Raw genomic sequence first — 288,358 nt, 5'->3', positions numbered from 1 at the left:
GATCCAAGATGGTGTTCTCTCTTTGGAGTACATTTGCACTGATGCACAGGTTGTTGACATCTTCACCAAGTCATTTGCATCGCCTCGCTATCTTTAGCTACGGTCTATGCTTGGGATTACAGAAGTTATCCTTGGGGGGTCTTGTTGAGGCCTTCCTTCATTTTTTTTTCAGCATGTTTGTTCTATCTCTTTTTGGAGAGGGGTTTTTCCCATTGGGTTTTCTCCTTTGTCTCCAATTTACAAAGATTTCCTTGTTTTGGGTACATGATCAGGCCTTGTTTTTGAGACCCATTTTACCTACTTTCATAGCTTTTCTAGGTTAGCTTCCTCCTAAGCTTCGCTTAAGGGGGGGTGTTAGAGTAAGTTATTTATTAATCTAGTTGCTTTAACTCTCTTAGGTGCATATAATTAATATTTTATATTAATTATAATGCCCAAACCTGGTTTTCTTTCCTTTAGGGTTTTGTTCACCTTAAAAGGTTGAACTTTTGTATTTTGTTCTCATAACTTAGAATACATTTTTTGCTCTCACATTCTTGAGAACTTCTAAGCTCTACTTTTTTCATTTTTTGGTTTCTCTTCATTGTATGATATTTGCATGTAGGTGTTCTTGAGGATTTGTGAAGTTGGTTTTCTCAACTTCTATAGATGATACTACTTTAGGGGCGTATCCTAAGCATTGGAGAGAATGGACATGTTGCATTCATGACTATGTTTGTCATTGATGTCAACATAGCATGGTTTCTGTAAAGATTGTTTGAGTAGAAGACATAGGTCTTAATGGTATGGAAAATGTTTTGATTTTTTGGTGATGCACAATCATGGACATTCTCTACACTGTGTGCTGATGACATGGTCAAGTGCGTAGATTCTATGTCAAAGATGTACATAAGTTGTACCTAATTTATAGAGAGTAGTTTAGAGATAGAGTATTGGGAAAGAAATTCCTGATGTTTGTTCCCTATCTTACATCTAAGATGCAGTAAGAAGATGCATAGTCAATAAGTGATAGAGGATAGTTTGTTGGTGATGTCAGCAAGTTTGCAAGGCCTAGTATTGCATGTGTGAATTTTTGTATAGACTGTGAGATGAAAGTGCTATCAAAATTGTAATTAATTAATTATTTTATTATAATTAATTGGGAAATCCTCAAGGTTGACTCACAAAATTATTATGAAGATATGGTATAAAGGAAATATGTTTTCCTTGTTTGTAATGTACGTGGAAAAACTATTGAAGCGTGAAGTGTGAAAAGGAGTAGATTGTTTGGTAAATGTGTGTGAGTGATCTAAGGGATTATTGGATGCAAGATTTATGATCTAGTTACAAGATAAGAAGGAGAAGAGGTTCAGTTGATAGGACAAAAGAAGAGGAAGGAGGTAAATTTCATTACTATTATTCTATAAGGAATAATATAGAGATCATTTGGACAATGGGTTCATTGGTCTTTCCCTTGAAGTTGTTTGGGTAGTGAGTCCAGCTATCTTCCATAACTCCTAACAGGGTTGGCATAACTGCTAACAGGGTTGGCACAACTCCTAACAGGGTTGGAATAACTCCTAATAGGGTTCGAATCTACTAACAGGGATTCAAAGTCTCCTAAAAAAGACTCATATGTACTGAATGTATTCATAGACTCCTAATAGGGTCCATCCTCTAACAAGCAATATCTATATTAGTACATCATCTTATGGGTACCATCCCCACTAGGGTTTTCCCTCTAATCAAGGGTTTCCCTAGTTAACATATATGGTGTTATTGTGTATGAGTATCTTGTTGTGGTTTCAATTTATATTTCTCATATGTTTAAGTTTGTTTAAGTTTGGTAATTGTGATAATATTTGGATAACTGATTCCTTGTTTGTAATGCATGTGGAAAAACTATTGAAGTGTGAAGTGTGAAAAGGAGTAGAGTGTTTGGTAGATGCGTGTAAGTGATCTAAGGGATTATTGGATGCAAGATTTATGATATAGCTACAAGATAAGAAGGAGAAGAGGTTCGGTTAATAGAACAAAAAAAGAGGAAGGAGGTAAATTTCATTACTATTATTTTGCAAGGAATAATATAGAGATCATTTGGATAGTGGGTTCATTGGTCTTTCCCTTGAAGTTGTTTGGGTAGTGAGTCCAGCTATCTTCCATAACTACTAACAGGGTTGGCACAACTACTAACAGGGTTGGCACAACTCCTAACAGGGTTGGCACAACTCCTAATAGGGTTGGAATCTAATAATAGGGATTCAAAGTCTCCTAAGAGGGACTCATATGTACTGAATGTATTCATAGGGTCCTAATAAAGTTCATCCTCTAACAAGGAATATTTATATTAGTAGGACAAAAAAAGAGGAAGGAGGTAAATTTCATTACTATTATTTTGCAAGGAATAATATAGAGATCATTTGGATAGTGGGTTCATTGGTCTTTCCCTTGAAGTTGTTTGGGTAGTGAGTCCAGCTATCTTCCATAACTACTAACAGGGTTGGCACAACTACTAACAGGGTTGGCACAACTCTTAATAGGATTGGCACAACTCCTAATAGGGTTGGAATCTAATAATAGGGATTCAAAGTCTCCTAAGAGGGACTCATATGTACTGAATGTATTCATAGGGTCCTAATAAAGTTCATCCTCTAACAAGGAATATTTATATTAGTACATCATCTTGTGGGTACCATCCCCACCAAGGTTTTCCCTCTGATCAAGGGTTTCCCTAGTTAACATATCTGGTGTTATTGTGTATGAGTATCTTATTGTGGTTTCAATTTATATTTCTCATATGTTTAAGTTTGTTTAAGTCTGATAATTGTGATAATAGTTGGATAAATAATTCCCCCTCACCCCACACCCCCTTACTTATATCAATGGACTATATATTCTAACATTAGATTTAAAAAATAAAAGGGAAAGAATAAGACAATTTCATGGACAAAAAAATTGCATAGCATAGAATAATATTTGTCTTTGGATGAGGAGTATGAAACATCAATACAAAGAAGGAGAGAATTGAAATAAGAAAGACAAAAAAAAATTATTGATAAAGTTGCACTTAACAAGACAAATTAATTATGATGATGTTGACACATCATCTATGAGTTACCAAGTTGAAGAGACACCATCATCTAATGTTTGAGGTGCACCATCATATGATGGAGAAGGAACATCATTGTATACATCACAAGGTGCATGAACATTATTGTATCATGTTGATGACACATCATTCTTCACATCCAAAGGTTTAGGCACTCCATAAACATATCAAGTTGTTGAGGATTGATCTTTCACATCTCAATGTCAAGGTACATAATATTTGGTGGAAGGTGCAAAAATCACCCTTAATGTTGTTGATGTTCCTAATATTGATCTCCCTTAAGAGCCAAAAGAACCTCCCAGACTCTGGTACAAAAAGAAAAAATATTTGATTGATATTGATACTAATATTTTGGAATGAATACTTGATAAGATTTGTAAATGTACTTGTCAAAGAAACGTAAACCAAATATGGAGATTATGTTTTGAGGAATTAAACATGAGAAGAAGAAATATTTGTTGAAATGTTGAGGAATTTAAAATTTAGGCCCATCTTAAAGATTGCTGGGATAAGAATGATAGATGAGTTAAATGAAAAAAAATAGTGTAAAGAATCTAATGACTACATATGAGAATGTGGGTTCCACATCATGCACACAATATAGAAATTTCAAAGCTGATTACATACATAGATAATTGTAAGAACTCAAATGAAGAAATCTTGGATCATTTTAAAGACAACCAAAACATTAAAAATAAGTAGAAACTCTCTAATGAGAGCCATGAGAATGCATCAAAGAGTGGAAGATCCTGTTATAATGATTTAGAATAAGTGAGAGGGGAGGGGTGGGGGTGGGGGTGGAGTCAACTATCCTCAAGTCCAAATGTACCAAATCAACTTTTGATTAGTTCAAACAACTTAACCAATCAAAAATATCCAGTTGGTCTTTATAGCATATCATCAACAATTTAATATTTTATACAATGTCTTAACTCTCTATCTCTATATGTGCCGACTTCCAGTAAGTAAACTACTATAAAATATAGCATACAAAATAATAACATCCACTCATGAAAATAACACTTTGACACTTTGACATCCTAGTTGATTAGGTTGCTAACTTACTAAAGACCTTATAGCTGTCCTGATGCTATCTTTATGATGTCTTTTTGTTGTCCTTTTTCATGGCTGATGTTTTACGGTTTTTTGTTCTAGCTTGTCTAGTTGTTTGGTGCTGATGCATAGTTTCTCGTGGGCTTTCACTACTTATCTTCTTGTCACTTTGTAAAAGGTTTTCTGTCCTTTCAAAACTTGTTTTTACTTAATAAAAACACTTTGACACTAGGATCTAATATGGAAACCCAATTTGGGAAAAACCACCAAGTAACATGCTACCAATTTTTCACTCTTCTGAAGTGAGCTCAATTAAGAGCCAAGCTTGTTAAAGGTTATATAACACACTATTAAATGTAACCTTGTTAAAGGATTTAAACACCCTGTTAGGAGTGGCCTTGTTAGAGGACTTTATAAGATTCCATTAGAATGCCACCTTGATTAAAGGATTTACAAAATGACTGTTAGGCCAACCTTGATTAAAGTATTTTGGACTAATACAATGGTTAGAATGTAGTAATAAGTTTGATTTGCAAAGCACAAATCACTTTTCAAATTTAAATCTCCATTCACTCATCTACTAGTTCATTGATTGGCCTTCATTCACATCTCCATATCTGATCAACTTGGCATCTCTTCAAGCAATCACTCTTCACACTCCACCATTGTTGTTCTCCTCTTCAAAACTTCTCCTTAAGATCTTTTGGAATTACAATAGGAAAGGTAAAATCTGAGGGGGGGGTGTGGTGGGATGAATCAGTGCTTTAAACATTAACCCATAAAAACATTCACCATACATCCATCTCACAATTTAATAAGTAAACTGAAATACCATGTAAATCATATGCATCTAAAGTATGTAAACAAGTAAGCATTCACACACAGATATGACACAAGATATGATTACCCAAAAACCCTCCAATGAGAAGGTAAACATGGGGTGGGGATGACACCCAGAAATCTTCACTATTGTAGTAATAAAGTCTATCTAATGAAGGTTACAATATTTGATCATGAAACATGATCTACCCTATGAAAGGTTTACCCTGTTAAAAGCTTACAATGCCTGTTAGGTTTTACCCTGTTAAAGGATTTTAACACCCTGTTAGAAGTGTGCCTGGTTAAAGGACTTCAACTCAAAATTAAGAACCTTGTTAGAGGATTTCAATACAACTTGTTAGGACTACTTTGTTAAGAGATTTAACTGATTCACTTATTAGAATGTCTCAACATTGATCCTGTGATTAGCACTCTATTTCTTGGTGTTAGATCACTCTATCCTATTGTGTACTTGATCCTTCTTGATTTAGATGTCTCTGTGTTGTTCATTGTTTCCTTCCTCTGTTCTCCTTTAACTGATTTTGCAATGTAATTCAGATCATAATACCTTAGTCACCATGAATGTCCTATTTGTGCATGAAAACTCTCCTCTCTCTCTCTCTCTCTCTAATCATTCATTCATTCCTCTCTTTTTTAAAGGGTTTTTCCTCCTTAAGAAGACCTAGGTGACTTAGGGTTAGGTATGAATCAATAGTTGTGATTCATTTATATTGTCTCTTAAACCTTCCCTTTACCTAATTGGATGCATGTAGTACATAGGGGTTCCCACTTAAAATTCATCCTTATCAACAAAATATCATAATTCAATCCTTAAGTCATCCCAAAAATGGCTTACATAGTAGTTTGTGCCAATACAAACAACTATTACAAAATTGTGTTACTCAACATCTAAAGTCCCTGGTGCTTGACACTAACTAAGACTTCAATGGTATCACTTGACAACTGAATGAATCAACATGCATTGCTTGCTTGAATCCTAAATCACTCAGCACATACTATTTGCTCGGCACTTGAGTGACTCGGCATATGAGTGACTTGACACTCACTATTTACTTAGCATGCTCTTACTTATATGTTGTGCTTGACATATGTTAGTTTGTTCGGCATGAAATAATTAAATGACTTAAGTGTATAGATAGTCACTTGTCAATAATGATTTGATATTAACAAAGATCACCAATCAACTATGAACCAATCTTCAACTTCATTCCTTATGCCTCCTTGATCAGGTAGTTTTGATCTTTTTCCACTTAAACATCTCTGTTGATCTTAGGGTTAGGTCACATTCATCAAATCCTTTCATCATTTTGTTGTCCTGCTTCTAGAAACTTTAGATCAAATCCCTGCCTTTAATTGTGTAAAAAAATATCCTCGTGCATTCAATATGCCAACTCATCAATTCTTATATTCCATGCACTTTAACTAATTCAAAATTCCAATTGTGTTGGCCTCAAATCAAGTCTTTCTCAAATAGTAATTTTTGTTGTCACTCAGCAATCATTGCACTCTTTAACTTGGTCATCACTATGTAGCTCGATGCACAATATAATTTCTTACTTAGTATTAACATGATCACTTGATAATTACTATACTCGATTGCAACTATACTTCTTCATTAATTTTTTCAGCAATAACTAATTGCTCAGCTTCTACTAAGTTTCTTAATCTTCTGCTTTAGCTCATTCATTAACTGTGCAATATTGATACTCGATCAAGCTTATCCTTTTGACTTGTTCAAACTGTTAGCTTCATCCAATTGGCTTCACTTTATGTATTGATTGAAACACACATTATCTTGTCAAGGACTAACTTATCAAGTTCCCATTGTATTTCCATGATACTTCACACATCTCAACTCAACCTTTCACTAGGTCATCACATGATTTCTTCTTTTCAAATCCTCTTCATCAATCAAATGATATGACACAATACACTGTTAGTAAATATCTCTCTACTAGGTTCAACACTTCGTCTTACTAATAGGTTTGACATCAATGACAACATAATAATTTCTCTAATTGTAGTTTCCAATAGATCCAAATAGAAATGAGGTATGGTCATTTTCTAGTAAACTATGGTGAAAGGATAAGCAATTGTTGAAGCTCCAAAATCCTTCATTGAATATTTTTGGAAGAACAACACTTGAGTTTCTCCTAATCAAAGAGATGTTGTAAGAAAGAGAATTGGTAGTCAAAACTGTAATCCACATTTGAAATGTTTTTTGGATTCAACTTTGACACAATTCTTTGCAAAATTTATAGGTATGTTATTTTCTCTTTATATTAATCATAATCAATAGATACTAATTTATCTATTAATTTAGTTATAAATGAACTAAGATCAAGTAAATTTAATGAAATTGTATCTACCTCTATATCAATGTCGAATGCCATATTGAGGACATGATCAAGCATCATTCCATCATCATCTCCTCTCTACTAGGACTACTAAACATGTATAGGGACCCACAATGATAAATATGGACCCTCCAAGACTGACCATGATCATCCTAGACTAAAGTAGTGGTACAATCTATGGGAGTTTACATTAGAGCACTAATTCTTCCTAGTGTGTCTAGCTCCACATGTTCCTTCACAAGGAAGGAATAGTAAAATGATCCACTTGTGAATTTCTAGTGGGAAACCTAGGTGCATTAGGGTCATGACATTCCCTCAATCAATCTTATGATGACCCCTTGTCTCTACCTTGAGAGTCTAGGAACTCAAAATAATTTAGCACCCTTGAGGATAAACTCACAATAGATTTTCCTCAAAAAATATAAAGAAACTTTGTGATTTTTATAAGGAGGAGTGTCAAAAACCATCCACCAATTTTCCTAAATGTTTTTTTGATGCCTTCACTCAAGCACCATTGGATTAGAAATGTCTTCATTGTTTCTCTAAGATTTGTATTCTACCCTATCTTTTTAAAGAGTTCACAAATGCCACCTTTTGTTAGTTGTTTCTTTTTTATGTCTACATATCAAAATTTATTTGCATAATATCATTTTTTTTCTTCTCTTCTATTATGCCATAAATTAAGTTTCCTACTAATTGAGGTTACGTGGGTCAAAATAGATTCTAATGATGTTACAAATGTTGCCCTACCTAGATTTTCATCAATGAAATATTTTGATCTCCTAATTAAATATTCTAATTCTATTTTCCCACTTTCTATTTGGTTAATAAAAATTTCTTGTATTCCAGAGGAGGTTTCTCAATTGGTGGAGATAGTTGTGATAGTTGGTGTTCAATATCTTAAATCATTTGTTCAAGAGGAGCATTTGATTGAGAGATTTCTTCATTTAGTTCATGAGGAGAATATTGAGGGATTGGATGATGGTTTTCTTGAGGGACATTATTCTTCTTTACAATAAAATTAAATCTATTTAAAGATCTGATTAAACCTAAAATTTAATAGAAGAAACTTTGGCAATAAAATTTGATTGAAAACTAAAATCAATTTTAGTACAAATAAGGGCATAGGTTGTAAAACCAGTTACTTTTTTTTCTAGGTTGAGCTTGTTGACATTGTGGATTTATTTTTTGTGTGATACATGATCAACTAAATAATCAAAATGTCTTCTAAATGCATTTTTGGGTCCAAGGGTTTGAGAGAAAATCATGAGTTGTGGATGAAATAAATTTGTTTTGAGTTGTTCTAAATTTTTATCAATTTCAACATAGCGTGTGCACACACTATTGTTTTAATTGCCCAAGCCTAAGGCTTGGAAAATCTAATCCATAATGCATGCAAGCTATAACACACTTGTGATTTAGTGTGTACATACTATTCCTTCGGAGGACCAAAAATGTATTTGAAAACTTTTTGCTCTCCCATTTTTGTGTGCTCACCCATAGATTGTGTAATCCTCCCACTAAAAGATTATTGTGTCAAGATATGTGATATTTAATTAAGGATTCTATGGTCATAAAAAAAATCCATATTGTAAAAACAAAACTTATTTTTGCATGATAATTTTATTAGTAATATTAATCATGAGAAGCCCATTAATGTTGAAGGTTTGAGCGATTTAAATCCACCAAAAAACCCTTCATCTACTTATTCAAGTTCAAGTACAAGTCTAGATTCATTTTTAAGGCCTCTAAGAAAGATAAGAAGGATGCACGATATATATCAAAGGTGTACAAATCATGTAGATGAAGAAAATCTCAAAAAATGAGACAATTGATTTTTCATTATTTACCAATGTTGATTTGAACCATCATGTTTCAAAAAGGCATGCACCAATGAAATTTCAACGTAACTTATGTAAGAAGAGTGGAATTCCATTCATAGGAATGATACTTAGGAACTTACAATTCACTTTTGCATGATAAGAAGAAGATTGACCCCAAATGGGTGTATAAGACAATGTTTAAAAATGATGAAAGTGTTGACAAACATAGATCAGGAGTACTTGTTGAAGGCTTCACACAAATGTATGAGATTGATTATGAAGATATATTTACACTAGCATAAATACAATATTCTATTATAATGATAGTTTCAGTAGTAGAGCTCAAAAGAATTAGAGCATACATCATATGGAAATAAAAAATGCCTTCTTGAATTATTACTAAAAAGAAGTATATGTAGAGCAACAACAAGGCTTTGGACTAGAAAGAAAAATGAGATCTTGTTTATATGTTGAAGAAGGCTTCGTATGACCTCAAGCAAGAACAAAGAGCATGATATGCAAGAGTTTATGACTACATCCAGGAAAATGGCTTCAAAAGAATTAAAAGTGAACCTGTCATTTACCACAAGCAATAAGATAATGATATTTTAGTCACAAGTTTGTCTGTTGATGATCTATTATATATGAGTAGTAGTTCTAAAATGAAAGATGAATGCAAATTTTCTATGATAAATGAATTTGAGATGAAAGAGTAGGCCCCATGAAATATTTTTTTAGAATGAAGGTTTATAATGTAAGACTAAAATTCTTATTTGCCAAATCAAGTATGCAAATGATACATTGACAAAATTTGATATGGTTGATATGGTTTTAAGATATATGAAAAATCATAAAAATACACATGAAGGAATCTAAGAAAATATTGAAATATCTGAAAGGAATTCTAAATTTTAATATTCATTACTACAATTCCAACAATCTCAATTATGTTTGTTTTAGTAATTTAGAATGGAAAGGTAGTTTGGATGATTATAAGTCTTGGATTTGATAATCATTTTTCTTTTGGTTTTATTTTGAGATAACATGGAGTTGAAAAAATAAAGTATTCATGCTCTTACTAATTTAGAATGGGAAGGTAGTTGGGATGATTATAAGTCTGCATTTGATAATCATTTTTATTTTGGTTTTAGTTATAAAGTATTCTTTCTCTTTTCATTGACATAAGAAAAATATGTGGTCTTTAGAGAAAACATTAGTAATAAAAATTAGTTATAGTTTAGAAATAAGTTCCTAAAATTTAAATTGAAAAGAAAAAAAATCATCTATTGTTAAAGATAATTGTGTTCATTTAACTTTAGTATAAATTATCAAATAGAGATCTATAGAATTTTCTATTCTATTTAAAGTTTTGCACTTACATATAATTTTCAATAATTTTTAGTAATCTATAATTTTCTATAATGTTTGATAATAAGATAGTAACATATAATTTTCTTTTAAATCTTTTGGCCACTCTATAATGTTTGATTTTACTTATTTTTACTATGATCATTATACTCTATAATGTTTTATTTTACTTATTAGTACATAATCTTATTGTAATTAATTTCATAGTACTATTGTAATGAATTTCATAGTACTATTGTAATGAATTTCATATTCTACTCAGGTGATTAAAACCATTCATTTAAAACAATTATTGGTAGAGTAAAGTGTTAATTTAATTTAATTTATTAAATTACCTTTACTCCCTTCTTAATATTTCACTTTATGCACTTTTCATTTCTATTTAATAATTAATTAGTAATTTTTAAATGTCATTTACCTCTTAGGGGTTCCCTTTTAGATTTTTCGATTTCCTTTTATAAGGATTGATCTTTTGTAATTATCTCTCATTCTTTCAGAAAACCCTTGCCTCTTCTTTGTCTTTTCTTCTCTATGAAAAACTCTTGCATGCAGTTGTTCTTCAGGTTTTATGGGTTTGTATTGCTCAAATACTTCATGACATTAGAACTTGACCTATTGTAGCTTGTTCTTATTTACAGAAAAAGAAGAACGAGGGTTTGACAAAATAGATCTGGCTTTTTTTGGGTATTTATGTAAAAATAGGGTGGTCTCTAATTTTTAGAGCACTTAGAGACCAAAGAGACCCCGCAGTTTGATTTAGAAGGTGTCAAGACCATAATTTTCATATAAAATTTGTTGACTTTTGACAACATTGACTGGGGAAGCAAATTTTTTTGCATAACAGGGTCGTACGACCTCTTACACACAAACTGATGTAGGCGAGTACAATTTTAAAAAAAATAATAATTAAAAAGTGGTGTTTGAACATAGTTGTGGTCAACTAATCGTGGTGGCCACCACTATGGTTAGCCTAACCATAGCAGCATAGCTAGCAGTCGATCCGCTCACCGTAGCGGCCTCTGCTCTAACACACCGCCACAACCCCACCCACCACTAGCTCTGCACTGCCACACCACCACCATGCCTCCACTTTGCTCTCCCATCATTAGCACATTGCCCACAAGCAACTGTCATTGGCTGCGCCACCCATGCTTTGCCCAATTTTTATTTTTATTTTTTTTGAAATAATTTTTTTTCTAGCCTTCTAGAGGTTGTGGTAGTCTTTTTACTCTAACTTGAAAATGCAAAAGCTTTTTTCCAATCTGAAAGAAGTGCCAAAAAACTAATTTAGAGATGAAAATGATGGTGAAGGTATTTTTTGGATTTTTTTTTCTAGTTTAGTACCTCTTTATTTTCTCAAAATCAAATGATGCCTTCTATTTGCCAGGGGGGGTAACTTGCTCATCATTGCTTCATTTTTTGATCTAAAAGAAGTGCTAGAAAGATCTTCTTGAGAAATTTCTAGATTCTCTGTCATTTCAGTAGTGTTTTATATTAGGTATTTGTAATACTCAACTGATGTCTTTTTTCTCTATTCTTGTGTACACATTCCTTCTGCAAACTAAGGTTCAATTTTTTGCATTGTGGGGGGTGTTTTTTCATTATTGTCTATTACAATACCGGTATATTAGAAAAATTCAAAACACTTTCTTCAAACAATGGCCAAGACCTCTTCTTGTCTAGTACTTCTAAACTCACACAACTATCACACATGGAAATTTTATATGCAATGAATTCTTCATTCAAAGGGTTTGTGGTCTTGTTTAGATACAATACATGTAGTATTTCAAAGTTAATATCAAACTTTGCATCATGGGAATAAGATGGATGAAGCCATGGGTCTGATTTCTTTGATTGTTTCAGACAGCTTACAATTTCATCTTGATGAGTTTTGCACTCCTGAAGAAATGTGGGACAAATTCAAGGAATTTTTTGGCACCATCAATGAGTTTGAAGCACTTCAAATTTAGGCAAAGCTTACTTCTCTGGTACTAGATGTTTTTCTCTCTATTGAGGACTTTCTCATGAGGTTCAAACAATAGAGAAATTTGTTAAACAGATGAAGGAAAGAGAAGACATATAAGGAGTGCATCTATATGATTTTATCAAAGCTTTGAGGAAATTTTCATAGTTTCTCTTCTACCTTCCATTCCATTATGGATGCCTTGGGTCCTAGATTTATCATGCCCACTTTTGAGGTCTTTTGTGATTGACTGACTAGAAAGTAGTGCAAGCTTACATTGTTGGGTACTATCACAAGTTCAAATACATAGGCATTGGTTGCTTAGATATCTACAAGGAAGCTGAAGCAGAAAATGAAGCCCAAGAAAGATTCAATAGGCTATGAGAGTTCATCCAAGCCTACTCCTAAATTAGATGCTCAGAAACCTTGAAGGGTAAATCTTCTAAGTCTGTTGAGTCTTCCTCCAAGACTAAGAAGTACATAGGTGACACTTGTACTTTTTTTGGCAAGGAAAGAAATCCAGTTTCTAGGTGTTGAAAACATCTTGTGGCTTTAGAGGAGGCCATGCAACAACATAGTATTGCTTCTCTGAAGCCACCACCTCCTCCTTAAGGGAAAGGACATGCTCTTTTTTCATGAGCATTTTCTTCTACAACTACTTGGATTCTTGATTTAGGTGCTTCCTACCATAGGACACACTCACCTGATTTGGTTACCTCACTTGCTCACGGTGTTACTACATAGATTGTAGTTGTTGACTCTACACAGATTTCAATCATAGGTTCAAGAACTATCTCTTTAGAGGGTGGTTCACTACAAGATGTTCTCTTGGTTTGAGCCATTTCTATGAACCTCTTGTCTATCTTTGAGATTTCCCATTCTGGCTCTAGTAAGATAGTTGAGTTCTCACCACATGATATGGTTATTCAAGACCTCCACGATCTTCACTTGGTTTCTAGTACTGGGAGTGTTGAATATTCAATCTCACTTATATCAGTTTGATGGCTTTGAGATCTCTAATTCTATACATGTTTCTCTTATTGCTCATGCAGACATAGTGAGCAAGCTTTGGCATGAGCATTTTGGCCATGTCAACTACATATATCTATAGCAGATGAGTACATAGGATCTAGTGATTGGGATACCTTAGATCTCTTGTAATGAAAATGTTTGTCAAGGTTGTACACTTGGAAAATATCACAAATAATATAGTGCAAGGTAGGAGAATCCCCAAAGGAGATTTCCTAGCCCCTAGCAAATAAACACACAACATAAATACAATGACAATGCAAGATCTGATATCAAATCACAACTCTTTAATAATAAAATAACTAATTACATTCAATGTGTCGGGCTGTAAGGCCTTCTTGGTTATGACCAAATACAAATAATGCAATAGTTCTACAAGGTCCCTCAAGATCCATCCAAACCCTAGCTAGTCCAGATCCACACTCTGGTGTTAACCTCAATGGAAGATCCAACTGGTACTCGCAAGCCCACCAAGAAATTTCCTTGTCTCCCAAGCCTCAGCTACTAGCTCTTCTCATAATTTTCTCCTCTACCACCTCCTCTTCTCCAAGATGGATGAATAATCACAATCCTATTGTAGACTACCTCACATTCAGGGCTCTGCCCACAAACTCAAGAAGAACTTGCTCTCTAGCTACTCTCCACATTCACTCCTCCTCCTTTGAATGAATAATGACTAAAGAATTTACAATACATCCTACTTATACCCAACTAATCCACAATTTGGCCCAATATGCTACAAATTAAATATCCCTTACATTAAATACTTGAAGATCTATAAGTCAACCTCCAACAAAAATTAAATACCGAATGCATTTAAAGGCTTACAATACTTATTAAATGCATCAAAATTAATCACCAAAGACCCAAATAGGTTCACTTAATTCCACAGAAATCCTTTAATCATGTAGGATAGCCAACTACCCTAGGATGCTCCTACATTAGACTCCCCAGGTGCAAAAATAAAAGTGTGTCCCACACTTTGATTCCCCATGAAAAAAATAAATCCACAAATGCCTTCATCTTCACCAAAGGTTTCCACTCCAACAAGGACAAGAAAACAAACATTCAAATCATCCACAATAGCATCATTCTGTCAAGCACTATAATATGAACCATCCAATCAACATGATCACTCCTAGGAATAAACTAAACATAATGCTTCATCAAAAAACCCTCATCCACATTAGCAACTAGTGAACCTACACCAACAACAAAAAACTCCATATCAGTAGCAAAACATTCCAAAATCACAACATTGACAATCTCATTGCTCACAACAAGATTCTCTGCAACACATAACTCATCACCAACAACAAATAGATCATTCATGACTAAGTTCTCTGTAATCTCCATGTCAAACTCAATCAATTGATCATGAAAACCAATCTCCATCCTAGCATCAACAAGATTAGGAATATCCTTAGCAACAACCTCCTGTTGCTCAACAGGTTCAGTATTAGGCTCTACAAACTTATCAACAAAACCAAACTCTTCCACCTCGACCTTGCGATGCTATCTCCTCTCTCTTGAACAAGTCTTCTAACCAGCCAAACAACTTGAACTTCTAGATCGGTAGACTCTAGCTCCACAAATCTCTACAAAACTCAACCATCCATTTATTAACTCGATCAACCAAACTAGCTTCAAACTGAGTAGACATCTTTGAAAACCTCATCTCCAACACACCATAGAGATTCAAAATTACCTTAGGGTCCAATCCTCTAAGAGCCATCTTCCAAGATCTTCGCAAACCCTCTGCAATAAATCACCAATAGATTAATATTCCCAAAAAATATCAACCTTCCATCTTCGCAACCATAGATCCACTTCCATGTCCTCCCAAGGTCCTAGTGCAAACTGCCTCAACTTTGGTGATCTATCTACACACTTAGGAATAAACTTCGCTTTGATACCACTTGATGTAGTGCAAGGTAGGAGAATCCCCAAAGGATATTTTCTAGCCCCCAAAAAATAAACACACAACAGAAACACAAAAAAATGCAAGATTTGATATAAAATCACAACTATTTATTCATAAAATAACTCATTAAATGCAATGTGTTGGGCTATAAGGCTTTCCTGGTTACAACCAAATACAAAGCAAGTAATAGTTCTGCAAGATCCCTCAAGATCCCATCCAAATCCTAGCTAGTCTAGATCCACACTCTGGTAGAAACCTCTAGGGAAGATCTAACTGGTACTTGCAAGCCCACCAAGAAATCTCCTTGTTTACCAAGCCTCAACTATTAGCTCATTTCAAAATTTTCTCCTCTACCACCTCCTCTTCTCCAAGATGGATGAATAATCATAATCCTACTATAGACTGCTTCACATTCGATGCTTTGTCCATACACTTCGAAAAAACTCACTCTCCAACTACTCTCAATACTCACTCCTCCAAATGAATAATGACTAAAACCTTCACAATACCCCGTACTTATACCCAACTAAGCCACAATTTAGCCTAGTATGCTACAAATTTTAAATATCCCTTACATTAACTACTTGAAGAGCCACAAGTCGGCCTCCAAAAAAAATTAAATACCAAATTCCTTTAAAGGCTTACAATACTTACTAAAAATATCAAAACTAATTACCAAAGACCCAAATAGGTCCACTCAACTCCACAAAAATCCCTTAATCATGCAGTATAGCCAAATACCCTAGGATGCTCCTACATCAATAGAGATCCATTTCCATTAAGTAGATCCACACTTGTTAAGGAAAAATTGGAGTTGATACATAGTGATCTTATGCCATTCCCCACTCCATCTTTTTCAGGTGCTCGATATATGTTTACCTTCATAGATGACTTCTCTAGACACACATAGGTGTACTTTTTGAAGTACATGTCTGATGTCTTTGGTTCTTTTCAAATCTTTAAGGCATTTGTGGAGAAGTAGTCTGATCTTTCTATCAAGTATATATGCACAAAAACTGTGGAGAATATGTGAATCAGTCTTTCAAATATTTTTGCACTAAGCATGGTTTACATCAGTTCACAGTCCCCCATACCCCTCAACAAAATGGGGTTGTAGAGAGAAAGTACATTATATTATGAGAGATGGCCAATTTTATGATATAGTCTCCAGCTATAAGTTCTTCATTTTGGAATGAGGCTATCAATTATGCCAATTCTATTCAGAATCAAATGCCTCAAATGGCATTGTGACACTTGACTCCTAAGGAGGCTTGGACTAATGTCAAGCCATATGTTTCTACTGTCCGCATTTTTGGAAGAGAGGCTTGGGCATTCATTCCAGATGCTTAGCAAAAAGCCATGGAGAGAAAGAGTTGACCTCTCATATTTTTTAGCTACTATGAGGATGTGAAGGCATATAGGTTGTTTGATCCTGATCCTAGAGATGTCTTGTTTCAACAAGATGTTCAGTTTGATGAGTGTTATCCTCATATGGAGCCTCCATCACCAACTTCTCCCTCACTACCTAGTACTTCCTTTACTCCTCCAAAATATTATGCATCCTCTAAGGAAGATCTTGAAATTGGTCCCCCTTCACCACCTCTACTAGTTTTTTAGCAGGTGCCCAAGTAGGCTCATAATACTGTTGATGCAGAAGGACCTATGGCAGGTGATCCTTCAAATTCTAATCGCACTCATGCTTAGACTTTTGGTACTGGACTCTTGAGTCATGTCATTTCAAATAATCCAAAAAAATTTTCATAGGAGACAAGACACTTAGAGTGGAGATGAGGAGTACTCTTATTTGATGAAGAACCACACATGGGATCTTTGTCCTCTTCTAAATAGAAGAAATTTGGTTCAGTGCTAGTGGGTGTACCATACCAAGTATGTTGTAGATGGTTCTATTGATAGGTACAAGGCACATCTTGTTGCAAAGATCTTTTCACAAGTTGAGGGTTGATTACTCTAAGACCTTTCCTCATGTTTCCAAGATGAATCCTATTCACCTTGTACTCTATCTTGCAGCTTCACAGGGATGGACAATTCTTCAAATGGATGCGAAGAGTGCCTATTTGCATGGAGACCTTCATGAGGAGATCTATATGAAGCAACCTCATGGTTTTGTGCAGGACTATTCATTGTTATGTACACTTTAGAGGTCTTTATATGGCCTAAAACATGCCCCTTGGGCTTGGTATGAGAAGATAGATTCCTTATTTCTTGCATCATGAGACTGACTTATTGATACTTGTGCATTATATAGATGATCTCATCATTACAGGTAGCTCATCCTCCATGATATAGAGTGTTAAACGAGCCTTGAGAGATAAATTTAAGATGACATACCTTGGACTTTTGCACTATTTTTTGGGCCTATAGGTTGTTTAGTCTTCATATGGGATAGCCATACTCCAATAGAAATGCTCTTGATATGTTTTAGAGATTCAACATGCTTGATTGTGAGCTTGCTCCCATACATTTTCAGTTAGGTGTTGTTTTATCTACTACTTGCACTACTCCTATAGTGGATTCCACTTTATACATAGAACTTGTGGGTAGTTTGTTGTACCTAACACACACACGTCTTGATATTTTCTTTGCAGTTGGACTTGTCTCTCGATTCTCCCATGATCCACATGAGAGTCATTGGAAAGATTCCAAACATATCTTGAGGTACATTTGAGGTACTACATGGTATGACATTCACTACACACCAAGGGATCCTCAGATTGTTGGTTACACAGACTCAGATTGGGATGGTGATATTGATGATTGCAACTCTAGGTCTAGATTTGTCTTCTGTCTTGGTTTTGGTCCTATCACATCATCTTGCAAGAAGCAACTTGCTTACACATTATCATCAATATAGGCAGAGTATAAGGCAATTGTGCTAGCTAGTCAGGAGGTTTTGTGGCTTCAATAGTTGATGAAAGATTTTGGACTTCCACTTGATAGTCCCACCTTTATGTAGTGTGACAATCAGAGTGCTATACACATTTCTTGCAACCCAGTTGAGCATCAGTGGACCAAGCACATTGAGCATCACATGCACTTCATCGGGCATCTGATTGAGGATGGCTCTCTGAGTTTTGAGTACATTCCCACTACTGAGTAGGTTGTAGACATCTTCACTAAACCTTTTGCGTCCCTGCAGTATCTTCAATTGTGTTCTATGCTTGGGGTGAAGGAAGTTTTCCTTGGGCAGTCTCAGTGATGAGTCCTTCCTTCCTTCCTTCTTTTCTTTCTATCTCTTTTTAGAGTTGGGTTTTTCCCACGGGGTTTTACCTATTTCTCCATTTCATAAAGATTTGGTTGTGATTGTCTACCTCATCAGGCTTTGTTGCTGGGACCCAAGTTTGCTTTCAGCATTGTAGTTTCCTTGCTTTTTCTGTATTGTTTGTAGCTGCATTGTTTCTCATCTTAAGAGGGGGGAGGGGGGTGGGTGTTAGAGTAAAGCATTAATTAAATTAAATTACCTTTACTCCCTTCTTAAGAGTTCACTTTATGTACTTTGCATTTTCATTTAATAATTAATTAGTAATAATTAAATGACATTTACCTCTTAGGGTTTCCCTTTTAGGTTTTTCGATCTCCTTCTATATGGATTGATCTTTTGTAATTATCTCTCATTCTTTTAGTTTGATAATATAATTTGCATATTCTTAGAGAAAAACCCTTGCCTATTCTTGAATTTATTGTGAAGTTTGAATCTATATTATAAATTCAACATATTTCATTATTTTTTGGATGTTTATTATTTAAATTATATATTATTAAAATTAATTATATTTTAATTCACCTTTTATTATATTTTAATTGATCTTTAACATGATTAGAAACTACATATTTAACTTAGTCTAACCTTAGGACAATAAAGAATTTTAAAAAATTATTATATACTAATCCATTAAAACTATATCTAATTAACTAATTATGTAAGCTATAACTAACAAACAAGCTACAACTAATTATGAATCAAATATATGAAATTTTGTCAATTATATTATTATTTTATTTTATATAAATAAAAACAAAATATACTTTACAATAAAATCAACATATTTCATTATTTTAAAAAACTTTAAAATAAAATCAGCCTAGCCTATTTCAATATTTCTTCGGTGTTTATTATTTAAATTAAATTTTATTAGAATTAATTATATTTTAATTGATCTTTAACATTATTATAAAACACATATTTAACCTTGTCTAACTCTAGGACAATAAAGAATTTTAAAAATATATTAAATACTAATCCATTAAAACTATATCTAATTAACTAATTACGCCAAAGGTGTACCCTACATCAAATTAACTAATTATGCCAAAGGTGTACGTATGTTGAAAAGAGCAAGATGATGTAAATGAATTGGATTGTTATTCTTTTAATGATTTTTCATTGGGTAATTGTTGGAGCTGTCACAATGTCCAGAAGGGTCAGTAACCTTGTGAAGGCCCTCTTGTTACTCGTGAGTCTAAACATTCAATTTTTAATTGCCGTTGCCATTCTAAATTATTTAAAGGGTATATGAAGGATGATATCAGATATTATATTATGATTTTGAGAAGGATTATGGGTCTACCAATAGCAAGGCATTTGAACATTTGGATGGTGCATTTTCTTGAGACCATTAGAATGATTAAAATGCCAATTGATTAGGCCACAATTCTCAGTGAGAATTTAGATGAACAACTAGTGGTATTTAAAAATGATCTAAGGTTTTATATGACATCTTATTTGGTGTATCTATTAGTAGCAAGGACTACAAACTGCTTAGGGTTGTTTAAGAGGGGCAACTTGCAAGATGTTGATGCATGGCCTTATGTGGTATACCCCCAGCTAGTGAAGAAAAAGATCTCGGATCACAACAAAGAATACAAAATAGTGAATAATGCTTTCATTTTTGCAATCATCTGGTTCATTGAGGGATATTATGCAAAAAGGATGCCAGAAGAAACAACAACAAGGATTACAAAAATAGGTGCATACTATATTTAGTATAAGACATTCACCTACCTAAGGGTAGAAGGTACAACTATAAATCCTAAGAAGCTCCCTAGGTATCTGTGTGATAGACTCATTTTGTTGGAGATTGCATGACAACTCTCATCTACATATGACAGAGTAAGGAAACAACATAAGAAGACCTGGGTATGGTCCATCACTATAGGTCCATTTGGTGTCAAGAAAGAGCAGGATATCATGAATTTTGAGTTAGAATGGGATTAGTATCCTTGGAGGATTATAACTCCCCTCGTTCATGTTTTGACAATATTGGCAGAGTTCAATACTTGGCAGGGAAACAATTTAAACATGAACATGCCATAGAGGATCACTGGATGAATGCAATAAATGACTACAATATCTGGATAAGGGATTATTTTAGGACAACTCTTTATTTGGTAGGTAGTGCCCTGAAAGTAAAGGTCCTATTGAAGGTTGTTCAAAAAGACACTTCAGATGTCTTAGATTCCCTATACAATAGAGATAAGATATTTGATCAACCGATCATGAATACAGAGATTAACAAGGAGGAGAACATATATATATTATAGGGTGAGACATATTATTCAATTAACCAAAGATTGGATCAAGAAGCCATCCAAGCTAGACCCAGTTCTGCAAGTAGTAGTTTTCTAAGCTACAGTCTACCCAGTGAAAGGTAGAGTGGAAAGTTACAGTAACAATATTCATAGCCCAATCTCCAATAGGCTAGAGATAGTGTATTGGCATGATAGGGAAGTTAAATACTTCAAGGCACAAAAATGAAAGAATAAAAGGAAAATAGCTTCTCTATAGCGAGCTGAGCCCCACGTTGAAGAGACTTAAGCCTAGGAGGCAACTCAAGCCTAAGAAGCCACTCAAGCTCAAGATAATCCACAAGTGCCACCACCAGATTAGAGATAGGGACCTGAAGTGGAAGCATAAGAGGTGTCCCCATAGGTTCAAGTAGAAGAAGCCTCTCCATCAGCTCTAAAGAGAAAAAAGGTGACTTGACTCCAATTAAAAGGACTAGGAGATAGAAAGTGCAAAGTAAGGTTATTCCTATTCCTTTAGTCCTGAAAACCATTCTTGAAGAACATGAAGAGGACAAAGAAGATGAATAGGATACCCTTCCCTTGAGTCAAAGGACTTGTCTAGCTAGGGCTACCAAGGTAGAACAAAGAAGGAGTTCTATTGTAATGCCTCCATCCATTCCCACACAACATATTTAAGTTACTACTTTGGAGGATGAGCTATAACAATGGATTGAAGAGAAAGAGAATCAAGGAAACAATAATTTAATATGTTAAATTTTGAATTCATGCTTGTAGGCACTGAACTTGGTGGTGATAAGATTAGGGTTATACCAAAAAATCAACCTTTGGAAGGTGGTTGGAGTCAATCACCACTCAACCATAAGGAATTCAAGGTGCCCTTCCATCACCAAGTCAAGATTTATTTTCTTGGATAAAGGTTCAACCACTCTTCTCTCTCTGGTCAATGAAGAAAAAGTGTAACTAGTGCAAGAAGAAGAGCCACAACAAAGACCCACCGATGAAGTATCAGAGGAGGAGAAAATATATGAAGTGCCCCAACAAACTTCTCAAGATATAGAGGTAAGGACTATCGGCTCAACAGACATAGGGATGCATGATGTAGATCCCTCAGAGAAAGAAAGGACTCCGAAGAGGAGTGATAAGGGAAAGGGTCTAGTAGAACAAACCGCCTCTTCATCTAAGTCTTTGAAGGAAACTACTCCAAGATGGTTGAGAAAAGAGATTATGGTTAGGCATAAAAGGCAACTGTTTGTAGTGAGGAAGAGGGATCGAGAGAATTAGTTGAAGCTATCAAGAAGCTTGAGTTACCTAAGGGTGATGTGCATATATTGACCTTTATTACGAGGAACCAAAATTAGGACTTTTTCGCTCACATTTCTATCCCTCCTCTAGATGTAGATACTAAATATTTGACCACAAATGATTATCAAATTAAAGAAGTTTTGCTGGGAAAGACAACTATGGACATAACTAAATTGATTACCACCATAGGAATTAGAGAAGTGTTTAACCACTTAGACAAAGATGAGGTTGAATTGGTCAAGTTGAGAAAGAAGAATGAAATCATGATGGGATTTCTGTATGAGTTAGTCAGTCTATTGACCTAGATAATCTAGAGGCCACCCTTGAAGCAGCTTTAGAAAAGAAAGATAAAGAGAGGGCAGTTATACAAGTGGATCCATTTCTGAAGGCTTGTCAGTTATGGCAAGAAATTTTTGAGGACAAGGGTGTGTAGATAATATAGGGGAACCTTAAATTATTGCACCACATGTAGAATAATGTGGAGAAACTAGTTTCTATTTTGAACCAGCATTTTGGATTGATGGATGAGGCACACACCTGGGGAAATGACCTTCAAGTGTTGCAATCGATAAAAGGTCAGAGGTATCATATGCTGATGGATGTATATATGGGGGATGAGTTAGATAAGATAGGCTGGTAATGAAGTAATGAAGGCATTACATGTGGATATTCATAGGCTTCAACATCAAACCCAAGAGTAGATTTTGGAAGCTGAAAGTATTACAACAATGCTTGCTCTGATATTTTTGAGGATGATTCAAGGGATGAACTATTGTCTATACAAAAAAATTTGAATAGTTTTATAAGATCTTTGAAGAAGCTTCGACTGATGAAGACATTAGACAAGCATTTAAGACAGAGGAGGCATTGCTAGAGTTGGATGTAAAGCTGGAAGACTTTGCAATTAATCTCATAGAAGTAGGCAACTACCTACCAATAGTAAAGGATAATTATGATGCTTTGGATTTTCTAGATGCAACTCAAGTGACAAAGACTATAGAGAGCTTCAAGAGAAAACATCCAGACGTGACTCTAGTATAAAGAGGAAGAAAACCCAAAATCTAGAACTTCAATTTTGACACTTGGGAAAATTTTGCATTTTTTTTACCTGTCACCAAGGTCAAAAAGATGTGCTACTTCTAAGGTGTGCAAGATGCACCTCTCCAAAGGTACACTTCTTCAAAGGTGTACCATTTTTTTTTGAAGAATTTAGAGGTGTGTCGTTAGTTAACTGCTAGTTCCAAATTTAGAGTTTTCCATGCACTAGAAATGCATTCTGATGATAGGTTAACTCCTAAAAAAATCTAGAGAAGGTTGAACTTCTATTTTTGACATCTCCAGAGACTCCTACATCATTTTTTGGCTTCCTTCTCATTTTCTCATATTTTCTTTGTTTTAACACATGAAAAGGCTCATGCACCCATTAAATGATATAAACAAGGGTGAAGTCCTACTTAGCACCTCTTAGAGGGTCAATTTGTATATATTTAGATTAGTTTTATTGGTTTTAAGAATATATTTGCATGAAGGAATCTCTCTCTCAGCACAAATTGAGGAGAAGATTACCTATAAATTGAGGAATTAAATATGTATTCTGGGCCATTATTTTGATGGCATAATATATGCTATTGGTGCTCTCATTCTGAGTGTAGTAGTTATTCTTTCCAAAGTGTGTTATATGTTATGGATGTATCTTCATGGAGTGTAATGGAGCCAATTATTTTATTGTGTTATTTTGATTGAGTGATCTTTTAATTCTGGTGTTTGCCACATGTTTACAAATTCTGCTAATGTACTTAGTTGGAGAAGAGATCACATATTGTTCCCGCATAGATTTTTTTTTGGCATAAGCATACTTCCTATGGCCCTGTAATTTGATGAGAAATGAAACATCTTATGGTTACTGAATTCCCATCAATGATTGCATCAATAGAATTAAGGAAGCACTACTCCTATTTTCATTGGTTACCTATCGATCTTTTCAAAGGCTTAACTCACACATGTGTTATTTTTGTGGCTTGTGTCTATTAGGGGTTTACTTTTCAAGTCATTTGTTTAAACTTCTTGTTACCTTATCTTCATTATTTTCTTTCACAAACACTATTTAGGAATTCATATAGTTGCATAGTTAAAACTATATTCATTATAAATAGAAAAATAGAAAAATATGTTTCTTTTTGTTAGGTTAATTTTTTGAGATAGCAAGTAGATTCAACATGTTATCCAAAATTGGTCAAACCAGAAAAGGCCTCCTCATGAACACTCACAGTTATCTTCTACTAAGCAGATTCGAGTAGGTCACAAGATCACTCGAAACCTTGGAGTTGATCCCAAATTAGCTTTTTAAGGGGGGAGTTTGAAAGGATTCTTGTCATTAAACATCATGAAAAATGACAACTCAATAGTTGGTAAGTCATTCCTTTGAAGGTTATTAGTTGTGAGGATTTTTCCATGCATCATTGCCCACCAAAAGAAATTTACTTTTGGCAGTAACTGACTAATCCAAATCTTTCTCTAGTTTATCACAGTCTAATCATTTTCAAAGATGGGTTGGTCGGTAGACTTGACTAAGAATTAATGACCACTTGTCCACCTATCCCACACTGCCTCATCCTTTTGAGCATGCATAGGAAGAAAACAATGGTTGATTAGATCCTCCAGCTCTTTGATTAGGGAGTCCTCACTATTTGGTATATCCAAAGTGGATAAGTCTTTCCATTTCCCATGATCATTAATATAATCTACCACCCTCATCCCCATCATTCTTTTTAGAGGTTCCTGAAGGCCACTGAATTTTTTGTAATTGAGAGGTTTCCCCCCTATCCAGTTGTCCCCCTAGAATCTAAATCATTTCCCATTCCCAACCAGCCATCTCAACCCTTTTCTCAAAAGGGCCCTATTTTTGAGGATGCTATTCCAGATCTTAGACCACTAGGAAGATCATTATTGAGTAGGTTATATCTAAAGTGAGCATTGGCAAGGTACTTAGCCTTCATAATTCTTCCCCAACCAATCTCATTTTCCACCAGTCTCCACCCTACTTTTGTGAGTAGAGCCTTATTCACATTAGTAATTCTTCTTATACCCAAACCCCCTATTTCCTTTGGTTTATACACAGTCTCCCAATTCACCAAACTCCATTTATTCTTCTCCTCCGTGATAGACCAAAGGTAGTTCCTTTGCACTCTTTCAAGTTTGTCCTCCATGTGCTGGCTGATCTTGAAAATTGAGAGAAAGTAGATGGGAATTCCTTGGAGCACGACACCTAGGAGTTGCAGTTTTCCTACATTCCTAAGTAACTTTCCCTTCCACCCAACAAGCTTCTTTTGCATTCTTTCCAGGACAGTGTTCCAATAGTTGGTCAAGACCTCTTTCATGGTTACAAGGAGCCAAAGGTATATGCCAAGGAGGTTCTTTGATTAACAACCAAGGATATTCTTGACCTTCACTTGCAAAACCTTAGCAATGTTAAAAAAAATATCTTGGTTTTAGCTAGAATAATTTGCTGACTTGAGTAATTCTCATAATTGGAGAGAAGATTCCTCCAAGCTTTAGCTTCCTATATTGAGGACTCACAGAAGAGGAAGGTATCATCCAAAAATTGTTGGATAACATCAGGGGTCAATGTGCTAGTAGATTGAATGCCTTTTAAGTCACCCAACATAGCTAATCTGCAGACCACTCTCCCTAACACTTTAGCCAACATGATAAAGAGGTAAGGGGAAAGAGGGTCCCCCTATCTTAAACCTCTACCCACCTCAAAGTTTCCCTGGGGAGTCCCATTGAGCAGAACCTCAAATTGGGTGGTTTTGACCATAGTTTTTATTAGGTTCGCACTACCCCTTCTGAACCCAACTTGTTCTAGAACTTCATAAAGGAAGGTCTAATTGACTCTATCATAAGCTTTAGATATATCCAGTTTTAGAGCCATGCCCAAAATTCTACTTTTCTCCACCGAGTGGATGATCTCATGTTTTAAAAATTGTTCCTAATATCATAAAGACTTACTTTACTATAAACAAATATTGAAGTCCTGAAAGAATAAAAATCACACAAGCCACTAGTTCTCTTACTAAAACCATAGTCACAAATGGATACAAATGAATGATGAAGGTTGGTTGAGTCAATCATTCAAATGCTAGTAGTAAAAGATAGTCATTCTCATTTCCATGCTATCAAACGTTAATCATTGCATGTATTTTTTGTATAATATTGAGGATACATAGAATAATATATGAACTTATAGGTGAACAAATCTAACAAACTATATTATTTAACTTTATAATATTTAAATATTATTAACAACATTAATTTATAATATAATATTTCTATATTATGGAGAAATATTAGTGACTAAATAAAAATCTTATTTTCAAAAGAGAAAATTACTTTTTAAATATTAATAACTATACTTATAGATTTAAATTCTTTTCTAAATATTATAAAATATTGTACATAATTATGTATTTTAAATTAATATTCAAAAAGTAATAATACCATATATTTTGACTTAGCACCATGAAATTAAATAGCTATTAATTAGAACACCACATAATTTAAATTTTTTTTAATTAGGCATAAGTGAACCTTGAGATTTAGAAAATACATAATTAAATAAAAAGAAAATGGGAAATTATCTAGGGGTTTTCATATGTAAAGACAAATATTTTATAATCATACACCTCACATTGTCATTATTCAAAACATCTTTTCTTTTTTTCATTTTCTCCTAAAAACCTTAGTCAAGGTTTTAAGAGATTAAGAAAGACTCAATAAAAGCAAACATCAGTAATTGTCTATGATTGTCTATGCTATAAACTAGTCTTTTGATATGTACTATAAAAATTCAAAAGTCTTTCTTGATTTTCTTAGCTTTAAAACACTTCTAAATGGGTTTGCCACCTACAATTACTCATGCACCTATTTATTATTCTGCCTTTGTATTTGGTTCCCATCTTGTGGCTATTTATGTTAGGAAGTTTTGTCAAGAAGTGACTTAGTGTTATATCTTCTCCACTTCTTAATCCATTTTCAGATTTTCAACAACTAAGATTTGTAGGATATTTATTTTAGATGTTGAAAGATGATGAGAACTTCATAATTTAGTGCACTTTGTCTCTAATTTCCTTGAGTTTGAAAATAACAATATTATTGTTTTGTGGTTAGTCATTGTAAAGTGATGAAAATGGTTATTGGGTTAGGTGGTGTTCATATTTCTATTAAATGGGTTCCCAAAAGGTCCTCTTTTGTTTATACTTGGTTTTTCTTGGATTAATGTGTAGTAATGGATATTCCTCTTTGGTTTACATTTGTAAGTGGCTCATGAGAGTTTTATGTAGAGGGATTGGGTATTCATGGAATTTGACCATATGGGTTTTGAAAAGTTTTCTTATCTTTAGAGGGTGTGAGTTATTAAAACAACCATCATAGAATATTTTATATGTGTAGATACCTATAGTATTGTTCTCAGGATGAGTAATTGTTTCCTTTAATCTAAATCACTCTAGTCAAATAATGTTTGTTATTTCTACTATTTGGGTTCTTTTAGGTTATTATTTATTTATATCGAGGTCTTTGAGTTAATTGGTGCAATCTAATGAAAATTTTTTCTGTGTTATTTGTCTACATAGCTAGAGTCTTCTTTGATAAGGGATGCCTATTTGATGGAACTTTTAAAAGTTGATAAAATCGGATGCTATTTTTTATTTTCATTGATGCAGTTCCATAAAATCTTTCTTTACATGAGGGAATTTGGGAATATATAGTTGACATATTTTTATCATAAAGGAATTTCAGAATTGTAGAAAGGATGACATACACAACCTTCACAACTCATCAAGGAAGACACAAATCATGTTGGGAGTCATTCTGACACTACTATCAAAATGTTGGTGATTTGGATTATAGAGCATTCATACAAACCCAATCCCAGTTTATATTTAAACATAACCATGGTTGGAAGATGAAAGACATTGATGAGAATATTAAAAAGTGAAAAAACCAAAATCAAATCCAATTTTGGTAGGGAAAATCAAATCTTATTTTGAGTCATATCTTCATAGATTTGGTGATAAAAAAATTATTTTCTAGAACTGGTTTATCATAACTTATTTTAGTGTCAATTAGGTTGTCAATATTTGTAAGTATTAGTGCAAGGATAGAAATGTAGTGGAAAAAATTCTTAGCTTATGGAATATGCTAAATGAATCATGATAGGATACACTGATAGAGAATTTTTCCTAAAGTCGCTTCTATGACTTTGCTTCTGCCTCATTCTTTCCAAATATTGTCAGTTGATCTCTGTTTTAATCCACTGTCCCTCCTAAAACTTCTTCGTGGGCCTTGGACCTAGACCTACAATTTTTCCAAAACGTTGAACTCGTCCTCAAGTAAAATAGTTAACACTAGAATTGAAGAGCAGTGAATTGGTATTTGCTCATGTTGAGCCAGTCATGTGAAATGAGAGTAAATGAATCTGGTTAATGTCAAGTTGTAGATCATGTAGGCTATGAAGGGCATGTGGTCTACAATGGATCTCAAAATTATGCCTGCTACAGTTATGGAGAAGGCTAGCTGGTACAAAAAAATATGTATTTTGATTTGATGGGATATTTGATTTGATTTGAATATCACAACTCATCATAACAAATCAGATAAATCATTGAATGGTAAGCAATTTGTAACATTGATGGTAAACAATTTCTGCATTGGACAGGTTTTGGGTGAAATACCCACCTATAATAGCCTATCGGTTAATTATTTTTTTTAGTACTTTTAGAAAATATCCATTCTTAATTAAATAAGACTTTGCTAGCTTAGATGTTAAACTTAAAACTAGCAACTAGTACATTTTTAATCAACATATGTCAACTGTAGATTCCCAAATTCCCTCATGTAAAGCGAGATTTTATGAAACTGCATCAATGAAAATAAAAAATGGCATCCAATTTTATCAACTTTTAAAAGTTTCATCAAATAGACATCCCTTATCAAAGAAGACTCTAGCTATGTAGACAAATAACACAACAACGATTTTCATTAGATTGCACCAATTAACTCAAAGACCATGATATAAATAAATAATAACCTAAAAGAACCCAAAGCATAGAAATAACAAACATTATTTGACTAGAATGATTTAGATTAAAGAAAACAATTACTCATCTTGAGAACAATACTATAGGTATCTACACATATAAAATATTCTATGATAGTTGTTTTAATAACTCACACCCTCCAAAGATAAGAAAACTCTTCAAAACCCATATGGTCAAATTCCATGAATACCCAATCCCTCTACATAAAACTCTCATGAGCCATTTACAAATGCAAACAAAAGAGGAATATCCATTACTACACATTAATCCAAGAAAAACCAAGTATAAACAAAAAAGAACTCTTTGGGAACTCATTTAATAGAAATATGAACACCACCTAACCCAATAACCATTTTCATCATTTTACAATGACTAACCACAAAACAATAATATTGTTATTTAACAACTCAAAAAAATTAGAGACAAAGTGCACTAAATTATGCAGTTCTCATCATCTTGCAACATCTAAAATAAATATCCTACAAATCTTAGTTGTTGAAAATCTAAAAATGGATTAAGAAGTGGAGAAGATATAACACTAAATCACTTGTTGACAAAACTTCGTAACATAAATAGCCACAAGATGGGAACCAAATACAAAGGCAAAATAATAAATAGGTGCATGAGTAATTGTAGGTGGCAAACCCATTTAGAAGTGTTTTAAAGCTAAGACAATCAAGAAAGACTTTTGAATTTTTATGGTACATATCAAAAAACTAGTTTACATCATAGACAATTATTGATGTTTGCTTTTATTTGAGTCTTTCTTAATCTCTTAAAACCTTAACTAAGGTTTTCAAGAGAAAATTAAAAAAAGAAACGATGTTTTGAATAATGACAATGTGTGGTGTACAATTATAAAATATTTGTCTTTACATATGAAAACCCCTCTAAGATAATTTCCTATTTTCTTCTATTAAATTATGTATTTTCTAAATCTCAAGGTTCACTTATGCCTAGTTTAAAAACTTTTAAAAATATGTGATGTTCTAATTAATAGTTGTTTAATTTCATGGTGCTTTGTCAAAATATATGGTATTATTACTTTTTGAATATTAATTTTAAAATACATAATTATGTATAATATTTTATAATATTTAGAAAATAATTTAAATTTGTAAATATAGTTATTAATATTGAAAACATAATTTTATCTTTTGAAAATAAGATTTTTATTTTGTCACTAATATTTCTCCATAAAATAGAAATATTAAATTTATAAATTAATTTTGTTAAATAATAGTTAAATATTATAAAGTTAAATAATATAATTTGTTAGATTTGTTCACCTATAAATTCATATGTTATTCTATATATCCTTAATATTATACAAAAATACATGCAATGATTAACATTTGATAGCATGAAATGGGAATACTCTCTCTTAGCACTAGCATTTGAATGATTGACTCAACCAACCTTCATCATTCATTTGTATCCATTTGTGACTATGGTTTTAGTAAGAGAACAAGTGGCTTGGATGATTTTTATTCTTTCAAGAATTCAATATTTGTTTATAGTAAAATTAGTCTTTATGATGTTAGGAACAATTTTTAAAACATGAGATCATCCACTCCATGGAGAAAAGTAGAATTTCAGGCATGGCTCTAAAATTGTATATATCTAAAACTTATGATAGAGTCAATTGGACTTTCCTATATAAAGTTCTGGAACAAGTTGGGTTCAGAAGGGATATTGTGAACCTAATAAAAAATATGGTGGAAACCACCCAGTTTCAGGTTCTACTCAATAGGACCCCCTGGGGAAATTTGAGGCAGGTAGAGGTTTAAGACAAGGGGACCCTCTTTCCCCTTACCTCTTTATCATGGTGGTTGAAGTGTTAGGGAGAGCAACCTATAGATTAGCTATGTTGGTGACTTAAAGGCATTCAACCTACTACCACACTAACATCTTAGGTTATCAAACAGTTTTTGGATGATACCTTCCTCTTTGTCGAGTCCTCAATACAAAAAGCTAAAGCTTGGAGGAACCTCCTCTCTAATTATGAGAATTGCTTAGGTCAATAAATTAATCTAGCTAAAAGCAAGATATTTTTTTAACACCCCTGAGTTTGTAGGTAAAGGTCAAGAATATCCTTGGTTGTCAATCAGAGAACCTCCCAGGCACATATCTCAGACTCCTTCTAACCACGAAAGAGGTCATGACCTCCTAGAAAGAATGCAAAAGAAGCTTGATGGGTGGAAGGGCAAGTTACTTAGCAATGTGGGAAAACTGCAACTCCTAGGTGTGATGCTCCAGGGAATTCCCATTTACTTTCTCTCAATTTTCAAGATCAGGCAACACATGGCAGACAAACTTGAAAGAGTGCAAAGGAACTTCCTTTGGTTTGGAATGAAGGAGAAGAATAAATGGAGTCTAGTGAATTAGGAGACTGTTTGCAAACCAAAGGATAAAGGGGGTCTGGGTATAAGAAGAATGGTTGATATGAATAAGGCTCTACTCACAAAAGTAGGGTGGAGGTTGGTGGAAAATGAAACCGGTTGGGGAATAATTATGAAGGCTAAGTACCTTACCAACACTCACTTTAGATATAACCTCCCTAATAATGATCTTCCTAGTGGGTCTAAGATCTCGAATAACATCCTCAATAACAAGGCCCTTCTGAGAAAAGGGGTGAGATGGCTAGTTGGGAATGGGAAAAGAATTAGATTCTAGGAAGACAATTGGATGGGGGGAACCTCTTAGTTACAACAAATTTAGTGGCCCTTAGGAACCTCTAAAAAGAATGATGGGGACAAGGGTGGTAGATATATATTAATGACCAATGGAAATGGAAAGACTTATCCACTTTGGATATATCAAATAGTGAGGACTCCCTAATCTTAGAGTTGGAGGACTTAATCAACCACTATGTTCTTCCTATGCATGCTCAGAAGGATGAGGTGGTGTGGGACAGGCGAATGAATGGTCAATTCTCAGTCAAGTTTTCTTACCAGCTCATCTTTGAAAATGATCAAACTACGATAAGCTGGAGAAAGATTTGGATTAGTTAGTTACTACGGAAATTGAATTTATTTTGGTGGATGGTGATGCATGGAAAAATCCTCACAACTGATAACCTTCAAAGGCTCGACTTACCAACTATTGAGTTGTCATTTTGCATGATGCTTAATGATAGGAATCCTTTTGAGCTCCTCTCTTGAAAAGCTAATTTGGGATAAACTCCAAGGTTCTGAGCAATCTTGTGACCTACTGGAATCCACTCAGTAGAAGATCAATGTGAGTGTTCACGAGGAGGCCTTTTCTATTTTGACCAATTTGGGATAAGATGTTGAATCTTCTTGCTATCTCAAAAAGGTAACCACACAAAAAGAAATATATTTTTCTATTTATAATTAATGTAGTTTTAACTATGCAACTATATGAATTTCTAAATTAACCAAGTATTTGTAAAAGAAAATAACGAAGGTAAGGTAACAAGAAGTTTAAGCAAATGACTTGAAAAGTAAATCCCTAATGGACACAAGCCACATAAACAAAACATCTATGAGTTAAGCCTTTAAAAAGATCTATAGGTAACTAATGAAAATAGGAGCAATGCTTCCTTAATTCCACTGATGCAATCATCGATGAGAATTCAATAATCGTAAGATGTTTCATTTCTCATCAAATCGCAAGGCCACAAAAAGTGTGCTCATGTGAGACAAAAAGCTATACAACAACAATAGGTGATCTCTTCTCCAACTAAGTACGTCAATGGAATTCGTAAACATGTGGAAAACACCAAAATTAAAAGATTGCTCAATCAAAATAACAATTTAAAACAATTGGCTCCATTACACTCCATGAACATACATCCATAAAATATAACACACTCCGAAAAGAATAACTACACTCAGAATGAGAGCACCATTAACATATATTATTGCATCAAAATAACGGCCCAAAATACATATTTAATTCCTTAATTCATAGGTAATCTTCTGCTCAATTTGTGCTGAGAGTGAGAGATTCCTTCATACAAATATATGCTTAAAACTAATAAAATGAATCTAAATATATACAAATTGACTCTCTAAGAGGTGCTAAGTAGGACTTCACCCTTGTTTATATCATTTAATAGGTGCATGAGCCTTTACATGTCTTAAAACAAAGAAAACATGAGAAATAAGAAGGAAGCCAATAGATGATGTAGGAGTCTTTGAAGATGTCAAAAATAGAAGCTCAACATTCTTTAGATGTTTGTAGGAGTTAAACTGTCATCAAAATGCATTTTTGATGCATGGAAAGCTTTAAATTTGGAATTGGTAGTTAATTGTTGGCACAACCCTAACTTCTTTGAAAAATTTTAGTGCACCTTTGGAGAAGCATACCTTTTGAGAGGCACACCTTGCACACCTTGCGAGAAGTGCACCTTGCGCACCTTGGTGACAGGTCCAAAAAATGCAAAATTTTCCCAACTGTTAATACAAAGATTCTAGCTTTTGGGTTTTCATCCTCTTCATACCATAGCTATGTCTGGACATTTTCTCTTGAATTTCTCTATAATCTTTGTCACTTGAGATGCATCTAGAAAATCCAAAGCATCATACTCATCCTTTACTATTTGTTGATAGTTTCCTACTTCTATGTGAGTCTCTGCAAAGTCTTCCAGCCTTACATCTAGCTCTAGCAATGCCTCCTCTATCTTAAATGCTTGTCTAATGTATTCATCAGTCAAAGCTTCTTCAAAGATCTTCTAAAACTATTCAACAACTATTTGTACAGACAAGAGTTTATCCTTTGACTCATCTTCAAAAATGTCAAGGCAAGCATCACTGTAATACTTCTTAGCTTCCAAAATCTACTATTGGGTTTGATCCTTGAGCCTATGAATATCCACATGTAATGTATCCATTATTTTATTACCGACCTATCTTATCTAACTCATCCCCCATATATATATCCATCAACATACGACACCTCTAATCTTTTATTGACTGCAATGCTTGAAGGTCATTTCCCCAGTTATGTACCTCATCCATCAATAAAAAATCCTAGTTTAAAATAGAAACCAATTTCTCTGCATTATTCTGCATGTGGTTCAATAATTTAAGGTTCCCCTATATTATCTACACATCCTTTTCCTCAAAACTTTCTCGCCATAACTGAAAAGCCTTAAAAAATGGATCCACCTATATAACTACCCTCTCTTTATCTTTCTTCTCCAAAGCTTCTTCAAGGGTGGCCTCTAGAGTATCTAGGTCAATAGGACTAACTAACTCATGTAGAAATACCCTCATGATTTCATTCTTCTTTTTCAACTTGACCAATTCAGCCTCATCTTTGTCTAAGTTGTTAAGCACTTCTTTAATTCCTTTGGTGACCATTAATTTAGTCGTGTCCATAGTTGTCTTTCCCAAAAAAACTTCTTTAATCTAATAATCATTAGTGGTTAGATCTTTAGTATCTACATGTAGAGGAGGGATAGAAATGTGAGTGAACAAGTCCTAATTTTGGTTCCTCATAATAAAGGTCAATGTATGCGCATCACTCTTAGGTAACTCAAGCTTCTTGAGGACTTCAACTAATTCTCTCATTCCATCTTCCTCACTACAATACAGTTGCCTTTTATGCCTAACCATGACCTCCTTTCTCAACCATCTTGGAGTAAATTCCATTCGAGACTTATAATTAGATGAAGGGGGTTTTTTTCTCTTAGATCCTTTCCCTTATCGCTCCTTTCTAGAGTCCTTTCTTTCTGTGATGGATCTACATAAGGCATCCCTATGTCTATTGAGCCCACAATATTTACCTCTATATCTTAAGAAGTTTGCTGGGGTTCTTCATATATTTTACCCTCCTTTAATACTTCATTGGTGGGTTTCTTCTTGCACTAGTTGCACCTATTTTTCATTGACCAGAGAAAGAGCAGTGGCTGAACCTTTATCCAAGAAAGATAAATCTTGACTTGGTGATGGTGGGGCACCTTGGATTCCTTGTGGTTGAGGTGATGATTGACTCCAACCTCCTTCCAAAGGTTGATTTTTTGGTATATCCCTAATCTTATTGCCAACAAGTTTAGTGCTTACATGCATGAATTCAAAATCTAACATATTAAATTCATCATTTCCTTGATTCTCTTTCTCTTCAATCCATTGTTTTAGCTCATCATCTGAAGTAGTAACTTGAATAGGTTGTGTGGGAATGGATAGCAATGTTATAGTGGAACTCCTTCTTCAATCTGCCTCAGTAGCCCTGGCTAAATGAGTCCTCTAACTCAAGGGAATCTTATCTTGTTCATCTTCTTCGTCCTCTTCATCTTCTTTGAGAATGGTTTTTGAGAGTAAAGGAATAGAAATAACCTTACTTTGCACTTTTTGTCTCCTAGTCCTTTTAATTGAAGTCCTTACCTTTTTTCTCTTAGGAGCTGATGGAGAGGCTTCTTCTTCTTGAACCTGTGGGGACACCTCTTGTGCTTCCTCTTCAGGTCCCTATCCCTATTTTGGTGGTGGTACTTGTTGATTATCTTGAGCTTGAGTGGCTTCTTGGGCTTGAGTTGCCTCCTAGGCTTGGGTCCCTTCAAGTTCAAGCTCAACTCACTACGGAGAAACTATTTTCCTTTTATTCTTGCCTTTCTATACCTTGAAGTATCCAACTTCCCTATTACATTGATACACTATCTTTGGCCTAATTGGAGATTGGGCTATGAAAGTTGGTACTATAATCTTCACCCCTCTACCTTTCACTGGGCAGGTTGTAGCTTGGAAAACTATTGGTTGTAGAACTAGGTCCATCTTGAAGGTCTTCTTGATCCAATCTTTGGTTAATTGAATAATATATCTTGCCCTATAATTGATATTTGTGTTCTCCTCCCTATTAATCTTTGCATTCATGATCGGTCGATCAAATATCATATCTCAATTGTATAGGGGATCCAAGACATTTGAAGTGTCTTATTGAACAACCTTTAATAAGACATTTATTTTCAAGGCACTACCTACCAAATAAAGAGTCATCCTACAATAATCACTTATCTAGATATCGTATTCATCTACTAAATTCATCAAGTGATCCTCTATGGCATCTTCATGTTTAAATTGTTTCCCTACCAAGTATTGAACTCTGCAAATATTTTCAAAACATGTATGAGGGGAGTTATAATCCTCCAAGGGATACTAATCCCATTTTGATTCAAGTCATGATATCCTACTTTTTCTTCACACCAAACAGACCTATAGTGATGGGCCATATACCCAAGTCTTCTTATGTTGTTTCCTTACTCTGTCATATGCAGATGAGAGTTGTCGTGCAATCTCTAGTAAAATGAATCTATCTCATGGATACTTAGGGATCTTCTTAGGATTTATAGTTGTACCTACTACCCTTAGGTAGGTGAATGTCTAACACTGAATGTAGTAGGCACCTATTTATGTAATTCTTGCTGCTATTTCTTTGGACATCCTTTTTGCATAGTCTCTCTGAATGAGCCAAATGATTGCAAAAATGAAAGTATCATTCACTATTCTAATTATTTGTTGTGATCCGAGAGCTTTTTATTCACTAACTATGGGTATACCACATAAGGCCATGCATCAACATCTTGCAAGTTTGTTGTTTGTAGTCCTTGCTGCTAATAGATACACTAAATAAGATGTCATATAAAACCTTAGATCATTTTAAACTACCACTAGCTATTCATCTAAATTCTCACTAAGAATTGTGGCCCAATCAATTGGAATTTTAGCCATTCTAATGGTCTCAAGAAAATGTACCATCCAAATGTTCAAGTGCCCTGCTACTGGTAGACCCATAATATTTCTCAAAAGCATAATGGAATATCTGATATCATCCTTCATATACCCTCTAGTCATGTCAAGTTTTCCATCTTTTCTTCCCATAGGTGTCCTATCAATCAAATATGATGATTGAATAATTTTGTGGCTTCTTGTTCATGATCCCTATACCACCTTTCAGCTTGATGATAAGTCAACCTAATGTATGGATCTTCCCTTGGAAGATGGAATACTTTCTCAATGTTCTTTGGTCTCAAATCTAGAACGATCATTCTTGTTATGATTTTTACCACTCTCTCTTCCGATACATAATTCTCTACTAAGGCCATAATCAATTCTAAAGATTGTACTGATACAGGGTGCGAAGCTACATTTACCAATCGTGATCTAATGAGTGCATAAACCAGTGGGGACCTCTCATTTGGTTTCTTGCAGAGAACTAGGAATGCATTCCAATCAATATGACCCATTTTTGTATGTTGGATCTTTGAATGCACATCTTGGAAGCATGATTTTGGTTGGAGACCTTGAAACTTAAAAACCTTTGGTTAGGAGAAATCTTTGCAGTGAGGGAGGACAAAGAAGAAGCCATTATATCTACTAAAAAACAAAATACTATTAGTCTAGAAGGTGGAAAAATCAATTTTTAACAAACCCTAATTGCCAAAAAATTAGGCCCAGAACCCAAGAACATCAGCTTACACCTAAAAAACCCTATTTTATCTTTGAAAGACATTTTTGGCACACCTTGTGCACCTTGAAGGTGCCCTAGGTGCACCCCTTAACCTTAAACAATTTATGACATCAAACAGTGTGCACCTTGCACATCTTGTAGGGTGCGCCATGTGTGCACCCTTTTCTTACAAAGGCACCTAAGTGGATGAATAATAGGGTGCGCCATGTGCACACCCTAATCTCTTGAAGGTTTAGTCTTAGAAACAAAAAAAATGATGCACAAGTGCGCACTTTGGAAAGGTGCACACTTGCGCACCATTCTATATGCTTATATTAGGTTTTGGTAAGGTGTGCATATGCACACCTTACATGAGATGTTAAGTTTTTTACCTAATGAAATAAAGGTGCACACCTAGTGCACATTGGATAAGTGTGCAAGGTGCGCACCTTTATGCTTAACTTAGTGTTTGTTTGTGTGTGTGTAGGTATTTGAAGATAGTGCACCTCTATAGGTGTGGAGGTGCATTATTAGAGGTCTCTTCGGCATGAAGTGTGAGGAAGGAGGGGCAATCTTGAGCTTTTATAGGCCTGAGATAGAGCACACCTCTTGGAAGTGCAGACCTATGCATGTGCGTAGGTGTGTACATCTAAGACAACATGCTCATGTACTAAGCCACTAAGTGCATTAGTACACCTTGGAAGGTGCACATGTGCACCTTTTCCACATAAAATCACATTTATGCTCAAAATCTCTAGTTTTTGGCAATTGGGTTTCTTAGGTAGAGGGCCAAGGTTGACTCAAACTCTAGATAAAGCCCTAAAAAAGACTCAAACCCTGGACTAGGGGTTTGGAAAAGAAAAAATTAAACTAGGGGGGTTCCCATTTCTATTAGAAATGGGGCGTGTGTTGTGAAAACCACAACACCAATCACCAACAAATGTTAACTATGCAAGAAGGCAGAAGAATGCATAACCCACCTCTTTCTGGAATGCCCCTATACCCTTAAGGTATGGTCCTACATCTGGAAGAAATTCTTGATATGTGAAGAATTGAAGTTTCCTATTCTACCATCCCTACCTTAGAATCCTTTGTAGTCTCCTCCCACCACATGTTTGCTGGGGCATTTGGAAGGAGAGAAACAACCGGGTCTTTTGTGAGGAGGAAAGAGGTTAGGAGTGATTCTAGGTAAAATCATTACTAAGAATGTTATGGTAGCTAAAGTCAGAAAGCCATACCTAAGTAGGAAGGAGGAGGATATTGCCGAGAGATGTAATATTCTCCCCAATTTCTATAATTTTGATGCCTTGAAGGTGGTTGCTAGCAGAAATACATGTTCCCCCCAACCCATTGGCCCCACTATCAAATTGAATTTTGATGGAGTAGCATGCATAAGGGGCTTGTGACAACGAGTGGTGTGCTATGGGAAAAAAAAGATGACGTGTTGGTTGCCTACTCAGGAAATTTGGGTTAAGGAACCAACAATGTGGTGGAAGCCACCGCCTTATTATGGGGGCTAAAAATTGCAATAGAAATGAAGGTTAGAAGACTTACCATTGAGAGAAACTCTAAACTCATCATTGATTTAGTTTAGGTTGGGCTCAACCTAGTTGGACATTGAGGCACATCTTGGGGGACATATGTCATTATCTTACAAAATTGGATCATTATGATTTGCAACACGCTTACAAGGAAGACATTGCAATGGCAAACACCTTGGTCAAGGGTAGTTTTGATTTTGTAAATATCAAAAGTTGGAGGAGACACTACCCAAGAATGTGCATTCCCTCATTTACAGGGAAAAGACCCCACTAAATTAGGTTAGATGACTCCAACTTTGGAAAATGGACACTTTTTTTCAGGGTTTCTATTATTATGATAGCTAAGTTGCCATAATGTTGATAAGATGTCTCGCAAAAGGAAATTATATTGATTGCATCATGAAAAGGCATGGAAAAGGTGAATTAATAAATAATATGTGCATAAAAATGATTGCCATTATTGTGTGTTTTTATGGCATGATTAAGGGAAAGGTTCACATTAATACCAAGGAAAAATCATTATGGTATTATGTGCAAAATCCTCACACTCCGCGTAATGATACCACTAACTAGCCTGTACATTGTATTCACAGGCTTGTGAAGAACAAAAAATGAAAGATTTTATCCACCATTTTTTCTATTTTTAGGCCTACCTTGGCAATTTTCTGGGTGCAAATGAGAATTACTGAGCTAGTGGAAGGAGATTTGGTTGAGAAGAAATCTGCTGTGGGTGGGGAACTAAATAGATTGGAGCCCACAAAGTCTGAGGAATTCTTCAAAAGGCAGACCAATTTATTTTTTCTTAAGGAAGGAGGGTTTTTCCCCTATATGCAGGCCATGGTGGGGTACGATGAAGTTTTTTTGCAACAGTTCGTTGCAACCTAGAAAGATAAGTGAGTGACCATTAATGAAATTTATTTTTAGGTGAATGAAGTATCTATTGCTATGGTGACGGTTTTAGAGATGAAGTGTATGAGATGACAAAAAATCATGAAGGTGGTGAATAAGGTGAGCCTATCCAGTTTCTTCAAAAAGAATGAGGCTTATGGCTAGTATTGGGGAGGTTTTAGGAGAGACAAACTTCTAGAGCTTGGGATGATGTCTGTTTGATGATGATGAAGTATTTGACACTAGAGGGTAGGCATGATGTGTATTACTTTTATCATTTCCCTCTTCTTAACCATTTTCATAATAGGGAATTTGTTAGTACTCCTTTCTTCTTGTTGCATGCCCTTGAGGAAATTGTCATTGATGTTAGAGAAAAGAAGAAAAAAGGGGCAAATTTCACCATTCTCCACCAAGGGCTCATGTTCCACCTCTTCCAACTTCACCTGGCACTCTGCCCTCCTCATGTGATTGTCATTGATAACATTCTCCCCACTGCCCCCCCCCCCCCCCTACATTTGGAATTTACTAGTGGAAGCCAAGGCCCCACTCCTCAACTCTCTCTTAGCCAAATCCATGCCAAGCGAAGGAAAAATAGAATTCTGACCCTTGAGCTAGAGCCCAAGAAAAGAATTAAAATGGATAAGAGGGTGGAGGTTGAAATTGGTGACTTAAATGAGTTAATTTGTGGGAGTAGAAGAAGGTCAGAAAGAATTGCTAAGACCCATAGGTGATACAAAAAAATGGCCAGCCACTCTCAAGAAGAGGAGAAGAAAGTTACCAACTATCATGAGAGTGACAAGAATTTAGGGGTTGGTGTGGATAAGGGGAAAGAGGAGACAAATAAACATGTGGAGAAATGGGATGATACCCTTGATGGTACCTAAGACTTCGAGGCAAACAACACTATTAAGGACCCCTCCCCCGACCCTACACATGTCTCTACCACCATCACTCTACCTTCTACCTTCAACCAGGAGCACCCCAATATGACTAATGCCTCCCTTGACACTATTTCCTCCATGCTTGGTAAAGAGGGCTAGGAGAACCTGAAAGGCCATGCCAACATTTCTAATGTGTAGGTTTAGTGGAACACATTGGAGAATTTTACTAGGACTCTAAAGTTGGAAACCAAGGAGAATGAACCTATAATCCACAAAGAACACAAGGAGCTAATGGATAGGTGCATGGCAGTGGAAGAGGGATTCAACCTTTTCTCAAAGTTCACTCTTAAAGTGATGCACACAATGGCTACCACACTTCAGTTGTTGGCTAATAACTCAGAGGAGGAGAACCTTGGAAAGGAGGACACAAAGCTTCTCTATAGTTTTCTTGCTGATGATTGGGCCAAGGTTCTCATGGCTAGGAAGGGGGAGAAAAAGGAGGCTAGTTAATGGCTTTCTAGTTTTAGTTTTTTTTGGTACTCTTTTGGTCTCTCCCCATCTATTGTTGATGGTTTTGGTTTTTTATGTTTAACTTGTTTATGGAATGTAGGTGGTATGATGCGATGACCATCTAAATGTAGTTTGTTAATTTGTTAAACTCTGCTAGTTTTAAAAGTAGGAATACTAGTAATGTTATAAACTGGTATACTATTTATGGTATTTTTGATATGAACCGTTAGGGGGATTGTTTGGTTGTGTGCTAGTTGCTAGCTAGTCCTATGCTAGTTGTTAGTAGGTTTTTGATGGTTTTTACACCATTGTTGTAAAGATCCAACACCCTAGTTTTTGGCTTTTTTTTATTAAAAACAAATTTTAAAACAAAAAAGAGATACAACCATCTTATATAAAATTGCACATCTTTCCCCTATCGAGGTACCCCCTGCATCACCTTTAGATGCAAGTGCTAGTTATAAATTAGTACTATATTCAAATTTATGAAAGAAATAAGTTTCTAAAAAATTATGTTGCAAGTTTATGCTTTTAAAAATAAATTATACTGTATTTCAATAAGATTGTAATTTAATATAAATATGCATTCACCAAAATAGAAAGAAAAAACTAGAAACATCAAATTTCAGGCCTGACTATAACTAACAAACAAGCTATAATCCATTCAAACTTTATCTTCAACTAATTAGCCAATAGGCTTTCCTTTTGGATTTGCCTCTAGTCGAGAATTGACTCAAACCAAAAAATTGTTGTCGGTAAATGTTTTTAGACTTGAGCTAGTCAATAAACCATGATAGTTCCTTGTGACTACTACAATTAAGGGGTTGTGGTTAAAGTTTAATAATTGCACGAAATGGGAGGTGTGGGAGAGATGATTGCTTAAATAGCTTTTAGACAGGGATAAACACATCAACTAAAGTGACGATAAGGAGTGAAAATGTTTCTTGGGGTTTGAAGGATTTTTGCATTTGAGGTGGGGGGGATGTTGGGCAAGCGTTCCAGGCCCATTCAGAAAAAGAAAAGAAAATTTCATCTGATGTCTTTGGAGAACGGGGAGAGCATTCATTATCAATCTGCAACAAGTAAATGGAAAGCATTTTATTAGAGTCCTCTTCTCTTCCTTGGCTTCAATTCTATAAAATTAGCGGTTCTTGATATAGGTGATTTGTTTGGAGGTACTAGAATCCCTACATCTTCGCTGGATTATAGTAATAATAGATTGTAAGTCTCCACAAGGATTTGACCAGGGCATAGGCCTTGGCATTCTTGCAGCTCTTCATAGCACTAAAAAGAAAATTATTGTTTCATTTCTAAATAATACTGAGCATAGGATTCTAGGGAAACTCTATTGTAAGTCGACTCAGCCCATTCCCATCAGATCTGTGAAACTACCTATCGAACAACTAGAAGAAGAAGAGTCGGTGATGAAGTATTCTAGAGCTATAAGTTTATTATGTCCCATGGCCCTAAAGTCATTATATGAGAGATGGGAATGAAAATAGATCTCAACATTGTCTTTCAATGAAGTTGAGTTGGAAAATTGATTGGATGTGATTTCTTGATATAAAATAAGATCCATTATCAGTTTGAATTTAGTAGGATTTCACACCAACTTCTAAATTAGGGGAGGGTGAGTGAGAGGGGGAGGTTAGGATGTGAACATTTAATCAATGTCTTCTTATTGATCTGTAGCACAAACATCATGATGATTTTTTTTAAGTGAAGGAAAATGATTTCTTTGTTGATTTTATTTTTGTTACCTTTTCAAATGTATATGCTTTGGTTTAGTGAAGACTGTCAAATAAGTCCATCTAAGTTACATATTCAAATTGTATAATATGATTTGCCTTGTTGCATAATATACTTGGTGTGGTTGCCAACTCCCCACTAGTGGAATAGAAAGTAGAAGTCCAATCCATCCTTAGTGTGGAAAAAAAATGATGTAATAATTTTAAAAATTGTATCTTAAAATCTTAATTATGTTATTCATTCATTTTAGTTGCATCTCCCTTTCTAACCTATATTCTTGTGGTGCATCTTTTACACCTAACATTTAACTTTTGTAACGAGTGTAAATGATAAACAAGGTATGAAACATCTTCCACCCATTTTATGTTTCTAAATAGTTTTCTTGCATCAATTTTTTTATTAAAAGCATTGAATGTTTGTATTTCATGATAAGTTTCTCTTTCTTATTGAAGTGGCTCATTCTACATATTTGATAAATAGTAGTTATTTTGGATAGATAGGGTATAAATAAAGAGTTTCATATGAGAATGAGTTATCTATTACTTCTATTGTATTAAGTATTTCTATGTGAGGTCACCATCTTGAAGAGTCTAGTGGTTTCTTTTGATATGAATTTGTTAATTTAATACAATATTATTTGATTCTTGTACTTCTCTGTATTTCTATTGTTTGGCTAATCTCTTATATGAATCATGTCATTTATTATCAAAGCTCTTTTCATGGCTATGTTTTATTGTACCACATTTCATTTAGAATTATGACTACACACTATTTTTCCACTTTGTCAACCTAGAATCACAATAATTAGAAAAGGTCTTACAAAATAACATAAAGGTGTAACACAAGTTGTGTTCCTATTAGATGGAGTCTATTTTTGGTGAGTGGAATTATTGGATTTGCCTTTAGAATAGATCTGCTTTTGAATTATCTGACTTCCTCAATCATTCTAGCCACCTTTAGCATTTTGGGCCTTTGACCATGAAAATTTGTAACATCTAAATGATCTCCTCCTCGATATCATGATATGTTCACATCAAATACTTTGGTTTTCAACTCCTCACAGACCACTAACCCAACCCATCTTGGTTAGTCAATAAAGTCCTCATTTATGGAAGCGTGTATTGGAGCTTTTACATATGACAAGCTTCACAAGGAGAACCCCAGATCTCAAAACCTCAACTTTCTATTGAACTTTGCCTATTTCCATCACCTCTAGAGCAATATATCTTACAATGGGAGTGGAAGCAACTCACATGCTTCTCAGGAGTTGCACCAAAGTCAAATATGCATCCATACATCTTAGAACTAAGCATGATTTTAGGAGATCACATATTTTGATGGCTAAGTTTACTAGATGATTATTCCCTAATATGAGACACACCTCTTGCTTCTTTACACTTGACCACTCGTAATGGACACCATTTTCACAATCCAAATAGAAATCTAAATATTTCAATCAATTTTTCTAACACATTTCTTTTTATTCTTCCCAATTTGGGGCTTATTTCTAATTTGCAAGGTAGGCCAAGTATATGACAGAGAAAATCAGGCTTAAATTAGACAAGACTATTTATGTGTAGGAAATAACACCCACCAATCTTTCCCATCTACATAGAAGAATAAATCCAAAATCCTAATTTCTTGATTGGCCGTTGTTGCAACGAACCATAAAAAACTCTTTTTGATGTGAATTTGCTTGCAGCTTCTAGCAGGTCTCCTGGGAGTGGAGTCAGGGCAGGATGCTGTGATTCGAACCCTGCTGTATAACAACAAGAATGCAACGGTGGCTCCATATAAATACACGGTGGCTGAATTCACAGAGAAACTTTCAACTCTGAGAAATAAGCTGGGGTATACCAGAGTAGTGGATGAAGGGCTGGTTGTGAAGAAATCATTGGGAGCGGAAGGAAAGGTGGAGGGCAACATTCTTGCAGGGGATAAGTTCTCCGTCGCCTATGGCAGAAGCCCTGCTCAGATTCTCAGAATTGTTTACTCCTCTGGCAATGAGTCCATTCCTGGCGGGATTTTTCCTCATGGCGGTGGAGGAAACATTGCTGGAGGTTATCTCAGGCACCATCAACGCTGATTCATGGAATTATTTTTCACCACTGTTTGCAGATTTCCCCTCTCAAATTGGATGACAAAATAATGGTCGGTCTCTTTGTAGATCGTTTGTGTACCTTCTCTCGAACTTTTGGAAAAAAATAAATTATTTGTTTTGGTTATGATGCGATCCTGGCGTGTTTTCTTCCGTGCTGTTGTATGAATAGCACTCTTTAATTATAAATTAAAGTATAAACGATTTGTATATCTTAAAAATTAAAATATGTAACTTCATTCTCAAATTTTATTTTTATTCTTTATCTCTCCTAACCTTCCTTTTAATTCTAATAGTAATCATCCTTCTATATTAAACCCTCCTTAATGTTATGGCTAGTATATATTAAACCTTATTTTTTGACACTATACTTGACTGATACTATTGTAATCACTTCTACTTCTACATATCTAGTGATTAATTTATTATATCTCAACCAATTAGATCTAACTATTTTTTTGTTTGATTTTAAGTTGTGATTTTCACAATATTTATATATATGAGATTTTTAGTATCTCAATTAAAATTTTACTTAAACTTGATTGGCTCCTGTAGTTGGGGTCTCTACCCGAAATTTTAGCATTCAATTAAAAAAATTTGTATGGAAATTAATAGTTTTGAGTTTGTAAATATTAATTTTAAAAGATCACTATTAACTAATGTATATATACCTTAAACTTAGTGGTCTTGCCTTGGCCTCCAAATGGATCTTTCATGCTTTGGAGGGAGATGATCCCTGGAAAGTCCTGATGCATAATAATATTGAAAGAGGAATTCCTAAACATGCCAAATTCTGGAAGAATCTTTCTCTCAATGATCTCATTTGTGGTGACTTTCCTATCATTGTTCAAGGCTTTATTGTTTTTAAGTTCATTTGGAAAGCTTGGAACCATGTTATTATTTCATCTCAAACAAGAATTTCTTTGATGTTAAGACCCTCCATGGTTCCATTTGGTGAAATCTCAAGCTGGGTAATAAACCCCTTGCTCTTTATTGATATCTTTGAGGAGGACAAACTTATCCAGTGGGATGAGTTGGAGAATAAATATAGTCTTCCTGACTCTCACAAGAAGACTTATAATATGATAGCCAATGCTAGTAAGGATATTCCTATTTTATGTCATGTTGACTCTAATAACTATCTAAAAATTAAATGGCCTAGTAGAATTGTTTTATCCAAGCTCAAAGCTAAGAATATTTACACTGTTATCAATCATAGTGAAGAGATTATTGGTCATATTAATAATACTTGGTATGTTGATTTGGATGTTCCTACCTGGAATAAGCTTTTTGATTATCTTTGGAAAAGTTCTATTGTTCCTAAAATTAAATATTTTAAATGGTTGCTTATTCTCAATAAACTTCCTATTAGAAACACTTTTTCTGATGTTAATTATTGCAGAATCCGTAGAACCCCGTAAATGAGAAGACATTTTTTTTTTAATGTAGTTTTGCTAAAGAAATTTGGCTAATGTTTGGTGTATCTATACCCTCTACCTTCAATATTTTTGAGATTATTACTGGTTTTATTTGTAATGCTAAGAAAGATGTTAACATGTTTTGGGACATTTTCTCAGCTAACATTTTATGGAAAATTTGGAAGTGTAGAAATGAAGAAAGGTTTCAAAATATCCCCAGGTTGCTTATTGAGTCTTTTCGAAATCTCATCTTTTTAAAAATCTTTTCGCAAGTGTAATTTACCAAGAAAACTAACAAGTTAAAGTTTAAACGACTACTTAAAGATGGACATGCCACGTTCTTTGCTAATGAGGTAAAGAAAAGGTACTTTTGGAGGCTGCATTTGGACAATATCCACAGCTTCAATCAAACTCTTAAGCTCATCAGTAAGGAAGTCAAGAGAACCCCTCATAGCTTTAATGGTGATATAATCTACATGCTGAAGCAAATCGAAGATTAGAAGAACTTGGTTTGGATGGAAGGATGTATGGGTTGGATAGCGTAGATGGACACTTTTGAAGATGTGCTACACTAGCTCCTTTTTTCTGCTTCTTCTCTCTCTCTCTCTCTCTCTTCCTTTCAGAATATATGTAATTCCTCTTTTTTGTTGTGAGGCTTGTCCTTTGATGCTTTGATTAGCTCACAGATTTTTATTGTATATTCGAACTCCTTATACTAAACACAAAAAAAAATATATAACATTTCGAAAAAGGGTATAATAATAAATGAAAAGGTTAAAATATAATATTTATATCTTTCTTCAAATATTTTGTTATGAGGCTAAAATGTAGTAGGCCAAAATTTCTATATTTTAATACTATTTCTTATATAAATTTTTAGTTATCTACAGTAAAATAAGATATTAGTGTATACTAAAAATACAATTAAGTTATAATTTATAATAGTATCATTGCATTTATGTAATAAATTAAAAATTATTTTTTTACAATTTTTTAATCTTTGTAAATTGAAATTGAAATTTTTAATTTAAAAGTTTCATCTAAAATATATATCAAATATTAATCAATTATTAATAAAATTATATTTAATATTATCATTTTTTTACTTACTTTATTTTTGTGGAAATCTATTCTTGTCAATCAATACCCATCATGGGAGGGAAATCTATGTTAAAGAAAAACAATTTGAAATGTTGAGGATCAAGCTGTCTAAGGCTATTGTAAACCTAACTTTCTTAAAAAGATGTTGAGATGCCAAGGTGATACCGTCCTCTCTTTGATCTTCGTGTCCATTTCCTCCTCCCACGCAGGATCTCCCTCATATATTCTACTGTGGTCTGCAACTTATCATATTTTTTCTCCTCTAGCTATTCATATCCTAATGATGGATCACAGAGTGTGATTTGAAATGTTGATGCAAAAATATGGCACACAATCGAATCTATAATACGTATCTTCATACTTTATCAGATTGTGGAAATATGTTCTTGTCAATTTATTATTCTAATCAATTAAAAGTATTATAATCTATGGCAAATACAAGCCACTACGTGGCGCTTGTTATTATTTACCAACATTAAATCTTATTGTACCTATCGTAGGCTAGTACTATTGCATTCAATTTGCACAATTACTGAATTAGTTTGAAATCTACCCACCAATCACAAGTAATGATTTTTAAATAGTTAAAATATTTCTAAAGTTTTTTTATTCTTTTATAAATTTTATATTTCATATAAATTATATGATTGGCTCAACTCATTTTGTGTTATGGGAGCCCTTTTCTTGATAGTTCTCCATAATGCAATATTTTTGGCTAGATTGAAGGTAAATTAAAAATTGCACGATAATAGTTGTATTAGTTTTAACAAAAAAATCTAATAAATCTTAATAAATATAATAATAATATAGTTAACTTTTTGAGCTTTGTAAAGATTATTTTCATCGAAAGAATATATATAAGTGAAATTTTATATGCAAGATGTAAAAGCATCAAAATAAAATTTATTTACAACTAACAATGAGGCAATAAGAGTATAATGAGTTTTTACACTATTCTATTTATTCATTTTTAATTATGCATAAAGAGCTTATTAATTATATAAATGCTTTTTTCCATTTTTCACAATAATTTTTATTTTATTTTCTAATATTTGAATTAGATTAAATTAAATTTATTTAAAAATTTACAATTTGTATTCAATACTTATAAATACAATTAATAACAATAAGGCAACTACATGCCACTATGTGGCACCTATTCTAATTTTAATTTAAAACATATTGAGAAGACCATCTTGTGTCTTTTTGTTCCTAAGAAAACTAATATTATGGTTTAAATATCTTTCTCTCGGGTCATCTTCATTTTTGCAACAAAAATTACTGTCTATATAAAAAAATTAAAACTAAATAAACTCAACTATTTCAATGAAAATCATTATGTTGAAAGCATCATTCATCTACATACTATTGTTTGAGAGGAATTCCAAAGTACTTTTGTGTGTCTTCTTATGAACTATATGGTTGAAAAGAAACTTCAGTTCATAAATATAGTTTTATTCTATTATGATGTATTAGATTGTTAACTCAATGCATACAATGATGGATTTAACTTTATAAGTGTATTTAATTGTAGTATAAATAAACAAGTGGCACATGTGGCTAAGTTACATAATTAGTTATAATTAGTTAAAGCTTGTTTGTTAATTGTCTTTAGTTACACAGTTATAATTAGTTTCCTTTCAATTTACATAATTAGGTATAATTAGTTTGTTAGTTAAAAAGCACTTGTACCAAAAAGAGGTGCAAAGGGTATGTTGATAGGTATTTAATTTCAAAGTATAAATGAAGATTTGCATAATAACAATAAGTTTAAAAAAATGTAGGTCTACAAACATGTATCATTATAGAAAGTAGTCTACTATATAGTAGCATCAAATAGAGTTATAGCTTTTGTGAGTCCTTAAAAAGCATAGCACATCCATGAAAAGACAAAATTAATTATTCTTTTGTTCCTTAGAAGGTGAAATGTTATAATTCATAAGTGACAATAATTTTCATGAATGGGAGAAAGTGAGCAATTTAACAATTAGTACTTTAAAAGTGAGTATGTAGTTTATTCTCTCGATGTGACAAAATCATTTTAAATATAAATTAAGCCTATAAGTAATAGCTTTCAAGAGTTAAAAGATAATATCTTTTATTTTATTGAAAATAATTCTAATAATTATAAAATAAAATCCTAATGAACTATTGGCACTAGAGTACATCAAATAGCCTTGAAGTTTGTATATTTTTCATCAACATACAAGTTTTTATTACAATATATGACAATGTATAACATTAGATGGAGATAATACTTTAGTGTGAGTATAACTAGAGAATTGTGTTTATTATTATTATTCTCTATAGAGGGAACATATGTGATAATTTAGGGTTTCTTATTTGGCAATCAAGTTTTTTTTAAAGTAGAAAATACCCGATTTTTTGAAACTTAGGAGATTCAGATATTAATAGAGATAGATTCATATCAATGAGCATTTTTGTAAAGTTCAAAGAATCAGATATTCAATAGAAAAATTGAAAGATCCATATTGAAGTGGGGTTCTTTTAGTATTACGTTAATAAATACCCTGATCAGAAATTTAGAGAATTTGAAATTTTTCATATGAATGTTACGATTTTTTAAATCCTAAATCCGAGATTCGTTAGAATTTATACAAAACACAAAATGAGTTGAGCCAATCATATAATTTGTACAAAACATAATTTTTTTAAAAGAATAAAAAAACTTTAGAAATATTTTAATTATTCAAAAATCATTACTTGTGATTGGTGGATAGATTTCAAACTAATTCAGTAATTGTGCAAACTGAATGCAATAGTACTAGCCTATGACAAGTACAATAAGATTTAATGTTGGTAAATAATAACAAGTGCCACGTAGTGGCTTGTATTTGCCATAGATTATAATAATTTTAATTGATTAGAATAATAAATTGACAAGAACAAATTTCCACAATCAGATAAAGTATGAAGATGCGTTTTTTGGATTCGATTGTGTGCCATATTTTTGCATCAACATTTCGAATCACACTCTATGATCCATCATTAGGATATGAATAGCTAGAGGAGAAAAAATATGATAAGTTGCAGACCACAATAGAATATAAGAGGGAGAGCCTGGGTGGGAGGAGGAAATGGACACGAAGATCAAAGAGAGGACGGTATCACCTTGGCATCTCTACATCTTTTTAAGAAAGTTAGGTTTGCAACAGCCGTAGACAACTTGATCCTCAGCATTTCAAATCGTTTTGCTTTAAAATAGATTTCCATCCCATGAAGGGTATTGATTGACCAGAACAGATTTCCACAAAAATAAAGTAAGTAAAAAAATGATAATATTAAAGATAATTTTATTAATAATTGATTAATATTTGATATATATTTTAGATGAAACTTTTAAATTAAAAATCTAAATTTCAATTTACAAAGATTAAAAAATTGTAAATTTTTTTTTAAAAATTTATTACATAAATGCAATGATACTATTATAAATTATAACTTAATTGTATTTTTAGTATACACTAATATCTTATTTTACTGTAGATAACTAAACATTTATATAAGAAATAGTATTAAAATATAGAAATTTTGGCCTACTACATTTTAGCCTCATAACAAAATATTTGAAAAAAGATATAAATATTATATTTTAACCTTTTCATTTATTATTATACCCTTTTTCGAAATGTTATATTTTTTTTTGTATTAAGTATAAGGAGTTCAAATATACAATAAAAATCTGCGAGCTAATCAAAACATCAGAGGACAAGCCTCACAACAAAAAAGAGGAATTACATATATTCTGAAAGGAAGAGAGAGAGAGGAGTAGAAAAAAGGAACTAGTGTAGCACATCTTCAAACGTGTCCATCCATGCTATCCAACCCATAGATCCTTCCATTCAAACCAAGTTCTTCTAATCTTCGATTTGCTTCAACATGCAGATTATATCGCCAATAAAGCTATGAGGGGTTCTCTTGACTTCCTTACTGATGAGCATAAGAGTTTGATTGAAGCTATGGATATTGTCCAAATGCAACCTCCAAAAGTACCTCTTCTTTACCTCATTAGCAAAGAACATGGCATGTCCATCTTTAAGTAGCCATTTAAACTTTGACTTGTTAGTTTTCATGATAAATTGCACCTGCAAAAAGATTTTTAAAAAGGCGAGATTTCAAAAAGACTTAATAAGCAACCTAGGAATATTTTGAAACCTTTCGTCATTTCTACACTTCCAAAATTGCCATAAAATGTTAGCTGAGAGAATGTCCCAAAACATGTTAACATCTTTCTTAGCATTACAAATAAAACCAGTAATAATCTCAAAAATATTGAAGGTAGAGGGTATAGATATACCAAACATTAGCCAAATTTCTTTAGCATAACTACATTAAAAAAAAATGCCTTCCCATTTTCAAGGTTCTGCCAATAATTAAAATCAGAAAAAGTGTTTCTAATAAGAAGTTTATTGAGAATAAACAACCATTTAAAATATTTAATTTTAGGATCAATAGAACTTTCCAAAGATAATCAAAAAGCTTATTCTAGGTAGGAACATCCAGATCAACATACCAAGTATTATTAATATGACTAATAATATCTTCACTATGATTGATAACAGTGTAAATATTCTTAGCTTTGAGCTTGGAGAAAATAATTCCACTAGGCCATTTAATTTTTGGATAGCTATTAGAGTCAACATGACATAAAATAGGGATATCCTTACTAGCCTTGGCTATCATATTATAAGTCTTCTTGTGAGAGTCAGGAAGACTATATTTATTCTCCAACTCATCCCACTGGATAAGTTTGTCCTCCTCAAAGATATCAATAAAGAGCAAGGGGTTTATTACCCAGCTTGAGATTCCACCAAATGGAACCATGGAGAGTCTTAACATCAAAGAAATTCTTGTTTGAGATGAAATAATAACATGGTTTCAAGCTTTCCAAATGAACTTAAAAACAATAAAGCCTTGAACAATGATAAAAAAGTCACCACAAATGAGATCATTGAGAGAAAGATTCTTCCAGAATTTGGCATGTTTAGGAATTCCTCTTTCAATATTATTACACATCAAGACTTTCCGGGGATCATCTCCCTCCAAAGCATGAAAGATCCATTTAGGCCAGGGATCATCTCCCTCCAAAGCATGAAAGATCCATTTAGGCATGTTTAGGAATTCCTCTTTCAATATTATTACGCATCCGGGGATCATCTCCCTCCAAAGCATAAAAGATTCATTTAGAGATCACCTCCCTCCAAAGCATGAAAGATCCATTTGGAGGCCAAGGCAAGCTAAGTTTAAGGTATATATACATTAGTTAATAGTGATCTTTACAAAATCAATTTTTTGAGTGAGAGGTGATAAAATTAATATTTACAAACTCAAAACAATTAATTTCCATAATTTTTTTTTTAATTGAATACTAGAAGTTTGGGTAGTGCTTCCAGACACTTCTATAAGACCCCAACTACAAGAGCCAATCAAGTTTAAGTAAAATGTATGTTGAGATACTGATCTCATATATAAATATTGTGAAAATCAAAACTTAAAATCAGACTAAAAAATAGTTAGATCTAATTGGTTGAGATATAATAAATTAATCACTAAATATGTAGAAGTAGAAGTAGAAGTATCAGTCAAGTATAGTGTCAAAAAAATAAGGTTTAATATATACTAGCCATAACATTAAGTAGGGTTTAATATAAAAGGATGATTACTATTAGAATTAAAAGGAAGGTTAGGAGAGATAAAGAATAAAAATAAAATTTGAGAATGAAGTTACATCTTTTTATTTTTAAGATATACAAATCGTTTATACTTTAATTTATAATTAAAGAGTGCTATTCATACAACCGTACGGAAAAAAACGCCAGGATCGCATCATAACCAAAACAAATAATTTATTTTTTTCCAAAAGTTCGAGAGAAGGTACACAAACGATCTACAAAGAGACCGACCATTATTTTGTCATCCAATTTGAGAGGGGAAATCTGCAAACAGTGGTGAAAAATAATTCCATGAATCAGCGTTGATGGTGCCTGAGATAACCTCCAGCAATGTTTCCTCCACCGCCATGAGGAAAAATCCCGCCAGGAATGGACTCATTGCCAGAGGAGTAAACAATTCTGAGAATCTGAGCAGGGCTTCTGCCATAGGCGACGGAGAACTTATCCCCTGCAAGAATGTTACCCTCCACCTTTCCTTCCGCTCCCAATGATTTCTTCACAACCAGCCCTTCATCCACTACTCTGGTATACCCCAGTTTATTTCTCAGAGTTGAAAGTTTCTCTGTGAATTCAGCCACCGTGTATTTATATGGAGCCACCGTTGCATTCTTGTTGTTATACAGCAGGGTTCGAATCACAGCATCCTGCCCTGACTCCACTCCGAGGAGACCTGCTAGAAGCTGCAAGCAAATTCACATCAAAAATAGGTTTTTAGGGTTCGTTGCAACAACGGCCAATCAAGAAATTAGGATTTTGAGGGTTTCTTATTTGGCAATCGAGTTTTTTTTAAAGTAGAAAATACCCGGTTTTTTGAAACTTAGGAGATTCAGATATTAATAGCGATAGATTCATATCAATGAGCATTTTCGTAAAGTTCAAAGAATCAGATATTCAATAGAAAAATCGAAAGATCCATATCGAAGTGGAGTTGTTTTAGTAATAAGTTAATAAATACCCCGATCAGAAATTCAGAGAATTTGAAATTTTTCATATGAATGTTACGATTTTTAAAATCCTAAATATGATCGTTAGAAGCAGGTGGAATTTTGATAGTAAGTGCTTACTCTCTTTGCAGATTTGGAGCGGAGATAGGCATTGGTTCCTACATAGCCTGTCAGGCCGACGTAGGGAACAAGGTAGCTTGTGAGCAGATAATTCACACTGTTGGCGTACGGATCAAATGGAGGATTCAATATTGTGCCGAATGCAGCGTCAAACACTTTAGAAAACTGTTTGGCGCTTAGATCCAGATGGGGTCTGGGAAAACCCTTTACTGTTGCCTTTATCGCCCTGCATATCCATTTCAAAGTTAAAGAGAGTCACAGATCATGTAATTGCAAAATCATTTCAAGATGAAAAATCAAGGCATTGGCTTACGAACTTGTTTTTTATATTTTTTAATCAATTGAGCATATTTTCAGATCATCATCACAAAGAGTAAAACTTGATAAAGCCCTAACTTAACGGAAAAAATTAAGGAAGAGTGAGGAACACTGTATGTTCACATACAAGTAATTCAGCAGCACAAAAACAACTCATCAATTACTAAAATATGGAGTACCTTGATAGAAAAAGTTATAAGGAACTATTTATGTTCACATAAAGAATCCATCAGCAAAATAAAAAATACTCCATGAAAAGGAAAGAAGTAAATTGATAAAAAGTTATCAAGCAGAGGAGGAGGAAAACCCTAACTTGTTAAAAAAGTTAAGGAAGATTAAGGAACCGTGTATGTTCAAATACAAGCAATCCAGCAGCAGAAAAACAACTAATCAATTAACAGAATAAGAGGGGTAACTTGGTTAAAAAAGAGTTAAGAGGAACTAAGTATGATTACACACGTAATCCATCAGCAGACTTTATCAAGCAGAGCAGAGTACGAAACTCTGCATGGTTCACACTCACGTATTCCACCATCAGAAAAACTTCATCACCGGAAAAATAAGTTTAACTTATAAATCGGATTAGACTACTTAATTGAGGAAAATACCATTTTAACAATAATAATCCATCACCAGAAAAAGAGGAGTAGCTTGATAAACCAGATTAGCATACCATTATAATATAATCCACTAATTGAAAAAAAGAGAATAACTTAATAAAATGGTTTAACCTACTTAATTGAGGAAATGATGCCATAATAATAATAAAATCAACCAATGAAAAAAGGAAACAATCCATCAGCAATAAAAGAAGCGTAACTTCATAAATCAGAATAGGCTGCTTAATTGAGGAAATGCATTTAAGAGATGAAGAGAGCAATACCTTGATAATGAGTAATTAAGATCTAGACTACTCAAAGAAGGCCAATCAAAACAATTCTTTTGAGATAATAATAGTGCGAAATAAGTCACTGATAAGTAAAACAATACAGAGCTTTAACTTGTATGTTGCAGCATGCCACAGGGAGGCTAGGTTAAGCCATAGAGAAATACAGCATATTCCATATAGTTGAAAACTGAGGAAACATGAAATTGTTTGAATTCCTATTTTCAGATTGAGAGTTGCAACTTCGTAGGAAAGAAACTCCTTACAACTTTAAAGCGTGACATTTTTGTTGAAATGCACATTCGGTAACTACAGCATTACCTGATATGACCAACTTCAATCTGACACACCAACAGTATAAAACAAGATGATAAATTCATTGAAAATCCACAACATTTGATAACTATGTGATTATCTGAGACGACATCATTCAATCCAATCAGCAAGCAATAGAGAAAAGGTAATATATTAAATCCACCACATTTGATAGCAATGGAATTACCTGAGAGGATCAAACCCACAAACAATACAGAAGGAAGGAGGCAAATTCATTGAAATCCACCATATCCAATATCTGAGCTATCAAACTTAATGAATCTGACACACAAACAGTAATGAAAAGATGACAAATTCATTGAAATCCACCACATTCAATAACCAATATGATTCTACCTAAGATGAAAAACTTAAACCAAACCTACAAATAGTAGAAAAAATGTGACAAACTCATTGAAATCCACCATAATCAATACATGAGGACTCCGACTTCAATCCAACCCACAAACAGAAACAAAAAAAGGTGACAAATTCATCTGAAACAACCATGAAATTACCTGAGATGCCAAATAGTAGTGAAGAGATCGAAATCCACCACATTCAATAACAATGATTCTACCAAAGATGGAAAATTTAAACCAAACCAAACCAAACCAAACCTACAAACAGTAGAAGAAAGGTGACAAACTCGTTGAAATCCCCCATATTCAATACATGAGGACTCAGACTTCAATCTAAGCCACAAACAGAAAAGAAAAGGTGACAAATTCATTTGAAACAGCCATGAAATTACCTGAGATGCCCAACTTCCTGGAAAGCAAATTGCTCAATGACATCTTGAACAAGGGGATCAAGATGAGCTTTAACAGCACCAGTGGGAGGAGGCCCCCCACTCACAAGCTCAGGAGCAACACGGTCTAAGCCATAACCAAGAGCTCCAAACAGGAAAAACTCTGCCTCCAAGAACTCCAAATTCAAAGGAAACTCAAGCAAATCAACCTCACTGGACTGAACTCTCCCAGGATGATATCCTCCATTCTGCCTCTGCTGCTTTGCACTCACACAAACAAGCACAGCAAACTGTAGCCAAATCAGACCTAAAAACCTGCAACTTTGTGCACAAGAAGCCATTTTTCTTAGTTGAAATTGAAATACCTATGTAAGTTTTGGAGCAACAAGTGGCTTTTATATTGATTGCCAGGAAACATCTTGCATGGTGATGGGCCACGTGGAGTGTTCTTGCATGTCAATAACGTACGTTAGTAGTCAATCGACTTTCCTTTTTCTTTGCCTTGGGCGTAGCATTTTGCTGTATTGAGGAAGTGAAGCCGTTATGAACGTGTTGTGTATTGGAGTCCGCCACCTTCTGTAAAAGCATTGATTGAATGGATCGTAAAGGAGTTAATTTTCGATGCTGGCTAGACATCTGTCATTGTTATCTGCTAGATGTGCCTATTTACCTTTAACTGGGTTATTATTATACCGACGTAGTATTTATTGTTGGGTGTAGCTGTTTAAATAATTTTAATTATGTTTAAATTATTTTCTTCCCCAAAAACATTTTAAATAATTTTTGATTTTCATGTCACTTATCTAAGGCAGGTCTTATGGGAGGGGCTTGTGTTCTAATTTTGTGGCGCTGGGGATAATTTTTTAAGGGGCTAAAGGTTTAATTGGATTCACATATAAATGACGGCTTGCCTTTTTAAATATTCTTAACAAATTTCAACACTATTTTTGTCATGCCCAAAACTACGAGGGCAAAAACACACAATTTTTTTTTTATAATGTTAATAATAAAGAGGTACACTAAGGTTGAAGAGTGAAATATGAATTTTCAAGAATTAGATTCACTACATTACTCTTAAGTTTTGTAAACAAGAGGATTGAATCAAACGTTGAATTTGTAACTTTCGTTATTAGATTGATATCGATCATTAGTTATGTTTTTACATAATTATACTTAATTTCAAAAACAAATTTCATGATTAATCTAAGATTTAACATTCCAGTTTATACTACACTATCTTTTTAAACTAGTTAACCTTAACACTAAGTTCTTAACATCTTAACACTCTCAACCAAAATTTAACAATCATACCATAAATTAATTAATTTAAAACGTATTTGAACAAGTATGGTAGAAATAAGACAACAAAAGAACCTTTTCTTTTAATCACCACTTAATAAAGCTATTTGATAACTAATGTTTAATTATTTAATAGTAAAATGTGCTAATATTAACACATAAAAACTAATCCACTATTTTTTTTTATAAAAGAACAACTAAATTAAACTACTAATATATATATATAAGTTTACAATATATATATAAAAGTTTACAATTCCTAAACAATAACAACTACTAATCATAATCAAAGACTAACTTTTCAATAACAAAACTACTAACAAATAATAATAATAAAAGATGTAACAACATTAACATAAACTAATTTATACTAAACTAAACTAAATTGCAATTTAACAAAATACTAACCTTAAACTAATTAACACTACTCACATTAAAAACAAACTTTAAATAAATAACTAAAGCAAACTATGCTAAGACCAATCCTAACCTACTTTCTAACCACCTACACTCTACCCTACACTCACCAAGGAAATATGTGCTTCCCAAGCGCTGCACTTGGGTACAACGCGCTGCCCAAGTGATGAACTGGTGAGCTAGGTACAGGCGGGCCCTATAAGGAATTTGCACATGGAAGAACAAGGGTGGCGACCAAAGGGGAGAAGAGGAAGTTAATAAATTTTAATGCATCCTCAAACAAATGCATGACAAGGCCAGTGCATTCCAAGAAGACTTTACCACTACACAAGGACAAGGTGGAGGTACAGGGTGATGTCACCCTTAAACAACCATATTTGACTTTGCTCACAAAAAACCTTTTTTTATACATAAAAAAACTAGCATTAAGAGGGGAAAATTAAATGCAATAAAGTTTATTTGGTAGTAAAGATATTAGGATAGTTTAATATGTTAAAAGTTTATTTTTGAATTGTTGTATTTATTTATAATTTGATTAATTTAAATATATTACTCAACCAAAATATAAAAGGGAATCTTTTAAAGATTCTTCGTTACATAGAGGGGAATTAAATTGGTTCCCCATACAAAAACCAGAGAGTTTTTACTCTTTCGAGCAAATTTTTTTTTTAAGTCTTAATTTATGCTAAGTATAGATTTTCAAGCAACTATTTTTTAAATTTTTTTTTGCCAAAAGGGGTATTATGTTTTGATGGGTTTAACATAAAGTTAAATAGTATTGCTAACAAATACAAGATCAATTTTAACAACATTGCAAAATTGTTTTTTTTCCAGTAATCACGAAAACTGAACCTACGTTCATAACGTAATCTTTCATTTTTCAACATATATGAAACTTAAAATTTTTCCTAATTGAATCATCATCATTTCATCAGATTATTTTTGATGTGCATCCATATAATTGAAAATTACAATTAAATCACATGAGAAGCAATAATACTCAACCACTATTTTATTGGCAAACCTGATTCAAAGGCTTAGCTAGGAAAGAACTAGGAAGAAAACTTGGCGTCATTGCCATTACAACAAAGTTTTGAAATAAAAATTACATAGGATTCCAATCCCGAAATTACAACAATAAAATTGAATTTCCTTCATGACCCTTATCAAGGGATCCATATCATTTTCTGCAATACATTGCTAAGATCGTGGAGATAAAAAAATCTGATCAAGTGTCAAACAAGCATGACCAAGGGACAAAATCAAACATGCATATTCATACTAGGTTTTCACAACAGGATTCACAATGAATCAAAACTAGGGAAAGATGGATTTTTCCAATAGGAGATGTTAGACACAACACCAAAATAGATGCCCAATTAGGGCTATAAATCAAAAACTTTTGTTCTTCCATTTTAACATGCCAAACTCATACGATGTTTGTGTTGACAGGTAGGGGCCCATAACACGTTACCCTCTCTCCCTCTTCTCATCCTGAGAAGAGACTCTACACTTGTTGGAGTCCAACTAAAAAGACCTTTCCCGAAATTGGCCACTTCTGCCCTATCCAAGGGTGAGTAATGCCAAAACACCCATACAAGAAAACTTCAAAAATTCAAACAAGAACAAGAAAGAAAAGCATTAAAAAAAAAGCATGGTTTCAATCCTTCCCAACATACCCAACATACATACAAGCATCCAAATAACAACACAAAAGTATAAGCATGAAACAAGCATGAAAAAATTTGAACAAAGGAGATGAAGAACTCCTACCTTCACAAAGAGGTAATGGCAAATGAACAAATTGAGAAGAGCTTTTTCTTCCTTCCTTCAATCTTCCAAGACTCCTCTCTAAAAGTAGAGATTGGGTAACAACCAAAACTACTCCAAGAAGGGCCTCTAAATAAGATCCAAATTCAACCACCAAAAAGGGCAATAACTTCCCCCACTCACCTACAAATCTAGAAGTTTCTAACTCAACCAATCCTAAGGTTAACCACTAAGTGGAGTTGAGGTTATGCAACCCATGGTAACCACTTTCAATTTTCGCACAAAGGCAAAAATAGACTTTTTGAGTGACCTCAAAAGTCAATAAAAGGGGCTTAGGGGCTGGAAAATACCCCCAACCCATACCCATACCCCTAGGGTATAATGATTCCATGTTTTAAAGGTCTTAGGAATTGATTTGGAACCAAACAAAAGCTAGGAAATATTTAGGACCATCTAACAACTCTAAAAAAAATGCAGATTAAGCACTAATTTGGATTAAGGGTGACTAAACTTGATTAAGAAAAAAATTAGCAAAAAAAATGACACTAACTTAATCCGACTTAGGTCCAAAGGTTACACAGATAACCCTAACTAGCACGCTAGAAAAATATAAACAATTCACGAGTGTCAAGTGACACTATAAGAACACAGTTATGAACATTAACATTTTTTGATCACGGAAAGATACATTCACACATCTCACAAAATAATTTAGTTATGAACAACAAGGTTTCCACAATAAGCACATAGGGATCAGTTCCGTTCCTCCGTCGGGTTTCTCGGCTAAAATATCCTGCACACTCATTGCACACATCAATAGTCTCGTAAAATCACATGCACATATGTATATATGTATTAGGAAATCACATAAATTAAAACATACATCTATAAATCAATCAGGGTTTCTCTCATCCTACTCAATTCTTAACAATTAAAATCTCTCAATCAAAGTGTTAATCCTACATGTACTTATTTCATCATCATACATATACATAAAACATTAAATGACGAACATCAAATATCTGAAAGTAACATCACACAACATGAAATAATATAATATGTTCAAAGCATCAGATAATGTCTCGACATCTTGAGTCGTGAGTATCAAAATAATAATAATGTATCACTATGCTACGATGGATCGGGGCGAGGCCTCACAATTTTAAAGAAGGCAGGTGCCCATAGGACCCCAACCTAAGAAATTTTAAAAATCATTTTAACAAGATTAATATGGATAAATAGGATTTAATTATTTTAATTAATTATTTGAAGATTAATATGCAATTTGTAACAAAAAAAAAAAAATGTTTTCTTTCCATGCATCTAGCATTGTTCTTTAATGGAATAATTTTTTGTTTTTTAATTAATTGACTTTAGTTTACTTAATAAATATTTTAATTTAGTATTTTTCCTTTTAATTAAATAAATAAATATTTAATTATCTATTTTTTCTTATTTTTGTTGTTGTTAACTAAATACATATTTTTTATTTATTTGTTCAATTTATAATCTTTTGTATTTATATTAATGATAATTTAAATTTGTACACAAATATTGCTTGTCTTTTATTTTCAACATGTCTAGGTTCATTGAATTAAAAAATGTGCTATAAAAGTAAGACATCTTTATCTATATACATTTAATTTTATCTCTTCATTCAAATCGACCTTAACTTATTTCTAACTACCTAACCATTTGTCATTAAACTCTATTAACCTCTTAACCTCTTTGAATAGAATTACTTTGAAACTATTAAATAAGAGAACAAAATATTAATTATATTATAATCATATAACTTAATAATGTGCAATGTCAACATCATTACTCTACATTAAACATTAAACTCAAAAAAATTTAAGTGGAAACCAAATTTAATCCTAAAATTAAAGCAAATTCAACCATCATCCTCGACTACATTGCATTACATCAAATTCAAACTTTACCCTAAATCTAATTGAACATCATGCAACCCTTGAAGTCAACCTTTACCCTAAACCTAATTAAATGTTATCATAAAACTAAGACTGTGGGAGATGCACGAGATATATCAATAGGTTAAAACTAGCTATATATATAGAAAGTGAGAGATATCAAGGCTTTAATTTTTTAATATGAGTATTTCTTTGTGTAAATTAAAGCCTCAATATATCTCATCTTTCTCTATATATATTATATAAAAATATAATATGTATATAGCTAGTAGCATTCAGAGGGGATATATATATATATATATATATATATATATATAGAGAGAGAGAGAGAGAGAGAGAGAGAGAGAGAGAGAGAGAGAGAGAGGCTTTAATTTTTTAATATGAGTATTTCTTTGTGTAAATTAAAGCCTCAATGTATCTCATCTTTCTCTATATATATTATATAAATATATAATATGTATATAGCTAGTAGCATTCAGAGGGGATGTTAAAAGAATAGAAAGGAAAGGAAAGGTGGTTTTATAGTCCACGACACTATGCCATAGTTTTTGGGTTTACGTATGGTGACAGTGATATGGGACTACCTCGTACTCTTTTTCAAGAGGTACTTGGCACTACAAACGAGGCACACATACCCTACGCCCCAGTGGGATTTGAACTTGTGACCTCTCTTTTAAGAGTACAAGTTCTCCACCACTAGGCCAATAGGATTCTAATATTTATTATATAATATAATATTGCTCTATAAATTTTCTAATATGAACTTGTATAGTTCTATAATGTAAAACAAATACCAATTTTTGAATTTGACAAATAGGTCTAATTTAATGTACGTTTGGGGTTGTAGTTGCTTAGTTTAATACTAAAAAATCTGAAGGCTTTTGAGTAGGTTTAGAGTTAGAGTTTATTAAGGTTTATAGTTAGGGTTAAAATTAGTTTAGTGTTAGGGATATGGATTTTAGTTGATTTAGTATTATGATTGGGATTCATTATCATTTGTAGGTTTATTAGGTTTAAGGTTATGATTCAATTTGGGTCAACATTTAATCAATTTTTTCTAGGGTTATTATGTAATGAATTAATGAAAGGTTTAAAATTAAATTGCATTTAAGGTTATTTGTGGTTAGAGTTTAGTTTGGTTTATTTTTGTCTCTATCTTTCAGTGCTCTCTCTCTCTCTCTCTCTCTCTCTCTCTCTCTCTCTCTCTCTCTAATATGTGTGTGTGTGTGTGTTTATGTATATATATGTATATGTATATATATGTATGTGTGTATGTATATGTATATGTATATGTGTATATGTGTGTGTGTGTGTATATATATATATATACATATATATGTATAAATATATGTGTGTGTGTGTGTGCGCGTGCGCGCGTGCGTGTGTAGAATTGAACTTTTATAGGATTATATAAAGAATAAAAATTAGTTTTAAAACTAAAAAAATTAACCTAATTGAATGTATGGGTTAGCACTCAAAATGGATTTTTAATCAATTGGGGTTGGCGTTAGTTTGAATTTTGGTTTTGTATTATCATTTATTTTGGTTTAATAGAAAACCTATTGTTCAATTTTTTTAAAAAATGAAATAGAATCTAGGTGTTGATATCACATTAAAAATTAAATCAGACACTAATTTTATTAGTGTGTCATATCTAGAGTAATTAGGAAAATTTATGATGATACAATTTTCCTAAAAGTAAGTTTTCAACTTAATTTACTATATAATATTAGATTAATCATTTGGTCGACAATAATATATATAGTCTGTCATATCTAGATTTATTTTTTAATAGGTAGTCTTTAATTATATAATATGTATATAATTTATTGAGGTTTATAATTGTGGTTAAAATTAGTTTACTGTTAAGGATATGGCGTTTAGTTGATTTAGTATTATGTTTAGGATTAATTACCATTTATAAGTTTATTAGGTTTAAGGTTATGATTCAATTTGTGTCAATTTTATAGTATGAACTTCTAAAGTTCTATTATGTAAAAGACCAATTTTTGAATTTGACAAATGGGTCTAATTCAATGTAGGTTTGGGGTTGTAGTTGCTTAGTTTAATACTAAAAAAATGTAGGTTTAATTTTATTTTTATCGTTAATTTGTTTGTGTGTGTGTGAAATTGAACTTTTATAGGATTATAGAAAGAATAAAAAATAGGTTTTAAACTAAAAATTTTAACCTAATTGAATGTACGGGTTAGCACTCAAAATAGATTTTTAATCAATTGGGGGTTAGCATTAGCTTTCATTTTGGTTTTGTATTATCATTTATTTTGGTTTAATAGAAAACCTATTGTTCAATTATTTTAAAATGATAAAATAAAATCTAGGTGAGTTATTAAGAAAATCCATGATGATACAATTTTCCTAAAAGTAAGTTTTCAACTTAATTTACTATATATAATATTAGATTAATCATTTGGTTGACAATAATATTTTTTATATTTTTTTAGTAGATATCATATCTAGATTTATTTTTTAATTATAGGTAGTCTTTAATTTTTTTAGTCTATCATATCAAAATTTGGAAAGGTCTGAAAGTGTGAAAGGACCCAACAGACACATAAACTCTTATTCATATACTTCATGATATCGCTAAGATAAAAAAATAAACATAACAACAAATAATTAAACTAATTGTTTCTCTATCCTTCTTGGATATTTTTCTAGAATTAACACAACATAGAAAATGTAGATTTCATTACTCAGAAGCTTCTAGATGTTTCTTTTTTAATTTTTGTAATAGGACAATGACAAAGAGCTTTGTGGTTCTAATGTATACAAAGTTTAGATATTTCTATTTTATCTCCCAATCTTCTTCTTTTTTATGAACTTCCTACTCTCTAGTCACCTCAAAATTTTGTTCTAATCAAAAGCATAACATTATATTTCAATTCAATTTCAAAGTAAAGACACACATAAAAATGTCAACAAAATATTAAGTGAAGAAAAAGCAAGATTTTGAACCTAGTTTGGATGGTTGTCAAATGGTTTCTCGCCCAGTTTCCTTCTTTTTTTGGTCTATTTTTTAATTTCTATAATATGACACTGGCACACAACTTAGTGGTTCTAAGGTATACAAAGTTTGGATATTTATATTTTTTCCCCCGATATCCTTCTTTTTTCTATTCCTTCTGTTTTCCAGTCACCTCCAAATTCCATTCTAATCAAAAGCATAACATTAGATTTTGAATGAGTTTCAAATTAAAGTCACACATAAAAATGTTAAGAAAATATTTTCTATGCATGTGTGACTTTAATTTGAAACTGATTTAAAATCTAATATTATGCTTTTGAGTAGAACAAAATTTGGAGGTGACTGGAGAGCAGGAGGATCAGAGAAAATCAAGATATCTAAACTTTGTATACCTTAGAACAATTCAAGAAGGAAAACTTCACATTACATCTTTGCATCAAGCCACTTGGTTACCTACAGTATTTGCATTTAAGAGTTTAGGGATAGATTGGATTAGGGAGTTTAGTGACAAATTTGTTTGTAACCTTTATAAGTCAAACTAAAAAGATGTAAACTTTGAAACTTCAAAATTATATTAAAATAAACAATAAATAAAATACTATTATGAGTGAAACTAAAAAGGTTTTAAAAACTTTAAAAAAAGATGCAACTAAATAAAATAAACACTAAATAAAATACTATTATGAGTAAAACTAAAAAGTTACATCTTCTAGTTCATACTATTACATTAGTAGATTAAAAATGCTTGATTACCATTGTTTCCCATAATTGTATTAAAAAATCGGATATACTCTACACCAAAGTCAAATAAATTGTTCCCTAATACTCTATTGTGATGGTCCAAATACTAATGTAAAATAATGTTGAAATACCTAAATGAAGTGATAAGCATATAAAGTTGTATTTTTCTATTCTGTCAGCATGGGAAGGAAAACACTCATCCACTACATATATGAGATATGAAAATATCTGATATCATTTCATTGGCATCTTGGTGCAATAATTTCAGATTCATTGTCTGATAAATACATTTTTTTATCATTCCTAAACATGGAAATATTTGAAGAAAGAATCAAATTCTATTATTACTTATCTATTAAAGAAGGAAACAAATATATAATACAAATATAGTAAAACCAAATGACAAGAAGGAAAATAATATTCATATTGAGTTTGAGACATAGATCAAGGGAATAAAATATATATTTGGGAAAAATGATTGTAACGTATAACACAAGTCAACTCAAAAGATAACATATGTCGACTGAAAAGCTGAAGAAAAAAGGTTAAAGGCTTTAGAAATAAAACATCATGATTGTATAGTTTAATAAGATATTTTCTACAATTGTTAAATAATATGCATTTGTGACATATTCATATTCATAAAGTATTTTCTACAAAGGTCTTTTCTACAACTGTTAAATAATATTCATATTGAGTTTGAGACATAGATCAAGGGAAAATAATTTGTAAAATATATATTGGAGAAAAATGATTGTAACGTAGAACATAGATCAACTCAAAAGATAACATATGTCAACTGAAAAGCTGAAGAAAAAAGGCTAAAAGCTTTAGAAATAAAGCATCATGATTGTATAGTTTAATAAGGTCTTTTCTACAATTGTTAAATAATATGCATTTGTATATAGACATGTTATAAACATAGCACTTATTCTATTTGAAAAATAATAATCATATTGAGTTTGAGAAATAGATCAAGGGAAAAATATATGTAAAATATATATTTGACAAAAATGAATGTAATGTATAACATAGGTCAACTAAAAAGATAACATACGTCAACTCAAAAGATAATGAAAAACTATTTCCATAAACAATAAAAAATTCTAAAGCAATTGAAAACATCTGTGTAATTTTTTAATGTGAAAAAATAAATGTTAAAACTTACCATATATCAAATTATTACACCCAAAAGGATATAAATCATATATTTGTAAAAATAAAATAGACATATAAAATATGTGAATGTAAACTGTAATATTTTTAATAAACTTTATATATAATCCATATAAAGATAGTTGGAATGTTCACCAATTTTAAAGTAACATTAAAGTAACATTATTTTTGGAAAGTAATAGAGAGATAAATATTCTAATTAGAATCACTATCATCATCAAATTGAACAATGTTTTGTTGAAACAAAACAGAGTCCGAAGGATCTAAAATATCAAACCAATAGAGATGTTCATAAGTTCTACATCACAAACACCATGTGTTTGTAACTCCTCGCCTTATTCTTTGAAAATCACAAGTAGTTTGTGTCCATGTTGGTATTTTCTCTGCAACAATCTTCCTCGTTCTTTCATGGATTGGTAGAGTCAGGAAGACCCCTTGAGGTCCCCATCTGTCTACCACAACTTGATTCCACAGGGTGTTCTGTAATCCACCAAAATGTAATCTAAAAATCTGACCATGATAATGATAGTTTTCTAGATCTTGAGTACTAGTTTGTGGAGATCGAAGCTTTTTTTCTAACCAAATAGGACCATTTTCTGTAGAGTCCATTTGATAAGGAGATTGCTCAATCCAAACCTCTGTAGGAACAAAGTAAAGCTTTGCGGGGTCATAGTCTTCACAACAAACCGAATGCAAAAAATTAGGATCTTGGTAGAAGTGACCAAAATTTTGAAGAGCTAGTGGATAAAATTTCAACAACCCTATTTCTAAAAGATGTCTTTTACAAGATAAATAGTTTGTTCTTTCTTGAGCGTGTATTGTTTGAAGATCAAAATGATGATATGTGTCATCAACTTTAATTGTTCTTTGCCTCAACATTTTTTTTCCTTCTAATATTTGGAAATTAAAAAAAAGTATTAAAAGAGGCAAATTATATTTTCTATCTATTCTATAAAGAATAATTATTGTACCATGTTACATTTTAATAGCATATTAAATAAAAATAATTTATTAACAACAATAAAAGAATATTGAATGAGAATATTAAACTTTTCAATTTCATTTGTTTTGGTAAATCTTTACCAACTATTTTTTGTTATATAGAAGAAGAAAGAAATTATAGAAGAAGCACAACCTACATTGAGAATGATGAACATCAAAGTAATAACATATTTGTTTTATTAACTTTTTGTCCAATTTTGTATTCTTTGCTCAAATAGAATAAGTGCTATGTTTATAACATGTCTATATACAAATGCATATTATTTAATAGTTGTAGAAAAGACCTTATTAAACTATACACTCATGATGCTTTATTTCTAAAGCCTTTAGCCTATTTTCTTCAGCTTTTCTTTTTTCTAACTATTTTCTATTCTTCATTTTCTTGTATCGATCGAAAGAAAATGGTGGCATTATCCCCAGACCCTGTAGTGACTTTACACAAGAAATTGCAACAAATGTCATTCTTGTTCTTTCTCTTGGTTTGATATCGATTGTTTCTTTTTCAAGTGTCAAACCCTGTGATTTATGTATTGTCAATGCCCATGCCAGTCTCAACAACATCTGAGTGGTATGACCTCTTTGTACAACACTAATAGGTACTATTTGAAGGCATTCATTATTGCACGGAAAGCCAGAGTAGGCATCAAATTTTACCATTACATATAATGGTAGTTGAGGTGGTGCACTACCTGGCTTGTAGACTATCTCCTCAACATAACCCAAAGCTCCATTTCAAGGCCTGCTTCTATCCACAAGTTTGATGTGAGTATGACTCTTGATCTCTTTGAAATCAATAATTCAATATCAAGTTCATCTACACAATTATCATCTAGTGAACTATAGTTTGACAACATTGTAGCAATTACACGTGTAACTGGTCCTCGAAGAGAATGGAGTTTTCTTTGATTATGTTTATGAACATTAACATTTGTAGAGAATAAATGAAAATTTTTGTCAAAATCATCATTTAATTTTTTTGGAATATTGCATGTTGTTCGTGACATTAGTAATTTCTAATCGTCAATTGTTGGTTGAGCATCTCTAATATTTGTGAGCAATTGGTGAAACTTATTCTGATCTAGATTCTCTCCCTCTTGTCTATAAACTTTTTCCAATGTAATCACAATCTTGAAGTCTTGCCATAATATTTTTGCACATCTCCTACTGTCATATGCTACCCTATCTTTTATTGGAGGGAGTTGGCCAAGATCACGAACCAAAATTAGTGAGATACCTAAAAAGATATATCAAATATTTAGTAGCAATTTAGTAATAAAAAAATTATTCATGCTAATTTTTCATTTCTCTAGTACATAAATTCTAATTTGGAAATAAGAATACCTCCAAAGTTAAGATGAGAATTTTGAGGAAATTCTTGACGAAGTCTAGAATCTATATTCTCAAGAAACTTCTCCCCAAGAAAGCTCATGTCATCTATTAATATATATCTTATATAAATTAGTTCTTCTTGGAAACCTGTCAAATGCGTTCCTTCCAACTGTCTAAAATCATTTACTTTGAATCTTCAATTTGGAATGTACAGTTGAACCACCTATATTGTATGTGGCCACTCCTATTGGTGCTAGAATTAATAGTGGACAATGGTTAGGGAATGTAGATTCTTTTAAAAATTTATTGATTGCACAATCAAATATGACTTTCTTGTACCAATTGTACTTTGAATTATCATATATAGGGGTATTACAGTATCACCACCATTATAGAGTGTCACAATAACATCAAATGCCCTTTTCTATTTTTCATCCAATTTACTGCTATTGATTTCTTGTTCACGTTGAAGATTTAGAGTGTATCCATTTTCTCTCATTCTACTAATAAAATTGATGACATTTGAAGTATATTCATCTGACCTGTATTGCTCTGACCAACTATGTTTCCTATCCATGTCCCTTCCTTCTAGCATATCAACTTCAGAAATCTCTATTATTTGACCATGATTCATTTGTGATATGATTTCCCATTCATTCTCTATAATGTTATGAGGACCCATTACATTGTTCTCATGTCTAGATTCAGAACTGCTATCACTACTTTCTACATCCACTCTTCATTCAACATGCCATGGAACATACTCTAGTGACTCCCAGTTTGAAACTATTGTGATATTATCATCACCAATATCAACCTAAATGTCATGAAATGTTTTATATAACAACAGCTTTGAAAATCAAAAATCAACAAACTTGTCTGATACACATGGCGAAACCGAAATAAACCTCAGATAGACTCTCACAATTGCAAAAAAATTTCTACGTTTGCACTTAGTATCTTTCTTTCTATTTTTATTATATGTCCATGCTCTAGAGGCATCAATCAAAGAGATGGAGTTCATAGAAACAAGTCTTCTTCTATATGAATCTATGAATGATTTAGTTTTCTCTTCAATACAATCTTCATTCTTTCTCTTAACAGGTTTGAATATTTTTCGGGAGACTTTCATATTAATGAATTTTCTACAGCATTCCACTAGTGGAAGTTCTAAGGGCATGTGACATATTTCCTAAGCTCCAACATCTCTTTCAATAATAGTTTTAGTTAAAAGTTTTTTGTGCACTTTGGATGCAAAGTCATCGGGATTCTCTATATTTTCCAACTGTGTCAACATTTGATGGTAGGTCTCATAACTTTTCTCTACTTTTGATGCATACTTTGCAATATACTTAATAACATGTGCAAACAAAACTAGTTTCCAATCTATATTTGCTCTCCATAGTTATAAAGTATAATGATTATGAGAATTGACTCTATCATCATTCCTTTGAGGTTCAATTTTTTTTCTCCACATTCTGTGTCCTCATACAATTTTGATCCATTTATATTTACTACCCAAGGAGCATTATACCTAGAATTTGAGTGCAAATACTTATAATGCCATAAAAATTTCATTTCAATAGTTTTGTTTAAAAAATGAAATAGATAGTACCTGCATGTCATTTTTCCCTCTCTTTTTTTTTTTTTTTCCTGAGACATTCTCTCTCTTTAAAAATTGTATGTCATTGTATGGTATTCAATATTTCTTCATAATCTTGCTCCATATCTATTTCTAGTATTTGGCTTGTATTTCTGAGACACAGATGTTGTGCAAAATTCTAAAATGGCTTGATGAAAACAAAGACTTTTAAATGGAGGCAAAAAAGGTGGCAACAAAAATATAAGGTAGATGAAAAATTATTTATAGAATTTTCTACATAATGAAACTAGGTGTACAAATACCTGCATATTTCTTTTAGTGCCACATGCATGTGGATTCTATGCATGCACAATGCAATGGAATAAAGATTCAACTTCTCTTATGTGTTCTTCATTATGCCAATCTAACTTGTCCATGTTTGGAGCACCATGAAGCCACAAAAAACCATGTACATGTGGAGATCCCCTATGCTGCCATTCATATCTTGACCAAAAGTCTTTAACATTGAAGCCTTTCTCCAAAATTTCTTTACAAAACATTATATGTCTAAGGTGCATGTAGTGCACAACAATATGAGGATAGTCAATAAAATATTGTCTCCTCCAATTTTGATCCTCCCTTGGATCTAATGGTTGAGTTCTAGGCATGAGTGCATGTAGATCAGGACAATACAAATTAGCTGCACTAAGTGTAAAGAAAATTGTGGGGGTCCATAGCTGTTTCAGCAAATCATATAATTCTGCTTGACTTTTTTTCCAATATGACCTTGTACCTCTTAAGGTTGTTGTAAAATGCATTAATTTATCAGCAAGGTGTGTGCCCAAATTTTTTTCCATATGTTCTCGTAACTCATCAATGGTCATTAGCAACTCATCAATATTTCATTTAACAAAAACTAAACTAGAATTTTGTGCACGGTGCCTCATTATCATGTTTTCCATGTAATATCTAAATTGGGGATGTCTACCAAAGTGATGATCCCTATACCAAATTAGATGCTTCACATATTCATGAAGGTATACTCTTTGTAGATGTGGCTCCAACCAATCACATTGTCCATTTGGAAACAATGTCAAAAAGGCCATGTCTGTTAAACCTAGTGTAACATATTCATTCATTAGAAATGTACCTATTGATGGCCAATCAATCATAGATAGAGGATTTATATTGGGGTTATCAACCCATGCATGAATGAGTTCTATTTCCTTTTGAAGATTTAGTGGTCTTGTTGCCATTGATGTGGAATGATTTATGTTTGCATTGTTAACCTCATCCATCTCATTTTGTAGGCATATGATTTGTTCTAATTCATTGTTAACGTCTACATGAACAGTCTTTATTTGATGGAATATATTACAATCAATATTTATTTCAATTTCATATAAGGCATGGGTATCTACATTAATGTCACTGTAAAATTTGTCATTTTCAATTTTATACCTTAGAGCATGATACACTTGATTTCTGTTAACTGTAAAGTCATAGTTTGTACCATGCTAATCTTTTTTTTGAACTATTTTTATAGGCAAGTATTTTATTGGACGTGGTAGACTTTGACATACATGGTCAATATTTTGAGGGAAACTAATTGTGTGTCCCTTGTATTTATATTGGCCCCCTATTGCATGTGTCACTTGCAAAATTGGATTTACAAATGCAATTAACATTTCTTCTACCTGAGTCAAATTTGCTAGTTCAGGTGGTTGTGAACCTAGGTCCATATTGTTTTGTACTGAGAATCTATTGTTTCCTTTTTCTTGCTGACACCTCCTACACATTGGACCTTCTTTTGTAGGGTTAACTTTAATGCCAACATAACACTCCTGACACATGTAGCACATTGTAGGCATAACCAAATTATCTAATTAATGTCAAAAGAGTACCTGAAGGTTTTGATAACTATTTCCAAATATTTCAATGTAGTCCCTTTGAATCTCTATACCACACCCATCACCATCATTTTCTCTAATCAAGTTTTCATCCATAGAATTCAATGATGCTACAATTGTTAATGCAAGATGATCATTGTCAACCACTGATGCATTTGTCAAACTATTCTTATGAGCTTGTATTTCTTCTAATATTCTTTGTGTTCTTCTTCTAGCATCATGTTGTCTATCTTTTTTTTTTTGAAGGAGACATTTATTTCCCTTTTCAGCTTCATTCATTTCATCATTTCTTCATTTTCTATAATCTTTATGATAATGTCTCCTAAAATTTCTTCTATCCACATTTCTTTCTGACATGTTTCCATTTTGTGTTCCTTCCAACATTCTTTGGTCCATGTCTTCAACATTATTCTCTTTATCTTCTACACTATTGTCAACCACTAATGCATTTGTCAAACTATTGTTATGAACTTGTATTTCTTCTAATATTCTTTGTGTTCTTCTTCTAGCATCATGTTTTCTATCTTGTTCATTGTGAAAGAGACGTTTATTTTCCTTTTCGACTTCATTCATTTCATCATTTCATTGTTTTCTATAATCTTTATGATATTGCCTCCTATAATTTCTTCTATCCATATTTATTTCCACATGTTTCCATTTTGTGTTCCTTCCACCATTCTTTGCTTCATGTCTTCAGCATTATTCTCTTTATCTTGTACACTATAGTTAGTGCAATTTTTTTCTTTCTGGCTTTCATCCTTTACTTCATTCTCACATGATATATATTCCATTTGATTTTGAGATATTTGAAGCACATCATTCTTTATAGAATGAAAGTTCAAAGATGCTATCAAAAGTTGTTCATTTTCAATTTCTGTTGGTCTATATTGTTCTGAGACATATGGACTGCCTAAATTAATTGCACTCCTTAGAAATTTTTCTTGATTATTTATTTCTGTATCCATCATTTCTTTTCTTTTTGTAGCATATATATCTCTCTCTCTTTTTCATTATGGATTAGATGATGTTTCTTCCTTTCTGTATCGTCCATCTTTTGTTTTTGTCTACACCTATATCCTCTTTGATATTCTCTTTTATATTGTCTTCTCTCATTTTTAGACTGACAATTCATGTCTTGGGGGCATAGCTGAAAATTGAGAAGTAAACCACTATTTAGACTATGTGTGTTTATTTTTATTGTTCAATCAATTTAAATAAAATAAAAGACTACATAATTTTACATAAGAAAATATGATTTTTATGTATTTTCAAAAATAATAGACTACACAATTTTATGTGAGAACAAATAATTTTAACAAATAACAAATCTAGCATTATCACTTGAAAAATTAAATTATCAAATTACATCATGATATTTTAAAATTTAATACATTCTAAACAAATAAATACCAGGACTCTGTTGGTAAACAGATTTGTTCTTTTATATTATAACTCTTAAATGCCCAACTTGGAACAAGATCTTATTACAAATAGTTGAAAAGCCACTTGTGGATAAGTTCGCTTCTCTCTGAATTGATAGGTACAACTCCCTAAATAGATTTGCAATGAATTATGTTTTCTTCCTAAATTAATTTGGGGGTATGTTCTTGACCTGAGAATAGAAGAGGTATAACCAAGCTAGACCTAAACAGAATCTAACTTAGGTGAATAAAAGTTTTTGAATACCAAAATGGTTCTATGCATTCACACATCTTATGAATTCATAAAACTTATCTAATTAATAGCTAATATTGAGCTAAGAAAATTTGAATTTGAATTATGATTAATAAATTGAAAACGCTGAAGGGATTTCTCTTTGAATGAACAATAACAACACCTATTACATTCATTCATTGCTTCAAAATAGGGGAAGTGAAACTCTATTTTTTTCCTCATTTCAACTCAAACAAAAGAGAAAACGTAAACTAAATATAACAACAACTAGAACAGAAAATGATTAACATAAAATACCATTCAGTTGTCTATGCAACAAAAAGTACTTCACATCAAAAATTTGTTGACCTTTCATTAATCTTTCAATTTCATACATATAGAGTTTTGAGATGACCATTATAATGGAAGCTTAATCGGTTCATCTTCTCAAAATGACAAATGGCAAGATGCCAATTTGTCGTATTAAAAAATTATAAAAGAAAATGAAAAGAGGGCATAATATGAATCATTTAGACTTCTTCCCCTTTTCTATTTTCGCTCTATATGCCTTAGCAACAACTATTACTGGAATTAGCTCCTCATGGTTAGGCATGTATATATTAGTGAATCTCAAAAGCCATTTTGAATGTTCCCTTGCGAGCTCCTTTATAGAATTCAATTGATTCGACAACTCCTCTATGACCACGTGTATACAACCACTGAGTGTCTGGAGTTCTACAATTCTATTTTGACTACTAGAAGTCACTTCGGATAGATTATTTAAAAATGCAAAAAAAATATTTTTCATTACATCTACTCCAATGAGAGCTTTTCCTTGGCCACTGGTTTGTGAATGAGTGTGTAAATCTTTCATGAGTTCAAATCCTCCATCTTGAGTCTTTTTTGCTTTATCCTCTATTTCCTTGAGTCCCTTCTTAGCTAACTGGATCATTTCTAGCTTGAACTGCATACTATGGAGCCATTTGAACAAAGGTTCATTTCCTTTCTTCAAAATCTTTGATTCAACTGCTTCATTTACTTTCATCTAGATGATCATCTTTAGAAGAGAGATGCAGTCATCACATCTGACCCTTTCTCCAACCAGAGTATTACTATTAGACATGATGTTGTCCTTTTCTATTTCCAGTCTAAGGATAACATTACCAATTTGATCTATGAGAGAAACTCTTTTTTATTTGAGTCTCTCAATCCATTCTTTTCCAATCTGACCAAAGTGTCTATCTTCCTGAAGTTGAGAGATGAGAGATTGTACTTCAGCAGCAGTAGGATTTTGCGTTATTGACACACTAGAGATAGTTGCTAGTGGGGTGACTAGTTGCCTAATGAATTTGTTCAACTCTTCTATCTTGGCTTTCATTCTAATCTTTGATAACTTAAGGCTTTCCAATTATCCTTCTATTACTTCATTACTTGAGCTCCACAGGCCAACCTTTTTGTCATGTCTGGCCTCTCCAAGATCAATTGAATGCAGAGTGAAATCATCAATCCTCATGTCCTTGATTCTCCCTCCTTTATTTGGCTTGGCTATTTCCATTGTCAAATGTCCTATTTATGGATCTTTCCCAAGTATTGACAAAGTCTTTTGCTTCTTAACTTTTGTCAATGCAATTCTAGAATGAACTGTGAGAGATACAGTATCTTTTGTGGAAACACTTTCATCCTTTCTCTTTCTCTTCCTTTCCAAAGTATCTTCCAACCAGGAATATGTTCCTATCACTTTGGAAGCTGTTCTACGTGATTCAATATTGAACATCTTTTTTATTATCTTTGGAAAAGTTCTATTGATCCTAAAATTAAATGTTTTAAATGGTTGCTTATTCTCAACAAGCTTCCTATTAGAAGCACTTTCTTTGATATTAATTATTGCAGCATTTGCAAAACCTCAGAAATGGGACGACATATTTTTTTTGAATGTAATTTTGCTAAAGAGGTTTGGTTAATGTTTGGTATATCTATCCCCTCTACCTTCAATATTTTTGAAAGTATTGCTGGTTTTATTTGTAATGCAAAAGAAAGATGTTAACATGTTTCGGGACATTCTCTTAGCTAACATTTTGTGGCAAATCTGGAAGTGCAAAGATGAAGAAAGGTTTCAAAATATCCCCAGGTTGCTTACTAAGTCTTTTCAAAGTCTCACTTATTTTAAAATCTTTTCGTAGGTTCAAATTACCATGAAAACTAACAAGTCTAAGTTCAAAAGGCTACTTAAAGATGGTTATGCCACATTCTTTGCTAATGAGGTGAAGAATGGGTACTTTTGGAGGTTGCATTTGGATAATATTCACACCTTCAATCAAACTGTCAAGCTCATCAGCAAGGAAACTAAGAGGACCCCTCATAGCTTTAATGGCAAGGTGATTTGCATGCTGAAGCAAATTCAAGATCAGAAGAACTTGTTTTGGATGGAAGGCTCTATGGGTTGGATAGCATGGGTGGACACTGTTGAAGATGTGCTCCACTAATTGCTTTGTTTTGCTCCCTCCCTTTCTTTTCCTCTCGAGGTATATGTAATTCTTCTTTTTTGATGTGAGGCATGTCCTTTGATGCTCTGACACTCTACGGTTTTGTAGTATTTTTGAACTCCTTATACTTAATACAAAAATTATAAATAATCTAATTTATTCACATAAGATTATATTTTAAATCTCCACTTTTAACTTTTTTTAAAACTATTTATTTAACAATTAATTACTTGTGATCTACACATTAGCTCATGTTGTGATCTCGATTATTTAACTTTTGATTTTAAAAATTAATTTAGGTTTCAATTTTTATATTATTTAAATTAATTATTTATATTTGTTTAGTTTTTCTTTAAATATTATTTTAAAGATCTACTTCCCTTTTGGCAAGAATTTTGATGTATCGCGTCTTGTTCCACACACATCTCTTCCTGATTCCTCTCTCCTGGTAGTTTGTGCTTTCAACGATAAGTTGATAGGTTCTTGATAATAAAATTCTTATTTTTAAATATAATCTTTTTAAAAAAAAATCGGTAAATGGCCAAAGCCTAGATTTATTATTATTATTTGTTGCAATTAATTATTATTATATGTTAAGCAAAGATAGAATCGAATCCAAGACCTCCCACATGAGAGGTTCGCAAATTACCATTGTGTTGTAGGCTTTTGCCTATTTTAAAATATAATCTTATGTGAACAATTATATTATTAATAATTTTCAATTTAAATAACATAATATTTGCTAAAATATTTTAAATAAATTAATAAATATTATTTATTTAAATTCAATTTATCAAATGTGAAAAGAAATAATCATTTTTAAAAATCCCATCAAAAAATCTATTATAAAAAATTAATAAGAGAAATACAAAAAAATAAAATGAAAAAATAACATCTCTAACAAATATTCTATTGACTAAATAAATTATAGAAACTGAAAAATAATATTTAAAGAAAAAATTAAAATAATTTAAAAATTAAAACCTAAATCAATTTTAAAAATCAAAAGTTAAATAAATAGAGATCACAACATGAGCTAATGTGGAGATCACAAGTACTCATTTTTTAAATAAATAAAAAATAATAATTAAAATTAGAGATTTAAAATATAATCATCTGTGAACAAATTAGATTATTAATAATTTTCAATTTAAATAATATAATATTTACTAAAATCTTTTAAATAGCTTAATAAATAATATTTATTTAAATTCAATTTATCAAATAAGAAAAGTATAATCACTTATAAAAATCACATCAAAAAATATATTTTTTGTATTAAGTATAGTAGGATAAAAAATTATACATCAAGTCTGAACAGATACAGCTCGAAAGAGGACAAGCCTCACCAAAAGAAAGGAGGAATTAGATAGAAACCGAGCAAAAGAGAGAGATCAAGAGGAACAACTAATGAAGAACATCTACATAGGTATCCATCCATGTTGTCTAGCCGAGATTGCCTTCCATCCAAACTAGGTTCTTCTGATCTTGGATTTATTTCAGCATATATGATGTCACTAGTGAAACTCTGAGGTGTTCTCTTGATTTCCTTGCTGATGCATTGAACAATCTGATTGAAAAGATTAATATTATCCAAATGTTGTCTCCATATGTGCCCATCTTTAACCTCGTTAGCAAAGAAGGTAGCATAACCATCCTTGATTAGCCTTTTGAATTTCAACTTGCTAGTTCTCATCGTAACCTGGACCTTTGAAATTTTATAAAAATAAGTGAGACTTTGAAAAGACTCAGTAAGTAGCTTGGGTATATTTTGAAACCTTTCTTTATTTCTGCACTTCTAGATCTGCCATAAAATGTTAGTTGAGAGAATATCCCAAAACATGTTAACATATTTTTTAGCATTACAAATAAAACCAGTAATAATCTCAAAAATGGTAAAGGAAGTAGGAATAGAGATACCAAACATAAGCCAAACTTCTTTGGCAAAACTGCACTCAAATAAAATATGTCTTCCCATTTTTGGGACTCTGCAAATGCTGCAATAATTAGTATTAGAGAAAGAGCTTCTAATAGGAAGCTTATTAAGAATAAGCAACCATTTGAAACATTTGGTTTTAGGGTCAATAGAACTTTTTCAAAGATAATCAAACCTTTTCATCCAAGCATGGCTGTCCAAATCAGTATACCAAACATTATTAATATAATTTAAAATATCTTCATTGTGATTAATAACTTTGTAAATATCCTTAGCTTTGAGTTTAGACATAATTATACCACCAGGCCACTTAACTTTTAGATAACTGTTAGAATCAACATGACATAAGTTAGGGATGTCTTTACTAGCTTTAACAATCATATTATAAGTCTTCTTATGAACATCATGAAGGTTAAATTTAATTTTTAACTCATCCCACTAAATAAGGGGGTCCTTCTCAAAGATATCAATGAATTGCTTGATCATGTGGTTAGCCCAGAACTTGGCAGAACAACATTGAGTAAGAGAAAGGGGTTTATTGCCCAGCTTAAGGTTCCACCAAATAGACCTTTCGCCATGGAGGGTATTCTTATCAAAGAATTCCTTATTGGTGATGAGATGCCTAACACAGTCCCAAGCTTTCCAAATGGACTTAAAAACAACAGAGCCCTCAACTATGGTAGGGAAGTCACCACAAATAAGGTCAGCAAGGGGAAGATTCTTCCAAAACTTAGCCTTTTTAGGATAGCCTCTTCCAATATTATTACAGATCGGAACTTTCCAGGGGTCCTCTCCCTCCAAAGCATGAAAAATCCATTTAGAGGCAAAGCTAGACCACTTAACTTAAGGTCCCTAAGACCCAAGCCCCCAAGAAGCTTGTCAGTGTGACACCAAGCCCACTTGACAGAGTGAGTCTTTTTGTTTCCTTTACCATCTGACCATAGGTAATTTCTAATGGTTTTCTAAATTTCCAACACTAGATAGTCATTAAACATCCAGGTTGAAGCATAGTAAATATTATAGGAGGAAATAATTTTTTGACACACTTGAATTCTACCCACAAGAGACAAGGATCTATTGTGCCATTTGTTAAGCTTGCTGTGAATTTTATCCTCGACTCGTCTCCACATCTCCTTTAAGGATGAATCAACTGAGAATGGGATACCCAGATACTTAAGAAGCTTGGACGAGCCACCCCACTGAAAACCAAATTTCTCAAAGCAATACAAAGATTGGGTACTCCATCCAAGACAAATAGATTTAGAGTGGGCTAATTGAGGTCCAGATATTTTACAAAAGAAATTAAGTTTACTAATCATTGCTTCAAAATTAGACTCAGAGGCTTCAAAGAAAATGGAGGTATCATTAGAAAATTAGCAATTGATAAGGTCCTTATTATCCAGAAGGGTGATAAATTTGATTGCAAGGGAGAGAGTGTTGTCCCTAAGGATATAGAAAAGAGCTTCAGAGGAGATAACAAAGAGGGTAGGGGAAAGGGGGCATCCTTGCCTAATCAATCTACCTAAAGGAAAGGGAGCTAAAAGGGATCCATTAACATCAACTTGAGCATACACATCTTTGAGGAGCATTTTAACAATATCACAAAAGAAGGAGGGGAATCCAAAAGCATCAAGCATCATGATAATGAAGTTCCACTCAACTCTATCATAGCCTTTTCAAAATCCAATAAGAACATAGCATCATTTTGATTAGTGTGCTTAGCCCAATCAAGAGCTTCCCAACTAGGGATCAGGTTTTTGAGGATAAACCTACCTTTAACAAAGCTAGTTTGGGAAGGGCAAATGAACTTAGGAAGAATATTCTCTAGCCTACAAGCCATAACATCTAAATATATTATGAAAAATTAATATGAAAAATAGCAACATCTCTAACAAATATTCTATTAACTAAATAAATTATAGAAACTAAAAATATATATATTTAAAGGAAAAAAACTAATAAATTAAAAAAAAAAAAAAAAAAAAACTAAAATCTAAATCAATTTTAAAAATCACAAGTTAAATAAATAGAAATCACAACATGAGCTGATGTGGAGATCACAAGTAATTTTTTTTTAAATAAATAGAAAAAGAAAAATAGTAGTTAAAAGTGGAGATAACAAGTAATAAATATTAATACAAGAGTTAAAAATGGAGTGAGATAAAAACTGACTGGTAAATAATTAATAATTAACAGGAAAGATTTACAATTGTATGGCCAAACTAACAACCAACTAACAACTTTTTCGTCAAAAAAAGTTCCCACAAATAGCCTACCAACTAAATTAAATAAATAGAAATCACAACATGAGTTAATGTGGAGATCACAAGCAACTTTTTTTAAATAAATAGAAAAAGAAAAATAATAGTTAAAAGTGGAGATAACAACTAATAAATATTATAACAAGAGTTAAAAGTGGAATGAGATAAAAACTGACAAGTAAATAATTAACGAGAAAGATTTACAATATTTCGTCCAAACTAACAATTTTTTAGACCAACTGACAACTTTTCCATCAAAATTTCAATTTCCAAGAAGTTCCGACAAATAGCCCATTAGCTAAAATATTTAAAGAAAAAACTAAACTAATATAAAAATAATTTAGAAACTAAAACCTAAATCATTTTAAAAAGTCAAAAGTTAAATAAATAGAGATCACAACATGAGCTAATATGGAGATCACAAGTAATTATTTTTTAAATTTTAACAAAAGGAGATTTAAAATATAATGTCATGTGAAGAAATTAGATTAATAATAATTTTTAATTTAAATAAAATAATATTTACTTAAATATTTTAAATAGTTTAATAAATATTATTTATTTAAATTTAATTTATCAAATATGAAAATAATATTCATTTATAAAAACCCATCAAAAAATTTATTATGAAAATTTAATAAGAGAAACACACAAAAAATAAAAAATTATAGCAATGTGTCTAACAAATATTCTATTGACTAAATAAATTATAGAAATTTAAAAAAATATTTTAAGAAAAAACTAAACAAAATAAAAAAATAATTTAAAATAATTTAAAAACTAAAATCTAAATCAATTTTAAAAATAAAAAATTAAATAAATAGAAATCACAACATGAGCTAATGTGGAGATAAGTAGTTGTTTTTTAAAATAAATATAAAACGAAAAACAATAGTTAAAAATGAAGATAACAATTAATAAATATCAAACAAGAGTTAAAAGTGGAGCGAGATAAAAACTGACCAATAAATAATTAATGGGAAGGATTTACAATTTTTTGGTGAAACTAACAACTTTTTCGACCAACTGACAACTTTTCTGGTGACAAACAACTTTTCTGTCAAAATTTCAAACAATGATTTGCTTTGGGGAAAATTAAGATTACTTTTAGAATTAGGGCCAATGTTGTTTAAGAATTGAAGTTTTATGTGTCTAGTAGTAGAAAGACACTAGGGAAAATTAAGATTACCTTTCCTCAAACGGTTTAGAGTCTCAATGCCAAACTGGGCATAATGATGATCAAGTTGGGTAGAGGAAACATGTGGTGAGGGTTCAAGGACAAGGAACGAATGAAGCTTCCTCTTTGTACGATAACAAGATTGGATTTTGTGGTGATGAATTTGGCAAGAAGCCTTCACAACATGTTGTCTAGAATGACATTACAAACATGGGTGGAAATGACTTGCAAGATAGATGATAGGAAAATGGAAAAGGAAAAATAAAGTGTGTGCTTCGTGCAAAGGAGGATAGAAAGTCAAAAAACAACATTGTGTTGGGTTTATAAAAGCTTGAAACTTTGGTAGATAGGCTAATTGATTGTCTAGATAAAGAATGTAGGAAGATAAGGTAGCAAAAAATGGATAAGTTTTTCATTAAGATTAGCCTGATACATGGAGATTCAAGGGCTTGTGTCCAAGCTTTAGTGAGATACATAAATGGGTATCTAATGAGGCAAGGTCACAACCAAGCATTCTCTAGTCTATGTAATGCCCCACCCAAAGATCCTTGGAACAAGGATAGATAAAAGCCAAACAATTTTTTTTTTTTTAAACAAGTACGAAAGCACAAGAGAACCAACATAAACAGATCATGAAGATCACAACAGAAGACTGACCAACAACCAAAGACCAAATATTTCCACGTGCCACCACTGACCAAAATATAAACAAGTAAACAGAAGAGACCAACCATGGTCTCACACACGTCGAGGATTCAACGGAAGTACAACTCAACTACTAAACACCATGTTGAAAGAAAAATGCTGACTCCTAAAAATTGGCTAGGTTTGAAATCTTGAAGCCCTAAAATTTGGCGGTGTCTAAATTTCTAAAGCCTTGAAATTTCCTAGAATCTTTATATTAGCTCGCGGAGGTCTGGAACCTATCTCAAAAGACTAGTTGCATATGTTAAAATATATCTTAAGTATAAGGAATTAAATATACATCAACTTAAACAATATATTTAAAACCCCTTAGGAAACCTGTTTTGAACTAGGAAGGTGAAAAACATAACAGGGTGTCCAAAGCCAATTGCTGAAATCTTTCCAGCCAAGCCTAGATACCCCCTATTTTTCATGTGAGGACAATAGACTGATAGATTCTCATGTGAGGATGTGCAACAAGGTACGCGGGAAACTACCCTCTGTGCATGGAAGTGCACCAAACAGTGCCAGGAAGTTCTTGGCCCAATAACCAAGGCACCCAAAATTGGTGTGGGCTTTCACACGAGAAAGTGTCAAAGGCCACATGAGAAACCCCAACACACCATGCGAGATCTTGCATTCTTGTGTGAGAAAGTACAATTTTGTGTGAGGATACAAATCAACAAGCTAGAAAACTAAAGTGTAAAAAGCTAGAAAGAGAATTTCCTCCACACCATGGAGTATTAGATCCACATATCAAGGCAAAGACACTCGAAGAAAATTGCTACACAAAAATCTACATCTAACCATCCAACATAGAAGTGAAGGGAAATAACTGAAAGCAACATCACAGTGTATAAAAGTAACATCACAATGAATTGAAACAATGAACTAAGTACATGGTTCCTCCCAATCGTAATACCATCACAAGACTATCGTGGGTCCTAGCCATCCCCCATGCGTAACATCTCAAACCACTGACCAGATCATTGGAGCTATTGTATGAGGATGTCACTACTAAAATGTCCTACAACATAAGAAGAAGGAAATCTAACATGCTAGAAGTAAAGCATAAGATAATCCTATAAATCAAACTCATCATTTAACATATGCTAAATATCATAACAAGGAAATGCATCAAAACTAACATCATCTAAACATGATACACAAGCATCCCAATGAAAGCATAAATCACAAGAAAACATACTCTGGAACCCAAAGTACCAAGTGAAAACATCCAACAATGGTTGCACTAGGGTAAAAGACTGTCTTTGTACACCGGTCCCCAACAGTGGTGAAGGTAGCTATGCCTCCCAACCATGTGAAACCGGTAGGTCTACTCCCACTATGCTAATGGAGATAATGAACCAATCAAAAACACACACAAGAAAATGTCCATGGCTAACACTCACAATAGACAGTATGAGGACTGAAACCAAGATCAAGGATAATGCATAAACTATAGGTCCTCGTTAGACACTCAATGGGCTACTAAGTAGGGGCTAACATCATGGAGAGTTGCTTGGCATCGACAAGCCCAAGCTACTATTGGAAGCACCAACTTCCCAATAGAAGGCACACAATCCTAGCAGGATCGACTTCCCAATGGAAGGCACACAATCCACATTTTAATTATCTTAAATTTTTTACCACCTAATATTTTAATTTAGTTATCACTTATCTAAAACTTCTTCTACCAACCAACGGGAAATAGTCACCAAGTTGCAAGATAGAGGCCCCTCCATGTGCTACCTTATCCTACCCATGCTCATCCAATGATGAGTGCCCATAGGCATGCATATTCCCAATGAACCCCCAAATGATCATAACTCAGCCGAAGTACAAATGGGAGATCGAGCCTTGTAAGTCACCAGATAATGTATGCACACATACTAGTGTGTGGTGCACACCCATCACAAAGATCATAACACAAGGACTGAATGAGAACATAATGCAAAAATACACTCAATTGAAAATATACTTGGGAGGACGGATGTGGAACACATCCCAATGCAACATAAAAGTGCAACCATGGTCTAACTGACATCCAAACAAATGATCCTAGTCCATGACCAACATCATGCCAAGAAAACCTAAGAAAACAAAGTGGAACACAAAATGAGGTAAAAACCCTCCAAAATGGAAAACTTCAAAATTAAAACCCAATTGGTCTTTGGGTACCAAAGCCTCAAAAATCAAATAAAATTTGGGTTTGGACATCGAATGCAAAAATAACTAGCATAACAGCACGAAACCCCAAACCCCCATCCCAAAAATAGGGAAAATGTTCATACTTGACTAATCTGATAGAACCAACAAACAAAAATGGAGGGGAACACTAGTTCTTAGCCTCCTAACAAACTACTACTAGAAACAAAAGCTAAAAAAAAGAAGAAACAAGAAAACAAGAGAGCCCTACTTGATAGCAAAAGGGGTAGAAATTGAAATCAACCTGATAAAATATATCACCCACTAAACTTACCAAAAATCTTGACAAAGCAAGGTCTACCCAAGTCAGATCCAATGATATTGACCTCATGAAGATCCCACGCTCATAGCTCCCACAACGAATAGAAACACTATCTTCCAGAAGAGGATTCTCAAAAAAACTCTCAAATTTGTATTTTCAAAAGTGAGAAGTGAGAAAACAAATCCCTTTTTCAATACTTATTCACTTTTCAAGTGAATAATCGATTAGTGAAAATAGCTAGTTAGACTAGCTAAACTAGAAATCAACCCAAATGAAAACAAGTTATCCCTCATAATAGGAATTCACCTAAGGAAAAGCTACCATGAATTAAATTCAATAAAACTTAAAGCCTAAAAACCCAAAACCATAGAAATTTCCTTAACACTTTTGTGATGATGCGGACCTCTAAATGCACAAACACACTCACTGGTCTAATCACATAATGCAGATGAATTTAGATTTAATAATAACTAAAAGGTTTAATTTAAACAATTAAATAAGGATACATCAACCATACAGGGATGCCATTGATAAAATATGAATAGCTAAATCACTAACTCTGTGTACCATTACCAAGGATATAAATCCTACACACAAAAATACACGATCAAGTGCAATGGTATATAATATCATAGTCGAAGCAACAAATGCATTAAATGACTAATTTAACCATTTATTCAATTTATACCTAAATAATCCATTTACATCACTCATGTCCGCACAAAGTATAATGAAACAAGAATAAAGTAAATCACGATAGCATCAAATCCATCACATCACAGAATCAAAGATATATCCAAAATACCAAATAACTAGATATCATCATAGACCTACTATCATCTAAAAACGGCATCAACATGCAAATATGATAAACTAAACATCATAGCAGTAAAGCATTTATGGTTCTAAAATCAAAGTATAACATCTAACCCTCAAGTCATCTCAAAGAACAAATAATAAGAATATCAAGTATCTCTCGAATCAAAATAAACAAGGTACAGACTGCAAACATGAGAGACACTACACTCTACTCCTATCCTAGCTTGTGCTACCACTCAAGGCATGGGTGAGGTACCACATTAACTCTTGTTAATTCATTTTAACCCCATCAATGAAATGTCATCACTTATTAGTACAACTTACAATGGGTTACCTAGGTAGCCTCTTTAGGGATCTGGCCTCTATTGCAAGCCACTTCCTAGTATACACAAAGATAACCTAACCTAAGCTCATAATAGAATGTCTCATAAAAGCACAATAACCACATCAATCCCATACAAGCAACTAGAAAGCACAATAGTTAACTGATCAACCCTCAAATGTTATATCATGAAAATCACAATAGGAGCTTACATAATAGAACTGGTTCTCACCACAAAAACATATGAATGCATCACAATGGTTGGGAATAAAAAAATCATGACTAAACAACATCATAAATGAATCACTTCCCAAGCCTTTGGTAAATATACCTAACTAGTCAAAATATTAGGTTTCCCCAAACCAATCATAAGATAAAACATAAAACCTCCAAAGGTATATTTTACAAGTATAGTTAATCATCCATTTTAGTTTATGATACAATCTCATAAGAATTGATGCAAACTAAGGTTTCAAGATTTTCATCTTTGAAATCAATCTAGTTGATAAACATTTCCAAGATGGATTGATCAAAATAAAAGTTTCATGTATATATCTTAACTATCTATGCTTTCGAAATAACTATGTGTTTATTACACTCTAATGGTAATCCACAATGAAGTTAAATACTTTATTAAAACTTTTCACAAGACTTCCATTTAACAATATCTTTAAAAATTCAATTACATTTAATAAGTATTAAATCTAGTTTAATAAAAACTAAATTCAATATAATTAAAATTTAATTTCAATGATAAAAACTAATATATTAATTTTAAATAATAAAATATCCTTTTTTTTAATGAAACCTTTTTTTAAAAAATTTTTAAAAAATTGTTAACAACCCTAACTAAGATCTGGATGGATGCTTGGAGTAGCCCATGTGATGACCATGACAACCTTTGGGACTAGTGCGACATCACAAGGTCTGCTCATGGTAGCCCTTGGGCTTGCTCACGACAACCCTTGTGTTGTACGTAGCAACTCAAGGCTGCCAATGGAGAGGAAGGCAGTGGGGCAAGGGGTCACGACCCCCGCCTCTCTCTCTCTCTCTCTCTCTCTCTCTCTCTCTCTCACACACACACACACACACACACACACACACATATAATAATTTTCTCACCCCTCTATTTATTATAAACATCAACCAAATATAATTTTTAAATATTTACAATAGTAAATATCATTTATTGTGGTAAGTCTTTAATTTTATATAAATATATTTATTTTTTCTAGATTCTTAACAATGGTCTGATAGGGAAAATAATATCTAGGAGTCAAATTTGTACATTTCAAATCCTGAAATAAAAAGGAACAACCATTTTCCAATGAGGGTTTTAGATTCTTCTACAATTTTATGGAGATAAAATAATGTAAAAACTTCTCAGATTTGACACAAACAATTTCTCATTTTGCAAACATGAAGAAGACAAAGATATAATGAGAAATTCACTACATTGAATTATATAGAATTCCTACCTCAACTTGATGCTACAATCCAACAAAAGCACAATCATTGCAAAAATTATTGTCTTCCAAAATCCTTTTGAAATTTGTTCCTCCAAACCTATATGTCGAGAAATGAGCTCTTATGTCTTAATAAAGAGTTTAACTCATCCTAAGGTTTTGGGTCTACGAACATGCAAAGACCTCTTCTTTTATTATTTTATTTTAGTTTATTCATTTGTGCATGCTTTTTGCCTTAGATTAAAATAAATTTTATTTAAAATATTCCCACTTCATTTTTATTAAAAAAGAAGATGTTTTTCGAAAACATATTCATTAATTTAACTAATAATAATATTTAAAGTTTATTATTTAAATGCAACTTCTAAATATTATTATCAATTTAAATAAATATAATTACACCAAATTTGATCTTTTAATTAAATCTTTAAATTTATTTATCTTATTTAATTAATTAGATATAATTAAATTTTGATTTTTCTTTATAAAATTTTTGTTTGATTAAATCATTTAATAATATCTTTGGTTGATTTAATTATATTCAAAAATCATAGCAAACACACAAACTAAATAAGAAAACTCATCTAAATGACAAAGTACGCAACAAACTCAAAGGTTAAAAATCTTGAATTTACGTCACTTTGACAAACTTAGAAAGGTAAATAAATTAGATACTTGTCCTATACTTTAGGACAATTAGCTGAGATTTATGATTTGGACTTGAGAACTATCTCCCCTCTTTTACCATTAAGATACTGTGTTAGGAAACAATCATCCTAGCAATTCAAGGAAGTCTATGCTCAGAACCTACAATATGCATAAAATCAAAACATGTAAATATGCATGTATATGTAAACTAAATAGGCAATGGCGAGGAGTGGTACATTGTGTATAAATCTCGACTAGCAGGTGACTACAACTCCCTCCCTCAACCACATCATAAATGTCAAACATAATGTAAAACATACATGTATACCATACACATGCAAGTATGGGGTAAGTAACTATAAAACCATATATAATTCATCCATATAACTATTTTCATGAAAATAATGAAATCACTATATGAAATATAAAAAATGTCATCATCAAAAGAATAACAATGAACACATGAAATATCTGAGTATAAAGTAGCTCATCAAATATATAATCTATGTATGTTAATAGCATCATCCAAAAAAAGTAACCAAGTACCACTAAAACATATCACATAACCATGAAATCTAGCCTAAAATAATTCAACAATATAACATAAAAGAAAAATAGTGGTAGGAACTACATCCTCCCCCTAGACTTAGGCTTACTCCTGGAAGCTTACAAGAAAGATAAAACTCAAGCACTCAAAGTGTGGATCTCATTGGACCCATTCCCCTATAGGAGGATAAGACTCCACTACAAACACCCTCTGAGATCTTCCCATATCTCCAAGCGTGGGTTCTAAAACTATAGGTCTCTAATCTGAGAATTGTGGTTCCTATTAGGGAGAATGGGATGACTTATGCCCATGTTTTCCACATGAAAAAAATTCTCCAACAAAACTCCCTTGCACTCTAGGTGCGTTGGACTATTGAAAGCTACCCCTACTAGAAAAAGAATGAGTACTTTGTGTTGGTTGGTTGTATTGATTGTATCTATTGCGTTGAGAATAATGAGAATCCCTAGAGTGTGAACCACTACCACCACTTTGTGTTGGAGGATAAGATCCTCCTTGATGTTTCTATTGATTATCTCTGGATGAAGGAGGTTTCCTATTACTGCTTGCTCCTTGGTTTTTTGTGCCCCTGGACCTCAATGGTGCATGTCCACTAGCAGATGAACCCACAAAACCACCATGTCCTAAAGTGACATTCTGCTCAGCAAATATGGCCTGACAAACTACTTCCTTAAAGGTCTTAGGTTGGAATAACTTCACACCCCCAATGAAATGGTTATTTAGTCCTCATATAAAGTGTTGCACCATAAGTGGCAAACTATCATTGATCCCTATGTAGGGAATGAGCTCAAATAAATTTTTCTCATACTCTACCATGGTTAGGGTATACTGTCTCAGATTATGAAACTCATACACTCTCTGCTAACTCCGCTCCTCAGATAAGAATCGCTCACAGAAGTGCTCTAGAAATAGCTCCCATGTGACATTATTCATATCTAGACCTAGCTTCTTCTCCTCAATCTTCCACCAAGTTACTACAAATATCTCTAGGTGGGTAAAACTATACCTTACTTTGACATTTGTGTGAAATTATTGCATCAAAAAACATCTATCCAATGCAAACAACTAATTCTCTACATCCTAAAAAATCCTTAATCTTGACTCTTAGGAGGTCCTTCATATAATTTACTTTGGTAGCCTCTAACTTGTTCCTGACATGACCTCTCCTAGGACCCCTAGATCTTTGCCTCTCATAATTCCTTGAATGATGTAACTCCTCTTGCTCAACTCTCTCTTGGTTTGGTAGGTGCTCTAAAATATCTAAGCCTAGTACCAAGTTCTTTAGAGTCCACATGTTGCTCTCCACTATTACCCCCCTATCCTCTCCCTAAACATGACTCTCTATGAGTCAAAGGAGGGCTATCATGTCCACCTCTAGCATGATCTCTACCTCAACCTGTACTTCAATCCCTAACAATTGATCTAGTTTGAGACACCATCTTCCTATAACATCCAAACAAAAACAACATAATGCCAACAAAGTCAACAAGGCATGATAACTTAAAGCATAATCATAAGAAAACATGTTTTGAAAACCAAAATCAAAATTTATTTAAGTTTTTCTTTTTTTCTATGTTTAAGTATTTGAGTCTGAAGTTTGAGTTGTAATAGATAAGTATAGTTGTTTAAGTTGATTGGTTTTCATCTAGTGGCATTCCAATATACCCAATATAGAAACTTGAGCTTTGATACCAAATGTAACACCCCACAAGGGAAACCAAGAGAATTAACCTATAATGTCACTAAGTTTGTTAAACATTTTTTTTGAAAGATTAAAACAAACAAGAGATAACATAGTGGAAGCAATAAATCATATACACACATACGCAGTACAATAATAGTTATATCTATCAAGGTTTCCTTGATGTTGAATCACACACATAATTTTTAATAAGATTAAATCTGATAAGTAAAAAAAATATCCATATCATAGAATAATGATGCAGGGTGCTCCCCTTAATACCATAAACTCATAACAGAAACAAAGAAACAACAACAAATGTGATAAAAAAATATGAACTTCTTATTTACGCCACAAATATAGAATTATAGAATTCATAAGTACAATATGCTAACCCACATGGGCACCTTCAATACAATAATTTGCAAGACAAGCTATGAACTATCATCCAAAGCTATCCTAGACAATGTTAAGGCCTTTCTTAAACAGGCAATTTTATGCCACCTAGGAAGGTTCTAGATGCTCAAACTTAATACCTAGGGCCGATAGACCCTAACAAAACATATAGAGATAGCCAAATACATTTTTGACAATTATTTTAGAAATTTTGGGTAGCCCAACTTCAAAAGGCCATAACTCATGAATCATTACTCTGATTGGCTATTATAACCACTTTTCGAAAATGCTAGCTCTTGATCTACAGGCTTGAAATTGTGCAAGCACCCTTTCATCAAGTTTTTGGACCTCATTCGAGCACTCTAAGGCCTCCAATGATGAGCCTAAAGATTTTTCTACAAAATTTTCCACCAAAAATCCACAATAACGTCTTTCTTATACTTAAGTTGGAGCAATGAGATTTTTATGGTAGGCTTATACCTCTAAAATGAACCTTCCTATAGAAAATTAGAACATTCCAAGCTCATATGACAAACTTACTAAAAATTGAAAGTTCCCATAAATAGTAATCACCCTATCTACTAGTCCTTATTAAAATAGAAAAGACTGAAAAATAAAATATTTTTGGGTGATGCAAGATTGCCCTTACACCTAGGATGATCCTACATTAGATACCCAAGGTAATTTGAGAAGTGACCTATCACATCTCAAGTGTTCAGAGGAAAAACAAGATGGTTAATTTCCTTTTTGCTAGCCATGATGAATCCTCAACTGGCCTCCCTTTCCATTTGACTAGATATTCCTCATAAGTTTTGTTTCTAATACTTTTTCCAACATGATTATCCAGTATCTCCTTAATCTCCTTTGTAGCCGAACTAGCTACTAGAATGCTCCACTACACTTTTGCAACTTTCTCTCCATCACCTCCTTCATAATACTTTGTCAAATCTGAAATATTAAATACTAGTGAAATATTCAATTCAATAGGCAACTCTACTTCATACGCATTTCTAGAATAATGTCTTTTCACTATCTTGCACAGTCCAAACTTCTTCATCTTCATCTTATTATATGTACCCATTGGAAAATGCTCCTTTCTCAAATGAGCCATGAATTCATCTCTAATATGAAATTCCTTATATGTCCTTTTCACATCTGCCTTAGCTTTATATTATGTATTCATCTTTATGATGTGCTTCCTCACCTCCTCATGGGTGTTCTTCAAATGTTTAGCAAAATCTTCTGCTTCAACACTACTTATCTCACCTTTATCTAACTACCTCAATTCAGAAGCATTTATGGGACTACTCCCATATACAATCTAGGATGGTAATTTACCAACACTCCTATTGATAGAATTATTATATGCAAATTCTTCCTATGGTAAAATCATATCCCATCTTTTTGGTTTATCTCCAACCAAGCATCTCAACAAGTTTCCCAAACTACGATTCACAACTTTTGTCTATCCATTAGTCTATGGATGATGTGATGAACTGAACTTCAAATTTATCTTCAACTTCTTCCACAATGTATGCCAGAAGTACCCAACAAATTTGGTATCTCTATCTAAAACTATACTCTTTGGCAGACCATGTGATCTCACCACTTCTCTAAAAAACAACTCTGCTACATGAACAACAACATCACTAGTCTTCTTGCAAGGAATAAAATGTGACATCTTTGAAAACCTATCAACCACCACAAAAATAGAATCATGCCTGCATAGTGTCCTTGGTAATCCAAGAACAAAATCCATGCTGACATCCTCCCATGGCTTCTTCGGTGTAGGCAATGGATGATACAACCTTGTATTTTGCTTCACCCCTTTCACAATCTGACATACTCTACAACTGCATACAAACTTTTTCATATCTTGCTACAACTATGACCAATAATAATTTTCAGCAACCAAAGCTATGGTTTTATCTCTGCCAAAATGTCTAGCCAATCCTCCACTCTGCTTCTCCTTGATGAGATTCTCTCTCATTGATTTTTTGGGAATGTACAATTGACTTCCTTTGAACAACATTCTATCCTAGATCATAAAATCCAACCACTTTGTCCTATCAAGTGTAATAGGTTCTATACAAGCCTTCCATGCTTCACCAAAATCAGGATCATCTAGATACAAAGTACTGAGTTTCTTGAACCCAACTACCTCTATATGCATTTTTGTCAGCAAAAGTTGTCTTCTACTAAGAGAATCTACAACTTTGTTAGACTTCCCACTCTTGTGTTTCAAAATAAATGTATAACTTTGCAAAAACTCAACCCACTTTAAATGCCTTTGGTTCAATTTTCCTTAACTATTCAAATATTACAAAGCTTGATGATTAGAATACAAAATAAACTCCTTAAGAAGAAGATAGTGTCTCCACTTATTTAATACTTGAACTATAGCATAAAATTCCTAATCATAAACATAATATTTTCTTTTTGCATCATTCGACTTCTCACTAAAATAAGCAACACGTCTACCTTCTTGGCTTAAAAAAGCTCCTATTGTAGTACCACTAGCATCACAGTCTACTTGAAACACCTTATTAAAATTAGGAAGTGCTAAAACAAGTTTCTTAGTAACTTTTTGTTTCAATAGATTAAAACTCTTATCTGCTCCTATAGTCCACTTTTAAATCTTTCCTATCTCCTCTCATTGTTTTAGTCAAGGGTCCACAAATACTACTAAAACCTCTTATGAACTTTCTATAAAATGTAACCAGTCCATGAAAAGATCTTACCTCTTTCACACTCCTTGGAGTAGGCCATTCGAGGATAGTTTTCACTTTCTCTAGGTCCATTTTTAGACCTTCTGCTGAGACCAAAAATCTTAGGTACACCAACTCCTTTACAAAACTACACTTCTTTAGGTTCATCAACAAATTTTCTTCCCTCAACTTATCAAACACTTTGTGAATATGAATCAAATGCTCCTCCAATATCTTACTAAAGATCAATATATCATCTAGGTAAACAATGACAAACTTTCCTAGAAACTCCTTTAATACCTCATTCATGAGCCTCGTGAAGGTGCTCAATGCATTGGTTAGCCCAAAAGGCATGATTAACCACTCATACAGTCCTTCCCTTTTCTTGAAAGTAGTCTTCCACTCATCATTCTCTCTGATACGAATTTGATGGTACCCACTCTTCAAATCTATCTTTGTGAAATACTCAGCTCCACTCAAATAGTCCATAATATTATCCATCCTTGGCAATGGAAATCTATACTTTATTGTGATCTTGTTGATAGCACAAGAATCTATGCACATCCTCCATACTTCTTTGGTGCTAATACTATTAGTACTCTACATGGACTTAGATTCTCTCGAATCAACCCCTTCTCCAACAACTCATGAACTTGCCTGTTCAACTCTTCACTTTTTGTTGGTGTCATTCTATGCATTGCCTTGTTTAGAATATTGGCTCCTGGAACCAAATCCATTTGGTGATCAATCTTCCTCATCAGGGGCAATCCATTAGGTACATTACCTGATACAATATCAAAAAACTCTTTCAACATATCTGCAAATTCTATAGGTACCTCCTCTACTTCTTCTTTACTATCTTTAGGAATTATAGCAAAACACATATGCTCATGCTTTATACCTTTAAGAAACTCTTTTTCATTAACAAAACATATTCTGGCAGTAGTACATACCTTTTTTTCTTTATCCTTCAATGGCTTCAACTTATGTTTCACTCCATCCTTAGTTAGAGTGTAGGTATTTGCTTGCCCATCGTGTGCAACATGCCTGCCAAAATTATTATGCCTACCCAAAAACATATGACATATGTCCATAGGTATGATATTGCATAATACCTCATCCTAGTAGCTTCCAATCTTGAACTTCACTGAGCACTACTCATTGACCATGACCTTGTGGTCATCTTTCACCCAAGCAGTATGGTATGGATGTGGGTGTTTCTACCTCTTCAAATTCAACTTGGTAACCATCATTTCTGACACCAGATTGTCAATAACTCCACCATCAATGATCACATCACAACACTTATCTTCACATTTGCACCTTGTGCAAAACAAGCTCCTTCTTTGCTCAAGTTCATTCTCACTGTTGAGAAGGACTCTTCAGTTAACTAGGACTTCTCCTCTTTCAACATCTTCAAAATGTGAGGATCTGGCATCTTCATCAACATGTGCAACTCTGGCCTGGCCTTCTATTCTTCAATTTGTCCTTCCTTGGTGTTGGGTACATTCAAATACTCTACTCCCTTCTTCTCCACAGTGAAAACATTTCCCATGGAAGCCACCTCTTCCAAATCCTTATCCTCTACCTCTTCCTCTCTGATCTCTATTGTTCTAATCATGGAAACAATTGGAATTGTTTCCCCTCTAGTTCTAACTACTACTTCTAGCCTCATCCTTGTTCTTTTGATCATCATTATGACCACCATATAATTTTCCACTAGATGTTCCACCATGACCTCTTCCACTGTTCTTATTGTCAAACTTCTTGCTCAGTTTCTCCTCAACTCTTAGGAAAAATTGGTATGCCTCCTCAATACTGCTTTTTTGAACCACACTTAGCTTGTCTTGAATGCTTGGCCTTAACCCATTAAGATAACATGTGACTTTCTCCTTATCAGCTTCTGCATGGCCAATTCTAATGAGAACTCGGTAGAACTCTTTGGTATACTCTTGAACTAATTTTCTTGCTTGCTTCAACCCTTGCATTTTCTTCAACATATCAAGCTCATAATCCACAAGAATGAATTATTGCTTTAGTTTAGTTACCATTCATTCCCATTTGGTGATTTTGTCCTTTCCCTTTCTATTTCTCTCCAACTGAACCTCTTGCTACTAGATCTTTGCATGCCCCTTTAGTTTTTCCTTCACAAACTTGACCTTATTAGGATCTTCAATATCTTCATATTTAAAGTACTCCTCTAGTTCATTTTTCTAATTGATTAGCTCCTTTGGGTTAAGATTTTTCGAAAATGTGGGAACTTCAAACTTAGGTCTTTTTCAAATATTGGAGATAGCCCTAAAAAGCCTCTCTTCCTCTAGGTTTAGAATTGCCTCTACTCTGACATTTTCTTCTAGTTCATCCTCATCCTCACTTTTATCTCTTACAAGAAGATTTATTCCTCTATGCATTTTTTGTTCTAATGCTTGCATCTATCTTTGGAGTGCTCTAAAACCCTTAGGTGTAACACCTACAACTCTTCCACCACGCTCTCTTCATGGAGGCATTTTTTGCACTTCTACTGAAACCCTAGTACAAATTGCCTCACAATTAGCGATCTATCTATAGGCTCCCCCCAAACCACAGTCCTAGTGTGAACTACCTTATAGTCGGCAATCTATACACATACTTAAGAACTCTAGCTCTAATACCACTTGATGTAGGGTGCTCCCCTTAATACCATAAACTCATAATAGAAACAAAGAAGCAACAACAAATGCGAGAACAAAATATGGACTTCTTATTTGTGTCACAAATGAAAAATTATAGAGTTCATAAGTACAACATGGTAACCCATGTGGGCACCTTCAGTATAATAATTTGCAAGACAAGCTACAAACTATCACCCAGAGTTGTCCTAGACAATGTTCAGGCCTTTCTTAAATAACTAGTTTTATGCCGCTCGGGAAGGTTCTAGATGCTCAAACTTAATACCTAGGCCGAAAAACCCAAAAAAACATATAGATTTAGCCAAATAGATTTTTGACAATTATTTTAGAAATTTTGGGTAGCCCAACTTTGGAAGGCCATAACTCATGAATTGTTGCTCCGATTGGCTATTATAACCACTTTTTGAAAATGCCATCTTCTGATCTACAAGCTTGTAAATGCACTAGCAACTCTTCCATCGAGTTTTCAGACCTCATCTGGGCATTCTAAGGCTTCCAATGGTGAACTTGAAGATTTTTCTACAATTTTTTCCACCAAAAATGTGCAATAACTTCTCTGATACTTAATTTAGAGCAATGGGATTTTTATGGTAGGCTTATATCTCTAAAATGAACCTTCCTAAAGAAAATGAGGACATTTCAAGCTCATATGAAAAACTTACTAAAAGTAGCAAGTTCTCATAAATAGTAACCACCCTATCTACTAGACCTTATTAAATTAGAAAAGACTGAAAATAAAATATTTTTGGGTGATGCAAGATTTCCCTTACATCCAGAATGCTCTTGCATCAAATAACCATAGGTACAAAATCATATGAACAAATATACAAGTACATAAGATGCCACATAGCATAACCAAAATGCATAATCATCCTCTATACAAGTCACAAGGTATGAAATGCTAAAAGAATATACATCATGATAAGATACAAAATCTCATAGGGTCTCAAATAATCATAATACAATAAATCATAATATGAACATAGAACATAATCACAAGATCAAAAGACCATTAGAACAATTTCACAAGATACATCTCAATGGTATAATAAACACTACCACCCCACCTTGTGGACCCTAAATGGCACACTCCCACCATGTTGAGGAGATAATCTCAAGTCCCAAATGGATAACAATCCAAAAGTCATAACAAGAATCTAGGTCAAGGAATCTTGATAGCAATCTATCTCAAAGGTACCAATTACACAAGTAACTACTAATCCTAGAGGCAACAAAGACACATAGGAAACCTAATATGCATGTGGGAAAGTGTCATCACATGAGTCAACTCTAAGGTTACCCTGAAAGTCTCTCTGGACTTTGACCCCCTAGTGACTCTATGCAACATCAATATCCTTTCTTACATACATGACATACTAATAAGGAAATGTTGCAACCAAATATCTTTTCTACTCCCACACTAGCTTGTACTAGCACTTGAGGCATGGGTGAGGTACCACACTAACTCTTGTTAATTTATTTTAACTCCATTAATAAAATTTTATCACTTGTTAATACAACTTACAAGGGGTTACCTTAGCAACCTCTTTAAGGCTCTAGCCTCTATTGTAAGCCACTTCCTAGTATACACAAGATAAGCTACCCTAAGCTCATAACAAAATGTCTCTTAAAAGAACAATAACCACACCGGTCCTATATGAGAAACTAGAAAGCACAATAGATAATTGATCAACCCTTAAATGTTATATCATGAAAATCACAACATGAGCTTACGTAAAAGAACCGGTTCTCACCACAGAAATACGTGAATGCATCACAATGGTTAGGAATAAAATGATTGTGACTAAATGACACCACATAACAACATCATAAATCAATCACTTCCCAAGCCTCTAGTAAACATACCTAACTGGTCAAAATACTAGGTTTCCCCAAACTCATATTAAGATAAAACACAGAACCTCCAAAGGTATATTTTAAAAGTATAGTTAATCAACCATTTTAGTTTTTGATATATCTCATAAGAATCGATGTGAACTAAGGTTTGATTTTTTTTGTCTTCAAAATTATCCTAGTTGATAAAGGTTTCCAAGATGGATCGATCAAAATAAAAGTTTCATGTATATATCTAAACCATCTATGTTTTCCAAATAATTATGTGTTTATTACAGTCAAATGATAATCCACATGGAAAATTAAATAGTTTGTTAGAACTTTTCACAAGACTTCTATTTAACAATATCTTTAAAGAATTAATTACATTTAATAAATATTAAATCTAGTTTAGTAATAACTAAATTTAATATAATTTAAATTTAACTTCAATAATAAAAAGTAATATATTAATTTAAGTGCTTTATAGTTAATATACTTTAAAAAACTAAATTATAATTATAAAAAATAACCTTTTTTTTAAGAATTAAAAAAATATTTTAAATTTTAAAAAAATTCAACAACCCTAACTAAGGACTAGCTACTTGCAATAACCTTTTGGACTATTGCGGCAACTAGTGGTAGCCCTTGGGTTTTCTTGTGACAAACATTGTGTTGCACACAATAGCTCAAGGTTGACAATGTAGAGGAAGGAGTTATGGAGGGTCATGGTCCTTGCCTCCCATTTTTATTACACACACACACACACACACACACACACACACACACACACACATATTTAAAATAATTTTGTAGCTCCTTTATTTATTACAGACATCACACAAATATAATTTTTAAATATTTAGCACAATAGTATCATTTATTGTGGTAAAATTTATTATATATATATATACACACACACTTAACAAATGGGACAGGAAAAATAATTTTCAGTAGCATATTTGTACATTTCAAATATGGTTTTGTATTTTATTATTTCAAACCCTAGCTAGGATTTCATTTATTTTATTTTTTCAAATTCAATTCTTCTAATGAGGGTTTTTCTAAATTGTAAATCTCATAGATATTATCAAATAAAAAAGGAACAACCATTTTCCAATAAGGGTTTTAGATTCCTCTACAATTTTATAGACATAAACTAATGAAAACTTCTCAGATCTAACATAAACAATTTCTCATTTTGTAGGCATGAAGAAGATAGAGGTATAACAAGAGATTTACTATAATCAATTCTACAGAACTCCTACCTTGATCTGATGCTACTTGACCCAAAAAAAGCACAATTATTGCAAAAATTCCCCGCTCCCAAAATCCTTCCAAAATTTGCTCCTCCAAACTTGTGTGTGGAGAGATGAGCTCTTATGTCTTAATAAAGAGTTTAACTCATCCTAGGGTTTTAGGTTTATGAACATGCAAAGGCCTCTTCTTTTATTATTTTAATTTATTTAATTACATTGTGCATTTTTTTGCCTTAAATTAGAATAAAATTTATTTAAATTATTCCCACTTCATTTTTATTAAATAAGAAGACATTTTATGAAAACATATTTATTAATTTAACTAATAATAATATTTAAAGTTCATTATTTAAATGAAACTTCTAAATATTATTATTAAATTAAATTAATATAATTATGTCAATTTTGGTCTTTTAATTAAATCTTTAAATTTATTTCTCTTATTTAATAATTTCTCAATTAATTAAATATAATTAAATTTGATTTTTCTTTATAATTTTTCTATTTAATTAAATCATTTAATAATGTCTTTAGTTAATTTAATAATATCTGAAAATCACAACAGACCCATTAACTAAATAAGAAAACTCATTTAAATGACAAAGTAAAAACCAAACTCAAAGGTTAAAAATCATGAATTCACGTCACTTTGACAAATTTAGAAAGGTAAATAAGTTAGATACTTGTCCTATATTTTAGGATAATTGGCTCAGGTTTAGGATTTGGACTTGACAACTATCTCCCTTCTTTTACCATTGAGATACTATGATAAGGCACGCTCATCTTGGCAATTCAAAGAAGTTGATGCCCGGTACCTACAATCTGCATAAAATCCAAACCTGTACATATGCATATATATCTAAACTAAACATGCAATGGCAAAGAGTGGTACATCGTGAAGATCCCAACTAGCAGATGGCTATGAATCCCTCCCTCAACCACATCAGATGCATTAAACATAAAGTAAAACATACATGTACACCATATACATGCAAGTATGGGGTAAGTAACCATAAAACCACATATAAATCATCCATATAATTGTCATCATGAAAACAACTAAAATCACTATATGAAATATACAAAGCATCATCATCAAAAGAATAACTACAGATGCATGAAATATCCAAGTATAAAGTAGCTCATCAAATATATAATCTAAAATTATGTAAATAACTTCAACCAAAACAGTTAACCAAGTACCACTAAATCATATCACATAACCATGAATGTTGGCCTAAAAGAATTTGACATTATAAAATAAAAGAAAACTAGGGGTAGGCACTACAATAATGAACCCTTCCAGATTGTTGGAAAGGGAAGGATTAAGATTAAGTTGTAGAATGGGAATCATTGGCTAGTACAAGAGGTAAGAGATGTTCCAAGCCTAAGTATAATTTTTTTTCAGCAAGGCAACTGGGTGATGATGGTTGCATTATCACTTTTAATGATCAAAATTGAAAGGTTTCAAAAGGTTCCTTAGTAGCATTAAAAGGTGTGAAAGAAAACAACTTATATCTTTGTATAGGTCATAATGTTCCTTCTACTTCAATTGTTTTAGAGAAAACTTAATGTTCAAGAATAATTGTTGCAGTTGAGTAGGAAGAAGATCAAATAATTATTGTAAATTCTGAAACAACACTATGACACAATAGAATTGGGCACATGAGTGAGAAAGGTATGAAATTACTTCATTCAAAGAAAGTTTCACCAAGTCTAAAATGTGTCAATATGTATTTATGTGAGATTTATGTGTATGAAAATAAAAGATAGTTAGTTTTGTGAAGAGTGGGAAGGAAAATAAAATGAGAAACTAGAGCTTGCACTAGTAGAATTGGCCTCATTTTTCGATGAAAATTGGTCAAATTTTCTACTCATGTTGGTCGAATGATCTACAAATTGTTTTGTCATTATTTTTCTCATTAAAACTTCATCCAATACTTTTTAACATTAGAATTTTGACACAAATTTTGGTCAAAAATGGCCTCCCTTGTTTTGAGAAGGTTTGTCAAATTTTTGACCAAAGCATCGGCTAGGATGCCAAACCCATGACAACATCCTGGCCAATTCTTTGGTCAAAAGTTTGACCAATTTTGATCCCTCGATTGACCAGGATGCCAAACCCACGACGATATCCTAGTTGATGCTTTGGTCAATAGTTTGACCAATGCTGATTAGCATTAGTCAAAATTTTGACCAACATGATTTATTTTTAAAATAATTACCTTAAGATAAATATCCAAATAAACACCAACGGTAGCCTGGTCGGTCATTAGTTTGGATATTTGTCTTTAGGTCTTTGATGGTTCTACCACCACCTTGAGATGAGATTTCATATACCTATATTGATGGCACTTATAGAGAGATGAGATTCTAGTATGATGTCATTCCATCTCCTAATTGAGAGATGTTGGGAGTTGGCCATTAAATTAGTAAACATCTATCAGATCCTATATATTCTCATACATGGGGAACAAGTTATGATAGATAAACCCTTGACAGCTAACATCTATTAGTCATGCATCTATAAGATTATGGTAGGTTAGTGGATGATAAAGAACATCTCTACTTGTGTTTGCTTGAGTAAGGATGGTGCCAGATTCTATTGATGTGGTAAATTTTGATCACCATAGTGGCACTACAAGTGGCTACAGATGGATGAGGTTCCCATCTATTAGGTTGTCTCATTCCCTACATCTAGACCATGGAGAGGGAGAAAATATATGTTGGGGTCATAGCATGTTAGTCCACCTATACCACAATCTCAATTTCTACATAGACCATGAGTACCACAAATCAAAACTTACCAAATATATTAGGCATGGAGGTCAGAGACATCATGTGCATTAGGCATGTGAATTAATTTATCCTATTGATGCTTAAATCCCTCACACCCACATATGTTCATAAAATTCAAGACACAAGGAACAAGGAACTAGTTTTCCTTTAGGTGAGATTGAGATAACACTTGCTCCCAAACTAGTTTGACACCTTCATCCATTGGAATACATATCCTAAATAGGGTCATGATTGATTGTGAGCAAGTTCTCAATAAAAAACAAATTGAATATGGGAAATGTTTTAGGTGAGGGAGTTTCTTTAATTAATCAATAATCCCTTGAATGACTTCTATGTTGCAAACTTGAGGTTGAAACCAAAAAGACACATCACCCACTTTGTTAATCTCCCACAAATATCAGCACTACAAAATAAATCATTAGTAAATTGTTCTTAGTGAGGACTCAAACTTTTGTATATTGAAGGTGGTGCCTCAACTTCTGTGTTGTGAAAACTATAGCAAGAAATTTTTTGTCCATAGTAGAGTTACAAGAGTTTTACTCAACAAGAACATGACTAATATAATAATAAACTTTATTTTCCCTTCTCACCATACTAAGCTAATAAAGTTGCTAAAGCACTATGAAATGATGAAAACATAAAGGGCCTATCTTACATAATGTACATCAACATGGAAGGATTAGCAAGTTTTTCTTGATGGAATCGAAATCCCCCTAGCATTCACCTCCCCATTTGAAGTGCACGTCCTTATTTAACAATGATGTGAATGGAATAGTTAGCTCAACCAAATGATTAACCCTTGGATTCATGAAGCTTGTTAAGCATTTATAAGTTAGCATAAGAGTAATAAGAATAGTAAATGTAAGTAGATTAATGTCTATAATTTTTCGGTCAATAGTGAAAATTGGACTATATTTGTTCCTAACAATCAAATTGAATGTAATGTCATACATTATATACCAAAAAATTGTTCCAATATTGTTAAGTCAATTAGAATTTAAAAACATTATAACTACACTCATAATGTTGACTATCTAGGTGAGTTATTGAGCCATAAACTTGACTTCTAGTATCATTACACAAATATGCTTAATACATTTGATTTGAGCTTGATACCAAGTGGATTTGCTAAGTTCTATATAACTAATGCACTATAACAATATTATCATATAAAATATGTAAAGGTTTACAAGGAGGAGTTGGAACATTTTGGAATATGAATGAATCAATAAAAATGAGTATCTTTTTGGAAGACAGTTGATAAACTTGAAATAGTAGATTCCTCTCATTCTTCTCCTTCATCAGTAGATATGACATCAACATTTATAAATCATAAATTCAATGTGAACATGCTCCAAGACCAAGATAGCCCTTATATATCACCACCAATTCTAGCACTTGCTCGTCATCGTCAATGCCAATGTGCCAATTCAAGAATGAAGGAGATCACATAAATCTAAACAATGCATCCCAAGAAGCACTCAATTGTCATTAAGCACAATTACTTTACCTCAATCAAAGCATACAATACAAGAGAATATGATATGACTTATTGAATTAATACCTCCTGTTTTGCATTTAATCTCTAGATTGAAGCTCTTTGTTCAAAGAAGTTATCTGGGATTTGCCAACAAAAGACAATTAAATACTAGTGTAATCAATCTCTATTGGTGATATTTGTATTGATTGAAATTGAAATAGACATGCAGAATCCCTTGTCCAAATGTACACTTGAATCCTTTCTTATGTGAATATTCCCATTCCTTATTCATAATGCAGAAAGCCTATAACAATAAGAAGAAATATTAAACAAAATATCTATGCATTAAAGCCAGTGGAACAAGAAAAACCTAAAAATATTAGAAAATCTCATGTATGTGAATCCTTGTAAAAGCTTACAATGTCTTCATATGGAGGTCCAACATGAAATCTAATCAGGCATATTTCACCATTGCTCCCATCCTTTTCAATTGTATATGTGGGAGCCCTTATTTTATCAACAAGATTTGGATAAAACATGTTGAACTTATAACCATGTACAATATTTGAAGGAGGATTATCATGGTCATGATGTGTTTGATTATATTTGTTCTAGTCATATCCAGTGTGCACTCGATTAAAGTACTTGGGCTTTTGAGGACAATATTTATCACGCCACCAATAAACCTGAACATCAAGGCTATCAATACTTAAGTAGATAAATTTAAATATAAGCATCACAAAATAAAAAATAACTTAAACATATTTTTGACAAAATAAAATAAATATGACTCCTATCAGTATTGAAACCAAAAGCCACCTAAAATAAATAGATTACAAATAAAATCTCAATAAACCTATGATTCAAGATTCACTTCAGAACTAAAATGAAAAATACCATCTCCATCTTCCATGACTCCCATTGCTTTTATAGAAAGTGTTCTTTCTTGGTTTGTCAGTTCAATGTCATCAATTACACTAGGTCTCACAATAGCCTCTTGCAACCTACATTGTTGCTCTTCCAATACAACAGTGCGTCTTCTTTCCTGTTAAATTTATTCCAGGCATCATTAGCAACTCAAGTTTCTCATAGAAATAACTTCAAAAATTCATTGGGTCTACTATAAACAAAATACGTCAAACACCATTTTGGTTGATTGTGGCACTAATACACTTTAGAGGTAGGCATTACTTTTTGTGTTACTTGGAAATTGACAAAAAACCTTCCTTATAAAATAGAATTTGTCAATTTTGAAGAGTTTAACATTTGAAATAATAACCTAACTTCTTATTCCTGGTACAGGGATAGGTACAGGTTCATTAGTTTACACAATATAATATAGTATACATATGCATATATGTATGTATGTATTTATAGAAATAATAAATCAATATAACTTAAATGACCTGTAGGCTTGAACTTTCATATTTTATTCTGACATAAATGCAATATGTCAAAACTTCATATAATTTTGACATATAATATTATATTGATCCCTTAATCAATGCTTTCAATAGTGAAAGGATTTATCCATTATGGTCTCTCGAATCTCTTTCTAACTGGTCAAGTTCCCTTCATCAATTTTGGAGGGAAGGAAAAAATTAGAAGGATGCAAAAGCATATTACACTTCCTTTTGAGTTTGAAATGGAGCATGTTAGCATTAATTAATGGTATGCAAAGTAAAGATCATAAAAATGAAAACACTAGCGACTTAGAAAGTAGTTATCAACCCAGTTTCAGATAAGTGTAGATTTGAACAAGGAAATCTCTTTTAAAGATTAGATAGGTTACTCTTCATAGGAAGTAATACAAAGGAAAACAAAAAGAACATTTCACCTTTAAATATGACCAGAATCTCAACTACACATATGGAATAACATAGGATAGTTAAGAAAATATTAATAAAGCATGGATAGATAAAGTTATCTTAGATCAATGCACCAAAATAACTAATGATGCATGAGCCTCCAATTGGGAAAACCTAGAGTCTACCCCAGAAATCTTAGGTACACTATGACACAAAAGGATCCATTACATACCTAAGGTGCTTGGGTGAAACCTTGGGCAAACCCCAAGCCATGCCAGACTTGAGTAGGGCCAAGAGCTAGTATGGTAGCTATTACTGCAAAAATTGGTAACATAGATAATAACTTTTATTGGGGAGAGAAGCAAGATAGACATGAAAATTTTGAAATAAGAAAAAAAAAAAAAAGTACAAAAATGTTGTAATGAATGCAAGATGCGATAATAGACCTAACTCTCACAATGGTAGACTAGGCATTTAAAACTAGTTTCTATTTTAGGAAAAATAGGTTCCTAACCAAATGAATGCATGGTTAAAATACTTCCCATAGACCAATTTCTTGGTTATGAATAGCATGGTGATACACATTGTGGCCTTAAGTTTACACAAATGAAAAAGGATACAACTAATGGACAAGCAATATCTTTTTTCTTTTACAATTTAAATAAAGATGCTTCCAAATGTTAAAGAAGAACATTCATTTAGGTTGATATTAAAACATAAATGAATATAAAGAGATAAAATTATTAAGAAAACAAAAAGAATTAAATAAATAGGCCTTACTAGTTCTACCTTGTTAGGTTTCGGATCCAAGCCTTCTTCTCCTTCATAAACATGCAACAGCTCTAGCGAAAATGATATGGGCTCTTCATCAAGTTCCTTGGTTGCTTCCTCCACTAAGATCACTTCAGTGCTATGAGGTCCATAATCTAGAATTTTTCAACCAGAGTTTTAGTTTCTATTTTTTGTTTGAATAAATAAACACACTTATATTAAAAAGAGAAAAAATTGCACAATCATCATATACGAAAAGATTTAAAAACAAAATAAAGTTGTTATGACATGGAAAATATAACAATATAGATATAATTACATAAACATCATCACTAAATAGGAACTATTAAAAATTATCATGAAAGAAGTATACCCCGACCAACATCTCAAATCCTACCTTCTATTGCTCTCTCATTGTACTCAATTTCAAGTTCTGAATCACTCTCTTCTTTAGCTTTCTTCTTATTGCCATCTGATTCTTGTAGCCATTACAAATGATGATAAAACATATATGCATGTATTTCCCTAAGGTGGGCCTAAAACTTAGAACATAATCTTGTAAGTGACAATATATAGAAAGGACAATGAAACCCCAAGAAACTTAAGTCATATAAGCTTATCTGTGAAAATCAAACTAACTACGAATAAGAAGAGAGGATATACATCTATGAAGGAATATGTTTAGAAAAATCACTAATGAGGAAAAGAAGAAGAATAAAAAGTCATTCTTTTCAATAGTTATCTTTTAAAAGTCATGCTTCTTCGTCACTCTCGCTATTAAAAGTAATGTGTGATTTTTCTAGCCATAATTATTTCTAATTTTTAATAGGCATCTAATGAAATAATTTGATTATTACAAAGAATTGTATTGGAACTTTCCAAGTTTTCACTTTGACACACAAGTCCATGAGGTACCCTCAGCAAGTATGCAACAACATGCAAACCTGCCAAGTCTTATTTCTAAACTCATGGGATTTTTTGAGATTCTCAAGTCCTTCTGTGGGGCTTGCATCACACTTTGAAAATAATTGAATGTCTTTGGGTTTTTCTTGCCTTCAAATAAAAAAATAAAAGTAGAACAAATCAAATGTAAACCTAACAAGCTCCTAAGACATTCAAACACATTTTGTTTCACTTTCACCCATTTTTACTTGCTCGTTTACTTTCAAACAATTTTCACTCTACTTGGATCTCATTTTTGTTTTCAAATCATATGAGCATTCTTATGCAACAATTTGGTAGTGTAATGTTCACTTCTTGGGATGATACGGTTTATGATTTGATTAGCCAATTGCCTTGAGCCTTGTAGGCCAACTGTGATGAATAAGTGGTCTTCAGAGGCAGCTGCTTTGGAATTTGGTGACATTACTCATTGATAAAATTGGTAAGTGAATAGTTCAGATTGATCATTATAGGAAAGCCTAGAAGAAGGATTTCTTAACTTTAGTAAAAAGAATTAAATTAATACTACCTCTTTTTGAAGAATCAAAAGACATGCACCATGGAATAGGATCTCTACCTTGAGATTCTCTTCCCTGCATTTATTCCTTGGAAAGGGCCCAACAATCTGCTAAAGCTTCACTTCAACTCTTTCCTAATGACAGAAAACTCTATCTAGTCTTCAAGAGCGAGGTAATCACAAGAAGGTTTCAGCAATTAACTGAGTAGTGTAGGAGCACCTAGGATAGGTGGTTAGCAAGAAAATAAGAGTCGTGTAAAGACTTATAAGTAATGAGGTCATTATTTTGGGGTGTCCCTATGCATTTAAAGAAACAATGTAATGCATTATAGGCAACTTGGTGTCAAAATGTTGTCAGTTAGGTCCAAAAGTGCTAAAAGTTGTCTTCGAGGGATAGTTAAGAATAAGAGGGTAGTTAGGCATGGAAATGGCCTAAACACGGTCTAAATAACTTCCATGGTTTAATTGGACTCATGATGTTTAGTCTCATAAAGTATAAAGTGTAAAAATGCCAAAAAATGTCAATTTTGGAAAAATTGCACATTGATAATTTTGCAATTTTCTTGTCCAAGAAGTTACAAAAGTTGTTAGAAGGAACAAGGAGGTTACCAAATAGAAGGATTTGGTGTATTTATTTGGAGAATGAGTTTTTAAATCCCTCCAAGTAAGCATTGTAGAGGTTGGAAGTTTTTGGGAGTACGAATGCAAATGAATTCATGAAAAATGCTAACAGTTTTTAGTAAATGAAATGAATTTGATAGCACGTAATACATTTGGTCTTTTTGTGTTTATATATATTTTTTTAATATTTATTACTTTCTTTTTCTTTGGTTTGAAGGTCCTAGAAATCTATTTGTGATTGCAATAAATATTTTTTTTATCTACCTGTTTGTTGGCCAGTACTGGGATAGACATTACAATATGGTGTCTACTAGTATTCCCCATGATTGGAATTCTCTGAAACGTTGAGAAATTCTAGTAGAAAAGTTGTACTTTTTATTATAGTAATGATGGAGTAGGAAGCACATGGCCAAACATTTTCCTTGGAAGCCCTAGGCCAAAGCTTTGGGGTAGCAACTTCAGTTTCCAAAATTAGTGTGAGGATGTCCTTGTTAGCAAGTTGGACGAAATGGAAATGTGTTGGAAAAAAATGGACCAATTAGATTTTGAGTTGTTGAAGTGTGAAAAAAAGGAAACCTTTGGCTACATAGCCTAGTTCTAAATGATAAGTCATGTCAATGAAGATGTGCGACTTGTAGTCACCATTTGCCTCAATGAATTTATAAGGACCCTAACTCTTCAAGTACCCTACAAAGATGACATAAAGAGGGAGACTCTCCAACTAATCACTGACATGTTTCATGGTTTAGGTGATCATAGAACCCCTTCTTATGGTAAGAGAATAAAGATTTTAAATTTGATGTCTAGGGCCAAAACATGTGTTCTTGTGATTGATTTGAACTATGATCTCATTCTTCAAAATTTCAAGTCTCATAGCTACTATAATAAGGATCATTAAGATACTATATCTTCTTATGTGGGAATAATTATGGTCCTAATAATTTTTATTAATATGATTTTATTTCCCAACACCTTTTATCTATTTTTTTAGTTTTTGTGAGGAAAGAACAATGTATTTCTACAGTTGATTATGAAATGCCCAGTAGTGTAATCAAACAATGTGATAAGTTGAAAGCTCTCTTGAATATGGAGGAGATTAATGCAGAAAGATTGGAGAGATTTCCTTGGAGAAAAAATAATATGTTATAGAGATTAAATATGATTCTATGATTATGCATGTAGCTACTAAGGATAATAATTTGTGCAATGAAAGTGACAAAACAACATTGGTGCAAGAGCACCAAGGTCAAAGATAGGAGCCATGGAATACACCAGGGCCACTAATAAATCCTTGAGAGAAGTGGGAAAAAAAGATCTTTAAATTTCATTAAAACTTGTAATAATACCAAGCATCATGGACAAGGAATGTTATTTGGATCATGTATTGATCCTATTGTAATCCAATCTTGATTGTAAGCCTTAAAGGCATTGTTAAGCCTAAAAGGTACCTAGGGGTCACTAGGAATGGATTAAGGATTGATCCTAGGTTAGGGGATTGGGAAGATGACCTATAAGGATCTATAATGATGTAATAAGGCCTTTAAAACCTTTAAATGATGTTAAAATCACTAAGAGTGCAATAACTTGTAAATTGCTTATATTGGCAATATGAGGCAAACAAGGGCATGGATGGGGTTAGTAGTAAGGGTTATAAGATTAGTTTGGTTTTAAAGGTTGTCATTAAAACTTTTATAATTATTTAGATTGGGTTTGGATGTTGTGTTTCTAAGTTGATAACTTTTGTTGTCAACTTGACAACAAATTAATTAATTATGTTATTAACGGTCAGTTAAGACTATTTAGGGATAGTTAGAGAAGTTGGTTGAAGGAAGGTATCGGGTTATTGAGAAAAGAAGGGATTTTTAAGGGGGGATTTAGGAGAAGAGAACTAGAGAGATTGTTGTGGAGATGAAAGGGATCGAGTTTGTAATAGTTTTGATGGATAAGTTATAATTTTTCTACAATTCTAGAGTATACTATTCATGGCTACAGTTGGAAAAGCCAATAATTTTAAATGATTGAATACATGTGATTGTGATTGGGTAATTATATAAAATATTTCCTTGTGTTTTTTTAAAAAATTTATGTAATTATTTCATTATTTAGAGTGCTATTAGGATATAGGAACTAGACTAGTATTCAGGGACAGTGACTAGCATTGTAGGCACAGTTAGTGGTTAAAGGTCGAAACCCCTTAATATGTAAGGGAACTCCCTCCTCTGTTTTAATTATGGTTTGGTGGGAGATACCTTAGATGCATTGTATTTATTATGTGTGGTTTTGAATATATGGGAAGGTGTTAAAACTTGTACTATGGTTGTGAGTTACACGAAAGAGTGATTTCTCTAAAACCCTTGGTTTCTAGCCCAAAAGGTGAGGGTTTATTGAATGGGAGTGTAGAAGGATGAGTTTGGAAAAACTAAGTTAAAAATTTTTGTCCTTTTATCCTTTACCAAGATTTTTTAGGATCATGAAGTCTTGAAGACAAGTGAATATAGGGGTTACTTTGTTAGGAGAAGACTAATTAGGCCTAGGAGAAGAACTGGAGGGTGATGGAAGTCTTCACCACTCAAATGATGAAGGTCTAGGATTGAGATGAATTTAGTAACTATGAAAAGAGTATTAGAAAATGTAAAAACCTTGCTATGTTTTTTGGAGATTTTATGAGAGATTTTTTGATTTCAGGGTGTGAAGGGCCACTAGATAGGCCTAGAGGCTAAAGAAGAGTAATGGTGAAACTTGAGTGGATTGGAGTGAATGGAAAGTTGGAACATGGTAAATAGACTATTTTGAGAAGGTATGAATTCTAGTTGGAGTTTTGACATGGTGGAGGCATTAGGTGCACTAGGTGACCTAGGATGGAGTTGGTCTTAGAAGGCATTGGAACAAGGAAATAAGGAAGTTAACTTGAGTAGTATGGTTGTGGAAGTGACTTACAAAATTAGGGAACTCTACTAGATTCTTGAGTGAGGTTAACTCCTTGAGTGAATTCCAAGTTTCTTGTTGAATCCTCAAGTTGAGTTGGTCTCCTTAAGGGGATAGTGAAGGGCTCTGCATCAAGCATCTTTGCTTACACATTTAGAGCTTTCTAATAAAGATGAAGCTGATAGAAATATCACCAAATGTTTACTACCTATGGGTAAAGATAATAAATGCATACTATAGATAGAGAATTATATCATATAAAAGTGAGTACAATGTAACATTAGAGAACTGTCATATCTCTCATTAATGTCAAACAAAGTTTACATCCAAGTGATAAGCATAACAACAATGATACAAATGATAAAGTATATTGATTTTTAAATGTTGCAACCTAATACACAATAAGAAAATCCCTTCAAATATTTAATCTTTAAACCCAATAAAATTTTACTATCTAGACTATTTACCATTGTCAACTTACCAGCAAGAATGAAGATTAAAAATCCCAGTATCTGTTAAAATGCCACGTTCCAATTGCATCAAACTCGTCTATAAAGATGGTACAAGGAGATTTATCTTGTTCTAGCTGAAATGCATCTTGAACAAGTTCTGCACCATCTCCAATAAACACCTAAATTGCAAATGTGTAGACAAGAATTATTATTAGCTACTCTTATAAAGAAAATGCAGATTGAGGAGCTTTTATGTAACTACAATCCAATGATAATCAAGAAAGAAATTTTTTAATTAATTCAAATCAATTCATTTGATGAGCTAGAAAAAATTATAAAACTAAAAAACATCATTACTTTTGGCTACAATGAGAATCATTAGTATAAACCATACCTCATTGTGACAAATAAAGCCAAATGTGTTCTACTTGACTTCAAGAAACTATGTCATAAAAAGTGCAAACTTAAACTCATTCTTTCATGTTTACTTTAAATTCAAACCTTAAAACTATCTAGTATATTGTATTAGATGTACCTAGGAAATTTTCAATGGAAGATGAAGAATGCCAACAAATAAAGCTATGTAGAGAAGTACAACCTGTGAAGAAGAGTCACAACCATCAACAATACAAAACCTCAAGAACACAAAATCTAAGCCAACAAATAGAAGCATCTTGTTCAAGTGTTTGGAACTTGGAACTCATGAAATGTAATGTTGGTTGATTAAGGTCCCAAATGTCAAAAGTTACTAAGTTTTCAAGAAGTTTCTCAAATGGGTCTAGGGGACAAAAAGAGACATATTAGTTACTAGGGGGGGAAATTATTCCTAAACACCTATATTGAACCCTTTTGGTTCCATTCAAAAAGGTTTCAAGGGTCTAGAAGACAAAAATGCAAAAATTACAATGTGGTTAGCAACTTTTAAAAGTTTCTCCACAACATCTTTGTGCAACTTTTTAGTTATGGTGTTGAAGGAAGGCAATATTGTTGGCTTAACGAAATGCATTCCTTGGGAGGTCCTATAGGATCTGGAAGAAGACAAATCTACTCATTGGATTTTGGATACTTGGCTAGGGAATCACAATGTTGATATGAAGAGTTTGGGGGGTTGAATGCATATGAGAGTTCAAAATAGATTTGGAGAAGGAAGGTTAGGGTTATTTAAAGAACCCCATCAGGCTGAGCATAAGTCTAAGAAAGTACTAGGAGAGATAGGGCTGAAGTAAGTGACCTACCTTGTGTTACATCAAGTTCCTAGCTCTAGATAGTATAGAATCCTCCATTTGACATATGATTTTCTAGATTCTCCATAATAGAATTCATCAATTCAATACTCATTTTCAACCTACAATTAATATAGTAAGCATGTGGACTTAACATGATCAAAGCACTCTTCTTCCCAATAATTTTTTATCCATAGATTAGAAGGTAACTTGTATCTTGCAAAGGTTTATGATAAATGGGTATGCTATTGCAAATTTTTAGCCTATGAAAGGTAAATGGATACACATATGATACAAGAAGAATATTGTACAAACCTTATGTTCCATAATTAAAAAGGCTAGAAAATCCCCTTTTAAGTTGAGCATGAAAAATATTTTTGGTCATTGTTGTTTCTATATTATCAGAAAATGTACCACCTAGCACTTTAAATTTCTAAATGTAAATGTTGCATTCAGTTGTTCTTAGTTATACATGATTGAGTATATTTCATATCTATTAAGAGTTGGACATACATCTTGAAGACAATGGATATAGTCATATTCCAATAAAAATAGTCCACCCTATCTATTTTATTGAGACAATTACAATGTGATTTTTCACATAGTAGTTAGGTTCTTATCTCTTTTATTTTACTCAACAATTTTTTTTTCATACCTATACCATAGAGTATCATCCCATCATTATATACCTACAATGAATGGAATTGATTAATTAATGAAGGTATGTTAGTTTGAACTTCATTTGGTTTTGAGAATACTTTAATATTCTCTATTTAACAATGCCAACCATGTGAAGGTGGAAGCTCATCTGGCCTCACCCCCTCCCTCCCACCCCAAAATCAATCTACATTGTCCATTAACATCTAATTACATACTTCATTCATTCATTTATCCATAATTTATGAACTATAACATTCAATCAATACAATCACATAACATTCATTGATATGATATAAAATTCATTAGTATGCAATACTAATCAAGAATTCATTAGCACATAACAATATTCATTAATATTACATAAAAATTAACATTAATGTGAAACATTCATAGATAATTACTTAAAACAATGTTCTTTCATTATCCAACAAAGTTTATCAAACAAGGTTTATCAAAGAGAATTTTTTAGAAATCATTTCTTCCTTTTGTATTTCTTAGCTTTCTTAAGGAAAAGGCTGATAGGAGCATCAATATCTTCTTCATTCTCCTCCTCTTGTGGTACATGTAATATCAAATTATGATGCCTCCTCTTATTTTAAGGAGGATGAGGATGCTACACTAAATGGGGCTCTATTGCAACAATAAGTAAATGGGTTAAATTGACATACTTTTTTTATTTTTTAACCTCTTACAAGTATTTCATTAACCAGTAGAACATCACATGAATTTTTTTTACCTGACAATGCCACATCATGTACAATAACATTTTGATCTATCGCCACCTCAACATGTTGAATACTTCGAACATGCTCCACTCGTTTACCATGATGTTCAACATGCTCTAAAATATTCAAAAAAAGGTTACACACCAAATTTCAATTGAAGATGTTAAATTCTATTCATAATTGCATAATTAATTTCCAATAGAAAATTAATACCTCCACCACTATTATGCACATCATGGCCTTCATCACGTGTAGGTTCTATGATAGGATTTGAAGGCTATAGTGAAATGTTATGCATATTGTTATCATTGTTTGATATATAAAATAGAAATAGTCAATTTATGTTGGAAACTAACACCAAAAATGAAAATTCTCAATTATTCAATTTGATTTACTTTTCATTTGATCAATTCACCTGTGTCTCATCTGGTGCACTAGATTCTTAGGTATGGCTTTCAGATTCTTGGCTTTTAGTTGTGCATGTATGATTTGATTAAAAAAAATTGTTTGCAACATTATATATAAAAAAATTATATGAAATTCCATTGTTGCTACTTACAAGTCAAGAGTAAAGATTCAAATAGCCACCAGAGCCAAGTTTGTGTTGGCCAACCTTTTTTAGTCTCACTTCTATAACTTTTGATGTGTCCTGCAGTCTATGAAAAGTTTGAAACATGTTAGATTATATAAATACAATGATCACTAATTAGTGCATGATTAAATTCTACTTAATACTATCATGTAATACCTTCTTTTTTTCGTCTTCTAGTTGAATTCCTCTACCCTTTAGCACTTTCTCTTTGGCATCTTCCATTATTTCATTCCACTACATTGGTGGAATCATATGAGGATGCTCATACTTTGGGTTAATCTTTAGAGCCCTTCTATATTGGTCTCTCACAATCTTTATATGCTTGGATGCTCTTTTAAGAAGTAGGGCATTGTCAAAAATATTTTTTCCAAAGAGGTCCTCAAAAGATGTAATGAGCTAATTTTTTAATTCATGACCCTCTTTATTCAACATTTTTTGAAAAAATAAAATTGTTCAATAAATAACTTTAATATAGTACAATAAATGGAAGAAAAGAAAAATATTGTAGGAATGATATAAAACTACATACCTTTTACATATGGTGGGTCCATATAGCTTCAATGTCATTTCAAAAAGAGTATCATAGAAAAACATCATTTCCTACAAAAACATCATGGCATTATTAGTAAAAAATAACTTATGTATAAGTAAACTACAATTACATTGTAAATAATAACAATTTTAAAGCACCTAGAAGCTTTGGTAATTTTAATGAAAACATAGTTTTATTGTTTAGCAATAATGACCCTGCAAATGAACTAGTACTAGTAACATGGGTTGATCTAGGAAATGGTTGAGCTTTACTAGTAGTGGTCTTTGTTCTTGTATCAACTGTAGGTGTATCTATTAGTGCACAAAGTAGGTCCATGAGTATAAAATCCACCCAACAAAAAAAAACAATGCATGATTAACATAGAACAAAATATAGCAAAATAAGGTTTTACCAGTTGTACTTGGTATAGAAGATGTATGCAAGCTCCTTATTGCTGACAATGTAGTTGGCAATATCAGAGTGGTGACCGAAGGAGGCATCCACACTTCATCATGAGCTAAAGAATACATTGTTAGCAAAGACATTTTAAATAGATAAAGATCAAATGGGATACTAGCTAGAAACACCTCAAAGGTTAAATGAATGGTTAAAAGTTTAAGGATACTTACGTGAAGGTTGTGTGCTACAACCCTCACCATATTGACCATGCGATCTCATAGGTATCACAAAATCTTCTAAGAAGAACACATAATATTTTAGATCATGATCCATAAGATAGTATAAAATATAAATATCTATTGAACTTTTATTATTTCTTAAGATTAATTATTGCTTACCTTCGAAGAATTGACTCTACATATCAATTCATGTTTGAGTGACTCTATCTCCTCTGTTTTGTTTTGTTCAAGGACAAGGTTAAGAATTTTATTACTACATTTTTTTTATAAGCCTACTAACCATGAAGACAGGGTTAGCACTATATGTGATGTCATCTAAATATGATGCCTCAATTTCATATCGCATTTGATCTACTCTCATTTGCAATTTTTCTTATTAATAAGTATCAAGTTGTGACATCAATATCAGTAAAAATCTATCAAAATAACTCCAAAGCTATAAAGAAAAGAACATAATAATATGACATCTATTTCTATATAATTTGTATAATTATACTAATTAAGGTTTACCTTTGATGAAGAAGGTGTGTGAGGAACATCCCCACCTATCTCTTATGGTGGATCCATGTCGCCCTTTTACAAAGATTGGTAATTCTTAGAAATCAACAAGGAAATAAAAGTAATAAACTTACCAAAAGAATTTATTAATAAAATAGTACATTTTATATTGGATTCAATATTAATTGGAGGCAATTGGTTTAAATGTTATACTTACCAATCTCATGATATGAAATTTTTTTGTATCAACACAATTCAAATTATAATCTATTAGAAGCTCTTCCATTGCACTTATTGATTTTATCACACATACAAAAACATGATTTCCCTTGTGTGTCTCTAATGTACAATTCAGCCACTTATTAATTGAATAGGTCAAGAACTATTTATAAATCTTGCAATATTCCTTATTACTTGGCCTTCCATCAATATACATAGTGAGCCTTTTACTTTGATCATTTTCTTTGCATTGCATATAATTTGGTGACAATGCATACCTATGTATACTTTTTTTATATTGCACAATCCACATCGAATTTTTGTAATTGTAACAAGGTCTTACATACTCCATCAATTCAACAACTTTATTATAACTGACATTTATGCCATCCATATAAAATAGGCTCAAACCATGTAATAAAGATGGAGCTATGTGATATATCTTTTTGTTGACAAAAAAATAATGTTAACTAGAGGTAGTCCCTTGGGTACCCATTCTCTCTAAAGATGTGTATACCTTAAGGGAACCTTCCTTTTTCCTTTTCTCTCATTATCATAAGAACATGATCCCCCAGCAAGAAAAAATTGCATTTAATTACTGAATTTTCTTCTAATCTTTTTACCTCTAGTTGATCTCCCTATTTTTATGCCTACTATATGTCTCACTTTTGTTTTCTATTCTCACATTTTCCTCACTTGAGGAAGACATATCAGACAAATACCTATTTGGTGATACCTGCAATCCATAAAATGAGAGACATACTAGGACTAAAGTTGATCTCGATGGTAAAGATAAGATATGCAAATAAAAAATTATATCTATAGGGTCTATTGACTTATATCTATTGATCAATGTCACTATGCATGATCCTGGTCAAAGGCATTAAATAACTTACATATGTAAATCATTTATGTTAAGTTAGCCAAAAATTACATGATGCATTCATCAAAATCATTGTATATTTTTTAATTTCTTACCTCTACTTTATGTGTGGTAGCTATGTAATATCATTGTATATACTCCATGATAGTAGAGTTCAACACATAATAACTCCATTATAAAAACAAACAAATCAAATAAATTTGTATAAATAAATCACTCCATCATACTTGGCATTGATCATACATTGACATACATTTCATTGATCATCATCTTCATTCATGTCATCATCATCATCACCATCATCACACTTCTTGTAGACACCTAAAATCCTTTAGAAAATAAAGTATTTTTATTTTCTGAAAAAAGTCTCTGATGACATCATCATTTATTAATTAATTAATTAATTAATTTTTATGCCATTAAATCCCCTTGTCTTAATTAAAAATATTTAATTAAGGAATCCCTCTAAAAAATGTTTAAATCTTATTTAAACATTATTTCCTTATTTATTAATTATTTAATTAATAAATTGACCAAAAATCCTAAAATAAATATTTAATTTATTTTTTGCCCAAAACTTGGCCAATTTCCTTAAGATCACTAACCTCTTCCAAAATCTTCTAATCCTTCTTTAATTTTGATTAAAGGCTAATCCCATCATTTTCTAACCCTAATCCCAACTCAAAATATTGAACTAAGGTTAAATATTAATTCTCATATTTATTAAAAATGTTCTAATAAATATCTCCTCAAACAAAACCTATGAGATAAATAAACTTTATTTATCCTAACCCTAAGCCTATCCTTAAACCCCCTTTTTAGGCTAATCCACCCCATACACCCATACTAACCAAGCTTAGCCACTAACTCACCCACCCTCATTAAATGCCATCCACTTGCATATCTCTAACAAGCTTAGTCTAATCCTAAATCACCTCTAATCCCACCCCTAACCTTGTCACGTTCCCTAAGCAAGCTTAAGACTTTTCTAAGCCAAGCAAAGTCAACAATCTCAACTCCCTCCAAAATATCCTAACCACCCAATCATGAATGCTCTTACAAAGCCATAAAGACTCTTACAAGCCCATTCATTGCTCTTACAAGCTAGTTATGAGGGTCCTTAAGGCCTTGAGACTCCTTTGTTGACTCATTCTTGACCTTTCCTCCATCCACTCACCTTGTGACATGTGTCACTCTCTGATTGGCTATAAGGAAGCACAATCCATGTGCTCTCCTCTCATGCAATCCTAGCCCTCCTTAACCATTTCCCCATTCTTGCATCTTAGCCCTCAAACCCTCAAGCCCTTAGCCTATAAATTGGATCCCCTCCCAAGCCATTACAATCACAATCCTTGAGTTAAAGTTATAATGCTAGTTTGAGAGGCCAAAGCCCTTAACCATACTCTTATAATGCCAAATTGAGAGCTCACAAAGTTACCAATTTTCCATTTTCCATCTCCATTGAAGCAAAGTTTGAGTATCTTGAGCATACATCCCACATCCAAATTAGACTCATCCCCAAATCAAGAGAATAATCTCATTGAGAGAGCCCCTTAATGGCTCACATTCTCATTTGAGTTTGTTTCCTCTTTGTCTCTCTTAAAAGTTATATTAGTGTTGTTAGTTAATGCTTTGTTCTCTTAATAGATTAGTGTTTCTTGCTAACATATTAGTATATACATTTTGGCACGTCCGGTGGGACCCCGCATTTGGGTCAATCTAATCATTTTTTTTGTTTTGTTTGATAAACTAACAAAACTAACATTGTTTGCTTACAATTATTTGTGTTAGGTTTGCTGATTTTGTTGTAGGTATGCAAGTTACTTTTGGTAAAATGCACTCCCAGCCATCTCATCGCTTTCCATTTTTGAGACCTCAAAAATTAGCTTTTTTTGTGAACCCGCGATCCCATAAACGCATTCTCGCAATGCAAGAATGAGGCCATTTTCTGGCGAAAACGCGAACCCGCGATAGTGAGTTTGCAATTTTTCAACAAACAGTTGCCACGTGACTTTAAAACTTTCTCTACATCCCTGCTGACGAATCCTCCAGCAGGAACGCAACTTAGAGAAACTAGGATCGTCATTCCTGCTTGCGGGAATGGGCCCTTGTTTTTTTAACTCTATAAAGTTGTAATAAATTTATCTTTCACGAGACTGTCATTCCTGCGTCGCGAGAATTTTGTAAAATCACAAACTAGCGGGATCGCTCTGTTCAAAACCAGATCCCTAGTTTTTATTTTATCTTTTTCCAGTTTTTCCTCGCATTCTCGTGCCTTGGTAGGACTGCGAGAACACATCCCCACAAAGAAAAACTCCAGTGGGATCACAAACTCACATTGCGGGAATGCTACCCTCGCGGGAATGCATTTTCTTGTATTTTCTCTACGGGAACGCTGTCAATTTTTGTTGATCAGGTCTAAGTCATTGTCATTTCTCTTTACAAATTGGAAAAATGAACTTGTATGTCTAACAAACACACAAATCAAACATTTTTTTTTGGAGCTTAAAAGGAACAACTAAAAACTTTCAATTCCGCATGCAACTTAAGCTAATTTAATTTTGAACACTTATTAAATTTGTTAAGTTAACATAAATCAACGAAAAATCAAATTAAGCAGTTTTCATTTAGACTCACCATTTTTCTAGCCACCCATCATTCTAACCATTGGTTGCAATATCAGCGCCATATATGGGGATGGGCTCACTTGAAAAAGGTGTTAAGTGTTCCAACCTGATTCTACTTGATTAGCTTTTTTTGAGGATTTATCTTAACTTATAAGATTTCGTGAATGTCCACAAATCTAGATTAGATCGATCACACTTCAAGTTTGGACCTTAAAATTGAACAAAAATCAATTGACGTGGAGGGCCTCCGGGTGCGCGCTTGAAATCAAATTTCACACATCTTTGTTTTGGGCTTAAAATAAACTCTCATATCAATCTTGATTGCCTTAAATAAAATCAATTGATACTTGACGTGGAGGGCCTCTAGGCACGCAAGTTGATTTTTGTTGACCCTTAATCTTCTTGATGTATTAATTCTTCGATCGATTTTGCTTTGTTGGCACATTTCAAAGTGGGAATTGAACATTTGCATCTTAAACATGAGTGCTTGCAAAGTCTAGATCAGCACACATAAGAGTCAGTTGGTAAAAGAACAAGCATGTTTTTTAGCCCAAGGTCATCCAAGTCTTCTCTCCCCTTGTCATCTTTCAAGGCCATCTTGGGTGCATAAGATTAGGATCCAAAACCTTGTTTCTTTTTTTTAGGAGGCCTGCTTGGGGATTTCATCACCCCTTGGGATGACTTCAACTTCAGCATTCCGACAGAGTATAAAGATTGGGAGGTGAATCCAAAGACACCTCTCTTGGGATCAAGATTTTGTCACTCGGGCTAAGCCTCAAGGAACTTTATACCCTTGAGAAGTGAAAGAGGAGAAGTGGGTTACCGCTCCTCTCGGCTTTGTGACATATTTTTGGTTTCATGTACGGATTTGGGCCTCACGTACCTTGGGTATATTGAGGACTCCCTAGCTAAACCAACTGTCAACCTTGCAGACAACCATCTAGGGTGTTAATGTGTTTGAAGTGACTAATTGAAACATTTGTAAAACATACACACTCCGTGGTGCAAGTATCACATTCTGAGAATCAAAAACTTCTATTTGGTTGTTCCTATCTATTGCTTGATTTTTTATTTGTTGAATGATGTTTGCCAAACTTGGTCAATCCTAGCTTAGGGAATACTTAGCATAGTCACTGCCTGTTTCAAAAGTTGAACAAGTCGAAGCAAAACAACCGAGATCTCCCAAAGCCAAGCAGATTCGAGAATTCATGTCAGAACAACCCAAACCCAAACAAAAGTTTCACAAAGCCAAACTCAAGCCATCTCAGGCATACCAAGAAGTTTCAGCCAAGAGAAAGGAAATAACACCAAGCCCTCGAATTGCCAAACTCCACAAAGCTGTCGACGAAGCCCTTCAAGATGCCTGGTTAGATCGCACTATCCAACTTAACCAACATCCAGGAGTTAACCCTTCTTATGCCTTACCCACTAGGCATGATTTCTATGATTAGTCCCCCTTGTTTCTTCACATCTTCTTGCATAAGCTTCACTTTAGAGTCATCTTTGTAGGTAAGCCAACCATCCTTAGTCATCCCCTTAAGCATTTTAGCTCATCCATCTCATTTAGAACCAAACCATCTAGCCAGCAATCCAAAAACTTCACATCCAAGCCTTCAAAATTGTTGTCACCTTGCCAAAAGTTTGTCATTCCTAACATCTTCCAAATCCACCAATCTCACCAAGGTTATCCCTTTGACAGAGCTTTGTCTAGGGTAATCTAGCTTTGTCACTTGTTATCCCTCATCACCTTGAGCTAAAGGTTGGGATCCATAAGTGGTCAATCTCACGTTCTTCCTAAAGGATCATCAGTCTATCCTTAAGTTGACACAATCACCACCAAGCTTGCACATAGGAAAGTAGACCTTTCGTGCTTTTGGCAACATATCTTTGAAGTTAGAATCCTCAACACAATCCTCCTTAGGTTTTTTCATATAGCTTTGCCTTAACCTTGGAAATCATTTGCATAGAAAAGCCTTCCCCTTTTGCATCCATCAACATTGTTGCATCTCATCCCTAGGAAACAATCTGCATTTTCATGCCACCTGTCACTCGCTTGGGCAAGAAGAAGGAAACAATGGAGCCCTATCATTTGGATCAAATAGCTTCGCTCCCCTTGAGTAGTCAACCATCCTTCAGCCCAGACAACACTATACCATCACCTACTGACATTGAAGCTTTCATGAACCAACCAGGAAATGCAGTATTGGTGAATGCCATTATAGACAAGAAGAAAGAAACAACCATGGCTAACTTTCGAAGGGACAACATAGGAGCCTTCGACTTTGGAAGACCTCCTCCCTTATTAGAACCATCTCACCCGTTGTTTGGGCAACTACCACTCTCGATAGGCTCTTATAATTCAAATTATCCTCAATATGAGCCAAAAGAAGAGCCTCAACTCACCCCATATGATCCAACAGACCCAAACATACCAGCCTCCACTCAAGTTGAAATCTCCCTTCCACAAGCCAATCTAGCCACCACCACTCCACCATTGGTCCATACCACTCCATCCCAAACCCCCTTCACCCAAAACACCTCACCATTAAGTCCCTTCACTATTTTTGCTGCTACTCTCCAACCCAACCTTCCAAATCCACCCATCTCCCAAATCAGTGCTAGCATCTTTGGCCAACCTCAACAATATACAATCGGGATGCCACCCATGGGGCCAAGTAATCAACCTTTCATCACCCCCAGCTTGTTTACCTCAGCTCAAAACAAAATTCCATCATTTCCACTAGGTCCTTGGAGCTTAGTGCCATCAGCCACAAATCCACAAGCTACTACCCTCACTCCACAAAGCTATCAAACCCCACAAGCTACTACCAATGTTTTTCCAAACTCTCAAGTGACCCAAGCTCCTACCACCACTCTACCAAGCTTTCAAATCCAGCCACCAAGCTATCAAATCAATAAATTCCACTTCCAAGCTTTCAATTCCCACCACCTCCACCACCAACCACCAATTACTTGGCCTCTTTTGCCATACCTTCCCAAATGGGGGCACAACCCACATATATTGGTCAAACTCCTCAAATCCAAAGTCAAGTTCCATAAGCTCCCCAATCCTTTCCCCAGGCTTCCCAACCATCTTATACCTTACCTCCACAAAGCAATCCATTTATCCCATAGCTAGCTTATGTTTCTCAATCCCAACCTCAAATCCAATATCAATAGCAAGCCTCACAACACATGCAGCAATATGTGCCACCTCCACCTCAGCCACCCATCATCCACCATTCAGTTGCCCAAACCATGTACAATCCCTACCAGCCCATACCTCAAAGCCATCCATATTCCATTGCCCCAGCTAGCATATACCTACCTTAGGGCAATCCTACATTGGGGGCACCCCAGCCATCACCCATTAATGCAGAATGGGAAGCCATGAAGACAACTTTGAAGAACATCCAGGAAGGAAATGATCCAAAAACCTTCAAGTTTGAGAATGTGTTCCCTTACCCATTTGACAGAGCCATTACCATGACACCATTTCCCAAACACTTTGAGATACCCAAGTTTAACAAATTCAGAGGAAAAGGAGACCCTGTCACACATATCAAAGAATTTTACATGCACTACCAAGAAGTGGCATACGGTGACGTCTTCCTCTTGCGTCTCTTTCCCAAAAGCTTGGCCGAACTAGCTCTTGAATGGTTTTATAGAATCCCATATGGCACAATTAAAAACTTTGCTGAATTGTCTAAGGCATTTGTAGCCCAATATGCCCATCTTGTTGAAACAGAACTATCAGTAGTTGATCTTGTCCGCACTAAGCAAAAAGGTGGAGAAATCCTTCCCAAATATCTACAAAGATGGAAAACCCTTACCACCCGCATATCCTGTACCTTACCAAAGCGCCATTTGGTGAAAATGTTTATTGATAATGCCCATCCCAGCTTGGCTCACCACATGACCATGAACTGTTGGTAGACCTACAAAGATATTAAAGAGAAAGGAATGATCCTTAAGCAAGGACTCATTAAAGATGGTGTGGTCAAGATTTATAAAGAGGCCAACCAAAATCAAACACATTCCAATGACAAGTCTAGGTATTGGAACAAAAACAAGCACATTGCAATAGATGGCATCATTGACACTAGACATGTGAATATTGTTGGTCCTTCTCAAAACCAGTCCAACCCACCATATCAACCAAACAATCAACAAGCTATCAACTACCAACAGTAGAATCACCAAAGCTATCAAAGCCACAATCCAAGACCTAACTTTCAAGGGTCTAGCAATCAAGCTAATACCATCAATGTAGCTGCAAGGCAAAAGCCTAGATTCCAACCTACATCTAGAAATTATACTCCCCTTGGTGAGCCATTGGATGTCATTTTTGAGAAATTAGTCAAGGAAAACCTCATCAAATTTCCTCCTACCTAGCAAATTGACCTAGGCCAATCCAAAGCTGCATGGTACAAAGATAATGAGTACTGCAAATTTCATAGGGTAAAAGGTGACACTACCCTCAGATGCATGAAATTGAAATATTATGTGCAGGACCTCATTGATCAAAAAGAAATCACCGTTGGTGCCCAAACCTCTCCCAATGCAGGCTTATAGATCTATCAAAATGCTTTTCCTCCTCACAACAATCAAAATCCTGGAAAAGCACCTATCCAAAACAACAACAACAACACCATCAACCGCCAGCCAAACCAACAGCATGGGAAGAACAATGACCACACTTCATCCTATATAGACTATGGTAGCCTTATAGGTTGTATATCTGAGAAAGAGCCTTCTGTCAATGTTATCAATATCCAAGGCCCAAACAATGAGTGTGCAGTCACCACTCAAAGAGCACAATTTAACATCATAGGCTCACCTGTTTCACCAGCACCATCAGCTCCATCAAAAAGCTAGTACAATATCTTGATAAACCTTGGGAACATGCTAGCCCAAATCTCCATTTTAGACCTTCTCCGCACTAGTCCTGTGTACAAGAACATCCTTGACAGTGCTCTCATAGAATCTCATGTCCCTTCAGATATCAACGCTACTAATTTTTGTAATCTCGTTGGACACCTATCCTCCTCATGTGCCCTATCTTTCAAACTTACCAACATACCTGTGGTCAAGCCAGATCACACCCTTCTGCTTTGCATAGCCATCATGGTATCCAATTTTTTCGTAAAAAGAGTAATGATAGATAATGGATCAGCCTTGAATATTTGCACCCTAAAATTCATAAAACAAGCTGGGTATACTGAGGCAGATATCATTAGTGAGGTTATCACCATCAAAGCTTATGACAACTTGGAAAGAACCACAGAAGGAACTATTTTTCTGCCAATCAAGGTTGGGCCAGTCATCCAAGAAACACTTTGCCATGTTATTGATCTAAACCTACCATTCAACATCCTCCTCGGTCGCCCATGGATTCACACCATGAAATTCGTTCCATCCACTTACCATCAGTGCGTCAAATTTTCGCATCAAGGCACTAAGGTAACCATCCATGCCGATCCAGAACCCTTTTCTTACTACAATGAAATTGAAGCTTCATATGCAAACCATTTCCCTAGAATTGATATCGGCAGAGGCATCGCCAACTCATCCCACACTTGTAATGACCCATAAACCATCCTTGCCTCCACCCTATCTACCGTGAAGATCAATAACAAAGGTTGTGGAGAGTATAGTCTGTCAGATGCATTTGCTATCGGAGCACTCCCACTTGATCCACATGCCCATGGATGACCAACATATCACAGAGCTAAGGAGATTCCACCTCCTTGATACAAACAGTTTGGCCCAACAACCTTTGTATCCTCGAAAATCCCTTTTCATGAGGAGCTCATTCCAGATATCAACAATTGGTTACATAAGGATGCACCTCCAAGAAATCAAGCACGCCTTGATCACTTCAGCTAGAAGTATCCCCAAGAACATAAGCTCATCATTGACAAATAGAACTATCAAGGTGGTGGTCTAGGACCAGAAGAAAGAGGCATGCAGTGCCCCATCAAAGCACACAAGTGGGAAACGAAATCAAGTCTTGGCTTTGGCATACCCACAACTGGGGGCACCAATACAGATGGTCACGCTTTTTTGAACATTCACCGTGACCTTGTAGAAATTGAAGACATTCCTGAGGAAGTTGAAAAGAGAGCCTACGACGATATCCCAGACCAAATCTTCCTCAGAGACTCTGTTCTCCAAGAACTATCCATCCATTTCATTGGCCTACCACTCGCCCATCCACAACTCATAGATTGGGACCAACCAAGCGTCATACACATTGATGAGTTCACATCAGAGGAAGTGCTTTTGAGATTCATGGGAGCTAAAAAACCTCACAAGAAAACAAAGCCAAATTCTGCCTATATCTATAAGCTAGATCCCAAGGGGCATTTTATAGAAAATCCCCTACCTAGTTCTAATACACCCAAAACTAAAACTAAGGTGAATCCAGGACTAGCTAAGGCAGCGAAGAGAGCCCTTTAGCAAGAAAATTTAGAGCCACAAGTAGAACATGAGGATTTAGCATTGCCTCCTCAAGATAATTGACCAGAGGTGTCTTCTATTCTAATTGAGGATACTAGAGAAGTCAACATCGGTTCTTCAGAGATCCCTAGACTTGTTCACATTGTTGCATCCCTATCACAAGACCAAGCTCACCTCCTCTTTGAGGTCTTAAGAGAGAACATTCGCCAATTTGCATGGTCATATCAAGACATGCCAAGACTTGATCCAAAGCTCTTAGTTCATCATCTTGCAGTCGATCCAAAGATCAAGCCCGTCAGACAAAAGCTTACAAAAATGCACCCCAAGGTGGCATTATTGGTCAAAGTTGAATTAGAAAGAATATTAGCTGCTAAGGTTATCCAGCCTATCGACTACTCAGAGTGGATCTCCAACATGGTCCCCATCACTAAACCTTCTGGTGACATTCGAATCTACACTGATTTCAGAGATCTTAGCAAAGCTTGTCCAAAAGATGATTTTCCCTTGCCCAACATAGATATGATTGTAGATCTTATAGTTGGACATGAAATTTTGTCCCTCATGGATGGATTTTTCAGGTACAATCAAATCAAGATTGCAAAAGAGGATCAGCATAAGACAACATTCACTACCCCTTGGGGAACCTTTTGTTACAACATGATGCCTTTTGGCCTAAAGAATGCAGGGGCTACCTATCAAAGAGCTATGACAGCCATTTTTCATGATCTCGTTCATAGCATTTTGGAGGATTATGTGGTCAAATCTCATACCTTCATGGATCATCTTGCTAACCTGGAGAAAGCCTTTGATAGGTTAGCCAAATATCATCTCATGCTGAATCCCAAGAAATGTGTCTTTGGGGTCACATATGGAAAGCTTCTAGGCTTTATAGTTTCTAAATGAGGTATAGAGATCGACCCCAAGAAGGTCAAGGCTATCTTAGACATGCCTCCTCCCCAGACACTGTGACAGCTTTGCACTCTTCAGGGAAAGCTTCAATCCATTCAGTGCTTCATCTCCCAGCTTGCAGATAAGTGTACACCATTTACACATTTACTGAAGAAGATTGAAAACTTCAAGTGGGATCCTTTATGTCAACACATCTTCAATCAGCTCAAGCAGTATCTCGCCAATCCCCCTATCTTGGTTCCACCAGTTCTTGGTTGTCCCTTAATCTTGTACATATCAGCAACACCTACTGCTCTAAGGGCACTTCTAGCATAGCTTGATGACTACAGTAGAGAAAGAGCCATCTACTACATCAGTGGAACCCTAGTTGGTTATGAACTTAATTATACTCCTATAGAAAAATCTTGTTTGGCAGTTGTTTTCTCAACTCAAAAGCTTCACCACTACATGCTAAGTCATACCATCTAACAAGTCTCCAAGATTGACCCTCTCAAGCATATGCTCTCTAGAACAACACTTACAAGCTGTTTGGCCAAATGGTTTATGCTCCTTAGAAAATTTGACATCCAGTATGTGGACAGAAAGGAAATCAAAGGGCAAGCTATAGCAGATCACCTAGCTAATGCACCTCTAATAGATGTATATCCTTTGATCACAGAATTTCCAGATGAGCATATCTGTCTAATTGAAGAACAGCCCCCATGGAAACTCTATTTTGATGGCTCACACACATCTCATGGATTAGGGGTAGGAATATTGTTGGTCACACCTCAAGGAGATTACATTCCAAAAGCTTTTAAGCTACAATTCTCTAGCACCAACAATATAGCTGATTATGAGGCTCTCATAGCAGGATTAAAGATAGCCGTAGAATAGAACATCACTGAGTTACAAATCTTTGGCGATTCTTAGCTCATCATCAAGCAAGTCCTCAATGAATATCAAACCAAAGATGAAAATCTATTATCCTACAAAGAGCTAGTTGATTAGCTAACCCAACATTTTACAAAGCTTCAGTTTACACAAGTGCCTCGAATGTAGAACAAAGTAGCAGATGCTATGGCTACTATCGGCTCGCTCTTGGAAATTCCCCAAGCAACTACACAATATGAGTTTTTAGTCGAGCAGCTCCTCACACCCGCCTATGCGAATGAGGATTCAAATCGTGTTTGTATCTTGGTTGGTCCCCAATCCCCTTGGTACCATGAGATTCATGCTTACCTTAACGATGGTATCATATCTCCTCACCTCACACAAACCCAATGCCAAAACCTCATCCAAAAATCATCCCGCTATGTTATCATAGCCAATACCCTATATCGTCGGGGTTATCACGATACTCTCTCTCGATGTTTAGACCAAAATGAGGCCGCGATGGTGTTAAGAAAAGTACACTTTGGAATTTGCGATGCCCACACGAGTGGTATTGTCCTAGCATGAAAAATCCTTAGAGTAGGTTACTATTGGCCTACCATTGAAGAAGACTCCTGTGACTTTGTCAGAAAGTGTCTCCCATGTCAGCAGCATGGAAATCTTGTGCACGCTCTAGCATAGGATCTGCAACCTATTGCACCACCTTGGCCTTTCACTTGTTGGGGCCTTGATCTAGTTGGAACTATCACACCTCTCTCATCTGATGGACATAAATGGATAATAATAGCTATAGACTATTTCAGTAAATGGGTGGAAGTAGTCCCCCTAGTCTCAGCTACAAGAGTTCGGGTCTCCAAGTTCATCTTGTACCACATTGTTTATCGCTTTAGCATCCCATCCACCATCTTCACCAACCACGGAGGTAACTTTGAAAATCTCAACATGGAAGAATTATGCACTTCCCTCCACATCCATCACTACTTTTCTAGCCCATATTTCCCACAAGGTAACAGCCAGGAAGAGGCAACTAACAAAACCCTCCTCAAAATCCTAAAGAAAGTTGCCAATGATTTCGGCCGCGATTGGCACCTACAAATAAATCCAGCCCTATGGGCCTATCAAACCTCCTTCCATACATCCACATGCACAACTCCATACTCCCTAGTCTATGGTGTCGAAGCAGTACTACCCATAGAGGTTGAACTTCCCTCTTTGCACATATCTTTGCAAGGGAAAATATCAGATAAAAAATACAGAGTAGCTCGGCTCACCTAGCTAGATCTCTTAGACGAGAAGTGACAACAAGCCTATGATCATCTCACAGTCTATCAAACTCATCTCAAAAGGAATTTCAATAAGAAGGTGCTTCCATGACACTTTCAGTCGGGCAACATGGTCCTCAAAGAAAACATGAAAGTCCAAGCGGATCAAGAAAAGAAAGGCAAGTTTGAACCTACCTAGCTTGGTCCTTATGTTGTCACTGCATCCTTTGGCTCTAGAGCCTATCAGCTATCTACACCAGAAGGAGAACTCTTAAATGATCCTACTAACATCATTCATCTCAAGAAGTTCTATGCTTGAAGATCCTTGGTATACCCAGCTTTTGAAAAATACCAAAAAAAATAGTAAAGAGAAATAAGCGTCCAATGATGAAAACTTGGCAATTCAAGCACCTTGGATAGGTACCTTGGTAAAAATTTGGTAATTTAGGTGCCTTGTGTGCTAAGACTAATCCATTATCTATCACTATCCTATCCCTCTTCCATTCACCCACCATCCCATAACACACCTGCTTGTTCCTTTGGTGTTCCAACCAAATATCCAAAATCTGATGAAGCTTGTAAATACCTCCTGTACAGCTTGTAAATCTTGTACCTTAGCTTGTAAATCTTGTACCTCAGCTTGTAAATTTTGTACCAAAGCTTGTAAATCTTGTATCCCCCCTTGTAGCATAAGCTTGTATTCCGAATCTTGTCCAAAGCTTGTACCATATTTCAGCTTGTAAATAATCTTGTATCCTAGCTTGTATCCTATCACATGCACATAAAGAACCCTATTTTCACTTACGCTTTTCGTAAACCATCTACCTATCCACCTATCAATTATTGTACACATCCCACCCTTCACGAACATTTCCATCTCACAAAAACCAAAACATGAAAACCCTTGTACATTTGTAACATATCTGAGTCTGTCAGCTTGTACATCCTCTTTAGTTTAGTACCATTGTATCTATCTAGCTTTCGTGTCAGTTCCTCCTTGATCAACATCTTGCACACATTGCACAACCCTTGGTTAGCTATTCTAATGCATCCTTTAGCTAGATCTCCTGTCACCAAAGTGTTATCCTTCTTAGTTCAGCTTGCCAAACACATCATTCATCCAGATCCATTAGCTTAGGTGCTCTCCAATAGATCCTTGTAGGATATAGCTTTCCTCATGTCTGATCTTGGTCTGTTAGTACCTTGTCCCACCCATCTCATTGGCAAAAAATTCTCTTTTGGATTTTCGCTTTCTTTTGATTTAAAATCTTCCCTTTATGGTCTTGAAATATCTTTTCCAAGCAATCCTTTTGTTCCCTCTTCAAGGTTGCCACGATCTTTCATATCATGGTATACTGCAAATGGGGCAATCTGAGCGTAAGGTCTTGATCGGGTCTTTTTTTTGTTTTTTTTTTTGCTTGTGGGTTACCCAGTGTCGGTTCCATGCTACTTCTTTTGGGAATCGTGTGTGATGCTGGGGCAATCCTTGCATGTTTGTTTTGAGTCAGTTCGTTAGTCCTCTGGACAGTTGGTGAAAAGGCCTTGATGTTCTTGGTAACCTTGGCAATTAACCAACAGTCCTATAGAAAATCTAGTGCTCAACTACATGGTGGTACTTCTCTTTGAAGTATCCCCCTGCTCAATAAGCTTCAATGGATTCCCTTCATCTCCATTATCCCCCATCCATATCCAGCATCTATCTCTCCTACCCCAACTTATGCATCAGTATCTCTTTGAATCAATCATCACTCTTAGCTTTAGGGATCCACAATCCTAGTCTTAGGGATCCACCAATCCAATCAATCCACCAAGCCTCATCTTTTGAGATCCAAAATCCTAGTCCTAGGGATCTCCGAAACCCATCTTGTGCCAATCTGACTCTTTGAAATCTTGTTGCATCAGCTTTATGATCCCCTCATCCCTTCTCCCTATCCTAGATTCTTTTTTACAGTGCTCTGCTCCTTCATCCTCCACCTTCCCCAAAGTCTTAAGCTTGCTTCCTCTTGTGCCTCTGATTCTCCTTTATCATTCTCCCGTAGTGAGAGTTTGAGCTAATTCAGCCCCTTCTCTTTGCCAATCTGAGTCTCCTTGCTCATCTCGGATTCTTGTATTTTTCAAGAAGCCATCGAGTCTCATTTTCTCTCCCTGCCACCTTCTTGAGAGGGCATCTCATAGTCTAGTCTCTCCTTCTTATCCAAGACTGGGACAGCTGTGTTGCTCCATAAAGTCATCTCCATGTTGTTTATATCTGAACTTCTTTGAAATAGTGTTGTTTCAACACTATGTCAAAGAGGGGCAAAATGTAGACATCTAAAATCCTTTAGAAAATAAAGTATTTTTATTTTTTGAAAAAGTTTCTGATGACATCATCATTTATTAATTAATTAATTAATTAATTTTTATGCCATTAAATCCCCTTTTCTTAATTAAAAATATTTAATTAAGGAATTCCTCCCAAAAATGTTTAAATCTTATTTAAACATTATTTTCTTATTTATTAATTATTTAATTAATAAATTGACCAAAAATTCTAAAATAAATATTTAATTTATTTTTTGTCCAAAACTTGGCCAATTTCCTTAAGATCACTAACCTCTTCCAAAATCTTCTAATCCTTCTTTAATTTCGATTAAAGGCTAATCCCATCATTTTCTACCCCTAATCTCAACTCAAAATATTTAACTAAGGTTAAATATTAATTCTCATATTTATTAAAAATGTTTTAATAAATACCTCCTCAAACCAAACCTATGAGATAAATAAACTTTATTTATCATAACCCTAAGCCTATCCTTAAACCCCCTTTTTAGCCTAATCCACCCTATCCACCCATACTAACCGAGCTTAGCCACTAACTCACCCACCCTCATTAAATGCCATCCACTTGCATATCTCTAACAAGCTTAGTATAATCCTAAATCACCTCTAATCCCACCCCTAACCTTGTCACATTCCCTAAGAAAGCTTAAGACTTTCCTAAGCCAAGCAAAGCCAACAATCTCAACTCCCTCCAAAATATCCTAACCACCCAACCATGAATGCTCTTACAAAGCCATAAAGACTCGTACAAGCCATTTATGAGAGTCTTTAAGGCCTTGAGCCTCCTTTGTCGACTCATCCTTGCCCTTTCCTCCATCCACTCACCCTATGACATGTGTCACTCCCTGATTGGTTGTAAGGAAGCACAATCCATGTACTCTCCTCTCATGCAATCCTAGCCCTCCTTAACCATTTCCCCATCCTTGCATCTTAGCCCTCAAACCCTCAAGCCCTTAGCCTATAAATTGGATCCCCTCCCAAGCCATTACAATCACAATCCTTGAGTTAAAGTTATGATGCTAGTTTGAGAAGCCAAAGCCCTTAACCATACTCTTATAATGCCAAATTGAGAGCTCACAAAGCTACCAATTTGCCATTTTCCATCTCCATTGAAGCATAGTTTGAGTATCTTGAGCATACATCCCACATCCAAGACTCATCCCCAAATCAAGAGAATAATCTCATTGAGAGAGCCCCTTAATGGCTCACATTCTCATTTGAGTTTGTTTCCTCTTTGTCTCTCTTAAAGGTTATATTAGTGTTGTTAGTTAATGCTTTGTTCTCTTAATAGATTAGTGTTTCTTGCTAACATATTAGTATATACACTTGTCACTTTGATCATCATCATCATCACCACCATCTTCATCACCATCATCATCATCTTCATCACCATTATCATGACTATCATCGCCTTGATCATGATCATCATCATCGTTAACATCACCAGAATAATCATCATCTTCTTCATCATTAACAATCATATGTGATCACCATTTACTTCATCTTCTAATTCTTTAGTATCTTCTTCTTTCATCACATTATATTTATCAGCCTTTATCTCGGATCATGTCTAACAACTAATGACCAATCTAATGTATGTGGAACGTCAAAGTGAAACACTTGCTCACATTGGCTTGGAAGAACATAGGGCTCATCTCCAATTGGCTCAAATGACCTTGTATTAATCATTGTAAATCCACTATCATATTCAATAACAGTCCTATCAAGATTATTTCAATTCAATCATAGCCTGTATCATTTGATGAAAAATAGAATTGATTTGAATCAATTAAATTCATACTCAAGTATATCAGCCAAAATGCCATAGTATGAATTTTTAGATTGTTGTGGATGTATGTCATTTCTAGATGAAATATTGGTGACCTCAAAGACTACACTTATCCCAAAATCACAAGTTTTCTTTGTTTCATCTAACTTTTTTATGCAAAATTTATGGCCACAGTAGTACATAGCTTTATGATGTTTGATCTATAATTAATCAAATATGTCAAGATTATTTGCATTGATCTGTGAGTTGATATTAAAATTATGGGTCATGATTAGTAATCTTATACATACCTTTCTATCACTTAAGCCATATACTAGATTAAATATCATTGATGTAACATTGGAATCTCAGTTATGATGAGCTTCTTTAACCAATGATGCAACATTATCCCACATTAATGAACAATTATTTTCTTGAGATTGTTGAATCCATATCATCATCCAACCAAGGTTGTTTGCAGTATAAAAATGTAGTGCATCCCAATCACGACCACCTCTAAAAAAAACAACTAGACCAATTAGAAACAACTTATATTGATGATGGATAAGAATTAATTAACTACATAACATTTTATAATTACCTCTCGCTTTCCTCAATCTACCTTTCCCCATCAAGTACCCCCCTTTAAATTTGTTAATGAATTTGAGATCTCAAATGCAATCTACATGGATCTTTGATGCAAACTTGGGAAGATATTCACTAATGTACACCATGGTCTAGTATACTGTATATCTCTCTACCATCAAACCCTCAAGATGTGCTTTTTATTGAATCAAGCACTTCATAAATTTCAAATTTCTCTCAACCATCCACAATGACCTGGTTTGTACAAGTCCATATAATTTAATCTCTTCGACTTGATGTATGAGATAGTGTTCTTGAGAATCAAAAAAGTTGAAGGTAGAAACTTTTTCATTTCACACATAAGTTGTCATTTTTTCTCTTTCAATATATGTTGGAATTCTTTAGAATAACTAGGGGGGTGCATCAGTTATCCAAAGTCCAGATGCACATATAACTTTTCACAGCTTAGTGAACCCATATTCATAAAACATATTCATGCATGCATCCATTAGATCATACAATCACTTAAACTTTGTAGGTTACTATCAAATCAACTTTGCAGAAATGTAAGCATGAAACATAATAGATTTAGTAACACATTTGACACAATAATTATGTGAAAACTCAATTTGAAAAAAACCACCAGTAACATGCTACTCATTCTCACTATTCTGAAGTGATACCTTGTGAAAGGCCAACCTTGTTAAAGGTTACAATACACATTGTTAAATGTGATTTGGTTAGATGATTTCAATCACCCTATTAGGAGTGAGCCTTGTTAGAGGACTTTTGATCATTCACTTGGAATATCACCCAATTAAAGGATTTGCAAATGATTATTAGGTCAACCTTAATCCAAAGGATTTACCCTAGATTGGTTCAATGATTAGAAAGTAACAGTAAGGCTTGATCTGATAACAAATTACAACTCACTAGTAGATTACAAATATTTTTTTAGTCTTCCATTCTACTTGGCTTTCACACACTTTAGCTCTGATAGCTTGTTCACCCTTCAAGCATTCATACTCTTAAGCATTCTTTATTTGCTTGTCAATAGCAGTATCTTTTGTTTGGTCTCTAAATGAAGCAATACATTAGACCTCTTGTCTAACTTAGGTTCTCAAATATTTTTCAACCATGCTTCCGACCAGCTATCTCTATAAATAGAAAATTAAGATCTTTTGTCATTCATCCTCTATAATCTATTTTAGGGTTAAGTAGGACTAGGTAGGATTCAATGAATTTACCCATCTTTTCATTTTAGTCCTTTCTAGAAAATTTTTCAATCCTCTTTGAGTTCTCCTCAAAATAATTTACCATGAAGTCTGTGCCACCAACTCATCATAGTTATCTTCCACAAGCTTCACAAAATTCAAGAAAATAAAATAATCAGCTTAGATCCATCAAATCCATGATTTAACATGACTACTAGCACTCAAAATCAATATGTTGTCACTTGGCTTCCATATTGTTCTTCCACTTGTTTTCAACTAGATCACTCGGTAACCACTAAAGTTTACTGACGCTTGATATCAACTAAACTTTACTCAACATACATTTTATCATTTGGTATACACTCAACTTTAACTCTGCTAGGGTCCAACTGATTTTCTTCTTAGCTTGCACTAACTTTTCTCAGCACCTACTGTCCACTTGGTCAAGCTTGAAAAACTCAATTCTTCTTACTTGTTCTTCTAGACTTTGTTAGTGTATCTAACCTTTGCAATCTTAAGTAGATAATCAATGCACTATATCATCATTGTCTTAATTGATCTTTGTACTCCTCTTTATACCATAACTCAACATTTTCTCTAAGTGTTTTTGTTATATCATTTGATCAAATCCTCTTCATCAATCAAACAAATGATAGTACTCAAATCAACTTAAGTAGTTGTTTTACCAACAAGTAGCAAGTTTGACATCAATGACAAGATAATGATTGAAACACATTAACACATTCTCATACTTGTATCAATATGTTTTCAACAATATTTTATATTTTTTCTTATCATTTTCTTTAGATGATAACCACCTAAAAAAGATTCAACGTGCAAGAACATATGAACGATATTTTAGATAAAATTATACAATAAATTAGATAAAAAGTAAAGCAAGTCATAAATATAATATATATACAACAAATCTATGTTGGAACACTTTTTACCTCATGTATTTTTCAAGATCATATATAACTTGTTTAATATTGTTGTCAAACTAGTGTGGGAGGGATAGTGGTAGGATGTACTACAATCATTAAAAAATGATCTTTTTAATATCTTATGAAATAATATAATAAAAAGTATATACAATTTTATAAATGTATTAGAAAATATGACTTACCTTGAGGGCATATGCACCGAGTTGTGGTGCCAAAAAGGTGACAAAAATTTTTTTTTTTCCTATTTTAAACAGCGCGTACGCGCTTTATAAAAAATAAAAAGTATGTATGATGGGCTGCAAACCCGCAACCCATCATTTTCATTACCATTTTCTTTTACTCCTACAGCGAGCAGCGCGTACGCGAGTTGAAGACTCAACATTTGCACCACCATTTGCCAAAATGCCTCCTCGTCGACAAAATCCAAGACCACAAGTGCACCCACGACGACACCGTAAGTGATATAAACCTAACTTTGCATTGTTTGATATATTTTTCATATTGTTTTGTAAGTTTTTTATATTCTTTTGTAGGGTTTTTATAAATTTTATTTAGATTTGTTTATTTATTTGAATTTCAATTGATTTTTTATCAGGAAATGTTCATAATCAACCAAAAAATCCACAAGAACATCAAAACCCTCAAGAACCCCAAAACCAAAACCCTCCTCAAGAAGAACAAATTCCACAACCCGAACCAATTGCAAGACCTCCACCAAGCACACAAGAAAATCTAAGAAATGAAATAGATAGAGGCAAAACTAAATTAGAAGGAATCATTGCTCAGTTGAAAGAATCCAAACAAACCAATCCAATGAGGGCTCAATTGGCATCATCCCTCGAATCCATTAACACTCAGATAGCCTCAGTTAGTGGTCAGTTAGATATTTGGCGGGCTAAGAGGGATGAACAAAAAAGATTTTATGCAAATAAATTGTCATATGAAGATGTTAAAAAAAAGGAAATACCAAAAAGTAGTATATGTGCATTATTTAGAAAACCTGGTGAGCAAAATACTGTTAGAGAGGGTACTAAATGATTCCCCATCCATTGGTGCATACATGATGCTATTAGAAATAATTTTTGGGATAGATGGTGGATGGTTTTTGATGCCCCTCCTTGCAACAATCACGAGGTCCCCATATATTTTTTGAAGAAATTATATTGTGAGTTTGTCCTTGGGGAGATCCCCAATTATTTTGATATGTTAGACTCCCAGGGTAGAGGTGGGGGGTCATCATTTGAGAGGCCCGGAGCACGTCGTGACCCTAATGTAGTTAGGGCACCCGTGGTCCATCCACAACATGAGCATGTGATTATTCCTTTAGTTGTGAAGGAACATGTAGATGCCAGCACTCCAGGGACCATTAATGCTTTGACACAGACCCTCATCCATTCCACGAGCCCATTAGTTGAGGGGGAGCCTTCTATACGTCGTGGTCACATGTGCACTTCATGTGGATCCCTATGCACATTTGGCACTCATGTCGGAGATGGTGCAGATGATGGGCTTGTCACCGATCAGTTCCTGAATGAGACATTTGGCATTGACACACAGGTAAATTACTAATTTGATCACATTTCATACGTATAGTGAATGATTAATTAATTAGGATTTATTGACATTGTTCAAAATTTAGGGTCAAAGTGTTCCTGGGCCTAGCAGTGATCCTCCAGGCCCATTTTTTGTCCCTTCGACGAGTCCTGAGGTATGTATCAATTTAATCATTTTAATTAATACATATATTTATTACGTAATCATATTAAGGATTGACCAAAAAAAATATGCATGTGCATTAGTTCTCCACAGGACCCTCAACCTTTACCATAGATGCAGAGCAGAGACATCATACGAGCTTCACACAGGTACAATTGTTTCATGTTAATTTAATTCATTTGATTATATTTATTCCATGTTTCATGTTAGATATAACATGTATTGTATGACGTGCAGCTCATGATGTCGGACACACCTCCTCATCTGCGACAGTCTGTTGATAGTGGAGTGGCCGCAGCTGTGGCTAGCTCACAGCCACTGACGGAGGTATGAAAGAATTTTCTTCATTTTAGTTGTTGTTTATAATAGTTAATCTCAAAATTTCTAATGTTATTTATAAGTGATTATATTTATTGAATTGTTTTAGGGTCTTGTCACGCCTGATCGTCCACGAGCATTTGAGGTGGACTTACAGAGTGACTATTTGTTGGCGGTAAGAAAATAATTGATTTTATGAGTACATATATTTGATTTCAACGTATAATAAATATTGATTCATTTCTACTTTCTTTGTATTAGTTGGACCTGGAGAAGAGCCTCAACAAGAGGTCAAGTGAGAGTGTCAGGAAGGCCCCGTCATCTCCACTGTCTCCCTCCACACGACGGCAGAGGACGTCAAGAGACTTGTTTCCTTCCCCTCGTGGGAAGGAAAAGATGTAGTTGAGATATTTGATACATATATATAGAGACTTGTTTCCTTCCCCATGTATATATATAAGCATCTGAGAGACATATTCGATACACATTTGATGTACATATGACATTCTATATTTGATGTATGACATTATTGGTTAATATATGATATGTTTGTTCATATACAGCATTATTGGTTATCATAATATATTATGTGTTTGTTAATGTATATGACATTATTGGTTATCATTTTATATTATATGTTTGTTCATGTATGACGTTAAATTAGATATGTTCGTGTATGACATTAAATTAGATATGTGCATGTATGAAATTAAATTCAATTGCTAGAGAGTTGCCATTATGTCTACCAACTAGTAGATGTTCTTTTTTGCTTTATTAGTATTTCTCAAAAACTGCAAAGAAGCTGTTTCTGGTAGTATCTACTATAGTCCTACTCAAATATGTTTTCAAAAATACTTAGTATGGCAAAGAAATGTCTATGGAAAGCTTGTCAAATAGGATATTAAAGAACTAAATGTGGATAGTCATTAGTACCCATCAATAAGAACACAAGCATCTTTCTCAAGCAAGCCATATGACATTAGCAAGTAATTTATAAATTTCCTTTGCAAATAACTAGAAGATGCTATGAATCTTAATACATAGTTAATCATGAACTCATTATTCCATCCAAGAAGCATATATCACCCTAAGCCAATTAACCGACAGGATAAAAATTAATTCAATTTCAACAAAATTTTGAGTATAACAAGCATCTTAGGGATTCTTACAAGAATTAACACGATGTTCACAAGAGCATTACAAGTTCTTGTAATTCTATTTCACATATTGTAATCATATTCAGTTTTGAATGGCCATTTGTGTTACAAGCATAAATGTTCTTTAAGGTCTTTAAATTCTAGACATGAATTTTATTATGAAGCTTTTTTATGACAACCCACTCAATGCATATATTGTTGTTCCACATTATGCTAATTTGACTTTCATTGGTTGATTTGGGTCTAGACATGACGTTATTCACTACCTTTTTTATATATTATTTTTTTGTAGTGAGGTTCTGGCCTGAATGAATGTATTAATCATCAAAGTTGTGAACCTTGGTCGAGATCCTTACAAATATATTTTCAAATTGGACCTCAAATAGTTTTCTCAGTCACCCCCTGTACACAGATACTGAAATTGTAGTTAATTACAAAATTAATACTGAATTAACACAAGTTTAATTGAGAAGTATTATGTACCTCAATAGGCTAGATTATTATTGACCGGGAAGCTTTATCTTAGAGTAGTTGGTTTCCTAAATCTTTAGCGCAATGACAGTCTTATGGAATGTGGAATTAGGTCTGCTAGCTAAGGAACGTTCTTTAAAAGGTAGAGGAAACTCAAGACTCACATGTTTCCAATCAATATAAATGTTTAAATCGCTTCTCTAATTTTTTCTATTTATGATCTTCTTCAAACTTAACTTTCTAAATGCATTGATGGGGAAATAAAGATCTTCTAGGAACTAAAGGCTAATCATGTTTAATACTTACAATTCTTTATTTTTATCTAATAATTTAAAAAAGATTGTACAAGTGTTTTCAAAGAGCATCACTTGTCACTAACATCATAAGAAGGAATATCCAAGGAGTCTTACCACTGATCCCCCACCACCAAATTCAAGAGAAAACAAAATTCCACTACTAAAGAGATAGTAACAATGATCATCCCTAGTCTCTCCCTTATCAAAAAATGATTACCATCAAAATTTGCATTTCCAATTGCGTCATGTGCGTTTAAGTGATAGTAACATTTTCACTCTCTTACCTAATGTCTCCCATTTCTAAAACTCCCGGGGAAGGGCAAGGCCATCTTCTCAGTACTTCAAAATACAACGAGTTCCATTTTTTCACATATTGATAATCGTTGACTTAAAGTATAGTCGAAGTATTGACAGCCCATAGATATGCCCCGTCAAAGATCGCAGCCCTGTGGCATTTAGTGACCCTTAGGGACATTTTGGTTCAGCGTGCCTGAGAACGTTTGAGCACTGAAGGGGATAGGAAGAGGTTGGAGATAGGGTTTACCTGGCCACCTAGAGCTAATGGAGCAGACAGTTTGATCCCATGACGAAAGATGAGAGAGATTTGGCAGTTGGCAACTTTGTACTGGCCAACACTACAAGTTTCAGCATCACTCGAGATGGCATTGTAGAATGAAAATGGAATGTGATCTCCAAAAAGTGAGAGAGGTTATTGTAGGTCTCTACAATACAATCCTATAGGAACTAGAATCCCATCCATACCTCACACGAGCTCCGAGATATGCCCCATCAAAGATCGCAGCCCTATGGCATTTAGTGACCCTTGGGGACATTTCGGATTGGCGTGCCTGAGAACGTTCGAGCACTGAAGGGGATAGGATGAGGTTGGGGATAGGGTTTACCCGGCCACCCAGAGCTAACGGAGTAGACATTTCGATCCCACGACGAAAGGTGAGAGAGATTTGGCAGTTGGCAACTTTGAACTGGCCCACACTGCAAGTTTCAGCATCACTCGAGATGGCGTTGTAAAATGAAAACAGAATTTGATCTCCAAAAAGCGAGAGAGGTTATTGTAGGTCTCTACAACACAGTCCTGTAGGAACTATAATCGCATCCATACCTTGCACAAGCTCTGAGATATGCCCCATCAAAGATTGCAGCCCTATGGCATTTAGTGACCCTTGGGGACATTCCGGATTGGCGTGCCTGAGAACGTTCGAGCACTAAAGGGGATAGGATGAGGTTGGGGATAGGATTTACCCAGCCACTCAGAGCTAACATAGCAGATAGTTCGATCCCACGAAGAAAGGTGAGAGAGATTTAGCAGTTGGCAACTTTGAATTGGCCCACACTACAAGTTTCAACATCACCCGAGATGGCATTGTAAAAAAAAATGAAGTGTGATCTCCAAAAAGTGAGAGAGGTTATTGTAGGTCTCTGTAACACGGTCCTGTAGGAACTAGAATCGCATCCTTACCTCGTACAAGCTCCGAGATATGCCCTGTCAAAGATCATAGCCCTGTGGCATTTAGTGACCCTTAGGGACATTCTGGTTCAGCGTGCTTGAGAATGTTCGAGCACTGAAGCAGACAGGAAGAGGTTGGGGATAAGGTTTACTCGGCCACTCGAAGCTAATGGAGTAGACAGTTTGATCCCACGACGAAAGATGAGAGAGATTTGACAGTTGGCAACTTTGTACTGGCCAACACTACAAGTTTCAGCATCACCCGAGATGGCATTGTAGAATGAAAACAGAATGTGATCTCCAAAAAGTGAGAGATTTTATTGTATGTCTCTGCAACACAGTCCTGTAGGAATTGGAATCTCATCCATATCTTGCACGAGCTCTGAGATATGCCCCGTCAAATATCGCAGCCCTGTGGCATTTAGTGACCCTTAGGGACATTCTGGTTCGGCGTGCCTGAGAACATTCAAGCATTGAAGGGGACAAGACAAGGTTGGGGATAGGTTTTACCCAGCCACCTGGAGCTAATGGAGCAGACAGTTTGATCCCACGACGAAAGATGAGAGAGATTTGGCAATTGGCAACTTTGTACTGGCCAACACTACAAGTTTCAGCATCACTCGAGATGGTGTTGTAAAATGAAAACAGAATGTGATCTCCAAAAAGAGAGAGAGGTTATTGTAGGTCTCCACAACACGGTCCTATAGGAACTAGAATCGCATCCATACCTCACACGAGCTCCAAGATATGTCTCGTCAAAGATCGCAGCCCTGTGGCATTTAGTGACCCTTGGGGACATTCTGGATTGGCGTGCCTGAGAACGTTCAAGCACTAAAGGGGATAGGACAAGGTTGGGGATAGGGTTTACCCGGCCACTCGGAGCTAACGGAGCAGATAGTTTGATCCCACGACAAAAGGTGAGAGAGATTTGGCAGTTGGCAACTTTGAACTGGCCCACACTACAAGTTTCAGCATCACCCGAGATGGTGTTGTAAAATAAAAATAGAATGTGATCTCCAAAAAGTGAGAGAGGTTATTGTAGGTCTCCGCAACACGGTCTTGTAGGAACTAGAATCGCATCCATACCTCGCACAAGCTCTGAGATATGCCCTGTCAAAGATCGCAGCCCTATGGCATTTAGTGACCCTTGGGGATATTCCGGATTGGCGTGCCTGAGAACATTCAAGCACTGAAGGGGACAAGACAAGGTTGGGGATAGGTTTTACCCGGCCACCCGGAGCTAACGAAGTAGATAGTTTGATCCCATGACGAAAGGTGAGAGATATTTGGCAGTTGGCAACTTTGAACTGGTCCACACTGCAAGTTTCAGCATCACCCGAGATGGCATTGTAAAATGAAAATAGAATATGATCTCCAAAAAGTGAGAGAGGTTATTGTAGGTCTCCGCAACACGGTCCTGTAGGAACTAGAATTGCATCCATACCTCGCACAAGCTCTAAGATATGCCCCGTCAAATATCACAGCCCTATGGCATTTAGTGACCCTTGGGGACATTCTGAATTGGCGTGCCTGAGAACGTTCGAGCACTAAAGGGGATAGGATTAGGTTCGGGATAACAGAGTGCAGAACAGAACAAAAGTAGAGAATGAATGAAACGGGCCCCAAAGTTTCTTTTTGACCTTTTTTAGGTGATTTCACATTGTGCGTACGCGCTATAGCGCGTACGCACTATATTAGAACACATCACTCTCCACCCTCCCTACTCTCTCTCTCTCCCCTCTCCCATCCTTTACTCTTTACATCTCTCACACACACTCCCATCCTCCCTCTCCCACTTCTTACTCTCTCTCTCTCTGCCACCTCCTACTCTCTCTCACACTCTCTCCCATCCCCTACTCTCTCTTACACACACTCCCATCCGCTACTCTCTCTCCCCTCTCCCATCCCCTAAACTCTCTCTTTTGCAAATACACACTCCCATCCCCCTCTCTCTCTCCCCTCTCCCATCCCTTACTCTCTAGATCGCTCACACGCACTCCCATCCCTCTATCTCCTCCTCTCCCACCACCTACTATCTCTCTCTCTCTCAAGTTCTCTCTCTCCCTCTCTACTCTCTCTCTCTCTCTCTCCCATCCCCTACTCTTACTCTCTCTCTCTCTCTCTCCAATCCCCAACTCTCTCTCACACTCTCTCCCATCCCCTACTCTCTCTGACACTCTCTCTCATCCTTTCACTCTGTCTCTCTCATCTCGTACTCTCTCTCTGTCACCTCCTACTCTCTCTCTCACACTCTTTCCCATCCTTTCACTCTGTCTCTCCCATCTCGTACTCTCTCTTTGCCACCCCTACTCTCTCTCACACTCTCACACTCTCTCATATCCCCTACTCTCTCTCTTTCATAGACACACACACACACACTCACACTCCCATCCCCCCTCTCTCTTCTCTCCCATCCCCTACTCTCTAGATTTGTCACAGGCACTCCCATCCCTCTCTCTCCTCCTCTCCCACTCCCTCTCCTAGGTCACCTACTATTTCTCTCTCTCAAGTTCTCTCTCTCCCTCTCTACTCTCTCTCTCCCATCCCCTACTCTTACTCTCTCTCTCTCCCATTCCCAACTCTCTCTTACACTCTCTCCCATCCCCTACTCTCTCTCACACTCTCTCCCATCCTTTCACTCTGTCTCTCCCATCTCGTACTCTCTCTTTGCCACCCCCTACTCTCTCTCACACTCTCACACTCTCTCCTATCCCCTACTCTCTCTCTTTCATAGACACACACACACACACTCACACTCCCATCCCCCCTCTCTCTTCTCTCCCATCCCCTACTCTCTAGATTTGTCACACGCACTCCCATCCCTCTCTCTCCTCCTCTCCCACTCCCTCTCCCAGGTCACCTACTATTTCTCTCTCTCTCAAGTTCTCTCTCTCCCTCTCTACTCTCTCTCTCCCATCCCCTACTCTTACTCTCTCTCTCTCCCATTCCCAACTCTCTCTCACACTCTCTCCCATCCCCTACTCTCTCTCACACTCTCTCCCATCCTTTCACTCTGTCTCTCCCATCTCGTACTCTCTCTTTGCCACCCCCTACTCTCTCTCACACTCTCACACTCTCTCCTATCCCCTACTCTCTCTCTTTCACAAACACACAATCACACTCACACTCCCATCCCCCCTCTCTCTTCTCTCCCATCCCCTACTCTCTAGATTTGTCACACGCACTCCCATCCCTCTCTCTCCTCCTCTCCCACTCCCTCTCCCAGGTCACCTACTATTTCTCTCTCTCAAGTTCTCTCTCTCCCTCTCTACTCTCTCTCTCCCATCCCCTACTCTTACTCTCTCTCTCTCTCCCATTCCCAACTCTCTCTCATACTCTCTCCCATCCCCTACTCTCTCTCACACTCTCTCCCATCCTTTCACTCTGTCTCTCCCATCCCATTCTCTCTCTCTCTCTGCTGCCCCCTACTCTCTCTCTCACTCTCTCCCATCCTTTCACTCTATCTCTCCCATCCTTTCACTATGTCTCTCCCATCTCGTACTCTCTCTCTGCCACCCCCTACTCTCTCTCACACTCTCTCCCATCCCCTACTCTCTCTCTTTCACAGAAACACACACTCTTATCCCCCCACTCTCTTCTCTCCCATCCCCTACTCTCTACATCTGTCACGCACACTCCCATCCCCCCTATCTCTCTCCCTTTCCCTCTCCTACCACCTACTAGATCTCTCTCTCTCAAGTTCTCTCTCTCCCTCTCTACTCTCTCTCTCTCTCTCCCATCCCATCCCTTACTCTCACTCTCTCTCTCTCTCATCCCCTACTCTCTCTCACACTCCCATCCCCTAATCTCACTCTCTCTCTCCCATCCCATACAAGCTCTCTCTGCCACCACCTACTCTCTCTCACACTCTCACACTCTCTCCCATCCCCTACTCTATCTATCTTACACACATTCCCATTCCCCCTCTCTCTCTCTCTCCCTCTCCCACTCCCTCTCCCCCATCCCCTACTCTCTCTCTCCCCTCTCCCATCCCCTACTCTCTCTCTTTCATAGATACACGCTCCCACCCCCCCCCCCTCTCTCTCTCCTCTCCCATCCCCTACTCTCTAGATTTGTCACACACACTCCCATCCCCCCTCTCTCTCCCTCTCCCACTCCCTCTTGCACCACCCACTATCTCTCTCTCTCAAGTACTCTCTTTCCCTCTTTACTTTCTCTCTCCCATCCCCTACTCTCACTCTCTGTCTTCCATCCCCTACTCTCTCTCATACTCTCTCTCTCTCTCTCACACCCCCATCCTGTACAAGCTCTCTCTACCACCCCTTACTCTCTCTCAAACTCTCACACTCTCTCCCATCCCCTACTCTATCTATCTTATACACATTCTCATTCCCCCCCCTCTCTCTCTCACTCCCTCTCCCATTGCCTACTCTCTCCCATCCCCAACTCTATCTCTCTTACACACTTCCATTCCCCCTCTCCCTCTCCCTCCCACTCCCTCTCCCATCGCCTACTATCTCTCTCTCTCTCCCCCTCTCTCTCCCATCCCCTACTCTCACTCTCTCTCTTTGCCACCCCTACTCTCTCTTACACTCTCTCCCATCCCCTACTTTCTCTCTTACACACACTTCCATCCCCCCTCTCTCTCCCTCTCCCACTCCCTCTACCATTGCCTAATCTCTTTCTCCTCCATCCACCCTCTCTCTCCCTCTCCCACTCCCTCTGCCATTGCCTACTCTCTTTCTATCCCATCCCCTACTCTCTCTATCTCTCTCTCCCCTCTCTCATTCCCTACTCTCTCTCTTTCACACACACCCATCCCCCCTCTCTCCTCTCCCATCCTCTACTTTTTCTCTCACTCACTCTCCCTCTCCCACTGCCTACTCTCACTCTCTCTCACTCTCTCTCTCTCTCTCACTCTCTCCCTCTCTACTCTCTCTCTGCTACCCCCTACCCTCTCTCACATTTTCACACTCTCTCTCTTTCTCTCTTACACACATTTCCATCCCCCCTCTCTCTTTCCCTCTCCCACTCCCTCTCCCATTGCCTACTCTCTCTTCCATCCCCTACTCTCTCTCAAGCTACTCTATCTTCCCCCTCTCCCATTCCCTACTCTCTCTCTTTCACACACATGCACTCCCATCCTCCTCTCTCTCGCTCTTCCTCTCCCACTCTGTCTCCCACCACCTACTCTCTCTCTCCCCCATCCCCTACTCTCAATCTCTCTCTCCCAACTTGTACTCTCTCTCACACTTCCTCTCTCTCCCATCCCCTACTTTCAATCTCTCTCCCCCATCCCATACTCTCTCTTTGCCACCTCTACTCTCTCTCTCTCTCACTTCCTCTCTCTTGCATCTTGTACTCTCTTTGCCACCCCTACTCTCTCACATTTCCTCTATCTCCTATCCTATACTCTCTCTGCCACCCCTACTCTTTCTCACTTCCTCTCTCCCCTCTCTCATCCCCTACTTTCTCTCTATCTCTCTCACACACACAAATAGCCATTCCCTCGCCCCACCCCCCCAGCTCTCTCTTGGTTTGATTTGCAATTTAGGTCTCAATAGTGCGTGCGCACTATAGCACGTGCGCACTACCTCGAATTCAATAACGTTTTAATAGGGTGTGCGCGCTATAGGGCGCACGCGCTATTCAAAGCTTTGCATTAAAACCAAGCCTAAGGCTTGGTTTTTCCTTGGAGATTCAACCCAAAGGTTTGGAGTTTATAAACAGGTCTGAGACGTGTTTTCCAGCAAACATACAAAAAATGATTGATTTTTCTTGTGTGCTCCCCTTCAAGATTCTTCGTAGTTGGGTATCGATAAGATCAGGTTACATAACATTATAGGTCTCTGTGTTAGCTATCTAACCATATAATTTATTTTTAATTTGAACTATTTTAAGTCTTTCATCTATAATTTCTTTTGAATGTATGTTCATTTTTTGTCAAAAACCACCATGTACTAATTGGGCTATAGATTATAGCTCATTCATCAAATTTTGTAACAACTTAGTTTTTTAGAGAATAGACTCCATTCTACACACTTTGAAAAAAAGAAGTTTTGATTTTAGATTAGTTTTCAATCATTTCTAGGGGGAGCACACAGATATTTCACATTTTTGGGATGGGTCTAATTTAAAAATTCATTAAAAAAAAAATACACGTTATAAAATTACCCAAAAAATCTGGGATAAACTACATAGTGTTTGGTAACTTTTGACTAGAGCGATTAAAGAATTTCAAAAAAAAAGTTAAAATTTTAGGGGGGCCACACTTTGTACTATGTTATGTTTTTTTGGAATAAACAGTACCACTTTATGTGGCCCCCTTTTTTGAGGACCTAAAACTAAACCATTTTGAAAAAAAATTATTAGTTTAGAAACTAGATTCAAAGGACTACGACTTTTGTTTTTGTCATATCTTAAATTTTGAGCATAACTATCTTCAAATTCTTGTTGAAGTCCAGGATTTGCTGATTTCAGGAAAAAGGTGTCCACTTATACCCCCCTTTTGGCACCACAACTTTGTGCACTTACCCTTGATGAAGGTATGTCAATCATGTGTTTTCAATCCTAGCCCAAAATCACCTTTCTTTAATACAAGACTACTTATATTTGCAGCAAATCTTGTTAAATTTTTTTTATGACTTCATTTAATGCATCACTTTGTTGCTTCATTAATAACCAAGGAAGGACACTCGTATTTATATTTTTTTTATTGCTATTTGATTCAATAAAAAATTTCAATGCATGATTGGATTCATGAATGCCATTACAAATTTTGGCAATTTTTTTTCTATCACATCATCCATCCAATATTTTATATAATGTCTTTGTTACATTATTTTCAATATGCATAGCATCAAGAAAATGCATGATTGAAAGATTCTTGTAGTATGGTAACCTACTAAATTGAGTAGGATAACTTTTTATTCCTCCAAAAAGCTGGTCATTGATGCATTGACAACCTTCACAACCATCAATTACATCATTACTAAATAAAAGACAATATGAATATATAAATTTCAAACTTTGAACCATAAATTGAACATTACCTTGACGATTTAGTCGATCATATTCCAACTTCCATAGATGAGGTGTCATTCTTTGTGGCCTTGATGTTATCTCTTCTTTCCCATTAGAGATATATTTTTAAATAATTCTATACTTATTATTATTGTGAAGAAAGCTCCTAAACTTCTTGAATGATGGGATTTCATCTTCGGACCACAAACTAGACATGCAAATTTTTTCTTTATCTGAAAACCTAAAAGATCATGTGCAATTTAAACATACAACAATAATGTATAAGCACTATAACAAAATAAAAATATGTGATTTAACAATATAACATACCACAAAAATGAGTTAGCCCAGAGGTATCATGTATTGTCAATACAAGCATTGTATGGAATTGAAATTGTCTTTGTTCTATTGGTCTAGAGATGTCATACATAGTGACCCCATTCCATAACTTTAACAACTCATCAATAAGGGGCTCAATATATATGTTCATATCTTTAACTTGGCACTTATCTAGTTATTGAATGAACATAAACATTACATAATTATTATGACCATTTTGATGTACTATTTATAAATTAATTTAGATAGCTATTAAATAAAAAAATACTTGGTACAATTATTGACAATATTATGTGCTCCCTCTTTATGGACATCTAAGGAGGAAAGTCATTGTTAATAATAAAAATATGTCACACTGAGTAAACAAATCTCATATCTCCAAATTGATTGACACCGTCCACTGCCAATGAAAGCTTGAGATTATGAAGTTCTTCTTTAAAGTGTGATCATATTTTTTCTATGTCTTCAAATGCAAAACCATTGCAAGCATTTGTATAATATCATCTTGACTTATATTGTGTGCATGGTAATCCATAAATTGTGTCAAACTAGTGCACCTAAATAATCGTTCAAGACATGGAATAATGGAAATGTATTGAAGAACCTTATGGGGTACTTTTTTTGTTATTTGATCTGACTGATATCCACTAATATGACAATTAGGATATTTTGTTGCAAATTCATGTTGTTTATGATATAGAATGTGATCATTGGGACATGCATGTATTGTCTGATACTTAATTTCAATTTGATTCATAATGGTAAATAATTTACAGTATGAATGAGGCAGAATATTTGATGGTGGTAATAAAAAATCACTTATCAACCTACAACAACAAATATGAATTGTTAATATAATTAATAGTAATGGTATGCTAACATTGAAGATGAAAAAATGACATACCTTAGCATACACGACATTGCTACATTGGATAAACTATTCATAACCTTCAAGTTCACCAACAACACTATAGTAGGGAGGAGTTATTTGAGAGCCTTGGTATAGGAGCTTGTATGTCTTCTCAAGTATAGGTATATCAAGATAATCCTTAGCATCATTATAAGATTTGGTATCATCATCGTGATCATCTTGATCAATTGCACCAATACCATCTTATTCAATCATTTCCTCTAGCACATTATTATCTTCTTCCATGGGAGTATTATCCTCAACTTGGATATTCACACCTCCATGTTCCTCTAGTTCAAAATCCAATTCAAGAATTGACAAAAATTGTGGCCCCCTTCAATGTGACCATGTTGCCTGCAATGACTCTAGGTTGTTGTGATTAGAATTATTTGATTCTTTGAGCCCTTACACTTTTTGCAAGGACAATTACATTTATCAACTTTTCTTTGAAACTAATACCACAATCTAGCAATTGTCTTAGTATTTTGTTTTGGGTTCATATTGCCAGGCATGGTCTTTCTTCATAGGAAAATATAGCTGCAAAAATATTGGACATGTTGTACTTAATGTTTATATCTACACATACGATTTTGAAAGAAAAAATTGGTGTAATTAATGTGTATATTTGCAAAAATATTGAATATGTTGTGCTTAATGTTTATATCTGCACATATAGTTTTGAAAAAAAAATTGGTCTAATAATGTGTATATCTACAAAAATATTGGATATGTACTTAATGTTTATATCTGCACATATGATTTTGAAAGAAACATTTGGTCACCTCGCTCAAATTCACCCATATTATAATAAATGAAAAGTTGTCTTCTTGTAATGGTCTTTGTTAATATCCTTCTTTGTTAATATTTTCCTTTGAAATGATATTTTAATAACTATAGATATAATTTCCACATTTTTTCCCCAAACATCATACCAATTCTTCCAAATAAAAATAAGGTACAATGTTTTGATGTTACAATCATTAGAAACCAAATTTAACAAATATACCTCAAAAAAATAGTTTCAAATATGTTAAACATATTATGGATATGTATATAAACAAGTATAAAAAAAGAATAGTTTCAATTCTCTTTGCAACTATCTTAAATTGGTGTAGGGAATCTAGGCCTATCCTTCTTGAAGAGTTTTGGTTTTATTTGTTTGTAATGCAATAAGGATGTGATTTGTTAATACCATCCATTTTGTGTCATCAAGGTTCTCTGTGGTCATTTTATAAGCCAAGAGAGTCCTTAGTCCTCTTGGTTGAGTTTTTTTGGTTTTCGAGTGTTTTGGTATTCAATAATGGAAAACATGTGTGTTTCACCTTAGACATGCATTTCCTACCATTCCTAAAGGTTTGGTATCAATTGGTGTCCATTAGGATCAAAAATGCAAAAAGTTGTCATATTTGACAAGAATTTGCAAATATGCAAAAATGCAATTTTGAAAAAGTTGTCAAAAATGTCTTTTTGGCCTCTCAACATTCATAACCATACAAATTTGGTTTGAACGATTAGATGAAGGTATTTAAGACTCATTGTGTCAATTTCATAACTGATCATCAAGTTATACAGAAGAATCAAAATTTTATGAAGGGAAAAACCTATTTTCTGGAACAAATTTGTTTTCTATGCCTCTGTACAAATTGGTACAGATAGATGATGCACATGTGAAGTTGGGTGTGTAGTGCCCACCTATAATTTGCTTTTCCATTATAGCTACCAAACTCTTTTATACCTATTTCAAGGATGTGTTAGTTTCAAGGATATCATTTCATAACTTGGACTAGAGATATATCAACAACGATTACTTAATTGAATATATTTCATGTGTTGTTTAATGGTTATGGTTACTGGTGTATTAATGATGCTTTAATGATTCGTAGTTAATAAATGTGATTCCTTTTATAGAAATGTCAAATAATGCTTTAATGATGATTACTTCATATTTGTAATGATGCATTATTTTATCTTAGCATTTGATGTTTGACTTATAATTATTATGATATTTATCCCATACTTGCATGTGTATGGTAAGTCTATTTTATCTTTTTGTTTGTCATATTTGATGTGGTTAAGGGAGGGAGTCATAATCACCTACTAGTTGGGATCTACATGATGTACCATTCCCTGTCATTGCTTATTTAGTTTAGATATATTTATATACATATATATGCTTGTCTTTTATGTAGAATGTAGGTACTGGACATCGACTTTCTTGAATTGCCAGGATGAGCATGCCCTAGATCACAATAACTAAATGGTAAGAATGAGGAGATAATGTTCAGGTCCAATCCTAGCCATATCTTAATACTTGTCCTGCAAGGAGGACTCATAACTGACTTTCCACCCTTTTTAAACCCGTGAGTTTATTTTTGTCGGTGTTGTTTGATTTTGAGCTTTGGTCTGTTTTGGTAATGTTGTTTTTATGTGAATTTTGCTATGTGATTTATTTGGTAAATAATTTAATTATAATATTTTGGTTAATCATATAATATTGAGAATTATTAAATATTATTTTATTAAAAAGAAAATATTAAAGTATGAGAATATTTAATTAATTAAATATGTGCTTTAATTTAAAAGTATTAATTTATAAGTCTAAATTTAGAAAATTAGTTAAAGAGAAATTAGAATATGATGATATTTAATTAATTTTTAATTAATTAAATATGAACTTTAGTTTAAAAGACTTAATTTAAGAAGTTAGGCAAAAAGAGAATTAAAATATTAAAATACTAAAGATTTAATATTGATTTATTATAATTATTTATTTAATAATAATTAAATTAGAGTTGAATTTAAACAATGAGCTTTGATTATTATTGATAATTTAAATAATAAACTATGCTTTAATTAGTGTTTTCACTAATTAATAAACTAAAAGAAAATAAAATATGAAAGAATGAAATTTAACGATAAAGTTATAGTTATAATTTGATGTAGTTATATTTATTTAATTTAATGATAATTATTTAGGAGTTCTATTAATAATAAGCTCTAAATAATGTTATTAATAAAATTGATAAATATAATATAAAAAATCCTTTGAAAATTAATTAAAGAGAGAAAGCTAATTATTTAAATTAAGATAGTTTGTAATTAAATATCTAAAAAAGTAGTGCATGAAAAGGTAAAATGAAATAAAGTAATAAACAGTAATTGATCAGTGAGTTCTCTCTCATGATTGTACAATTAGAGCCCCAATTTAGGGGAAAACTCTTTATCAAAGATCTAGACCTCATTTTGCAATTACACAAGTTTTGGGTAATGAAATTCAAAATTGGATCAAAAGAATTGTTGAAAGTTTCAAAGGGTTTGGATTTGCATGCATTCATAGATTGTCTTAGATTTTAGTTGTGGTTTTGAGGTAGGGTTTGAAAATCTATTGTAAAATTTTATTGAAAGCTTTGTCTACTTTGTGTCTTCCTAAGTGTTTGCATATTGTTTATTAATTTATTGTATTGATTGTTGAATAAAGAATTATATTGTAAATTTTGTTTAAAAAAAACTTGACTGAAGATAATTATAGAAAAAATTGTAGAAAATTATTGTGATTGTATTCTTATAAATCCCTTTCTAATATAACGAAAAATTTTGATTATTGAAAATTGGAAGAAAATAATAAATTGAATAGTTATGGTTGCAACTTTAAATTTATCATTAGAATCATGAGATTATCATGAATTTTCTAAATATAAATAAATATTATCCTTATATCTAAAATTATTTAATTATAGAATTTATTGAAAAAGAAAAAAAAAATTGAGAGGAAAGTATGTTGTAATAAAAATTATGCATGCATGTGAAAATAAATATGCTAAAAATAGAAAGCTAAGTATAGAAAGGTTATATGCATGTGAAAACAAATACATTAAAAATAGAAATGCATATGAAAACTAATATGCTAAATATAGAAAGTTAAGTATAGTATGGTTATATGCATGTGAAAATAAATATTCTTAAAATAGAAAACTAAGCATAGTATGCTTTGCATGATTTGACAGATCAAAGACATGTGAAAATACTAATTGCATGTTTATTTTTATTTTATAAAAATATAATTTAATTTTCAAATTTATTTATTAAAAAAAAAGTTTTTAAAAAATTATTATTAATTAATTTCAAAAATTAAATCAATACTACTTATTTAGTTAAAGTGGATGGTAGTATTAGTGATTATTTAAGTCTAATTAAACTCTTAGTTGCATATAACTGATTTTATATTTATTAATGTAAGAGGGAAGTTAATAAATAAATATTTATAATTTTATTATATTTTAAAAGAAGTTGTGGTGGAGTTCACTTTGTAATCATTTAGTTAATAACTATTTGACCTTATGAGAGAAATTATAAATAATTAAATTAAATTTATAATTTTATCTCTAGTTGCATTATGGATTAAAGAAAAAGTAAATATTAATATTGACTTAAATAGAAGTCAAATCAATATTTTAAAAATGAAATTGATATTAATATTTAATCTAATATAATATTTATTTATTTATTTATGTTATTGATTAAATCATTTATGATTTAATGTAATTTAAAGTAATAATATGATAATATTGCATGATATTTTATATACACAAAAAGATTGGATATTTAAATACTTATTGTTTTAAATAAGTATATTAGCATAACAATTTATATTAACATATATATTCTTACACTATTTCTAAACACATCCTTATAAACCAAACCAAACAAGAGAAATTAGTGGAATTAAATCATGTGGCTAAATACTATGTATTTTCTAATATTTAATTTATAGTCTTGTGATGTTTATTTTATTGATAGTTTTTCTTGGTGGGTTATTTAGTTGGCCAAGTTAGGATGTGCACTAAAGGCATTTTTTAGATTTCTTTTATAATTATTTGATTGGATGTCATGTTGAACTTTATGATTGAATTGATATTTATGTTTTATGAGCTTTATGCTATTGAGCATTTATGAGAACTTGGGTTTTGAGAACTAATATTATTTTTTGGGTTGTCTATTAAGGAACCAATTTCGATCAATATTACTCTTGTGGTATGAAACACTATTGTGGTTTGTAATTTTTAGGAAGGTAATCTAGGTGCATGTCTATGGAAGTGGCTTGCAATGAGGGCCAAGGCCCTAAGTGGCTGTCAAGGTAACTCATTGTAAGTTGTGTAACAAGTGATAACATAGTAATTAAAATATCTTGCCTAGTCATTTTTCCTTAAGATACATTAAAAAGATAAGTTAGAGATTTTTCCTCATCTATGCCTTGAGTTCTTGTATAGACTAAAGATAAGATGTAGATGATACCTTGAGAGATATGACTAGTTTCCTCATCATCACAAGAGGGTATTATGGTTCCGCATAGAGTCACTAAAGGCCCAGGGTCCTGAGGGACTGCTAGGGTAACCTTAGTGTTGGCTCATGTGATGACACTCCATAGTATGTAGCCTGAGTCTCCTTCATGGTTTTGTTATATTTACCTCTAGTGGTGTACTTGTTGGGTATTTCTTTTGATGGTATATTTATTGTGGGTTGTTACTCATTGATTGGATGTCATTTATTATTAATAGTTGACTTTTATTAATAAATGACTAGTTATTTATTAATGGTGTTTTTATCATTCGAGTTAGTGTTTGATAGTTTAATTTTATCGATGACAATTGTTATCTGTTGGTCATTGTGCTTGTGACACTTGACATTGATTTTGAGGTGGTTATATATTTTTAGTCTTGGTATTTGTATGTTGACTTGGTATGAGATGATAATATTGGAATGAGTGTCCTTTCGATTTTGATTATCTCTTCTTGTTAAGTAGTTTGTGTTACACTTGAGGTAGTTTTGACTATCAAGATTTCTTGCCTAAGATTATTTTATGATTTGATTATCCATGTGTGAATCGTACATTATCTCTCCTACATGGTGGGAGTGGGAGCCTGATTAGGTGACCACATGATCAGGAGGTAGTGTATTTTTACCATTTGGGTCCCTCTCAAATTGACAGATATGGGATGCTCCTTGATATAGTGGTACCATTATCATTCTTCCTCTTATCTTGAAGACTTCTATTCGTTTGATGTATCTATGTATCATATGTTTTGAGATCCTATGAGATATCATATTGTATATTAATGTACTTGTATCTATTTTCACATACCTTGTGACATGTATAGTGGATGTTATTCATTAGATGTGCTTTCATATTATTAGTTATACTTATGCATTTTCTTATATTATTATGTATGTGTTTATTCATTTTATGAATATGGAAATTGCAAATGAGACTTAAACTTATTAATAAAAATTGATTAAATGTGACTCAATGTGAAGGAACCCTTAAGGAATTGAAACTCTATTTGTAATTGATTGCATGTTATTGATGTTTATATATATATATTGCTACTGCATTATTGTTACTTTGATGTTGTTTAAACTTTTTAAAAAATAGTGAAGTAAACTTTGTAACATATTAGGTTTGTTTCTTATGGGTTCCCGAGCGGGGCATTACATCAGGTATTAGAGCTCAAAATTTAACATTGGGAACTCTGGGTATATTGTGCGCCATTAGTTAGCAAGTAGTTAAACTTGCAACATGATTTAAACAATAAACATTTATCAACATAAAACTTGAACCTAAATAGTTTAAACAAAAAAATAAGAGTGAAACTTTTGAACATGAAACTTGGAAACTCGTAACATTTTTGTTCTTGACTTTTGATTTATGTGTATGCATTATAAATTTTATGTTTTCTGATAGATTGAGACATGTTGATCTTTTGTTTGGAGTATTTTAGGGGATCTATTTTAGTATTTATTAAAAAGATGAATGTTGGATCAATATGGTTTTTGATTAATTATTAAACTACAACCATATTGCTCTAAGTGACTGAAAGTATACACATAGTTAACCTTTTTGGTATTAGTTTCTTAAATGATCCTTTTGTTTGACATCGTAGATAGTACTCTTTGACTTTTAATTACCCTAGTCATTGCAATAGGCTTCTAGAAGTAAGCCTAATTCTAGGGGGTGGATGTAGTGTCCACCTATAATTTGCTTTTCCATTATATTTACCAAACTCTTTTATACCTATTTCATGGAATTTCATAACTTGGACTAGAGATATGTTAACGATGATTACTTAGTTGGCTATATTTCATGTTTTGTTTAATGATTATGGTTACTAGTGCATTAATGATGTTTTAATGATTCATAGTTAATAAATGTAATTCATTTCACAATAATGTAAGATGATGCTTTAATGATGATTACTTCATATTCGTAATGATGCATTATTTTATCTAAGCATTTGATGTTTGACTTATAATTATTATGATACTTACCCCATACTTGCATGTGTATAGTGTGTGTGTCTATTTTATCTTTCTCTTTGTTATATTTCATGTGGTTAAGGGAGGGAGTCATAGTCACCTATTAGTCGAGATCTACACGATATACTACTCTCTATCATTGCTTGTTTAGTTTAGATATATTTATATACATGTACATATTTTTCTTTTATGCAGAATGTAAGTCTTGGGTATCGACTTCCCTAAATTAACAGAATGAGCATGCCTTATCAAAATAACTCAATGGTAGGAATGGGGAAATAATATCCAGGTCCAATCATAGCCATAGCCTAAATCTTGTCCTGCAAGGAGGACTCATAACTGACTTTCCACCCTTTTTAAACTCATGAGTTTATCTTTGTCTACGTTGTTTGATTTTGAGCTTTGGTCTGTTTCGGTAATGTTTCTTTTATGTGAATTTTGCTATGTGATTTATTTGATAAATGATTTAATTATAATATTTTGGTTAATCATATAATATTGAGAATTATTAAATATTATTTGATTAAAAAGAAAATATTAAAGTATGAGAATATATAATTAATTAAAAAGACCAATTAAATATGTTCTTTAATTCAAAAGTATTAATTTATAAGTCTAAATTTAGAAAATTGGTTAAAGAGAAATTAGAATATGATGATATTTAATTAATTATTAATTAATTAAATATGTACCTCAATTTAAAAGATTTAATTTAAGAAGTTAGGCAAAAAGAGAATTAAAATATTAAAATATTAAAGATTTAATATTGCTTTATTATAATTATTTATTTAATAATAATTAAATTAGATTTGAATTTAAACAATGAGCTTTGATTATTATTATTAATTTAAATAATAAACTATGCATTAATTAGTGTTTGCACTAATTAATAAACTAAAGGAAAATAAAATATAAAAGAATAAAATTTAATGATAAAGTTATAGTTCTAATTGTGGCGTAGTTATATTTATTTAATTTAATGATAATTATTTAGAAGTTTTATTTTAATAATAAACTCTAAATAATGTTATTAATTAAATTAATAAATATATTATTAAAAATACTTCGAAAATTAATTAAAGAGAGAAAGCTAATTATCTAAATTAAAATATCTCGTAATTAAATAGATCTAAAAGAGTTGTGCATGGAAAGATAAAAGGTAATAAAGTAATAAACAATAATTGATCAGTGAGTTTCCTCTTATGATTGCACAATCAGAGCCCTAATTTAGGGGAGAACTCTTTATCAGAGATCTAGAGCTCATTTTGCAATTACACTAGTTTTGGGTAGCAAAATTTATAATTAGATCAAAAAAATTATTGAAAGTTTCAGAGGCTTTGGATTTGCATGCATTCATAGATTGTCTCAAATTTTAGTTGTGGTTTTGAGGTAGGGTTTGAAAACTTATTATAGAATTTTATTGAAAGATTTGTCTACTTCGTGTCTTCTTGGGTGTTTGCATATTACTTATTAATTTATTGTATTGATTGTTGAATAAAGAATTATGTTATAGATTTTGAAAAAAGAAAACTTGACTAAGAAAAATTATTTAAAAAATTGTAGAAAATTATTGTGACTGTATTCTTATAAATCCCTTTCTAATATAACGAAAAATTTGATTATTGAAAATTAGAAGAAAATAATAAATTGAATAGTTAGGGTTTCAACTTTAAATTTGTCATTAGAACTATGAGATTATCATGAATTCTCTAAATATAGATAAATATTATTCTCATATCTAAAATAATTTAATTACAGAATTTATTGAAAAAAGAAAAAAAAATAATTGAGAGGAAAGTATGTTCTAATAAAACTTATGCATGCATGTGAAAATAAATATGCTAAAAATAGAACACTAAGTATAGTATGGTTACATGCATGTGAAAAAAAAATACACTAAAAATAGAAATGCTTTTGAAAACTAATATGCTAAAAATAGAAAGCTAAGTATAATATGGTTACATGTATGTGAAAAACAATATTCTAAAAATAGAAAACTAAGTATAATATGCTTGCATGATTTGAGAGATCAAAGACATGCAAAAATATTAATTGCATGTTTATTTTTATTTTATAAAAATATAATTTAATTTTCAGATTTATTTATTAAAAAAAAAGTAAAAAGAATAATTATTATTAATTAATTTCAAAAAGTAAATTAATACTACCTATTTAGTTAAAGTGCATGTTAGTATTAGTGATTATTTAAGTCTAATTAAACTCTTAGTTGCATATAAATAATTTTATATTTATTAATGCAAGAGGTAAGTTAATAAATAAATATTTATAATTTTATTATATTTTAAAGGAAGTTGAGGTGGAGTTCACTTTATAATCATTTAGTTAATAACTATTTGACTTTATGAGAGAAATTATAAATAATTAGATTAAATTTATAATTTTCTCTAGTTGCATTACCAATTAAAAGAAAGGTAAATATTAATATTGGACTTAAATAGAAGTCAAATTAATATTTTAGAGATGAAATTGATAGTAATATTTAATCTAATAATATATATATTTATGTTATTGATTAAATCATTTATTATTTAAGATAATTTAAATTAATAATATGATAATATTGCCTAATATTTTATATGCACAAAAAGATTGAATATTTAAATACTTATTGTTTTAAATAAGTATATTAGCATAATAATTTATATTAACATATATATTCTTGCCTTATTTCTAAACACATCCTTATAACCCAAACTAAACAAGAGAAATTAATGGAATTAAATCATGTCGCTGAAAACTATGTATTTTCTAATATTCCATTTATAGTCTTGTGATGTTTATTTTCTTAATAGTTTTTCCTTGTGGGTTGTTTAGTTGGCCAAGTTAGGATGTGCACTAGAGGCATTTTTTAGATTTCTTTTATGATTATTTGACTGGATGTCATGTTGAACTTTATGATTTGAATTGAGATTAATGTTTGATGAGCTTTATGCTATTGAGCATTTGTGGAAACTTAGGTTTCAAGAATTGATGTTATTTTTTGAGTTGTCTACTAAGGAATTAAATTTGGTCAATATTACTCTTGTGGTATGGGACACTATTGTTGTTTGTGATTTTTGAGAAGATAGTCTAGGTGCATGTCTATGAGAGTGGCTTGCAATGGGGGCCGAGGCCTAAAGTGGCTACCAGGGTAACTCATTATAAGTTGTGTAACAAATGATAACATTGTAATTATATGTCTTGCTTAGCCCTTTTTCCTTGAGATACATTAAAAGATAAGTTAGAGATTTTTTTCTCATCCATCCCTTGAGTTCTTGTATAGACTAAGAATGAGATGGAGATGATACCTTGAGAGGTATGACTAGTTTCCTCATCATCACAAGAATGTATTCTTATTCTGCATAGAATCACTAAGGGGTTGGGGTCATGAGAGACTACTAGGGTAAACTTAGAGTTGGCTTATGTGATGACACTCCATAGTATGTAGCCTAAGTCTCCTTCATGGTTATTTTATATTTGCCTCTAGTGGTGTACTTGTTGGGTTTTACTTTTGATAGTGTATTTATCGTGGGTTGTTACTCATTGATTGGATGTCATTTATTGTTGACAGTTGGCTTTTATTAATGAATGACCAGTTATTCATTGGTGGTGTTTTTATTGTTGAAGTTAGTGAAGTGTAGTTTACTTTTATTGATGACAATTGTTATATGTTGGTCATTGTGCTTCTGATACTTGACATTGATTTCGAGGTGGTTGTATACTTTTAGTCTTGGTATTTGTATGCTGACTTGGTTTGAGATGTTAGTATTGGAATGAGTTTCCTTTCAATTTTGACTATATCTTCTTTCTGAGTAGTTTGTGTTACCCTTGAGGTAGTTTTGGCTATCATGATTCCTTGCCTAGGATTATTTTATGATTTCATTATCTGTATGTGGATCATACATTATCTCTCCTACATAGTGGGAGTGGGAGCCTAATTAGGTGACCACATGGTTGGGAGGTAGTGTATTCTTACAATTTGGGTCCCTCTCAAATTAACAAATGTGGGATGCTCCTTGATATAGTGGTACCATTATCATTCTTCCTCTTATCTTGAAGACTTCTATTCATTTGATGTATCTATGTATCATGTGTTTTGAGATCCTATGGGATATTGTATTGTGTATTGATGTACTTGTATCTATTTTCACATACCCTTTGACATGTGCAGTGGATGTTATTCATTAGATGTGCTTTCATATTATTCATTGTACTTATACATTTGTTTATATGACTGTGTATGTGTTTATTCATTTTATAATTATGGACATTGTAAGTGAGACTTAAACTTATTAATAAAAATTGATTAAATGTGACTTAATGTGAAAGAACCCTTAAGGAATTGAAATTGTATTTGTAATTGATTACGTGTTCTTGATGTGTATGTATATATTTCTTCTACATTATTATTACTTTGATGTTATTTAAACTTTTAAAAAAATAGTTCAGTAAACTATGTAACATATTAGGTTTATATCTTTTGGGTTCCCAAGTAGGGTGTTACAAGATGCATATGTTAACTTTCATTTTCAATTGATTTGGTTGAATTCTATTGAGTTTAGAGGTAGTTATAGAAAAAAATTTGAATGCGGGTCTGAAACCCTCATTTCAAGGGTTTGAAGTGAAGAAATGGTCATAACTTGCAATTTCACTGTTGTAAATGTATGTCCTTTAGTGAAATGAAAGTAGGTAGGATGAATTTTAACACTTCAAAGGCTCATGACAGTAAAATCCCATTAAGCACTTCAAACTTGATGCCCTGGGCTAAATATGAATATGTATTTAGCCTTATAATGGACTGTTTGAGCAAGTAATCAACGAGGGAAGATTTTTTGGATAGAACTATTCATTCTTGGTCTATAGGAGGTCACCAAACCAATAGATCAATTTTATTCACCCAATGGAGGCAGTTCTAGCAAGCCCTAGCCTAATTTGATCACCTAGGTTAGAGTGTTGTTTGTAGTTAATTGTATTTCTAGAGTGAAACTGATTATTGTTGTTTGGGGAAAAGTAAGGATTGTATATCTCATCATTCAAGAATTTTTCTTCAATTCATATGAAATGTTGTAATATATCCATTGTATTTTTTCCCTTTCCCTTTAATGGTCTCTCTTTTCAAAAATGATGACACATGTTAGTGTTCATTGTTTTTAATCAAGTTGTGATGCAAATAACCTTTACTTTCTACTTTCTTTGACTTACTTGTCAAATGGATGTGTTTCATATTTTTCTTCTATTGACATGACATGGCGTGATGTCATATATCTATTATATTTGTTCTCCCCTTGCTTATAATCAAATCTTGTTAAAGAGTCAATTCATTAAAGAAAATCAGTGATGGAGGCAAAGGCAGTGGCAGGGGAAAACACACACTTTGTGTTGGTTCATGGCCGTTGTCATGGAGCTTGGTGTTGGTACAAACTTCTCCCTCTCCAAAGAAAGGTAGGCCATGATGCCACTACAATAGATCTTGCCTCCTATGGAATTCACCCAATGGCAACAATGAAGTATTTCTTCTTGTAATTCTGATTTTTTATCTTGAAAGCTCGTGTTTGGAATCCACTTTGGAAAATCAAAGCATTCAATTTTGTAGAGTCTCTTTCAATTTTGAATTACCAAGTCATTCTTATTACAATCCATGTAACATAATTTTATTGCTAATATGTGGCAGTACTTTGAACGAGCACTAGTATTTATACATAATTGTCTAAATCAGTTCTTCAAAAATTGGTGATGCTTGAGTTTGTTTATGTAATTTCATCATTGTTTATGAATTCAGACTACAAAATAGATTTTTTAAGAACATAGATCACTAGATTTTGTTGGCCTCTAATGCATTTATGACCCTTTCAAATTATTTGAGTTTAGTTTTCTTAAACCAAAACTTACTGAACAAATTTGGAGGTTTTTAGTCTTGTTAGCTCAATAATATTCTTCATTTTGGTTTAATTTGGGACAATGAAGAAAGTTTCTAAATTTTTTCCAAACATATTTGTTAAGTATCCAAAGTTTCTATGAACTTGAAGTGTACATAGTAGTTTGTAGTTGGAAAGACCATTGTAGGCTCAAGTCTAGGGGCATAATTGTATCTTAATGGAGTGTTAAAGAATTTAATGAGAACATGTGAGGATGCCTATCATGCCTTCTCTTTAGCCAGAATCAAATATAACTTGTTGTTAGCTCTTTTGGTCACTCAAGAGCTAATTTTACTTGCAAGAATTATAAACAAAACTCAGATGCACATGTGAATTTAATCAAGCATTTTCTATGTATGCAGCTAATGCAATATTATTCATTTCTTATATTATCCAATAAAAATTTGAGATTAAAAATCATTTCATATGTTTTCCACACAAGACTAAAGTAATTCATTTGACCATATTAAGATTACATTTGTAATATTCTTTTATTTCCATGAGTATCTCTCATTGTGATTCTCTGAGAAATTTATAGCCCTAATGCTTTTAAGTTCCCCTTGTTTTAAACATATTGTTACTTCAAATCTTATGCCCTATTTAACTCTCTTTGAAGTACCTAATGGAACCTTTTTTTTTTGCAAATATTAGGGCCTCCATTTAAGGAATAATATTAGAGACTTATACAAAATCATCATTTATGTCAAGGTTATATGTTTATAGCTTTCTATAAAGATCGATTCATTAAGAATGTCATTTCCACTGACTAAGAATTTTAAGGAAAATTCCATTAATTGATTACAAAGTTACATCTTGATAAAGGCACAAAGAAGACAAACGAGTGAGTGTCAACTATGAAAGTCCAGGTTGCCTACCTAAGTAATGGTTTAGTATAAAATGCCATCTTTAAAGAGACTAATACCAAAAGCAAGTAAGAGGAAGTGCTTAATGATAATGAACAATGGCTAATATAACGAGAACATGATTCGAAAAAGAAAGACAATGAGTATCAAGTATAGAACAGTTCTAACCATAGTACAACAAATATTTTGAGAGCAGACAATCACAATAAGAGATCATTGTTTGTGCAACATGAAAAGAAAATGAGAATCTTGAAATGATCTTTTTTAGATTGTTTCTCATCTTACATGTGAATGCATCTTTTATGTGGATGCGAGGAGATAATGGAGAGTGCACTCTCCGGGCATTTAACTTCCTAGGAATGGGTGTGAATCCTTAGATGCAACAAAGATCTGATTCTTCTGTACTGGGGGTGCAATCAGATGTTTACTACGCAATACCTACAGAAACATCATATCCTTCCACAACATGCTCAGAATTTACAACAATAGTTACAGCAAAGATCATGATCTCCACAACAAATTTCGTAACATAAGATGCAACATTCTTCTAACGATCAATAACAAAGACAGAGAACACTATTTTGTGCCTTCCAAAGGGATGGGTTATATCCAATCTTCAGCTACGTTGATGAATATGAGTAGTAAAGAGAATGCAAGAGTGAAGGGAGCATCTATGGAAGAGGAAACTACTGACTATATCAGTCTAAGTGCAAAAGAATACAATGCACAAAAGGAAATTGTCTAGGTTTCTCTACAAGCGAAAACTAATCAATTACTGTTTTGTATTTGCCACCCAAAAATAACATTGAACATTGTATATATCCTGAGTACACAAACGACAGAGAGAATGTGTATCTTGAATGTAACAAGGACTAGTGATTGGTATGATACCCACATAGAATCATTAGAAGACGATGACCAGTTACACGTTGATATTCAGAGAAGCCTAGTCGAAAATGATTATTATCCAATGAAGTATCAAAGTTGAATCTTTGTCTAAATCTAATCTTTGTCTTTGCTTTCTTTATCTACGTGCGTTTATGTTCTTTTATTTCTATACTTTTTGTTGCATCCTTTTCTGTTGACTGTTGAGACTTGTCCTCTTGTATGATTTATCCTCCCTCTATGACATTTCTATAGATCCAAGGATCATTATGTATAAAAGTATTACTATCTTAGTTTTCTTCAAAGACTTGACTTTGTTTCCTCTTCTATTTTTCTACATTAGATGTTTGCTTCATCTCTAGCTTATGGTTAAAATCTTCCTCTATTAATTTTCTTTCATCCTCTTCTTTTGATAGAAATGTTATTTTGTTGGCTAATCTAGATTTTCTTAGGTATTTATTTGTCTTACACATGTCTTGCTCTGATGCTACATTTTCGAGAAAAAGGGCTAAGATTTCTATCTAATGATCTCTGGGTAGTAGATATATTGGAGGTTACAGAGTACTTCTTGAGTATATTAGTTTTCCTATGAACAAAATATAAGTAGTTATTTCTAGAGTCTGAATCATGTAGAGCTATGGTTTGGATGTGTCCATAATATTGAGTGATTGGAAGAGTATATATAGATTTGTTTGTTATAATTTTAATGGGTTTCATTTCCTTTGAATCAACCCTAATATTAGCTAAGATTTTGACTTCATCTAGATCCTGATAGAAAGGATCAAAAATAGGGCTTCTCCTCACGAGTTACCTATACAGTTAATTATGTGTTCATGCAATAACTCAACAAGAATATTCTTAATAGTTATACAAATAGGTAGAAGCAATTTCTTAACTCTTTCTATAGCAAAATTTGGTTCCCAATCTATAAAAGAAATGCTATGACCTTTGAAAAAACATAGAGGATATTTGAGTAATTCTTGCTTAATTATCTTGCTTTTACAATGAAGATAAACTAAACGGTCATCAATGGAAGACATACTTAATTGTCTATCAAGTGCTTCTTATAGCCATTCTCTAAAGTTTACACTCTTTTCCTTCCGACCATTACAGCAAAGATGCCTAATGCTTTAAATTCAACTAGCGGGCTTCATTAAAATAATTACTAATAATTATTGTACCTTTATTAAGCGATTGGTCCTTGCTACCTATTGGTGTTATAGATCCTGAATATTTCTTGCCCTTCCTGGGTTTAACTATTGTAGGATTTTTATTTTGAGTAGTTGGATATGATGCTTTATGATTTATCCATATTTTTCTTATATTAAATCTCTTAGATTTTCCCTTTTATTTATTCTATTTCTTCGATATTTTTCTTTGAATAAACTTATGATATCAGCAACAAAATAAGATTTAATAACAAATATAAAAGTAAAATTAATATATAATGCTTATATATATAAAGGTGATGATAAATAAAATCAAAATAAATGATTATTAAAACTAAAATATATTATATAAATATATCAAATATAAAATATAATTTAACATGGATAATTAATTATAATTCTAAATATATAATTAGACTCTTAATATAATGTGGATTACTAATAATGAATCAATATATTTAGCAAATCATATCTTGAATTGTCATGGCTTATTTCTTAGTACAATATAAATTGTAAAATACATTAGCGGTCAAAAGCGTCGAAAAGACATATTTTTGAAGAATATATGAACAATTTTTCTTATACTATGAATCCGATTTGGTCAAAATTTCGACCAACTTGGACATAAAAACCAAAAAAAAATTATTAAACAAGCCAATAAAGGGCTTGATCACAATAAAAAGTCAAAAATTGTGCATACAAATGTATGGGGACTAGCTCAGGTATCTTCGATCGGTGGATCTTTGTATTATGTTACATTCATTGATGATGCAATTAGGAAAGTGTGTATTTATTTCTTGAGAAAAATATAATGTATTTCAAATTTTAAGAAATGGAAATGTTTGGTTGAGAATGAGACTAGTAAAAGGCTAAAATATATTATATTTGATAATGGTGTGAAAATTGCAGCAAAGAATTTGAAGATATTGTTCCTCTAAAGGTATTAGTAAACTAAAAATTGTTCCAAGGACTTCACAAGAAAATAGAGTGGTTGAATGCATGAATAGGATAATAATCCAAAGTGTGCAAGGAGTATGAGGTTGCATGTTCGACTACCCTTAAATGTGTGGAAGAGGCTGTAAATATTGTTGTATATCTAACCAATAGAGATCCCTCTACTCCTTTGGTTTGTGGTATTCTAGAGGAAGCATGGATGAGTAAGAAGATGAGTTATTCATTTCTCAAAACCTTTAGTTGTGAAGCATTTTTATATCTTGATTATGAAAATAGGACCAAGTTGGAAGCTAAATTTAAGAAATGTGTATTTGTTGGATATGGAATTGATGAATTTCCTTATAGAATTTGGGATTTTGAAAATCATAAAATTGTAAAAAGAAGGGATGTCATATTCAATGGGAAAGTGTTGCACAAAGATATATTGTAGCAACATGAGAAGAAAGAAAATGATTATTTAGTATTGGACGATACTTCAAAAGATAATTTTCCAATAGTCCCTCATTCTCTACAACATCAAAAATAAATACCACACCTAAGTAAATGTTAGACGGTCAAAAAGGCTATGTAGACCTCCAAAAATATTTTCTCCCTCTTTATAATCTATTATATTAACAAATGCAGGTGAACTAGAATGTTTTGATGAGTTATGCAACTAGATACCCAGATTCGATAGGAGCATGGAATGAAAGAAGAAATTGACTCCTTGCCAAAACTGGGGTTTTATGTAAGTTTCCTACAAGTAAAAGGGCTTTGTAGATTAAATGGGTTTACAAGATCAAAGAAAAGGATGGAGGTCAGAAAAGATAGCCAAGTTAGCTATAAAATGATTTGCATAGAAAAGGGCTTTGATTTTGATGAGATATTTTCTCCAATTGCTAGAATGACTTATATATATTTGCACTGTTTTAAGTATTTTGGCTATTAAAGATTTGCATTTGGAGAAGCTTGGTGTTAAAATAAATTTTCTTCACTGCGATTTGGATGAAGAAATACAAATGGAATAACCACAGGGACTTGAGATCAAAGGTAAGGAGAACTTAGTGTTAGAGTAATTAGATATTTTCTAATTAACTCTATTTTACTTAAGCTAAATTTTAGGCAAATAATAATTAATTCTTTTATTAATTATTATCATACAAACTAGGTTTTACTTTTTAGGATTTTGATCTCCTTATAATGATGATCTCTCTTTGTAATCTGACTCATTCACTTTTGATTAATAGAAATTTCTTTTTTTGCTCATCAAGAATGTATCATTTTTGGATCTGGGAATTCTAACTTCCATAGCTATTTATTCTCTCTTTTTCTGACAAATGTTTGCATGCAGGTGATTCTTGGGAGCAATGGGGTTGATCTTTTGTCAACTTCAACATGGTATCGGAGCACCAAATCTTCAGGCTCCTATTCTTGTCATGAGAGGTTTGACTTGGTTTTTAGATGTATCTTTTCTATTGGATTTGGGGGACCTATTTTTCAGAGCACTTTGAGCCCAAAAGGACATCACCGTTGAGATTAGAGTGCCCAAAACCCCCCATTTTCATATAAAATTTAACAATTTTGGACAAAGTTTTTTTCTGTGGCAAAACTATTTTGCAACCAAGTCGCATTCACCTGGGCTCACAAATCGAGATGATGATTATTTTTATTTTAAAAAATTAGAAGGTGATTTTCTTGTTTTATTTCTAACAAAAGAAACTTCTATATGTTTTTTTATTGATAAGGCAAGGTTGAAGACATTAATTTTTGGAGCGCAAGTGTTTGGTCAATGAATTTCAAATGGAGGGCGACTTTGTTTTTTGCACCTGCCCATAATTTTAGTGCGCGACCCTCTGTACTTGGAAGTGCTTTTAGCGCTACGTACCCCACACATTTTTAAAAATGTAGCCCTTTGAAGACCTTTGTCAACGACCCCTCTCTGCTCTTAATCCGCAGACCAAGCAGGGTATGACCTCAAGCCGGTACCCCACACACGGCTCACAAGGTTTGAATGTATGTGGCTCATATATGCAAGCCTATCATTGTTGACATTTTTTCACCAAGCTGACAATTGAATTTTGGAGACCCCATGTTCAATGACTATTTTTGGCGCTTGAGTAGAGTTCTTTGGTGTTTCAAAGGGGGTATGTTAGAGACAAGTTAGTCTCCCATGTTGATGAGATCTAGACTCTGCTCTTGAGGTGAATGCTACAGTGTACCCATGTCAGCAGCCTCCTTCTTCTATCAATACACAGGAGAGAAAAAATTATTTTTGCACAATTTATTTTGGCCTTTTGCTTAAATTGGAGATTGTGTTAGTTTGTGGGTGACTTCTTTGGAGATGAGTGAAGTTCTCTTAGCCCCCATGCATGACTTTTTCTCTTTTTTAGAGTTTATTTTTTACTCGTGTTGAATTTCCATTAGTCTGAGCACTGCATGTTTTGGTCCCTTCACCCTTTAGCAGGCATTTTGGAACCTGCGATGTGCCCTCCTTGATCATGTGTTCTATGAACCCACACCCCCATTGGACCCTGATATTCTTTTGGGGAATTTTGAGGGGCCTTGTGCCCATTCTCTTTCTTTTTTGGAATGTTTTGCTGAATACTGCCAAGTTTGGTGGACCATCCATCTGCGCCCCTAGTAAGTGTGCTCTCTCCTTTTTTGGCAATTATTTTTCACATGTAGTGGTTTTAGCTCATTTTTACATGCATTAGTATGAGTTTTTTTGCCTCCTTCATGCCACCTTGGGCTTTGGTAGACAACACCCCACCATATGCAAGGGCATTTGCTTAAATGTGTTAGCTGAGATCTCATAATTTGTGCCTTGATCAGTACCCACATCAGCAATCCCTAAATGGTGAGCTATGTTCATACACAAACCCTACCCCATTAATTGCACCACATTTGATTTTGGTGTCACTAACTAGGCCCACTTTTCGGCCTCCATGCCCATTTTCAATGCACGTGATTGAAGGCATTGTGGTTTGGCTAATGAGAGGAAATTTTTCAGGATTCTTTTTTGCCTCGATAGCTATTTGATCATCAAATTTGGGCTCGTCAGTTGCTAATGTCAGCACTACGTCAACACTCTTGTCACCCCTTATAGCTTTGTTTCATTTTTTCCCTCATATTTCAGGCATACAGACTCTATTTTCCACAAATGAGATATTGTCAGAAAGCTTGTTCTGATCTTGTCACAGTAATATAGGTAATTTTTAGTTTTGATGATTATGTTATGGATTTTTCTGTCAAAGTTAAGAGTTTTATAGTGCACTCTAGGAGACATATCTTGAGCTTTCGATCCCTAATTTACAAATTCTTAATATCATTGGAAATGGCTTTTAGAACTCTTTCCACTGATGCTTGTTGTTTTTCTAGATTCTGCTCTAGACACATTCTATTTAGTTTTTTGCATTTTTACATTGTGGTGAATATCTTGGTTATTTTAGGTCCGAGGATTTATTTCGCTTCTTTAGATGATTCGTCATGGGTTGTACTATCTATTGTATTAGACTTATGTCTCTTCTCATCTTTGAAGACATCTATTGTATGATTTTTTGCAAACACACTGAGATAAAGTACCATATGCCATCTATATTCTCATTTCAGTTATTTTTGCCTTGTTTTGCCTTATGATTTGAACAATGTCATCTAAGGAAACTCATACAGATTATTGTATTCTTGGGATTCACCATATTTTGTGCCTTATTGTGCATGCACTACTCCTTTTAAAGTGCCATGGGGGTTCAATTTTTTCCTTTCTTTTCCATCTTCCTTTGTCAGTGGGTATTCCATCCATGACATTAGCCTCATGACTTGTCTAATATTGATCACCTTAGTACACATATGTATTCTTTTGTGCATCTTGATCGTGGATCCTTGACATGCAATTATTTTGACCCACTTTTTCAATTGCCTGTCACTCACCCTTGTATGCATTAAGGGGGGCTTCTTTTTTTTCCTCATGTTTCCTTGGTTCAATGTAGTGAGCTATCTATTTAGTATTTGTTCCTATGTACTAGGTAGATGTAGTGGTTGGGTACCTATGCATTTTGGTGAGATGGATCATTTACCATATAAACACACTTTTTTCTATTCCTAATTTGGTCATAGTCTTCCATGTTTGATTGATCAACTCTTTAGACTTTGGTGTTTCTTGCCATCTGTATCTTCTAGTTTAGTTGTTTGCCTTGTGTATCTCTTGATTCGAGTAGTGTCTTCCAAGAGCACTCACACAAATTATAGTCTTCTATACCTGCTCAAGTTCTATTTCAATGGAGGTTCTTCAGATTAGTAGTTACTTTGTGAAAAACCTTGGTAGCTTCTACATACTTCAATGGCATTCTACATGATCATTTTTTTATTCCTATCTTCTAGGACATTCCCTAGTTTGGAGGTTTCTTCAGTCCTTCACTAGTTCTTATAGTATTTTTTCCATCTCTTTCTTTGGAGTAGATTTTTTCCCATGTGGTTTTCTCTATTTCTCATCTTTTCAAAGATTTGGTTGTGCTTGGGTATCTCATCAAGCTTTGTTGTCAGGACCCAATTATACCTTCAATAGTAGTTTTAAGGTTTTTAGCTACTCTTAGAATTTAGCTAAAAGGGGAGTGTTAGAGTAAGTAGATATTTTCTAATTAACTCTATTTTAATTCAACTAAATTTTAGGCATATAATAATTAATTATTTTATTAATTATTATCATGCAACCTAGGTTTTACCTTTTAGGGTTTTGATCTCCTTATGAGGATGATCTCTCTTTGTAATATGATTCATTCACTTTTGATTAATAGAAATTTATCTTTTTGCTTATCAAGAATGTCTCATCTGTGGATCTAGGAATTCTAGCCTCCATAGTTTTTTCTTCTCTCTTTCTGTTATAGGTGTTTGCATGCAAGTGATTCTTTGGAGGTATGGGGTTGATCTTTCATCAACTTCAACACTTGAGTATAGATTGAAGAAAATTTTATATGGCTTGAAGCAAGCATCTTGACAATGGTATATTAAATTTAGTGGATACAATCAGTATCATTCAACCATTGCATTTATTTTAAGAGACTAGATGATGAAACTACATTACTTTAGGTTTATATGTTGATGATATGCTTGCAAATAGGTTTAACATGGATCACATCAAGGGGTTGAAACAACAATAAGCACATTCATTTTCTATGAAGGATTTGGCAGACAAAAAAAAAACAAATCCTTGGTATGAAAATTTGTAGAGATGGGAAAAATAGAAAATTGGCATTATCTCATGCTAGTTATATTTAGGTGTTGACACATGTCTATATGGAGAATGTCAAAGTTGTCAACACACCTTTGCCTAGTCATTTGGTATTGGCTAAGGAAATGTGTCCAAAGACACAAGAAGAGGAGGGAAAAATGTCCAAGGTACCTTATTCTTCAGTTGTAGGAAGCTTAGTCTATGCTATGGTATGAATTAGGCCGGATTTTGCACATGTAGTGGGAGTCTTTAGTAGGGATATGAGTCGTCATGGAATTGAGCATTAAAATGTAGTCAAATGGGTTCTCAGATATTTGAGAGGTACATCCAATAAATATTTACATTTTGGGGGCTCTGTTATTGATTTACAAGGCTATGTTGACTTAGATTCGGTGAGCAACCTAGATACTAGAGGGAGTACTACATGATATGTATTTAGTATTGGTGGGATAATAGTGAGTTGGGTTTCTCAATTACAAAAGGTGAATGTTTTATCCACTTCAAAGGCATAGTATGTTGATGCTATAGAGGAAGTTAAGGAGATGACATGGGTTCAATCATTCATGAAAGAATTGGGACACCTACAAAGGAACTATTATCTATATACAAATAGCCAGTGTCATTCATCTTGCCAAGGATTCTACTTTACACTCAAAGACAAAACAAATACAATTGCGGTACCACTTCATTCGATCAATTTTAGATGATGGGCGATTAAAGCTAGAAAAGATATATATAGATGATAATCTAACTGATATATTTACCAAGACAGTAACAAGGGAGAAGTTGAACTCCTTTTCAGCTTCAATTGGTCTTCTAGAGTGAGTTTAATAAAAGAACAATTGAGTCTAGGGTGCATCATTCCAGTGGGAACTTCTAGGGTAGTGGTGTGGCTACAAGGTCAGTCTCCAAGTGGGAGGTGGTTTACTTTGGAGCCTAACCATTCCCCAAGTTTGATATTGTTGATATGTGGTGATTGATCAAGAAAATATTGAACACTTTTCATAATTCTTTGATGTTTGGGTCATTGTCTTGAAGAAATTTTATTTTGGTTAACTCATCAAGAATTATTGAGTTGACTAGTCAACCATTTCCCAAGGTTGACCGATCAAGTTTTTTTTAGGGTTAACTTGTTAAGATGAAATAATCTAGCCCTAATTTTGTAAGTAGCAAAAAAGCTTGTATAAAATGGCTTAGGTTTGGGGATTTTATCATGTATGATGATTTACTAGCTTCTTGCGATGGAATTGAGTTACAAAGGATTATAGATAGCAATTAAGTTGTAATCACTAGATAATAAGAATATTAGACTCATTGTTTGGTGTATCCCATGGATTGGGTGAACCATGTCAAATCTTTGTCTCGTGTTCTCTTCTATGTGCTTTGTTCTTTTTTGATATTGGTTATAGTTGTGTGTAATTTTTATTTTGTATCTCTAATCCTAACACAACCAAGGTTCATAGTCGACAATGTCATCCACGTGAGAGGGGTTCCCAAAATGAAATAGGAAAAAAAAATTGGTCAAATTTTGAACATCTAGGTAGAATCCATGTGGGAGCCATGACCTTATGACCCAATTTTGTAACACTTTCGGAAGGGACATGACCAATAAAGTAGCTAATCAAAATAAAATGTTCAAGCCATCCATGGGCTTTGTCAATATCTGACAATAATAAAACAACATCAGGAATGATAAAAACCCTACCTTGTGGAAGACCTTTGAAACAAATTGGTGTGGTTGTTTTCTTTGTAGAGCATTGATCACCTAATACCAAAACTCTACCACCACCAAAAACCATTGAGCCCAGGCTAGTTGCAATCATTAAAAATGGCTTATTAACTCTTGCATAAATATGGCATGAAATGATTACCATAAATATAGTACGAAAACCTAATGATAAACTAGACAATGGAGGCTAACATGGACTTGTAGACTAGTCTTCCAAACCTTCCATCAATATCACATTTGGTTTTTGCATAAGTGGGTCAAATAGATTTTCTTTTCCATTTTATCACTGGTCTTTTCTATTTCAATTTATGGATCAGTATATGGCTTTTTCCAATCTCTTGTAAGCGAGGCTTATTTGGAATGTGTGCACCATTCCTTACACTCCTTGGTGTAAACCAATGCAGAGAAAATATCTTGATTCATGTGATTTTCTACGAATAATGAAAATAGAAAATCCTTCTAGCATTTTAGCTATATAGAATTTAATTAGAGATTGTCAACATTTTATTGTCAAGCCCATAACTTGGAGCATTAATAGTGGCTCTTGTGCTAACTTTCAGGTCTATTCTTGGGAAGGGTACCCATCCCTAGGGAAGATCGCCCTTTGGAAGTATAGAACAATTATAAAACTAAGATAAATGGTAAAAATTGCATTAGTACAAAATGAGAGCATTAATAATAATATGTGTTTCTTTTACATGTAAATAGTTGTGATAAATTTGTATGGCATTGATTTTTCAATTAAAATAGCAACAAAACTAGCGTATTGTCCTTTATACAACTACAACCCATACACATCATTAGAAATCTACGTTGAAACTATGACCCCTTATAGAACACAACACAAGGGTTGTGAAGAGATCAATTTCCTTATGAATCATTTCCTTATGATAAGTAGGAGATATTTTTGACAACTCAAATTGTGATATTACTATAAGGATTCAACCATGTAGTTTTTTTAGTTAAACCCATTGACCTATGTTTGGTTTTGACTCAAAAAACTACACAAATGAATCTTTATAGCAATATTATTTCCTTATATTTATACAACTATTAAAAAAATTATTTTGTAATATAATTTTCTATTATTTTTAAGTATTTATGATTTTTATGTGTATATATATTGTTTTGACTATATAGATGTTTTGAAATTATATAAAAATAAATTTTGATCATAAATAAGTAAACGAATTCAATTAGTAATAATACATCTTGCAATATGTGTAGATAGAAAAATTGATGAGTCTATGATCTCTTTTAACTTCTATCAATATTTTTTTTTCTTGGTAACATATTTAGTTTCATCAATAAGATAAAGTAAGTTTCAAAAAAGAATTCATGTTCTGACACCCCACAAATACTCATACACATCTACCAAACTACCCCTTTCTACTACAAACATTTGTAGATAGATTTGTTAATGAAACCCTAACTCTACACGCTCAATTTACCAACAAAAACAAAGATTGCAACTTGTTCTTCACAACAAAATTGTAGGATTTATGCCCCAAAACACTCCAAACCACCCTCGTTATAGATAAATGGCATGATTATAGTAAGAGATTTAAAGAAAAAATGATTTCCAAAAATGGTGTTAAGAGCACCCAGTTACTAGCATGTTGGCTCCATTTATGCTTGGTGTACATTCACTTTATTAGCTTTCGTGCTTTGCCATGCCTCAAGCTTCACCTTCCCTATGTCATTTTCTTGGAAAACGTCTCCTTCAAGGAATCTCCACCTCAACTAGCCCATCAGTTTTTTTCATCTCTTCAATTCCTTCATCTGATTGTCTTATCATTAGGACCAGCTTCAAAGTTGCACATCCCCTCTAAGCTTCTTTACATCGTTGTTTGTGTTTCTTCCCCTCAAACCTCTAAACAAATGGGAAAATTTTGGTGTCCTCCACTATCTCAACATGCACCAAGTCATCCACAAAGTTTATTCCTAGCCCAAGTACCACTCTCCCTAGAATGACATCCAAATCTCCAAGAAATTATGCGAGCACTATGGTTTGCACCCAATTGCAAACCTCATGCCATTATTATGGAATACAGATACATGTTTGTCATGTGCCATTTTTTTATTTGATTGAACATCTCTCTAGAAGGTAAAGAAAGACTCCATCCTCAAACCACATGCCCAAATTGCTTTTCTTGCAATGAGAATGATGAAGAATTTTATCGACATTTATCAAAATTTTAGGACATCCCCCATAATAAATGTCATGCCCTCTCATTACACCCACTTTTGTTTCATCTTTCATGTTGAATTTAATTCCATGTGCCCATACAGTACCACCAACCTACCTACCACCTTTCTTATTTCCTTTCTTTATTTTTAACGCTAACTTCACTACCTCATAATTTCAAATTTCAATAGTCTTCAATTTGCACTTCCTCTTTAGTTGCAAAAGATAGTATAGCTTCCTTAAGCGTTAATTCACCATCTCTTCTCACATGAGAAATTCTAAAATCACTCTTAAGGGTTAATTCACCATCAATAAGATCTACATAGTTTTGCACATGTGAAGCTTGCAATGTGCCTTTAATGATTGCATTGATAATAATTGGTGTGTCCCATTTAAGACGTAGTTTTAGTGCCCCTAAACTTCTTGTCACTTTAACTACAACCAAGGTTGCCTCTACTTCTGCCATATTGTCGATTCCATCTTCTAGCATTGCCATTCCAATCCTAAACAATAAATCCTGCCCCTAAAGAGTTGAGATTTCCCTTTAAGGCCCCATCGAGATTTGCTTTTCCACCATCCATCCTCTACTTTTGTCCACACAATTGCATCCAACACCATAAGCATTGACTTAACCCAACCAATATATTTTAACATGACTTGTTACATCATCTACATAAAAAAAAACTAGCACAATGATCATCAAATTAATTAAAATACATTTGAAATTGCTTCTTTCTTACAAAATCATAAATATTCCTTTCAGTGATTTATACTTCTTCAACACTTTTGAAGTTAATTATTTTCTTAAAAACCATAAAAACTTCTTAAATCATTTTATTTACAAAGTTATTAAAGCAATAACACTTCAAGTACAATTAAATAACTACTAAATGGTAATAATTAATAAGCATTAAACATTCAAATACATTCAATGAGTAATAATGAATCTTACAATGTGCATTGGACCAAAAAATGAACAAGTATATGATTTGTTTTAAATTTGAAGTTAAAATAATTTGTAACATGATTTATTATATCATGTATCTTGATCACTATAATTATATCTTAAAAATAAATTGTTATTTTTCCTTTTCACAACTCATCCTTTTGCAACATTCTTAAAATACTCATCAATTATGTTGTATGTTTCTAAACGAAAGGGAGCTATATAAAAGAATTGAAGGAAAGGGAAGAGCGAACAAATTATTTTATGCTCTCTTCCTTTACCCCACTTCTTTTATATCCAAGTAGGTCTAGAATTTTCTTTAATTCTTTCACTCTAACGTGGGATCATTGAGTATGATCCCAAATCTTGATGTAAACAAAAGTGCCATAATAGAATCCAAAAACACACAACATAATTATTATGAACTATAGAAAACTAATGACTATTATACTCATCAATATTAACAAAATAAAATAACTTTAAATTTTACTTTTTACAAAATCATCAACATAATCATTTATCCTTCTTATATGGCACTCCCAAAATTATCATCAATATCACTATTTTAATAGGCTTAAAAAATACTACAAAATCATCACAATCATCCCCAACAAAGTTTAATACACAATTTTTTTCCATTATAGAAAATTAGTCATATGACATACTTTGTGACAATCTTAATAAATAAATCTTAATAAATTAAAATAGCTCTAAAATGCTAGTCGCTTACAAAATCATCAAAATCACCCCAATAGAGTTCAAGACACATTTTTTCTTTGAATTACAGAACTTAATCTTCTCCAAACCAACCTTCCAATATTATATCTACAACAACGCCGGCAAACGTCAAACCAGTTTCATCCTAAATTGTTCTATAAATCCAATACAATGGAAATAATAGATCCTACACTCGGCTGAAGGAAAAGAAGGTACAAAAAGGCGAAGCTGGTATCTGCATAAGCTTCATCACAAGGCATTTCCCAGGATTAATGATATCAATCCGGCAGTGAAAATTGTCAATTCAGATTTGTTAACGAGTAGTTATCATTTGCTTTTCAATTTCACCGCCTTTGGAGTGAGGATTAAACGGAACAGCAGAGCTTTGAATCAATGGATGCCAAGCATATGCAAAATGCTTGGTAGGCAGTCAAGGGAAACCTGCCAGACAAAGAGGCGGATGATTAAATTTCATTCCACTCTATGCCACATCTTAATACTAAATTTGCAATTGAATTACCTGAAATCCATTAAGTACTTCGATTTCCCAACTTTTCCAAGAAGCAAAATTGATTGCTTGCCGTTTTCCTGCATAAGGCACCACAGATTACTTGTTTCATTACTCAGATCTTTGAAAAACTCATCCTTTAATTGTTTACTTTACTCCATAATAACATGAAGTACCCGCATGGAGGATAATCAGTTTTGTTGTAATTACCTCCATTGTCAGTTGAAAATTATTAACCGAGGTTCTAATGCGAAGACCCAATCTTCCCCTTTCCCTGAAGTCTAGCTCGTAACGTTTCTTGTCCTGCATGTTAAAAACCCATTTTTCATATCAATTCACTTCTTTAGATACAGTTATTAAATTGTAACTCAAGCTAAAGATGAGAAGAGAGTAATGAGTAAACTTATGGGCCTCCAAAGTTGGGTAGGAAAGCAAAACAAATGAAAAAAACGTTCAACATGGGGTCATCGTGTTTCAAGCTAAGGTTGCCGTTACATCAAAAGATTGACCTCTCAATGCCTAATACAACCACTAGACTTATAGAACACAGGAGATGGTCAAGCCATGTCACAAATGTCTAAGAGGAATGTTGGCGGTGAGTCCAACCCCCCACTCAGAGTTATTCGAGGAGATTCAAATATGTAACCTTGCTACAAGTTAGGGTTGCCATTGCATCAAAAGATTGACTTGTCAATGCCCAATACAACCACTAGACTTATATACCATGTCACAAATCCCAAAGGGAAACGTTGGCAATTAATCCAACAATCCCCCTCCGAAACCAACAATCCACCTTCAACGTTACCCAAAGAGATTTGAATCTGTGACCAAACTCTGATACCACTTGTGACAAGCTAGGGTTATCGTTGCATCAAAAGATTGACCTGTCAATGCCCAAAACCACCACTAGACTTAAAGAACACATGAGACAATTAAACCATGTCACGAATCCCGAAGGATAGCAATGGCAATTAATCCAACACATTAATCTTATTCTATCAGGTGTTGTCATATAATTTATGTCTAACTAGAACAACACAAATTAGGGCTATTGATCTTATTCTGTCAATTGATGCTGTCATATACATTTTAGTCCATCTAGTAAAATAAAAATGCTGTACCCTTGAATTTTCTAGGGCTATCCGGGTCACTTACTTTGTTGAAATATGGAACTTTTGAGCACAGTTGGTGTACTTTGGACATGTTATCTTCCCAATCAGTAGGAAGTCCACTGACATGCTGTATCAAGCACAAAACATACCCATAAGTAAAAAAATGAAGTTGTCTTCACCTGGAATTTCAAAACCACATTGACACAATTTCATTATTTTGGATCAATTAAGTGTTCTTCAAAATTACCTGAGTTGCATTATTCTTTGTTTGTATGGACTGTAGTTTTGGAATGGAGGCTCTCATACTTCTGAAACTTCCAGTCAATGTAGTTACGGTAGGCACAAATCTGAAATAAAGAATTTTACAAGACAGCTAAGATTTATAGGTCATAGTTATCGAACATGCTAATATTTCATGTATCGAAAGAAGATCAAGAATTGAAAGATGTAAACAAAGAAAATTCGATAACCAAAGGTAATATCCAAATTTGAAATCTTACGTTACTACCCCAAGAAGTTGCCTAGAGCCTTTTTCATGACAATCCAAGGTATTCCCCTGCATTTATCATACAAAGAAAAGAAAGAAATGAAGCCATCAAAGATTCAAAACTTGTCAATGGAACTCAGAATGGATCAAAATATGATAGCCAAATGTTGGGCAAAAGAGAACCCTAAACTAAACTTGATCAATGATTCAATACAGAAGAATGATTCAATGCAGAAGCTAGAGAGTTGAATCTAAAACATTTTGTTAGAGTAGAACAAAGAGAATAGGTACGATGCATTGAAAACATTTTGTTAGAGTAGAACAAAGAGAATCAGTACGATGCATTGAGCTTGTAACTTCATTGAAATATCAGCTTTTCACTTGTTACTTCTGGATCAGATTGTGTATATGCAATCTAATCTAGAAATAACAAGTATGAATCGTGGAAATCTGATAGCATTAATATTAAATTTTGTAGACATAAATAAATAATCACATATTATAGCGAACATAACAGTACAGAAATTCACCTGATCCCAAATATGATATCGTGATCCCATAAGATTGGCTGTGACCATTCCTAGATAACCTTCATCTGACTTTGATAAGATACCAAAGAAACTCTGAGCAATAAAGAACTCTGATCGTCCACCTCTTCTCCTGTGACGAGCAACAGCAAGTTTCCTATCCTGCCTCCCATGCCCTTCCTGTAAAAAGTATTGATATTCTTAAAAAATGCTTTTACTGTCAAAAGCTAAGTCACAAGGTCCGAATTCAATTTTGTCAATCATAAAATTCGAATGGAATTCGGCAAGGATAAAAATTTGAAAAAAAGCATATAGATGTATTTTCACATGCCCCTTCAAAACATCCCTTTGCCAGCGGTGACTATTCTCTTCGAGAATATCATGGTATATACAAGCCATTGCAAGGCCATAAAGCTTCCACTAATTGAAGGGCTTAGTCAAAACACGATGGACATTGATCATCAACATTAAGGTCACGTTTGATGAAGCTATGTGAAAAAGAAAGGTAAAACATGAATAACCATTATTTTTGAAAAATTGAAAATTCAACTAAGAGCTTCCGTTGGATCAGTCTGTTATTAGTCTGCAAAGTAGCTGAAAGTTGCTGAATTCACAACATTCCAACCTTCTTCACCATTTGTCAAAAAAAAAAGATTTTAAAGACTGTCATTTCTCAACCTCATGATATTTCACGTGAAAAAAGCTTGGACATTGTAAAAGGAATTGACAAAATGTAGAATATTAGAGATGAAACATACATTTGTATATAGAGAATAGACTGAAGCATGGTCAAGTTCTTCTGAGCGTTCTCTCACAATAAAGCATGTACAACGACCAATATCAGGAGGAAGTGGCCTACATAACAAAGACCTGCAAAAACAAACACAGAACATGATTTCAGTATTCTCCTAAGGTAGAAGCCCATATCAATGCTCCATAATAGAAGCCCATGAACACTCTTGAAAGTTTCTCTAATCCCATTACTCATTACTTCATCAAGCCAGTGGAACCCAATGAATAGCATCAACCCAATTTGCAATGCTTGGAATGACATCATCCTGAAGCCGGCTTGTGTGAATGAAAGAAGACAGCATTGTCAACATACTCTGATCAAAATACTACCCTTTCATGGAGCAACAAGAACTAGATTTACTTGGACCCAATCAACCAAGGATTAACACAAAACACTATCTCAACAACACGAGAATAAACCAATATTCAATACTTGCACCAAAGTACTCCTTACCCAAAGAGTGTAATACTTAAAGAAACAAATTGTAGAAGTACTCAATTAGATGTTTATTCTCTCTTCTGGGATCGATTGTGGGATAGTTTTTAGCATCAATATTTCGGATCATACTCCATGATCCCTCATCAAGGTGCAGGAAAGCAAAGGAACTAAGAATGGATAATGAGGTATAATCCAAAACATTGATGCTAAAAACTATCAGACGATTGCACAAGAGAAAATAAACATCTAGTATGGATTGTGGAAATCTGATGAACTTGGTACCCAATTAACCAAGGATTGTCACAAACCAGTAACTCAAGAATACAAGATAAAATCAAAATCCAATACCAGCACCAACATACCCCTTACACCCTACTTGCTAGAACCAAAGGAAATGGCATTACCCACATCTCCCATTAACACTAACTCGACAACCAACCAACTTCTTTGGTTTCTGACTCGACTGTGTGATAGTTTTCAGCAACAACGTTTCAGATCATTCTACACGATCCCTCAAGATGCAGGAGAGCAAAGGAATTGAAAATGGATCACGAGGCACTATCCAAAACGATGATGCTAAAAACTACCAAACAATCGATCCCAGAAGAAAAAATAAACATCTTCTATGAATTGTAGAAATCTCATGAACTTCCTACCAAATTAACCAAGGATTGTCAAACCAAAATGCAATACATGCACTAACATACCCCTTAAACCCTACTTGCGAGAACCAAAGAAAATGACATTACACACATCCCCCATTAAAACTACTATGAAAACCAGCTGTTCAGAAAAACAAAATAGTAGAGTAACCTGTTTGGAAGGGTAGACCACGAAGGAGCCGGAGCAGCTTCAGCATCATCCCAAACATGCAAACATTGGGTGTTATTGGGCGTCATGGGAGGCTTGAAACGCCCAATGATCGAATCCGGCTCATTCATTTGTAAACAAACTTGAAGCGAAGTGTCAGCAGTATCTACTGGAGCAGAACGAGAATGAGAGCGCAAAGCAATTTTATCACGACTATGAAACCCACTTCTGCCCTGCCTCCTCCCCTTTCTCAGGGGCGATTTTCCCTCCAAAGGTCGAATCTTGGCGAGGTTTTCATTAAACAAGCCGTCATTTTCCCTATCACACAACACGGCCGTCCCACCACAGAGATGCAGATTGAGATTTCCAGATGAAATGTTTCGGCTTCTCTCGTGTTTTAACTCCGTCAGAGGATTCACATATAACGACTTATATGCAGTGGATTTCTTCAATCTCGGCATGCTAAACAACGGGTAAAATACAAACTAAGCTCTGCCTCTATTTGAAATCACTTGAATGGATACCCAATCCAACAAGCTCTGTGAATTCTTCTTCTGCAAATCCCCCACCGCTAACGATAAAAGGCTTGGATTTTCCTTTTGCAGGAGGATAAATTTCAAACTGCTAAACGACGGAGCCGCCGTATGAAAAACTGGATTTTTATGCTCAAAAGTCCAAAAGCTTGAGGTGAAATTGATTCCAGTGGTTCATATAAATCATAGACGGGACAGCATATCTCACCTTGATCGACACGCTTATTGAAAAGGCCAAATCTTTCATCGATGCATCTGCACGCCGGGCCGGCAAATACTTGAAAATGAAGTAGACATCATAGCTACATAGGTCCCCCCACCCGCCGGAGAATTTCGATACTACTTTATCGGCCAAACTTTCCTCGTTCAAATTTTAAACGTTGAAACGCTATATTATTCTTTTGTTAAATGTAACCGTTACACTTAATAATGGTTTCAAATTTCAAATTTATCCAAGGAATAGGTGGCCTTAACCATGCTTACTAGCCAAGGCAGGAATACTTATGCATTTATGTCAGTCCAAATATGACATTAACACTAACCAATCAAATTCAAGAATTTAAAAGATTATATGAGGTTTCAAATGTTTATATCTTTTTCTAATTTTTTATTATTTTATAAATCAGATTTTACATCTATTCTATTGGTCTATACTATTTTTAGTGAGGAAGAAAAAAAAAAATTCAACAAAAAATACAAATATTTTCTAACAACTTCATCTTGCATTAATGAATGTATTAATTATAACTTTATCTTTTCCACATTTGTGACAAGTTGATAAGATGTTATTTTTTCAATCATTTTATCTTCCACCTCTCACAATATGTCTAATCAATATTAATTATCACAATCTATTAAATATTTTTAATTTCTTATTTTAAATATATTTATTATTAGGTTTACATTGATGTTTATTTTTGACTATTTGATATAACTTGTTCCTAAAACTTCATATAATACATAAGTTCAAATTATATATATATATATATATATATATATATATATATATATATATATATATATATATATATATATATATATATATATATATATATATGTCTTTTTAATATAATTTCAATATGTTATATCTTTGTTATAATTTCAATATGTTATATCTTTGTTATAATTTCAATATGTTATATAATTTCAAATAATATTATTTTTTAATTATATTTTATAATAGTGTTTGTAATATGTATAATTGTGCTATCAAATTTCTGGATTTGATTGTGTATAATTTTTTTTACATCAACGTTTCGGATCATACTACATGATCCATCATCAGGATGCTAGAGAGAAAAGAGAACATGAAAAATTAGAATACAGATCCAACCAGCTGAAGAAATAGAAGGGAGGGGGAAGGGGAGGAGAAGAAATATAATTGTCCTCTCTCCTCCCCTTCCCCCTCCCTTCTATTTCTTCAGCTGGTTGGATCTGCATTCTAATTTTTCATGTTCTCTTTTCTCTCTAGCATCCTTATGATGGATCATGTAGTATGATCCGAAACATTGATGTAAAAAAATTATACACAATCAAATCCAGAAATTTGATAGCACATTAGCATGGATTGTGGAAATCTAATAGATCTCATATGTATAATTGATAAGTGTTACAATTTTTAAATTATATTATTTATTATTATTATTATTATTTATTTAAACAATTTATCATTTAGTTTAAATACATTTAAAACTTAAATATATATTTTAATATTAAATTAATAATTATATTTTATATCAAAAAACATACTAAAATAATAACCACAAAATAGAAATAATTCAATTTTAAAAGATATGTAAATTATTATTAGGTTTTTATAAATCATGTATTAAAATTAAATAGTTATATTTTATTTTTTATTTATTACATCATATTTATTCATCAACACCAAATTTATATGTATTACATCTATTTATTATTTACAAATGTACATATTAAATTATATAGATATTATTTCATAATTAAAAATTACTTAATTTTATGAAAAATTTGGAAATACAAAATATTAAATAGCAAACTTTCTCTAATTGTGTAAAATTAAACAATTAGTTTTACTTATAAAATATTTTTATATTTCAATACATTTCATTTTTTCTTATAGAAATGTGAGTTTTAATATAAAAATTAAATTCTTAGTTTGTTTATATCTTTTTCTAATTTTTTTTAATTTTATAAATCAGATTTTTCATCCATTCTATTGGTCTATACTATTTTTAGTGGGGGAGAAAATTTATTAGTCCCTGCCTTATAAGGCAGGGAACTAATGTTCCCACTTGACCCCCCCTCTCGAGCGCATTAATTTTTCGATCGCATAATATATAGTTTTCCACTAAGGTTTGAGGCATAATATTATTTAATTCATTTAACAGATTTAATTTCTAAAATGCGATTGGTTGTAAATCAATTTCCTAGGCGAAAAATGAAATTTTCAAATAGGAAAAAAGCAAAAATGGAGCTATGAACAAGCATTTAATAATTGTCACTTTCGTCAAACTCTGTACCTATGTGACGAGACGGCAATGGTGGTGGCTTTTTTCGGCACGCAATTTCATACCAACGTTGTCAGGGTCCTTTTCTCAGACGGATATGGGGAGATAAAGGACTGGTCGGAGGAGCATGAAAAATCTCTAGAAAACTCTCATTGCTCACATCCACTGCAGTCGAAATCTCTCGCCACGTAAGTGTAAACAAAGTCCATTCGATTAAGTGTCTCGCTGCCTCGACTATAACCAAATATCCGAATATGCAGATTTTACTGTCCAAACTATGAATACAACAAATTATTCTCCTAACCCATGTAGTTAGGCAAACATGCAACAATAATAATGATACTCAACTTCACTAACATATATAAAGAAACTCAAAGGACCATCATAGCCATGAATCCAAGGAGAAGATGCGCATTAATGAATGTATTAATTATAACTTTATCTTTTCCACATTTGTGACAAGTTGATAAGATTTTATTTTTTCAATCATTTTATCTTCCACCTCACACAATATGTCTAATCAATATTAATTATCACAATCTATTAAATATTTTTAATTTCTTATTTGAAATATATTTATTATTAGTTTTACATTGATGTTTATTTTTGACTATTTGATATAACTTGTTCCTAAAACTTCATATAATACATAAGTTCAAATTATACTCCTGTGTGTGTGTGTGTGTGTGTGTGTGTGTGTGTTTTTAATATAATTTCAATATGTTATATCTTGGTATTTGAATTTCTAATTTTTTAAAACTTTGCTTTTTTAATAAAATTTGTTAAATTATTACTATTATTTTACTTTTATAAAAATAAATCAAACAATATTATCTTTTAATTATATTTTATAATAGTGTTTGTAATATGTATAATTGATAAGTGTTACAATTTTTAAATTATATTATTTATTATTATTATTATTATTTATTTAAACAATTTATCATTTAGTTTAAATATAAAGAAAACTTAAATATATATTTTAATATTAAATTAATAATTATATTTTATATCAAAAAACATACTAAAAAAATAACCACAAAATAGAAATAATTCAATTTTAAAATATATATAAATTATTATTAGGTTTTTATAAACCATGTATTAAAATTAAATAGTTATATTTTATTTTTTATTTATTACATCAAATTTATTCATCGACATCAAATTTATATGTATTACATCTATTTATTATTTACAAATGTACATATTAAATTATATAAATATTATTTCATAATTAAAAATTACTTAGTATTATGAAAAAATTGGAAATACAAAATATTAAATAGCAAACTTTCTCTAATTGTATAAAATTAAACAATTAGTTTTACTTATAAAATATTTTTATATTTCAATACATTTCATTTTTTCTTATAGAAATGTGAGTTTTAATATAAAAATCAAATTCTTAGTTTGTTTATATCTTTTTCTAATTTTTCATTATTTTATAAATCAGATTTTTCATCCATTCTATTGGTTTATACTATTTTTAGTGGGGGAGAAAATTTATTTTCTTATACAAATATTTTCTAACAACTTCATCTTGCATTAATGAATGTATTAATTATAATTTTATCTTTTCCACATTTGTAACAAGTTGATAAGATTTTATTTTTTCAATCATTTTATCTTCCACCTCACACAATATGTCTAATCAATATTAATTATCACAATCTATTAAATATTTTTAATTTCTTATTTTAAATATATTTATTATTAGTTTTACATTGATGTTTATTTTTGACTATTTGATATAACTTGTTCCTAAAACTTCATATAATACATAAGTTCATTTTATACTCCTATATATATATGTCTTTTTAATATAATTTCAATATGTTATATCTTTGTATTTGAATTTCTAATTTTTTTAAACTTTGTTTTTTTAATAAAAGTAGTTAAATTATTACTATTATTTTACTTTTATAAAAATAAATCAAATAATACTATTTTTTAATTATATTTTATAATAGTGTTTGTAATATGTATAATTGATAAGTGTTACAATTTTTAAATTATATTATTTATTATTATTATTTATTTATTTAAACAATTTCTCATTTAGTTTAAATACATTTAAAACTTAAATATATATTTTAATATTAAATTAGTAATTATATTTTATCTCAAAAAACATACTAAAGAAATAACCACAAAATAGAAATAGTTCAATTTTAAAAGATATATAAATTATTATTAGGTTTTTATAAATCATGTATTAAAATTAAATAGTTATATTTTATTTTTTATTTATTACATCATATTTATTCATCAACATCAAATTTATATGTATTACATATTTTTATTATTTACAAATGTACATATTAAATTAAATATAGATATTATTTCATAATTAAAAATTACTTAATTTTATGAAAAATTTGGAAATACAAAATATTAAATAGCAAACCTTCTCTAATTGTGTAAAATTAAACAATTAGTTTTACTTATAAAATATTTTTATATTTCAATACATTTCATTTATTCTTATAGAAATGTGAGTTTTAATATTAAAATTAAATTCTTTGTTTGTTTATATCTTTTTCTAATTTTTCATTATTTTATAAATCAGATTTTTCATCCATTCTATTGGTCTATACTATTTTTAGTGAGGGAGAAAATTTATTTTCTAATACAAATATTTTCTAACAACTTCATCTTGTAGTAATGAATGTATTAATTATAACTTTATCTTTTCCACATTTGTGACAAGTTGATAAGATTTTATTTTTTCAATCATTTTATCTTCCACCTCACACAATATGTCTAACCAATATTAATTATCACAATCTGTTAAATATTTTTAATTTCTTATTTTAAATATATTTATTATTAGTTTTACATTGATGTTTATTTTTGACTATTTGATATAACTTGTTCCTAAAACTTCATATATATATATATATATAATTTCAATATGTTATATCTTTGTATTTGAATTTCTAATTTTTTAAAACTTTTATTTTTTAATAAAAGTAGTTAAATTATTAATATTATTTTACTTTTATAAAAATAAATCAAACAATATTATTTTTTAATTATATTTTATAATAGTGTTTGTAACATGTATAATTGATAAGTGTTACAATTTAAACAATTTATCATTTAGTTTAAATACATTTAAAACTTAAATGTATATTTTAATATTAAATTTAAAATTATATTTTATATCAAAAACCATACTAAAGAAATAACCACAAAATAGAAATAATTCAATTTTAAAAGATATATAAATTATTATTAGATTTTTATAAACCATGTATAAAAATTAAATAGTTATATTTTATTTTTTATTTGTTACATCATATTTATTCACTAATATCAAATTTATATGTATTACATCTATTTATTATTTACAAATGTACATTTTATATTATATAGATATTATTTCATAATTAAAAATTACTTGATTTTATGAAAAAATTGGAAATACAAAATATTAAATAGCAAACCTTCTCTAATTGTGTAAAATTAAACAATTATTTTTACTTATAAAATATTTTCATATTTCAATACATTTCATTTTTTCTTATAGAAATGTGAGTTTTAATATAAATATACATATTAAATTATATAAATATTATTTCATAATTAAAAATTACTTAATTTTATGAAAAATTTGTAAATACAAAATATTAAATAGCAAACCTTCTCTAATTGTGTAAAATTAAACAATTAGTTTTACTTATAAAATATTTTTATATTTCAATACATTTCATTTTTTCTTATAGAAATGTGAGTTTTAATATAAAAATTAAATTCTTAGTTTCATTAATTAAAATATAATATATTTTAATTTTTTACTATAACCATGATTTTATTTTGACTATAAAATATGAGCAATCCTATTAGATCACAAGTGCATTTCTACACAAAAATTAATGCATTCATAATGTTAATTTAGATTCTCGCTCATCTACACCTCTACAACCATTATGCGTTAGGCAGGAACTTGTTCAAATCCTAATTTTTTTTATTAGTTGAAAAAATATTCAAAGGTATTAGGAAATAGTTTAGGTTTCAGAGATTGATCTTTTGTTTCCACATAATGAACCTTGGACATATGGGAAGAGTCTAAAGTCTTAACACATTACAGGGTTGCTTAAAGGTTGATAGGATAGTTTAGATATGTATCTAGTTATTTTGTAATATTATTATTAAAAGTACTTAGATATGTATGTAGTTATTTTGTAACACTGTTGAGATTTTTTTAATATTCAATTTAAATAGAGCTAATGCATTTTTAAATTTAATTATTTAGACAAAAATTATTCTTCAAATGATATGAGAATCAACTAAAGAGTTGGAGTTACAATGTGTATAGACCATAGGATGGGTAGAGTGAAGAATATAAGCCATAGACTTTTGTTAAAAGAAGTAAAGTAAACTAACTTGGCCTTGAGTGAGCTTCCTTCCATGGTTTTGTTGAAGGTGCTAATTTTTGTAAGGTGGGGAAGAGTGAGGCACATATACTACTATTTTTTATTAATTAGTAAAAGTATTCAAAGATATTAGGAAATAATATAGGGTATTCCTGTAAGATTGGTCTTTAGTTTCTTCATAGTGAGCCTTGGACATATATGGGACGAATCTAAAGTCTTAGAATGACCACACTAACTTTGAATTACAAGGTTGCTTCTAATTGATATGACTATTTGGATATGTATCTAACATTATTAATAGGACTTTTATATGTATATCTAGTTATTTTGTGACACTATTAGGTATTTTTTAATTATCAATTTAGGTAGAGACAGTGCATTTTTTAATTTAATTATTTAAGGGAAAAAAATTCAAATGACATGAGAATAAAAGCGTGAAACATATGGAAAACCTAAACAATGGGAGTTACAATGAATATTGATCACACAGTGGGTGGAATGAGTAGAATAGAAGCCATAAGCTTTTGTTAAAAGAAGTCATACGCACTAATTTGGCCTTGAGTGAGCTTCCTTCCATGGTTTTTTTGAAGGTGTTACTTGTTGTAAGGTAGGGAAGAGTGAAGCACATATAGGAATTAATGGTGGTGATTAAAAGAGATCATAGAAAGTATTTAAATATTAGGAAATATTGTCTTATTAGTCAAAAACTTTATATCTATGTTTTTAAATTCATTTCATGAAGTGTTGAAATGATAGGAATATGCATATGTATCTATACATGTCATAAAAAATTTAGGTGCATTTTATTAGTTTAATTTAGGCAAATATGATGGATTCGTCAAATTTTTTTTATTTTTTTTTAAAGATATTTTTGAAATGGCATATTGTGAATCAAAGGGAGAAACATATAGGAAAACTAAAGAGTTGGAGGAAATATGTACATAGAGCATTGGGTGGGTGGAGTGAAGAGGAGAGAAGTCTTACACTTTGTTAAAATAAGTAATGCTAACTAGTTTCAAGTTTTTTATCCATGACTTTCTTGAAGGTGTTACTAGTTGTAAGGTGGGGAAGAGTGAAGTGCATCTAGGAATTAATTGGGATATTTAAAATAAATTGTAAGAATATTAAAAACCCTAGTCTTAATCATTCATTTTCTTCATGATGCCAATTCATCTCACATTAGATATATCTAAAGGACTCCAATGTGCATTAAAAGTTCATTTATAAAATATTATGGACATCTAAACTAGATTATACATCTATATTATCCAAAAGAAGATATTAGTGAGTGGAGGTATACATTTTAAAACATATACTCTCTTAGGTGAGTCCATGATTATGACTAGAGGTTGCAAATCTCTTGTATGATGGTTGTAGAGGATATGATTGAAACAATAAACTTAGTCTTATTATAGGTTGCAACCCATCCAATAGCAATGGGCAATGTGAATAAGGTACCTATTAGTTCTAAATTAAATATGAATTTAAGAGGTGTGGTTAAGCTAGAATGAGAGGTATTGGTGGTAATGAAAGAGGTCATAGCAATACTAAAATTTGTAGATTCTATCCTTTATCTACTTCATGATGTTGATGTATTTCACATTAGATGTCCTTTAAGAGACTCCAATTTATGTAAGAAACCATTTCCAAATGAATAATTAATGTTCACCACTACTAATTCATTGTTATTCTAAATTTAATAACAATGTATACATCGTCTATTATTAAAATGAAATAAAATTATACATCTATGAGTGTTTTACACAAGAAAAATAATTGAAACAAGGGGGATTGGGTTGACCTCATATAAAAAACCTCAAGCCTAAATACTTTTTCGAATAGGTTCACCCCAATTGCAAGACTCATAGTTGAAGAACCAAGGATTAGAAGACCTAGATAGGCAATAACATCGATTTCTTAAGAGGCACCTTATTTTTTCTACAATACTATAAGGTTGTTATAACATTTAACCTATCATAATCTAGTTTCTTATTTGTTTTTTTTATTGTCACTTTGTTATTTTGATGCTACATTTGTTTCTCTTTCCCCCTTGGTTGTACTATTCTCGTGTAGAGATTATTTTGCTAATATTTTGTTTGTTTGTTTTTTTTTACATATTTTTCCATTTCCTAGCTTTTTCATGTAAAGTTGATATTGCAACTTGCAAATCTAATTTGGTTGAAAATTCTACTTGTTAGAATTTTTTCCCTTTGTTTACATACTTACCTTATAAGGAACATGTAGTGTTGATAAATGCCTTTGGGATATGTGTTTAATTATGAAAGTTATGATCTCTTTGGTTGGTCTTTTGGATGGATTGATTGAACCATGATGAGTTGAAATCAAACAATAAGAATGTAGTATATGATAATGATGCGATATTGTTATCAATTTTTCCTAGCTCAAACAAAGTTCTAGATATGCTCAATGGATGTTTCTAACTCTTGGATAAATCCTTAGATGATTTATTTAAATTAATGTTTGTTCCTAAATACATCATCCTAGTGTCTATTTTGGAATGAATTGTACTTTAATCACCTCACAAGTTCTAGTCAAAATATAAGCTTATGTTTATAATTTAAAATTTGAGCATGGAGATGATCAAGATTATTTATTGACATGTAACAAACAATTTAGATCTAGAAATTGGGATTTTTTTTTAGGGATGAATGACAATGGGGTTGGAATTGGATAGTGTTGTTTACCAACTACCATGCACAATAAATCATCTTATACAATAGTTGATACATACAAAATAATGTAGCCAAGATATCAAAGCATAAATGGAAAGGGTAAGTGTATACGACACAATTTCAAATAAGTTCAAATGGAATAATGAGGAATTAGAAATTGGTAAAATCCTAGAATTTAATAGTTTCATTGTAGAGATTTATGAGAAAAGGAGTAGTAAAAGGAAATAAGATTAATAAAAGTTTGGCCTATCAATGGGATTCCTAGAGTTCATCCTTCTCCAACTTGTATAGCTTAAGAATTCTAGGAAAATATTGAAGAAGGATGGATGAATTTCAACTTTGATGGTACTTCATAGGGAAATTTAGGTCCTTTGCATGTGGTTGTGTAGAAAGATATGGTGGGGGGAACATTATAGCAATAAAATCCAAATTTCGGCAGATGAAGCCAATAAGCATTATTTTTACGCAATGACAATTGCAAAAATTTGAGACAAATTCCTCTCTTGAAAAGTTGAAGGAATCAACTCCAAGGTTTCTTTAGGTTGTGGGTCAACCACTTGAGTATCTTAATAGGAGATAAATGTGAACGTTCAAAAGGAGGCCTTTTTTGGTTAGATGTTCATGAGATCACTAAAATCTTTAAAAACTGCAAAAGATAATAATTTCTAATATTTTTGTATTTTCTTTTTTCAATAAATGCAATATTAATGTGCAACTAATGTGGTTTTTTGAATTAATCTAATTTGTAAATAAATTAGGGAAACAAGAGATGAAAGAAATTTATTGAAATTATAGAAATCTAAATAGAGTAGATAGCAAACATTTTTATAAAGCCCTTGCCAAAGGATACATTTGAGTACTTGAGACCTGTATGCTTGAGGTTCGCCCCAACCTACTTTTGAGTAGTTGATGCAAAAATTACATTAGTACATTGGTAGCATAGTAGTATTCATTATTTGGACTAGATGCTCGATGCTTCCTCCATGGGGAAGTATCTATATTTGAGATCATGAATGACTCTTGGTAACTAGTATTTAATAGTGTCTTTGAATACTTGATTTTATTGAAAATCTTATGCAGCAAAATTGACATAATGATGCATTTGTAATTAATGTCAATGGGTAGAGAAGCACATGAAAAACATCTTTTGGTATGCATATTTGCAATATCTAATGAGGGAGAGAAGCACATATTTTCTTATGTATGTTTGAGTGAGAGTAGTAGTATGGGGACAATAATACACAAAATATCATTGTGTTTCATTGCTGTCGATGAGGTAGAAATATTCCTAAGGGAGACAGATATGATTGATGAAGAGGATTTGAAAAGGACTGATGAAGAGGATTTGTAGATTGGATTGATGATGAGGATTTGAAAATGATTGATGAAGAGGATTTGTAGATTGAATTATGATGAGGATTGGAGATAAAATTGAGCTTGACTGATTTTTGTGTGTGGTTAAGTGATTCTGAGAAGATTTTAGTGTGTGTCATCAACATTGGAAGTAGATTTGTGAGCAACCAAGTAAAATATAGTTTCGTGTGATCAAACCCTAATTTCAATTATGGTATCCAACTCATTAGTTGTAGAGAAGAAGATGGAATCAAAGGTTAGTACTATTGAATTGGTTAGAAATAAAGTATGTAAATCACCCAAATTCAAGGCATACCCTAAGATTGTGGCAAAGGGAGATTTTTTGAATGCCCTATCTTTGATCTTTTTGAAAGTTATATTGATTCCTAATGTGAGATCATGCTAGATGTGCAAGATTGGTGATTTTGGCAATTTCAAACTGAGAAGTTCATATGAGAAGTTGTGTACAGATGGAATATTGAAGGATGAACACAAGTGTACACTACTAAGAAAAGGTTTACACGTGTTGAACTCCTTAATGGTTTTCAAGATTGATTGGATAAAGATTGTGCTGAGCCAAGTTCATGAAATGAAGTTATGACTGGAAGGAGAACCAATTGAGATTACTAGGTAGATCACTCATCGTGTCACTCGCTATCCTGTTATAGACAAGGTCAAAACTATTTGATGCCAGAGAAAGGAAGTTATTGAGTCAAATACATTGGCACAATGAAACAAACAAGAAATGACAATATCAACCATTATAGATGCAAACATTGATTTATTTTTTAGAGTTATTACACACAAGTTTTACCAATATAGCCAATAGGAAAATGTTACTTGCTTGATTGTGGATGTTGCTTGGGAGATAGTGAAGAAAGATCATAGTTATGATCTAACTAACCTATAACTCAAGCAATTGGCCAAGAATTTGGAGAGCATAAGGCAAACAATAGTATGTATAAGTTTGGCACTCTATTTGTTTGCATTTTCTTTTATGTAAAAAATTATTTCCCTAATATATAAAATGTAACCCAGAGCAAGAAAAATCTTCTCACGTGCAATAAGTAAATGAGTTTATTAATCATTTGGGTGATAATTTTGAAAAATTCATAGATGGATATTATGAGGAGTTTAAGTAGAAGATGAAGAAAAGGACAAGAATCTCCCAATCCTTAGTTGACAAATACTATGATGATATATGTTTCATAGTTGATATAGATAGAATATATGTACAAGAAGTTATACCGTGAATAACATGGTTAAGACCATCAAGTTATGAAATCAACATTGATAAGGCTACCGTAACCATTAAAGCACTTTTGGATGAACCTAATGATAAATATGCCAAACCATTCAGTAGATATGAGATTGCCAAGGTAAGAATCACAATGCAATTAAATAATCCTAAGGTAAACAAGAAAAGGAAAGGCGTGATAGAAAGTTTGGAAAGAGCACTTGGAGAAGGTGTTGAAAAAGAAAAATCATTGTAGATCACAGAGAGAAAAGGAGAAGACAAGTCAAGTGATGAAGAGGAAGGTAATGAAGAAGAAGATATTGAAGGTAAAGGGAAATAAATAGCTTCTGTCGAGCCATATGTAGAAGAACGTCACAAAACCTACCCCTATAACCCAAAGAGTTACAAGGAAAAGGACAAGAGAATCTATTGCAAAAGTGGTCGAGCCTCATAGAGGAGTTGTTAAAGTCATTAAGCCTACTCAAGGGAAGATCTTATTAAAAAGGAAAGGTATTATAGAGGAGGCCACACTGAGAAAAGCCACAAAGAGGTAGGAAAGAAAATTCATAATTCCTAAAGATGATGATGATGGAGGAAGGATTGAGTGAGATGACACCAGTCACTTTAGAATTGTAGTGCACAAGCCACCTAGGTAGACAATTGATGAGTTTTGTGATAATATTAGGGAGAGTGCATGCCTAGCTGATTTTAAGTTTGTAAGGTATGACAAATTGAATAAAGTGGACAAAGCTAAGGTAGAAGAAGCAATTCTTGATATGATGGAAATTTTCAAGTATATGCCATTAGAGTTAGGTAACTTGATACTTGATGAACTATATGGAAAGATAGATGAAAGATGGGAGTCTGCACTAAAGACTTTTTTAAAAAATTATAGAAGGCACACTTCCCCATATTTTGCTAGAGCTAAGAAGGAAACAAATTTTCAAAGCTATAAGTGAGTACAATAACAAATGTATTCCCAAAAGAAGAGAATTTTTTATTTTGAAAAGTAAAATAGAAAATGTAGTGGAAGAATTAAAGTTATATGGAATAAAATCTATGGCCTAATGCCAAATGATGAGAAGAAGGATGAGGATGAGAAAGATGAACCTAAAAATGTAGAGTTGGATAATAAAGAGGACATCTATGATACCATTGTTCAACAAGGTAAAGGTCAAACTAACACATTTATGATTGAAGAAAAACCAAAAGGTATCCCAACAAAGGATGTGTTATATGAAGAAAGTGTCAAGGCTAAATTTGAAGCAAGAAGTAAGGGCATATGGTGATCGAACTAGAGAAGATGAATGAACCTCTACCATCCAAGTCAGCTCTTGAAATCTTGTTGAAACCAAATCCTATGATAGAACAAGTGAAATACTATCCAAATATTGGTACATAGGAAAGCACACGTCAAGTAGATTTAGCATCTATTATTTCTACTATTCATTATATTTTACTTAGTCAAGGTGATGTAAAGGTCAGTCAAGACAAGCAACAAAGTTAGCTAGCTAATGAAGGTGATAAAACACAAAGGAAAGAATAGAAGGATGATGCCAAAGAGGGAAATACAGATGGTGAGAAGGTTGAGAAGATTCATGATGACAAATTAGACCAATCTACTATTGGTGATAGACCAAATTCATCAAAACCTCTGAATGAGGGAGCAAAAGGGACTGGACAACAAAGTTCCATTAGTGAACCTAAAATTGAAGATGACAAGGAAAAGACAGATGTAAATCCTCAAAAGGCCAAGGAGACCAAAGAGGAGACACTTTGTTAGAATCTGAAGTCCATACAAGAGGACTACAAGTCTACAATAGAATATGATGAGTTATAGCACCCTAGATTCCAAGGAGAAGAAATTGAATAAAAAGATGAAGCAAGCTCCACTTGCTATGAAGGGTAAGCCATTTATTCTTGATGAAGAGATTGTGATTCCTAATTGGAACGCATATAATTTTATTGTTGAACAAATGATAACACTTAATGAATTTTTAGACAAAAAGACTAAGCAAGAGGAGTTGTGGAGAGAGCATCAACAAAGATAGATACTCTATCACATTAAAGATATACTTCTACAGACTATTGATGTAGACAATTTAGATGAAAAGGATCCCATAATAGAATAATTCATTAAGATTGTTGAGAAACTAAATGACCCTAACATAGACACACAAGAAAAATTGATGTAGTGGTTAGGAAGAAAGTTTGAGAATAGGGTGATGGAGAAAGCAGAAAATGAGATTGCACTTAAACATGTTGAACTCTCCACTCTTATTTTGGAAGAGTTAGTAGAAAATATAAACATGTAATTTTTTACAAAATTATATGATGTCCCATAATTTTCCAAAGGAATAAGGGAGAAAACAGATAAGATTGATGTTGATATATAGAAGAGTGGTAAGGAATTGAACATGGATCCAAGTTCCAATTCAATTTATTTTCCTAAGATCAAATTTTTGCAGGCCAAGTAATTAGAATTATTGCATGAGGAATGCAATGTAAGATCAAAGGTCATAGCTATTCAAGCATTTTTATTACCTCATTTGGAGGTGATGCAAAGACATCTATAGACTTCTAAGGTCCTCATTCAAAATTAATATTTGTCTATAGTTGATAATATGGTAGACCTAGTAGCCAAAATAGAGATAGAGAGACATATTCTTGAGACAGTCATGAAAAATTTGAAGAATACAATGGCTATTATTTTGAGATCACACCAACCATTTTTTAATGTATTTTTTATTGTACTTGATCCAAAGTTAAATGTCACTATTTGGCATAAGTGAAAAAAATAAGGGGGAAATGTAATATTATGCTCAAGTATGAAGATCTTGTAAGGGGAAATGTAAATGTAATGAATAGTTATATATGTTGTATTGGATTAATAAGGAGACAAAAAGATTTTGGAAAAGATTTTGAAAATATCAATTACAACATACTGCATGTAAATTGAGCTACAGGTATGGAGTATGCCCTAAGGGGGAGCTAATTTTTTTGAAGATTTTGTTATGTCAAGCTTTTGATAATGATAAGTATTTTTGCCACTAATGCCAAAGGGGGAGATTGTTGACCCTAAAGGAAATCTTGGTATTGTTTATGATTGCAAAAGACTTAGTCATTTACAAGGAAGAGTTGGTTGGTCAACACTGTAACCAAGCCACAATGAAAGTTGAGGTACAAAGTGCAATGGTGCATAAGTTCAATATGTGATGAGCACATAATAGTCATCGAGTATTTAGTAGTTTCCAAGCTATCCAGAAGGTTACACATGATATGAATTGAGTTGCACATGAGCTGAGTAATTCAAAGAGAAAAAATCTAAGCTAACGTGAAGTATATGTCAAGGATCATTATGAAGAATCAAGCACGACCAAACATTAGAGGTTATATGTGTCAAGCTATATAGTTTGTGTGTATGATTTTGGAATGACACAAAATCTTATGTTAACTATTTTGTTCAACATGAAACATGTTTCTATGATCAAGAAAAAGATCAAGGAGATAATTATGCCTATAATTTTGTATCACTAACCCCTGTGTAGGATAAGGGTCCAATTAGATAATTGGAAAGCTTAAGAGGAAAAAAGGATGACTAACAATTGTTGATTGCGATCTAGAAGTTTCTTGAGATGCCTATATATAAGTAGTTTTTTCTAGAATGAATTGAGTTAGTTAGCAAGAGTAAGTTAGAGGAATGCATGTATGTGAAGTTGAAAGAGAATCTGTGAGTATCAAGTATTGAAGGACTAAAAGAAACTAAGTAGTGTAGCGAGCAGATATTGAGAAACAATCACATTGAGGTGATCAGATATTGGAAAGAAAAGATTGGTTATCGACAAATCAGTGTAGATCGAAGGATCATGATATTGTTACATTCTAACCAATGTATCAAGTGAATCTCTTAATAGAGTGGTCCTAATAGGACTAATTATAAATCTCCTAGCAAAGTGCCCACTTAGTTATGAATTTCAATGTTGGAAATATTCAAGATATGATTGTTAGGATTAAACCATGGACAGAAATAACAATTACATGCAAATATAACCAATTACAAAAAATAATAGATCACACAGAAACGAACACAAGGCACCAAGATTTAATTTGGTTCACCCAATCCCTGGGCTATGTCCACCAAACAACAAGTCTGATATTATTACGATCCAGTGATTACAACCTGATTACAATCTATAATCCCTTATAGCTCAATACTGCCGCAAGAACCAATTTTGCATCACAACTCAATAAAAAATACCTAACCCTAAGCCCTGTTATACAAGTATTTTATGTCATTTTAGGGTTACAACATGTCAGCCATATGTTGGCTACAACGTTGGCCACAACCCAAAATTTTTATGAATTATGTATAGTACTTTCCTAATCAGTCACCACAATCTAACAATGATAAGTTACTGAGAGGGGAGAGGCAAATCAGTAACTTCTAAAATTTCATTAAATTCACCACAAATCCAATTATACTATTGCATACATTAATATTGAAAGATAAAACATTCATCACACGAAGGAACACAATATTTTGGTGACCCAGAAACCTTCCAAATAGAAAGTAAAACTAGGGTGGGGATGGTACCCACAAAACTTCACTATTGCAGCACAAAGTTGGCCTATTAAGTCTTACATTGACCACTTCCAGTGATCTACCCTATTAGAAGCATAAAGAACTGCTAGGTCCACCTTGTTAGAGGATTTACAAAACATACAATGAAGTATGCACTCGGTTAAGAGATTTGTACAAAGACTGTTAAGTCCACCTTGTTAAAGGATTTAAAAACTAACTCACCTGTTAGGATGAAGCAGTGGATCTACTTACAAATAATTTTTGATAAGATCCTTTATGCACTAATCATCTTATGTGATAGATATGAATTTTCTGCTCCTATATTGACCTTGATGCATTCCTTAAACTACTGCTAATAATTCTCCACATGCACTTCTCAAAAATTACTTCATAGTACTTCAATAATACTTTAATACAATGATATCTTACAATACACCTTATATATATACCTTTTCAATTTACAAAATTGTAAGGTCGGTCAAAACACAAGTGAACAACACATTGCAAAGAAGGCCCAATAGTAAATATCTCTGGTTCACTTAACTGACTTGGTGACCGTTTGATACACGGTGTTCATTGCATTACATGACATCATCATGCACTCGATAGAAGTGAAGGCTCGATCCATACTAATTAGTCAATGTAGTTCTAAACTCGATGACCACTGGTGACTCAGTAATGTAGTGTCACTCAGTAGATACTACATGCTGAGTTTACCTTGCTCCACTCAATAAAAACTACTTCTTCCAATGCTCGGTTTACACTGAATCTCCATGACACAAACTTACTGCTCGATAGACACTATGAAGCTTAGTAGACACTGAGAATCTTAGTAGACACTGTTGGACACTTTGAAGCTTGGTTAAAACTAGAATTCTCGGTGAGTGTAGGAAACTAAGTGTTGAGCTTGGTAGCTATAGTGATAAGTTTTGTCACTAATGGAAATAATAACTTAATACCAACAATCTCCTCCTTTGGCATTAGTGACAAAACACTTATAAGCCAAAAAATATGTACATAATCTAACTCACTGAATTTTGATTTTTCAAAATTGATCTTTGTAAAGCTGCTGCATATACATTTCTACATATATCTCCTTGATGACACATAACGTATATAAAAAGATACTTATGTACATAGCTATACACATATACATGCTGACTCTATTGAGTGCTATCTCCCCCTTTCACTTATATTGATATCTCTCCTTATATATAGTGTTTCCCCCCTTTTTTTGTACTGATATCTCTCCCCCTTTTTGACAGTAATGCCTAAGGGCTACATATACTATCTATATAGTTACACCAAAATGAGATAGAAATTCTTGATGTACCTTTAGAATGAGTGTGAATAAGTTATCCCAATTCTTTTGTAAAATTTGGCAGGTGGAGAGAGCAATCTAAACTTCTGTTGATAATTTGATCATGTGATCATCCACTAAGAAGTTTTGATCTTGGACCAATGTTTTGCAATGAGCAATATGTTTCTACATTGTATCCATTATTGGCAAGACTATGTTTTGAATATCAATCAAGTTTTCTCTTATTCTTGCTTTTTCTTTTAGAAGTTCTACTTGCATGTCTGCCAGATATTTCATCTTGGTGTGATGAGAGGAGCTAGAGGAGGGGCTAGACTACAACTTTGATGCACTTGATTGCATATCAACATCAATCTTATTTAGCTTCTCCTTTATTTCTTTAGTAAAATTGGAGACATCACAAAGTTTGGCAAAAAGTGATGTTGCACTATTAAAAGAATTTTCAAAATGCAAACAACTCAACTTGTTTGATTGCAATATGCTCTAGCACCTTGTCATCAAACTTCCTTTCAGCTTTTTCAATTAGTTTCTCTTGTCCGAAAGAGTCCTCATTATATTTTTGTATAGACTCTTCTAACTGAATCAAAATGTGTTGAGTGGAATCCACTTCAACACCTATAGCTTCTGTAATTATATTCTTGGCATTCTCAATTATTCTATACTCCTTGTCCCTTTCAAACCTTAACTACTTCTGCGTAGCTTTCATCTCTATGAGTTGACTTGCTAACCTCATCTCTTCAATAGTAGCAGTATCAAAGTCAATCTTAGGTATTACTATCTCTGTGTCTATGTCAATATCTTCTTCAATTCCCTTTCCAGTGATCAGAAGTTTTAATGGTTGCCTTTGTTCTACTTCTGTGATTACTGGTTTGACCTTTGGAACAGACACAATAGTGGAGATAGAAGGGCTAGTAGTGAAAAATGGAATAGGACTATAGGATTTAATACCAATAGGAGTACTAACTAGATAACAAACTGAAACACTTCCCAAAAATGGTGCCACACTCAGTAGAATACCCATAGAAATATCTAAGCTAACTAGAATTGAAGTGGATGCAGATAATGCTGATGAAAACAAAATTGTAGAGCTAATTGGAATAGATGAAGACAAAATTGTAGAACTTACTGTTACAATTAATGATGATGTAGGAGTAGAGGGAGGTAACTCAGTAGCTGAAGAAGGAACAGTTAGCTCAGTGGATGAAGTGCTTGACACTTCCATTGCAAATACGTGGAGCTAGGAGGTGGCTGGTGAAGATTGAGCAATTGATGTTACTATTGTGCTCACAATCTCACTAGTAGAAATTGTCTCCACAAATGTAACAGTATGTGGTGGAGTGTGAGGAAGAGATGCAATTGCTTCGGTTGCTATTCTAACCAGATCATCTTCATCCTTTTCTTCCTCTTCTACTTCTTCCTCCTTTTCTTCTTCTTCCATCTCCTCCATTAGAGCATGCAATTCTCCTAATGTAACTGTGATTAAAGGAGTATTGTCATCATCTTTAATTTCAATAGTTTCTTATGATGGCTTGTTGAGATGATATATATTTCTCCAAATGTCTAAGGCATGCTTAACCACTGATTCTATATTCTTTGTTAATATGAAGCATGTGTTAAGCTTTAGAATCATTCTATCTTCACGCTCTTTTATTACCTTCTTCACTTCTACATCAGTCAAATTTGGTACCAACTATCTCAATTGTTGTTCAAAGATGTCCTTTATAGTTTGCACTTTCCTCTCCCATCTAACTTTGATTTTAGCAAAAATATGTGCATGGATTTGAGGTTGCATTTGTGCAAGGGAGTATTTCCAAATACCCATCTTTTCCATAGCTAAGTCCTCAATCTCTTTTTTCTTAGCTGGAATCCGAGTCTCATATTTGAGAATTTTGAAGTTGCAAATTCCTACTCCAAATATTATCTATTTCATTCTTTCCTCAAATGTAGTTGCAAAGCGGATAAATATTGGTTCACTTTTACCTTTCCTAGTTCTTCTGGTGAACACTGTAGTTGGTTGCTTCTAAGGTTTGGTGATAATCACTCTACCTTTCTTCTTTTTTGGTTCCTCTTTCTCTAATTCTTCTTCTTCTTCTTCTTCATATTCCTCCTCTTCATCCTCACCCTTGCCCTCAGTAAGCATTAGAGGACCTTCAGTTTTCTTTAATTTAGCAATTCTCTTCTTGCCTCTGCTAAGAGCTTGAGGAATCTTAATACTAAACTCTATCCTCTTCTTGGCTTCCTCATATGTGCCAAATGCAGGAAGATTAGGATTGGCTAGCTCATTTACTAATGCCTCAATGATGTCTCTAGCTTCATCAATGTTAATTTCATAAGGCAGTGTTTTTACCCATGCCACTCTTGGTATGACTGCTTGAATGTACACTCAGTCACAGTCCACCATGAAACATATATCATCCTTTTAGTCTTCTACAATCTTGGGTGGGATTCAAAATCTGTTGTTCATTTTCTTTTTAAATGCCTCAAAATAGTTATCCAACACCCTTTCAAAATTTTCACCCATTTCTTCAATAAATTCATTTATTTGATAAAGAATAGGGGTGTCTTTCCTCCATACGACTGTGCCCCTAGATGGAAAGAATTTTTGAACATAAAAGAATAAATAGGTAAGCAATGAACCAAACTTGAAGGAATTATTCTTGGAATTCTTCACGCTTTCAATGTTTTTGTTCAATTGCTTCAGTAACACATCTGACAAATCATACTCAAGGTTCTTCTTTATAACCTTGTATGCTAGGTCAACTGCCTCACAAGGAACACTATTTGACCGACTCGAGCTGTAGATCTTGTGTGCAATGATGTGGATGCCAAACCTAAGCTCTATGTGAGTGACATTGGTTATTTTCAAACCTCTACCATCCCACTTGGCTAGGGTTTTCTTTTGCAGTTCCTCATGACCTAGGGTTTTGGTTGTGTTAGTTTTGATTAGCATTGGCAGACCCATAACCTTGTGTATCATCTTCTTTGTAATCAGAATGGGTCGCTCCAACCATAATTTTCCATTGTGGAATTGACTCAGTATGTACCTTATCCATTTTACTTGGAAATTTTGTGGCATGTGAGGGATATGAGTTAATCCTTTTGTTTCCAAATGCTTATGCTTGGGTTTCAAAACTCCGTCAACACACATTTTAGCTAGGGCATTATCCATTTCTAATGTCCCTAATTTTTTAACAGTACATTTAAAATGAGTTCTTATGTCACTAATTAGGAGTACCTTTGACAGGATTTGTGACTGAGCATCGTAAGGATCAAGTGATTCAGAAATGACTGAAATGAGCTTGAAGTTTGGTGCTTTCCATTCAGCACCCTTGACTAGCATTTTAGAACCCTTCTTTGGTTTAGTGTTGCTTCCACTGGTAGATGCTATCATTGCTCATTAGATGATAGAATTTGTGAAGATTTCACTGCTAAATCACTCGAAAACACTAAATGCTCCTTCAAATTGCTCTACTCTTAGAATATTGTGAATGTGGTGGAAAAATGAATTCAAAATTGCCCCTTTTGTTGAGAAATTTTCATAAATTCTTAGTGCCATAATGACACAGTGCGTGAGAGACTATCATCAACTAACCTAACTCAGAAAGAGTATCAACTCAGCAAACAAATCAAATTTCCTTTACTTCTGACCTCGCTCAATAAGGTTTTCAACCAACTTTCCTCAGTGAAGTCTGATGCAACTTAATGAAAGATAACCTTTCTATGATCCTTGTGTATCTAGAATACTAATTAGATCATTTGCATTCTTCATATTTGTTGAAATTGCTTATGATTTTCTTGCTAAGTACAGCTCCAACACATTCTTAGGAATTTAGTTTGAGAGAATGGAGTCACCTACTTCTTGAGTGACTTCAATTCCATGATTTGAGCTTGTATCCTTAGTAGATTTAGGAATTCATTGCTTCCTCATTTGTTTCCTTATGTTGTCAACCCTTTCTTTCTTTTCATCTTCAACTTTGCTTATATTCATGCAGTTTTTAGCTATATGACCGAGTTCAGTGCATGTGTAACATCTTATAGTAGTATCCTTCCTTCTTAGGTGATGCCTTGCACAATTTATGCCAATGTGTCCATATTCTCCACAATAATGACATCTGCACCAGGTATTGCAGTCCCATCCAAATATTGCCTTTACAAGTTGTTTAGCTAGATTGAATGATTTGGATCTGCATTGAGATGCCTTGTGACCATGCTTTTTGCATTTTTGACATTTACCTTCAAATTTTGGTTTCTCCTTGCATTCATTAGCTTTGTGACCATGCTGATTGTAGTTGTGGCACTTTCATTGAATTTTGTTTTTCCATTGCTCCAACATTTGTTTGATGTATGACCAATTTTCCCACAATTATTGCATGAGGGTTTTTTATTCCTTTTTGCACCTTGTTGGAAGATTCACCATCTTCTTCATTGTATCCAAGTCCTATTTTACCTTTTTGCCTATGAAGATTCTGCTCATTTTGCTGATTCAATTGGTTCATGTCTTCTTAAGATTTCATCATTCTCTCATTGATTTGTTTTTCAACATTTAGGTCATTCTTCAATTTTTCAATGATTTTCTTTTTAGATCTCAGTTCTCTCATTGTTCTTTCATTAATTTCTCTTTCAAAATTTAGATCATTCCTTATTCTTTCATTCTATGCTTTGAGAATCCTGATTTCTTCATTTGCTTCAATGATTTGATCAATAAGGTCTTCATGCTGATTGGATTGATTTTGTTCTTCATTGTTTCTTACCTCCAAGTCTTCATTTTCCTTATTCTTTTGTTCCAAAATCTCATATAGCCTAATTGATTGAATTTCTTGTTCTCTTTTGAGTTTCCTTACTTCTTCTTATAGAGAGCCATTATTTGCTAGGAGTTCTTTGATAGCCTCATTAGCTTCATCTAAACTACTTGATGGGAAAAAGTCTTCAATATTTTGTTCAAGATATTGATGGTCATTCATTTGTCTTGCAAGTTCCTTCCTTCTTTTTAGGGATTGGGAAAGATGCTCCTTTGCTTCCTTGAGTTGAGCTATGACCATCTCTAGATCTAGCTTTTCATTTTCAATTGCTTTGTCAAGTCTGAATATCTCCATTTGTCCTTAGATCTTTGCTCAAGATGTTAAACTTTATCCTAAGAACCACAATGCTCTGATACCAATTGTTGGAAATATTCAAGATATGATAAGTTACTGAGAGGGGAGGGGTGAATTAGTAACTTATAAACTTTCATTAAATTCATCACAAATCCATCTATACTACTACATACATTAATACTAAAAGATAAAACATTCATCACACAAAGGAACACAATATTTTGGTGACCCAGAAACCTTCCAAATAGAAAGTAAAATTGGGGTGGGGATGGTACGCAGAAAACTTCACTACTGCAACACAAAGTTAGTCTGTTAAGGCCTACATTGACCACTTCTGGTGATCTGCCCTATTAGGAGCACAAAGGACTACTAGGTCCACCTTGTTAGAGGATTTACAAACATACAATGAAGTATGCACTTGGTTAAGAGATTTTCACAAAGATTGTTAATTCCACCTTGTTAAAGGATTTAGAAACTAATTCACCTATTAGGATGAAGCAGTGGATCTACTTACAACTAATTACTAATAAGATCATTTATGCACTAATCACCTTATGTGATAGATATGACTTTTCTACTCCTATATTGACCTTGTTGCATTCCTTAAACTGTTGCTGATAATTCTTCGCATACACTTCTCAAAAATTACTTCATAGCACTTCAATAATAATTTAATACAATGATATCTTACAATACACCTTATATATATATATATATATATATATATATATATATATATATATATATATATATATATATATATATATATATATATATATATATATATATATATATATACATACCTTTCCAATTTACAAAATTGTAAGGTTAGTCAAAACACAAGTGAACACCACATTACAAAGTCGATCCAATAGTAAATAACTTGAGTTCACTGAACTAACTCAGTGACCTTCTGATACACGGCATTACATGACATTGTCATGCACTTGGTAGAAGTGAAGGCTCGGTCCATACTGATCACTCGATGTAGTTCTGAACTTGGTGACCACTGGTGACTCAGTAGATGTAGTGTCACTCGATAGATACTACACGTTGAGTTTACCTTGCTCCACTCAATAAACTCTACTTCTTCCAATGCTCAATTTACACTAAATCTCCACGACACAACCTTACTTCTCATTAGACATTGTGAAGCTTGGTAGACACTGAGAAGCTCAATAGACACTGCTAGACAATTTGAAGCTTGGTTAACACTAGAATGCTCAGTGAGTGTAGGAAGCTAAGTGCTAAGCTCGATAGCTATACTGATAGGTGTTGTCACTAATGGCAATAATAACTTAATGCCAACATTTCAAATCCTTTAGTAAAGGTAGACTTAACAGTCTTATATGTTTTTAGAAGAGTAGATCAGAAGTGATCAAATTTGTAGCCCTAATAGGCACTTTATTATTGAAGTAGTGAAGACTTTGTGGATGCCATCCTTGTTGCAATTTTACCTTCAAATTGTTTGCATCACCAAATTTTGTGTCATGTGTTGATTACTTGCTCATGTGTTTTAATCATGTTAGCAGATGTTAGATTAGTTATTACATGACATTACATGATTGATTACATACAAGATTAGGGTTAATGAGGTGTATAATGAATTATGTATAGTTATGTGTGAAGTGGTAAAATAAATTTTGGGAGATTTTGATTAAACCCCCTCCCCAGCATCTCACTTTTCCATTATAAATTCAACATCTCCCCCTTTGGCATTAATGAAAACACATAACATAAGATTGTACGTTACAAAACATTACATAAGATAATCAAATGTGTGCATTGTCAACAATACAACTTTGCAATTTTGGTTCTTCAAATTGTTACTCAATCTATATCTTCAACAACAAAAAATTCTTCAATATCTTCAACTTGACTCCCCCTTAGTCTTATATCATCTTCATATGCAACATTTTCTCTATTAAAGTAAATGATTAATTATTAAATTGCCTTTACTCCCTACTTAAGATTTCACTTTATGCAGATGCATTTTCATTTAATAATTAAATATTAATTATTAAATGTCATTTAGCTCTAATGGTTTCCCTATTAGGTTTTTACAATCTCCTTTATTAGGATTAATCTATTGTATTTTCATTCATTCTTTTAGTTCGATAATATATTCTTACATATTTTCATAGCCAAACCCTTGACTTCTCTTGTCTTTTTCTTCCCTATGATAGGTTCTTGCATGCAGGTGTTCTACTAGATCTATGGATTTGTTCTCATCAAATCCTTCATAGTATCAGAGCCAGATCTAATGTAGTTGGTTCTTATTTGGAGGAAAAGAGGAACACAGGTTTGATAGAATAGATCTAGCTTTTTCAAAAAAAATTGTGGAAATAGGGGGGTCTCTAAAAATTTGAAGCACTTTGAGGCCAAACAGACCTCACAGATGGATTCAAGGGACATCAAGACCCTTATTTCCATATTAAACACTCCTATTTTGTTCAATATTGCATTTTGAGGCAAGTTTGTTTTTGCCTACCAAGGCTGTACAACCCTTAGCACACAAATCGAGGTCAAATTTGGTAAAAATCACAAAATAATTTTTACAAAATAAAATTTTGTTTTTTTAATTTTATCATGTCCTTTTATTAAAAAGACTCCATTGTGGCACCACTTCTACCAATGTATCGTGGTCACGTCAATGCAGAGCAGCCCACATGCCACCATAACATCACCCACGTGTCATCGTCCCATTGCCTCTACTCCACCCACTGCCCATGCACCACCAACTCCCCAAACACCCTCTTGTGTTCATATGTGCATCTAGAGGGCCAAACTTTGGGTGCTTAATTTTTTTTTTAGTAATTACAAGTTACATGTTGGTTTTTCGCAAAAACTTGAGCATACAATATCATTTTTGGGAAAACAAGATATCCTCAAAAAGATGATTCCAAGATGGACATGATGGTGAAGGTATTTTTTATTTTTTTTCTAGTTTGGTACCTATTTTTTCAGTCAAAGTTTGATGATCCTTTTTGCATTCGATGGGGCATAACTTGATAAGTAGGAGATAATTTCCATAACAAGTCAAATTGTGATATTGTTATCAGGATTTAATTGTATGATTTTGAGTCAAACTCATTTACCCATTTTTCATGAGTAGTGATTCAACATGAATCTATCTCTCATGAGAAGAAATGGAACACTTAGCACTCATTGGATTTAGGTGATGCTCATAGGGATGAAGCATCGAGACTTCCTGGGAGGTCACCTAGGGCATAACTTGTTCATTTTAGCTCTATTTTTTATCATAAAGAAGCATTGGAAAGATCTTCTCAAGCACTTTCTAGATTTTCTATTATTTCATTAGTATTTTTCAAAGGTACATGTGATTCTCAAACTACATTTTTTTCTCTCTACTTGTATACATATTCTTTCTGGCATCTAGGGTTCAATTTTTTGCATTGTAGGGGTGTTTCATATTATTGTTTCTATCATTTACATTAATAAACCATAACTATTAAAAAAAAACACCACCTAAAAAATGGTCGAGACCTCTTCTTGTCTAGTTCCTCTAAACCCACATAACTATCACACATGGACAACTTTTATGACATGACTTCTCTATTCAAAGGGTTTGTAGTCTTGCTTAGATGAAGTACAATCAATTTTATAGAAGCCTTTTGAGGTCATATCATAATGGAATAAGATGGATAAGGCCATGGGTTTGATTTCTTTGAATGTTTCAGACAACTTACAGTTTCATCTTGATGTGTTAAATTGCCCTCGTGAAATGTGGGCTTCGTTCAATGACTTGTTTGGTACCATCAATGAGTTCAAGGAACTTCATATTGAAGTAGAGCTTTCATCACTTGTACTAGATGTTATTCCCTCTCTTAAGGAATTTCTAATGAGGTTTAAACAAAAGAGATCTTTGTTACGTGGTTTTGGTAAAGTGAAGATTGGTAAGGAGTGCATTTATATGATACTATCAAAGCTTTGCAGAAACTTTTAGATTTTCTCTACTACCTTCCATTCCACTATGGATGCCTTGGGTCCTAGATTTACCATGCCCACATTTGAGTTATTCTATGATTGGTTGACTAGAGAACAAGACAAGCTTTCATAGTTGGACTCTCTAATAGGACCAAAGAACCAGGCATTGGTTTCTCAAACATCTACAAGGAAGAAGAAGTAGAAATTAAAGCCCAAATCAGATTCAACAGGTAGTAAGGATTTACAAACACTCACTTGGAATGTTACCTTGTTAAAGGATTTAGCACCTTGATGAAAGGCTTACGACATGGCTATTAGACCAACCTATCATCATAGGATTTTTATTCCTAATACAATGGCTAGAAAGTATTAGAATCTAATGATCTGATGACTTACAATCTTTAATTGCTAATTCCAAATCCTTGTTCTACTCAATCTTATTCTGATCCTTCTTGATCTGATATGTCTCTACTTGAAGTGCTAATACTCTATTCTAACCAACTGAATTTTGCAATGCTACTCTTCCCTCTAAGCCCTTATACCCTTCTGAACTTTGCCAGCATTCTATCATGCATTCCATATATCTCTCTCTCGCACACAAATTATGGAGTTTCATCCTTTTTTTAAAGGTTTCAAATACTTAGGCTTAGGTATGAATCTACGATCAGTATTCATTCTTCTTTTCCCGCTCAATTCTTTCACTTTTCTTATTGTTTGCATGTTGATTACATACGAAATGTAAAAGATTCGATCTTATCTTTAAGATCCTTCGAGATTCATCCTGAGTCAGCTCAAAAACAATTTACATCCGAGTTTTTGAAGGCACAAACTCATATGTTGATTATTTGTTACTCAGCACTTACTCATTGCTAATGCTCGCCAGATATAGGAATTATGTCTCACTTAGCACTCGTAGTAACTTTTTCTCACTCGGCATCAATACTCTGCTTGGCACCTATAGTGACTCGGCATCACTTATCACTCAGCACTTGAATCTTGCTTGGCACCTGAAGTTCACTTGGCACCTATTGAATTCTTGGCTCAGCACATACTATAGCTCGACATCTGTATTATACTCAACATCAACTTAGAAATTGGTTAAGTGTATTGACATTCAATTGTCAAAACCAATCTAAGACCAATAATCTCCCCTTTGACATGAGTGGCAAAAACACTTAACTAAGCATTATGAATCTAGTCTCTATGAGTACAAGACACATCCTATTTGGCATATGTACATAATTGAAAAATTTGTTCAAAATTTTGTAAAAGACTATATACCTCAAGAATTTGTAACTCCCCCTGAGCTTATGTGTCATTTATGTATCCAAAATTCCTTAAGCTGAATTTGTCTCATGTTGTTTCCATTATCTACCTTATCATTCCTATCTCATTTATTATCTCCCCCAAATTATTATATTTCCCCCTTTATCTACATAATGTATTATCTCCTATCTTTATTATATCTCCCCCTTTTTGACACTTATGCCAAAGGGTCCTAAGAATGAATGGAATATTTAGCCAAAAATGTTTTATTTACCTCCATTATTATCTTTAGAGAATCATTCTAGTTGTCTAAGGCAATTTCCAGTGCTTTGAGTTGGATGGTTGTCTTTGTTGTAAGATGTACTAGGCCTTCTAATGTAGAAATATTTGGATCTTTCTTCAAAACATTTTCTACATAGGCCACTTCTTTATGCAATACTTCCAAATGTTGGGTTATTGCAGACTGAATTTGTATCAATTTGGCCTTAATAATAGCCTCTTCTACTATTAATACAGCTAACTCCTTCTGAGTGTGAAGCGTTGTGGCAAAATGCTTCTCACTTTGAGTTGGATCCTTAGGTAGCTGTGTGCTTGATATCTTAAGGTTCGTCTCCAAGCTCAATATTCTCTAGCTAGTTTCTTGTTTAAAATATGAAGAGTCACACAATTCAAAGTACAATGAGAATATTTTCTCAAGTACTATTTTCACCTTTTCTACCTTCTTAGCCAATTCCACTTGTGATAGTGCTATCTCACTAGATATCTTTTCATTAACCTTCATTTGAAACTTCTTCTCAGACCATTCCAATTATTTAACATTGGTATCAAGGTCTTCATTTTGTACCCGGTCCACTATGTTGGATAGTTTCTCTATAATGGGCTTTGTTTCATCAGGTGCTGGCAAGCTGAATGCATCAAGGAAGATGTCTTTGATTTCTACTAATGCTTGCTTTTGTCTATACTCATTTCTAAGTATCTCTTACTTCTTCTTTCTCTCTAGTACCTCTTGCACTTCATTTATCTGTGCTAAGTTCATTAGTCATAACTTCTTATGACTATATCTTCATCAAGTGCAGGGTCTCCATAGTGAAGTACTCTTGCTACCTTGGTGGAGCTCAAGCCTAGTGCTGAAATTTGTAGTGGTACTGCATTAGTGCTTGGCTTCTTGGTAGGAGTCCCTATAGTAGGAAAATTTAGTAGAGTTTGTATTGCCTCTTGCTCTCTCTCCTTAGGGGTTTTCTCCTCTTCCTTTTCTTCTTCACTTCTTCCTTGATCAATTACAATGATTTGAGGAGGTGCAACTTGACTTTTTGCTTTAGGATCCTTTTGTCCTATCTATTCCTTTACTGATTCCTCAATAATTGAAGTTATTATTACTTTGGTTCTTGTGAAAGTGGTTCTTGTGTGCTCACCTTCTCCTTAGTTATTTTAGCTACAACCTTATATAACTCTTCTACACTCACCAAAATAGGATGTGTACACAACTATGATTGTAAAGTTGTTTGGTGAAGGATTTTTTTGAGATCCTCTGTAGTCAATGGATTGATGTTCTGACCTGAGGTGTCAAGAACATCTTTCACAATTACTTTCTTTGCAGATATAGGTGGTGCATTTGGAGGAGTAGGTGGTGGCATTTGTGTGTCTTGGACACTCTACTCTTGTTGCTTCTCCTCAGTTGTTGCCTCATCACCTTTATGTGTCTTTTCCTCCACTATAACCTCTTCTTTCTCTTTCTCTTTCTCTCCTTCTTCCTCCTTCTCATTTTCCTCTTCTTCTTCACCATCATTTCTTCCCTCATAGGGATCTTCTTCCCTTTTCTTGATAGTAGTCAATCCATAAATCAATTTCCACATTTGTGTGGACTTCTTTACAACATCCTCAATTTTATTATGTAAAATACTAAAGGCTTTGTATTTGGGTGCAAATTTTCTCCCATGTTTCTTACTAGCCTTACTCATTTGACCATTTGTAAGGTCTAGCATTACAAGAGCCAATGTTGACTCCCTTATTTCCTTCCCCATATTTAGGTAATAATGCCATTTATTTTCAACAATGGAGCTTAGCTCCTGAGGCATAGAATTGTCTAGTTCAAGTGGAGTAGTCTTGAACTTGGCCATCATAGTGTAGATAGATTATCCCACTATGTTTTGCTCTTCTCTACTCAACTTATTAAAATTGATGGTTTTCAATCCAGTTAAATCTACATTATCCCTAATGTTATCACAAATATTTTCAAGGTCAAATTTGGTGGTATGACTTACCACTTTGAATTGATCCTTGTCAGATTTTGTCTTCTCTTTATCTGACTCTGGGGGTGCCACATATTTTCTTCTTTTCTTTTCTATTGGCCCTCGTTGCTCTGTAGCTTTTTTATTCTCCTATTCCTTAGCCATTTTTTTTTTCACCCTTATGTCTACCCTAGTAGTAGGTTTGGGTGGGCTTAGCTTAGTTTCTTTCTTCTTCCCTTTGGGCTGTGTAGTAGGCTATTTTTGTGCGTTTCTTTTTTTCGATTCAGCCTTGGGTGCTTCCTGCTCAGCACCTTCTTCTTCTTCTGTCACCCATGTCTTGGGTCAGTGCTAATGGCTCTTGACCTTGTTCTTCATCATCATCTTTAGCCTCTTCATCTTCTTCTTCTTCAGTAGTTCCCTCACCAAATTTTTCTTTTAACTTCTTTACCAATTTGTCCTTCTTCTTCAGTGTGGAGGTAGTCTTCAATTCCATGTCCGCCTTTGATCTCACCACATCATAAGTCCCAAAATGTGGTGCACTCTTGTCCACTTCTGCTACTAATAATGCAGTTATAGCTACATATGTCTCATCTATATTTATCTCATATCCAAGTGGTCTTAACCATCTAACCCTTGGTATGGCTGCTTGAATATAAGTATAATCAATATCCACAAGAAAGCATACATCATTTATATGTTTTTCTACCAATGAAATAGGTATTCTCAATCTCTGTTTCATGGACTTTTTGAAATCCTCAAAATAACTTGTCATAAGAGTTTCAAAATTAGCTCCCATTTGTTCAATACATTCATTCACTTGAGCTACTATAGACCTATTGGTTTTCCAACTTACTTTACCAAAGGATGGAAATTCATTTTGTACATAGAAAAATATACAAATCAAAATTGCACCAAATTTGCATTGTGCTCCCTTGGTTCTCCTTATTGCTCCTAGGTTTTCATTGATTTGTTGCAATTGCAATTCTACAAGATCATAAGTATGATCCTTTTTCATTAGTTTGTACCCAACATCCATTGCAATGCAAGGTACACTATTGAGTCTTTTGGATTGATAAAATTTGTGTGAAATGACTCTAACAAAAAATTCAACAAGAGGGTCTTGGATAGTATCAATAGTCATTCCTCTCTTGTTCCATTTGGCACCTGTGTTCTTCTTAATTGCTTCCTTAGAGTCACTTTTGAGGGTTTTTGGCTGATCTAGGTTTGGATACCTTGTTACCCTATGAATGATCCTCTTTGATATCTTGATTGGGCCATCTTCTAGCCATAAACTTCCATCATGAATCCTATTGAGCACAATTGTAATCCATTCCATTTTGAAGACAGTGGGAAATTCTAGGGCACGAGTCAAACCCTTTTTTTCAATGATTTGGTGTTCTTCCTTTAACACTCCATTTACACATAATTTCTCATATGCTTCTCTCAACTTCATGTCTCCAATGGATCCTATCTTGTAGTTGTAACATCTCCTAACATCTTGGACCATAACTACCTTAGGAGGAATAATAGATAGGGCTCCAGCTGGGTCATTTTTGAATGCCACTTCAGGGATTGATTGGAAATTAGGTTGTTTAACTTTTTTTGACACAAGTTGGACCTCAAATGGCTCTTTCTCCTATGATTTCCTAGAACTATAGGCCATTTGTGTGGTCTAGGGTTTAAACACAAAGAATTTTAAAATTTCGTAGCTCGGAACTAGTATAAATACCTTGGAATCGATGAAACTATGCTAAATCACTATTGAAATCAGCTCAAATGTTGGATTCTCTACTTTGAAATTGTTCTACACTCTTCTTCATCTTGGCTCTTTATTCACGATGAAGAAAAATGGCTCAAAATATGATCATATACCCTTATTTCGTAGCATTTAATGCTTAGTACATTTACAATTGTCCACTTGACTTCATAAGCATTTTTGCATTACTTGGCTTCCATTGTCTTTTCACCACTCGACATCCATTGAAGTATCCCTCACTCAACTTCAACTAAAATTTCTCTTCACTCAACTTCCACTACCAACTCGATTGCAACTAATCATTTGTCTTCTACTGACTTTGGCAATCAACTCAGCTTGTACTAGGATTTTACTCGGCATCTGAGGGCAACTCGACAATACTAGTGAAAGCTTGAAGTTTTAGCATTGCATCTCCTTTTATGTTGATCTTTCCTTTTTAGTACTTGCTTGTTTAGGGACTAATGTATGATAAAGCTTTGTATATCAATCCCACATGCCTTCTCTTGCTTAGTTAGATGAAGTGTGACCACTTGACCTTTTAGGTGAAGTGATCCCTTCATTTGATGTGTTGCTTCCATCTTTCTTCTTCCATGTCTTATTCATTTCTCCTCTGCTGTGTTCAACATCTACCTTTTCTTTTCCTTTGTTGAACTATGAGTTGGGTGCCTTTGATCTTGTTGGGCGATTCCTATTGATATGACTAGTCTTAAAGCAACTAAAGCATGTCATTTAGTTTAGCCATCTATTTTAGTTTCCACTTAAATGTGTTCTAATGCAATTTTTAGGGATATTTCCATATTCCTGATAGTAATGGCAGCTATACCTGGTGTTGTAGTCATAATTGTAGTGATATCTATGATTATTTCCCCTTGTTGGCTAATTTGATGCCCACATAGGCTTTGACCTACACTCAAAATATCTATGTTCTTACTTCTTGCAATTATAGTAGTGACCTTCAAATCTTGGTGTTCTTATGGTCCTAGTCCTCCAGTCATATGCTTGATGTCCTTGCTTGTTACATTTGTGATAATGACCCACATTCTTAGGTTTGTCATACTGATGGGCATTCTTGCTCCTGCACACATTAGAGGTATGTCCTTTTTTACCATAGAAATGACAAGTAGGTTTAGTGTTCTTACCTTTGTTACTTCTTTCTTATGCAGTCTTGGATGAATCTCATTTTTCAGTGTTGGTGTATCCTAGTCCTGAAGTATCATTGTTGGCTCTTGGTGATTTTAGTAGTTGTTCAAAGTACTTGATGGCCTCATTTGGTTTGTTGAAGCTCTCTGTAATCTCCTTCTCTCTTTTTATATCATTTTGTAGTTGTTCATTTTGCATCTTTAGTGTGGAGATCTCAATATCCTTGACGTTCAATTCATGATGTGCATTCATCATCTGACTTAGGGTGTCTAGCTACATGTTTGAAATTCTTGCAAGCTCAATTGACTTTTCTTCCAATCTATTGGCAAGATGTTTCTTGTCATCTTCTAGCATAACCTTATCTTTAATGGCTCTTTTCTTCTATTCAATTACTTCACAAAACATCATGGCTTGTGATTCTTGTTCAATCTTGAGAATTCTAATCTCTTTTGCTTGAGTTTTATTCTTCTCAATTAGGTCTGCTATTGCTGCATCAAACTCTTTGGAATCTCCATTTGCAAACAATTTTGAGGTGTCAATCTCCTTGTGTTGTGTATCATTCTCAGTTATGGCAATCTCTCTTCTTCTCTTTAAAGATTTTCTCAATCTTTCCCTTACTTCTTCCAAAGTATGTAGGGTGAGTTGTGTATCAATCACCTAGTTTTCTATGACCTTCTCAAGTTTGTAGAGTTCCATTTCCAAATCTTTTCTCCAAGTTGTAAAGCTTCTCCTTTTGAGAACTTGGCTTTGATACCAATTGTTGGAATTTACAAGTGAGAAAGTTTGCTTCTAAGAGAGGGGGGGGTGTGAATCAAAAGTAACTAACTTTAATCTCTTAAAAATTTTACCTAAGATCATTCACATGCATTTAACATATCTACTTAACATGAAAAATAAAGACATGCATGAAAATAGATAACACAAGATTTTGGTCACCTAGAAACCCTCCAAAATGAGAAGGTAAAACTAGGGTGGGGATGACACCCACAAATTATCACTACAACAATATGTAATTGTTTAAGGTTAAAAAGTTTGACCACTTCCAATAGTTTGCCCTGTGAAAGGTCTACCATGTTAAAGGCTTTACACTCTATTAAAAGCAACCTAGTTAAAGGATTTACAAACACTCACTTGGAATGTTACCCTATTAAAGGATTTACCACCTTGTTGAAAGACTTACAACATGCCTGTTAGACCAACCCATCATCATAGGATTTTTATTCCTAATACAATGGCTAGAAATTATTAGAATCTAATGACCTAATGACTTACAATCTTTATTTGTTGATTCCAGATCCTTGTTCTACTCAATCTAATTTTGATCCTTCCTAATCTGATATGTCTTTGCTCCAAGTGTTGATATCTGTTCTAACCAATTGAATTCTGCAATGTTGCTCTTCCCTCTAAGTCCTTATACCCTTTTGAACTTCACTAGCATTCTATCATGCATTCCATACATCTCTCTCTCACACATGAATTATGGAGTTTCGTCCTCCTTTTGAAGGTTTTGAAGACTTAGGGTTAGGTGTGAATCTAAGATCAGTATTCATTCTTCTTTTCCCACTCAATTCTTTCACTTTTCTTATTGGTTGCATGCTTTCTCCATTTTTATTATTGGCTACATGTTGATTACATAGGGAATGTAAAAGATTAGATCTTATCTTTAAGATCCTTCAAGATTCATCCTAAGTTAGCTCAAAAATGGTTTACATTTGAGTTTGTGAAGGCACAAACTCATATACTAATTTTGTATTACTCAACACTTACTAATTGTTGATGCTTAGCACATATAGGAATTCTATCTCACTCAACACCTATAGTAACTTTGTCTCACTCGTGATCAATACTTTGCTCGGCACCTACACTCAGCACTTGAATCTTTCTCAGCAACTGAAGTTCACTTGACACCTATTGAATTCTTGGCTAGACACATTTTATAGCTATACATATATATTATACTTGGCATCAACTTAGAAATTGGTTAAGTGTGTTGACACTCAATTGTCAAAACTAATATGAGACTAGCACCTATGTACGAGGTGATTGCAATGGCTAGATACCTATGAATTTTGGTGAGATGGATCATTTACCATATAGACATTCTTTCATTCCTATTTTTGGATGCCATGAAGGTACCTTCCATCTTTAGTTGATCAACTCTTCAAACTTAGTCTTCTCTACCTAGTCATGTTCTATATAGTGGAGGTTCTTTAGATCAACAGTTTGATAGTCTTTGCAGCTTCATGCTCCAATGTTGTTATTCATCATCATCCTTTTGTTCCTATCTTCTAGAACATTCTTTCCATCTACTTTTGGAGTAGGCTTTTTCTGTGTGGTTTTCTCTATTTCTCCTCTTTTCAGATATTTGGTTGTGCTTGGATACCTCATCAGGCCTTGTTGTCAAGACCCAAATTTCTTTTTAGTAGCAGTTGTTAGGTTTTTAGCTACTCCCTAAGTTTATCTTAATGGGGGGTGTTAGAGTAATAAAGTATTTTCTTTATAATTAAACCTTATTGATTTAATTATAAAGTCACTTATTATCTCTAGTTTTCTTAAGCTAAACTTGGGAAAATAATAACTAATTCTTTTATTAATTATTATCATGCAACCTAAGTTAGTTACCTATTAGGGTTTTGATATCCTTTTACAAGGATTGATCTCTTTGTAATTTATTCATTCACATTTGATAATAGAAATCTCTCTTTTTTCTCATCAAGAATGTCTCATTTATGGATCTGGAAATTCCATCCTCCATAGCTTTTGCTTCTCTCTTTCTATGATAGGTTTTTTCATGCAGGTGATTCTTGGCAGCTATAGGGTTGATGATCTTTCATCAAAATGAATATTTATTCAAAATCTCCATGATCTTAACTTGGTTGTTTCTACTAGGAGTGTTGATTTATAGTCTCACTTATATTAGATTGATGGATTCAAGAGCTCTAATTCTATAGGTGTTTCTCTTATTGCTCATGCAGACACAATAAGAAAGCTTTGGCATGAGAAGTTTGGCCATGTCAACTATAGATATCTATATAAAATGAGTACACATGAGCTAGTGGTTGGGCTACCTTAGATCTTTTGTGCTGATGGTGTTTGTCAAGGTTGTGCACATAGAAAACATCACAGAGATCCATTTCCAATAGGTAGATTTTACACATACTAAGGTACCATTGGAGTTGATACATAGTGATCTTATGTCATTTTCCACTCCATCTTTTTCAGGTGCTTAATATTTTCTTACCTTCATAGATGAATTCTCTGGACACACATGGGTGTACTTTTTGAAGTGCAAGTTTGATGTCTTTGATTCATTTCAAATCTTTAAGACATTTTTCTAGAAGTGGTCTAGTCCTTTTTTTAGGTATATACACATTGAAAATGGCAAGGAATATGTGAACAAGTCCTTCAAAGATTTTTTCACTGAGCATAGTTTATAGCATTAGTTCACAGTTTCTCATACCCCTCAGCAAAATGGGTTGCAAAGAGAAAGAACATGACATTATGGGAGATGGCCAATTCTATGATACAATCTTGAGCTATGAGTTCTTCATTTTTGGCTAAGGCTATCAATTGTGCCAACTATATTCATAATCGAATGCCTCATAAGGCATTGCAACATTTGACTCTTGAGGAGGCTTGGACTCATGTCAAGCCTGAAGTTTCTACATTTCACATTTTTAGTAGTGAGGCTTGGGCATTTATTCTAGATGCACAAAGGAAAGCCATGAAGAGGAAGAGCAAACCACTCATATTTTTTGGCTATTGTGAGGATGTGAAGGCATATAGGTTGTTTGATCTCTATTCTAGAGAGGTCTTGTTTTGGCGAGATGTCCAATTTGATGAGCGTCATCCTCAAAATGGAGCCTCCATCACCAGCTTCTCCCTCACTACCTAGTACTTCCTCTTCTCCTCTACAAGATTATGTATCCTCTGAGGAATATCTTGATGTTCATCCCCCTTCACCACTCCACAAAATTCTTAGAGGGTGCCCATGTGGGCTCGTGATACTATTGATGCAGGTGAACCTATGGCGAGAGATCCTTTAGATTCTTGTTGCACTCATGCTTAGACATCTGGTACTTGACTATTAATTCATGCCAATGGAGATAATCAATAGATTTTTTTATAAGCAATATGACACTTAGGGATAGGGCTATGGATGAGGAGTACTCTTCTTTGATGAAGAACCACACTTGGGATCTTTTTCCTCTTTTGAAAGGAAGAAAGTTGGTTTGGTAATGGTGGGTGTGTTGTACCAAGTATGCTAAAAATGGTTCTATGTACAAGAAACATCTTATTGTGAAGGGATATTCGTAGGTTGAGGGTATTGGTTACTCTGAGACCTTTTCTCATGTCGCCAAGAAAAATTATATTCACCTTGTACTCTATCTTATAGATTCTCAGGGATGAATAGTATTTCAAATGGACGTGAAGAGTGCCTTTTTGCATGGAGACCTACATAAGGAGATATATATGAAGCAGCCTCATGGTTTTGTATATGGCTCTTCTATGGTATGTAGACTTTGGAGGTTTTTATATGGTGTTAAACAAGCCTCTCGAACTAGGTATGAGAAGATAGATTCCTTCTTGCTTGCTTCATAGTTTACTCATTGTCATTCTAATCCTATAGTGTACATTCAACATCATGGGGCTTATTTATTGATACTTGTACTATATGTTGATGATCTCATTATTATAGGTAGTTCATGCTCTATAATTCAGAGTGTTCAACAAGGTTTGAGAGAGTAATTTGAGATGATAGACCTTGGACTTCTACACTATTTTTTGGTCCTATAGGTTGTTTAGTCTTCAGATGGGATAGCCATACTCCAACAAAAGTATGCTCTTGATATGTTTTAGAGATTCAACATGCTCGATTTCAAGCCTACTCCTACACCTTTTTAGTTGGGTGTTGTTTTATCTATAACTTGTGTTACTCCTATAATGAATTCAACTTTATACAAATAACTTGTGGGTAGTTTATTGTACTTGACACACACATGCATCTTGATACATCCTTTGTAGTTGAACTTGTCTCTATATTCTCACATGATCTACATGAGAGTCATTGGTAAGCTTCCAAACATATATTGAGGTACGTAAGGGGTAGGACATGTTATGAAATTCACTACACATCATAGGATCCTCACATTGTTGGTTATACAAACTTAGATTAGGTTGGTGATATTGATGATCAGAGATTTACTTCTAGCTTTATTTTATGTCTTGGTTTTGGTCCTATTACATGGTCTTGCAAGAAGTATCATACTCACACATTATTATCTATGGAGGTAGAATATAGGATATTTGTGCTAGCTAGTTAAGAGGTTTAATGGCTTCATTAGTTGATGACAAAGTTTGGATTTCCTCTTGATAGTTCTACCTTTCTTTGGTGTGATAATCATAGTGTTATACACATTTCCCACAACCCAGTTGAGCATTAAAGGACCAAGCACATTGAACTTCACATGCACTTCATCAGGCATTTAATTCAGGGTAACTCTCTTATCTTGGAGTACATTCCAACTATTGAGTAGGTTGCGGACATCTTCACTAAACCTTTTGCATCCTCGCTATATCTTAAGTTGAGTTCTGTGCTTGGGGTGAAGGAAGTTATCCCTTGGGGGTCTGAGTGATGAGTCCTTCTTTCTTTTCTATTTTTTAGCTTCTTTTATATCTTTTCAGATTAGGTTTTTTCCCACATGGTCTTCCCTATTTCTTAATTTTTCAAAGATTTGGTTGTGCTAGGTACCTCATGAGGCCATATTTTCAGGACTCATTTATGCTTTCAGCATTGTAGTTTCCTTGTCATCTTAAGGGGGCGCTATTAGAGTAAAGGACTAATTTAATTAAATTTATTAAATTACCTTTACTCCCTACTTAAGATTTCACTTCAAGCACATGCATTTCCATTTAATAATAAAATATTAATTATTAAATGGCATTTACCTCTTAGGGTTTCCCTATTAGGGTTTTATGATCTCCTTTATTAGGATTGATCCATTGTATTTCCATTCATTCCTTCACTCTGATAATATTCTTGCATATTTTTTAGAGCCAAACCCTTTCATTCTCTTATCTTTTTCTTCTCTATGACAGGTTCTTGCATGCAAGTGTTCTATTGGATATATAGATCTATTCTCATCAAATCCTTTACTCTCTATTCAACATATTCTCTCCTTTAGTTACACTTCTCCCTCTTTCTAGGTTATTCTCCCCCTTTTGAGTATATTGCCAAAGGTCATTATAAATTTCAATATGATACTTATAAAACCTTGTAGTTATCTTTGTACATTGCATCTATATATTGTATCAATTTTATCACAGTTAACTTTTACAACTTCAGAAATGCTCCTAAGTGGGAACACTTTTACATCAACTCCATAAATATATTTCAATTCATCCATGAATTGATGCAGAATGCACCTTTTCCTAGTGAATTTTGGATAGGGGTAGGACCCCTAGTTTACCTCTTAGATACTGAAAAGTATCCTTGTTATCCTAATTCACTAGGTTTGTTGATATATTTATGGCACTTGTGTTACCATAGTAAATAGTGAAAGGCTCGATTACTTCTTCTCGCATTCCTTGCAATCATTTTTTGATCCATACTCTATTTAAACAATTGATTACAACAACAATATATTCAGCTTCAGTAGTAGATTGTGAAATACAACTTTTCTCCTAAAAAGAAAGCTCCTCCACTTGTACTTTTTCTATCATCAACATTTCCAGCCCAATTAACATCTATGTAGATTTTAATATTAAATTTATCTTCTTGTTTATACCATAGGCCATAATCTTCTATTCCCTTAAGATATCTGAATATGCTTTTCACTGTAATCAAGTAATGTCTTTCTTTGATAATTTCACTCCAATCACCATAGGTATACTAACTCATTTAGACTCATTTATCCCAAAAAAAATCAAGATTTCCTGTACATACTTGGATTGAGTAACATAAATGACTTTCTATGTTTGATATACGTGCAAATAATGAAATTTTTTATGTCTCCAAACATTGACATTTCAAATTTAGTTCTCATTTGATCCACAAATGACTTACTCAATATATCATTTCCTCCAAATATTATATCAACAACAAATATTTCACCAATTAACACCATATCTTGTGATTGATTCTTCAAATACATATTTCTATTTTCACTAGTTCTAGAAAATCCAATCTCAATCAAATAAGAGTGTAATCTTTCATACCATGCTCTTGAGACTCACTTCAGTCCATATAATTATTTTCTCAACTTGTAGACCATGTCCTTCTTTTTAGGTTCAACAAATCCTACAAGTTTCTCAATATAGACTTCCTCTTCAAGAATTCCATTCAAAAAAGCATATTTAACATCCATTTGATATACGATGAATTTCTTGTATGTAGGATAAGCCAATGAAGTTCTTCCACCTTCCAATCTTGTAACAGGTGAAAAAATTTCACCATAATCAATTCCTTCTTCTTTGCATAGCCTTTACAAACCAATTTATCCTTGTTTCTTACCATTTCTCCATTCTCATTCATTTTCTTTCTCAAAATCAACTTTGTTCAAATCACATTCTTATTAGCATGTCTTGGTACAATTGTCAATGTTTTATTCTTCTCAATTTAATCAATCTGCTCATTCATAGCATTAATCGAACATTCATCATCCAATGTAGCTTTTGTAAGGAAACTTGCAACCAAAATATAATTGTTTCCACATAACCCATAATAGATCTAAAATAAATATGTAATTTAAATCCACATGTAAGAGAATAGACAACATACCCACAAAAATGTGACAGAAGATATTCCCTAGAAAACTTGATGGAAAATTTCATCCTCCAAAAGCATCCATCACCATGTATTATTCAGAAAAATATCATTGCAATACAACCATAGAAGCCTTCACTATGTGAACAAGCATGAATCCACACATCCCATGCCATGCTTCTAACCTTCACAAATCCTTCCTTCACTAACTTGTGAAGCCTTGTTTTGCTCAAGTCTTTCTTTTTTCCTTTTGTCTTGTCGCTACAACTACCCTTGTGGCTACTTATTTAGTAGCAAGTCACACAAAACCACCAAGTGGTATTACATAAATCATGTGCTAAAACTATGTGCTACCCAACCCATTGACCCCACATTTAATATTGGACATCTAACTATTTTTCCTCAATATTAAATAATTACATCAAATATTATCACAATGTTACAATACAATTCATCAAGTATATCCTATGGGAATCTCTCCATGTTGTATGTCTATCTAGGTACTCCTAGGTGCAATATTACATAATAAAATAAAATAATACCATATAATAATATTATGAAATGTGTGTAATGCCCATTATCTCAAAAATCTCCCACTTTTTGTATATATTATATAGGGTCAATCTATAGCCACATAAATGAACAAGGAAACAATCCCTCCTAGCACATCCACTATCATGGATCAAAGTGCACCATATGCTCCATACTGGTACTCACAATAAAATCAAATTATCCAACATCTCAAATATGAGTGATCCCACATCCTATTATGCCACTACCACTGGACATACATAGAAGTCATCCAAAGACAAAGCCACCCAACCTATCATGTAAGAATCATAAAATCATGTACCAACTAAAATGTCAAGTACAAAAAATTGATCCAAAGGTAATTAAATATATCTATAGTTGTCAAAATATCCATAGTTGAAATAACACCCACAACAAGTGCTAACCCATCTAACTATCCATACCTCCAAAGGTACATACCAAGTGACTCTCACATCATCAACATATCCAATCTATAACCTACAACCACAAGCATCAAGAACAATACATTCCACGTATACACTAAGAAGCTCCTACTGCAAAAGATAATTTCAAGTCTATAACCAAACCACTCACAACATCTCTTAGAAATGAATCCATGTAGTATCAAGGACATCCACAATACATAAACCAATAACATGCAAGAACAACTCTCATAAAAAGTCTCCAATACTCTCCCAAGTTTACCACAACCAACAAAGGAATGACATAAAGCAATAACCATGCCATTTCTTACATGACATATACAAACATAAACCAATTATCACAAGCTCTAACCAATCTCAAATCTAATGTAAGAAAAATTGAACATCTAGGAAGATAACCAAGACCAAATAGAAACTATGCAAACAATAACATGTGGCATATCCTTTTACACACACCTCTAGATGTAAATAATGCAAAGTAATATATCCTCCATAAAACCCCAACAAGAAGCCACAACAAAACCAAAACCATGCATATAACTAATCATGTATGTAAGCCTCTCACAAGAAGATCAAACTCATAAACCATTCTTAAACCAAGGAATAACCATTCCTAATTTGAGGAATATTCCCAATAAAAAACCATCTCCCAAACTCAACTAGAATAACAACATATGCACACTGAGATAACCAATGCTAAACCATCTCCCAAATGAACCCCCAAAACTAACTCATGTACCATAGCTCAAGATCCATATCAATGAAAAAAAAGCATAAATACAATGCACTTGAGAGAAAAAATGGGCTATACCTCTCAAGTATTAAACCACTAAGTAGACCAAGAGTGAGGAATGAGAATGTTCATCAAGATATCCAAGTCTCCAACTAAAACTCATCTAAGAACAATATCCTCTCAAGTCCATATTAGGTGAATGACCCTCAGAATTCCTACTAAAATAATCAACTCTGCCAATAAATACATCTCTAATCACAAGAGAAATCAACATCAGCACCATCTCTAAGTATCTATGAGCACCTATAAACAATCAATATATTCCAACTCCAAATGCAATATAGAAATATCATGAAGTATTGATCAATGTACTCAATACTAAGAAACTAAACCAAGGTCAATGTCAAAGTTCCAACCATGGCCACAAGAACATAAACATGACAACATGATCTAAACTATCTCAACCAAAGACATAGTATGCTCCATCTGAACATACCATAACATGTCAAAAAACTCTACTTGTATATCAAGAGTATACCATGACATTATAATGAAACTATCCTCACACCAAGGATAACATGTCAAGTGAAAGCATAAACCACACCTTTACTAAGAACCCCATAAGTCCTCAAGGTGGAACCATCTCCACACACCATGAAGATAAAAATTGTACCATGCAAATGTCAAAGATACTTCTGCAACAATAGGATCTAAGACAAACCTCCAACATCTACAAACACTCAATACATATATTGATGCCAAAAAATCCTACTTGATCATGGTACCAAATCACCCATGGCATCATAACATTAATCTCCTACATGAAGATCCTATGGGTCTACACAGCCACAACCAAAGTGTTAGTACCAAGTGAAACCAAGATCTTCAAACTAAGAAGATACAAACTTAACTAGGGACCTAATCCCACATTGTCACCTCATCACTGTCACAAGCTCCTACTAACTCATGTACATCTAAGCTATTCATGACATCATGATGAAAAAAACATCCTCTAACAATTCTAATCAACCAAGGGATTAAGCCATTAAAGAACTCAAAGTGCACATCATGAGCTCCTCAAAAGAAACCAAATAACCATGACCCTCAACCAAGAAGATATACCATCATAACCAAATTAGGAATCCAAAATAATGAACATCAAGGATGTACCTATTTGTCTAATCATGTCATGTCAAAATCCATGGCACCTTGATCACATCCATGAACTAAGAATTTAACTCTCAAAGTATCCAACTTGCCAAAATAAAATAGTCAACCACAATCCTCAACCAGGATTGTATCTGGTAACAACATCTCATCCCATCTGCATGAAATAAATCAAAAAATTGTGTGACTAAGTGTATAGACAACCCAAATCAAAGCCACCAATCTGAATATGCATCAATAATGAAAGATCAATGGGAAAAGACAACCCATATCCAAGCCATAAATGCAACCTATAAGTATAAATCGCTTACAACATTGCACAACTTTTAAACCCAAAAATTCATTATACATATCCAAAACAAACACTAATAATCATATCATCATGAGACCAATCTAAAATATAAATTAAGTATTCAATGATATCAAATCCAAATCTCCAAAATATACAATGTCATAAACTCACAATGTTACCTTAGTATATATATATATATATGTATATGTATACATATATGTATATGTATACATATATGTATATGTATACATATATGTATATGTATACATATATGTATATGTATACATATATGTATATGTATACATATATGTATATGTATACATATATGTATATGTATACATATATGTATATGTATACATATATGTATATGTATACATATACATATATGTATATGTATATGTATATATAATAAACCACTTAGATTAATATATCACCAAATTAATCCCGTCAAACCTACACCAAATATGAACCAATGTGTAGAGCTTTCCATTGACTGCTCAAAGTTCAAAATTTGACTATGTATGCCCAAGTTATGCCCAAATTTGTTAAAATAAATAATAACTAACTTTTGGGCTCTTAAAATCTGCAATAATGTCAAAATCATACAATCAAACCTACACCAAGTTATAGTTCTCTAAATTAACTTTCCAATGACTATAAGAAGTCCAAAATTTGATATCTTGAGTGAAAGTTATGATTGTTTTATCAAGATATCCTTTTTACGATTTTCAGTGTGATCTTTTTTTGAGACAAAAATTTTGACAGGATTAAATTTGATGGCTATCATGGGCTGAAACTAAAAACCTTTTACATTTTATATCGTCATGGCCAAACTAGGGCATATTATATATCAAAATTAATGGAAAAACCAACCTGAGTGCAATGGTGAGGTCTATTTTTTACCAGGATATCATTTCTACAAGCTCCCTCCTGAAACCCTCATTTAAATGAAACATCTAAAAAACTCTTTTGACCAAATTTTACATGCCCAAAAATCTATCAACATCCCATCATAACAAAAAATCCAAATCCCTTAGATCTGCAATAGAAAACCTACAAAATCCATATATCTTGTCATTTATTTTATACTTTCATGCATTCCCATGGATTCAATCTAAGGTTAAAACAATAAACCATAGCTCTGATACCACTTGTAAGGGAACTTCCAACCAAAATATAATTATTTTCACATAACTTGTAATAGATTTGAAATAAATATGTAATTTAAATCTACATGCAGGAGAATAGGCAACATACCCACAAAAATGTGACACAAGATATACCTTGGGAAACCCTCATTGAAGAAAAAACCTAGTCTCCAAAAGCATCCATCACCATATAGTATTCAAAAAAATACCATTGCAATACAACCATAGAAGCCTTTAAATCCATAGCCAAAACTAAGCAATCCATGTGAATAAGCATGAAACCACACATCTCATGCCATGCTTCCAACCTTCACAAATGCTCTCTTAACTAACCTATTAAGCCTTGTCTTGCTCAACTCTTGCCTTTTTCCTTTTTGTCTTGTTACTACAACTACCCTTGTGACTTCTTATATAGTAGCAAGTCCCTCAAAATCACTAAGTGGTATTACATAAACTATGTGCTACCTAACCCATTGGCCCCACATTTAATATTGAGAATTTAATTCTTTTTCCTCGATATTAAATAATTACATCAAATATTATCACAATGTTACAATAAAACTCATCAAGTATATCCCATGGGAATCTCTCCATGTTACACATCTATCTAGGTTCTCCTAGTTGTAACATTACATAATAAAATAAAATAATACAATACAACAATATTATGCAATGTGTACAACACCCATTATCTCAATAGCTTTAACTATTCTAGGCTTAAAATTAGCTATTATACATGTATCTTCTCTTATTTTGCATCTAGTTTGTACTACAACACTTCTATCTCCAATGATTTGTTTATCAAATGGTTTTTCTCACATATTTGGCTAATATGAGTTCAATTCTCTGATTCTTAGTATTTCCTTTTCTCATTGGGAGTTAAGCTTCCTACTCGAGTTGTATTGACTGATGCTCAGGTGTGATTGTCTATGACTCAAGTGCTACTATCTTGCTTTCCAGATCATTATTCTCTACAAACTCATCAAATCTTACATTTGTAGTTTCAATCATCTTATTTGTATCCTTGTTCAAACATTTGTAAGCTTTTCTCTTAGATGAATACCCTAGGAACATATCTTCATATCCTTTTGCATCAATTTTACCATTCCTAGCATCCTTATGAATATACCATCTACTTCCAAAGATATTGAAATAACTTACATTGAGTGTATGACCATACCATAGCTCATAAGGTGTCTTTTTTTTTTGTTTCTTCAATTGAACTCGATTGAGAGTGTATATAATAGTACTGATTACTTCTCTCAACAATGCCTAAGAGACCTCCTTCTCAGTCATCAGTGTCCTTGCACAATCCATGATAGATCTATTTCTCCTTTTCACAATATCATTCTATTATGGAGCCCTTAGTGTAGATAATTATCTTTTCATACCATTCTCAACACAAAAGTTAGTGAATTCGAGAAAGATAAATTAACCACCTCTATCAGATCTTAAACATTTCAATGATTTACTGGATTTTTTTCAACTCTTTCTTTGTACCATTTAAACATATCAAAAGCATATGATTTCACTTCAATGAACATTACAATCATCATTCTTGAATAATTATCCACTAACATAATAAATTATCTATCACCATAATAACTAGTGCAAGAGCACCTAGAGAATTGGTCAAACTCTAAAGCAATTTTGGCTTGTAGTGGTCCTAGCTAGACCATAAGTGAATAAGGGATGATTCATATTATGAAGTGTATGTAAGTGACTTGTTTAGGCTAGACTTCAAAAAGGGTTACAAAGCAAGTTGCAAATGGAAAGAGTGGCACCATGCAAAATCTTACCTAAATATGGGCAAAATACATACAAGGTGGACCTTCCAAAATAGTTACTCACCTCTCCTATTTTTAATGTTTAAGACCTCATCAGATAAAAAGGACCTAAGATCAAGGAAGGAGAGCACAATACAGAGTTAGAAGAGGATTTGAAGAAGCTCAAAGTACCTACACCAACCAAACATCAAGCTAATTAGATATTAGATTCTAGAGTGAAGAAAAGGACTAGACATGGAGTAAATATGGAGCACTTTATTAAATGGAAGCACCAATGTGAGTCTAAAGAAAATTGGGTATCAAAGAATGACTTCAAGTAGTTTGGAATCAATAAGGAACTCTTAACTCCATAGCCAACTTGATTTCTTTGTTGCAGGAGGAGAATGGTGCAGGAGCACCTAGAGACCTAGTCAAACTCTAGTGCAATTTTGGCTTGTAGTAGTCTTGGCTAGACCATAAGTGAATAAGGAATGATATATAGTCCTAAGTTTTCATTTTTGAGTTTTTTAGGAGTTCCATCAGTCATTAGTACAAGGTTTCCTAGGAGTTGTTATGGCAAGCGTGTTATTGCAATAGTTGTCTAAGTAGATCAAAGGTGGTCAAACATTGAATTTTACTCCAAAATGAGTGAAAATATGTTGAAAGGTGTTCAATGGTTGTTTTGAACAAAATTTGACTCATAAGGAGTTAATTTGAGTCTAGAGTGCATTGGAATGCAAAAGATGTACAAGTTGCTCATGACAACGTTGCAACTTTGCAAAGTTGCCACGATAAAATTGAGTACAACATTGAAGAAACTTACCTAAAATTAATTGGAGGATCCTCCCAATGGTTTCCACATGTGCACTAGATCTATATAATCTCATGTCATTTTTTTTGAAGGGTTGGAATTCCATTGTATGAATTTTGAAAACTAAATTTAGTAAACTATCTTGGGTAGTTTTATCATAGTTTTCTTGCAACTTGATAATCTCTATATCCATGGATTGATCTAAGAAGCTTTACTTCATTTTTGGAAATTACTTATTGGTATTTAACTTAGTGTGAGCTTTGGTAGTTCAAATACTTTTTTTTATAGGAATAATAAATTCATTTTTCATAGCCTTGTTAACTAGTTTTGATAGAGTACATTGTACAAAAATGGCTCTAGATTGAATTCCACTAGATGAACTATCATGGCCCCTTAGAATCAACTAGAGTGTTTTATGTACATTATAAATATATTTTTTAGAGTCGCTTGATTCTAATTTTCTATTTTTACTTCCAATATCTAGGCAAGACTTGGTGTTCTTGGCCAGGAAACTCGATTCTTGTAAAGTCCAAAAGAGGAAGGAATCTGATTGGATTGTGCTAGTCAAGTTATGGAACAAGTAGTGCATGGAGATAAGGTCCTATGACCAAGAGTTTAGAAAAAATTTAGGTCATTGAATGCCTTTTGAAACCAAGAAGGAGCAAAAAATAAGGGTAAACTTGAAACCCTTATAAATACGCACATTTCTAGCAAGGTATTGTATAAAAGCCTTGAGGGTTCAAGACCTAGAAAATATTCAATTATATTAAAAAAGGTATTAGCAACATAGATTGTTTTGGTGTCTTGTTAAGAGGATTTAGGAGTTATTTGCAAAAAACTTTAATAGGAGACCTAATTAGGGGCTCAAGGGCTACTAGCCTTGTCCAAAAGATTTGATGAGATTGGTATAAGAATAGTGGATTTCATGAGTAAGACCACATTTAACCTAATAAAATTGAATAAAGAAGCATTATTGCATCCTATCATGGCCATGGGAAGAGCCTTGGTGAGTAGCAAAGGAAGTTGTTGACCCTAGTTCTAAAGTGTAGTTTATATGAGGAAGTTTTTAGGGAGATCCTAGAAGAGAGAGGGGAATTGTAGTGAGCATTCTCCTAGTGAGGGGTCATAGAGTGAACCCTAAGAGGGACATGATAGATCCTTGAAAATTCATAGAAGAGAATAGGTCAATATTTTAGAGGAGCCTCCCTATCAAATTGGTACCAAAGAATGTAAAAGGTTTGGGTTAAGACATTGTATATGTCAGATATTGTGGGAGAAACCACCATGGTGACAAATGTAGAGCTAGATAGAGAAGTGATTGAGAAAAGGGAGAAGATTAAACTCCTAGAGGAATTCCTATAGGATATGAAGACTAAAATTATTGAATTTATAGAGGCAATTGATAAGGTGGAAGAGAAATTGGAAGATGGTGAAAACAAGGGCAAGGAAGTGGATGAAGAGGATATAATCCTTGAACCTGATTCTCCATTGCAAGAAGAACCCTTCCTTAAAGATATCAAAGCCTTGGGTGGAAAATATCTTGAGGTAATACTCTTGTTTGATTGTAAGATGGATTCAAAGGTATTTATGGAATGGATAGAGGAGATGGAAAATCACTTTGAGTGTGAGGGAATTACAAAGGCTTAAAAAGTTAAAGTTGCAAAATCAAGATTAAGGGGACCAGTCCTAACATGGTGGAAATTCCTTCAAGAAAAAGACAAATCTAATTGCACACAAAAAGATAGATTCTAAAATAGAAAGACATGGATGTTGCCTCCTATACTAAAGAATTTTAAAAGTTATGCTTAAGATCCAAGGTTCAAGAAGAGGAGAGTATTAAGGTGGAAAGGTAATTGGGAGGACTAAGATGGAGCATCAAAGAGGAGATTGTAGAATTTGATGAGGAACAAATTCATAGATCCTTGGATATCCTGCATGCAAATAACCTGTTACGAGGAACAAAGAAAGGTAGAGAGAGAAGGATTTTCTTGACAAACAAGAAGATTGAATTTACTTGTGCAAAAAAAAAGAATAAATGAAATTACAACTGATCAATCCTTATGAAGGAGATCAAAACCCTAAAATGGAAGCTCTAAGAGGAAAAATCCATTTAATAATTACCAATTAATTATCAAATGTGAATACATAAAAGCAAAAAGGAGAAATCTTAAGAAGGGATAAAAGGTAATTTAATAAATTAAATTAAATTAACCTTTTCACTAACACCCCCCCTTAAGATGAGCAATAATGTAGCTACAAACAATGCAAGGAAACTACAATGCTAAAAGAAAACTTGGGTCCTACGAACAGGGCAAGATGAGTTACCCAATCACAACTAAATCTCTATGAAATGGAGAATAGAGGAAACCTAGTGGGAAAAACTCTACTCCAAAAAGAGAGAAAATGATGCACAAATGAAACATGTCAAGAGAATCTCTCAAGACCATAAGTACATTGAAATCCCCCATGATAGATGCTTGAGACTCCATAGCCATCCCAAAATGGAAAATTCCTATGTCGATGAACATATCGATGTGGCTCCAATCTGAAGGAAGCAAAGGCAGTGGACAAGGATGATATAACCCATGTATATAAGGTGCAACTAGAATTCTTAGCTAATGCTCAAAGGAGAAAGCATGAGAATCCTAAAATGGGATCTCCAATGGAGGTGAGATAACATGTGGGTTGAATCTATCATATGAGAGGAGATGTGTGTCCTCTGATATATCTTCAATAACTATAGTAGGTGGCTCAATGAATAGAGGTGCAATATTAGGAAATGATAAAGAGAAATCATGTGCAAGAGATGGAATCTAAACAGGAGGTGGAGGTGTAGTAGTCACAACACTCATCTCAGGAACAACACATAATTAGTTCAAGCGACCTGACTTCACCTCAATAAACTCTCATAAAAAAAGAGTGTGAGTCTTCAATAGTAGATATGGTGGACCAAAATGTGAGAAGGAATATAGATGGGAAGCATGATCAAAAATCCATGTAGCAATAATATTGTTTGTCTCATTATCTCTAATATGCACTAAATCCTATGCAAACTCAATTGTCTTCCCTATCCCATTGTGTGTAATCTGATAAATAGAGAGAGGGTTAGAGGAAAAAGATGGAACACAAAGTACATCATGAAATATACCATCATCCATATCAATAGAACCATTCCTACATACATTCATAACAGTGTTGTTCCCCATCAAAATGTGTGGAGTAGGAGAAGCCTCAAAAGAAAATAACAAATCCTAAGAAGATGACATATGGTGTGAAGCACCTAAATCCAGTAACCATATAGAAGAATGAGGAATAGTACTTCCACATGGTGCATAACCCTTTCCTATATCTTCACCATCTAATTAAAATGATGATGATGAAGGTCTATGAGAAGTAAAACAAATATTAATGTTGCTCTTCTAAAGGAGAGCTATCAAATCTAAAACCTATGTGGTATAGCCATCTAACTTCTTCTCATAGCAATGTGACTCATCATGATTAGGCTTAATACAATAAGAACATTTCAGTCCTTTTGGCTTTGATTTACCCCATTTAGGAGGAGGTGGCCCTAATGAACTATGAGTGTTGGAATCAATCTAAAATTCTATAGAATGAGATTTATGATTCTTCTCCTTTGTCCCTAAATATGGACGAGCTACCAATGCATGACTCTATAAGCATGTGAGAGAATCCAATTGAGAGATCTTAGCTTTCTCTCAAGTCAACTAATCATAAAAAACCCCAAAGGATGGCATGGTAAATATGTTATCCAAAGCATCTTTCATGGAATAGAAGATAGAAGAAAAAATCTGAAAGTTTCCACAAAGCTTAGAAAGAATCAGGTAGATACACTCAGTGTAAGTCTTCATCTTCCCACAACCCTGCAATAAAGATCTTAATTGTTTGAATTTCATCAAGAAGTCCTCAATGGAGGGAAAATAATTTGGTATAAGAGAGGTAATTTCTGCTTCAATCTAAAGTGCCCTAAACTCAGTCATTGTACCAAACAAGCCTTCAAGCTTGGTCCACATAGCTAGAGGGGCATTGCACCCATCAAGATGAAGCTGCAAAATGTTGGAGACATGTAAATCAATCAATCCTATTTCCTCATCCATCTTGTTCATGTGTTTCATGACCTCAAAAGGCTTCTTTAAAATTGGTTGCACTACATCTAACAAGACCACAACCCTTATGATTGGAGAAGTTGTGTCATCAAGGTCTTCCATGTGTGATAGTTATGAGGGGTTAGAAGTTTTAGATAAGAAGAGGTCTCAGACATTATTCTAGAAGGTGTTGAATTATTTTTGAAAAATTTATGCTTTATTGATGTAAATAATAGAAACAATAATACAAAACACCCCCACAATACAAAAAACCAAACCCTAGCTACTAGAAGGAATGCGGGAACAAGAAGAGAGGGAAAAAACTTCAGTTTAGAATCACATGTACCTTTTAGGACTAATGAAAAATATCAAAGAATTTGAATAGGGCTTGAGAAGAGCTTTCTAACATTTTTTCTAGATTGAAAACTGGAGCTATAACGAACAAGTTATGCCCCCTAGAAGATGATAGACATCAACAAACTTCAAGCGTAAAAAATGTACCAAACTCAAAAAAATCCAAAAAATACCTATACCATTGTCTCCATCTCTAAATCATCTTTTTTATTCTTCTTTCGAATCCAAAAAAGACCCTTGTATGCTCAAGATATCTAAAAAAACTAACAAGGCCCCCAAAATGACTTGAATTTTTTTATTTTTTAAAATAAATTATTATAAATTTAAAAAACACCACCGCTTGGGTAGAGCGGTGATTGGGATGAGCCATCAATAGTGGGTGGACTAAAGGTGGTAGGTCAATGGTGTGCTTGGTGGAGCAACTACCGATGGCAGCGAGAGATAGATTTCTAGTGATGGCAGTTGAAGTGGAAGCAGTGGCATCGAGAAAGTCTTTGTCGATGCCGAAAACTTTAAACGACACCTAGAGTGGTGTTGTGAAAGATTTTTTGCGACTAAAAAATGTCACTATGGCCAGTTTTTAGAGTTTAATTTTTTTTTAAATTGCATCCTAATGTGTGCAGGAGGTCGTACAACCTTCTAGGCAAAAAAAATTTGTCTTTTAGATCAACATTGTCCAAAATGGATGAACTTTATATGAAAATAGGGATTTTGACACCTTTTGAATCCAACCCTAAGGTCAGTTTGGCCTAAAAGTGCTATGAATTTTAGAGACCCCCTTGTTTTCACAAAAAAATTCTCAAAAATTACCAAATCTAATCTATTAAACCCTCATTTTTCTTTTTCTTCAAACAAGAATAGGAAGTTTTAGGCAAGGCTCTAATACCATGTAGCATTTGATGATGAACAAATTCATAGATCCTTGGATATCCTACATGCAACTTGTTGATATATGATTGAAAACATCATTTGAGTAGAAAGAGTTTTATTATTGAAGAAGTGTTTTCAATTATTGTTTTGTCACTAATGTCAAACCTGCTATATGTTGGTAAGACAATTGTTTATATGTTTCAAGCACTATCACTTAGTTGATTGATGAAGAGGATTTGATCAACAAGATCTAACAAAAGTACCTAGAGGAAAGGTTGAGTTATGATTATGATTGAAGTGTAAGAATCAGTTAAGACAGTGATAACATAATATATTGATGATCTACTTAAGGTTACAAAATGTTTGGCTACACTTAGAAAGTTGAGAAGAAAAAGGTTGGACAAAGTTCATTTGCTAAGCTTTACCAAGTTGGTAGAAGTTGTCGAGTAAAGTTAGTGCAAGTCGAGAAAAAAGTCAATTCAAGCCGAGTGAGAGTAATTTCTAGTGGATTCCAAGCAAATTAATAAGTGTCGAGCAAATTAGTAGATGCTGAGTGATTTTTAGTATGTGCCAAGCACCAAAAAAATTTAGTTGATGCCAAGTAACATAGTATGTGACGAGCATCAGTAAATAGATAATGTCGAGCTACTCCTTTATGATAAAGATTGAAGATATTCCAAATAAAAGCTAACAATTTTTTTTCTTGGAACTTGTAAATCAGGAGGAAGATAAGATTGATGAGTTGGAGGCATAGAATCCTATGAAATTCATTTTTGGAGGCAAATTCAAATGGATTTTAGGAGAAGTTTCTAGAGAAGACAAGATATGGGGTAGATACATTGTATCCTACCTAATCCATTGAAAACCCTAAATTTTGAGATGGATAATGAGCAAGAAAAAGAGTACTAATTCCTTATATCTAGGGATGTCTGCTCATGAACCTAAGTTGGATGTTGGTTGGAGGTCAAAGAGATTTTGGATGTAAAAATCTAACAAGCTGAAGGAAGAGAGTTTGCTTCATCAAGTGACCCAAGAAGAGAAGTCTGCAATGGTGAGTTAAGCAAGAAGGCTAGAGAAGGATGAATGATTGAAGGGTGATCAAGCTATTAGAACTACAAAGATTGGAAGCCAAGAAGAGTTGAGGATTGACTAGTGATCTGTAATCTACAAAGTAAGGTTGTAAGTTGTATCATATCAAAGCTCTACTATTACTTTCTAACAATTGTATCAAATTAGGGTAAAGCCTTTGGAGAAAGGTTGACTTAACAGTCATTGGAAAATCCTTTGATAGGGTGGCATTCCAAGTGAATGGCCTAAAGTCCTCTAACAAGGCTCACTTTTAACAGGGTGATTGAAATCCCTTAACCAGGTCACATTTAATAATGTGTGTTGTAACCTTTAACAGGGCTGGCCTTTAATAGGACATCACTTCAAAAGAGTGAGAAAGGAGTAGAATGTTACTGGAGGTTTTTCCCAAATTGGGTTTCCACATTAAATCATTGTGTCAAGTGTATTGATGGATGTGTTGTTTTTTATGCTTTGCATTTTTGCATGTTAGTTTAACAGTAACATATCTGTTTTGGTTTACACGCAATGAATGAATGCATGATAAGAATTTTATATGGGTTCAATGAATTGTGAAAAAGTTTTGTTTGACATTTGGACCTTTATTAACTGATTCACCCACCCCCTCTCAGTTAATCTAAAATAATTCCAACAATTGGTATTAGAGCGCAATTCCTTAAGAGGACTAGTTTCAAGGTACTTAAAGCATAAAGATCAAGATGTCAAAAAGAGAGGTACCCAAGTTGAACAAAGATAACTTTCCTACATGGGAATTTTTTATGAAGCTACACCTTGGAGGAGTTGGAGATTATGTACAAGCTTGCATTACAGCAAAAAATGTTGATCCAATAGGAGCCCTAACTGTTGAAGATTTGAAGGAAAAGAATGAACACAATTAGGCTATGTTGGAGATTACCTCTGCCTTGAGCTATGCTGATTTTGATGATATCAAAGACCTTAAAAATGCAAAGCAGATGTTAGATTCCCTAAACACCATCTATGGAGGCAAAAATGTTCAAAGAGCCAAGTCAGAGAGCCTCAAAGGTAAGGTTAATGACATGAGAATGGAAGAAGGTGAAAACATTGCTCAATATGTTACTAGAATAAAAGAAGTCGTTATTACAATAAAAGGTGCAAATGGTAAAATAGATGATGATAATGTGCTAGGTAAATTTTTGAGAACATTGTTGCCTATGTATGTCATTAGATTGTCTGCAATTCAAGAGCCAAGATGTATATTAGGAAATGATCTAACCCTTGAAGGTCTGGTGGGAAGATTTACTACATTTGAGTTATCTAATTATGACAACTACCATCCAGAAAGTACTGAATCAGCCTTCAAAGAAAAATTTTTACTAAAGGATTTTGAGGAGGTGAAGCCAAAGAAGAAGAAAAGGAAGATAAAGTATGAATCCAGTGAGAGCAGTACTAATGAGGAAGACATTGAACAATTGGAAGCACTGTTGGCCAGAAGATTTCACAAAGGAAAAGGTAAATTCAAAGTTAAGTTTCCTATCATTTGTTTTAATTACAATGAAGTTGGTCATATTGCAGCAAGATGCACACAAAAGAAGAATCCCAAAGAAGCAAACAAGCACAAAAATAGAGGAGAAGATGATGGAAGAGACTACAGAGATAAAGGCAATAAGTCATGCTACTTTGCTGATGAAAATAACTCTAATGAAAATGATGATGAAGTGGTAAATGTTGCAATGAAATATGAATCAGATGAGGATGAGGCTACTGCACTTATGACTTGTGTAAACAAAAATGACAAATGGATCATTGATAGTGGATGCTCACATCACATAACTGGAGACAAAAGTAAGTTCATTACCTTAACTTGTTATGATGGAAATAGTGTAAGATTTGGTAATGATGCACCATGTTTAATAAAAGGAAAAGGGTTTATTAGGCTTATAGACAAGATCTCATGTGACAATGCTTACTATGTTGAAGGATTGAATTATAAGCTGTTAAGTGTGTCGCAATTGAATAACTTGGGATGCAAAGTTGAGTTTGAAAACAAATCAGCCAAGATATATGGTACAAATTGAAATATGATTGGAAAGGTGATCAAACTAGGAGTAATATGTTCTATTTGGATATAGAAGATGCTACTTGTCTTATTGCAAATTTTGATGATGTATGGCTTTGGCACAAGAGATTATGTCATGTTAACTTTGATAATCTGATTCATATAAGTAACATGAAAATAGTTAGAGGTTTTTCTAAGTTAAAGAAACCAGAAAACATAATGTGCAAACAATGTTAGCTAGGCAAGATACAAATTCAAGCTTTAAAAGTAAAGCTTATACCTCTAAGGACATACTTGAAATTGTTCATACTAATTTGTGTGGACCATTGAAGTGCAAAGCTAAAAGGAGATAGGTATATAATGCTATTTGTTGATGATTACTCTAGAATGATGATAGTCATGTTTCTAAAAAAAAAATTAGATGATTTTCAAATGTTTAAATGGTACTTGGAAAAAGTTGAGAAAGAAACAAGTAAGAGCTTGAAATGTTTGAGATCAAACAGAGGAGGTGAATTCACTTCACATGAATTTGAGATGTTTTCCAATGATAGAGGAATCAAGAGACAGACATCAGCACTAAGGACCCCTCCACAAAATGGAATTGCTAAAAGAAGAAATACATCAATAATAGATTATTCTATAACACTAATGATGGAGAAAAATGTTGCCATGAAATACTGGAGAGAAGTTGTAAGTACTACAGTATACACCTTGAACCATGTGCAAGTAAAGAAAGGTACTCATTCAACACCTTTTGAACTATGGTATGATCATCCACCTAATGTGAAATATTTTAAGGTATTTGGAAGCAAATTCTATATTCTCAAAGATGTTAGGAGTGGAAAGTTTGATGCAAAGAGCGAAGAAGGTATATTCCTTGGTTACTCCACAAGAAGTAAAGCTTATAAGTGTTTAATTACTAAAACTAACAAAATTTTGGAAAGTGTAGATGTGAATTTTGATAATTTTATAGAAGCACATGAAGCTAAATCTAGAAAAGAACTAGAAGATTACAAGACATTTGTGTACTATTACGAAGGAATGCCTACTAAAGAAAATGTTATAAATCATGCAGTAAACCAGGAGTAAGTTTCAACAACTGCCAAGTCACATCCTATGAAAGTCGAGTTGCATTTAGATGCTGAGTTGAAAAATGAGGAGAATGTACAATCTAACTCTGAGATTGACACACATGAAAGAGATACTGAGATACCTAACAGAGATGTACATAGTAATACTAAAGTTGAGAGATAGAATGTAGCCACAAGAACTGAGCCTAGACTATCCAAATATGTCAAAAGACACCATCATGTAGAGCAAATCATTAGAGACAAAGATGCAAGACCAATGACAAGAAGTAGATTGAGAGGTGGGTCATGGTTTTTAAGCATGAAGGAACCTAAGATAGTGAGAGATGCTTTGGAAGATGATGATTGGTACAAGGCCATGGAAGAAGAAATTCAGTAGATAGAAAAGAACAAAACTTGGAGCCTAGTTCCTAGACCTAAGGACAAGAATGTGATTGGCACAAAATGAGTATTCAGAAAAAAGTTAGATGAGAATGGTGACATGAAAAGAAACAAGGCAAGACTAGTTTACAAAGGGTATGCTCAAGAAGAAGGAGTTGACTATGGTGAAACATTTGCCCCTATTGCAAGAATGGAAGGAGTATGAATTCTGCTTGCTTATGCCACATACAAAGGTTTTAAGTTTATCAGATGGATGTCAAGTCTACATTTTTGAATGGAATATTAGAAGAAGAAGTTTACATAGAATAGCTACAATGATTTGTGGACAAAAACAATAAGAACATGGTATGAAAACTACACAAAGCCTTGTATGGATTGAAACAAGCACCAAGAGCATGGTATGAGAGACTTCATACTTATCTTGTTAAGATTGGATTTGAAAGGACAAATGATAACAGCAATTTGTACATGCAGATAGATGAAGAAAAAGGAATACTATTATCTAAGATATTTTTTGAAGACATAATATTTGGAGGACAAGATGCTCTATGTAAAGATTTTGCAAATCAGATGAAGCAAGAGTTTGAAATGTCAATGTTTAGTGAAATCAAATTCTTTGTGGGACTACAAGTATATCAAATGAAGTATGGTGTATATATCACTCAGTCAAAATATATCAAGGAGATATTGAAAACATTTGGACTTGAGGACTCAAAACCAATAAGTACACCTATGGTAACAGCACTCAAACTATCAAAGAATGATGAATCAACTAAGGTCAATCAAACATTATATAGATCTATGATTCGAAAATTGCAATATGCAGTACACAATAGACTTGATATTGTATTAGTTGTGGGGATAGTTGCTAGATTCTCTGCTAATCCTAGAGAGAATCAATTGATGGCTATGAAAATAATAATGAGATACTTGAAAGGAATAGAAGAGTATGGCTTATACTATAAGAAGAATGAAAAGTTTGAATTGAAAGCCTACATTGATGCTGATTGGGCTAGAAATATTGATGACAAAAAAAAAAGCACCAGTGGAGGAGCATTTTTCTTAGGGAGAAGGCTTGTTACATGGACAAGCACAAAGTAGAGTTGTACTTCCCAATCTACTGCTAAAGCAGAGTATGTTGTTGCTGCTATTAATTGCACAAACATTATATGGATCAAATAGTTGCTAAAGGGAATGAAGGAAGATATCACTGAACCAATGACACTTTATTGTGACAATACAAGTGCTATAAACATATCAAAGAATCTTGTAATGCATACAAAGACAAAGAACATTGCAATAAAGTATCATTATGTAAGGGATTTGGTTCAAGACAAAGAGGTGAAGATGGAATATATCACCACAAAAGAGTAGATTGCTGATATCTTCACCAAATCATTACCTAAGGATGCGTATGAGTATCTGTGAGGTAAACTAGGGGTGATACCCCTATCAAAGGCTATGTAAAACACAAAGGGAGTATTTTACATCAAACAAGCTGACACTCATTTCATACAAATTGATGTAGTGGATCTTACTTTAGGAAGTTGCCTAAAGTAATCACAGAGCTAGAATTTCAAAACAATCACAAGCAAGGTGACAAAGGAAGAAAATTGAAGAATCTACAAAAGCCTATATCTACATATGTCAAAAGATGTCAAAGTGTTGTGTACATGTCTTTGGCATTGTTGTCAAAGAAGGAGAAAGTTTAGTAAAATAATCAAGTGCATACTGATCAAGAGAAGTTGAAGATGATCAAAGCAGAAAATCAAGTCAGAGGGAGAAAGTACAATCTAAAAGAAGAACAATGAAGTAAAGGTTTATCATTAGAAGATCAAAAGATTGGAAGCAATAAAGAGGGAGAAAGTAGGAAAAAAACAAAAGAGGGAGATATTCTGATATTCTACTGATCCATGATAGAAGAGAATGTTATATTTTGTAACCTACAAGGGAGTTGTTGATAGAGGGAGAAGTTTTATTCACAAGCTTTCTTTTTGGTACTGCCTTATATTTTTTATAACCTAGTTAGTTCATCATTTGTTTGACTGGTTGATCAGTTTGGTTTTCCATCAATGCCAAAGAGGTAGATTGTTGATATATGATTGAAAAAATCATTTGAGTAGAAAGAGTTTTATTGTTGAAGAAGTGTTTTCAATCATTATTTTGTCATTGATGTCAAACCTACTATATATTGGTAAGAAAATTGGTTATATGTTTCAAGCACTATCACTTAGTTGATTGATGAAGAGGATTTGATCAACAAGATGTAACAAAAGTTTCAAGCACTATCACTTAGTTGATTGATGGAGAGGATTTGATCAATAAGATGTAACAAAAGTACCTAGAGGAAAGGTTGAGTTATGATTATGTATTGAAGTGTAAGAATAATTTAAAATAGTGATAACATAATGTATTGATGATCTACTTAAGGTTACAAAATGTTTAGCAACACTTAGAAAGTTCAGAAGAAAAAGGTTGGACAAAGTTCATTTGCTAAGCTTGGCCAAGTTAGTAGAGGGTGCCAAATAAAGTTAGTGCAAGCTGAGCAAAAAGTCAGTTAAAGTCAAGTGAGAGTAATTTCCACTAGATGTAGATAAAATTAATAGGTGTCAAGCAAGTTAGTAGATGCCAAGTGATTTATAGTATTTTTCAAGCACTAGTAAAATTTAGTTGATGCCAAGTAACATGGTATGTGTTGAGCATCAGTAAATAGATAATGTCAAGTTTTTGCATTATGATAAAGATCAAAGATTTTCCAAATAAAAGCTGACAAGTTTGTTTTCTTGGAACTTTTAAATTAGGAGAAAGATAAGATTGATGAACTAGAGGCACAAAATCCTATTAAAACTATTTTGGAGGTGAATTCAAATGGACTTTGAGGAGAATTTTCTAGAGAAGACAAGATATGGGGTAGATACATTGTATCCTACCTAATCCATCAAAAACCCTAAATTTTGAGATGGATAATGAGTTTGAAAAAGAGTTCTAATTCCCTATATCTAGGGATGTTTGGTCATGAAGCTAAATTGGATGTTGGTTGGAGGTTAGGGAGATATTGGATGCAAAAATCTGACAAGGTGAAGGAAGAGGGTTTTCTTCATCAAGTGACCCAAGAAGAGAAGTTTGCAATGGTGAGCTAAGCAAGAAGGCTAGGGAAGGATGAATGCTTGAAGGGTGATCAAGTTGTTAGAACTACAAAGATTGCAAAGTTGACGACTGAATAGTGATCTATAATCTGTAAAGTAAGGTTATAAGTTATATCAGATCAAAGCTCTACTGCTACTTTCTAACAATTGTATTAGATTAGGGTAAATCCTTTAGAGAAAGGTTGAATTAAAAGTCATTGGAAAATCCTTTAACAGGGTGGCATTCCAAGTGAATGGCCTAAAGTCCTCTAACAAGGCTCACTTTAATAGGGTGATTGAAATCCCTTAATTGAGTCACATTTAACAGTGTATGTTGTAACCTTTAATAGGGTTGGCCTTTAACAAGGCATCACTTCAAAAGAGTGAGAAAGGAGTAGCATGTTACTGGTGGTTTTTCCTAAATTGGGTTTCCATATTAAATCATTGTGTCGAGTGTATTGATGGATGTGTTATGTTTTATGCCTTACATTTCTGCATGTTAGTTTAATAGTAGCATATAAGTTTTGGTTTACACACAATTAATGCATGCATGATTAAGAATTTTATATGGGTTTACTAAATTATGAAAAAAATTATTTGACATTTGGACCTTGATTAACTGATTCACACACCCTCCCCCCCCCCCCCCCCCCCCCCCAACCGCCCCCCCCGCCGCCCCTAATTAATCTAAAAGAATTCTAATAGAAAATAACCTATTACAAGGAAGAAAGAAAGGTAGAGAGAGAAGGATTTGTTTGATAACCAAGAAGATTGAATTTACTTCTGCAAAAAATAGAATGAACAAAATTACAACTAATCAATCCTTACGAAGAAGATCAAAAACCTAAAAGAGAAGCAATAAGAGGGAAAATCAATTTAGTAATTACTAATTAATTATTAAATGTGAATGCAAAAAAGAAAAAATAAGAAATCTTAAGAAGGGAGAAAAGGTAATTTAATAAATGAAATGAAATTAAACTTTTTCTCTAACAAAGATTAGTTTATGGACCCCTACTTCTATCCACAAATTCTTTCAGCTAGCTCTTAAGGTGGAGGAGAAGAACAAGAAGAAGTAGGATACTAAATCAAGAGGCAAAGGTAGAGGAAGAGATTCAAGAGGGACTCATAGAGGTGGATATGGTGGTAGGAGTAATGAAACAAAGAATCAAGGAGACTCCAAACTCACTAAATAAAGTGGTGATACAAGTTGAAGAGATAACTACAATAGAGAAAGAGGTTTCAATAGTGGTAGAAGAGGTAGATTTGGGAGATCTAGAAGGAGTCACACTTTGCTAATGTGAAATGTTATAGATGTGGGCACTCAAGTCATCCTTCTTATAGATATCATAAGAAGGATTCATCATCACAAAGTCAAAAAAATGTTGCCTATGTGCAAGAAGAAATAAGTAGTGGTAAATCTCCTAAAGTCAGTTTTCATTTAGAGAGTGAAGAGAACCTCATGTTTAGAAGGGTGTTGGTTTGAGAACCAAGCAAGGAGGAACCCAAGTAAAGAAGAGCATTGTTTAGTATCAAATGAAAAATACTTGGAAAAGTGTGTAAGTTAATCATAGATTCAAGATCCACTGATAACATAATCTTAGAGGAAGCAATACATAAGTTAAAACTTGTCAAGATATCTCATATCCATCATATAGAGTTACTTGGCTAAATAAAGGGAAGAATGTGTTGGTGAATGAACATGTATGGGTTGATTTTTCTATAGGAGAGTATCAAGATTTTGTGATGTAGTGCCTATGGATTCTTGCCACTTATTTTTGGGAAAACCATGGTATTATGAAAAAGATGCAGTCTACCAAGGGAAGATTAATTTATAAACTTTCAGGAAGAATAGAGTCACATACAGATACAATCCATAGTTGAAGAAGAATATGACAAAATAATGGAACCTAATGTTTTGCTAATGAGTGGGAAAGAATTCCTCAAAGAAATCAAGCATGATGAAGGAATAGGGTTTGTTATTGTGGTGAAACCTAAGGAGGAAGATACTCAAATATAGAAACTTGTACCTATTGAAGTGACGCAACTACTAGAAGAATTCAAAGACATCATACGTGAGGGGACCCTAGCTACATTACATCCTCAAAGAGAAATTAGTTATCATTGCTAATAAGGCTATATACAAGATGACACTTGACCAACACAAGGAAATTGATAGACAAGTTTAAGAGCTATTAGATCAAGGCCTAATCAGGAAGAGAATCAGCTCATGTGCAACTCTAGTCGTGCTAGCACCAAAGAAAGGAGGTAAATGGAGACTGTGTACTAAAGCTAGGGCAATAAATAGGATTACTATTAGAGATGTATTTCCTATTCCTAGAATACATGACTTAATAGATTTCCTAGGAGGTGCTAGATACTTTTCAAATATTGACCTTAAAAGTGGATATCACCAAACTAGGATGAAAGAGGGGGATGAATGGAATAACTCTTTCAAGACCATAGTGGAAATTTATGAGTAGTTAGTCATTCCATTTGGTCTCACAAATACACCTAGTACATTCATGAGAGTAATGAATGAAGTATTTGTTGAAAACATATTGATACAAGTATGGTAAATGTGTTTCAATTATTATTTTGTCACTGATGTCAAACCTGCTATTTTTTTTGTAAGACAACTACTTATATTATTTATGTACAATTACCTATTTGACTGATGAAGAGGATTTGATCAAAAGATATTACAATAGCACCTAGAGGAAAGGTTGAGTTATGATATAAAAGAGAGTACAAGAATCAACTAAGACAATGATATTATAGTGCATTGATAATCTACTTAAGGTTTTAAAGGTTGGTTACACTAAGCAAGTTTAGAAGAAAAAATTAAACTAAGTTTTTCTACCAAGCTTGACTAAATGAATAGTAGGTTCTGAGAAAAGTTAATACAAGTCAAACAAAAAATCAATCGGAGCCAAGTAAAAGTTCATTTTAGTGTATGCCAAGCAAAACAGTGGATGCCGAGTAAATTTTAGTTGACGTTGAGCACTAGTCAACTTTAGTTCATGTTGAGTGATTTTATAGAGGATGTTGACCAATGTAGTCTATGTTGAGCATCAGAAGCAAGTTAATGTCAAGTGCTAATATTATTAGAAAGATCATGAATTCGATGGATCTGAGCCAACAAGTTTGTTTTCTTGGATTGTGTGAACCAAGTGGAAGATAAGATTGATGAGATGGTGGCACAGAATTCAAGGTAAAACATTTTGAGGCAAATTCAAAGAGGATTGAAGGAGAAGTTTCTAGAAGTGATATGGAATGAGGGGTAGATTCATTTTATCCTACCTAATCTATCCTAACCCTAAATTGGACAATGGAGAATGAACAACAAAAGGTCTTAATTCTCTATTTATAGGGATGACTAGTCAAAAGCAAGGGTTGTCATGTGTGAGAACCTAAGGAAGACAAGGAGTCAAAGGTATTGCTTCATTAAGTGACCTAAGTGAAGAGTCTACATTTGTAATGAAACAACTTGCACAATAGAAGAAATAATATGAAATATTATTTAAATGCTTGATAATAGTTGAGTGTAATAGGCCACTTCAAGGGGGAAACCTCCAAATATCTCCAATGAGAACACACTTCACCATACGATCATGAAATAAGACTCACAACCTCCTATATATACCTAATTATGCTTAGGTTGAATAGACACAACCCTTCATAACTAGGCTGACCTACCTACCTAAATTATAATATAATAATGATAACATGACTTAATTAAGGATTAAGATAGCCACAAGTTAACTATTCATAACCCTATATACAATAATATTAAGAGCATAGCAGCATTGGCATGTTAAGCAAGAAGGCTTAAGGGTATGAATGCTTGAAGGGTGAACAAGTGATCAAAGCTAAAATGTGTGAAAGCCAAGTAGAATCGAGAACTAAAATAGAGATCTATAATCTTCAAATGGAGTCATAAGTTGTTATTAGATTAAGCCTTACTATTACTCTCTAATAATTGTACCATTCTAGGTTAAATCTTTTGGATTAAGATTGACCTAATAGTCATTTGTAAATCATTTAACTAGGTGACATTCCAAGTGAATGGTCTAAAGTCCTCTAACAAGGCTCACTCCTAACAAGGTGATTGAAATCATTTAATAGGGTCACATTTAATAGTGTGTAGCACAACCTTTAATAGGGTTGGCCTTTCACAGTGCATCACCTCAGAAGAGTGAAAAAGAGTAGCATGTTACTGGTGGTTTTTCCCAAATTGGGTTTTCACATAAATCATTGTGTCAAATGTGTTGCTAAATCTTTTATGTTTCATGTTTACATTTTTGCAAATTGATTTGATAGTAACCTACAAGTTTTAAGTGATTGCATAATCTTATGGATGCATGCATGATGATAAATATTTTATGGGTTCACTAAGATGAGAAAAGTTTTATTTATACATCTGGACCTTGGATAACTAATTCACCCCACCTCTCAGTTATTCTAAAGAATTCCAACAATTGGTATCAGAGCCATTTTCTTAAGAGGACTACTTTGAAGGTACTAAAAGCATACAGATCAAGATGTCAAAAAGAGATGTACCTAAGCTTAATAGATATACCTTTCCTACATCGAAAAGTTTGATGAAGCTATACCTTGGAAGACTTGGAATCATGTGCAATATATCATTACTATTAAGCATGTTAATTATGCTAGAGCCCTAACTGTCAAGGATATGAAAAAGAAGAAAAAACACAACCAGGCAATGTTGGAGATTGCCTATGCCCTAAGCTATGTTGAATTTGATGATATCAAAAGTCTTAACAATGCAAAGAAAATGTGGGATGCCTTAACCACTATCTATGGAGGAGACACTAATGTTCTAAGAGCCAAAGCTAAAAGTCTCAGAGGTAAGTTTGATGATATGGGAATGCAAGAAGGTGAAAATATTGTTTAATATTGCTCAAGGATAAAAGATGTTGTTAATGCAATAAGAGGAGCTATTTGTAAAATAGATGATGATTATGTACTAAGAAAAGTTTTAAGAACACTACTGCCTATATATGCTATTAGAGTTTCTACAATACAAGAACTAAGATCTATACTAGGGAATACTCTATCTCTTGAAGGTATTGTAGGTAGGCTCACTTCTTTTGAGCTATCTAACTTTGATCATTATAGACCTGAAAATATTGAATTTTCTATCAAAACTAAGCTATCATTGAAGGAACTTGACGAGAAGAAGAAGAAGAAAAAGACAAAATATGTGTCTAGTGATAGTGATATAGATGAGGAGGATGTAGATCAACTTGAAGCACTATTAACAATCAGATTTCACATAGGTAAAGGTAAGTTTAAAGGTAAACTACCTATCATTTATTTCAATTGCAATGAGGTTGGTCATATTGCTGCCAGATGTATAGAGAAGAAGAACTACAGAGGTGGTGACAAGTATAAAAGTAGAAAAGATGAAGAAAACAAGGATTACAAACATAAAGGCAAGAATTCTTGCTCCATTTCTGAAGAGGAAACAAAAGATGAATCTGATGAACATGATGATGAAGTGGTGTATGTTGCAATGAAGGACAAATCTGATGAAGATGAGGCAATTGCACTTGTGTCTTGTGTGAACAAGAATGACAGATGGATCATTGATAGTGGGTGTTCACATCACATGACTAGAGACAAAAGTAATTTCATTACCTTGAACTTTTATGATGGAAATAGTGTAAGATTTGGTAATGATGCACCATGCTTGATATAAAAAAAAGGCTCTATCAAACTCATAGAAAAGATTTTGTGTGATAATGCATATTATGTTGAAGGAATTAACTATAATCTATTGAGTGCGTCATAGTTGAATAATTCAGGATGTAAGGTTGAGTTTGAAAATAAGATTGCTAAGATATATGATACTAATGGAAAATTGATCGGAAAGAGTGATCAAACTAGGAGTAATCTATTCTACCTTGATATAGAGGATTCTAATTTTCTAATTGTAAAATGTGATGATGTGTGGCTATGGCATAAAAGGTCATGTCATGTTAATTTTGATAACTTAGTTAGTATGAGTAACATGAGAAAAGCTAGATGTTTGACTAAGTTGAAGAAACTTGATAATGCAATGTGCAAATAATGTTAGTTAGGCAAAATGACAAAGTCAAGTTTTAAGAGTAAAACTCATACTTATAAAGGAATACTAAAGATTGTTCATACTTACTTGTGTGGACCAATTGAAGTGCAAAGCTACAAAGTAGATAAGTACATTATTTTTCTTGTTGATGATTATTCTAGAATGATGATAGTTATGTTAAAACAAAAATATGATGCTTTCTAAATGTTTAAGTGGTACTTAGCAAGAGTTGAGAAGGAAATAGGTAAAAGTTTGAAATGTTTGAGATCTAATAGAGCAGAAGAATTTATATCCAATGAGTTTGAGATGGTTTGTAATGACAAAGGAATCAAAAGATAGACATTTGCTCCTAGAACCCCTCCACAAAATGGAATTATTGAAAGGAGGAATAGGTTTGTAATGGAATGTGCTAGGACACTCATGATAGAGAAAAATGTTGCTTTGAAATACTGGAGAGAATCTATAAGTATACGCTTCTATATCTTGAACCATATACAAGTCAAGAAAGGTACTCATTCAACACCTTTTGAACTATGGTATGGACACTCACCAAATGTAAAATATCTTAAGATATTTGGAAGAAAATACTTTATTCTCAAAGATTTTAGGAATGGTAAACTAGATACAAAAAGTTAAGAAGGTATATTCCAAGGTTATTCCATAAGAAGTAAAGCTTATAAGTGTTTAAATATCAACACTAACAAAGTTGGGGAAAGCACAAATGTGAAATTTGATGAATATATAGAAGTCTATGAGATTGAACCTATAAAAGAACCAGAAGAATAAAAACCATTTGAATAATTTTATGAAGGAATGCCTATTGAAGATGCTACAAAACAAGCTATAAACCTACAACAAGTTTCAATGACTGTCAAGTCACATACTATGAATGCTAAGTTGCATTCAAGAATCAAGCCACATTCAGATGCGTGTTACAAAATGAAGTTGAGGTAAATTCTTATTTTGAGATTAGTGTACATGAGAGAGATGTTGAAATACCTGACAAAGATGTACATAGTGACTCTAAAGTAGATAGACCAAATGAAGAAACTAGAGCTGAACCAAGATTGTCTAAATATGTCAAGAGACATCATCCTACTATACAAATCATTGGAGATAAAGATTCTAGACCAATGACAAAGAAAAACTGAGAAATGATACATGTTTGCTAAGCATGAAAGAACCTAAAGCAATGAAATATGCCTTAGAAAATGTGCATTATAGTAAAGCCATGGAAGAACAGATTGAAAAAGTTAAGAAAAACAAAACATGGACTCTAGTTCCTAGACTAGAAGAAAAAAATGTGATTGGCATCAAGTGGCTATACAAAAATAAACTAGATGAAAATGGTGAAGTCAAAAGGAGCAAGGCAAAATTAGTCTGTAAAGGATATACACAAGAAGAAGGAATTGACTATGGAGAAACATTTTCTTTTATTGCTAGATTGTAAGGAGTAAGAACTCTACTTGCTTATTCGACATACAAAGGTTTCAAATTTCATCAAATGGATGTTAAATCTATATTTCTGAATGTCCTATTAGAGGAAGAAGTTTACATAGAACAACTAGAAGTATTTGTTGATATTAATAATAAGAACATGGTATGTAGACTACACAAAGCCCCATATGGTTTGAAACAAGCACCAAGGGCATGGTATGAGAGACTTCATAATTATCTTGTGAAGATAGGATTTGAAAGGACTAATAATAACAACAATCTATACATAAAGACAGAGAAAGGCAAAGGTATTTTTTTATCTAAAATTTTTATTGATAATATCATATTTGGAGGTCAAGATGCTTTATGTAAGGCTTTTGCAAATGAAATGAATCAAGAATTTGAGATATCTATGTTTGGAGAGATCAAATTCTGTGTGGGTTTACAAGTACATAAAATGAATGGTATATACTTCACTTAGTCAAATTATGTTAGGAAGATACTAAAAAATTTTGGATTAGAGGATTTCAAACTAGTAAATACAGATATGGTGATAGGACATAAATTGTTAAAGAATGATGATTCAGCTGAGGTGAATCAAACATTATATAGGTCTATGATTGGTAAATTACAATATGTAGTACATATCAAACCTGATATTGCATTATCTATAGGGATAATTGCAAGATTTTTTGCTAATCCCAGGGAGAATCATTTTATGGATGTAAAGAGAATAATGTGATATCTGAAAGGAATATAAGAATGCGGTTTATACTATAAGAAAAATGAAAATTTTGAATTAAGAGCCTATACTAATGTTGATTGGGCTAGAAACATTGATGACATAAAGAGCACCAGTGGAGGAGCATTTTTCTTAGGCAAAAGGCTAGTTACATGGACTAGCAAGAAATAAAACTCTACTTCACAATCTACCACTAAAGCTGGACATGTTATTGTTGTTGTAAATTGTACAAACATTGTATGGATCAAATAGCTACTCAAAGGTATGAAGGAAGAGATCATAGAACTAGTGATACTTTATTGTGATAATACAAGTGCTATAAATATATCAAAGAATCCTATGATACACACAAAGACTAAGAACATTGCAATCAAGTATCATTACTTGAGAAAATTAGTTCAAGATAAAGAGGTGAAGATGGAATATGTTAACACAAAAGAGAAAATTGTTGATATCTTCACAAAAACATTACCTAAGGATGCTCATGAGTATCTAAGAGGTAAACTAGGGGTGATACCCCTATCTAAGGCTATCTAAGTAACAAAAGGAGTGACCTGCATCAAACAAGTTGATTGTCATATGTTACAAATTGATGTAGTAGATCTTACTTTAGGAGCTGCCTAAAGTAATCAAAAACTTGAAACTAAAAATCAGTCACAAGCAAGGTGACATAGAAAACACTAAAGAAGTTCATATCTACATATTAAGATGACAAGTCTTTGGCATTGTTGTCAAAGAGGGAGAAATACAATAAATTTATCTTGAAGAGAGAAATACAAGCAATTGGAAACTGAACAAAATTAAACAAAGAGGAAGAAATCCTAACTTCTACCTAGTAAGAGGGAGACAACTATAGAAGGGAGACAAAAGAAGTAATTTAGAGGGATTCATAAGGATGAAGATGAATTGATTATTGAGTGTCTATTAAATCAAAACACAAAACAAAATTTTGTAACCTATTTAGAAGATGAAAGTTGTTGATAGAGGGAGAGATTTCAATACAAGGATTTTTTTTTTTTTTTTTTTTATTGGTTATTTTAACCTAGTTACTTTGGTCAATTAGTTTGGTTTGCCATCAATGCCAAAGAGGGAGATTGCTGAAAATAGATTGATACAAGTATGATAATGTGTTTCAATCATTATTTTGTCACTAATGTCAAACCTACTAGTTTTCTAGTAAAACAACTACCACTAGTAAATTTGGACCCAAATTTTGACCAATATTGGTTGAATTTTGACCAAGGTTCATCGCTATTTTTCTCATCAAAATTTTGACCAAATTGCAAGTTGGTCAAAATTTCAATGAATAAATTGTAGGTTCGTCAAAATTTTGATGAATGTTTTCATTGAAATTTCAACCAACCTGCAATTTGGTCAAAATTTTGATGAGAAAAATAGCGATGAACCTTGGTCAAAAATTGGGTCCAAATGTACTAGTGTACTTATATGATTTAAGTACTATTACCTATTTGATTGATGAAGAGGATTTGATCAAAAGATGTAACAATAGCGCCTAGAGGAAAGGTTGACTTATGATATAAAAGGGAGTACAAGAATCAACTAAGACAATGATATTATAGTGCATTGATAATCTACTTAAGGTTGCAAAGGTTGGTTACACTAAGCAAGTTCATAAGAATAAGTTAAACTAAGTTTGTCTACCAAACTCAACTGAATGGGTAGTAGGTGTTGAGAAAAGTTAATAAAAGTCAAGTAAAAAATCAGTTAGAGCCAAGTAAGAGTTTATTTTAGTGTATGTCAAGAAAAATAATCAATGCCAAGTAAAGTTTAGTTGATGTCGAGCACTAGTAAACTTTAGTTTGTGTCAAGTGATTTTATAAACAATGTCGAGTAACATAGTATGTGTTGAGCATCAAAAGCAAGTTAATGCCAAGTGCCAGCATTATTAGAAAGATTGTGAATTTAATGGATCTAAGCCAACAAATTAGTTTTCTTGGATTGTGTGAACCAAGTGGAACATAAGATTGATGAGCTAGTGGCACAGAATTCATGGTAAACTATTTTTAGGTGAATTCAAAGAGGATTGAAGGAGAAATTTCTAGAAGTGATATAGAATGAGGGGTAGATTCATTGTATCCTACCTAATCTATCCTAACCCTAAATTCGATGATGGAGAATGAATGACAAAAGATCTTAATTCTCTATTTATAGGGATGACTAGTTAGAAGAAAGGATTGTCATGTCAAAAAACCTAAGGAAGACAAGGAGTCAAGGGTATTGCTTCATCAAGTGACCTAAGTGAAGAGTTTGCATTGGCATGTTAAGCAAGAAGGCTTAAGGCTATGAATTCTTGGAGGGTGAACAAGCTATCAGAGCTAAAATGTGTGAAAACCAAGCAGAACGAAGGACTATAATAGAGAGTTATAATCTACAAATGGAATTGCAAGTTGTCAGGTCAAGCCTTACTATTACTCTCTAATAATTGTATCACTCTAGGGTAAATCCCTTGGATTAAGGTTGACCTAATAGTCATTTGTAAATCCTTTAACTAGGTGGCATTCCAAGTGAATGGTCTAAAGTCCTCTAACAAGGATCACTCCTAATAGGGTGATTGAAATCATTTAACAAGGTCACATTTAATAGTGTGTATTGTAACCTTTAATAGGGTTGGCCTTTCACAGGGCATCACTTCAGAAGAGTGAAAAAGAGTAGCATGTTACTGGCAATTTTTCCAAAATTGGGTTTCCACGTAAATCATTGTGTCAAATGTGTTGTTGAATCTTTTATGTTTCATGTTTACATTTTTGCAAATTATTTTGACAGTAACCTACAAGTTTTAAGTGATTGCATAATCTTATGGATGCATGCATGATGATAAAAAATTTATGGGTTCACTAAGTTGAGAAAAGTTTTATTTATACATTTGGACCTTAGATAATTGATTCACACACCCCCCACCCCCCTTCGTTATTCTAAATAATTCCAATAGTATTGAAAGATTACATAGGTAGGTTTGTAGTAGTCTACCTAGAAGACATCCACATTTTTAGTAAGACCAAAGGAGAACACACAAAGAACTTAGAGCTAGTGTTGAAGAGGTTGCAAGAGGAAAAATTAGTCATCAATTTGGAAAAGAGTGAGTTCTTGAAATAAGCATTAGTGTACGTAGGTTTTGTGGTATCACAAGGTGAGTTGAAAAAATATTCAAGTAAAGTAGAGGCTATAATCAATTGGCCTACTCCTAAAATAGGGATTGAAGTGAGAATTTTTCATGATTTGGTGTAGTTCTACAAGAAGTTTTTTAGGAGGTTTAGTGAAATTTCTACACCTACCCTAGATAAAATTAAATGGGGTCACAAAACTAAATTCAAATGGACCAAGCAATCCAGCTAAGCCTTTGAAAGGTTGAAACAAGAAGTAGCTACACAACCCATCCTAATGTCGCCAAGTTTTGAGAAATCATTCATAATAGAGTGTGATCCAAGAAATATAAAAGTGGAAGTAGCTCCAAACCAAGAAGGAAGACCAGTAGCTTTCTTCAATGAAAGTTTGTATGAAGCCAAGTCTAGGTACTCACCCTATGATTTAGAGCTCTGTGCATTATTTCAAGCCCTTAGCAAATGGAGATGCTATCTTTTACCAAAAGAATTTGTGGTTTATAATAATGATAAAGCTTTGAGTTTCATTAGTACACAGGAGAAGTTGAGCCTTAGGCACATCAAATGAGTGGAGTTTCTACAAGCTTATACATTTACCATCAAACACAAAAAAGGGAAGAATAACAAGGTGCTAGATGCATTGAGTAGAAGACTACTCACATTCCAAGAGATCAAATTAAAAAGCACAGGCATAGCAGGATTCAAAGACCTTTATAAAGGAGATGAATATTGTACAAAATCCTACAAGGTATGCACTAAGTTTGAGAATTATTTTCATAGTGATTTTTCTAATTGAACCCTAAAAAATGGTTTGTTGTTTAGAGATAACTAGCTGTGTGTGTCTAGAGGTTCCATGAGAGAAAATTTCATCCAAGGAAAATAAAGAGAGTTTGAATGGACACTTTGGTCTAAAAAAGAAATTCTAACTTGTTACAATATTCTACTATTAGCCCAAGATGCAAAAATATATTAGGAAGTATGTGGAACAATGCATTGTTTGTCAAAAAGCTAAAGGTAAATCTTCTAATGTTGGAGTGTACCAACCTCTACCAACTCTTGAAAAAACATGGGAATAGTTTTGCATGGATTTCATAGTACAACCACTGGTTTTGACAAATTTTTTATAGTAGTAGATAGGTTCAGTAAAATGAGCCATTTTATACCTTGTAAAACCACACATAATGCAAGTTATATATCCCATCTTTTCTTCAAGGAAGTGGTCAAAATTAATGGGTTTCTAATGAGCCTTGTATCAAATAGGGATGTCAAGTTTATGGGGTATTTTTGGAAGACTCTATAGAATATACTTGGAAAAAACTTAGCCTTTGGATCAGCCTACCATCCACAAATTGATGGTTAGATTGAGGTGATAAATAGAGTGTTGGGTAACCTACTTATATGTTTGACTAAAGTGTTATAAATTTGTTCACTACTCCTATTAGGATTCATGACAAGGGCTTAACCACCTCCTATGTACCATAAGTTGAGTGATTGTATCAGGCATTGATAGATCAATCTTTTGGTGCAACAGAAACCCCACTCTAACAAGTGGTATCAGAGCTTGGTCATAGGTTCGAATCCTCAAACCCTCGGGTAACACTAATAGGGAGATTGTTATAAATTTGTTCAGTACTCGCCTTAGGATTCATAAAAAGGGCTTAATCATCTCTTGTGTACTATAAGTTGATTGGTTGTATTAGGCACTGATAGATTGGTCTTTTGGTGCAATGGAAACCCCACTCTAACATAAAGAGTACGGGATCAAGTTATTCCTCAAGAAAAAATTTCTTGCAATGAAAATGTATACATAAATACTATTAAAATCACATTTGAAGTGTTCTATGGTGTCCATCCTAGAGGTGTTTGTGAGCTTAGAGAGTTGAAGAATCAAGAAGGGATTAGTTGGCATTTAGATGATTTTGCGCAATCAATGAAAGATGTACATAAACAGGTTAAAAAGGCATTGATGGAAGCTAATAAAAAACTCAAGTCCAAGGTAGATGAGAGAAGAAAGGAAGTTAACACCTTAATAAGGATAGACTCCAAAAAGGGTTACAAAGAAAGTTGCAAATGAGGTGAGTGGGACCATGAAAAATCCTACCTAATTATGGGAAAAATTCATACAAGGTGGACCTTCCAAAAGAGTTTTCCATCTCTCCTATTTTTAATGTTCAAGACCTTGTCAAAAAAAAAGGACCTAACATCAAGGAATAAGATCACAATATAGAGGTAGAAGAGGATTTTAAGAAGCTCAAAGTACCTACACCAACCAAACCTCAAGATGATTAAATGTTAGATTCCAAAGTAAGAAAAAGACTAGAAATGGAGTAAATATGGATCACTTGATCAAATGGAAGCACCAACCTGAGTCAAAAGAAACTTGGGTATCAGAGAGTGACTTCAAGAAGTTGGGAATTAATAAGTAACTCTTAACTTTATATCCAACTTGATTTTTTTGTTGTAGGAGGAGAATGGTGTAGGAGCACCTAGAGACTCAGTCAAACTCTAGTGCTATTTTTTCTTGTGATTGTCCAAGCTAGATCAAAAGTGAATAAGGGATTATTCATATTCTTAATTTTTCATTTTTTGGTTGTTTAGGAGTTCCATGGGTCAGTAGTACATGGTTGCCTAGGAGTTGCTAAAGTAAGCTTGTTATTGCAATAGTTGTCTAGGTAGGTCAAAGGTGGTCAAACATTGACTTTGACTCCAAAATAAATGAAAATATGTTAAGAGGTTTTCAATGGTTGATTTAAACAAAATTTGGCTCATAATGAGTGAATTTGAGCCTATAATGCATTTGAATGCAAAACATGTACAAGTTGCTCATGAGAACTTTGCCAAGTTGTCATAACAACATTGAAGAAACTTACCTAAAATCAATTGGAGGGCCATACCAATAGTTTCCACATGTGCACCAGAGTTATATAAGCTCATATCAAACCTGTGTGAAAGGTTGGAATACCATTGTATAAATTTTGAAAACTAAATGTAGCAAACTATTTTGGGTAGTTTTATCATAGTTTTCTTGTAACTTGATCATTTCTATATCCATGGATTTATATGAGAATCTTTACTGTATTTTTCAAAATTAAATTTATTGGTATTTAACTTAGTGTGAGGTTTGGTAGTTCCAGGACCTATTTTTTAGGAGTAATAAATTCATTTTTCATAGCCATGTTCACATGTGTTGATAGGTTGTACAAAAATGGCTCTAGATTGAATTCTACTAGATGAATCATCATGGCCTATTGGAATCACCTAGAGAATTGTATGTAAATTTTAAATCTGTATTTTGAAGTTATTTTGTTCTAGTTTTCTATTTTATAATCAAGCCTTAGGTGAGACCTAGTGTGCCTAGTTAGGAGACTTGATGCTTGCAAAGTTCAAAAGAGGAAGGAATTTGATTAGTTTGTGCCAGTCAAGTTATGGAATGAGTAGTGCATGGAGAGAAGTCACTATGACCAAGAATAGAGATAATTTGGAGTTCATTTGAATGCCTTTTGAAACCAAGAAGGAGAAAACAACAGGATTAAACTTGAAACCCTTATAAATAGGCACATTTCTATGAAGATATTGTATGAACACCTCGAGTGTCCAAGACCTAGAACATATTCAAGTATATGGAAAATGGTCTCAGGAACATAGATTGGTTTGGGGTCTTGTTAAGAGGATTTAGGATTTATTTGCAAAAAACCTTAATGGGAGACCTAATTAGGGCTCAAGGGCTACTAGCCTTGTTAAGAGGATTTGATGAGATCAGTAGAACAATGGATTCCACAAGTAAGACCACATATAACCTGATCAAAATGATTAAATGTGAAATCTTACCTCCTATCATGGCCATGGTCAGAAATGTGGTCAGTAGAAAGGAAGTTGTTGACCATTTTTGTAAAGGGTAGTTTGTATGAAGAAGTTGTTAGGGAGATTCTAGAAGGGAGAGGGAAATTGTAGTAAGAATTCTCCTAGTGAGAGGCCATAGAGTGAACCCTAAGAGGGCCAAGATAGAGCCTTGAAGATTCTTAGAAGAGAATAGGTCAATATTTTAAAGGAGACACCCTATCATTATCGATTCCAATTAGATGACATAAATTGATATGCTCTAATTTTGTAATATCATTATAAATGTGTGTCTTGCTAGGAAAAATTTGACTTTTTCATCTTACCAAGGTGACATTTTTTTCATGAGCATTTTCAGGTCTTTTTAGATTCAGTAAACCTCTTACTCTTTTCTTTCCACTGATTTTTACCATGTCTTTAAAGTTTGCATGACACAACCTTTTATGCCATAACCACACATCTTCGACACTAGTAAATAAACATTTCTCTACTAGAGGATCAAGGTAGAATAAGTTTCCTTTGGTTTTCATTCATGTTCCAATCATATTAACTTCATCATCAAAGATCTTGACCTTCCTTTTTTCAAATTTCAGCTTATGAACTGTGTTATTCAACTAGGCAACACTCAAAAGATTATATTTAAGTCCTTGAACCCAATATGCATAGTCACGTCTAATCTTATCATTAAAAATTAATGATCCTTTACCTTTCATTGACTATGGAATATCACTACCAAACTTAATAGTTCCACCATCATCAATTTCCTCAAATTTATCAAACTTACTTAGATCGCCAATCATATAATGTGAACAACCACTATCAATAATCCATGAATCATTCTTAGTGACATATTAAATAAGGGTAGTTTTATTCTCATACATTTCACCATTTGGCTCTAATTTGATTGCAACATAGGCCATCTCAATTGCTTCCTTGTCATCATCAAAACTTGTCTCAACGGTATGCTCTTCTTCAAAAATGTAACATGACTACTTTCTCTGTCTTTGTAATCCTTGTTCTTCCTATACTTGTAATCTTTCTTGTAATCATAGAACTCAAACACAAGCACAAATGTAGACCAAAAAGGATTATGATCAATATATCAAAGTATGTCCTCATACATTGCTCTATATTGTATGTGATGAATGTACACACTAGGAGTGCCTCTATATAAAGGCCTCTTAGGAAGCACCTAGAATGTCTCTAGAAAGAGCCAGGAGATAAGATAAGCATGACAACTAAGCACACATCTTATCCATAATTCTAGATGATATGATAAGAATGATAAGGTGTATCTCAAGTGGAGATGTTGTAGACACCATGTGCTTAATTAGTGTGCTAACTCCTGTGTTGTAGACACCATGTGAATAAATGAGGTGTGAACTCATGTGTTGTCAACATGACAACTCACAAGAGTGCACATACTCCTAGGTGACTAATAAATAAATATTAAAATAATGCATTAACCTAAGTAAACTTAAGTAAGTGTAAATAGTGAATATTTATTTACACCAACACCCCCCCTAAGATGAAAATGAAATGAAATCTTTCATAAAGTGGAGAAAGAGGGAAAACCTCATGGGAAAAACCCTCCCCTAAAAAGAAAGATGAAAAGACTAGATACATGGATGGATGGAGTAATCAAGATCCCCCCCCATTACGACATACATCGAGTATATACAAAAGAGAAGTGGAAGGACAAAACCCCCTAAGAGGAAAAAGTCCCCCCCATTAAAGAGAAGAAGAAGGAGACAAGGTAGTTCCCCCCCCCCCCCCCCCCCCCCGCCGGCCTAAATGTAAGGTACTAACCAGTGAGAAATGCTCCAATGTAGAAACTAGTCCATGACTGTTGAATGATGTTCCTCCCCTTTGGAAGAAATAATGGCAAAGGTACTGGTGAGATGCTTCCCCTATATGTAGAAAGAATCTTTATGATGAACAGTGTCTCTGAAACCCGCTCAAGTATCCCTGTGTCAATACTGATGATGGTTCCTTCCAAAACTACTAAGAAAATGTGCAAATCAAGAAAGGAGTGATGTAGAACCTATTTCAAGAAATTAACAGTCTCCTCAAATGGCAAAGAGACCTTGGACAATTGCTATACATAAGTATCCACAATCACATTAGCCTGTAAACACTAATCATATAGAGAATGGACATAAGGGTTAGACTGGACCCTCCCAACAACTATAGAAGGATCATTCTCATCAAAGAGAAGCAGAATATTATCAAAAAAGTCCTCCAAATCTATTGTGTGTGACTCCATGAACAAACCTAAAATGTCAGTCAAGAAGTCATCACTTGAGGCTAGAATTGGAAGACAAAGTGTACCCTATTATGTTGAAGTACATGAATCATTTACAATGGAAATAGGTGAAGAATTCACCTCAAAGAGAAGACAAATATCATCGATGATGTCTCCCATGTCTTCAATGTGAGACTCTATGAACAGGCCTGCAAGGGCGGGAAAGAAGTCATCACATGAAGGTAGAGTAGGAAGACATGAAGGGTCCTGTTGCACTAAATCTAAAGCATCTGTGGCTGAAACAAGATTAGTAGGAGCAATAGGAGCATTTGGAGGTGTGATCTTATCTAGAGTTGAAGAAACCATAGCTGGAGTGATTGGATGTAGAATGTCTTCTAGAGATGGAGGAGCACATGGATCTCCATATGCTTCCCAAACAAACATCATCATAAAGAAAACTTTCCATTCTAAGAGGAGCAAATGATTCCTTACTCATACTATTATAAAAAAAAGCAACGAAGTTGCACAAGATGTGTCCAATTAAAATTTGGTGGCAATGAATAGAGATAAGGAAGCAATTCTTGATGGTCTCTTAGATGATCAAGTATCAAAGCACTCTATTTGTGATAGTTCCTTATTGTCAACTATGATCTAATACCAAACTAACATATCTAACAAGACTCCATGAGATTAATCAATGAACCCCTAAAGAATCAAAGACCCCCCCCCCCCCCCCCCCCCCAATGTATGATTTAGGCACTTGGTAGCCACTTTCCAATTTAGGGCCTATTTCTTAAAGTAGTATTTCTATCCACATAACCTGTAATCTAATTGCAAATCTAGAAAGTAGACAAAAAAAATGCACTTTCAAAAAAAATGGAACATCTGCTGTTATTTTTCCTGAATCGCTATCATCGCACCTCCAAAAATCAAATGGCTCTAGATTTTGCCTCAAATGTTCGATTTGGATGAAATTTGGGGGTTTTTTGACCTTCTAAATGTGATGCAAATATCTAATTTGCACTAGCAAGCTTTAATATTCACCTAAAAAAATTCTCTCCTATAGGCCTGATGGCCAATTTTTTCAGAAAAAATAATGCAAATCCAAAAAAAAATTGTAGAGATGTAGATGAAAAAAATGCAGATCTCAAAATTAATTGTATAGATCTGAAATGATAATACCAATTTTGAAAATTAGGCCTTTACATTGCTAGTTTGTAAAAAAAAATTTCCTCAATTTTGACTATGGCCCAACATAGGCAAATTTATAGTCAAATTTTATCAAATCGACATTCCAAATGCAATGGCAAGGTCTTCTTTGGCTCTAGATACTCCCAATGACTATGACACTCCAGATCTAGGTTGAGGTGCTAAAGCAAGAATGGTCCTGAATGGCTATGTGAAGAGAATCTCCTTGAGCTTTGATACCATGTAAGAATTTGGTATAGCTCTGATACCATGTAAGAATTTTCCTTAGGGAAAGATTCACCCAAGATCGTAGAACTTGAACACAAGTACAATTGTAGACCAAAAATGAGTATTATCAATATATCAAATTATGTCCTCATGCATTGCTCTGTATTGTATGTGATGAATGTACACACTAGGAGTGCTTGTATATAAAGGCCTCTTAGGAAGCACCTAGAATGTCTCTAGAAAGAGCCAAGAGATAAGATAAGCATGACAACTAAGCACACGTCTTATCCATCATTCTAGATGATAGGATAAGAATGATGAGGTGTATCTCAAATGGAGATGTTGTAGACACCATGTGCTTAATTAGTGTGCTAACTCCTGTGTTGCAGACACCATGTGCATAAATGAGATGCAAACTCCTATCTTGTCAACATGACAACTCACAAGAGTGTACATACTCCTAGGTGACTAATAAATAAATATTAAAATAATGCATTAACCTAAGTAAACTTAAGTAAGTGTAAATAGTGAAGATGTATTTACACCAACAATAATCATATTGTTATGATTCATCTTTTTATGAATTTTCTTTACAGTCAATGGACAAGTAGGTGTGACATATTCATTGTCCAACCAATGTGAGATATTATCACCAATACTTGAAAGATGTAGTTATCCCCCAATGTATGATTTAGGCACTTGGTAGCCACATGGTAATTTAGGGCCTATTTCTAAAAGTAGTATTTCTATCCACATAACCTATAATCTGATTGCAGATCTAGAAAGTAGACCAAAAAAATGGACTTTCAAAAAAATGGAACCTCTGTTGTTATTTGTCCTGAATCGCTGTCATCGCACCTCCAAAAATCAAATGGCTCTAGATTTTGCCTTAGATGTCCGATTTGGATGAAACAAAATCTAATTTTGGGGTTTTTTGACCTTTTGAATGTGATGCAAATATCTGGTTTGCACTAGCAAGCTTCAATATTCACCTAAAAAAAATCTCTCCTACAAGCCTGATGGCCGATTTTTTCAGAAAAATAAATGCAAATCCAAAAAAAATTGTAGAGATGTAGATGAAAAAAATGCAGATCTAAAAATTAAATGTACAGATCTAAAATGATCATACCAATTTTGTAAATCAGGCCTATACGTTGCTAGTTTGCAAAAAAAAATTGCATCAATTTTGACTATGGCCCAACATAGGCAAATTTATAGTCAAATTTCATTGAATCGACATTCTAGATGCAATGTTAAGGTTTGCTTTGGCTCTAGATGCTCCCAATGACTGTGATACTCCAGATCTAGGTTGAGGTGTTGAAGCAAGAATGGTCTTGAATGTGAAGAGAATCTCCTTGAGCTCTAATACCATGTAAGAATTCGATATAGCTCTAATACCATGTAAGAATTTTCCTTAGGGCAAGATTCACCCAAGATTGTAGAACTTGAACACAAGCACAACTGTAGACCAAAAATGAGTATGATCAATATATTAGATTATGTCCTCATACATTACTCTGTATTGTATGTGATGAATGTACACACTCGGAGTGCCTATATATAAAGGCCTCTTAGGAAGCACCTAGAATGTCTCTAGAAAGAGCCAAGAGATAAGATAAGCATGACAACTATGCACATGTCTTATCCATCATTCTAGATGATAGGATAAGAATGATGAGGTGTATCTCAAATGGAGATGTTGTAGACACCATGTGCTTAATTAGTGTGCTAACTCCTATGTTGTAGACACCATGTGCATAAATGAGGTGCAAACTCCTATCTTATCAACATGACAACTCACAAGAGTGCACATACTCCTAGGTGACTAATAAATAAATATTAAAATAATGCATTAACCTAAGTAAACTTAAGTAAGTGTAAATAGTGAATACGTATTTACACCAACAATAATCATATTGTTATGATTCATCTTTTTATGAATTTTCTCTACAATCAAGGGACAAGTAGGTGTGACATATTCATTGTCCAACCAATGTGTGATACTATCACCAATACTTGAAAGATGTAATCTCATTTGGTCTTTCCATGAGAAAAGTTCTCCTTGTTCATCTTTTGTGGATCTCTCTCTTATACATCTTTAAACTTTAGCTTAAGTACCTTTAAACTTATTTCTCTAAGAACTTTTCTCTAATATATTGTTCAATAAAAATATATATAAAATTGTGGGGGCGAGTGGGTGCGTGGGTGTGAATTAGTTATGTCCATTTATCTCATAGTCCCTTTAAACATTTCAATACCATCAAAACGTGAACATTAACAATAATATCCTTAATACATTCAATCACTGGATCGACAATTCCAACATGAAACTTAGCTCATACATCAACTTCTTTCCAAGTTTTTGTCAAATTGTTCCTTGCATTATCAATTGTTAGTAAAATATCTAGTAAATAGCTAGTGATGTCTTAGTTATTACTGAGTTGTAGTAAACTGTTAAGACTAGTAAAACAACTTGTAATACAAATAAAATTCACACAATTTTGACACCAATATTTAATGTGGAAACCATATTAAGGGAAAAACCACTTGGGACCGGCAACCCAAAAATTTCACTCTTCTAAAGTAATCTAATCTACTAAGAGACTACCTTGTTACAAGTTACATACACTTTATTAAAGTGACCTTATTATAGGATTTCACCAAAGGATCATTTAGACCTTATCACTCCCTATCTAAGACCAAAGAGTGGTCTGATTTAAAAGACTTACAAACACCACTAATCGATTTTACCATATAGGATTCAAAGACTTGTTACATCCACTCGGTACTTTCAAGATTTTTTGCTACAATGGTTAAATAGTAATAGTATAAAGTGATTTATTGAGAATAGAAACTACTTTTTCTTGCTCAAATATCTATTCTTGTTCTTTCTCTATCTAATATCTCTCTCTCTCTCTCTCTCTCTCTCTCTCTCTCTCTCTCTCTCTCTCTCTCTCTCTCTCTCTCTCTCTCTCTCTCTTGGATCTTCCTTCACTCTATTCTTTGACTTCTCTAATTAACTTCTCTATTATTCTTTCACTGCTTGATTCACTTAGCTTAACACTTATCTCTTTACCTTCGACAACTTCTCTCTTCAGAACAACCTTTAATTAGTCCTCCAACTCTAGCATCAACTTTGAACAAGGTCAGCAACCTAAACTATCATTTTATTCTCCTTAAATAGATTTCTCAAAGTTTTGAAATCCTTCCATCGTATGTCACTTAAACAAAATTGTTGATCTTAGGTTTACAACTAGATTCCTTCATATAATGAATTTAGACACATAAAAGATATAAATTTACATAAAACTTTGTGTCCATCCTTATCCTTCTTCAATTTCCTTCATTAGATCCTTCTTGATTTTTTCCATCATTGACCTTGCAAAAAAATTTGATTCTCGCATTAGACCTTCTTGAACTTTCAATAATTTCATCAAAAGTCAACCTCAGATTCCAAATTCCCAAAATTGTTCATCTTGCTTTCACTCAATAAACATTATATTTACTAAGGAAACATATAACTCAGTTAATACTAACTTGCTTGGAAAATAGTGCATTCTTCTTTCTTTCTTAACAATCACAAGAGCAATATTGTAGTCACTTGGTGAATACAATCTCCCTTCATTAACCTTGTGACTTGGTTAAGCTTGTGATATTCAATACATTGAAACAATGCATAATTGTAGAACAATCAAACCAAGATTACATAATAATTGTCCAACTCATTTAAGTACTCATTGAATACCATACTTATCAACTCTTCCTTCATCATACTTTCTCCAAATCCTCTTCATTAATCAAATGATATGATACCTTCCTGAGTTAGCATAATGTCTAAGAAATGAATACTTTGACATCAATGATAATATAACAACTAATATGAATCTTTTATACACATTCATATCATCATCACCTAAAAATATCCCATTATCAATTACAATATCAGTTGGGACTAATAGATTCTAATGCAATATGTTCCTACCAAGGAAGGAAAATTATTTACATGAATCATGATAAAGATTTAAAAATATTTTATTGAAGAATGTGAATTGATTCTTCATGAATACAAGGTTGGAAGGATCAATGGAGATTAATATGAAAAGGAAGGAAATGGATGATTCTTGAACTATTGATCATGATCAGAGGAAAATTCTAGAAAGTTCTAGAAGCCTAATTAGGTCAAGTTATGAAACATCATAAGCAAACTATAAAGGGAGCAGTACATAACAATTTTGAATTTTTTTCTTAAAGTTTTGTTAAGAAAAGTACTATTGTTGATGTTGTGATGAATAAGTGGATCCTACTAAAGGAAGTATTGATACAAGGAAGAGAGATAAATGGTGAGTACAGAGGTCAGAGATCAGAGATAGAGAAATTTTGAATGAAGTACAGATCTATCATAAGAAGGTTATAAGTTCAAAGTAGAAGAGAGATCTAATCAAAAAAAGTAATTTTCTATTGTAAATATCATTATTTCTATTCTTTAACCAATGTCGTAGTTTCCTAAATCCTTGAAAATGGTGGACTTAACAATCTTTTATGTAATCTCTTAACTGAGGACACACTTGAAGAGTATTGTAAAATCCTTATAAAAGGTAGATCCTTAGATATATTATTGTATATTATTAATAGAGTAAGTCATCATAAGTGACAAGAATTTTAGCATGAATGTTGATTATGTTCCTACGGGGGAGTATCCTACCATTTGGGAGATTTTTTGTGTGTTCATATGTTGCATTCATGGTAGTGTTTGTCATTGATTTCAATATATTGAAGATTGACAGAGTAGCAGGAGGATAGTTAGACTATATGATTCGATGATTAAAGATGAGGTCACACAGTTCAGGACATGTTCTATATATTTCCTCATGTTATGGTTAAGAGAACATGTAGAAAGTCAAAGACTAGTAACAATTATTTGACATTTATAGAAGATAGTTTACAAATAGAATTCCTGAGAAGAGGTTTCTAGTAATCAGGCTATATCTCCTAATAGGAATATAATCTAGTTGAGATAAGTTAGATAGAGGTACAAGAAATCCTAATGATGATGTCAGTAAGTGCATGAAGTTTGAGGCTATACGCATGAAACATTTTTAAAGATTATGAGCAAAAAGTGTTATATAATTATGGAAAGATGTAATGTAACATGTATTGTTTATCTTAATGAGGTCCTATTGTAATTGTAAATTAGAAAAGCCTCAAGACTGACTCAATAAATAATTTTGAGGACTTGGTATAAAGGAAGCCTATTTTCCTTGTGGTGAAGAATGAGATGCTTTTGAAATAGAAAGTGAATTATAAGTGTGAAATACATGTGAGTAAGAGATGTAAGGGATTATTGTCATGAGATTTTTTAGATCTAGTATTGAGATCCAAAAAGTGTTTTGTGTAGCAGAGGCTATTGACATTATGGTCAAGTTTTTTTATTAGTGACTCACACTTAGTCAATTAGTTAAACAACTACCAAGCTTATCTTGTAGTTTTTTGTGTTAACTAAGTAATCTAGGTTCTACCAAGTTCTATAGTTGCTATCAAGTTTTAGAATTAGTATTCAGTTCATGCTAAGTAGTATCTGCCAAGTTGATCAATGATAGTGCAAACTAAGCTTCATAGTTGTTATCAAGTTTCATAGTGTTGATTGTGGTCTCCAGTGTCTACCGAGCTTGCAGCATCAGTGATGTGAATCTAATGTTGACCAAGCCAAGGAGTGTCAACCAAGTGATTCAATTTATATTGAGCTCATAGTGTTAGTGTTGACTGAGCCATGCAGTGTTGACCAAGTGATTTAGTTTATATATTGAGTTTCAAAGTGTTCATCGAGTCACCAGTGTTGATAGAGTTCAAACTACTTTGAAGTGATTAGTATGAATCAAGCTTCTATGTCTACTAAGAGCATGATGATGCTGAGTGTTGACAATAGTTTCCAAGTATCAGAACCTCATCAAGTTTGTCTTTAGAACCCAAGTACCAACAGTTGGGTTGACTTTGTGATTCTTATTGGTAATCCATGTTTTAGCTGACTTTGATATATTGTGTTTTGGATTGGTATATATGTAATGTATTGTATCATATTCAAAAAACAATGAAATAATTAATGATGAAAATATAAAGAGCAGAAGTGTGAAGTGAAAAGGCTACAAGTAGTATAAGGAGTAGCAAAGATTTATCTATCACAGCAAGGTGATCATCACATTTCAAAGGAATCTTAACCAACAAATCAAAGTTTTAGATCAAAGATCAACCACTAGTTCATTCTAACAGGTGTATCAATTACATCCTTTAACAAGGTAGACTTAACAATATTTTGAAAATCTCTTTATCGAGTGCATACTTCTTTGTATGTTTTGTAAATCCTTTCACAAGGTGGATCTAGTAGTCCTTATTGCTACTAACAGAGTAGATCATTAAAAGTGATCAATTGTAATCCTTAACCAGCCAAATTTATACCATAGTACTAAATCTTGTCAGTATCATCCCCACCCTAGTTTTACTTTCTATTTGGAAGGTTTATGGGTCACCATATCTTGTGTCAACATGTTATGAATTTTTATTTCTTTCAATCTTTCATGTATATAATTAGATCAAAATATAAATGAAGGATCAATTGGTGAAATATGATTAAGTTTTATTGGTTCCTAATTCACCGCTCCCCTCTCAATAACCTAGCTTGTCCTATATTTCTAACAATTGGTATTATTGTGGTTCTCAGAGAAGAAGTTTAACAGCTTGAGAAAAGATCAGAGGCAATGGAGATATACAAGCTAGATAAGGTTATTAATAATGAAAAGTTGGATTTCAAATTGGCTATTGTGCAACTAAAGAAAGCAAAGGAACAACTCTCTCAATCATTGAAAAGAAGAAAAGATCTTGCAATACAAATAAATGACAATCTCTACACTAAAGAAAGAATTAAAGCCATCTATCCAAAAAGAAATTAAGATGAAGCAATCAAAGATCTATTAGAAAAGAATTCCAATCTTCAAGAAGAAGTTAGAAAGCTAAAAAGAGAACAAAAAATTGAGTCAATAAGATTATGTGAAGTCATGGAAGAAAAAAGATCGAGCCAAAGAAGAGATAGAAGGAAAGAACAATGAAATCCAACATCTATCCCTTAAGCAAAAAAATTCAGTGATCAGCTCACTAATGCAAATGAAGAACTCATGAATCTAAGATTAGACAATGAAAGATTATAGAATGATCTAAACACTGAAAAGAAAACCAATGAGAGAATGATGAAATCTCAACCAGACATGAATTAGTTGAATGAGCAATGTCAATATAGACAAAAAGGCAAAGTAGGAATAGGATACATAGAAGAAGGTGAATCATCCAAGCAAGGATCTCAAAAAAATCAATGGCCTACTTGAAATCATTGTGGTAAGTTAGGTCATACATCAAACAAATGTTGTAGTAATGTTTTAAAAAAAATTATTGGTAAGTGTTATAATTGTAATAAGCATGGTCATAGAGCAAGTGAATGCAAGGAGAAACCTAAGTTTGAATGTAAATGTTACAAGTGCAATAAACAAGGACACAAATCTTTTAAATGCAAAACCAAGATACTAAACCCAATAGAATAGATTGTGAAATCTATATTTGGATGGGACTACAACACCTAGTGTACATGCCACTACTATGGATAATTTGGGCATGTTGGAGAAAATTGTGTGAAATGTCACATGAGGACAAGCGATGCCACTAGAAGATGTTTCATTTTTACAAAACTTGGACATCTTGCCAAGAATTGTATGAACACTAGAAAAATTGAAGATGAAAAGAAAGCCAAAGCTAACAATATCAAAAAGCAGATGAGGTAGGAATGGATTTCAAAATCTTCTGAGAATGCAAGTCCAAGTCATGAAGCAAATTTCACTCAAGAATTGGGTGACTTAAGCATTTCAACTCAATCTCCCATAGGAATGACTGGAACTGAGACTCTGAAGTAGACATCTTAAATTATCTCTAGCTAGCTAAAAAGGAAAGAACCATATCAACATTCAAGATGCAAAGGGATCACTAAGTGATTACAAAAAATCAAAACCTTACCGATCTAGGTTAGGTTGCAATACCCTATCGAGCAAGGTCAGGATACACTAAAATATTGTGTGGACACCAAGCTATGAATGACTCTACTAAGCATTAATGTTGAACCAAGTATAAGATAGTCTTTCACCAAATGAGAAAACATACCAAGCATTTATGGTGATTCAAAAGTGAAAATTTTGTTAAAAGGAAGGAAATAGAATTCATTTTTCACCATGAATTTTTGAAGAGCTATTTGAGAGGTGATTTCCATACTTCCAAGTGATCTATGTGTTTGTTGTTGAAGATTTTCATGTTTTCTTAAACCCTACACATGGCATCTTCCAATAGCAAAACTAGGAAAGGATCTGAGATTTTAGTTTGTGGAATTGAATCGAAGGTACCAGACATCAAGTTGAGTCTAGCAATTGCAGAAGTGCTTGACCCAATTGGAGCTCAATCATAGATTCCACCCCCAAGGTATTACTTGTTAATTATATTCATTCACATTTTCATTGTTAGATCCAAGAACTTGAAACCCTAGAGATGGATGAATCTTTGAAAAAGTTATGTGTTAATGGTGTGTTGAAACCCAAGCATCAACATTTGGAGACCAAGAGTTTGACACACATTTTGCATATGCCCTGAGACTTTCAGATAAATTGGACAAGGTCTATCTTCATTTGTGTGCACAATGGGCAATTATGGTTGGAGTAGTCTATTCAAATCATAAATAAAATGATTCATAGAATCACAGGGCTCCCAATGTTAAACAAAGCCAAGTCTACCAGAAACCTAAGTCGGGTAGAACTACAAAACAAGACTCTTGCTGAATGGGATGGAATAGGAATGAAGATCAGCAATGTGACTGACATGGAGCTGAAATTTGGAATTCATGTGATCACCCAAAAGATCTATATCTTTAGTCATCTTAACAAAATGTCATGTGAGGTAGTTGATCTGGCTCTCAAGGTAGTAAAGAACAACCTGTCTTTTGACCTTGCCAAGTTAATATTGAATCAATTCAACAAATACATGGAAAGCATTAGAACTTAAGAGAACAATCCATGTAAGTTTGGTTCACTCTTTAAAAAATTATTCTTCTATATGCAAAATTTTTTCTCTTCTAAAGGCTTATTTGTTTGGAGAAAAGATGTACATGTATTATATCAAATTAATGAATATATAGCAAAGATGGGTGAGAACTTTGTTAGTATCATGGACAATTATTTTGATTCATTCAAATAAAATATGAATAGTAGATATAGAATTCCAAAGAAACTTGTAGAAGATTACAAGAATGATGTTTGTTTCATGGTAGACTATGACAAAGTGAACATTCAAGCAGTCAAACCTAGAGTGGTGTGGGTTAAGCCTCTAAGCTATGAGGTTAACATTGATGACACCACATATATCATTGAGGAATTGTTAAATGAAATTGTGGATCCCAAGGCCACATATTTTGGTACCTATGATGAAGCCAAAGCTAGAATAGAACTTGAAATCAAGCCTCCTCAAGAAGTTAGCAAAGGAAAGAAGAGGATAGCAAAGCTGAGGCAAGAAAGTTCTACTCTCTTGTTGACTAAAGGAAAAGGAGATGATGTAGAAGAGGATGAATTAGAAGAAACAAAGTCTAAAGAAGAAGAGCCAATCAAGAAGAAATGTAAGGTTATCATAACCAAACCTACCAAGTCATCTACTATAGTATTCACTAGAAGGGCATCAAGGTCTAGAAAGAAATTGCAATTAGGTGAGGAAGATGTCGAGGAAGACATTTTCAAAAGGCCTCCACCTACATTTTAAGAAAAATTAAAGGAAATCAAAGGAGGATCTGGAAGGGAAAACTTCAAATCCCTTAGGTATGAAACTAGGAATGCATATGAGAAGAAGAAAATTGAGGACATGCTGGTGTCAAAACTGGGTAAATGGAAATACTCTCCTAATCAACTTGTACAGCAAATTCCCAATGAGCTTATGCAAGTAATCAAGCCAAGATGGGAAAATGCCAAGAAATTTGTAAAAGATATATTTGAATAAACTCTAAGGCAACTCATGTCGAGTCTCAATAGCAAAGAGGTGAAAGATTCCATAAAGAAGAATGAGGAGAAGCTCACTCTAAAGTTCAATACATGTCTTTTGTTGATGAAAGACATAGAATCCATAGTGAAGACAACTACTATCACATGGAAGAACATTTACAAAATTCATAAACTAGATGATTTTTTTTTTCATGTTAGTGATAAGGAAGATGAGGAAGATATCAAGGAAGATGATGACAATGTTTGATGAAGACGATACAAAAATAGAAGATGTAAATTTGGATGATAAGGAGCAAGAACATGAAGCCATAGAGGAGAATCTCCCTGAGATTTAGAGTATTGAGGAAACTAACTCAAAGAAGATTGCAATAGTAGTAATGGCCACATTTCCTCATTCTTCAAGAAAAATTTTAACACCATCGAGCTTAGAGAAAGCTTCTGTTGAGTTGGTTGTGGCAATCACTGCAACATCAAGCACCCAACTAGACTTTGCACCTATTTAGTTGAGTACCATATTGGCTGAAGTGATCAACACTTCATCTACCGAATAGCTAGTGCCTCCACCATGATTAGATTTGGCTATACAAAAACTAGGTATTTCCATTGTCAATAAAATATCTTCTTTTTCTACTAGCCCTTCTATTTCTATAGTTGTTATAATTCCAGATGTGCAAATATCAAGTACAAGGATAGTTGAGATCAAGCCTCAACTGAGTACAAAAGTTTCTAGTAAGGATAAAGGTAAAGAAGAAGACATTGATCTTGATGAGGATATAGTTATCCTAAATTGGGATATCTCTACTCTAAGTACTAATCAAATGAACTTAATAGATGAACTGTAGCAAAAGAGAGCCAAACAACAAAAGCTTAGAGAAGAGAAAAGAAGAGAAAACCAAGTGCTTGAAGATGTGAAAAACATACTTGTAGATGCACAAAAAACTCAGGTTGATATTACACAACCTATTTTGGTTCAATTAGCAGAATTTGTCTAAAAATTCAATGAAGATCTAAATGGACAAGAAAATTTGTTACAAAGAATAGAGAGGAAATTTGAAAACAAAGTATTGGAGAAAGTTGCATAGAAAATTGCACTAGATCAAGTAGAATTTTCTACTACTCTTAGTTCATTAGAAACCTCTGCAAATAATGTTACTTCATTATTCAATAAGTTGTGTGATACATCTATCTTCAAGGATTCAAAGATAAATTATCTAAGATAGATGAAAAATTGAAGGCAAGTGCACACCAGTTGTCAATTGACGTGAGCTACAGTTATGCTCACTACTCAAAGATTAGATTTATGACTAATTTACAAGAAAATTTATTAAGGGAAGAAGCCAGGATTAGGACCACACTTGTAGACATCCAAGGCATGATATTTCTAAACATGGATGCATTGCAAAAATACATTGCACATGCCAAAACTCTTATCCTTGACAATAACTTTTTCATAGTTGATTACATGATGGAGTTATTAGTAGAAGTATAGATTGCATGTCATGCAAGAAATGTGTTATAGGAAAATTGAGACAAGACTATGGCATTAATTTTGAAGGTACATTATGACTTCTTGTCACATTTTGGGATTAACATGTAGTATACACCTTTGGCATTTACATCAAAAAGGGGGAGAAGATGTGATATATATATATATATAAGGAGGAGAAATATGTATATATATATTGAGGAGAAGTATAATATGTTATATATATGGGGTATTAGTATAATATTATAAAAATACATGTATAAATAATTAGAAAACATCTTTTATAAAAGCAATTTCGAAAACACAAGATGGAGACAAAAGAATGTTTTGGACTTGAAATTTTGAGAATTTAATTTTGGATTGATAAAAAAATTTGTTACTAATTCCAAAGGGAGATATCATTGATATTATGGTCAAGTTTTTTTATTAGTAACTCACACTTAGTCAATTGGTTAAACAGCTACTAAGCTTATCTTGTAGTTTGTTGTTTTAACTAAGCAATCCAAGTTCTAATGAGGTCTATAGTTGCTACCAAGTTTTAGAATTAGTATTCAATTCACGCCAAGCAATACTTACTAAGTTGATCAATGACAGCGCAAATTGAGCTTCACATTTGTTACTGAGTTGCATAGTGTCAACCGTGGTCTCCAGTGTTTAACGAGCTCACAATGTCAGTGATGTGAATCTTGTGTTGACTAATCCAATGAGTGTCAACCAAGTGCTTCAGTTTATACCAAGCTCATAGTGTTAGTATTGACCAAGCCATGTAGTGTCAACCAAGTGATTTAGTTTATATATCGAGTTTCAAAGTGTTTACCAAGTCACCAATACTAACTAAGTTCAAGCTATTTTGAAGTGATTAGTATAACTGAGCTTCTATGTCTACCAAGAGCAGGACAATGCTAAGTGTTGACAATGGTTTTTGAGTATCAGAACCTCACCAAATTTGTATTCAAAACTCAAGTACCAACAGTTGGGCTGACTTTGTGATTCTTATTGATAATCTGTGTTGTAGTTGACTTTGATGTATTGTGTTTTGGATTGGTATATATGTAATTTATTGTATCATATCCAAACAACAATGAAAGAAATAATGATAAAAATATAAAGAGCATAATGTAAAGTGAAAAGTGTTGGAGTTGATGAAATCCAACTCCGAAGATGCCCAAGATCACCTGCATGCAATAACTTGTCAAAGGGAAGCCAAGGAAGGAAGAGTGTGGAGCAAGGGAAAAACCCTAAATGGAAATCAAAGAGAAAAAGATATTGCAACACAAGAAAATATGTATTTACAATATGCTAGAATGAGATATTGTGATGTGTTGTGAAAATACAATGAGGGAGAGACCATTTATAAAGGCCTCAAGGAATCTCTTAGAACAAGCTAGAAGACGCTAGGAGATAAGTGTGACAACTAAGCATGCATCCACATGAGGTGGAAATTCCTCGAACAATGTGAGAGGATAAGTATAACTTAGGAGAGAACAAACTCTCGTATTGTCAACAACTTATAACAAACTCCTAGACTACAACTAATAAATAAAATGCATTTACCTAAGTAAGCTTAAGTAAATAGAATTAATAATTAATAATTAATTATTTACTCTAACACCCCCCCCCCCCCCTTAAGTGCAACTTAGGGAAATGCCTTAAGCTCACAAAACTAAGATGAAAATGAAGAATGGGTCTCGACAACGAGGCCATTTTAGGTACCCATGTACAATGCAATCTTTGTACCTGGAGCAAAGGAGAAAACCCAATGGGAAAAACCCCTCTCCAAAAAGAGATAACCTAGTGAAGGACTAAAGAAGCCTCCAACTAGGGAATTTCCCCTAAAATAATAACAAGGAGTGATCATGAAGAGCATCACTGAAGCATGAAGAAGCCGCAAATTTTCCATCAGAAACAAAGCTGTTGGTGTGAACAACCTCCATGGAAGAAGAAGGCACAAACTAAGCATGTCTATATGGTTGATGATCCATCTCACCGAAATGCATAGGTAGCCAGCCACTATAATCACCTTGTATATAGGATCAACCACTAAATACATAGTTCACACTATCAAACCATCAGACTATGGATGCATTAGAACAACAACGTAACCCCCCCTTAATGCAGATGGGGTGAGATGATAGGCAACTGAGAAGGTGGGCCAAAGTCTCTTGTAAACAAACCAAAAATGACAAGAGAGGAAGAGGTATAGACACCTATAAAGATAGGGTCACAATGATGCTACATAGGGCTAATGTCATGGAAGGGACACTCACTTGACAAAGGGAGAATGCCTAAAATAGCAAACAACTATCCCCCCCCATGGTGCTTTATAAAAATAGTGCATGTACAACTAACTCAAAAACAACGTTCATGACCTTGAAATGCAAAAGTGGAACTTTATCTCAGTGTGATACATAAAAGTGCTTCAAAATAATAGCTACAATGATCAAAACCAAAAACAAGCTAATACAAAATATAGTACATCCCAAAACAAAAGATCCCATAGCAAGAAAATTATCCTCAGACCTCAAACACTCAAGATATCCACCATATAGAAAAAATGCCAAAACAATGATAGAAAGAACATGGGGTAGAATCTGAAGGAAATTATAGCATTTTTGAAAAGTACATAGAACCAGCTTTCTAGAAATATAATGTTTTCAAAAAATTGACATGGGACGCAAAAGATATGCAAGGCAGAGTCAAAAATAGAACTTTAGACTTTGATTGCACAAAAATAGTACAAAACTACATCAAAAGTTGAAAATACCTACGCTAATGTCTCCATCTCAAAACTAGCTTTCTAGCACTTCTTTCAGATTGGAAAAATACCTCTGTATGAAAAATTTATGGCCAAAAAACCAAGAGTAGGTCAAAAGGGACCTTGGAGAGTGCAAGAAGAAGGCTTGATGATGCAGTGCAAACATCATGATGACATCAGCAAAGCACAGTAAAAAAATTGACGGCTAGTGGCCTGTCATAGCAAAAAGGGCCACATGGTAGCCACATGGTGAGGCAAATGACGTGGAAGGGACTGGCTACAAAATATTGATGTGACCGCTGAGCAAGTGACTAGGTCAGTCAACTGACTATGAAAAAATGTCATGCTAGCACTGCTGACGGGCAGAGGTGGTGCGCTAGTTAAAACCACCGGTGGAGACTACTGTCAGAGTGGCAGAATAGAGCACAACACCAATGGTGATTCAGCAGAGGAGGCAAGGCTCGCCAGCGGAGCTGAGATGCAGGGTGGTGCCATGAGGGATTGAACGCAAGAGGCAGAGTTGCTATTCACAACAGAGCACACAAGGTGGGCTGGTAGCCCCACCGTGCCACAACAGCATGACCAAAAAAAAAAATTGTAAATTTTTTTAACTGCTTCATGTCCGTACGACCGTACAGAAAGCCCCTCGAACAAAAAAAATTACCTCCTTGAGCCCTGTCTCCAAAATTGATGAATTTTATATGGATCCTAGCTTTAAAATGCCTTCTAAATCCAATGACAGTGTTTGTTTGGGCTGAAAGTGCTTTGAAAAATCATTGTTCACCTAATTTGAAAAAAAAAGCACAAACAAACTAGGGTTTGTGACTCCAAATCACGGCTTCAAAAAACCTTCAATGAAGCAGTAGCGGGAAGGCTCTGATACCATGTTGCAGTTGATGAAATCCAACTCCGAAGATGCCCAAGATCACCTGCATGCAATAACCTATCAAAGGATAGCCAAGGAAGGAAGAGCGTGGAGCAAGGGAAAAACCCTAAATGGACACTAGAGAGAAAAAGATATTGCAACACAAGAAAATATGTATTTACAATATGCTAGAATGAGATATTGTGATGTATTGTGAAAAGACAATGAGGGAGAGATTGTTTATAAAGGCCTCAAGGAATCTCCTAAAACAAGATAGAAGACACTAGGAGATAAGTGTGACAACTAAGCATACATCCACATGAGGTGGAAAGTCCTCGAATAATGTGAGAGGATAAGTATACCTTAGGAGAGAAAAAACTCCTGTATTGTCAACAACTTATAACAAACTCTTAGACTACAACTAATAAATAAAATGCATTTGCCTAAGTAAGCTTAAGTAAATAGAATAAATAATTAATTATTAATTATTTACTCTAACAAAAAGACTACAAGCAGTATAAGGAGCAGTAAAGATTTATCTATCACAGTAAGGTGATCATTATATTTTAAAGGAATCTCAACCAAAAAATTAGAGTTGCAGATCAAATATCAGCTATTAGTTCATGCTAACAAATGTATTATTTAAATCCTTTAACAAGGTAGACTTAACAGTCTTTTGCAAATTTTTTTACCAAGTGCATACTTCATTGTATGTTTTGTAAATCCTTTCACAAGGTGGATCTAGCAGTCCTTATTACTCCTAACAAGGTAGATCATCGGAAGTGATCAATTGTAAGACTTAACTGGCCAAATTTATATTGCAGTACTAACACTTGTAGGTATCATCCCCACCCCAATTTTATTTTCTATTTGGAAGATTTTTGAGTCACCATATCTTGTGTCAATATGTTATGAATGCTTTATTGCTGTCAGTCTTTCATGCATATAATTAGATCAGAATATAAGTGAAGGATTAATTGGTCAAATAAGATTAGGTTTTATTGGTTCCTAATTCACCCCTCCCCTCTACGTAACCTAGCCTACCCTATATTTCCAATAGAGGCATGTGAATGAGTGCAGTATATATATTGGAAGAAAATTCTATTGGAAAGTTGATCATTTGCACTATTGTTTAGAAACGAATAGTATAGAGGCTAGTTAGATAGTGACTTCAATTTTCTTTCCCCTGAAGTTGTTTGGATAGTGGGTCCATATACCTTCTACAACTCCTAACAAGGTTGGAATCTCCTCACAAGGATTCAAAGTCTCCTAACAAGGACTAATATGTACTAAATGTATTTCATTGGATCCTAATGGATACCATCCTCTTACAAGGAGTTTATATATTAGTACATCATCTTGTGGGTTCCATCTCCACCATGGATTTCCCTCTAAGAAAGGGTTTATCTAGTTAACAAATATGGTTTTATTGTATGGTTATCATATTATGGTTATTGCACTTGTATATTACATGTTTCAAATTTAATAAGGATAAGAAAAGTTGTTTTGATTGTGTAACTATGTTGGAATTATGATATATTTGTCATTAGTTGCAACACTTATTCGATTTTGAATGCTTACCGATCTCATCACTCAGTCTATAGTTCATACTGAGCATTCAGTAGTGGTTACTGAGCAGAACAGTTCATACCATGTTGAACAGTGGTAACCGAGAAAATGGGAAGTTTGGCAGTGTTTACCAAGTTCTTAGTGTTCACCGAGTCATCTGTTGAAATTAGTGTTTACTGAGTGATCAAGGTAAATGAAGGACTTAGTGTTTATCAAGTGAACAAGGTAAATGAAGGAATCAATGTTTACCAAGTGAAGAAGGTTATCAATGGATTCAATTTTTACCGAGTGACACAATATTCACCAAGTCACCAATGGTTACCAAGTTCCAAGCTACTTAGAGTGATTAGTATGGACCGTGCCTCTACTCTTACTGAGTGCATGATGATGTAGTGTATTGTAGTGGATGTCGAGTATCAGAAGGTCACCGAGTCAATTTGAGGAACCCGAGTTTTCTACTATCTGGCTGACTCAGTAATGTTTTGTTCACTTGCGTTTGGCCGACCTTGCTAGTGTAAATATTGGAATGTTATATATGTAATGTATTATATCATTTGAAAAATATGAAGAAAAAAATGTTATATATCATTGTATGGTGTTGTATTGCAATATTTTTGAGAAGAGTAAAAGTGAATTAGTAGCAGAACAGAGGAATACAACAAGGTCAACATAGATGCAAAAAAGTTATATCTATCACATCAGGTGATCAGTGCATAAAGGATCTTATCAGCAATCATTTGTGACCAGATCCATTGCTTCATCCTAACAGGTGAATCAATTTGTAAATTCTTTAACAAGGTAGACTTAACAGTCTTTTGTAAATCTCCTAACAGAGTGCATACTTCATTATATGTTTGTAAATCCTCTAACAAGGTGGATCTAGCAATCCTACTTTCTCCTAACAGGGTAGATCACCAGAAGTGATCATTGTAAGCCTTAACAAGCCAACTTTATATTGCAGTATTGAAGTTTTGTGGACATCATCCCCACCCCAGTTTTACTTTCTAATTGGAAGGTTTCTAGGTCACCAAATCAGTGTGTTCATGTGTTATGAATGTTTATCTTTTCATGCATATAGTAGATTAGATGGATGAATGGTGAATATGTTATTATGCTGAATTGATTTAAAGTTTTAGAGTTACTGATTCACCCCTCCCCTCTCAGTAACCTTGTTAGTCTTGATTATTTCCAACAAACTGATCCACCCCTCCCCCTCTCATTTATCTTGTTGGACTTTACTTTCTAACAATTAGTATTAGAGCATCAGGTCCTTCAAGAAAAATATTAATAACTTAAGGAGATCTATGGTGAGCCATTTCAAAAAGGATAGTCCATTTTTTTATGGAACCAACTATGACAATTGGAAAGAGAAGCTAAAGATACATTTTCTATGCATGGCTCTAGGATATTGGTTAATTACTAAGAAGGCAAAACAAGTGATTGAGAAAGAAAATCTTGAAGGATTTCTTGAAGCACAAAGAGATCTATTCATGTGAAACATGCTTTTGAGGGAAGCTCTTTTGACAACCCTTCTTGAAAATTAGTACAATCAAGTAGATAATTTAGTTTTAGCGAATGAAATTTGGAAAGTCATGGAATCTACATATGAAGGTGATAAGCATGCTAAGAAGGTTAGATTATTGAATTGGATATGTTTGTTTCAAGAAGCTAAAATGATGGAAAATGAATTTGAAGAAGTTATTTTGGTAGGATATCACAAATTTTTGTAGGAATTAAAGAATGTGATGGAAAGAAGGATGAAGATGAAATTATGTGGAAGATCTTGAAAACCTTAACACCTACATAGAAGCAAACATTGCAGAAGATAAAACAAGTTATTCATTGTACATAAAAGTTCACAAGAGAGATTCTTCTTGGAAGATTGGAAGTATTAGAGATAAGTCTAAGACAGAGTGGAGATTTTCCTAGAATTGAGACAACATTCAGTGCATTGATTGCTAGACCTACAATGGCAAGTAGTGCAAGTACTAGTGGAGATTATTCTAGAAGTTGTAGAAAATCTAAAGAAGATAGAAATATTGAGGAAGGAATTTCCCTACTTGTGAACAGAGAACCTGATGTTAAGAAAATAATTAAATGTTGGACTTGTAATGAATTTAGTCATTATGCTTCTAAATGTACTAAGAGAGTAAAGAAGTAAAAGAGGAATTTCAAGCATAGAAGATCTAGAAAAAAAAAATTATGTAAATGATGAAGATTTGGAAGCTAGTGTGGAAAGATTCTTGAGTGAAAGTGATAATGATAGTGATGAACTAGGATTTGTTTCAATCAAAGAAGAAAGTCCTAAAAATGAATAAATTAGAGAAGAAAAGACATTATTCTCACTAGTTGAAAAGAAGAAATATGATTGGATCATAGATAGTGGCTGTTCACATCATATGACTAGTGATATGAATAAATTTATTGAGTTCAAGAGTTGTGATGGAGGAATCATTAGCGTTGGAAAAAATGTAGCCTTTTACATTAAGGGAATATGATCTATTACTCTTGATGGTAAAACTAATAGTGATGATGTTTATTTTTTTGATGCACTGAAACATAATCTTTTGAGTGTTGGATAGTTGGCTGACAAGGGATATCAGTTACAGTCCATAAAAAAGACATGTGTTATCAAGGATAAGAATGGTAAGATTATTGACACTAGCACAAGATCAAGAGGTAACACTTTTCAACTAAATCCTACAAAGATGACATGTTTGGCTACTAAGGTTGATAATAGTTGGTTGTGGCATAAAAGGTTTTTTCATATAAATTTTGATAATATTTTGAAAGTGAGTAGTACATTTTTTGTCAGAGATTTGCCTAAAATACTGAAGCCTACTAACATGGTATGCAAGGAATGTGTTATGGAAAAGTAGAAGAAAAGCTATTTTCTAGACAAGAGTTTACAACATTAGTAAAGTTGGAGATAGTACAAAAAGATTTGAGTGGTCCTACAAAAAAAATGTATTATACATGAAATGTACTTTATGATTCTTGTTGATTAGTTTACTAGGATGATGTGGGTAGCATTTCTAAGAGAGAAATCTAAAGCATTTAAGAATTTTAAGGTGTTTAAGAATAGATTTGAAAATGAACAAAGATTAAAGATTAGCTATTTAAGATATAATAGAGGTAGAGAGTTTACCTCAAATAATTTTAAAAAATTTTGTGAAGTAAATGGCATTAAAAAATCTCTTTCATCCTCTAAGATACCTGAATAGAATGGTGTTGTAGAGAGGAGAAATAGATTGGTGATAGAAAGAGCTATGATGTTTGATAATGATGTTTGAAAGACATTTTGGAGAGAAGAAGTCAATACAACAATATATACAATGCATAGAGTATAGATCAAACAAGGTACTAGTAAGAACCCTTATGAGATTTGGTTTGGAAATGCACCATTAGTAAAGTATTTCAAAAATTTTGGAAGTATTAAATGAAGAGAGAATATGACATTGGTAAGTGTTGGTGTAAATAAGTATTTACTATTTACACTTACTTAAGTTTACTTAGGCTAATGCATTATTTTATTATTTTATTTTGTGAGATGCTTAGGAGTTTGTGTACCTTTTTGAGCTATCATGTTGACAACATAGAAGTGTGCAACTCTAATTTAGAATATGGTGTCTAAAACACTAGAGTTTACATCATTCACTGAGTTGTCATGTAGACAACATAGTTATTTGCACTCCTAATTTAGCACATGTTGTCTACACGACTGATTTACTTGCTACACCATTGTAGGCTTATCCTCTCATCATCAAACTTACTTCCATGCATGTGCCTGGTTGTATGACTTACCATGTTGCTAACTTCTATGCATTCTAGAAGCTCTCCAGATGCCTTTATATATAGGCACTCCTAGTGTACTTGCATATGGCATATTGAATGAATATATTGTCATTCTGATCATACTGTCTCTTTGGTCTATAGTTGTGCTTGTGTTTGAGTTCCTTGGTCTTGGTTGAATTCTAGCCTAAGCCAAATTCTTACATGGTATCAAAGCTCGAGGAGATTCTCTACACATAGTCATTTGAGATTGTTCAAGCTTCAGCACCTTGACTTGAATCTGGAGTATCTACAAAAATTGGGAGCATCTAGAGCTAGATCTGACCTCACCATTACATCTAGAATGTCGATTTGGTGAAGATTGATTATAAATTTTCCTATGTTGAGCTAAAGTTGATCGTGAGGCAAAAAAAAAATTCCAAACCAGCACCCAAAGGCACCGATTTGCAAATCGAGTATGGTCATTTAATCGATCTGATTATTTTTTTTTTAGATCTGCATTTAATTAAATCTCTATAATTTTAAATTTCAAATTTCTATTTTCAAAATTTCTATGTTAGTTGGCTGAAATTTTTTTTGCAGAACTAGGTAGTCACACCTCAGCTCTGCAATTTCGAAGGAATATTTTGTAATTAATTGTAGGGTATAATTCATTGGGCCATACCATCAAATTCGGGCATTCACCATAGATTCTATGAGTGCACATATTTTTCCTAGCCGATAGCCCCATCCAAACCCAGCATCTACAATAACTGGTACCCCTTGGCTTTGTTAAATACAAAGTGGGTTCATACATTTATACAACTGTGAGTCTTTCCAACAATCCATGTGGGATAAAACCCACATAAAATAGTGACTGTGTAAAAAAAATATGACATGGTTTATTTAAATTAGGCACACAAAATAGCTCAGTGGCAACAAAAAATAAAACCTAGCGCCTGCTCACTTTTTTGGCCATGCGTCAACGATATACCCACTCGTCGCAATCCATGATCTGCCACACGACATCTATTCACTTGCCCATGCGAACAACCTATAGGGACCATGATAGAGCTTTAGTAGACACATGTCATCACTTCATTTGATGCCCTACCACATCAGCTAGTGTGTCACCCTACAAGTCAACAACCAACTGGACAACTGACACAGCCCCCTGCCATGGTGGAAATCACCAAATCAACGCCACATAGGACACTTACATCAGCACAGTCACTGACTGAGTCAAACATCCACATCATCCATCGTACATCTGATTTAGCAATCTGTATGTCTATGTCAATAGGACACATCATCCATGTCCATACGATTTTGTACAATTAATGTCAACATGATGTCATGTTGATGTCATCACAAGGGTAGGACTCACTAATGTCATCAAGTTTACATGCCTAAATTTGATGAATTTCCAAAAATCATTCTAGGGAAAATTAGAACTACTGTGATGGCCATATGACTATCAAATTTAACCCTGTCTTTTGCTGATGCAACCCCTCTCCAGATTGATTTTTGATTTTTTAGTCCAACTTCAGGAGGCCATATCTTTGTCATCCAAACTCCAAATTAGGTGCAATTTTTTTTGAAATTGGGTAGAATTTCTTAAAATTTTAGTGGTCAGCTCTTTTTAGTTTTGGTGTATAGATTTGTCAAATTTTACATTTTGTGGTGATTGTACCTACATTTTGCAACTTCAAACACTCCATATGGGCACATCTGGACTCAAAAATAGTTTCCATTTTTTTTGAAAGTGTATTTTTTTGTCTACTTCTTAGATCTATATTTAAGTTGTAAGGTTGTGTGGAAAAAAGTGTCACTTTTAGAAATAGGGTCTTTCTTTGCTTTGTATTACTTTAGAATTGTAGCATATTATAAAGTTATAGACTTGTAATTCATCAAGAAGTTGTAACAAACAAAATCAACAGTCCACAAAGGTCAAAATTGGCAAGTGGCCATTGTAATCATACTACTTATAAAGTGCCAAAAGCATCTCTTTTGGGGAGGGTTTCTTGATTTAGTGAAAAGGGAGGGTGTTCTTGGTGTTGTGTTTCTTCTTTTCTGCAAGTTTCTTTCATTTTCTACATTGTGGAAAATTTTAAGTTTCCAAAATTAACTCCACATAACTATGCTGCATTGTCCATCAAAATGTGGTATCATTTAATGTGCAATAAATTTTTTCAATATGTAGATGGTACTCTTCCTAAACCAGCAGGTGATAATGTATTAGCAACTGATATTTTAGCTTAGATAGCAATGGATAGAAAAGCCCTAGGTGAAATATGTTTGGGGGTTGATGATAAGATCATGTATCAAATTAAGAAGTCTTCTACATCCAAGGAAGCTTGGGATACCCTCGAAAGCCTATATGGTAAAGTGTTTGAAGAGGATGTTTTCAAAATTTAAGATGAGCTTGTCTCTTTAGATCCTACGTCATTTGATTCTATACAAGATTTCATCATTAAGGTGAATGAACTAAGGATATAGCTTACTAATTGTGGGAGTTCTATCAGAGATGACAAACTGATCTATCTCATTCATAACAAGCTGCCATCAGAGTATTCCACATTTGCATCTTCTTTTAACACCTCAAAGACTATATTAAGGTCTACCTATAAGAAAGTCACTTTTGATGAATATGATGATCAGTTGGATATAGAAGAAAAGAAGTTGAAATCAATGGGGATTCTCAATTCACCTAAGTCAAAAGCATTGGTGGCCAACAATGAGGGTTCTCAAAATTTAGCTGGACAGTCTTCAAATAAAGGAAAGGGTAAGAATAAGAAGTGGAAGAACAAATCAGAGGATGTAGAAAAGACAACACCACAGTCCAATCAACAAGGCAAGTCCTCAAATTCCAACAAGAAGGGGGAGAACAATAAGGAGAAGAAAATGTCTGCCTATTGCAAGAAATCAGATCATGAAGAACATGAGTGTTATCTTAAGAAGATTGATGGGTTGACTAACATCATGAAGAAACATAATGTTCCATTACCTAATGCTTATAAGGATAAAGGGTCTTCTCAAATTCAAATGGAAAAGGGAAAGCACTCGTGGCTAATTTAAACTCTTCAAAGGAATGGATCTTTGAATCTGGTGCCTCATATCACATGGGTTCTTCAAAGGAGGATTTTTCTTCAATAAAGTAGTCAAAGGTACCATACATCTTTGTGGGAGATAATACTAAAATGGAATTTGAAGGAAAAGGAAACATGGAGATGGAAAATGGAGAGTTTCAAGATGTTCTCTATGTTCCAAACCTAAGTTCAAATCTCCTATCAATCTACCAAATCACTCACCTTGGAGATGGACATAGAGTTGAGTTCCTTCCAAACTTAGTACAGGTGCACAGTCTAAAAGATGACTCATTGGTTGCAATGGGGAAAGTGAATCATGGCAAGAGGTTGTATGCTTTCTCCCATTTTGTGTCAAAGTCTCCTTCAAAGGCCTTTTTATCTCAATCAAATTTAATAATGCAAATATGGCATCAATGTTATGGACATCTTGCCTTCCTCTATCTTCAGAAACTTTTCATAAACAAAATGGTCAAAGGTCTACCACAAAACAACTTTTCCCATGGCGAATGTTCAATAGATTCAGTGGATATG

General features: G+C 33.5%; 3 protein-coding genes, 1 long non-coding RNA gene and 1 pseudogene across 4 annotated transcripts; 2 read left to right on the top strand and 3 right to left on the bottom strand.

Moving 5' to 3' along the window:
- The first annotated feature begins 42,599 nt into the window (after window positions 1-42,599).
- On the top strand, window positions 42,600-45,452 carry LOC149567051 (uncharacterized; annotated as a pseudogene).
- Window positions 45,453-53,833: 8,381 nt separating this feature from the next.
- Window positions 53,834-57,381, bottom strand: LOC149567049 (ferritin-like catalase Nec2). Its single transcript, XM_089820274.1, has 3 exons — window positions 57,014-57,381; window positions 54,741-54,966; window positions 53,834-54,356 (listed from the first exon to the last, which is right to left on the bottom strand). The coding sequence occupies exons 1-3, from the start codon at window positions 57,349-57,351 to the stop codon at window positions 53,973-53,975; spliced, it is 948 nt and encodes a 315-aa protein (XP_089676400.1). The 5' UTR covers window positions 57,352-57,381; the 3' UTR covers window positions 53,834-53,972.
- Window positions 55,979-56,870, bottom strand: LOC149567050 (uncharacterized). Its single transcript, XR_016362341.1, has 2 exons — window positions 56,778-56,870; window positions 55,979-56,541 (listed from the first exon to the last, which is right to left on the bottom strand). It is a non-coding gene; the product is annotated as an uncharacterized LOC149567050 (long non-coding RNA).
- Window positions 57,382-79,802: 22,421 nt separating the features above from the next.
- LOC149567048 (uncharacterized) lies at window positions 79,803-140,026 on the top strand. The gene is made up of 5 exons (XM_089816597.1): window positions 79,803-79,928; window positions 139,232-139,297; window positions 139,386-139,475; window positions 139,576-139,641; window positions 139,728-140,026. Exons 1-5 carry the CDS (start codon window positions 79,803-79,805, stop codon window positions 139,866-139,868), a joined length of 489 nt encoding a protein of 162 aa, XP_089672723.1. The 3' UTR covers window positions 139,869-140,026.
- A 38,906-nt stretch (window positions 140,027-178,932) lies between these two features.
- TLP8 (tubby like protein 8) lies at window positions 178,933-184,543 on the bottom strand. Its single transcript, XM_089820273.1, has 9 exons — window positions 183,647-184,543; window positions 182,361-182,472; window positions 181,606-181,782; window positions 181,089-181,144; window positions 180,836-180,935; window positions 180,632-180,715; window positions 179,687-179,779; window positions 179,489-179,556; window positions 178,933-179,409 (listed from the first exon to the last, which is right to left on the bottom strand). The coding sequence occupies exons 1-9, from the start codon at window positions 184,102-184,104 to the stop codon at window positions 179,334-179,336; spliced, it is 1,224 nt and encodes a 407-aa protein (XP_089676399.1). The 5' UTR covers window positions 184,105-184,543; the 3' UTR covers window positions 178,933-179,333.
- Window positions 184,544-288,358: the final 103,815 nt, after the last annotated feature.

Source organism: Cupressus sempervirens, chromosome 3 (genome assembly GCF_028749045.1).
Source record: "Cupressus sempervirens isolate cs-2001-9-10 chromosome 3, ASM2874904v1, whole genome shotgun sequence".
NCBI lineage: Eukaryota > Viridiplantae > Streptophyta > Pinopsida > Cupressales > Cupressaceae > Cupressus > Cupressus sempervirens.
The sequence above is the reverse complement of the archived record's forward strand: the minus strand, read 5'-3'. Positions and strand labels throughout refer to the sequence as shown.

Coding starts and splice junctions, on each gene's coding strand:
- LOC149567049 (XM_089820274.1), bottom strand. CDS start 57,351: ATGGCTTCTTGTGCACAAAGTTGCAGGTTTTTAGGTCTGATTTGGCTA. Junction 54,967..57,013: donor CAGGAAGTTGGGCATCTCAG/GTAATTTCATGG, acceptor ATGGATATGCAG/GGCGATAAAGGCAACAGTAA. Junction 54,357..54,740: donor GCTCCAAATCTGCAAAGAGA/GTAAGCACTTAC, acceptor ATTTGCTTGCAG/CTTCTAGCAGGTCTCCTCGG.
- LOC149567048 (XM_089816597.1), top strand. CDS start 79,803: ATGGAGGGTATTCTTATCAAAGAATTCCTTATTGGTGATGAGATGCCT. Junction 79,929..139,231: donor GGGAAGTCACCACAAATAAG/GTCAGCAAGGGG, acceptor CATGTGCATTAG/TTCTCCACAGGACCCTCAAC. Junction 139,642..139,727: donor AGAGTGACTATTTGTTGGCG/GTAAGAAAATAA, acceptor TCTTTGTATTAG/TTGGACCTGGAGAAGAGCCT.
- TLP8 (XM_089820273.1), bottom strand. CDS start 184,104: ATGCCGAGATTGAAGAAATCCACTGCATATAAGTCGTTATATGTGAAT. Junction 181,145..181,605: donor GATATCATATTTGGGATCAG/GTGAATTTCTGT, acceptor TGATAAATGCAG/GGGAATACCTTGGATTGTCA. Junction 179,557..179,686: donor ATTTTCAACTGACAATGGAG/GTAATTACAACA, acceptor TGCCTTATGCAG/GAAAACGGCAAGCAATCAAT.